General features: G+C 48.2%; 4 protein-coding genes across 6 annotated transcripts; 3 read left to right on the top strand and 1 right to left on the bottom strand.

Moving 5' to 3' along the window:
* The first annotated feature begins 72,428 nt into the window (after window positions 1–72,428).
* Window positions 72,429–147,814, top strand: UBE2E1 (ubiquitin conjugating enzyme E2 E1). The gene is made up of 6 exons (XM_062215236.1): window positions 72,429–72,511; window positions 73,521–73,703; window positions 78,023–78,073; window positions 144,890–145,022; window positions 146,170–146,317; window positions 147,024–147,814. The coding sequence occupies exons 2-6, from the start codon at window positions 73,552–73,554 to the stop codon at window positions 147,119–147,121; spliced, it is 582 nt and encodes a 193-aa protein (XP_062071220.1). The 5' UTR covers window positions 72,429–72,511; window positions 73,521–73,551; the 3' UTR covers window positions 147,122–147,814.
* Window positions 147,815–147,830: 16 nt separating this feature from the next.
* Window positions 147,831–196,354, bottom strand: NKIRAS1 (NFKB inhibitor interacting Ras like 1). Of its 3 annotated transcripts, XM_062215271.1 has the most exons (5): window positions 196,258–196,354; window positions 187,689–187,799; window positions 166,987–167,228; window positions 150,063–150,155; window positions 147,831–148,019 (listed from the first exon to the last, which is right to left on the bottom strand). In XM_062215271.1, the coding sequence occupies exons 2-5, from the start codon at window positions 187,780–187,782 to the stop codon at window positions 147,993–147,995; spliced, it is 456 nt and encodes a 151-aa protein (XP_062071255.1). In that variant the 5' UTR covers window positions 187,783–187,799; window positions 196,258–196,354; the 3' UTR covers window positions 147,831–147,992. The 3 variants fall into 3 exon arrangements, with proteins under 3 accessions (XP_062071255.1, XP_062071236.1, XP_062071245.1); XM_062215252.1 differs by lacking the exon at window positions 147,831–148,019 and having other exon boundaries at window positions 149,658–150,155; XM_062215261.1 differs by lacking the exons at window positions 147,831–148,019; window positions 196,258–196,354 and having other exon boundaries at window positions 149,658–150,155; window positions 166,987–167,250; window positions 187,689–187,751.
* A 114-nt stretch (window positions 196,355–196,468) lies between these two features.
* On the top strand, window positions 196,469–199,175 carry RPL15 (ribosomal protein L15). Its single transcript, XM_062215220.1, has 4 exons — window positions 196,469–196,558; window positions 197,183–197,364; window positions 197,650–197,786; window positions 198,588–199,175. The coding sequence occupies exons 2-4, from the start codon at window positions 197,193–197,195 to the stop codon at window positions 198,891–198,893; spliced, it is 615 nt and encodes a 204-aa protein (XP_062071204.1). The 5' UTR covers window positions 196,469–196,558; window positions 197,183–197,192; the 3' UTR covers window positions 198,894–199,175.
* A 38,867-nt stretch (window positions 199,176–238,042) lies between these two features.
* Window positions 238,043–274,189, top strand: NR1D2 (nuclear receptor subfamily 1 group D member 2). Its single transcript, XM_062215284.1, has 8 exons — window positions 238,043–238,141; window positions 250,564–250,827; window positions 251,898–251,986; window positions 254,157–254,301; window positions 257,577–258,202; window positions 260,404–260,589; window positions 262,778–262,988; window positions 270,829–274,189. Exons 1-8 carry the CDS (start codon window positions 238,126–238,128, stop codon window positions 271,023–271,025), a joined length of 1,734 nt encoding a protein of 577 aa, XP_062071268.1. The 5' UTR covers window positions 238,043–238,125; the 3' UTR covers window positions 271,026–274,189.
* The last annotated feature ends 10,966 nt before the right edge of the window (window positions 274,190–285,155 follow it).

The raw sequence follows: 285,155 nt of genomic DNA on the forward strand, positions 1-285,155 counted from the left end.
CACCCCAAGGAGGGTTAGGGTGCGGTGGCCAAGACAGGGACTTGTTGTGCTGCTGCTAAGGGGACAGCCTCGGCCACAGGGAGCCGCCTGCCTTTCCCGCGGTGGTGCCCCACAGGCTGCCACTGAGGGACCAAGTGTGTGAAGGCCTGGTTGGGGGGACATCTGGCCGAGCAATTAAGAAGCCTGCATTCCTCATGGGAGTATCTGGTTTGATTCCCAGCTCTGGCTCCTGACTCTAGCGTCCTGCTAGTGTGCACCCTGTGAGGCAACAGAGGAGGCACAAGTGATTGGGTCCATGCCAACCACATGGGAGATCCCAATGGAGTGCCAGGCTCCTGGCTGCTGTGGGCATTGAAGGAGTGAACCAGTAGATGGGAAATCTTCGTCTCTCTGCCTGTCCAAAAAAAAAAAAAAAATGTTAATAAAGGCCTGGTCACATCAGCTCTACTGGGGACGACCCTGAAAGGTCACCTCGGGCTCCCTGTGGCATGGGCGAGGTGCCTGGGTGAGTGAGCACCCTGCTCACTCTGCCCCTCCTGCTACTCTTTGCCCCCTTCCCAGGGCTGCACACCAGGGCAAGTCCTCAGGAGCTCCTGCAGAACAGCGCCCTGCACGTGTGAACTACAGGGAGACAGAGTTGTACTTTTATAGGATCATTGTAGGTGAATTTAAGATACGCTCTTTCATTGTGTGTAATCTCACCCTTGGGGCATAAATCTGTATGTATCATTTGGAGATAAAACGTCCTATGAAATTACTACTACACTTTTATTTTTTTGGAAATGCAGAGCAAGGTGGGGCAGGGAGAGAGAGAGATTGGTTTGCCATGGCTCTTACAGCCAGAGTTGGGTCAGATCGGAGCAGGGAGCCAGGAACTCAATGTGGGCGAGCTGGATCGGAAGCAGAGCAGCTGGGACGCGAATCTGCCCTCCGATATGGGATACAGGTATTACAAGTGGTGGCTTAACCTACTGCACCCCAACACTGGCCCCACTAGCACTCCCTTTTACAGACCAGCCAACTGTGGAGCAGACAGGACAGTTCACTTGCCCAGGGTGACACATCTTAGGGCAGAACCAGGATCAGACCCCAGGCAGAGTATGAAGCTGTGTTCTCGAACGCTGTGTCCACCTGCCCCTCCTCACCCTGACCTCACTCACTGGCCTATCGCCTCCCGCCTGGCGGGGTCAAGAGGTCAAGGATGGTTTCTCAGTCATGAACACTGTCAGGGTCAAGAAAATAAAAATAAGAGTAAAAATATGAGAAAAAGGATACAGAGATAGAGCATGCACACAAGCGAGATTGTCCATCTGCTGGTTCGCTCCCCCAAATGCCCGCAATAAGAGGGCTGGGCCAGGCCAAAGCCAGGAGCCAGGAACTCCATCTGGGTCTCCCCCATGGGTGTCAGGGACCCAAGTATTTGAGCCATCATTGCTGCCTCCCAGGGGGTGCTTTATCAGGAAGCTGGATTGAAAGTGGTGGTGGGACTTGATCTTAGCAATGTGATAGGGGTGAGGGTGTTCCCCACCATAGCTTCATTGAGCCACAATGCCCGCCCCTCCAGCTAAAATTGTACATGTGTCCTCATGCTATTGTTTTTCTGACTCGTGATAGGAATTACTGTGTGGTAGGCCATCACTACGATTTATTTTTGCAAAGACAAACTGTTTTAAGACTGAACTTTGAGTTCTGTCATATTTAAATAAATTTTTAAAATTAAAGGAATACCATGAACTTGTAAATAAATGACAAATCTCAAGGCAAAATTTTGGGTTTTTTTAAAGACTTATTTATTTACTTGAGAAGCAGTTACAGAGAGAGGGAGAGACACAGAGAAAGGTCTTCCATCTGCTGGTTCACTCCCCAAATGGTCACAATGGTTAGAGCTGGGCCGATTCGAAGCCAGGAGCCAGGAGCTTCTTCCAGATCTCCCATGCGGGTGCAGGGGCTCAAACACTTGGGCTGTCTTCCACTGCTTTCTCAGGCCATCAGCAGAGATACTGGATCAGAAATGGAACAGCCAGGACTCAAACCAGTGCCCGCGTGGAATGCCAGTGCCACAGGCAAATGCTTAACCTACTGCGCCATGGCACCAGCCCTGATAAAATTCTTAAAGTTAAAAATGTGCCTCTCTTAGAAACAGCAAATGAGCACGAACCAAATGTTTGATTGTGTTCATTTCGTGGGGCTGCTCACACTTCTGGAGCCAGAAGTCCAGAATCCAGGTGTGGGCACCCAGGCTCCTGACGGAGGGTCCTTCCTCACCTCCCCAGCCCCCTGGGCTGCCAGCAGTCCCTGCTCTCGCTGCTCTCGGCCCCGGGTCGTCTCCTCTTCTGTCCCTTGGAAGGACATCGTTGTTGGAGCAAAGGCCCACGCGGGTTGTCCGGTATGATCTCCTCTCAGAGCCGTGACCGAGTGACATCTACAGGGACGCCGCTCCCAGTAAGGCCCGTCCCAGGGACCTGGACGTGGGCTGGTGTGTCAGAGGCCACCGTTCCAACCCCTACCCCACGACTGAAGTTAACTGGAAGGAGCAGGTGCGGAGCGGACATTTGTGTAGTTGGCCGGCACAGGCGCTCTGGAATAGCTGCCCCGAGTGCGAGGTGGTGTCTCAGGGCAGTGCAGCTATAATCTCTGGGGTTATCTTTTTCCCACAGACAGAAACATACTGGGGCAAAATATCTAAAAGTTAGCACCTGACTTCACAGATTCTGGGCCCTCATCAGTAGTAAATTGGATGACGGTACATTTCCTAGACCAAGGCTCTCCGACAGAGCTGTCTGCAGTGATGGGATGTTCTGTGCTGTCCAGGACAGTAGCCGCAGTTCAAGTTCTCACAAGTGGTTTATGGGCACTTGCGATGTGGCTAGCAGGGGTCCACACTGCTGCGTGCAGCACAAACAGCCGAGTCTGGGCTGCCCCACTCATGATTCAGCTTCCTGCCAATGTGTGTGGGGAGGCAGCAGGTGATGGCCCAAGTCCGTGGGCCCCTGCATCCTTGTGGGAGGCCAGGATGGAGTTCCTGGCTCCTGGTTTTGGCCTGGCCCAGTCCTGGCCATTGAGGATATTTGGGGAGTGAACCAGCAGGTGGAAGATATCTCTCTCTCTCTCTCACTCTTTCTCCTTCTCTCTCTGTAACTCTGCCTTTCAAATACATAAAATAAATCTTTTTTAAAAAGTGTTTGAGATGTAGGTGTTGTGGCACAGCGGGTTAAGCCACAGCATCTCATTCGGAGTGCCAGTTGGTGTCCCAGCTACTCTGTTTCCAATCCAGCTCCCTGCTAATGTACCTGGGAAAGCAGCAGATGCTGGCCCAAGTGCTTGGGTCCCTGCCACCCACATGGGGACACTTGGATGGAGTTCTGGCCCCTGGCTTCTGCCTGGGCCAGCCCTAGCTGTTGCAGCTATTTGGAGAGTGAATCTACAGATGAAGTGCTCTCTGGCTATCTATCTATTTTTCAAATAAATAAATCTTTTTTGTGTGGTTTAAGTATTTATTTGGATAACACAGTCTGAGGACTTGTTTACTATTAGTTCAAAAAATATTTGTGAAACTGCTGCTCTGAGCCAGACCCCACAGGGAACAAGCCAGATGTAGTCTCTGCCCACGCGTGGTAGGAAGCCTAGCTGGGAACCCTCACGTGAGAAAAACAGGCACACAAACAACTATATATTTAAAAGTTGTGATTAGAACTAAGAAGGAAGAGTACAGAGTTCTTTGAAAATTTAGTTGGGCAACTGATTTATTCAGTGGGGCTACATGAGGCCCCTGAGCCAGTGACTTTTTTATTTTTTTTAAGATTTATTTTCAAATAAATAAATCTTTTAAAACATTTTTGAGAGAGAGAGAGAGAGTGAGAGAGAGAGAGAGAGAGATCCTCTATCCACTGGTTTGCTTCCCAAATTCCCACAGCAGCCAGGGATCCAGTTACTGGGATCCAGAGACCCAATGTAGATCACCCACACGGGTGGCAAGGACCCAATGTAGATCACCCACACTGGGGGCAAGGACCCAATTACCTAAGCAGTCACTGCCGTCTCCGTCTCCCAGGGCTGCCTTAGCAGGAAGCTGGGAACAGGAGCAGAGCTGAGGATCAAACCAGGTGTTCTAATGTGGACATCGGCATCTTACAAGTGTCTTGGGGCCCGTGTAGTGGCGTAGCAGGTGAAGCCTCCACTTGAGTGCCAGCATTCCATGTGGGCGCTGGTTCGAGACCTGGTTGCTCCACAATCCAGCTCCCTGCTATTGCACCTGGGAAAGCAGTGGAAGATGGCCCAAGTGCTTCAGCTCCTGCACTCACATGGGAGACCCAGCTGAAGCTCCTAGCTTCAACCTGGCTCAGCCCTGGCTGATGCAGCCATGTGGGGATTAAACCAGTGGATGGAAGATCTCTCTGTGTGTCTCTATCTTTCCCTCTCCGTCTCTAACTCTACCTTTCAAATAAATAAAAATCAATCTTTAACCAGTGTCTTTCCCACCTACATTTACTTTTTTATCACTTTTTTTAATTTTTATTTTTTGACAGGCAGAGTGGACAGTGAGAGAGACAGAAAGGTCTTCCTTTTCCGTTGGTTTACCTCTCAGTGGCCGCTGTGGCCGGCGCACCGTGCTGATCCGAAGCCAGGAGCCAGGTGCTTCTCCTGGTCTCCCATGGGGTGCAGGGCCCAAGGACCTGGGCCATCTTCCACTGCACTCCCGGGCCACAGCAGAGAGCTGGCCTGGAAGAAGGGCAACTGAGACAGACTCCAGCGTCCCGACCGGGACCAGAACCCGGTGTGCCGACGCTGCAGGCAGAGGATTAGCCTATTGAGCCGCAGCGCCTGCCTATTTACTTTTAATCAATTTAGATTTCAATATAAACAGCTGCAGGTGGCTGGTGCCTACACTATGGGATGGTACGGTCCTAGAGAATTAGTCTCCAGCAAGGCCTGATAGATGCTATAGATTGACAGAGAGGACACGCTGTTGCCTTGCATCCAAATTCTCACAACTTTTCAGTACGTAAACAGCAGATCTGAGCATGGGCAAACCCAGCCCTGTGATCTAGAAAGTACTCCCACTTAGGCCTATTGCCCTGTGGCCAGAACAACTCATTTTTTAGAAGGCAGACGTGGGGTTTTACACAAAATCTCTTAATATTTAGAGATTAGCTAAAGATTGGTGATTTCCACTCTAGGGGGAAGTGGTACGTGCTAATTAACCTCTCATAATCTGCTTTATTTCCCGTTACTGTGATAATATGCTGCACCTTCACCCCTGTGCCTGGCGTGAATTAGATTCCCCCAGTAGTACAATTCATTTCGGTTTCAGTAGACATTTATTGAGTGCCTACTGTGTTTCAGGAACACAGATAATTTTCAGGATGCATAAGATACAAGCTGGGCCTCGTGAGCTCCCGCTCTGACAGAGACACAACACAACGTCCTTTGTCAAGTGTGGCGACGGAGGCCAGGCAGCAATTAGGGGTGGAGAAGATGCGGCTGTGCCCATTCCTGAGTGGGAGCTGACCAGGTGAGGTGAGATAGGACGGGCATCCTGGGCAGAGGCACAGAGAGGTGAAGAGGAGACGATGTACGCATGGGTGTGTGCAGGAAACCTCCAGCAGTCAGCATGAGTAGAGCTTGAAACTCGAGACCAGAAGTGGCAGGAGTGAAGACAGAGAAGCCAAGGTCAGATCAGGGAAGGTATGATAGTTTATGACATGAAGGAAGTTTTATCCCTGGCTCATCAAGACCATGGAACGAATGAATGATGAACACATTTCGTTAGCAAATATTCTCCAACTATTGGCTTTAAAGACACTGGGGCTATGGGTACCTAAAGTTATGGTCTGTCTTCTCATGAGGTTTATATTCTGGCTGCGGGAACCAAGTGGTTAAACAGGGGCATAAGTAATACAAAACCAAGTTCTAGATAGAACTCTTCAGATCTCAAGAAGAGGAAGCCAGGATGTGGGTGAGAATGGTTGGGAGCCGGAAGCTGGGGTGGGTAGGATGTTAGGTTGTTTGACCCAGGACTCAAAAATCAACAAGCAACCAACCCAGTAATGACTTAGACTCTAAAACACCATTCCAGGCTCTGAACTCTAGGAATCATTTAGTAACTTTTTTTAAAAATACTTTTTTTTTTATTTGAAAGGAATAGAGGCAAAGAGAGAGATCTTCCATCCACTAGTTCACTCCTCAAATCACTGCCACGTCTGGAGCAGGTCTAGGCCAAAGCGAGGAGCCCAGAACTCCATCTTGGTCTCCCACACAGGTGGCAGAGGCCCAAGCACTTGAGTCATCTCCCACTGCCTTCCCTGGCACATTAGCAGGAAGGTGGATCAGAAGCAGAGCAGCCAGGACTCAAACGGCTGCTCCAGTATGGGATGTCAGCCTCCCACGCAGCAGCTAGACCCACTGTGTCACCATGCCAGCTCCAGGAACATTTTTACAGCCAGATTTAAAAGGTCTAAATAGGAAAACAAAAAGCATTTGAGGACAAAAGAAAGAAAATTCTCCTGACATCTTGGTAACTGCAGCCCACATCTGTTTTTAGTCACAGTGTATTCCCTTCGGTCTGGCCCACCTGCATATGTATTTTATGCAATTGATCATAATCACCTTTATAAACAATTTCATAGTCAGCTCTTTTCACTTAACATTATAAGAATTTTCTCTGATAACCACTCTGGTCTTGATTATTATAATCTTCAATTTCTGCATATTTGTTTTTCTGGGAGTCTAACGTAGAGTCATTAACCTTCCCCGTGTTGCACACCGAGGTTGTCTTACAAATTTTCTTGCTTATGCACATAAACATCTTTACGTACACAAATTTTTCAGCTTCATTCATTTAACTTCCTCAGGATAAATGTCCTAAAATGAGAGGTTCTTGCATCAAAGGGAATGTTGACACTTGGAGCCTGGGATATAGGTTGCCGAATTGATTTCCAAAAGCCCAAAAGGGCTGAGACAGTGGGGGATGGCGGGAGAATTTAGGCATGCATGTTTGTGTGTGAGACTATGAGCCAGCAAAAATGCCAGCGGTCATGGTCTGTGAGGGACAGGCCTGGTCTGTTTTGCTATTGCTGCGTATGCGGTTCCCAGCACCCAGTAGGAGCTCACTAATGGAGTGAGTGCAGATTCCATATTCAAATTTTGCAGCCTAAAGTTGGTTTGTAGCAAATTTGTTGCTGCGCTTCAAAGGCCAAAAACTTGCCCAGTGGGAGTGAATATTTTGGTTTCACTCTACTTTCATCACTTGGCTTCTGATTAAGAAATCAAAAAACTGAGGCAGGTGTTGTATGTCAGTGGGTTAAGCCACTGCTTGCAATTCCCGCATCCCATATGAGAGCTCTGAATCCTGCCCTCGTTCCTGATCCAAGTTCCTGCTAATGCACACTCCAGGAAGCAGCAGGTGATGGCTCAAGTACTTGAGTCCCTGCCAGCCACGCGGGAGACCCAAATGAAGTTCCTTGCTCCTGTCTTCTTCAGCCTGGCCCAGCCCTAGCTATTGTGGACATTTGAGGAGTGAACCAGCAATGGAAGATCTCTCTCTTTTTAAAAAAGATTTATCTATTTATTTCAAAGTCAGAGTTACAAAGAGAAGGGGAGACAGGGAGAAACATATCTTCCACCCTCTGGTTCACTTCCCAAATGGCCCCAACGGCCAGGGCTGGGCCAGGCCAAAGCCAGGAGCCAAGAACTCCATCCAGATCTCCCACTTGGGTGGCAGGGGCCTAAAAACTTAGACCAGCTTCTGTGCCATCCCAGGTGCATTAGCAGGAAGTTAGATGTAAAGCAGAGCAGCTGGGACTTGAACTGGTGCTCAGGAGTTGCTGGCATCACAGGCAGTGGCCATCTGGGGAGTGAACCAGCAGATGGAAGACAGACTCTCTCTCTCTCTCTTTCTCTCTCTTTCTCCTTCCTTTCTCTTTCTCCTTCCTTTCTCTCTTTCTTTCTCAGTGTCCCATATCTTTCAAGTAAATTAAAAGTATACAAATATTTTTCCTAAAGATTTATTTATTGAAAGAGTTATAGAGAGACACAGAGAGGTCTTCCGTCCACTGGTTCACTCCACAGATGGCTGCGGCAGTCAGGCTGGGCTAGGCCAAAGCCAGAAGCCAGGAGCCATCTGAGTCTCCCATGCGGGTGCAGGGGCCCAAGCACTTGGCCATCTTCCACTGCTTTCCCAGGCCTATTAGCAGGGAGCTGGATCAGAAGTGGAGCAACCAGGACTCAACCTACTGTGCCACAGTGCCAGCCCTAAAAGTATACAAATTTTTTTAAATTAAAAAATAAAATTCTAGTTGGAAAAGATTGTGCACATCAGGTGAAAATATCATTCCCATGGGAACAAATAAGAGGTATTTCAGGAAAGGAAGGGCTTGGGAAATACGCCATTCACAAGCCCTGTGTGAAAGAATTGCTGAAGAAGGTACTCTAACAGAACAGCAGCATTTAATTTAAGAAGAGCTGCAGCAAGAGGAGCGATAGGAAGCTGTAATGAGAAAACAAACTGGTAGAATGTAACATTCAGAAAAACAACTATTCATCAGGATTCTCATTTATTGAACATTCACTGTGAAAACACGTATTACCCATAACACATAGTAACCTGGCTTACAGTCATCTGCCAAGAACGTGTCAAGCCAGCAGCATTTTCAGATGGGTAGCCTCTGTAATGTTTTAATCAATTTTCCTGAAATTCAGGAAATACACAAAGACAGGTCCATCATAGCCATCCCAAAATGACTCATTTTTAAAAATAGGTGACACTGTCTTTTTTTTGAAGATTTATTTATTTATTTGAAAGGCAGAGTTACAAAGAGAAGGAGAGACAGAGAAACAGATCTTCCATATGCTGGTTCAATTCCTAAATGGCCACGACGGCCAGGGCTGAGCCAGGCCAAAGCCAGGAACCAGAAGCTTCATCTGCATCTCCCATGTGGATGGCAGGAGTCCAGAGACTTGCATCACCTTCTGCTGCTTTCCCAGGCGCATTAGCGGGGAGCTGGATCAGAAGTGGAGCAGCTGGGACTTGAACCAGTGCCATATGGGATGCCAACATCATACATGCTTATCCCAGTGCACCACTATGCTAACCCATAAGTCAAAAATTTTTTGTAAGATTTATTTATTTATTTGAAAGGCAGAGTTACCGAGAGGCTGAGAGAGAGAGAGAGCGAGAGAGAGAGAGAGAGCGAGCACTGGCTCACTCCCCAAATGACTGCAATGGCCAGAGCTGGGCTGATCCGAAGCCAGGAGCCAGGAGCTTCTTCTGGATCTCCTTCATGGGTGCAAAGGCCCAAGTACTTGGGCCATCTTCTACTGCTTCCCCAGGCCATAGCAGAGATGGGACTCAAACTGGTGCCCATATGGGGTGCTGGCACTGCAGGCAGCAGTTTTACCTGCTATGCCACAGCGCTGGCCCCCATAAGCCAATTTTTTTTTTTTTTAAAGACGTGTTCTTATTTGAGAAACAGAGACAGGGAGAAACAGATCTTTCATCTACCGGTTCTCTCCCCAAATGCCCACATCCAGAAAATCTGAATCTAGATTCCTCCTGGTGGGTGGCCGGGGCACAGTCACCCCAGCCATCAGTGCTGCCTGCCCACGGCCTGTTCGCAGGCAGCTGGAGTGAGGAGCTGGAGCCAGGCATCCTACCCAGGCCCTCCTGGGTGAGACCAGGGTGTGTGAAGGACTAGGCTGAACTCCACCCCCGCTACCTCAGTGTGTGCATGTTAGCGATGAGGCTCTGGGTGCACCGCAGGACTGGGCGGATGCGCACCTGCTCCCCTGCCAGACTCACTCTGCTCAAACCGCAGGTTCTCTTCGTTCAACATTCGGCGGACTCGGTGAATTTGTATAGCTAGCCCTTCTGGTCTCTATCGGAGGACTTCAGTTGTTCCACTGAAACTAGCCACACGTTGTCAGGCCTCTCAGCTCTGACTGGGAAGTGAAAGTGAGCGACACAGGAACCCAGTCACGGGGAGACTGCAGGGACGGCGCGAGGTGATTTCGCCGGGTTTGCCTCGGTTCCCCTATTTGCAGCACCGCTGGGGAGTTGGGAACTATTGCCTTTTCTGCAGTGATTCTCCACCCGCGGGGTGTAGCCGTGTCCTGCCGTGTCCTGCCGTGACCGGGGGTGGCCTTGCGTGTTTGTGTCTCCGTCTCCCCGCTCTCTCCGGGACTGGAGACTGTTAATTACCGCCTGTATAAAAAGGGAGCCCGCGCGCTGCAGCTCGCAGGTCCTCTAAAAATAGAGGCTGTCGGTTATTTTTAAAAACGCTCATCAAGGGACCATGACCATGAGTCACATTTATCTCCCGCTCGCTGCTCAAGGAAAAACCACGGGACTCCAGCACATTTTCGGGCCTCCCCGAAACGCCGCCGCCTCTGCAGAACCAAGTCACATCGGCCCACCGAGGAGGAAATGAGAGCCGGTGTCCCCGGTGTCCCCGCCGCGTGGGAACTGTTTCCTAAGCGCCGGCTCTTGCTAGCTCTCACAGCGCGGCTCAGCCCTCCAGCCTATTGTTAGCATGTTTCTTTTCCTTTTCCAGGGATATTCCTAACCTAAGGAAGAAGTATCTGCTGAGGAGGAATCCCACGGCCTGGGAGGTATCAGTCTTTCCCGAGACATCGGTTTCACTTGCTTGTAGAACATTAAAAAGAAATTGGAAGTGATAAATGCATTAATCTACAGCTACTTATGATTAGGCTGTTCTGGCTAAAATGGAATACATTATCTGGAAGACATCTTTCAGACTCCCAAGGCACTTTAAAATAATGAAAACATATAAAATAATATCTAAGTAATTAAAGTAATGGCAAATAAAAACTTAGCACTATATAGAATTGCCTCTTGGAGTAATGCATCTCTTTTTATAAGCCCTTTGTGCTATTGCTATTAATTTTTAAGTAAGAAGATATTGCTCTTGAACCAAAAATGGGATATTAACTAACACATACACTATTAATTGCTTTGCAAATGCAAAGTGCTAAATTCCAGTTTATAAAAATAAACGTTTGAGGGGACCTAATAAAACCTACCCAAAGTGCCCATTTCTGAATGATCAAGCATGAGAGGAGACTTCCCATTCTAGGGCCATAGAAATTGCTCCGTGCGAAAGGAGAGCCCGTGTGTCTTCTGCGAGTGGATTGTTGTGTACCAGGAAGCCTGGGTTGTCACCCGCTGTCCCCACCTCACAGAGTCACTCTTCCCATTGGCCCAACCCTTCCTGCGACACACGGTGTTTATTCTCCCACCCCCTCTCCGCTTGTAGGCCCTCTGAGCCACAAAGTAAGACCACACTAACACTTCCTAATGCAGACCCCATCTTCCGCCTGGCATTCTCCTCCCAGCCCAGCCTGCCCAGTGCTTGTCGGTAGTCCTAGGTGTCCCACAGAATATGGGGCTGATGGCCCCAGTTTTCCATATTTGCTGGGCTGTGACTGAGCACCTGCTGAGTTACTGGTTCGCACATGAACTCGCTTCCCTGGGGACCTCACTCTTTGCTGCCTGGGGGTAGGGACCCCTCCCCAAGAGTGCACGGCTCAGGGAAGCTTTGGCTCTTGGATTCATGCCACATGGAGGGTGAGTGCATTCTTCAAGTTTGCTCCCCACTCCCCAAACCCAAGCCCTAACTTATTCAGAGCCCAGCCTTTCCAGTCCTCAAGTTGCGAGTACCTCTCACTGCAAATAACAAGCAATAAGCAGAGAGGAGTGTTGAAACACAAAGAAAGTGGGTATAGGGGCCCCCTTTTCTTGCCATTTTCTGCAAGGAAGACTTGTATTTCCTGAAAATTATATCCAACAAAATGCTGGAACCAACAAAATGAACTCCTTAGCTTCTGAAACAAACTCCCTTCTAACACACTCCCCCCCACCCCAAGATTTATTTATTTGAATAGCAGTGTTACAGAGAGAGGGGGGAGACATAGAGAGAGAGAGTGATCTTCCATCCACTGGTTCACTCCCTACAAGGTCACAAGATCAGGAGCCTAGAACTCCATCCGGGTCTTCCATGTGGGTGCCAGATCCCAAGCACTTGGGTCATCTTCCCCTGCTTTCCCAGATGTGTTAATAGGGAGCTGGATTAGAAGTGGAGCATGTGGGACCCGAACCGGTGCAGGTATCGCAGGCAGCAGCCTAACCCACGGCGTCACAACATGGACCCCCATCAGCACTTCCATAAACTATTTAGAGAGAAAGCCCGCGCTGTGTGTGAATGAACTCATCAAACATTTTCAGGTTACCTATTTTTCCTCTTAGAGATTTTCAGGGTATATGAAAGGGTCCAAGGATTCCTGCAGGAGGGAAAGAGCAGTCTGTTGAAATGTGTTGGAACCAGCATTTGACACAGGACCCCCGTGTGGAGAGGGACCGTGGGTTGACATCACACAGAAATGGCGCTCTAGGAAACCAGGAGGGAGCAGACTGGGCACTGGCCCTGGGACCTGCTCCGGTGCCAGGGACTCTGCGCCCCTTGCCCCCCTGTTCTCGGGTCTGTAAATGGAAGGGGCTGCCCACCACGAAGGAGAGGACCCTCCCAGCCGTGAGATGTTGGTGCCTGCTGATTCTTCTCTTTGTTCCTTCATGGTTCACCACCCTCCCTGGGGGGCTTCCGGGGATACAAGTGTGCCAGTCCCAAGTCGGTACTGCCAAACGCAGCTGCAGGCTGAGAACTTGGACGTCACATTTCCCGAGGAGCCAGGGACGCAGTCTTAATGTGGAGACTTGCTCTCCTTAAACAGAGCAGAAACACGTTAGGTAAAACCACCCAGCGGGGCGCCTGAGTGGTGCCAACCCTCAGCCGGCTCAGAGGGCGAGAAGTTCCTCCCGGCACCAGGAAGACCCGCCAGTTCTGCAACCCCCTACGCCCATCACTGTTTTTGATTCTGATTTTGTTGAGTGGCTTCCATGGCCTTCAGCTTCCAGCACGCCTCGGATGTTAACAGTGATTATTTGTTCGCCTAATCTTTATTCAAATACATCAATACTTTTAAGGCTAACATAGAAAAGCAAATATTTGCCTCTTGTGTTAAAGTAGCCAAATTTAAACCATAAATAGACTTTGCTTAAAGCATGAATGACCATTTTTTATCATTTTTCTCCCACATCTTTGATAGATCTTGCCTAGCAAACTGTATTTACTAATTGTTTTCCCTTTAAAAAAAATTGAATTCCAAACGCCTATCACTTGGCTGTCTTCCCAGCCAAGAGCAAGACACTTGTTATCTGAGTCCTATTGATTGGTTCGGTTTTCAAGCTTTGCAGTTATTTTGTCTTGCTGTTGTTTATAGCTAAGCGAAGGTATTGCACGCGAAGGGTTCTGTTTAGGGAAATAGCTAAGCAATAACAGCACACACTTGCGAGGCAGCTGCCGCTGACGGCGACGTAAGGAATGGCGCTCCAGCACGCTTCAATTGGTTCACTCATTGGCTTGTCAGGGGGCCGTGAGGATCTTTCCTCAGGAGAGCTGGGGCCACCGACATGTCCTGTCCTCAGTGTCGTAAACCTGTCACCAAGATCCGAAAACCTAGATGGGGGCCTCAGGCAGAACTTGCGAGGAGCCGGGAGCCCTGCAGGCTTGGGTACGAAGAACTCCTTCCTCCCCACCGGCAGCAGCTGCCCGCCGCCCTTCCTCTCCCATTCCCCGAGATGGTGGGGTACAGTTAGGAGGCCGTTGGGGTTCAGGGTTATTTCATCCCAGGATTCATTCACACATGTAAGTCCCAAGTCAGGGACCCTCAAGATAGTTGCAAAGATAAAGGCAGGTTCCCTGATGGAGGGTGGTACCCTGGCTGTGCATCCGCACACCCCCCCCCAGTCCCTCAGGCCTGCTGGGCTGAGAGCTCATCCCCTTGGGGGAGGGATGTGCCTGGACCAAAGAGACCACAGGCCTCTGTGTTCAGAGGACCAATGCCTCCAGGCCTGGAGAAAAGGGGCGGAGGGGAATGGGCAGTGGGGCCAAGGAGCCGAGCATGGCTGCCTGTGAGCAGCAGAGCCTTCAAGAGCTTGGGGGAATCCAGGAGCAGTGGTGCCTGTGCCCGCTCCCCCTGGAGCCCCAAGAAGATGCGAAGACTTTGTGGTGTGTGCAGGCACGTAGGACCCAAGTGTCTCCGTGTGACCCTGCTGGAGCGACAACCAGGACCCAATAGCAACCCTCGCCTTGGCAGCGCATCAGCCCCTGTGGGAGAATCCCTCCACCCTGGGAAGAAGGGAAACTTGGAATTCACTTTTTCTTTTCTCTCTCTTTTTAAAAAACATTTATTTATGTATTTGAAATTCAGTTACAGAGAGAGAGGGAGAGACACAGAGAAAGATCTTCCATCTGCTGGTTCACTCCCACATTGTCCACAATAGCCACAGTTCGTCTCCCACATGGGTGGCAGGGGCCCAAACACTTTAGCCATCCTTTGATGCTTTTCCTAGGCCATTAAGCAGGGAGCTGGATTGGAACTGGAGCAGCCAGGACAAGAACTAGAGCCCATATGGAATGCCAGCACCACAGGTGGCGGCTTTACCTACTAGGGCACAGCACCAGGCCCCCCAAAGTAAGCTTCTAATTTCATTTTTTCACAAACTTCTTGGGTTGCCTTGTATAATTAAAGTCCAGGACTCCACAGATGAAGTTAGTAGGCTCATTTTCTTTGGAGAGGAAACAATGAATGCTTTAAAATACAAGGGAAGAATTTGCATGGGTCATTCTCCATTGGCTATGGAGCTCCTAGCTTCCGCCTTCTGTCTGTGACACTTCCCAGAGGTTCAAAGACCAAAGCCGGACGTAAAGACATCTGGCGGGGCCGGTTCCTTGGCATAGTAGGTGAATCCTCCGCCTGCGGCACCAACATCCCAAGTGGGCACCGATTCTAGTCCCGGCTGCCCTTCTTCCAGTCCAGCTCTCTGCTATGGCCCGGGAAGGCAGTGGAGGATGGCCCAAGTGCTTGGGCCCTGCACCCGCATGGGAGACCAGGAGGAAGCACCTGGCTCCTAGCTTCGGACTGGCGCAGCACGCCAGGAGCTGCATTGATGGGTGAACCAATGGAAGGAAGACCTTTCTCTCTGTCTCTCCCTCTCACTGTCTGTAACTCTACCTCTCAAATAAATAAATAAATAAATCTGGCAAAACAGGCGCTCGGGTGCAAGCTAGCTGATGGGCTGGCAGTGCAGCAGTGCAGGTGGCCAGGATCCCTCTTGTGTGTTCTCCGGCCTGTTCTGATCTCAGCCAGGACGCACTTCCCCTCCAGACACTGGAAATCGGGGAACTGCCTTCGGAAGATCCAATCCTCATACCTCATTCCAGCCTTGATTTCAGACTTCTCCCTCGCCGGGAGAGCCCAGAGCTCAAACACTGAGCAGTAAATTACTGAGTTGAGTCTGCTGCTCCCAGTCCACCGTCTGGTGAAGGTGGTGCACCCGGGAAAGGCAGACATCAGGGGGATCAGGAGGGGACAAGAGTGCCACGTGGGCCTCGGTGACTCCAGCTGCCCTGTACTTTATAGGTTTAATATATAATTTTATTTATTTATTTGAAGGGAAGTTACAGAGAGAGAGAGATCTTCCATCTACTGGCTCACTCCCCAAATGGGTAAAACAGCTGGGGTTGGGCCAGGCTGAAGGTAGAAGCCTGGAACTCCATCTGGGTCTCCTACATGGATGACAGGGATTTAAGTAGTTGGGCCGTCTTCCACTGCCTTCCCCGGGTGTATTAGCAGGGAGCTGGAGCAGAAGTGGAGCAGCCAGGACCTGAACTGGCACACAGTATCGTCAGAGGGAGCAGCTTAATCCACTGCACCACAATGCCAACCCCTGGCCTGGACTTCTAACCAAATCCGCTTTGCGTTTTCCTTCTGCATGTTTCATTAGCCATTACAAATGCAAGTTGATTAGGTTCCCCCAGAAAACATTTCAAGGGGCCTTCCATCCACTGGTTCACTCCCCAATTGGCCGCAACAGCCAGAGCTGCACTGATCTGAAGCCAGGAGCCAGGAGCCAGAAGCTTCTTCTGGGTCTCCCACACGGGTGCAGGGGCCCACGGACTTGGGCCACCTACTGCTTTCCCAGGCCATAAGCAGAGAGCTGGATGGAAAGTGGAGCAGCAAGGACTCGAACCGGCACCCACGTGGGATGCCAGCACAGTGGGCGGTGGCTTTACCCACTGCACTAGAGCAACAGCCCCTAGAAAACATTTCTATACTCTCTTCCCTCTCTCCCTCTCTCCTTTCCCTTCCTCCCTGAAAAGGGGCCTGAAACTACCCGTGTTTTGAAAGCTCCCACCAAACAATGGATCCCTGGGCTCTGCCTAAATTCCCCGAGGAAAAGCCAAAGCTGGGCTAATTTGTCTTTGTTTGTAACACCTCCTTCCCCCTCTGCTTGTTTGTTTGTTTAACTGCCAGAATGCTTCCATTGTCTCCTTTTCAAAGCTCGACCTTGTCTTTTTCAATGTGGTCAGTGAAGAATGAACAAAATGGGACTGCTTTTCAAATGAGTGCTTTCCTTTAAAAAAAAAAAAAAAACAACTCAGTGAGCAAGACAGATCCTTAGGTGCAGGTTTTTTAGGAGCTGGGAGTTGAAAGGCCCCTAAACTTGAACAGGTTGGAAGGTGCAGAGCTGTACGATCATACGATACGAGGAAATTCACTCCAGAATTTGAACAAGCTGTAGAAAAACCTCTATTTTGCATTCCCACATATCTATTTTGATTTCTACCCTAGCATTTTATCAGCAACCATCACTCTGAAAATGCATTCGAGTGCTTTCTTTGCTTAACATAGAATCAAAATCAGAGCATGGTAGCTGGGGAGAGAAAGGTAATCCTGTCTAGTTTTATAAGCTGAAGCTGTATTAAAATGATGGGTTAAGGCCGGCACCGTGGCTTAACAGGCTAATCCTCCGCCTTGCGGCGCCGGCACACCGGGTTCTAGTCCCGGTTGGGGCGCCAGATTCTATCCCGGTTGCCCCTCTTCCAGGCCAGCTCTGTGCTATGGCCCAGGAATGCAGTGAGGATGGCCCAAGTCCTTGGGCCCTGCACCCCGTGGGAGACCAGGAGAAGCGCCTGGCTCCTGGCTTCGGATCAGCGTGATGCGCCAGCCGCAGCGGCCATTGGAGGGTGAACCAACGGCAAAAAGGAAGACCTTTCTCTCTGTCTCTCTCTCTCTCACTGTCCACTCTGCCTGTCCAAAAAAAAAAAAAAAAAAAAGGATTAATACTCTGTATGTCTTTTTCTGGGGCACTTGTAACCCTAATAACATTCAAACCGTTAACGACAAGATAATTGCACAGGAAAGTGTGGGGAGTGTTTGCCCATCTTCTTGAATTCTGTACCAAAGAAGGGTATCAGAGCTAGGTTCAAGGAACTTGCACCATGGTGGATTTTGCACACAAACCACTTAGAAAATCAGAAGTAGGTCCAGTTCTGGCAGGCTGTGGCAGTGGAGAGGAGCCACGGGCAGGCAAGCGACAGGCAGGAAATGTCACTTGCCTGCCTCTGACTTCACATCGCTCCCATCCCTTTCTTATTTACTACGAAGCACTAAGTGTGACAAATGCATATAGGTGCTGCTGGCTGGATAAGCACTACAAAGCAGTTAGGAAAAAAAGGACATCATGCCGGCGCCGTGGCTCACTAGGCTAATCCTCCACCTTGCGGCGCCGGCACACCGGGTTCTAGTCCCGGTAAGGGCACCAGATTCTGTCCTGGTTGCCCCTCTTCCAGGCCAGCTCTCTGCTGTGGCCAGGGAATGCGCAGTGGAGGATGGCCCAAGTGCTTGGGCCCTGCACCCCATGGGAGACCAGGAGAAGCACCTGGCTCCTGCCATCGGATCAGCGCGGTGCGCTGGCCGCAGCGCGCCTACCGCAGCGGCCATTGGAGGGTGAACCAACGGCAAAGGAAGACCTTTCTCTCTATCTCTCTCACTGTCCACTCTGCCTGTCAAAAAAAAAAAAAATTAAAAAAAAAAAAAGAAAAAAGGACATCAGGTGGCAGAGTGAATGAAGCCGCAGAGGATCCTAGCTCTACCTGCTCCAGAGCTGTGTGGTCCTGGACAAGTCGCTTCTCTCTGCGTCTGTTTCTCCATCTGACAAAGTAGACTAGGAGCCTTCCCCCTGCTCGGTTTTCCGTAAGAATCGAATGAGATGATCTATGTGACGCACGGTGATGCTCGGTCATGCTTTTCCTGATTAGCCCATGCAAGGTAAGGCTTCCTTGCTCGATTTGTTGTCACGGTTCATGGGTAATTTTTTGCTGTCACATTTTCATAAGGATCTCTGTTGCTTTAACACAAAAGAGGAAGCCCTGTGGGAATCTCCCACATTGTAGCAGATCGATTGGGAAAGATGTGTTTGAGATATTGGAGTCCTCAGGGAATGTATCCAATTATGTCACCACGCTATTTTTTTTTTTTTCTGGTATTTAAAATAAGATTCCCTGCCCTGGATCGAGGGCTTTGTGAGTCACCATAGGACTCCTGGCTTCTGTTCCTGTCGGTGAGGTCATCATCTGTGTGCAGCCATCGGGGCAGATGGCACCCGGGGCATGGCCCTCGGACAGGAATGAGGCCCTGTTCTCAGGTGGTGACCACATGTCCCTGTCTGCGGGGACCGTGCAGGTGCACCCTCTTTCTTTTGAAATTATCGCAGTGTGGATAACGAACTGCAGGCTTCCCTTGATCAGAATGCAGTCTGCATGAACAAGGACAACACATCACAGAGAGGGGGACTGTCGCAGCACCCCAGCTTGTCCGTCCTGAGACCCCGGTGTGGTCACATTGGATTGCCCCCCCCCCCCCATCTTACTGGAACTTACCCACCCGAATCCAGTCTCCTCCAGGGGCACTGGGGGCTAGGACTTCCACAGAGGAACCTTGCAGGGGATGTAACCTGACCCACATCACCCAGGGACGGAACTCTGCTGGGGGCTGTGTTCCCTGTGCCTGCTGTCAGCGAGGCTGGTGTGCGTGTCCTGTGCTCCTTGGAACCGAGCGAACACAGGTGGCGTGGAGGCGACAGGGCCGGTTCACTAGGCTTCGCTGATGGTGAGCGTGGCCACCTCCAAACCTGCCCCTGTGACACCCTCCCTGTCTCCCCTGCCCCCTCCTGGGAGGGGAGGGGGACACCAAACCACCCAGGGTGCTTCCCCTCCCAGTTCTCACTTCCTGCCCATTCTCGCCTTGTAGAGGCCCCGGCTGCCCCGCTCTTCCTGTCTCCCTGCCCACACCCCAAGCAGCCCTGAGCTCATCCCTGGACGGATTCCACAGCCTCTGAACCGGTCTTCCCACGCCCCCGGCGCTTTTCCTACTGCCCTATCCACCCTCACACAGACACAGATCTGCGGCCTGGGCCGGGCCACGCCTCCGGGGGTGCCTGGGCTGCTCCTACCTTCCTGCAGGCAAAAGTGTCGGAGCCTGGCACCCTGGTTCAGCCTGCCCTGCACCCCTGCTTCCGGCCCAGCTGCAGCTCCCCCCCCTCGCCCCTGCCGTGACCTCAGGGCACCCCGCGTCCCTACCTCAGGGCACCATGCACTCCCTGCCTGTGGCCTGGCCTGTCTGAGAGCTGCCGTGTAATTAGTGCACACAGTTCTTTATGTGATTGTCCCGGCTAACAGCAGCTATCCAAATGACCCAGACTCTGAGGCCTGCCCTTTAGCACCTTGGCAGACGGAGGAGCTGCCTGCCCTTGGCTCCTAGAGAAAGAATGAAGAGTGTCCCCCTACCGCCGTCCCACTGCCTCCTCCAGGAGGTGCCAGGCACTTGTGTTCCGGGGCCCCCTTCTCTGAACCCCACCTTTTCACATTGCCTGGTGGGAGGGACTCCTCCTATGTTCTTGGAAATGGAGACCTGGGGGCTCAGAATATCTTTTATTTGGCCCCGGGAAGTATTTTTGTATGAATCTCAGCTGCAGGTTTGGAGGTTTCCCACCAAAATCCCAGGTTCTCTGGAGAACCTTGCAGGTGTCGCTAGGTGTCGCGTCGCGTCTCTGGACCGATGTTGCTTCCCGGGGCAGAAGTGGTAGGACGGCATCGGGCTGGCCCCTCTGTGACAGGTGTGTGGTTTCCAGTTCGCCGCAGCACCCCCCCACCCCCAACACACACACGCTCCCCTGGCCTTACCCCACCCGCACCATTCCCGCCGGTGCCTGCCCGATCCTGTGAGCATCTGAGTTTTCAGGCTCTGCCTACAAGCACCAAGGCCACCAATAGATTTGAGGGGAAGGAGGTGGCGACCGTGGGCTTACAGCATGATTGACAGTTCGGCCACTCTCCAGCACTTGAGAGTCCAGAGCTAATCTGAGAGGCAGGACGAGGGAGCCAGATGGCCGGCGAGGTGCCCAGGAGGCCTGGGTGACATGGGGTTCCAGGAGTAGCGCCTCGAGAGGGTCAGGGACCTTCCCTGCATCTGAGCGGGGCCCAGAGGACCTGAGCCACCCCAGAACTGCTAGAAGAGAAACCCGACTACCGATGGAGTGGGTGAGAGCAGAAGCGTCAGAGACCGCATCAGCCAAAGGCCGCGCTTCCCACGGTTTACCGCCCCACACCCGCCCCAGCACAGAGGATGGAAGAGCTCTCCAGCACACACACACACACATTCTCTCTCCCCTTCTCTCTGTGCCACTCTGCTTTTCAGATAAAATAAATAAATCTTTAAGAAAAGAATTATCATCTTCTTATTCTCCAAGTGCAGCTTATTAATTGAATATTTGCAAATATATATGTGTATATGTGTATACACACATACGGAGTCTTCAAAAAGTTCAGGGGAAAATGCGTTATGAAAAAACTAGGCATCAGTTTCAAAATATGTACCAAAATAAGCTTATCTTAAACAATGATTTATTTATTTATTTATTTGAAAGGCAGAGTTACAGATAGGCAGAGACAGACAGAGAGAGAGGTCTTCCATCTGCTGGTTCACTCCCAAAATGACTGCAATGGCTGGAGCTGAGCGGATCTGAAGCCAGGAACCAGGAGCTTCCTCCAGGTCTCCCACGCAGGTGCAGGGGCCCAAGGCCTTGGGCCATCTTCTACTGCTTTCACAGGCCATAGCAGAGAGCTGGATCAGAAGTAGAACAGCCGGGACTCAAACTGGTGCCTATATGAGATACTGGCACTGCAGGTGGCGGCTTTACCTGTTACACCATCCTGCTGGCCCCAATAGGCTTGTCTTTTAATTTTCTTTTTCTACCAACCTTGTGAAGTATCCTCTTATTTCTGAAGGACATAACATGTGTTTGTTCTGTATTCCTCCACGGTGTTTTGAAAAACAAATGTATTGACCCGAATGTAAGTCTGAGAACAGAATCTCACCCCAGTAAAACGTCAACGTCCCATTCTCCTGGGGTGAGTGTTCCTAAGCAGTGCCGGTTTCTGCCTCCCAAATGCACACTGAAGCAGCCAACGTCCTCTTTACTATTTGGCAATGCAAGGCGTTGATTGGCGGGTACATTCCCATTCTAGAGATCAGTTACCATGTGATCTTTCCCAGAGGAAGGTCAAACAAAAATACACACAGACTTAGTTTTTTTGAGTCCTTTTGATCCAGAAATTCTACTTCTAGGAATTTATCCTAAGAAAATAATCAGGGAGTATGAGCTAAGGCTCGTGTGTAGGTCTTCATTGTGATTTATTAACTGGGGGGTGATGGGCTATGTTATAATATGCTTGTATGCAATGCAGCTTTTGAAAATGCATTACATGTACTGCATGGGATGAGAGAATGGTCAGCATTAATTTGTAAGACCCCTAAGTACCTCTACATATTATTGTTCAGACTTGGAAAAAGGGATGAGTATTGTGGAAAAACCTCCTCCCCCATCTGTGCGTGCTTTCACTCTGGGTTCAGCCAGGAGGGCTGCTTTGACCACCGGGATACAGGAAGATGGGGGGCGTGGGGAATACTGAAAAGCGTTGGCATGATTATTGCTCTCTTGAGCCTGGCCTTCGCCAAGAGAAGGAAAACCCAGGCTACCCCGTTGGCTCTAGGGCAGCTACACCCCCCACCCCAGCCAAGCACAGCATGGTTCTGCCAGCCCCCGGCAGACCACAGATGCACAAGAATGAAGTATTGTGAACCCCGGGGCTGGGGGTCTGCTTCACAGTGTTTGTGTGGCGACAGCTGATTTATACTGGAGAACGGTACCCTCAGTGCTAGAAAGATCTTTCCTCTGGTGATAAGGCGGATGCAGACTTGTGAAAGCTGTCTCACTTTTCCCTTCAAGCTCCCATTGGGTCCATACTAAGTCCACCCAGGTTCTTTTAAAGGGAGGGGATAGAAACTCCATGCTTCAAGGTCACCAAGAAGAGCATGTAGGATGGGAAATATCTGATGGTCTCCTTGAGTTATTATCTACTGCATAAAATTCTCCAAACAGTGTTTTATAAGCATATAGATGTGCTGTTTTCACTCAAGAAATATTTGTTGAACAGCTACTAAGCACCAGTTACTCTGGTAGGACTGGAGATGTAGCTGTGAACATCACAAAGCTGGTCCCTGTCTTCATGGGCCACTCAATGGCCCCGAAGGAACTGACCAGAAGAGCCGCTAGGCTGGAGGAGGTTCTCCAGTGAGTAGGCCAGCCCCAGAGCATCAGAAAAGCAATCTTGTGATAGCAGCGTTTTGCTATGATTGTGTCCACTGCGACATTGTGTCCATTGCGACAGAGGCTTTGTTGGCAGCTGCTCAGAGTGCAGGATGAGGAGCCCAGAGCTCTCAAAGCACCTACGGTCCAATTCCATTACGTTCCATCCTAGCAGTGACTTGGGGTTTAATGCAAAGCAGGTGCAGGGCTTGTTAAAAAGGAATGAACGGCTCAGCTCCTTGGGATCTTGCAACTCAGAGTGTGATCCTTGGCTCAAACCCTCATTCAGGCGTCATCAGCGTCGCCCGGGAGTTTGATAGAAAGGCAGAATCCCAGGCCCCAACTTGAACTACTGAATCAGAATCTGCATTAAAAACATGTTTTAATTGTGGTTAAATATACGTAAAGTGTACCATCTTAACCACTTTTAAGTGTACGATTCGGTGACATTGGCACATTCACACTGTTTGTGCAACCATCAGAGAACCGTGGACAGAACCCTTTCCATCCTGTAGAACTGAGGCTCAGACCCCGTTCCACCATCACTCCCCATTCCCATCTCCCCCAGCCTCTGGCAACACCATTCTGCTTTCTGCTCTGTGCATCTCACGCCTCTAGAACTCAAGGTTCACCCATTAAGATGAGCAGAACCTGGGAAGCGCATCTCTGCCACCTTCCCGGCAGCCCGTATAAGGGAGAAGAGAGAGTCCAAGAAATCTAGCAGGGAGCCCCACTCTTCACTCCTCCATCACTGAGGATGGTCCCCTGGTCAGATGTGTGAGGGCGGTTCTGGGTTCCTGAGGGCAGCCACTTGGGCTCCAATCTGTCAACGCATGGTTAGCTAACCTGGCTTCCAGGCCCAAAGGTTGGAGACCCTAGGAAACCTGATTGAGAAAACCTAACTTGTGCATCACTCAATAGCACTGGCAAATGGATTTCTTAGAGTTCGCAGCTCATTTAAATTCACACCAATTTAACAGCACATAGCGCCAGCCGTGAGTCCAGGTAGTTATTGAATTTTTTTTAAAAATTTTATTTATTTAGGGGCTGGCGCCATGGCTCACTTGGTTAGTCCTCTGCCTGTAGCGCCAGCATCCCATGTGGGTGCCAGGTTCTAGTCCTGGTTGCTCCTCTTCCAGTCCAGCTCTCTGCTGTGGCTCGGGAGGGCAGTGGAGGATGGCCCAAGTGCTTGAGCCCCTGCACCCGCATGGGAGACCAGGAGGAAGCACCTGGCTCCTGGCTTCAGATCAGCACAGCGCCAGCCATAGTGGCCATTTGGGGGGTGAACCAATGGAAGGAAGACCTTTCTCTCTGTCTCTCTCTCACTGTCTGTGACTCTACCCGTCAAATAAAAAAAAAAAAAAGCATTTAAAAAATAAATTTATTTATTTACTTGAAAGAGTTACACAGAGAGAGAAGGAGAAGCAGAGAGAGAGAGAGAGAGAGAGAGAGAGAGAGAGGTCTTCCACCTGATGGCTCACTCCACAATTGGCTGTAACGGTCGGAGCTGCTCTGATCCGAAGCCAGGAGCTTCTTCCAGGTCTCCCAGGCGGGTGCAGGGGCCCAACGACGATTCTGGGAGGCTTGAAATCATCGGCATCTCCTCCTCCTTTCTCTCTCTAAGGCTTCGGAGTCTCCCCGTTCATCAGCCCTCAAACCTGGCTTCTGCTTTCCAGGTCATCTGTGTCTGCTCTCCAGCCCCGTCACCTGCCCTGACCCTCCCTCGGCCTTCTCAGCCTTGCTCCCACCACCCGCCATCTGCACAGCCCCTCAGCTTGGAGTTGGTCCATCCATCAGCTCAGTGAGAGAGGCTCGTCACACTTGGCAGAAAGTTGCAAGAACAGTGCGCACTGTTCCCCAGAGCATCCAGCAGCCACGACACCCTGCAGCTTTCAGGATTCCCTCCCTACAAGCAGGGACGCCTTCCTACAGGTAGAATGCACCCATTTTAAGTCAGGGGCCGGCGCCGCGGCTCAACAGGCTAATCCTCCGCCTTGCGGCGCCGGCACACCGGGTTCTAGTCCTGGTAGGGGCGCCGGATTCTGTCCCGGTTGCCCCTCTTCCAGGCCAGCTCTCTGCTGTGGCCAGGGAGTGCAGTGGAGGATGGCCCAGGTGCTTGGGCCCTGCACCCCATGGGAGACCAGGACAAGCACCTGGCTCCTGCCTTCGGATCAGCGCAGTGCGCCGGCTGCAGCACACCAGCCGCAGCGGCCATTGGAGGGTGAACCAATGGCAACGGAGGACCTTTCTCTCTGTCTCTCTCTCTCACTGTCCACTCTGCCTGTCAAAAAAAAAAAAAAAGTCAGAAACTTCACATTGATATATTACCAACAATCCTCGGGCTCCATGCATGCCTTACGCTGCCGTAATGCCATTTTTACAGCTAAAGTTATCCAGTTCAGAATCACACATGGCACCCAGCTGCCACCTCTCTCCAGGCTCCTTCTGTCTGGATGGGCTCCTCCTTGATTTGCATGTCCTTGGCGCTTTGAAGACTGTAGTGGGGCAGGGGTAGAATGTCCTTCGGTTTGGTTTGGATTGATGCTTCCATTTGATGGGGGTTGTTCTCGCTGCATTTTATTGTGTAGGGGACACAATTGGTCCCATTCCTGGGATCTCTTGATTAAAGCACCAGATTCCTCATGTGTATGGGGATGCTTTTCCCCTTCAAAAGAATGTGTGGGGAGCAGGCATCGTGGCACAGCAGGTGAAGCTGCCCCAAATAAGGTGCTGGTTTGAGTCCTGGCTACACCATTTCCAATCCAGCTTCTTGTTAATGCTCCCTGAGAGGCAGCAGATGATGGCTGAAATACTTGGGTCCCTGCCACCCATGTGAGAGACCCAGATGGAGTTCCTGGCTCCTAGTGCCAGCCTGGCCTGGCCCTAGCTGTTGCAGGCAAATGAGGAGTGACCCCAGCATAGGAAAGATCTCTCTCTCCCTCTCTCTCTCTCTCTCTCTCTCTCTCTCTCTCTCTCTCTCTGTGTCTCTCCCTCTCTGTCTCTCTGCCTTTCATATAAATAAATAAATAAGCAAATCTCTTTTTTAAAATTGTGGAAACTCTCGCTCTTCATCAGACCTTCAATTATTTATTTAGAACAGAATGAACTGGTGGTTTCTGATTTTATTCAACGAGCTATATATAAACTATTACCATCATCACATTCTCACTCTCTCTGATGTCTTCACCATCTCACTGCAATGGCCAATACAGAGAGTTTTCCAGCTACATGTTTGGCCACCAGAAATCTGTGTTCAGCATTACCTTGTGCTGTCTTTCCATCCTGGGGGCGGTTGCTATCTGAGTGTTTGTCACCCAGGCACCTATAGTTATGACTTGCTGTGGAGGCAGAAGGTGTCGTAACATGAAGCTATTTGCAAACGGACCACAGCACAGACTACATACAAATAGTCTCTCTCTGTTTCACACTAGCAGCCCTGCCCACCCATCCCAGCGACACCTCTGTGGTCTGCAGCAAGCACCCGAAGTTGTCATTCAAATTCAATGCAAAGTGGTGAACTGTGAACCCCGCAGAGTCGCAGGGCTTCCTGCAGCCCGGGAGGGAAAGTAACGGAGCAGGGCTGCTCGGAGCCTTGAGCGACACCAGACAGCAAGTGGCCGAGACCATGTGAGGAGCAAGAATTCAGAGAAAGCCTTTAAGAAGGGGTAAGTGTAGCAAAGATCTCTGCGAAGCTAAGGAATGAGCATCCTCCTGAATGAGACGTGAAAGTCAAAAATGAAGCGAATGATGCCGTATGGCATTGTCAGGATTTTTGGTTAACACACAACTGAAACCATAATCTACATTTCACTAGAGGGTAAAACTAGTTTCAACATTGTGGCCTCTTTTTTTTTTTTTTAATCTCAGCATAAAATGTCAATCAAAACACAGTTTTCTATATGTGCTGTAAAGTTTCAACCCCTCCTGCAGGGGGGTCTCCTGTACACGGCCTTGTTTTGCTGCCATTTTCCCGCAAGGTCACTGGGTCAGAGTGGGTCCCTTAGCTGTCCCTTGTGCACTTTACCCGTCTCCCAGCCCCAGGAACATCTCTTTCGCTCCCCCTTGCCTCCTCCTGCCCCAAGTTCACTTTTTAGTTCCTCACCTCCGTTTTCTCATTGATCAAAAGAAGGAAATAACGCAGCCCCGCGGACTTCACAAAGAGCTCGTGTAGTCAGGCGAGCTCCTGCGTGGCAACGGTGGCCGCTAGCGTGTTTCGGACCATTACTCTACGTGTGACCATGAGCCGAGCGCTTCGCTTGGATGATTGCTGGGAGCTCTTCCCAGACTTGGAAGGGGGGAGGCTGCTGTTACCTTGCGTTTCACGGAAGCTGCCAGGGGCCCCAGGATGTTGCCCTGCTAACAGTACTCAGGCTTTGGGGGAGTTGGGATGTGAAGCAGGTAGCTCAAGCTTGCTACTGCTAAAGTGTCCTAGATGTCAAAAGGCTTTGGGGACTGAGCCAGGCTCTCTGACTATACACATTACGTGTATCCTTCCCTGTGGATGCTCTGAGCTCCCAAAGACATTGAGTGATGGAGCAGCAATGACTGAAGGACACCCTGGGGTGTGTGACTGTTTGGACCCCCAAGTACTCCACTGCTGGCACCCAGTGGCACCCATAGCCATTATCTAAGCCCACTGGGACCAGTGCCCCAGGTGTTTTGTTTTTGTTTTTGTTTTTTACAGGCAGAATTAGACAGTTAGAGACAGAAAGGTCTTTGGTTCACCATCAAATGACCACCATGGCCAGTGTGCTGCACCAATCCGAAGCCAGGAGCCAGGTGCTTCTCCTGGTTTCCCATGCAGGTGCAGGGCCCAAGCATCCTCCACTGCCTTCCCGGGCCACAGCAGAGAGCTGGACTGGAAGAGGAGCAACCGGGACAGAACCGGTGCCCCAACCGGGACTAGAACCCGGGGTGCTGGGGCTGCAGGTGGAGGATTAGCCTAGTGAGCCGTGGCACCGGCCTTCCCCAGGTGTTTGAAGACTTGGAAGACCAATCTGAGCGTGAATGGTGAGAGGGAAGCAGACCAGCTCGCCTGGGGAGCATTTCCCAGGGACCCCAAGCTCTCCCCAGCCAGCCTCTGCAGGGCCCAGGCTGGTGAGTGGGCGCTAATTTGCCTAAGAGGCATAAAGGGATGTGTGTGTCACCCCTGTTGTCGGGGAGGAGGGTGACTACCTGAGGACACCCTGGAGGTGTCTGAATCTGACTCAGGGCTGAAAAACCACTGAACCTCACAGATCTAAAGCAACCCGGGGTGGGAGTGGGGGGGTGGGGGGAGCCAGGGGCAGGAGGAAGAACTGGACCTGTGCACACAGGCAGTGGGAGACTCCCCGCTCTGCAGATGAGACAGCTAAGCCCCCCAAAAAGCATCAGGACCCCAGCAAGTGCGTCCACAGAGCCGCAGGCAGACCCAGGTCTCGGGGTTCGACCACGTGCTCAGTGGCTAAGCATATGTTCTTCTGCATAGGGTTAATTTGAGCTTATCATGCCAGAAGCCTGGGGCGAGCTATCTATCCCAAGACCGTTTGGGGTCGGTGTCGAGGACATCTGCTGGTTTTTCCTGCCCGCTAGTGCCACCACGTACACCTGTCTCCTGCAAAAATAATAATGAAAGCTGCCGTGGAGGCACGTGGGCTAAGCCCCAGCTTCGGCTCTGCTCACCCAGCCGTGCGTCCTGGGGGCGTGGCTGCTTCCGAAGGTGCCTCCGGCAGCGGCCTGAAGGGGGCGCCTGCGGGCTAGCTACGGCTTCCTTCCTGCATCCGAGGCTGAAGCGCGGGCTTCTTGGGGGGACCCCACCCCGGCCCGGTCTCAGCCACCTCCGGTGACCCAAGGCTGCAGTCAGTTCCAGTGAGAACCAGGCCCAGGATTAGTGCTGGAACTACTGACTGGGACTGAGCCAGGCATTTTCCTGGCGTTGCGCATCTTGGGAGAGGGTTGGAGAAGAAAAAGAACCTAGCCATGTTGGAACCACGGAATCAGCTGTGTCAGTCCAGATTCGCCCCCTCGCATCTCTCACTTTCACGAACCAGTTCTTTTGCTCACGCTGGGTTGGGTTTAGCTCTGTCCCTTGCTGCCGTAGAGCCCTACCCAAAGCAGTGAGACCGTTCTACCTTATATGAAAACTCACTCCTGTCCCAGCCCCGGCTTGATGGTGACTCTGGGCGAGTGGGGGGCCTGCGAATCCTCCTCCTGAGGCTCATTAGCACGCACACACACACACACACACACACCCCGGTTCTGGCAGGTACTCGAGCACTCATCTCTCAGGTCACCAACAGGACTGTCAAGCCGAAGACCTGGGTTTTAAATTCCATTTCAGCTCTTTCTGCAAAGCAGGGTAACCAGCTGAGACAGCCATGGAAAATCTATGACTTTCATTATTATGACATGGAAAGCAGAGCTGTCTAATTGCTCTTGTCCACTGGTGTATGAAGATTGAGACCAGATGTGGTTTTTTTTTTTAAGAAAAAAAGGAAAAGAGAAAAAAGGAGCTATACTGGCCTTTGCTTTGAATAGAGCACTCTGATCCCCCCCCCCCACCACCACCTTCCCTCTCTCTCCCTTTAAGGGAAAGATGCCATGAGAAAATCTTTTACTACTTGGAAATCGTCATAGCCACGTTGATGTTGCTTTTCATGAAGGTGAAATTGTGAAATTGACCTCAAACACTTCATCTTCACTTGCCCTGATGCAGAGGGACAGAGGGGGAAGCCAAGGCCCGAGCTGGCCCCTTCTTCCTGCCACAGCTGTGGCTCTGCGGTGGGTCCGGGCGGAGGTGAGTCCTAAGGCAGATCGGGCCCCTCTGCCTCAGCCCACTGGGAGAAAAGCGCTCACGTGTAAATCCTCAGCAACAGATGAGATGGCGAGTGACTTTAAATAGAACCACCCAGGGCCCAGCTTCTGTGTTTGATTTTCCAGAGGGACCCCTAAATCTTCTACTTCCACATTGTTTTCTGCCTCTCCCGTTAATTTTAGCACACCCAGCCCACGGCGGAGGCCCTGAGGACGCCCCCAGATTCACATCGCCTTCAGCAAAGATACAAGATGCCTGCCTGCTCCCCACCCCACCCCGCCCCTAGAAAAGATGCAGCCTCGCAGACGCGTTGATTGACAGGCCGGGTTGCGTAACCTGATGCTTCTGTCTCAAGCTAGGGCTGCCCGCTGGAAAGGCAATTCATTTAAAGATTACCTCATTACTCTCAAGATCATCCCCCCCCCCCAAAAAAAAAATGCACGTGGGGAAGAGAAGGCTCTCAGAGCAGCTGCTTCCTGAACGTTCCAGCGGCCGTGAAGCCTGGTTTGGCGCCCAGGACTGAGATAGGGACGGATGAGGGATTCCTCCGGAAAACCTCCAGGGGCCCCTTCAGCCCCAGCTCCCAGTGGACTCGTCTCTCGTCCCCTCCTGAGGAAGAAGAGGTTGGGTCCACCGCCCCTTCATGCTGAGGGCCTCTTTCCATTTCTGGGTCGGAAGCTCCGTGGCTGCATCCCAGAATATTCACAGGCATCTCATAGCTCCAATGGGATCCTTTCCACTCTCTGCTACCCAAGCCCCTCCACCTCCACCCCGTTAATGTCTGATTTGGGGAAAATAACTAACTTTAATTAATCTCCCTCATATGTTCTGCAGGCAACAAGCCCTCGATGATCCCCAAGGAGGGGGGACAATGATCATGGGAACAGATCTGAGGGTGTGGCGACTTTTGCTAGATGGGGGGGGGGGGCAGCTTTTCCCAGCCCTGACTCACACACCCATTCCCCCCCACCCCCGCACGCATACACACTGCCATTCCAGGCAGAGTCCAGGCCTCCCCCTTCCAATATGGTGCCCTTGGCTTTCAGTGAATGATCTCTAATGGGTGTGTCTAATGCGTAGCATTTGGGCAAGTCGGGCACCTCCCTGAGCCCCAGGCTCCTCCTCCTTGCAATAGCAACCGAGCAAAGCACTCCTTGGCCAAGTCGCTGCAAAGACTGAATGAGAACATGGACGTGACGCTCAGTGACTAGCACTGCCACTATGATTTTTTAAAATTAATTAATTTATTTGAAAGGCAGGATTACAGAGAGACACACACACAGAGATATCTTCCACCTAACAGTTCACTCTCCAGATGGCTGTAACAGCCGGGGCTGGACCAAGCTGAAGCTAGAAGCCCAGGGCTACATCCAGCTCTCCCACGTGGATACAGGCGTGCACACACTTGGGCCATCTTCTGTTGCTTTCCCAGGAGCATTAGCAGGGAGCTGGGTCAGGAGTGGAGCAGCGGAGACTCGAACCAGTGCCCATATGGGATGCTGGCGTCGAAGGTGGCAACTTAACCTGCTACGCCACATACCAGCCGTGGAAAACTGGGATTTAGTAAGCAGCCCCATGTGTGCATTGAGAGGTTCCCCAGACTTCAGTGGGCCTGCCAGTCACCCAGCAATCTCGCTGCAATGCAGATTCTCTTTCTGACAATGATGGTGGGCCTGGGAGTCCCACGTGTTCTCTGAGAAACCCTTATGGCTGGCTCGGGGTGGGGCAATGGGGGGGATAACCCGAGCAGCAAAAGCCACAGCAGAAAGATGAACAGAGTGCGGAGGACTCAGTTATAATCCTCACTGTCCGTGCTGTTCAGTCTCACATTCGTGTCCTTGTTCATCAAAGCAATCAGAGGAGTCAGACGTGCTCTTTTTCACACAGGCGGGTCCTCCCCCCACGGCAGCCTGGCAGATTTCTGTAAGGGAATTAGCAGTTTCCTGTGGTCGGTGTTTGGAAAAGCGGCCTCCACAGACCATGGCTGCTCACGTGTGCAGTCGCTGGACACCGCGCGCGCCGTGGAGCTGCCCAGGATCCCTCCAAGGAGCAGAGGAGGGCCGGGCTCCTCATCAGTTCTCTGCACCTGCTCAGGCCTGGGTTCTGGTCAAGGAAGTGCTGTGGTGACACTTTCAAGCTGTGTCATCATCCCTCGCAGAAATCTCCACTCTGGAATCTCCCATCGGGCTGCCCCCACCTGTCACCCTGATCATCTCCGTCCACAGGTGACAGGTGCGTCTGCCCTGTCGAAGGAAGCGCTGTCATCATTTCCTCACTCTGGTGAACTTAGGGTTCCTTTCTCTTCTGCCTGGGTGCACACGCTGATTGTTTTTTAACTTTGAAATATTTTCAAACTTTGAGAAAAATTGTAAGGACAATACAAATACTAACATGGTGGAGCCACTTTGGAAATAATTTGTCAGTCTCGTAGAAAGCTAAACCCAAGTTTACCATATGACACAACAATTCCATTCCTAGGTATATATATATATATATATATATATATATATATATATATATATGTAAGAATGGAAAACAGATGTACAAAGGCCAGTATTTGCATCCCATATGGGAGTGCTGGTTTGAGTCCCAGCTATTTGGCTTATTATTATTATTATTATTATTATTTATTTGACAGGTAGAGTCATAGACAGTGAGAGGAAAAGAAAGGTCTTCCTTTGGTTGGTTCACCCCTCAAATGGCTGCCATGGCCAGTGCTGCGCCGATCCAAAGCCAGAAGCCAGAAACTTCTTCCTGGTCTCTCATGTGGGTGCAGGGCCCAAGCACTTGGGCCATCCTCCCAGGCCACAGCAGAGAGCTGGACTGGAAGAGGAGCAACCAGGACTAGAACCTGGCACCCATATGGGATGCTGGCACCGCAGGTGGAGGATTAACCAAGTGAACCATGGCGCCAGCCCCTATTTGGCTTCTGATCCAACTTCTTGCTAATGCACCTGGGAAGACAGAAGAAGATGGCCCAAGTGCATGTTCCCCTGCCTCCCCTGTGGAAGACCAGATGGGGTCCTGGCTTCCGGGTTTGGCCTGGCCCAACCCTTGCTGTTGGAGCTATTTGGGGAGTGAACCAGCAAATGGAAGCACTCTCTCTCTCTCTCTCCCTCTCTCTCTCTCTCTCTCCCCATCTCTGTCTATCTTTCTTTGTTGCTCTGCCTTTTAAATAAACAATCTTTAAAAAGAAAACAGTTCCTCAAACAAATGCTTTTATATGAATGTTCGTATTAACACTTCACAATGGTCAAACAGTAGGGAATATTTTGATGCCCATCCATAATTGAACAGAAAAACAAAATAGATCTAATCATACAATGGAATATTATGCAGCCACAAAACGGAATATTGATACATGCTACCATGTGGATGAATCTTAAAAACACTATGTTAAGTAAAACAGGCTAGATACAAAAGGTCATATATTGTAAGCTTCCATTTATATGAGATACGAGACTAGGTGAATCCATAGAGAAAGTAGATTGGTGGTTACTAAGGACTTGTGGGAGAAGTAATGGGAAGTGACTGTGTAATAAGTCTGAGTTTCTTTTTTTTTTTTTATTTGACAGGCAGAGTTAGACAGTGAGAGAGAGACAGAAAGAAAGGTCGTCCTTCTGTTGGTTCACCCCCTAAATGGCTGCTACAGCTGGCACGCTCCGCCAATCTGAAGCCAAGAGCCAGGTGCTTCCTCCTGGTCTCCCATGCAGGTGCAGGGGCCCAAGCACCTGGGCCATCCTCCACTGCCTTCCCGGGCCACAGCAGAGAGCTGGACTGGAAGAGGAGCAACCAGGACTAGAACTGGCGCCCATATGGGATGCTAGCGTTACAGGCGCAGGATTAACCAAGTGAGCCAGGGTGCCAGCCCAAGTCTGAGTTTCTTTGCAGGGATAAAAATGTGTTAGAACTAATAGAAATGGTGTTTGCATAGCATCGCAAACATTAAATGCCCTGAGTTGTACTCTTTAAAATGGTAAATTTTTTGTTATATAAATTTAGTTTTTACAAAAAGATTAATGTATTTATGTAAATGTAGAGCAATAGAGAGAGAGGGAGGGAGAGACAGAGACAGAGAGCGCTCTTTCATCTGCTGGTTCACTCCCCAAGTGGCTGCAACAGCAAGGACTGGGCTAGGCTAGGCTTCATCCGGGTCTCTAACATGGCTGGCAGGAGCCGTGGTACTTGGGCCGTCTTCTGCTGCCTTCCCAGGCCCATTAGCAGGACGCTGGATCAGAAGCAGACAGCCAGGACTCAAACAAGCACTGGGATGCAGTATTGTGCCTTAGTCCACTATGCCACAGCGCCAGCCCCTCATCTCTCGTTTAGATTGATGTGACTCTATATACATAAGGCATTCAAAACAGTTTATGAAAAATGTATATTATGAAAAAACTGTGTGTGGATGTCAAAGTGTTTGCACCAGCATAAACTTACCCTTTGATTCCATTTTCCACTGGCTTTCTGAAGTGCTTTGGCATAAATCTTTTCTAAACCATTTATACCAAGCAGCTATTTCAGCATTGTATACCCTAGAAAAGAAAGACATGATGTCTGGGAAGATGATCCCACTCCGGAAGCTTAGCATTGATGCAGTCCTGTTACCCAGGCTGTGGTTCACGTTCAAACTCTGCCGGCTTCCCCGGGACCTGCCCGTTCGGAAGCCCGGGGCACACGGCCGTGTAGTCTTTGCTGTCCTTTAACAGAACCGGCCCTCGGGCTCTGAGAGGTTTCCCCTTTTGATCGCTCTGACGTTGCTGCTTTTGAAGACTGCGGGTCCGTTTTTTGTAGAGCGTCTCTCTCTGGGGCCGTGTCTCCTCGTGACTGTCGTGCGGCTCTGAGGCTTTGGCAGGAGGCCCCCAGGAATGGGGCCGTCCCTCTCAGTGCCTCACATCCATCTGTCCACTACTGTCTGTCTGTCCAGTACGATGTCTGCTTTAATCTCTTGGGTGAGGTGGTGCCTGCCAGCTCTCTCCACTGCAAAGATCCCATTTTTCTCATTGTATCTGACAATATCACATTCTGCTCTGAGGATCTAACCGAACTTGTGAAATCATGTGTAGATATCCATGTGTATGTCCATCTGTCTCTATTTAGATATATTAAAAGTGTTCTACTTTGTTGGGACTTCAGTTTCTTTTTTTTTTCTTAAGGATTTATTTAATTATTTGAAAGGTAGAGAGGGAGAGAGGTCTTCCATCTGTTAGTTCACTCCCCAGATGGCCACAAAGAACGGAGCTGCACCGATCTGAAGCCAGGAGCCAGGAGCTTCTTCCGGGTCTCCCAAGCAGCTGCAGGGGCCCAAGGACTTGGGCCATCTTCTACCGCCTGCCCAGGTCATAGCAGAGAGCTGGATCAGAAGTGGAGCAGCCAGGACTCGAACCGGCGCCCATATGGGATGCCAGCACTGCAGGCAGCAGCTTTACCCGCTACACCACAGCGCCAGCCCTGACTTCAGTTTCTAAAGTCCCCAGATTCTGGAAAATGGGTTCTACCTATTATATTAGCTACCTCTTTGATCGGTGCTGTAAGCTGAATGTGAAAGAGAGCTGCATGAGAACCAAGGTCAGGTTTAATCACTTTGGCCATGAAAACCAAGCAGCTGTTAAACTCTTGACGAAAACGCTGCAACTAATGAGTCTAGAGTATTCTGCGGGATCAGGAGTTGAAAGAACAATAATATGCAAAGCTAATGCACACTTTTGTTGTAAAGCCTGTTTTAATATGTTGTGCTTTTAAAATAATAATTACTTTTTCTTTTAGTTTAATATTTTTAATGGACTGATTCTTTGAACTGTTGGAATAAAACTCAAAAGGAATACTGAGAGAGTAATGACAAGTCAGTCCCTAATCTGGAAATGCGTTTAAACTGCTTTTATGTGGCTGCCAACGTATTTGTTTTCACTTATTCCTTTTCCCTTCGGCGATTAATCTTTATTGCCCCCAGTGTGAATTGTCAAAAGGAGGGGAGAACACATACTAACAAAAATATATTTCTTGTGTAACTTCCAAGTATTTATCATGCTGTGTCACTTTATTAATTTTGAGTGTTAGAAAAATGGTAAAAAATATAGTGTCAATGTAGAGAATAATATATATACCTTTGTAGCACAGATCTTTGAAGAGTTCCCATTCTGTAATTTGCTTGATTTGCATCACTTCAAATTGATTTCACTATTAAAATGACCTATTTTTTTTTTAAACAAAATTTTTTTTTTTTTTTGTAAGCACTAGGAGCAGAGATAGTAGGCTTGGTTTCTACAATTCCACAGGGGCACGGCCTGGTCATGTTTCCAGTGCCCTGGGCTAGAAATCACCTGCATTACCGCCACCCCCAGCCTGACCTGCACCGCAGCCGGCAGCTCTGAGGAGCGCGGCTGATGCGGGATCCTAATCACTGCCTTCCAAACCGAAAAAACGCGTGTGCCTTGCTCCCAGCCTGCCCTCTCTGAGGCTGCTTACCTGCCTGCGTGTCAGTTTGTGGTGTGATCTTAACAACAGGATTTCGTGTTCCTTAGTCACACGTGCTCACCGCATGTCCGCGTCTGTGTTCCGCTACCATGAAAGAACACCTCCGATGGGTCATCTGTAACGAACAGAAGTGTCTTTGGCTCTCAGCTCTGGAGGCAGGGATGTCCAAGACTAGCGCTGCCTCTGGGGAGGGGCTTCTTGCTGCATCAACCTAGTGAGGGCGTGACTTAGAGAAAGCGCTGAGGGTGGGCTAGACTCGCGTGATAGCTAGGCCCGCCCACCATCATGGTCTTAATCCAGTCGCGGGGATGCACACCTGGGATCCAGTCACCTCTGGAAGTTCTCACCTCCCAATGCTGTCACGATGGCAATTAAATTCCTTTCCTAAAGAAGATGTATTTATTTATTTATTTGAAAGGCTGAGAAACACAGAGAGGGAGAGACAGAGAGAGAGACACACAGCTCTTCAATCTACTGGTTCACTCCCAACAGCAAGTGCTGAGCCAGGCCAAAGCCAGGAGCCAGGAATCCTATCAGAGTCTCCCACACGAGTGACAGGAATCCAAACAGTTGGGCCATCAGCGGCCACCTCCCGGGATGCGTTAGCAGGAAACTGGATCAGGAGCAGAGTGGCTGAAAGTCGGACCGGCCCTCCAGCATGGGATGCAAGTGTCCCCAGTGGCCGCTTAACCCCAGTGGCCATTAATGTCAACACGAGAGGCAGCCACTTAGCTCAATGGTTGTAATGCCTGCATCCCATATCAGAGCGCCAGGGTTTGAGTACTGGCGCTGCTTCTGATCCCAGCTTCCTGCTAATTCACATGACGGGAGGCAGCTGAAGTGCGTGGATCCCTGCTACCCAAGTGGGAGACCTGGCCTGAGTCCTGGGCTCCCGGCAGCAGCACGGCTCAGCACCGGCTGTTGCAGACATCTAGGGGTGAACCAGTGGATGGAAGGTCTTTCTCTGTGTGTCTCTACCTCTTTCTCTATCTCTCTTTCTCTTATCCCTGCCTTTCAAATAAAATAAAAACAAATAAATTAATTTATTTTCAAAAATTTCAACATGAGTTTAGGAGGGGACATTCAAATCAGAGTCCCTTAGGAAAGGTAGAATACAGCACATTAAAAGGAAAAAAAAATTACTCATAGACTCATACAGAAATAATTATATATTGTTAATTATTATTATTATAATTAACTGTATGATGAAACTGTTAAGAAACATTTCGGGCTGGCGCCATGGTTCACTAGGTTAATCCTCTGCCTGTGGCGCTGGCATCCCATATGGGTGCCAGGTTCTAGTCCTGGTTGCTCCTCTTCCAGTCCCACTCTCTGCTGTGGCCCGGGAAGGCAGTGGAGGATGGCCCAAGTGCGTGGGCCCCTGCACCCGCATGGGAGACCAGGAAGAAGCACTTGGCTCCTGGCTTTAGATCAGCGCAGTGCCGGCCGTAGCAGCCATTTGGTGGGTGAACCAATGGAAGGAAGACCTTTCTCTCTGTCTCTCTCTCTCTCTCACTGTTTAACTCTGTCAAAAAAAAGAAAAAGAAAGAAACATTTCATATGTTCCCTTTCATATGGTGAAAAAAACCTCTCTCGCACATACATACACACACACCCCACACACGGCATGAAAGCCAAGTAGCACTCCCTCCATCTCCGCCCTGCCTAACCTCTCTGCACTCTGCTGCCTGAAAGCAAGGAGAGCTTTTCTGCCCCTTTGGTCTCCAGGCATAAAGAAGGGGCTGTTCCCACTGCCAGAAGCAGCACGGTCCCCCGGCTCCACTCCTGGCAGGCAAAGGGGGCCTGGCCCCAGCCACCTCTTGCTGGTTGCTCCCCTGTGTCTTTGAGTTGCTGCACTTCAGTTCCACAAGGAGACAGGGAGGTCTTTGACGCTCTCTGGACACACAGATCCAAAGCGTGGCATTCTTTCTGTCCACCCACACATTGATGCCAATGCACAAAGTCACAGCAACTCCCAGGGACGTCAAGGAGACAGTGGAACAGCGAACAAAGTCCTAGGAGAAACTGCTAAGCTCCGTGGTCCCAGGAATAACCAGCATTCAGCTGAAGTGTTGCTGTGGGTTGCTCAGTATGCTAGGAACCCACAGGTCTTGTTTTTATTTCATCCTTCCTACAGGATTAAAACCCAAGGCTACCACTCCCACTTTTCAAAATACCATGTGAGGCTTAGAGAGTGTCGCAGGGGCTGCCATCACCTTGTCCGGGTTCCCTTACCGTTTGTTGCACCCTGAGCTTGACTCCTAATGGCCGGCCCCTGCGTCTTTATGGGAGCTGCTTTTAGGGCTGCCAGAACCCACCTTTGCCCATGAACGGGCCAGGCCAGCAGTGCCTGGGGTGTGACCTGCCCCCTCAGAAGGCCCCAGTATGTGCTCAACAGGTGCAGGGGTAGCAATCCCCCAACTCCTTTCCCCTTGGCTGCTGTGGTTGGGAGCTGCTATGATTCTACACAGCTCACCAGTGTTTCCCTGCAGGGTTGAGCTTCAGTTGCCCGCTGTGGGAGCTGACTTAATGATACACCCTTCTTGGCTATGTTCCCCGTTCTTTCTCCACCCAGATAACCGCACTGAACCTTCATCCGGAGCAGACATCTGTTAAGGGCTCAGCTAGAAGAAAAGTCACTCTGTGTGCCACGGGAGCCACAACTGGGCTATGAGATCTCTCTCCAGAGCCAGTTCTCAGAAGCTCCGGGAGGAATGGCCTTCTTGATTCTGGGGCATCTGTAGGGAACCTGGCCCTTGACTCGCAGGGGTTCAGAGAGGTGGGGGAGAAGCCGTGGCTTCCTCAGGTGCAGCTACTAATGCCTCACTACCCAGTCCACAGAGCTCAGCACTACTTTCCTGGGGTCATTCGCCTGTCAGACCACACACTGTCCTTTGTCTGTCACACTAGCTGGCCTTTATACTCTCTTTCCACCATGCACAAACGCCCAGGGTCAGGCCTGCGGTGGCCTGAGACCTGCACATCAGCAGCTCGCCTGCTGCTAGGGACCTGAGCAATGACCTTTGTTCCCCACGGTGTGGCTGTCGCCAGCACTGGCAGAAGCCAGGGTCTGCCCTGCGTGCCCTGGCTCGAAGCCCAGAAGGACACATACACACACGTCTTTGTGGGGGACGCCAGGGCTGCACCGGGACCCGGGGAGCCTGGGGATAGCCTCTGAGAAGGGGGAGGCATCTTTCCTTTCCAAGGAGAACCCGTGTCTGGGTGAGGGGCCAGCTAACTCGACATCAGCACCCTTTCTCCCTCCAGGGCAGAGCTTGCACAGCTCCCAGGGAAAGCGTATGAACCCTTTCTTTATATTTTATTTATTTATTTATTTGTGAGGTAGAGTTACAGATAGAGAGGGAGAGAGACAGAGAGAAAAGTCATCCATTGGCCGGCGCCGTGGCTTAACAGGCTAATCCTCCACCTTGCGGCGCCGGCACACCGGGTTCTAGTCCCGGTTGGGGCGCCGGATTCTATCCCGATTGCCCCTCTTCCAGGCCAGCTCTCTGCTATGGCCCGGGAAGGCAGTGGAGGATGGCCCAAGTGCTTGGGCCCTGCACCCCATGGGAGACCAGGAGAAGCACCTGGCTCCTGGCTTCGGATCAGCGAGATGCGCCGGCCGTGGCAGCCATTGGAGGGTGAACCAACTGCAAAAAGGAAGACCTTTCTCTCTGTCTCTCTCTCTCTCACTATCCACTCTGCCTGTCCAAAAAAATAAAAAATAAAAATAAAAAAAAAAAGTCATCCATCCCCTGGTTCACTCCCCAAATGGCCACAAAAGCTGGAGCTGGGCCTATCCAAAGCCAGGATCTGGGAGCGTCTTCCGGGTCTCCCATGCAGGTGCAGGGGCCCAAGAACTTGGGCCATCTTCTACTGCTTTCCCAGGCCATAGCAGAGAGCTGGATTGGAAGTGGAGCAGCCAGGACTTGAACCGGCGCCCATATGGGATGCCTGCAGCAGCTTTACCCACTATGCCACAGTGCCGGCCCCATGAGCCCTTTCTGTCAGGAGAGATTCAGTTCCGAGAAGTCGGCTTGGAATGGGAATCAGTACCCTGAATGGGTACACCAGGGCAGCGTCCCCTCTTGTCACCCAACAAAACAAACCCAGTTCTCTAGAGCTCCATGAGACAGGAGGGATGGCTGCGTGCCAAGGGCTGGATGCAGGCAGCGGCGCTCTGCATGACGTGGACACGATGCTCAAGAGCCAGAGTGCTTTGCTCTCACGGGGCAGTACGAGGCTGCTCGGTCCTGCCATTCCTCTCTCCGCTTGTGGGATTGCGTGTCAAAATCTGGTCCTCATCCTGAACCCGCGGGTCATCGCCTCCAACAGCTCGCGGCAACCATAGGTGGCAGCGGCAGGTGGCTGCATTTATGCTTCACGCTGGCTCATCCAGTTTGCAGGATGGGACCAGGCCCAGGAGGGCAGTAGTTCACCCTCCATCAGAGAATGGGAGCCACCTCGGAAAGTATGAAAGCAGGCACCTCCCGGTAGCTCCAGGGTCCCCAGGGCCTCCTGTCAGGAAGAGTTCATCTCTCCTTGGCCCTGCCCAGGAACCAGTAACCTAACCACTCTCCTTGCCTCGCTCTTGCTCACACTCTCTGACTCCTGCTGTCAAGTCCGGGGCTCCCTTCCCCACATCCCCTTCCCCCCCTGCCCCAGAGAAGAGCCCTGAGCCCTTTCCGTATCATGTTTTCACCCCTAGCTGCAAGAAAAAGAGAAATCAACGAATATGGAATAGAAGATTTTTTTAAAAAAACAAACCTGAAATTGCAGACTGGTTACTATGAGAATTAAGTGAGGTCATGCAGAACAAAGTATCCAACGCAAGGAAATAAAATCATTGGTAGAGTGACTAACAAGGTCCTGACATGGGACACGCTAAGCTAGGCCGCCAGGGTGCTATTAGCACTCCTGATGCTCTCGCCCTCATGGTCCAACCCAGTGCTGGCCACCAGCAGTCTGGGTCACGCCCACCACGCATGTAATACAATTTTCAAGCAGCCATATTAAATAAGCTAAAAGAGGAGCAGGCAGGTAGCCTGGCAGTCAAGGTGCCTGCATTCCACACTGGAGTATCCGGGTTTGATTCCTAGCCCCAGCCCCTGCTAAAGCGGACTGGGTTCCTGCCACGCACACAGAACACCTGGATTGAGTTCCCTGCTCTGGGCTTCAGCTTTGGCTCAGGGATTTGGGGGAGCGAAATAGCAGAGCATATATTTTACAGTTAAAAAAACAAGGTCAAATTTATTTTAGTAATATAAAAGGGAACTGGAAAAAATTCATGGAAATGGGATTTAAAGATCGGTTTATTTTAGTGTAAAAAACTCTGAAATCAAAAATATGATGCTTCTCAACAAAGTTCCTGAAAATGCATATTATTTTAAAAAGCTATGTGTGGATTTAAAAAACATTGTTGTGCTATTTTCTGGTGAATTTTTTGAAGTAATCTCATATTTCATTTCACCAAATATTATCATTTCAACATGTAATCAATATAAAAAATGAATGAGATAATTTGCAAATTTTTTACACCAGGCATATGAAATCCCATATTGTATTTTTTAAATATCTATTTTATTTATTTATTTGAAAGGCAGAGTTACAGAGAGGCAGAGGCAGAGAGAGACAGGTCTTCCATCCACTAGTTCACTCCTCAATCAGCTGTAACGACCAGAGCTGGGCTGATCCGAAGCCAGGAGCCAGGAGCCTCCTCTAGGTCTCCCACGTGGGTGCAGGGGCCCAAGGACCCTGGCTATCTTCTACTGTTTTTCTAGGCCATAGCAGAGAGCGGGCTTGGAAGTGGGGCAGCTGGGACTTGAACCAGAGCCTATGTGGGATGTCAGCACTGCAGGCAGCGGCTTTACTCACTACGCCACAACGCCGATCCTGAGATCCCATATGTATTTTACACTCAGGGTATTTCTCGACGTGGCCAGCCACATTTCATGTGCTCAGAGGCAGCCTGTGGATCGTGGTTCTTGTATCAGACTAATGTGTCTCATTGTATGTGAGCCTTCCTGGCCGGATGAGAAGTTTTACCATTCCCACTTTTCAGATGGGGAAAGCGAGGCTAAGAGCCGACGAGTAACCTGCCAGAAGTGGTCAGTATTCAGCAGAAGGTGGTTTTACGAGCTCAATGCCGCTGGAATCCTGCTTCTGTGGCTTCCTTCTTCTGTGGCCTCTGGCAGCTGGCTTGCAGTCTCCTAGCCCCAGTCTCCCCAGGATTTGAAAGGCTGAGCGTGCAGGGCTGTCAGGTACCCAACATACGAAAAGGGCTCCATGCTCCCGGATCCTCTGATGGAGAGGCCCGGGCAGAACGTCTCTGCTTCAGGGTACTTGAATAACCGCTTCTCAGCTCTATGAACCTGAACCTGGCACCTCCTCCTCCTGTTTCCCCTGCCCAGCAGCCTCCTGCCTCCCCTGGCAGCCCCAGCCCCATCCCACTTCCCCATCCCTCCCAGGAGACCCAGGCACCTGTCCCCAGCCCTCGTCTTTAGCCGTGTGAGGCTGCTCTCTGCCGTGACGCTAACGCAGGGAGGCACAGCGTGTCTGGTCTCGTCGTCTCCTCCTGCATAAACGCAACCCCCTCCCCCCCAGGCTCAGGACAGTGGCCTTTACTGGGCTCACAGGTTCCAGCCTGGACAAAAGTTCAGCGGCCTGATCTGAGAAGTGTTTTGTGTATCTACTGGGTGCCCGCCTCTGTGCAGATTCTTTGGACATAGACACGAATCTGTGCATCCCAGCCTCCCAGGGAACTAAGCATCTGGTACTAGTCTTCCTGCAGAGGGGCCAGCTTCATCCTTTATCCCATCCCTTATCCCTTCTCCTCAGGGAGCAGAATTAGCCAGGAAGCAGCAGACTGTACCCGCAGCCACTGAGGGAGGACGCACGGCCAGCCAGGGAGCCCTGTTGTGTCCTTTAGGGTTCGGGTGGTAGCAATGGGGATCCCTACTAAGTGATTCCATTTGGTCCTGAGGCTGCAAATTCTTCCTCCCTCCCTCCCTCCCTCCCTCTCTTTTTCTTTCTTCTTCAACTTCACTGTGGTTAGACTGCCCCCTAATTGTGCTTTTAAGTACACTCTGCTGTATGTTAGGTAATAATTATTAATTTTAGAATGTCAACATCTTCCAGGCGCCTTTGGCTCAGAATAGCTGAGCAAACGTATGTGCAACTGGCCATGGAAACCCCCTGAGACAAGAGGCAGCGGGACCTGGGGGAAGGAGAGAGAGCAGGCCCTCAGCTAGATCGCTAATTAAAGAGCTGCACAACTAGGCCCTGCTCCACGCAGGCCGAGTCTGGAATTTGCCCCTGGGGAAAAGCTGTGGGCACAAGGAAGTCCCCTGCGGAAACCCCCGCAGCGGTGGCGGCCCACTCCTGCTTGGGGAGAACCCCGGCTCACCTTTGCTGCCCTGAGGACCCTGGAGATGAGAGGCCACCTGGCTGCCTTCGCTGCCGCCTGTCCCTCCGCTGATCACTGGGGCTCACCTGGTGAGCGCATGTCCTGGCCGGCCGAAGTTCATGCCACAGCGGGTACTGCTCCCTCTGGACCATCATCCACAGCAGATACCCAAATGTGTGCAGACACTGGGGGAAGTCCACAGCATGGAAGGAAGTCATCTAACTCCACACAAGAAGTGGAAGAATGCCTTCAATCATGTAGTTCTAAAAAATCTTTTGATTTATTTCCAAGGCAGAGTGATAGAGAGGAAGAGGCAGAGGTCTTTCATTGCTGGTTCCCTCCCCAAGTGACCATAGTAGCCAGGGCTGGACCAGGCCAAAGTCAGGAGCCAGGAATGCCATCCACGTCTCCCATGGGGGTGGCAAGGAACCCAAGTACTTGGACCAACATCTGCTGCCTTTCCAGGCACATTAGCAGGAAGCTGGATCAGAGCACAGGAGCTGGGATTTGGACTGGTACTCTGATGTGGGTTGCAGGTCCTAAGTGGCAGTTTAACCTGCCGCCCCACAACGTCAGCCCCTGAATATGTACCATGAGTCTCCTCAGAGAGAGTCAAAGTTAGAAGGCCAATAATAAGCCAGGAGAAAATAGAAGCCATATAGGAAGAGGATTATTACTCATAATATCCAAAGAGCGTCTGAAAATCATTAAAACAAAATGCAAGTGTCCTAATAGAAAGCAGAGCAAAGGATAAGAATGGGCAACTCCTAGAAAAATATGGCTTATAAGCAGGAATGTTGGGTTTCACTAATAAGTAGGGAAATACAGATTAATGAGATGTTTTTGCTCATCAGAATGCTCATCAAATTTAAAAGGCTGATAAATATATCATTGTGAAAATGTGGGTTAGACAAGAACTCTCATATACTGTTGATTGTTTAGGCTGGCAAAGGTGGTTTGGGTGGGCTGATGCTGTGGTGTAAGCGAGTTAAGCTGCCACCTGCAGCACCACCATCTCATAAGGGTACCTGTTCAAGTCCTGGAGACAGCAGAGGCCTGGAGGCTTCCAATCCAGCTCCCAGTTAATGCACAGCACTGGGTAAGCAGTGCAAGATGGCCAAAATCCATGAGCCCCTGCACCAATGTGGGAGACTTGGAAGAAGTTCCTGGCTCCTGACTTCAACCTGGCCCAGCCCCAGCCATTGCGGCCTTTTGGGGAGTAAACCAACAAATGGAGGTGTTTCTCTCTCTCTCTCTCTCTCTCTCTCCTTTATCTCTCTGTGGTTCTTCCTTTCAAATAAATAATAACTTTTAAAAGGTGGTTTGGAAGACAATATAGTAATACCTCTCAAAATTTTAAATGTTAGTAGTCTCTGATCCAACAATCTCACTTCAAGTAATCTAGTTTACAGAACTATTGTGCTTACACACAAAGATACACACAGGAGAGACTTTATTCCACCAGTGGTCTTTTAAAATGCTTTTTATTTTTTGACAGGCAGAGTGGACAGTGAGAGAGAGACAGAGAGAAAGGTCTTCCTTTTCCGTTGGTTCACCCTCCAATGGCCGCTATGGCCAGCGCGCTGCGGCCGGCGCACTGCGCTGATCCGAAGCCAGGAGCCAGGTCCTTCTCCTGGTCTCCCATGCGGGTACAGGGCCCAAGCACTTGGGCCATCCTCCACTGCACTCCCAGGCCATAGCAGAGAGCTGGACTGGAAAAGGAGCAACTGGACAGAATCCAGCGCCCCAACCGGGACTAGAACCCCGGGGTGCCGGCGCCGCAGGCGGAGGATTAGCCTAGTGAGCCGTGGCGCCAGCTTGAAATACTTTTAAAATTTATTTTATTTGGAGATGTAGAGAGGCAGACAGGGATCTCCCAGCCTCCAGCTGCTGAAATTGAACCAGACCCAAGCCGGGAGATGGGAACTGAATCCAGGTCCCCCTTGTCGGTGGCAGGGACCTAACTACTTAAGCCACCACCTGCTGCCAGGGTGTCTGTTAGTAGGAAGCTAGAATCAGAGCTGAACTGAGCTTGAACACAGGAGCTCCAGTATGGGATACAGGGGTCCCAAGCGATGTCTTAACCACCACGCCAAATGCCCACCCCAGTCTTTTAAAATATTTTTATTATTATTAGGGAGGGAGAAAGAGAGTTCCCATCTACTTGTTCACTCCCCAAATGCCTGCAAAAAAAAACAAAAACAAAAAAAAAAAAAAAAAAAAAAAACTGGTGTTGGTCAGGGGCTCATTTACTTGAGAAATCGCCGCTGCCTCCCAGGGTCTGCGTGAGCAGGAAGCTGAAATCAGGGACCAGAGCAGCTAGCAGAACCCAGGTACTCTACATTGGATGGAGGCTTTTTTTTTTTTTTTTTTTGGACAGGCAGAGTTAGACAGTGAGAGAGAGAGAGAGAGAGAGAGAGAGACAGAGAGAGAGGTCTTCCTTCCGTTGGTTCACCCCCCAAATGGCTGCTATGGCCGGCGTGCTGCGCCATTCCGAAGCCAGGAGTCAGGTGCTTCCTCCTGCTCTCCCATGCGGGCTCAGGGCCCAAGCAGTTGGGCCATCCTCCACTGCCTTCCCGGGCCACAGCAGAGAGCTGGACAGGAAGAGGAGCAACCGGGACAGAATCTGGCGCCCTGACCGGGACTAGAACCCCGCGGTGCCGGCGCCGCAGGCGGAGGATTAGCCTATTGAGCCACCCAAATATGATCCTATTTCCTTCATTCACCAGCAAAGGTAGGGGGGCAGGTATTTGGTGTAGCAGTAAAGACACTCCTTTGGATGCCCATAACCCATGTGGGAGAGCCTGGGTGCAAGTCCTGGCTCACTGCCAATTCCAGCTTCCGGCTGGTGAGCACCCTGAGGGGCAACAGAGATGGCTCAAGCAGTCGGGTCCCTGCAAGCCACATGGGAGATGTGGATTGAGTCCAGGGAGTGAACCAATGGATGGGAGCTCCGTCCATCTGCCTTTCTCTTTCTGCCTCTCAGGTAATAGGGAAAACAAAATGTACTGACCGACAGGTACTTGGTGGATTCAGCAGCGGAGGTAGCGTGCGAAGGGAGCGCTAGATGACAAGTTTGTAAATGAATGCACCCCAAGACGGCCACAGACTGTGATCAGCTCCATGAAAGAATAACGTGGGTGATGAAAGGGAGTGAGTGGGGGCCCCACTCTCGGGGGGGGGCTGGGCAGGCTTCCCTGAGGAGGTGACACTGTGGAGTGACACTGAAGGGGGAGAGTAATCCAGGCAAACAAGGAGTGATCAGGAGATCCACCTATGCAGAGAGTAAATAAGCACTCGGGCCTGGAAGAGGCTTAGTGTGTCCTGGCAAGGGAAGGGAGCAGCAGTGACCAGCAGCGTGGCGTCCCCGGGATCGGCAGGAGCAGGTGTGGGGGAAGAATCTTGAAATGGATGTTTGGTGCAATGGCTGGGGCTGTGAGTGGAGGAGTGAGCCCCAGAGGTGGGTGGGGAGCAGGGCGGGGGGGGGGGCAGCTGCTGAGAGACTGGGCCTGGTTAGGTCCCTGCTGTGGGGAGTAGGGAGGGAGACAGTACACGGGGAGATGGCTCACGGGAGAAAGTGCCAGGAGCGGGCAGCTGCGTGAAGTGCCACCAGGGTGCAGGGAGCTGTGCAGGCTTGCCAAGGGCCCTCGGGCCTCTGAGAAAGGCGGTGGGCTGGCTTGGGATGGCTCTGGGGAGTGGAGTGGACATCCATTCCCTTCCTGTCCCTACGGGACATGGTTCCAATGTGTAAAAAATGGCCTGGAAGGCTATACACCAGCCTAGTAACCAAGGCTACTCTGGGTGTGGAACTACAAGTAGGAGGTATTGCAGGGGATTTTCTCTTTTGACTCATAGACTTCTGGTTTTATTTTTTTTAAACAATGAGAGGATATGCATGATTTATGCCTTTATAACTAAAAATGGAGGCCAGGATGGGGGAAGCAGCAGGCAACGTGATGTTATACCAGTCCCATCTCAACTGTTAACAGAATAATTTTCATAGACCGTAGTGCAGCTCAACATCTGGGGTTGGCATTACCAGGCTCCTCCCATCCTGTGAAGTCAGCCGTGAGAATTCTTTGATGGGATAGCTCGAGTCTCGGTCACTGTTCCGACAGCAGAACTGGGCCGTAGGGAGCCACGAGGGCTCTAATGGATGGAGAAGTCCAAGTCATCCTCATATTTTATTTTATAATATTTCTCCATTTATTTGAAAGGCAGAGCAACAGAGAATGAGGGAGTCAGGTCTTCCACCCACTGGTTCACTCCCCCAATATCTGCAGTGGCTGAGGCTGAGCCAGGCCATCGTCAGGAAACAGGAACGCCATCCGGGTCTCCCTCATGGGTGGCAGGGGCCCAAGTACTTGGACCACTCTCCACTGCCTTCCCAGGCTCATTAGCAGGAAGGCGGATTGGAAGCAGAGCAGCTGGGGCTTGTCTGTCCCCGGTGACAGACAGTTTGGGAAGCAAGGCTCCAGACTGCAGCTGTGAGGAGGCATTGCAGAGGCACAAGGAACAGCAACCCGTGTGCAGCTCAGCAACAGCACTCACTCCGTCTTAGGTGTGTAGCTTGATGGGTGCTGTTCGTCGAGTTAAATTTTAGACTTCATGAAGATAAAGGTAGAAAAATTGGAGGGTGGGCATTTGGTGTAATAGTTAAGCCACCTCTTGGAACACTCACATCCGATATCAGAGTGCCTGGTTTGAGTCCTGGCTATTCGACTTCTGATCCAGCGTCCTGCTAATGTGTACCTTGGGAGGCAGCAGGTGATGGCTCAAGTGCTCAGGTCCCTGCCACCCATATGGGACACCTGGAAGTGGAGGAGCCGGGACACGAACTGGCGCCCATAGGCGATGCTGGTATCGCAGGTGGCAGCTTCACTCCCTGCACTACAATGCTGGCCCCAAGATAAAATTTTTTAAAAAGTAAGCTAAACTGAAACACAATGTGTCTGTTGGCTTTTTCATGAAACTAAATGGATTTCCACATAGCACCTAGAAGTCAAGGCAAGAAAAGTCGTCTCTCAAGTCTGAACTCTGTTTAACCTTTGGAGCCTTGAGCCCCACCCCAAAGTGCAGCACGCACTTAGCATATTTTGCTCCCCTTAAAAGAAGTCGGGAACCTCAGGCCCATGAGCCAGGATCGGATCACAGCTATTACGTAGCCTTGTTTGTGGAGCAAATGAAAAAATCATTACGTGTTTTATTACACTTCAGAATCTATTTACAACTGCCTAGTCACTCTGCGTCTGGAATTCTCTTTGAAATGAAAAGCCCAGTAATAAAAAATAATGGAGAGGAATACTGTATTGGAAGAATGGTAATAGAACTGTTTAAAAAAATCAAAATAGATTATGCCATTGTTGTTCTTTAAGAGTCATTCAATATTCGCTTTAAAGAAAAAAAAAAATAGGATCCAAGCCACATTCTAGGCACTCAGCAACAGCAGCGAAGAAAACAAAGAAAGCATCATTCTCACAGAGCTCTTGGTCTATCTGGCAAGGAGATAAATAAATATACAGAAAGTCACGAGGCGGCCGTCGCAGCGGCTCACTAGGCTAATCCTACACCTGCGGCGCCGGCACCCTGGGTTCTAGTCCCAGTCGGGGCGCCAGATTCTATCCCGGTTGCCCCTCTTCCAGGCCAGCTCTCTGCTGTGGCCCGGGAAGGCAGTGGAGGATGGCCCAAGTGCTTGGGCCCTGCACCCCATGGGAGACCACAAGAAGCACCTGGCTCTTGCCTTCAGATCAGCGCGCTGGCCGTAGCGGCCATTGGAGGGTGAACCAACAGCAAAGGAAGACCTTTCTCTCTCTCTCTCTCTCACTGTCCACTCTGCCTGTCAAAAAAGAAAGAAAGAAAGTCATGAGGCGAGAGATGCTAGCAAGACAGAGAAAGCAGGGTTAGGGATGGAGAGTGGGGGCAGGGCTTTTGGGACAGGAGGAGGTGCTACTGTTAGGAGAGAGCAGAGGCCTGGAGGAAGCGAGGGGTGAGATGAGAAAAAGATGGGGGTGGAGGGGGGAGACTGGAGGCAGAGGACGGAACCAGTTCCAGCAGAGAGCCCTGGGGCGGGAGTGGCGAGCTGGGGCTCAGTGTGCGAGCTGGGAGCCTGCTGTGGCTACAGCAGAGGGAGGCAAGGGAGGAGAAACAGACAATGACATCGGGAAGTGGCCGGGTCACAGAGGACCTTGTGGATTCCTGGCTCCGCCTGGTTCACAGCGGGATAGCAGGGGAAGTGGCCTGCTCTGTGGTGTGGTGCTGTGGGCACAGGACTGGAGGGGTCACACAGGAGGCCACTGAGGAACCCCCACGAGGAGGCGATGACAGTTTGCCCTGGGAGTGGCTGTGAAGGAGGAGAGAGGGCTGGGCCCCTCTCTGGCTGCCTCCTGGATGCCAACTAAAGAACTCGGGGAAGATTCCTCCTTCACGAAGTGGCCTGGAGCAAGCTCAAGTTTCTGTTCTGTGCCCTCTGCCTCCCCCAGTTCTGGGAAAAGTCACACTCTCTCCCATGGCAGGTTCTTCCATCGTTGCCAGGGGGGACAAAGTGACCCTCGGAGAGCTTTCATGGGTCCTCTGTAGAGCTCTCCCTTTCTTGAGCTTTGCAGGGCAAAATCTCCTTGCTCCTTGGGGAGAACACCTTGATGGTGACAGGGTTCATGAGTATTCACAAGGACAGAACTTGGCCCAGGAAGCTGGTTCATCTAGAATGGTACCAACGATGCCAGACTGTAGGAAAACTCTTCCCTAAAAATCACCGACGTCTTTGCAAAGGCCGTTGACAACCCTCCCGAGGATGCTTGCTTTTGAAAACAGGTCCCCAGAGATCTGGTGTGAAGGAATGACCTCATGGAGGAACTGGAGGCCCAGACAGAGCTTTGCGGTCAAAGTGGAATTAGCAGTCACCCACTATGCATGCTTAGGTAGCTGTCCATCATCTCTAGCTCATTCATCCACTCCCTCACTTATTTCTTAATTTTTAAAAAATATTTATTTATTTATTCTAAAGGTAGAATTACAGAAAGAGGAGAGACAGAGATTTTTTTCCATCTGCTGGGTTGCTCCCCAAATTATCACAATAGACAGGTCTGGACCAGGCCGAAGCCAGGAGCCTGGAACTCCATCCAGGTCTCCCACATGGGTGCAGGGGCCCAAGCACTGGGCCATCTTCTGCTGCTTCCCAAGTACATTAGCAGAAAGCTGGATTGGAAGTGGAGCAGCCGGGACTTGAACTGGTGCTCAGACATGATGTGCTGTCTTCCCAACAGCGCCTTCACCTGCTGTGCCAAAATGCCAGCCCTCGTGTATGTTTTTAAGATTTACTTATTTAGCCGGCGCCATGGCTCAACAGGCTAATCCTCCACCTTGCAGCGCCGGCACACCGGGTTCTAGTCCCAGTCGGGGCACTGGATTCTGTCCCGGTTGCCCCTCTTCCAGGCCAGCTCTCTGCTGTGGCCCGGGAGTGCAGTGGAGGGTGGCCCAAGTGCTTGGGCCCTGCACCCCATGGGAGACCAGGAGAAGCACCTGGCTCCTGGCTTCAGATCAGCGCAGTGCGCCGGCCGCGGCAGCCATTGGAGGATGAACCAACGGCAAAGGAAGACCTTTCTCTCTGTCTCTCTCTCTCACTGTCCACTCTGTCTGTCAAAAAAAAAAAAATGTTTACTTATTTATTTAAAAGGCAGAGCAGGAGAGAGAGAGAGAGAAAGAGAGAGAGAGGAAGAGAGAAATCACCCAACTACTGGTTCACTCCCCCCAAATACCCACAACAGCCATGACTAGGCCAGCCAGAAGCCAGAAGCCCAGAACTCCATCCAGTTCTCCCAAGTGGGTGACAGGGACCCAAGAGCTTGGGCTATTATCTGCTGCCTTTCCCAGAGCAGGAAGAAAGATCAGAAGCGGAGGAACCAGGGCTCAGACTGGCACTCAGATATGGGATATAGGCATCCCAAACGACGGCTTAGCCAGCTGTGCCACAACGCCCTCCCCATCATCGCTCCGCCATTTACGAATCCATTCATTCATCCACCTATCACGTGCAATGGGTGCCTACCATGCGCCAGGCCAAGTTCAGGGCACAAGGGTACAGAGATTCAAAAACAAAAGCAAAACCAAACCCCAACCAATTCCTCCCCTGGAGGAGCTTGCACAGTTGGATGCCACCTTTCATTCTATGATTCAAAGAACAAAGCTGTGGGGCCGGTGCTGTGGCGTAGCCGGCATCCCATATGGGTGCCTGTTTGAGACCCGTCTGCTCCACTTCCCATCCAGCTCCCTGCTAATGTGCCTGGGAAAGCAGTAGAAGATGGCCCAAGTCCTTGGGCCCCTGCCCCCACGTGGGAGACAGGAGGAAGCTCCTGGCTCCTGGCTTCAGATCACTGTAGCTCTGGCCTTTGCAGCCATCTAGGGAGTGAACCAGTGAATGAAAGACTTCTCTCTCCCTCTCTGACTCTGCCTCAGTAACTCTGCCTTTCATTTAAATAAATAAATAAATCGTAAAAAAAAACAAAAACAAAAACAAAGCTGCTTTAAGAAAGGGGAGAAGGTGCCCTAAGGACTAGGGCCCCCATCAGCCTGGCTTCAGCCTGGCCCAGCCCTGGTTGTCGTGGCCACTTGGGAAGCGAAGGAGCAGATGGAAGACCTCTCTCTCTCTCTCTCTCTCTCTGTCCTGCTGCTTTTCAGGTAAATAAATAAAAGGAAGTGAAGGGAGGGAGGGAGGAGAACAGGTTCTGTAATAGGACAAACACAGACCCTCTCTCAGACCCTAGACCACTGAGCTGCAAGGGGCTCCTGGCCGGTCCCCGGGGGGACTTCTCTCTAGACAGGCGGGGTCTTCCACTCAAACACTTTCGCACAGGGCAGTTCCTGTCCTAGTTCTCAACTTCTGGCTGAAGGGATTAAAACTGGGTAGAAAGAACGTTCTGATCCACTCTGAGCCTTGGGAAGCGTTCGGTGGCTTCAACCGTTTCCCAAATGCTCACTGTGGAAATGGGAAGAGAGAGAAATTAAGCAGGCCAGGGTCGCGAATGTGCACACACAGAATGATCCCAATTGTGTAAATAAAATATATATTTATTCACACGCACAAATGTGTAGAGAAAATAAAGCAACTAAATGTTTCCAAGGTTACCTGAGAATGGTGAATTTGTGCGGAATTCTTATGTATTCCTCATGTGCTAATTTTTCAAAAACCTGTTTTTATTATTGCTACTGTTAATGCAGGAGCCACTTAGGTAAACTCCAAAAGAAGTCCTATAGAAACATCTAGAGGGGCCAGCGCTGTGGTGAGAGGGTTAAAGCCCTGGCCTGAAGTGCCGGCATCCCATATGGGCACCAGTTCGAGTCTCAGCTGCTCCACTTCTGATCCAGCTCCCTGCTAATGCACCTGGGAAAGCAGTAGAAGATGGCCCAAGTACTTGGGTCCCTGCACCCACGTGGGAGACACAGAAGATGCTCCTGGTTTCTGGCTTCAGCCTGGCCCAGTCTTGGCTGTTGTGGCCATTTGGGGGAATGAACCAGCAGATGGAAGACCTCTCTCTCTCTCTCTCTCTCTCTCTCTCTCATTCTCTCTTTCTCTCTCTGTCTCTGTTTCTCTCTGTAACTTTGCCTCTTAAATCAATAAAATAAACTTTAAAAAAAAAATAAGCACATAAGCTCGGGGCCACCAGTGCACCACTGTACTCAGACAGACAAGGAGCATCACTGGAGTGGATTTAAACACAGATTCTGGCTCAGACTGGGGCGGGGCCTGAGAATCTGCCCAGCCGCTGCTGCTCCCCGAGCTCACAGGAGCAGCAGGACTGGGGTCAGGGCGTCCGTGTTAGAACCCCGAGATGGATTGGCTCCCTATGCCTCTCTGCCTCCTGCGGCGCTTATGGAGGCCGAATGAGGCGATGCTATCTGTGGGGCTTCAGCGCAGCGCTGGCCTGCTGGCTGGAGTGCCTTGTGAATGTCAGGCGTTTTTCGCGGCTCCCCCAGCGACCCCGTACTTACTCTTTCAGATCCGCCAGCCTTACTGGAATCTGTCAATGCTTCTCTTATTCCAACTGCCCCAAGCGCAGTCCCAACTCACCCACACGTAGATGTAAATATTGTCTAAGGGGCCTCTGTTAGGCCCCAGGAAAATACTAGGTCTTTCTTTACTGGAGAAATTTACTTTGCACTTTAAAAAAAAAAAGAAAAAAAGGTAGGAGATTCTCATTTAAAAATGTTTGCTTGAGGGCTGAGAATTAAAATTTATGTTCCTGAACCCACCAAAACAATTTTCTGGGAAAATGTAAGTTTTAGAAATTAGCGCACGGAAACTTGGAGGAAGAAAAGCAGACGGTTTCCTTTGCTGGTTTCACGGATTTGTCAAAAGGCTTCCTCTGCCCTAGAGGCAGAGAGCAGGGGAGGGTTACGGAGCAGGGGGCTGAGGGACCCAGGGGAGACGCTTTCTGGCCATCGTAGATGACACGGTTGGGGGAAATCACGTTCCCTGGCCCAAAGTTAATGGTGTCACCAGCTCAGGGAGGGCACAGCAGCGGGAAGAAACAAGTCAACAGGGATCAGGGAAAATTCACCTGGGTTTTGTTTTCTCTGTCCCAGAGGAGGGTGGAGAGGGAGGGAAGACAGGGCGCCGCCTCCTGGCGAGGGCTGGAACCTGCTGCCCTAGGCAGGTGCCGCGAGGACCGTCTCAAAGATGATGGCAGGGCTTCATTCCGCAAGCGGGTTGTTGGCTGTCAGTCTAGACAGAGCCTAGACCACAGGACGGTTATGGCCAACATGGAGATGAGGACTGCCCAACGTAATCCCCAAGGCTTCTGGGGGTTCCAGGGGCCTCATTTTGGATTCCCCCAAGGTGCAGCCGGGCTGCTGGCCCCTCTCACCTGGCTTCCTGCACGTCCTTATCTGGCTGGAGTTTGTTGTGTTCCAGTTGAGTGACACTTGAATTCTTTCAGTAAAACCACTCTTCTTGAGCAAAGCATGTGGGTCCCCCCAACTAGACGCACACAAGCTACCAACGGGTGATGATGACGGCATCAGAAGGTACCGCAGAGTTGGTAGAATACCCCCCACCCTATCCGCCCGTCCGTGTCCCTAGATTCTTAGGACAACCACTGAGGCGTGGCTGAGAAAACAGACCAGAGAGATTAAGCGATGGCACCGAGTCACCCAGAAAGTGAAGCGGGAAACCAAGTACGAAACATGAAGGAAATCGTATGTTCCCCAGTGCAGGATAAATGCTGTCCAACCTAACATGAAGTTTGGTGGAATTTATATTCTGGTCAGACTCAGGCTATTTTAGGCAAACAGCCTACTATTTATGCCCTTCTGTGTACTTTTCCAACTGTGGCTGGTTTGACAGCTGCTTATTCACTGACTCATTTATTCATTCAACAAATATTCCTTGATTGACTGCTGTATGAGACCCAAGGGGACCGGAGGGAAGATGGGCTGCCCCCAGGGTGTACGGGAGGGAGGAGGGGACAGCGCAGCTGCAGACCCCTGGGGTGGCTGTCAGGACCTTCCTGAAGAACCCCCAGGCTGCTCAGGTGAGTGGGAGCAGAGACCTCCCCCGCCGCCGGCACCCCGGGATGGCTACAGCTGGCCTCTACTACTGATGCAGCGAAAGTGAGCCTGAGCCGCAGTTTCCAAAGCTGTGTTTCCCAGTTCGATTCTTGTGTTGCATCTCTTAAGTTTTGAACTTGTATATTCTTAGGCTTTGCGATTCCATCAGTGACAATGGTAGCCATTATTAATTGTCATCTACGGGCAGCTAGAGAGGTTGGGCTCTGGGGTCAGCTAGGACTGTGAATTGTGGTTCAGCCACCTAAGACTTCGCACAGCCACTGAGCCTCTGTAAGCCTCAGTGTCCTCATCTGTAAATTGGGGATAATAAGTGCAGCTACCTTGAGGGACTGGAGTGCCAGTGAAGTGAAACGCTGGCTAAGTGTTCAGAACACAGTGAGCAATGGTACATGTCAGCCAGTGCTAATAACACTGTTCGATTGCCCAAAAGATAATTGGAAAAGCTGCCAACTAGAAGTAGACTATGTTCAATTTTCATAAAACTCTTTTTTCCTCCTTATAACCACCAGGCATGATAGATCATTGTCGTTTTTGAATTCTGTGATATTTAGTTAGTTGTCTTGCTGATACTTTGTTTTGTTTTCCTCCAGTGGATTGTTGTGTGTATCTTAAAATCTATTTCAAAGATCTGACTGCTCTCCATCTAAAGTTGTAAAATATTTCCGGGTTAGGGCCATTAGCGTTATCGGATTAAACACTTGGTGCTTCTGATATTGAAGTGGAAAGGAAAGACAAGGGGAAAACTTCTTAGTAACTTTTGGTTTGTTTGTTTGTTTGTTTGAATATTTACTTTATTTATGTGAAAAACAGAGTTACAGAGAGAGGTAGAGACAGACAGAGAGGTCTTCCATCTGCTGGTTCACTTCTCTGGGGCAGCTGGAGCTGAGTCGATCCAAAGCCTGGAGCCGGGAGCTTCTTCCAGGCCTCCCGTGTGGGTGCAGGGGCCCATGCACTTGGGCCATCTTCTACTGCCTTCCCAGGCACATTAGCAGAGAGCTGGATCAGAAGTGGAGCAGCCGGGACTCAAACCGGCGCCCATATGATACTGGCACTGCAGGCCAGGGCTTTAACCGGCTGTGCCACAGCGCCCGCCCCAATGACTCCAGCGGCCTTTGAGGAAGGCACAGTGTTCACAGTTGTTGTTCCTGTGTGCAAACCTGAGGGCCCTGGCAGAGAGCTGCAGGGCTCAGGCGCTGTTTGCCAAGCGTGACTTCACACCTTGGGGGAGACAGATGCTCCCGGAAGAGGTTTAGCATCGAGGGCCCACTGCCAGCCCTGCCTCTTTAGACGCCTTTAAAAACCAAATTGCGTGGTCACCCCTGCCTGGCTGTACCGGACCAACTCTCTCTATTCAAAAATCCTGGGAAGAAAAAAAAAAAAGGTTTTTTTTTACAGCAACAGAACAGATCCTTCCAGAAACCACATGCTAATATTTAGGACCAAGTACAACTATTTGGAAATCAATATTTAAACATTTTTATGAAATGAGCCATGTGGCAAATAACACAGGACAAAAGGAGTAGAACAGTGAAGACAAAAATGCGGAACCTCGGTTTGCAGTGTCAGTTCACGTGTCTGCTTTCCTCTAGGCAGGGGTTTTATCATTGTTGATGTGACCCCTCCCCAGGCTGTGTCAGCACCAGTATAGAGCAAGTACTTATCTGTTATATTCCAATGTATGCCTTACCCTGTAAGTACCTATTCATTTTATATCTATTTTTTAAACTTTTAATTAACTAATTTCATTTTATTTATTTATTTATTTATTTTTAAAGATTTATTTATTTATTTGAAAGTCAGAGTTACACAGAGAGAAGAAGAAGCAGAGAGAGAGAGAGAGGTCTTCCATCCCATTGTTCACTCCCCAATTGACCACAATGGCCAGAGCTGCGTCGATCCGAAGCCATGAGCCAGGCGCTTCCTCCGGGTCTCCCATGTGGGTGCAGGGGCCCAAGGACCTGGGCCATCTTCCATTGCTTTCCCAGGCCATAGCACAGAGCTGGATCAGAAGTGAAGCAGCCAGGACTTGAACCGGTGCCCATATAGGATGCCAGCACTGCAGGTGGTGGCTCATACCCGCTACACCACAGTGCGGATCCCTAATTAATTAATTTTACTTGAAAGAGTGACAGAGAAAAAGATCTCCCATCTGCTGGTTCACTCCCCACATGGGGCCTGGACGAGGCTGAAGCCAGGAGCCAGGACCTCCTTCTAGGTCTCCTATGTGGGTGGCAGGGGCCACTGTGTGCTGTCTCTCAGGTGCATTAAAAAAAAAGCCGATTTGCAAGCGTAGGCAGAAGCAGGACTCAAACCCAGGCATTCAGCTATGGGATTTGGACACCCCAAGCAGTGACCTAGCCCAGTGCACCACAAAGCCCACCCCTCATTTTATGTTCATTAATGAAATAGAAACTCTGGAAAGCATAGAAAAACAAAGTCCTCCCAATGCCCTAGCACAACCACTGGCATTTCTGTGCCAAGATCTCACTTTTGTATGGCACTTATCGGATGATTTTCTGCACAACTCTGACCCTGGTTAAATGGTTTAAACTCTGCCTCCGTGTCCTCACCCCTAGAGGGAAGGTGGTGATGAAAGTGCTTATCCACCGCTGTTATTGTATGGATAAACTGAGGTCTTGAACAAAACGCTCAGCTCTCGCTGGAGATAGTACTATGGTCTTCTACTACAGCCCTGCCTGTGCAGCTAGTGAGGCCGGTGTCGGGTTTGTCTCTTGCAAGGAAGCTGGGAAGTTAAATGATGTTCACTGCTCTGGCTTCAGGTCCAGGGATGTTTTATAAGACAAATGAGAACTGATAGGTATCTCTGCCTTCCAAGGGGCAAGCAGTCATCCCTCCCTGTGACCCATCAGGAAGTACTCCGTGTCTCCTGCGATTTGACTTCCCCAAAATGTGTAACTGGAATTCAGTTGCGCCTTTGTATGAAAGCTCGGATTTACAGAACGGAGAGTGATGGAGGGTTCACATTAAATGGTCCCGTGAAGAAAAGCTACCAAGCTAACCCATTCTGAACAACAAACCAGCCAAGTCTCTCCTACCAGTCAATGTCACAATTAAAATAAAGGCATGGGAGTGGGTGTTGCGGCCCACCTCCCACACTGGATGGCGTGGGTGCTCGTCTGGGCTCTGCTCCCAATTCCAGCTCCCTGCTGATGCAGACCGTGGGAAACTCAAGCAGTTGGGTCTCTGCCGCTGATATGGGAGACCCGGATTGTGTTGTCAATTCTGGCTTCAGCCTCTGTCTCAGCCCAGCCCTGGCTGTTGTGGGTGTTTGGGGAGTGAATAAGACCTCTCTCTCTCTTTCTCTGTCCCTCCAAAAAAAATTTTTTTTTAAATTAAAAAGGAAAAAAGAGGCCAGCGCCGTGGCTCAACAGGCTAATCCTCCGCCTTGTGGCGCCAGCACCCCAGGTTCTAGTCCCGGTTGGGGCACCGGATTCTATCCTGGTTGCCCCTCTTCCAGGCCAGCTCTCTGCTATGGCCCAGGAAGGCAGTGGAGGATGGCCCAAGTCCTTGGGCCCTGCACCCGCATGGGAGACCAGGAGAAGCACCTGGCTCCTGGCTTCAGATCAGCGAGATGCGCCGGCCACAGCGGCCAATGGAGGGTGAACCAACGGCAAAAAGGAAAACCTTTCTCTCTTCTGCCTCTCTCTCTCTCACTATCCACTCTGCCTGTCCAAAAAATATATATATATTTATTTAAAAAGGAAAAAAGAAAGGCTGGAGAGGTAGAACCTCTGCAGGATTTGTCTTGATTAAAAGAAACATAACAAAGAAAAGCAATGTGCATGGTGTTTGTAGAATATTGATTTGGACATAAAATCAAATTAAGGGATTGAATATGGATTGCAGAATTAGATAATACCAGAAAACTATTGCTAGTTTTGTCAGATGTGATTGTAGTATATAGTACCAGGTAGTTTTTTTTTTTTTTTTAGAGAATTTAGGGGCAAATTGTTTTAATGTCTGTTAATTCCTTTATAATTATTTAGCAAAAAAAAAAAATAAAGATAAAGCAAATACAATAAAATATTATCAATTCCTGAATGTAGGCAATGGGGGTGGGTCTACATTGGAATCGTCACACTATTTTTTCTGTTTCAATGAATGTTTGAAACTTTCTGTAACAGAAAACAAGCAAATAAATGAAGGGAAAAGGCTGTTCAGGAAGCAGAAGCACTCAGGCTGGGCCCAGCACAGGACCGGATCCCACTGTCACTCAGTGCTGATGACACACAGCATGGCCCTGCCTTCCACATCTGACACAATGGGGAGGTTCACGTCTATTTCATGAGGACAGGACACAGAAATCCTATATTTAATGCAAAAGAAAAAGGGGGCCAGCGCTGTGGTGTAGCGGGTAAAGCTGCCTCCTGCAGTGCCAGCATCCCATATGGGCGCCGGTTCAAGTCCCAGCTGCTCCACTTCTGATCCAGCTCTCTGCTATGGCCTGGGAAAGCAGTAGAAGATGGTCCAAGTCCTTGGGTCCCTGCACCCACATGGGAGACCTGGAAGAAGCTCCTGGCTCCTGGCTTCAGATCGGCGCAGCTCTGGCCATTGTGGTCAATTGGGGAGTGAACCAACGGATGAAAGATTCTCTCCCCCCCCAACCCCTGCCGTCTCTCTGTAACTCTGCCCTTCAAATAAATAAATAAATCTTCAAAAAAAAAGCTTCTCCACCTCAATAAAACAGCAGTGGGTACAAGTCACTGCTGGGACACCCACACCCATGTTCAAATGCCTGGGAGTCCCATCTCCATTTCCTCTTCCAATCCAGCTTCCTGCTAATGCACCTGAGAGGCGGCAGATGACGGCTCAGTACTTGAGTTCGAGCCAGCCGCATGCAAGAGCTGGATGGGGTTCCTGGCTTTGGCCCCAGCTGTTGTGAACATTTGGGGAATGAGCCAGCAAATGGGAGATCTCTCTCTGTTTCTCCCTCTGTCTCTGTCATTCTGCTTTTCAAATAAAAAAACAAACTGATAACTTCAAGAACACTTTTTAAAAGAAAGAAAAAGAAAGCCTCTTTAGCCATTCCTTTGAAGGGTGACACTAAAATCATCTAGTTTGGGGACTCTGTAGCTTTTATATATGCAATAAATAAATGACGAGATGAATCAATAGTAATATGTGTTTGTAATGTAAACACATTAGACCTATAGGGTTTTTTTTTTGTTTTGTTTTGTTTTTTAAAAAAAACAAGTTGATAGTTGATGATTTTGGTAAAGACTGAATCTAAGGAAGGACAGAGCTAAGAAAAATCTATAGAATTTGAATTTCCAACTCTGGGATCTGCACTAAGCCACTCATTTACAAGTGAGAAAGTTTTGAAGAGAGTGAATGTATTCACCTCCAAGCTCATAAAATCTTTATTTTGCTTTCAAGCCAAGTGCAAGGAAAATCACAAGTTTTCATTTCATTCTTTAGCAGTTTCCAAAGATAGCATCTTAAATATATACTTTGTAGGCCAACCCACCACCCCAGGGATTTATTTTAGGCTCAGACACAACTGGAAAGAAACAGCCCCTCAGCTCTGGAACACGACTCTCAGTGTGGGAAAGGATTGTTCTGACCCAGCAGCCAACGGCAGTCAGGGTGCAGCGGCAGCAAGAGGGAGCCGGACTGCGGGGAACTGCTTGGCTTCGCACTGCAGAGGGCTTCTCACCACCAGTCCTCACTTTCTGTAATTGCAGGGAAAAACCTGTTTTCACACGGAAGTTACGGCTCTCGATCCCTCAAGGTAGCAAACACTTAGAATCCTAACAAGAGGGGAAATATGAGGGGATTTCAAAGTGCTTGGAAAATGGAATTAAAAGATACTTATTTTGGTGCAAAAAAAAAAAAGAAATCCATGCATAGTTTTTTTTTTTTTTTTTCATTATAAACGTGTTTAGGAATTTCTGAAGACCGTTGTATGCACCGATTTCATTTTTTTTACACTAAAATGAACTTATCTGTTAGTTTCATTCTCCGTGAACTTTTTGAAGGCCCCTTGTATTCTCCCAAATCACCCAGCTCCAAATCGCTCTTGCAGATTACATGCAAGACCTTGAGTAGCCCACAGATGTGCACAGATGTGCACAGCCTCTGCAAACAGAAAGCGGTGGTTATGACAAGTTTACACTTCCAGGAATACAAAACACAAAGCTTATTGGAGGTTGACAGGTTAAGGAGCTTAAACATTTCACCAGCATCTTCTTTTCCCTCCTCCCCTCCTTCCCCACAGAGACACAAAGTGCTTGAGAGGGAGAGAGGCAGGGAGAAGTTCACTGTGTAGGTGCCTGCGTCCTGGGGACCAAAGCCAGGAGCCAGGAACTCAAGCCAGGTCTCCCACGTGGGTGGCCGGAATCCAACTACTTGAAAAGTCCCTGCTGCCTCCCGAGGTGCACATGAGCAGAAACGCTAGAATCCAGAGCAGAGCTAGTACTGGGACCCAGGAACTCTGAGAGCCAAAGGCGTGTTAACCCCAGGCCGCAGGTCCACCCCGTTCACCAGCATTTTCTACACTGGCCCTTATTGGGCAAGACAAACATCCCAAAGAACTTCCTTGTTTTTTTGCTTTGTTTTTTAAGATTTATTTTATTTATTTGAAAGGCAGAGCTACAAAGAGGCAGAGAGAGAGAGAGAGAGAGGGAGAGAGAGAGAGAGAGAGAGAGAGGGAGAGAGAGAGGGAGAGAGAGAGAGAGGGAGAGAGAGAGAGAGAGAGGTCTTCATCCGCAGGTTCACTCCCAAGATGGCCACAACAGCCAGAGCTGAGCTGATCGGATCCAAAGCCAGCAGCCAGGAGCCAGGAGCTTCTTTCAGGTCTCCCACACAGGTGCAGGGGCCCAAGGACTTGGGCCACCCTCCACTGCTTTCCCAGGCCATAGCAGAAAGCTGGATCAGAAGAGGAGCAGCCGGGACTGGACTGGCACCCATATGTGCAGTACGCCACAGACCTGGCCCCTTCCTTGTATTTTAAATCTCTTTGAAAATCACAACTTGCCCACAGTGTCTCCTTTTGATCTCCTAACATTTCTGAGAGGTTGACCCACGTTTCCAGCTAGAAGAGAACAGGGAATTCATTCCAGGTAATGGACGCAAATCCTCTGGCAAGATCCTTCCTCTCACAGTTTTCCAAACAATTTAAGCAGAAGTGGCACATACTTGGCCTTATGTGACTCATCGAGACAGGAGCATTTCTGGGCAAACCCAGGTGCTTCCAACCTACCTGTTTGCTCATGCACTCGGAGGCTCCTCCCACCTGCACAATCAATCAGCAGGTGTTACTCAGCTCCTGGCAGGCGCCTTGCTGGAGCTGGAGCAGGGCGGGGGTCCTCCTCTCCCTGTGCTTACAGACAGGAAACCACACAAAATAGTGTGTAAGTGAGGTTTGGCTGTGTGCACTCTTCTGATTTATTAACTCTGCAACAGTCAAAGGAAGTCCAAGGCCACTGAATGGAGCCCTGAAAAGATATGTTAGCTGGGATGCGTGTCCTACGTGACAATAGCTACTATTTGTTGGGCGCTCAGGTCATGGGTGACAGCTCTCTCATTTGACCTTCAAAAAAAAAAACACTTATGAAGTGAGTTTTAGCCCAGTTTCACATATGTGGCAGCAAAGGTTCAGGGAGAGTTAAAAACTCACCCCTGGAGGCAGGCATTTGATGAGCGGTTAAGTGACCACTGGAGACACCTGTATCCCATATCCGAGTGCCTTGTTTTGTGTCCTGGCCCTGCTCTCCACACCAGCTTCCTACTGATGTGCACAATGGGAGGCACCAGATGATGGTTCAAGTCCTTGGATTCCTAAACTCACTTTGAATTCCTGGCTTCGACCTGTCCCACCCCTGGCTGTTGGCTGTTGTGGGTGTTTGGGGAAAGAACCAGCAGTTGGAAGATATCTCTCTTTCTCCCTCTCCAACCTTCTGGCATTCAGAAAAAGAAAGAAAGAAAGAAAGAAAGAAAGAAAGAAAGAAAGAAAGAAAGAAAGAAAGAAAGAAAGAAAGAAAGAAAGAAAGAAAACTCATTTTGAAGACACATAGATAATTAGAGAATAAGAGGCAGCATAAGTATGAAAACACAGATCTGTGTGTCCTTGCTCTCTCTCTTTTTAAAAAAGATTTATTTATTTTATTTGAAGGGCAGAGTTAGAGAGAGAGATCTTCCATCTGCTGGTTCACTCTCCAAATGGCCACAAGGGCACAGGCTGGGCCAGGGCAAAGCCAACAGCCAGAAGCTTCATCCAGGTCTCTCATGCACTTGAGCCATCTTCTGCTGCTTTCCCATGTGTATTAGCAGGGAGCTGGATCGGAAGTGGAGCAGCCAGGAATCAAACTGGTGCCCATATGGGATGCTGGCATTGAAGGCTGCAGTTTAACCCACTGTTCCACAGTGCTGGCCCCCTGTTTTCTGTCTCTGTCTCTGTCTCTCTCTCTCTCTCTGGCTCTTTTCTTTCTCTCTTTTTTTAAAAAAAATGTTATTTGAGTGAAAGACAGAGAAGCCATCCACCGGTTCACTCTCCAAAGCCCACAACAGCTGGGGCTGGGACAGACCAAGGCCAGGAGCTGGGAACTCGATTTGGGAATCCCACATGGATGGCAGGGATGCAGCTACTTGAGCCGTCACTGCTGCCTCCCGGGGTGTGCATTAGCAGGAAGCTGGAGTCAGGAGTGGAGCTGGGGCTCGAACCCTGGCACTCCAATATGGAGTGTGGGCATCCCCACTGGCCTTAACTGCTGGGCCAAACGCAGGCCCCTGCTTGTTCCCAGCACTGCCTTGAACAGTGTTCCTACCTAAGATGGAGAACGGGGCGGGAATGAAGCAGTGGGGAAAAGGAGACAAGGTTCTGCCCAACCTTTGCTCCCGACAAGCTGTGGGGAAACCAGCGTTGGCAGGTGGAACGTCAGCCTCGAAGCCTCCATGGCCATGCCCACCAATTTCCAGTCTTCCACTGCCTCTCCAAGAGCCAGAAGCCTTCTCGAGAGGCCTATAGAGTCAGGGCAGGAAGAGGACCTACAGGAACCTTGGCGTCTTTGGGAACCAGCTGTCTCTGCTCTACTGTGAGATTCCGGGTAGCTTTCAATTCAGGGAGTGTCGTTCAGCAATCAAGGTGGGTGTGGGTTTGAATTGCAAATCTGCGCTCAGTCCAGTGCCCACTGCTGAGGGGCTAGCAAAGACGAGCGGGACAGTCCAGTTCCCGGGGTGGCTGGAACAAGAGGAGGCTTCCCTCCAGGGAGGCTCGCCTGTTGCCTCTGAGTCCCTGGCCACCTGTGGGGCATGGAGATCTCCCCACCATCCACTTTAGCTCCCCCAAGGGGCAAGTCTTGGTTCTGGTGCTAACTGGTCGCCTGACCTCAGACAACCCATCCTGGGCCTCCATACCTGCAGGCCTACTGAGGGCCAAGCACTGTTCTTAGACAGTTCCAAGCAGGCAAATGCTCTGCGGTCGTGGGACTGACCCTCCCATAGCTGAAGCATTAGAGGGGTTGATTAAAATCAGCAAGGAGAGATGGAAGCTGGAGCTGCTTCCCTAAGCCGGGACTTCCTCAATAGCTTCTTCCTTGGCTTGAGTCCTTGCTGGCTTTTCCATCAGACTAACCTTAAAATATCCATAGGGTAAAATGCCTCTCTCTCCCCCTTGTACCATTTATGCTGTAATGAAATCCAGGCTTCGGTCACTGTGGAGCCCTTCCCCAAGCTCCCGGTCCTTCCTTCTCATTGTCTTTCTTCCTAACCATTCTCTCACTTTTCTGGGGCCTTCCACCGAGTGAGTTCGACTCCTGGCCTCCCTCTCTAGCTTTCTGTGTTCTCTGTTTCCATGCACTACTTTGTATATTAAAGATTTCATGATTGGGGTTTAAGAGCATGTTAAAGGAATGCACATTTATTTTAAGAAGCAAAACAATGCAGAAATATGTAATGTGTTAGCCATCTCTTCTTCATTCCTCTCAGTTTTATTCTCTCCAAGGTGCCTACACAGTTTTTTTTTAATTTTCAATTTCCAGGAAAGCGACGGAATAATGCAGAGCCCATCCATATACCCTTTCCCCAGAGTCACCAATTTGTAACATTTTGGCACATTTATATTGTTCTCTCTCTCTCTCTGTCTCTCTCTCTCTCTCTCTCTCTCCAGCCACACACATTGTTATTTATTTTTCTTAATTTTTTGAACTAGTTTGCAAGTATCACACCCCACCCCTTTACGCCTTGCATCTGTATTTCCCAGAAACAAAGAGCAAAATTCTCAGTTGAATTATCTATCAAGAAACTTAACATTGATCGAAAGCTGTTATCTAATTTTTTCCTTTTTTTTTAAAAAAAATTATTTATTTATTTGACTGGTAGAGTTACAGACAGTGAGAGAGAGAGACAGAAAGAAAGGTCTTCTTTCCGTTGGTTCACCCCCCAAATGGCTGCTACGGCCAGTGCTGCGCCGACCTGGCCAGGAGCCAGGTGCTTCCTCCTGGTCTCCCATGGGGTGCAGGGCCCAAGCACTTGGGCCATCCTCCACTGCACTCCCGGGCGATAGCAGAGAGCTGGCCTGGAAGAGGAGCAACCGGGACTAGAACTGGTGCCCGTATGGGATGCCAGCGCCATAGGCGGAGGATTAACCAAGCGAGCCACAGCGCCGGCCCCTAATTTTTTCAGCTGATCAGTTCTGTCCTTTATGCTGTTTCTTCCCATCCGGAATGGGGTCTGGCCCAGGACCACACTTCACGTTCAGATCCTGGGCCGCTTCAGTCTCCTCTAATCTGGAACTTCGGTTTTTCTTTATCTTTCAGGGCAACAATATTTTTGCAGAATTCTTTACTTTTGTTTTAATAAACTATTATTGTACTAATAATCTTTTCTATTTTGCAATATATATGTAACTTTAATACTAGAGTATCGGGGTCTGGCTGTTTTCTCACATCCCTGTCAATGTCATTTCACCCCAGGGCTGCCTCAGCAGGTGGCCAAGTCCTGTGTGGCCTTCTAGGCTTAGCTTGTAAACCTTCTCCTGTGAGCCCTTGCTAGGAGCCAGAGGCATCACTTCAATTTCTTTACATTCACCTCGCTTAGCCCACACAGGCTAAGGAATGGATATTTGTTGATCGACTGATTTGTGGCTCAGTCGTGAGTTCTGTCTCTGGCCAAGACAGAAGCTGGTGTGTCGGCTTGGCCAGTCACGAGTGGCATATCACTGCCAGTTGCTTCTGGGATTTGATAAATTTGTGATTGAAAACTGTATCCCTGACTATCGAGTTGCCACATCATGGAACTGTGGGAAAATCGATATTTTTACAAAGTTGCACAATAGACAATTAAGAGTGCAAAACAGACATAATTTTCCCTCTTATTTCATTGCTCCAAATTTCAGAAAACTGAAAAAGTGTGAAATTCAGGAATAGGTTCAGAGACTAATGAGCCAAATTACCCAAACTACCATCTAATATATTCCAGTATAGTGTGTCCTGTGATCAGCATATAGAAGGCTGAAGAAGGCTAGCTTGTTTAGAAAATACATCCTACCAAGGCGATGCTAAATTACAGCCTGAGCCAGGGGCTTTCACAGAAGCACTGGCCATTTGTGGACCTCAAATAAACCAGGCTGCCCTTGCCCGAGACCGTGTCAGACTGTCATCAAGTCTTGGTAAACTTTGAAAATCACATGGTTGTTCAATGCCTCCATGTGGTAGAAAAAATAATTCAGTTCTGTCCCAGCTGCCTGCAATAGCAGCACTCAGGGCCAGAAATCCTGAAGAGGCTCAGGACCTTTCACAGGGTCAGCGCCTTGTCTGGTTCTTAAAGGCTTATGGGAAAATGGCCCTAACTGGAGGTAAAGCCTCAGTCTCCCTTCTTTGTCAGCTTTCCTTATCTCTCTGTGTTATAAAGGAGCATTTTAAAAGGAGCATTATTAAATGAAACAAAGGGCCTGAAACTCCCCGTGAGTCCTTCCCCCTCCACCACCCGAAAGGCTTTATAGAAATTCTTCTAAAATTCCAAACACAAGATTTTTTTTTCCTTCTGTGGACAGAAAAAGGAGTTCCTTCCTATTCAGCCATAAGGCTACGTTTCCCAAAAGCCATATTAACGAATGTTAATTTGCTTGACAATTCTTCAGATGTGAAATTGGTCGCCTTTATGCTGTTCTGGAATTTCGGTGTAATTGACAAAGTCCAAAGTTAGACCTGGTCTCCTCCTTTGGAATGCAGCGCCCGGTCGTCAAGAGCTGCTACTTCAGAGCACTGGATGCACTGCAGATGCCTTGGGAAGAGAGTCGGATCACGCTGAGGACCAGGAACAGGTGCTAGCAAGCTGGAGCACACTTTCTCAACCCCGCGGGCTGTCGCTGAGCCACACGGCCTGGGCCTCCGTGGCTAGATGCATTTCTTTTTTCTTTTTCTTTTTTTTTTTTGACAGGCAGAGTGGACAGTGAGAGAGACAGACAGAGAGAAAGGTCTTCCTTTTTGCCATTGGTTCACCCTCCAATGGCTGCTGCGGCCAGCGCATCTCGCTGATCCGAAGCCAGGAGCCAGGTGCTTCTCCTGGTCTCCCATGCGGGTGCAGGGCCCAAGCACTTGGGCCATCCTCCACTGCCTTCCCGGGCCACAGCAGAGAGCTGGCCTGGAAGAGGGGCAACCGGGATAGAATCCGGCGCCCCGACCAGGACTAGAACCAGGTGTGCCGGCACCGCAAGGCAGAGGATTAGCCTGTTAAGCCACGGCGCCGGCCTAGATGCATTTCTAACAACGTGAGGGGCGTGTTTCTATCAAGGCATGTAACACGCGTGTGTGCGTTTCCTGGCACGGGTCACGGCCTCCCTCCCTCTCAGGGACACTGAGGGTGGGGCAGGAGCGTATTTCCCTGACATACCCTCTGGTTTTCTGGTTTCTTTAGACTAATATAACACAAACATGGATTACCTGTTTAAAATAGATCTGTAAAGGTAAAACACATAAATAATGAGGATTATTCTCAGGGCCTGGAGCAGGGAACTTCAAGAGGGGCCATTTGTTTTGTTAAAAAATTCATTTATTTGAAAGGCAGAGTTAGAGGAAGAGACAGAAAGAGAGAGAGCTTCCATCCAGTGGTTCACTCCCTACATGGTCACAAGGCCAGGGCCGGGCCCAGGCCAAGGCCAGGAGCTTCAGCTGGGTCTCCATGTGGGTGCAGGGGCCCAAGCACTTAGGCCATTGTCCACTGCTTTCCCAGGCACATCAGTAGGGAGCTAGATCAGAGGTGGAGCAGCTGGGACTCAAACCAGCACTCACACGGGATGCTGGTGTCACAGGTGGTAGCTTAACTTGCTGTACTACGATGCTGGCCCCAGGAATCATTTGTTTAAGTTAAATGAGCTTGCTTCCAGTTTTCTACTTTTCCAACTATGATTCCAATTTATGATGATTAATATATTTCTGAAAATACTGTCAGAGTTCTTTATACATATATACATTATATATATATATATAATTTTTTGAAAGAGGCAGAGGAAAAGACAGAGATTTTCTATCTTCTGATTCACCCCCTAAATGGCCCCAAAGGCCAGGGCTGAACTAATCTGCAATCAGGAGACAGGAATTTGCAGCACCGTGGCTCACTAGGCTAATCCTCCGCCTGCAGCACCTGCACCCTGGGTTCTAGTCCCAGTCGGGGCGCTGGATTCTGTCCCGGTTGCTCCTCTTCCAGGCCAGCTCTCTGCTGTGGCTCGAGAGTACAGTGGAGGATGGCCCAGGTCCTTGGGCCCTGCACCCGCATGGGAGACCAGGAGAAGCACCTGGCTCCTGGCTTCGGATTGGCGCAGCGCCGGCCATAGAGGCCACTTCGGGGGTGATCCAATGGAAGGAAGACCTTTCTCTCTGTCTCTTTCTCTCTCTCTCTCTCACTGTCTAACTCTGCCTGTCAAAAAAAAAAGAGAGACAGAAATTCAATGCTGGTCTCCCACCTGGGTGGCAAGGGCCCCAGCACTTGGGCCATCATTCCTTGACTTCCCAGGTGCATCAGCAGGGATCTGGATTGGAAGGGGAGCAACTAGGACTCGAACCATCGCTCTGATTTGGCTGCTTGCATTGCAAGCAGTGCCTTTACTCGCTGTGCCACAAGGCCTGCCCTATCAGAGATTTTTAGATTGAGTGTATTTTTCTCTGATATAATATAGTCTTTTCCCCTACATGGTACTGCCAGAATTGACAAGATCATGTATGGACAGTGTGGCGTCCTAAGCAGTGCTGCCTGTCACCAGTTGGCTACATGATCTTGGAAAAGATATCTGGCTTTCTTCCCCTTCATTTCCCCATCTGAAGCCCCTTGCAGTAATAGGATTTTATGATTCCTCCCCTTTACCTTTCTCCTGGAGGGAAGGTTTTCTCCCTCCCTCCCTCCCTCCCTCCCTCCCTCCCTCTCCCTCACTTCCTTCCTGTCACAGGTCACAGAGGCGAGGGCAGCTGCAGGAGCGAGTTTCCTGGGTTCTTCTCCTGAGCTCTGTATAGAAAGAAAAAGCTGGGAAGCAATTTGCAAAGAAGCAAGAACTTGTATTTGATCGGCAAGCAACAGAAAAGCATCTTGCTCGAGAGGAGAGCAGGCGGGGTGCCCGCACGGGACACTGGCTTTGAGGACGTGCCCAGGGTTTTTAAGGCATTGCTGTCTTTTCACTGGGCCATTCTCGGGGGATGCCGGTTGCACAGGGGTTGGGGAAGGTTCACATAGGGTATGTTGATTGGCTTGAGGCTCATGGAGGTAGCGGGGCTCTCTTGGAGATAGCCCAATTCTCCTTAGGGGCTCAGCCCCCTCTGCTAGTTCACAGTGGAAGATTGCAACTAACTTGAAGGCGTGATTTAAAGCTACAAGGTCACACAGGCAGCACAAGAAGCTACAGTAGGGGAGATGCCGCCGGGTCTGGAGACAGGCTTTGTAGCCACGGCTGGCTATCTGCTTGTGAAGAACATTCTACCCACCTCTGGGGGCCCACAGCCCCAGCCCCACTGGACGGCTCACTTCCTTTCCTTCTCTTTCTTTTCCTTTCCCTTTCTCTCTCTCTCCGTCTCCCCCACAACCTTCCTGCCCCCCCTTCCTTTCCTCGATTTATTTGAAAGGAAGAGCACCCGAGAGTGACAGTTTGAGTGGGAGAGAGAGAGAGAGAGAGATATTCCATCTGTTGGTTCACTCCCCAAATGGCCACAAAAGCTGGAGCTGGGCCAGGTCAAAGCCAGGAGCCTGGAGCTTCATCCAGGTCTCCTACATGGGTACAGAGGGCCAAGCACTTGCACCACCCTCCACTGCTTTCCCAGGTGCATTTGCAGGGAGCTGGATCAGAAGCAGGGCAGCTGAGACCCCATGGGACGCTGGCGTCATAGATGGCAGCTTAACAACTGTGCCACAACACTGGCCCTAGGTTTCTTATACTGCACTTGTCGTCCACTCTAAGGCATAGAGACTCCATGTCCTAATTTCTGAGGAGTAGGACCAGAGTGGACTTTGTGATTAGCTCTGGGTACCAGTGAATAAAACACCTTCATGTAGATACACGTTGATGTCGCCAGTCAGCATCTTTATAGATGAGGAAAGTCTGGCTCCCTAGGCCTTGTGTCAGTAAGTAGAAGAGCCAGAGGTGGTAAATGCAGTGTTTTTCCCCTAAGACAACCAAATATTTAAAATAATCTGATACAAAGCTGTCTTTGGGGAGCAGTGGATTCTTCTCTAAACACTTTGAGGTTTTTTTATTCCCCCTTGGCAGGTCATTCTAAAACCATAAAGCACTAACCTAAAAACATGTGTATTTGAGGGAATGGTCCAGGAAAGTGGGCTGGGATCTACAGACCCGTGGGTGAGAAAGCATGGGTTGAGCAGTCCTTAGCTTCCATGATTTCCCCCGGGACTAGTCCAACCAAGCATCAACGATAAAACAAAATGCCATGTGCAGGTTTTTTAAAAAAATTATTATACTTAGTGGCCAACTACACGATTACTGCAGCTCAATATTAAGGAAAAAAATTCACCTGTCACTCTGGTCATTTCAGCAAATCAAGCCTTTCATTTTCTCGTGATCTCTGTCAGTCCTCGTCTTTGTACATTTAATTATTTTACCAATTGCACTAATAATGTGCACGTGTTTTTGAGCATCGGAATTCCAAGTGTTCGCAAGAGGAAATCTCAGTTTTAATAACGGCCTTGGTTTTTCCTATCCTCAGTTCATCTGTTTGCTCACTGTTTTCTCTTGAATCTTCATCTTTTTCAACAGAAGTACAAAAAGCATACAACCTGTTTTCAAGCTTTGTCTTCAAATGCCTGCGTTTTACGTGCTCTTCCCGGGCTCCTGAAACCAAAGACTGAGCAAGGTTATGTCTGGGGATCTTTTCCAGACCCTGATCGAGGCCCCGTGAGGTTCCTTTGGCTTCTGGGCTGCTGGAACCTCCAACAGCTGCTGCTGTGCGCTGTGGTCGCTTCCTGGTAAGCATTGAGCAAGAAGCGTGCACAATTACTTTATGAGTCTTGATAAAGCTGGGAGTTCAGCTGCGCAGTGAGTATACCTGTTTTCCTGATTTCTGGCTATGTCACGGGCTTCATATTTTGTGTTTTCCTCTGGTAACTGAGGCCTCTGTTATCACAGGAAATGTGGGCAATTTGAATAATTTAAAGCGGCCCAAGGAAGTCTAAGTGGGCTCTCTACACACTAGACCCTGTGTGCGAGCAACTGTTGTGTTTGGACAGCACACAGTTCTTCAGTTCCCTGCAACTGAAGTGACAAAACATGCATCGCCAAATCGTGTTGATGGCTTAATACAGTAAAAAAGTGATTTTTGGTAAAATGGCGAAATAAGGAACAATTTAGAAGGATGCCTGTGATTATTCTAAAACTAGGGTTTGAACAGCATTTATATTGTAGCTCAAGCAAGTCCAGCGGTCCCCAGAACTTTCCATCCAATCTCCCTAAGTCAGGCTAGATACCTGAACACACGCGGACAGCAACAATTCTCAATGCGGTCTAGTTCAGTTCGTGCGTGATTTCCCCAGTTACAGGTTGGGCTCACTTGTCACGAAATCCTCTGTATCCCTTTTATAAAACCAGACCACTTTCCACCCAAAAAAAAAAAAAAAAAAAAAAAAAGTGACTGGCAGAACCTGACATTGTGGAATCGCACGTGCCTGGGACAGGCACCTCCCGGCTGGGGTTTGCTCCCAGGCGTGCCCGGGCTGACCTCGCTCCGGGCAGGTACACGGCCGGGAGCAGAACCACGCTACCCCCCGTGCTGGGGTTTCCCGGGGTCGGCTCCGGTCCGAAGTACTGGCCAGCAGCAAGCCCCCCCCCCCCCCCCAACTCCTCCGGTCGGGAAGAACTTGCTCTCGCGACCCCCTCTGCCGTCTAGCTGCAGCCGCTGCCGGCGCCCCCACCTCGCTGCCGCCCGGAACCCGGGGCCCCGGGCCACTTGCAAGGCACAGCCGTCGCCTCCTCCCCGGGCCGGCGTCCCCGGGGTCCCCGGTGCGCCCCGCGGAGGGCTGGCCGGGGGGCAGGGAAGCGCGGTGGGTGGGTGCGGGCCGGCGGGGGCGGGGCGAGGAGGAGGAGGAGGAGGAGGAGGAGGGGTGGGGAGCGCGAGCGTGTGTGGCTGGGGGAAGCCATTGCCTGTTTAATAGTTGCTGTTGCTGCACTTCCGCTTCTCTCCCAGCGAGAGCGAGACACGAGTGGCCAGGCCCAGCCGCAGCCGCAGCAGCAGCCGCCGCGGCGGCACGGAGGAGCCAGACACAAAGAGAGGTACGGGGATCCCCCCCGCCGCCCGGGGCCGCAGGGCCGGAGCAGGGACGGGGGGCGGCCGGGGGCGCCCCCGGGGGTCCGGGGCCCGCCCGCGGGGGATGGGCAGGGGCTCCGGGCCGCGTGGGGTGCGGGCCGCTCGCGTCGGGGCGGGGGCTGGGGGGGCATTGTGGCTCGAACTGTCAGCGCGGCCCCGGGAGCCCCCCACTGGCCGCCGAGGGGGCCGCGAGCGGGGGAGGGGGCGTCGGGGGAGCCCCGCTGAGTGCCCCCCCGCCCCCGGGCCGGGGGCCGGCGGAGAGGAGCCCCTCCCGGGCCGACGGGCGCATTGTTACTCCCTCGCCCCGGAGGCCGCCCCCCCCCAGCCTCCCCCGGCCCTCCGCGGGGGGCGATCGGGCGTGTGCCCGGGACCCCGGCCCGGCTGGCGCAGCCCCCGGGGGGCGGGCGGGCGGCCGAGGGCCAGGCCGGCGGGGAGGGGCGTCGGGGCGCGGCGCGGCAGTGTGGGGGGGGCGCTCGGGCCTCGCCGCCCCTGCCCCCACCCGAGCACCCGCTCCCCGCCCCCGGCCCCCCGTGTCGGCTTCCTCTCTCACTCCTGCCCGCCCCTGCTCTCGTCCCGACCTCGCCAAACTCCGCTCGTGCCCCCCCCCACCCCGCCCCGGGCCTCCGGGGCCGCCGACCCCCCGCGACCCCCGGAGAGCGGACAAAAACAGCCCCGAGGCCGCCGCCTCCGGACCTCGCCCGCCGGCCCGGCCCTGCCTCGCCGCCTCGGCTTCCCCTGCTGGCCTGGTGGGCAGCCCGCTGGGCCCCAGACCCCCGTCCCCGCGGCCCCCACCTGGGCCCCAAACGGGCAAGCCGCGTCCGACTTGCACCAGCCTCGCTGGGCCTGGGGACTTCGGGGGAGCGCGTGGCGGGCGGCGGGGGACCCCGGCCCGGGCGCCCCTGACGGCACCGGCCGCCTTGTTTACACCGCCTGCATGGCGTGTCTGCCTCTGTTCTGTCTCCCTCCCCGCTGCAGGGGCTGTTCGCGGGTGGGTGGGGGGTTCGCTATGTCGGATGACGATTCGAGGGCCAGCACCAGCTCCTCCTCATCTTCGTCCTCCAACCAGCAAACCGAGAAGGAAACGAACACCCCCAAGAAGAAGGAGAGTAAAGTCAGCATGAGCAAAAACTCCAAACTCCTCTCCACCAGCGCCAAGAGGTAGGTGCCCGCTCTTCCGCAGGCTCCCTGCCTCCCAGCGCGGGCCGGCTCAGTGCGCGCGGGGCTGTGTCCCCCGGAGTGAGAGACGTGGCCTTGGAAGTCCTCCTGACCGTCTCTTTCGCCGCTTGTGTTTTTCTTTTTAATTACTGTCCACTTGCGACCATGGGGGCTTGCCTCTCTCTCCATTTCTTGCTCAAGTTTGGAAGAATCCGCATCACTTTGATTGGTGACCCTCAGATCTGGTTTCAGATGGCTTGTCCTATTAATCAGTGATCTGTGCCCCTCCCCAGAGCTGTCATCGGGTCCTTCATTACTAATAGCTGCCCAGGCAACTCTTAGCAAAATGAATTCTTGGACCATCTTCCTTTTTGGTCACCTGTTGCACAGATGATATTTTTTTCAATAGTGTTTTCTCTACAAATTGCATAAGGAATAAATGGGTCTCATTAGGTGGTAAAATATATGGATGGATGGATAGATGTTAGATAGGTAGGTAGGTAGGTAGGTAGTAGGTGGGACCAGTGTTGTAGCGAAGTGGGATAAACTAATGTTTGGGATATCAGCATCCCATATTGGGGTGCCTGGGATGGAGTCTGAGCGCCAGCTTCCTGCTACTGCTCCCGGGGGGCTGTGGATAAAGGACCCCCAAGTACCTGGGTCCTTGCCACCCCTGTGGGAGACCCAGATGGAGTTCCTGGCTGCTGGCCTGGGGCTGGACCAAGGCATGGCAGTTGCAGCATTTGGGGAATGAACCAGCAGCTGGAAGACCTCTCTCTTCCCGTGCCTCATAAATAAGTAAATGTTTTATTTTTAAAAAGCAGTTAGTAGGTGAAGACATGTTTTCTGAAGGAATTTAAAGAGATTTTTCTGATTTGGAGAGTTGAAGCACATGGATCAATAATGGTTGTAAAATGGTTATTTTGAGGATTCAGTTTTGCTACTAAGAATGTCTGTTTACCAGATTTCGGGGAGGCATGGTTTTTTCAGCTGTTTGCTCTTAGGCTGTAAAAATGTTGCTTCACCTTTGTTTTCCATTGAAGCCAAGCAGTGGCTGTTTCTTAAGTCCCTGGAGGTAACCACTTGTTAGCCCTGTCGCTGTCTTTCAGTGATATCCCGTGATGCCCATGACCCTTAAAATAATCTGTAGTAAGTTCCTGGGAACCCCCAGACACCCACTCATCAATCCTCCTGTTCTCAGCTGGTCATTAAAGTGGCTATAAGGAATCCAAGTGGTGAGTTCAGACACCTTTCTTAAAGAATCTGAAGTCAGATGGAATCTGGGGCTGTCGGTCTGTCCATTGAGGAGGGAGCCTGCAGTTTGTACGTGGAGAGTTTGTTCTGTCATTGAAAATGCGGTCAAGTGTTTTGGTGACTTACCCATGGGCTGATGAAGGAGTGACTTGTGCTTGTTTTAAATGGTGTGGAGGTCTGGAGTTCCGTGGCAAGATGGTTCTCATTGTCAGTGGCCTGGTTTGATGCCTCTGGCCGGCGCTGATGGGAGCCTGGCTTCTACTCTGCTCTCTCTGGACAAGCCGTTCCTTAACTCCTCCCATTCCCCCAAGCCTTTAGGTTCCCTGACCTGCTCAAGGCAGGGTATTTGCTTTAGGTCATTAGTGTTTTTCTATTTTGTGGGACATCCCTGCTATATACAAACCCTGGAATACCTGGGGGTGGGGGTGGGGTAAAGGCAGGTGTCAAATACAAAATACCCTGCTTTGGGTCCGTGAACAGTAGGGACAGGAGGATTTTTTTCAGTAGACAGAAATTGTTAAAAAGTTGTTCGGAAATGGCTGGGATGACAGTTGGGGCTGCAAATAGTAATTTCCTACCAGTTAACATCAGGGCTTTTGTTTTTTTCCTCCAGTGAATTTAACTCTCCAAGATACCTTGCTGACCAAGTGGCTGTTGGTGTTAAAAGCAGAGCTAAGGTTAATAGCCAAAGATAAAAAATGGAGAGAGACCGTGTATCTAGGGAAGAGTAAGAGGGGAAGAAGGATGTTATTTAGTGAGAACCTGTAGAACTGCTCTGTGAAATAGAAGGGCTTGGAAGGGAGGTGTTGGTGTAGGGCCGCAAGTACCAGGAGGCAGAGTGAGAAGGCAGCCCGGGTTGGCAGAGTCACCGGTTACAGCCGAACTGCATATTGGAAAGTGGTCTCCATGCCAGGGCAGAGGAAGGCAGAGGAAGCGGGTTGCTAATCTCTGGCCAGCACGGTGTTCTGGAAATGGTGCAAGCACTGGCTGTCCAGACGAAGTGGCCGCAGAGCGGCCCGCATCACACTTTTCAGGTGCTAAAGAAGTAACTACCTCTTCAGTGAAAGTTTTATAGCAGAAGTTGGGGTGGAGAGGAGAAGTGAAGTCGTGGTGTGTTTTTCTATGCCCTGGGCTGGGGGGAGGAACCTGTTGCCTGGCGCACAGCAGCAGGTGAGTGAGGAGAGCGGGCCGGGGTGCCTGCTGTCTCGGACTGAAATGCCCCTTTCTAAAGCTGACCAGATGGGTGGGGGACAGGAAATGTCCTCCCTTAGGAAGCTTTCAAGAACTTCCCAGTTGTCACTTTTCATTTCTCTCCGCTTGTGGCGTGGGACAGACAGCGCCTTGGAAAACCCACGCCTCCTGGCAGGCAGCTAGCCTCTCGCCCTACCCTCAGAAAACCCTAGGGGAGAGAAAAGCACGCATTGTGATTCAGACCACCGCGCGTGTGTGTGCACACGCGTGTCTTCCCTGGGCGAGGTTTCTGAGTTGTGACACAGCCAGGTAGGGCCTCGCGTGGTTATAGAAACAGGCACCGCGGAGAAGGGGGCAGACCCCCGGAGGCCCCAAACTTTGAGCATTGATGCTCCTAGGTGAGCCGCAGACAAAGGCCAGGCCCCTGCGAACGGCCTGCTGGCTTGGCCTGGGCGTGGGCGTGGGGCGCTCTGTGAAGTCCAGGGTCGCTGCCCAGGGGACCCCGGGGCCGGCCGTGTGTCCTGCGGGTGGCCCGGGCGTCGGCACGGGCGTGCACCTGCGTGGGCCGCGGCCGCTGCACCTGCGTGGGCCGCGGGGTGGGCGGAGAGGGGCGGCGCCGAGCGTGGCCCGCGCGGGCGGCGACGGCTGCTCCCCGGCGAGGCGCGCCCGCGGCCTGGGCCGCCCCGGCACCACGGCGGCCAGGTCAGGAGGGCCCGAGGGGGCTGGGGAGCGGCCATGTTGGCTTCGTGCCTCAGGGCGGAGGGGCCGGGGCCGGGGCCGGGGCCGGGGCCGGGGCCGGGGCCGGGGTCGGGGCCGGGCTGGTGCTGGAGTCGGGGCCGGGGCCAGGGGTCGGGGTCGGGGCCGGGGCCGGGGTCGGGGCCGGGGCCGGGGCCAGGGGTCGGGGTCGGGGCCGGGGCCGGGACCTGGGGTCGGGGCCGGGGTCGGGGCCGGGGGTCGGGGTCGGGGGTCGGGGTCGGGCTGGTGCTGGGGCCGGGGGCCGGGGTCGGGGCCGGGGCCGGGACCGGGACCTGGGGTCGGGGTCGGGGGTCGGGGGTCGGGGGTCGGGGTCGGGGCCGGGGCCGGGGTCGGGGTCGGGGCTGGTGCTGGAGTCGGGGTCGGGGCCGGGGCCGGGACCTGGGGTCGGGGCCGGGGTCGGGGCCGGGGGTCGGGGTCGGGGGTCGGGGTCGGGCTGGTGCTGGGGCCGGGGGCCGGGGTCGGGGCCGGGGCCGGGACCGGGACCTGGGGTCGGGGTCGGGGGTCGGGGGTCGGGGTCGGGGCCGGGGCCGGGGTCGGGGTCGGGGTCGGGGCTGGTGCTGGAGTCGGGGTCGGGGCCGGGGCCGGGGCCGGGGCCGGGGCCGGGCTGGTGCCGGGGTCGGGGCCGGGGGCCGGGGGCCGGGGGCCGGGGGCCGGGGCCCGGGGCCGGGGTCGGGCTGGTGCTGGGGTCGGGGCCGGGGCCGGGCTGGGGCCGGGGCCGTGGCCGTGGCCGGGGGCCTGGGGCCGGGACCTGGGGCCGGGGCCGGGCTGGTGCCGGGGTCGGGGCCGGGGGCCGGGGCCGGGCTGGTGCTGGGGTCGGGGCCGGGGCCGGGCTGTTGCTGGGGCCCTTTGCCTGCCGGGTGGGGGCGATGGGCCGCGGCGGGCCTAGAGGCGCAGGGTGGCCCGGGGTGGTCGCGTCCTTCCCGGGACTTGGTTCTGGGCCGAGGAGCCGGGAGCGGGGGGCGCGGGCTGGACCCCATAAAGCGGAGAGGCGGGTCTGCCGGGGGTGCGCAGGCCCGGTCGGAAGCCGTCCGCGCTGGGTGAGGAGCCTCCGCGGCTCGCCGCTCTGCGCAGGGCCCGGGCTGCCGGCGCCTAACGCTGTGTCTGTCTCTTCCCGACTCCAGGATTCAGAAGGAGCTGGCGGACATCACTTTAGACCCTCCACCCAACTGCAGGTGAGCTCCTTTCAGGTCGTTTTCTGCTTAAAATTCTGCTAACCGCTGGCTTGGATTTTTTTTTTTCTCTTTATTGTAGTTTTTTTTTGCTTTAATTCTTTGCTTAACGCTTGTGTTGGTGCTTACAAAAATCAGTAACGGCTGAAATTAATTAATGTTTTGATGCGCCTCTGACAAGCTCTGTGGTGAAGAGAAGGCACGGGTGTATTCGGAGTGGACGCTTACAGACCGGGAACAAATCAGTAAATTGAGGGATCCCCCGTGCACAGTCATGGGTCCTTCATACGCAGTTAGGGATGATGTAAAACCTTTCAGCTGCTCGGGTGCGTTTTGTTTTGGAGCACTGCTTTGCTGTAGTAACCTTATTCGGGCTCTGCCAAGATAGAGCGTAGACTTGAGCACTGGCCCCTCACACGCACTCCCCTGTGTGTGACTTTGCGCTGGGCACGTGGCAGAGCAATTCAGGAACTCATTTGTGGCTTTGATGAAAAGATTCTGTGTTAAATGATAGATCTGAGCGCCTCCCTGGCAGTTTTCTCTTCGATACTGCTTCATTCAGACTCTGCATAGGTGTGTTTCAGTTTCAAAACGATCTGAACCAGCTTTTCTCAGGGTGTGTTGGTCTTTCAGCCTCTAGCCATTTTGCCACTGTTGAGTCAAGGTGGGAGACTTAATGTTGTCACAGAGCCATTCACTCAAGGGAGATCCGTTGTTCAGTTCTGTAACTGCCAGGGTTTAAAAATTCAGTAGAACTTTGATCCTGATGATCAGTTCTCCCAATAGGCATTGGATTCAGAAGCGTTCTCAACTTCTAGCAGGTGGGAGTAGAAGTTACGGACATGAAAGCATTAGGTGGTCACCGGCTGTGCTCGTGCATGTGGAAAGCTAACTGAAATATTGTACTTGTTGACACTGAACTTGCTAAGTTATGATCAGCGGATGAAGTGGAGATTTTAATATTGCCATTCTGCATAAATTCCTTCTTAATGTTGATGAGGTGTGGGATGCTCATTGGTGAAATTTTATCCTGTTTTGTGAGGAGAGTCATCCGGAGTTTGAAATGCTGTTAAGCTGTAGGTTGTATGTAACTGGACCCCTTGGGCATCCTTGAGGATTTTGCTCAAGGTCAGTAGGAGTCTGCGGACAGTGAGAAAGTGGAGAACTGGTCAAGACTGAGGCTTGGGGTAGTTTGCTTTTCCTTGAGTGGATCAGCCGTTGGCCTGGAAGCCCTTGCTGGCCCGGTTGGGAGCAGAGGACCTTCCCCACGGGAGAAGTGTGGGGAAGGTGTGGTTCCTGTTCCTGTTCGGTGTCGTGTCTCTCCTCCGTGTGTTGCTGGTGAGTGCAGACAGCTGCAGCTTATCAAAGTAGATGGTTTTTGGAAGACTGGTTCCAAAACTAATAACATTATTAAAACATGTAATGGCTTTCTTATGACTAAAGTGCAGCCAAATTTAAAATTGTAAAAAATTTGAAGATTTTCGTGGGATTAATCATTTAAAAAACTAGGATAAGTACACTTGAACGTCACATCATTTTGGCTGAGTTCACGTGAGGTCTGTGCTAGTGCAGCAAGTAGGACTTCTTAGCTTCAGAATTGTCCCCTTCAGTGTTAAAAGTTAGAACGTACCTGCAGTCGGCACATGCCACACTCGGGGGCTGTTGGGGGCTGGTGGTGGGTAGGCAAACCACAACGTACCCAAGCATTTTGAGAAAAATGTCTAATTGCAGAGAAAATGCCAGGCGTTTTTATTCTGCAAGACAATGTATATTTTGTTTTTTTAAAAATAAAAACCACTTTATTTTCTGAAGACATCGTCAGTAGAGAGCTTTAAGTAACACACAATTTCTACTTTTGGTTGGTTTACTGATGTTATTTTCTTTATGTTAATACAGTAGTAGCTCCAATATTCAGCTCTCTTAAATGAGTCTGGTCTTTTTTGCTGGTACCTGATGGGATTTAATTATTTAATATTTTAATGTGCTAATTGTTAGAAGATGGAAATGGAGAATTTACTTGGGTGATACTTTTTGAAGTTAGCGTCCAATTAAAATGTGTGATTTAAATGATACCTTAAATGAGTGCATTTTTTTAAGAAACAACTTGGCTAAAGTTTGCCTCAATCTTAGGGTTTGAGGGCTTGGTTCCTGTTGCAGTGGTAATTTCCACTATGAACTGTATTTTCAGTGAACTGAATACTTGGTTTTCACTTACGTGTCTTTGTCCTTTTACACTTCTAGGGCGTCCTTTCTTCATTCAGAATTTATTCTCTAGTTTTAAATTTAAACACATTATTCGTATATAGCACTCAGCACATGGTAACTTCTCAATAAACAGTCGATTATTGGAAACCAGGGGGAGAATTGCTTTTTGGAGGAGGGTATGTTGCTTGGGTTCATTAATGGTAACAAAAATACTTGGATTTGAAGTAAACTTCAAATCTGTAAAATGCAATTGCTAAGTGTGTTATAACCCATGAATACATAAACTGTTAATGCTGTGTGTTAATTATGTTGAGTAGTTATTGTAAGAACAAAATGCAGATTAGATTTAATGACCACATCAGGGGTTATTTTTAGGTGACTATTCTAAAGTATCCTTATATTGCCATATCAATCAAATGCTTATTTTTAGTATCTCAACTATTTTGGTGTTTTATATAAGAGTCTTCCAGCTCCCTGTGCGTTTGGTTGGGCTTTTTTCCCCTACTGTTTGGTTGGCTCTGTTCTTTTAGGGAGAAAAATGTCTTCTTGGCTATTGTAATGACTCCCTAAAGCCCACCCTCTCTTGGCTTGTAGAATGACGCCGTGCAGACAGGGGAGTCAGCTTGGCTGTGTGGTTCATAGCCCAGAGCTCCGGCTGTGCTAAGTGGACTCGTTATAGCTGTGTATCCAGCCCGCAGACGCAGGTGTCCGTGGACAGCATGTCTGCACATACTAAATGGGCTATTTTGTCTAAATGCTGTCAACTTTAGGTTTTATTTAATGAAAACATCTGTATGATGAGTAACCTTCTCATAGAAGCCTAAAAGTTCAGGTTTTCGAGGAGAGGGTGCTGTTTCAAGACAAATTGTCTTTGAGCAGTAATTGAAATATTTTAAGCATACGAGGGAATACTAACAGTAAGCTCCCTGTAACTTCATTACATTTCGGGCATTATTTTTCTGTTTTCTCAATATGTAAACCTGACTAAATCAATGCTTTTTATTTTTGGGGGAGAACTGTGTTATATATAATCAGATACAGTTGGATTTCATATACAGCTAAATCAGACTTTTTAAAAATGGTTTAAAGGTGAGAGAAGAGCATTTTTTAAAAGATTAGTGCATTTGTCTAAGAAAGTTAAATTTTCTCAGCTTCTTTTTCCTCCCCTGCAAGGGACCAATACCTACCTGGCTTGCCGACCACGCGTGTTGTAAAGTTCAGTTGAGGTTAGAGTTCTCTAATTTATGGCAATGTTATTGCAATGATAGCTCATACTTTTTGACTGACACTGCCTTTGCATTATTTGTGTGTTAAGCCATTAGACAGTAATACAAGAATTCATGCCTTTGAAAACCTCTGGTACAGAAGTGTGTGAAGTGAGAGGCAAAAGCTGTCCTACGGGGCCTCTTCTGATCCTGTTCCTGGCACAGATTCCTGGGGTTAGCCGGACGGTTTCTGGGAATTTGCATTGCTGTATTTTCCTTGATTCATAAAATCCCCCAGAATTGGTGGTAATGGTGGTGAGGGTCGCTGTGGAAGTCCCGGCCTCCTCGTCCTGGGGATCCTTCCTTTGCAGCGGTTTGGTCCTGAGTTCAGTGGTTGTAAGTGGTTGTTGGGGTGTGAGAAGCGGCTTAACAGAAGTCAGTTCTGTCCGAGTCTGTCACCTTAGGAACTGCAAATATCTCCTTTTTAATATTTTTTCATTCTGGTGTTAATGCATGCTGGAAGGGTAGAAGTGTGACGTGGCATCTGAGGGATGCTCAGTTTTGTGCTGGCGTTCCTCTGCAGTGTTACCATTGCGGCGCGGGCACCTTTGTGTGTAAAGGCAGTGTTGGAAAGTAATGAGAACCAGGAGACGGACGTCAGCCCAATCAGAACAGCACCCAAACGAGGGTCAGGCGCCTGGACATGAGATCATCACCTGCGCCTGCGCAGGTTAGGAGGGACAGCCACTCTCCGGAAGTAAATTGCTTTCCAAATCAGTAGGAACTTTTGTGTTTACCAAAAGACCATGTTTGTATTGCAGAAACGTATTCCTGTTGTTCCTTCAAAAGCTAAACAATTACCGAGTGACCCAGTGATTCTACTCCTGGGCATAGCTTCCTAGAATTGAAAAAGAGAGAGACGTACACAGGTGCTTGTATGCAGCATTTCTCAGAGCCGCAGGTGGGAAGAACCCAGACATGCTCTAACAGACGAGCAGATAGATGGAGTACTGTCCATCCATGGAGTGGACCGTTCAGCCAGAGAGGAGCGAGGTTCTGGCCCCTGGTTGCAGCGTGGGTGAGCCTCGAACGTCTCACAGAGTGAAGTGAGCTAGTGCTGTGTGAATCCACGTACGTGAAATACCCAGAGCCGGCGGCCTCGCAAGGACAGAGGCAGAGTTGTTGTCTCTTTCTTCTTCTTTTTTTTTTTTAAATTTTTATTTATTTTTAATTTTTTGACAGGCAGAGTAGACAGTGAGGGAGAGAGAGACAGAGAGAAAGGTCTTCCTTTTTGCCGTTGGTTCACCCTCCAATGGTCGCTGCGGCCGGCGCATCGCGCTGATCCGAAGCCAGGAGCCAGGTGCTTCTCCTGGTCTCCCATGTAGGACCTGGGCCATCCTCCACTGCCTTCCCGGGCCACAGCAGAGAGCTGGCCTGGAAGAGGAGCAACCGGACAGAATCTGGCGCCCCGACCGGGACTAGAACCTGGTGTGCCGGCGCCGCAAGGCGGAGGATTAGCCTGTTGAGCCGCGGCGCCGGCCTGTTGTCTCTTTCTTAATTGTTGTAGCATTTATGTGTGCACTGGTGCAAGTTTTGGAAATAGTGGTGACATTGTCAACATAATTAACGCCAATAAGACTGAATTATGTACTTAAAATGGTTAGAGTGGGAGATTTTATATCACAATAAAATAGATCACTGTGAAAATACCAGTATTTTGAGGAAAATGCCTGCAGCTAAGAAGGCAGCTCTCAAGTTTTTTGGATCCTTGTAAAGGGTGCTGAAAATTCCTCTAACGAACCTTGAGTGCCTGTAAACAAAGACTCTGTCTTTAAGGAGGTCATGGTTTTGTAAAGGTGGTGAGAAACACACGTCCTTTGAATAGTGCTTGGAAATACGAATATTGCTTGGTAAGTAAGAAATGGAAACGCCATGTTACAGAGGCTCAGCAGAGTGAGCCGTGACCTTGACCTGGGTGCGAGGGCTCCAGGCTGGAGCTCTCGGGGTTCCACTGAGAAGTGGGGAGGGCGAGTGAGCAAGCACAGCTCCCTGTGGTAGTGAACATGCCTGTGGCCGGTATCAAACCGTGAGGGGATGGCAAGAGAGCAGATCTGGGGACTTCCTTGGCGTTAGGCTCGGCCTTTTTTTTTTTTTTTTTTTTTTTGACAGGCAGAGTGGACAGTGAGAGAGAGAGACAGAGAGAAAGGTCTTCCTTTTTGCCGTTGGTTCACCCTCCAATGGCCGCCGCGGCCGGCGCACCACGCTGATTCGAAGCCAGGAGCCAGGTGCTTCTCCTGGTCTCCCATGCAGGTGCAGGGCCCAAGCACTTGGGCCATCCTCCACTGCCTTCCCGGGCCACAGCAGAGAGCTGGCCTGGAAGAGGGGAAACCGGGACAGAATCCAGCGCCCCAACTGGGACTAGAACCTGGTGTGCCGGTGCCGCAAGGCAGAGGATTAGCCTGTTGAGCCGGGGCGCCGGCTTAGGCTCAGGCTTTGAATTTCATCTTCCAGATGCTGGAGAGTCCGTTCCCGTGGAGCTGAGCATGGGCACTGAGGCAGCGCAAGGCGGGAGGAGAGGCCTGGGGAGACAGAAGCCTGGGGGATTGCAGCAGGCGGCAGGTGGAGGCCCTCGGGGCAGCCAGGAGAGGGAGGCTGGAGGTGGTAGGATACTGTGAACGTTAGAAGGAACCTGTGGTTCTTCGGGGTGTAGGGGAGGATGGGACTGCTATTAGCAGACATAGATGAGGGCAGGAAAGTGAACTGGTTTGAGGGACACCAGCAGGTGCGGCTCCTGTCCCCACAGTTAGAAGCAGTGTAATTATATGCTTCATTGATCATATACAATGCTTAATGTGTTGCTGCCACTGAGTAGGCCCTCAGTAAATATTTGCAGTTTGATTATGTTTGTTTATTATTTATTAGTCATTATTGAACTCTCAGATCGTCACACTTGTAGATTAGATTAGACAAATTAAGTAGATCGTAAGCTCCCTACATGTTTTCCCCAGCTTGCGTAGTTTGAAAATTTTTAAACTAGTGGAAGAGTTAGGAAACTACAGCAGGCACCCCCTCTGCAGCCTGACTGATCAGCTGTCTATATTTTACCACGCCTGCCCTGTCCTCGCGTGTCTCTGTGTCCCTGTGATCAGCTGTCTACATTTTACCATGCCTGCCCTGTCCTCGCGTGTCTCTGTGTCCCTGTGATCAGCTGTCTACATTTTACCACGCCTGCCCTGTCCTCGCGTGTCTCTGTGTCCCTGTGATCAGCTGTCTACATTTTACCACGCCTGCCCTGTCCTCGCGTGTCTCTGTGTCCCTGTGGTCAGCTGTCTACATTTTACCACGCCTGCCCTGTCCCCGCGTGTCTCTGTGTCCCTGTGATCAGCTGTCTACATTTTACCACGCCTGCGCTGTCCTCGCGTGTCTCTGTGTCCCTGTGATCAGCTGTCTACATTTTACCACGCCTGCCCTGTCCCCGCGTGTCTCTGTGTCCCTGTGATCAGCTGTCTACATTTTACCACGCCTGCCCTGTCCCCGCGTGTCTCTGTGTCCCTGTGATCAGCTGTCTACATTTTACCACGCCTGCCCTGTCCCCGCGTGTCTCTGTGTCCCTGTGATCAGCTGTCTACATTTTACCACGCCTGCCCTGTCCTCGCGTGTCTCTGTGTCCCTGTGATCAGCTGTCTACATTTTACCACGCCTGCGCTGTCCTCGCGTGTCTCTGTGTTCCTACTTAGTGGGGCCGCTTGAAAGTGAGCTGTGGGCATCACGGTGCTTTGTGTTTTAGGTCTGAACGCACTGTGTGTGAGGTGGGCCAGCAGAGGTGCGCAGGCTGGAACCGTCCATGCTGGTTTGCAAGTTTGGGTGATGGTGTTAAAGTGCTGGGGTTGCCAAGGGAGACAGGAGCGTTGAGGGGTGTCTGCAGGGGGGACAGGAGTGCTGAGGGGTGTCTGCAGAGGAGATGGGCACCTGAAGAGGATGTGGAGAAAGAAGCAGTAGAGAGGCAGGCGGACAGCGAGCCCTCGGGGAGGTTGAGGAAGGGTCCCCGTGGGCTTCAGAGTAAGAACTTAGGAGTGGGCTTTTGGGGCTGAGAGGAACAAGTACACGGAGAGAAGAGTGACAAGAAAGGGGTGCGGTTTGTTAAAAAACATTTATTTATTTGAAAGGTGGAGTTACAGAGAGGCACAGGTGGGGGGGGAGGGGTGTCTTCCGTCTGCTGATTTACTCCCCAAATGGCCACAGTGGCCGGAGCTAGGCCAATTCGAAGCCAGGAGCTTCTTCCCAGTCTCCCATGTGGGTGCAGGGGCCCAAGGACCTGAGCCATCTTCTTCTGCTTTCCCAGACCATAGCAGAGGGCTGGATTGGAAGAGAAGCAGCCAGGACTTGAACCTGCACCGCGGATGGTGGCTTTACCCACTACGGCACAGCCCCGGCCCAGATGGCCATGTTTTTTTTTAAACACAGTTGTAGAGAAGGGGTTCGAGTATGGAACTGAGCCGTGAGTGCAGAGCTGTTTGGAGAGACTGGTAGCCTGGAATTCGGAGAGTGAGACAGTCTGTCAGAGGATTAGAAGCATTTTTGGTGCTTGGGTAGCACTCCTGCTACTTGCATGGAACTGCGAAGCAGCAGCATCTGTCTCTGGTTTGTTCTTTCCCAGTAGATGTGAAGTTTCTTGGGAGCAGGGTTGATTATCTTTGCATCCCTACAGTGTCCAAGAAAGGGGAGATAAACAGTACACATTTGTTAAACCAGATGCAAAAGCCTAGTTCCAGCCTGGTGGTTTGATAGAAGATCTTCATTGCCCTCTTCAGAAGATAATGGAAGGAGCTGGGAAATTGCTGTCGCGTTTTTGCAGCTGTCCATGGCTGGCCGTCTTAGTTGGGGTGCAAGTGGTTTTGGCCATTTCGGCCTTCCCAGAGTCACAGGAGCACTGGACCTAGTGTGACAGCAAGATGAGATCTGTGCGGAGGCTGGATTGCAGGGATGTATTAGCGACTGTAGATCCCCTCAGACGTGCATGTTTTGGCTTTATAAGGTCACTGTTGGCCAACAAGGGAGCTTGAGTGTGGAGTGCTAAATAAATCCGGCTTCCTAGAGAGCCCCCCAAGGCTCTCCCAGATAGTTGGTTATGTTAGAGATAGGCTGTGACATCTGACACATTCCCTATCACCACGCTTTCATAATAAGCCCATTCTTATTCAGCCTCTCTTAGGCAGCCATGCTCTGAGTGAAACAAAAGACCTAGTAACTGGTGTCAGAATGTGCGTCTAATCCCCTGGGGGAACCTCCCACTCTGTAGGCTAACAGCTCTCTAAGCCCCTGCTTGAGAACCCTAATCCAGGAGCTGCTGTGTGCTACAGGCTCTTGTCCTAAAGCATACACACAGTTAATTATGGATTACTTCCTAGAGCCCATGCCACATTACATAGATGGTAAACCTCTGGAAGGCCAAGGTGATGTCCCACCCCAGCCAGAAATGTCCTGCAATGCCAAAGACTTTCATACGCAGAGTAGTTTAAAGTGGTCACTCAGCTTTGTTACCTGGGTTCAGGATACTGTGCACTCACACGTTAACAGAGCAGTTAGAAACTGAATTCCGTATTTCAAAAGAATGTGCTGCCCTGAATTGACAAATGCAATGAAACGCCAGGCCAAAGTAAAGGAGCTGGTGCGGTCTCACAGGTGTCAGATCTGACTCGTCTATGGTGACCTTTGCAGTACTAAGCGTGAAGTCAGAGCCCACCGCAGAGTGGTCTCGGTGGGGGTCTGCAGTGTTGCCATGGTGAGCAGTGTGTGCACTCCGGGACCTGTTGGGTGTTTGAGAGTCTGTTCAAGTTGGGCTGGCTCCCTAGTGCACAGTGCAGTGGAAGACACTGAAGGACAGTTTCAGCCAGCAGTAGAGCAGCTTGGGAGAAAAGGTGTAGATATGATGAAATTCAGAAAGTTCGCCTGCGTCCGGGAAGCAGTGATGTCCGGAGCAATAGCGGCTCGGGTAAATCTGATCATTCCACTGTCTGCTGTGTGTTAGGCCTTGTTCTGTAGGTGACTCAGATGGCTGGACTTCAGCTTGAGAAACTTGGGTTTTAGTTGGCAGAGCAAATAGTGGGTGTCACTGGTGCGATGAGTAGCAGGAAAGAAATTAATGGGTGCAGTGATGGAGGTTAATTGAGAAGGGTGGAGCTTACCTGGAGGAGCCTCATGAGGACACTGAGGGGAAGCCCTGAAGCCCAGAAGGGAAGCAGCCACAGGAAGAACGTCCCCGGCGTAGGGACGCAGAAACACGGCAGCCTGCGGGTGTGGGGAGCCAGGGGCTGCAGAGCCCGTGACCATGGCGAAGAGTTTGCGTTTCATTCTGGGAACAGTGGAAAGGCATTCAAAGGTTTGGAAGCAAAGAAGTGACATTATCCAGCAATGATTTAGATGGCTTTTCCCCTCCTCCATGCTGGGAGGAGAATGGCTGGGAGGAAGGCACCAGTGGGAGGAAGGAGACAGGAAAGAGGGCCGTGCTCTGTTGCTGGTTAACTGGTGATGGTAGCCGGGATTAAGGCGAAGCGGTGGAGATGGGGTTAAAGCCCCTGGACCCACAATGGATTGCATATGAGAGATGATGGACAGAGCAAGCGGGACTCCATGTCTGTGGTTTTCCAGTTGATTAGATGATAGTGGTTTTGGTTTTGGTTTTTAATTTACTTTTACAACAAAAGTCATTGTTTTGTTTATTTTCATCTCCTTGAAAGGCAGAGAGAAAGAGGTGCAGATCTTGGATCTCCTGGTTTACTTCCCAAATGCCTGCAACAGCCAGGGCCGGGCCAGATTGAAGCCAGGAGCCCAGAACTCCATCCGAGTCTTCCACATGGGTTGCAGTGGCCTGAGCACTTGAGCCATCACTAGTTGCCTTCCAGGATGAGATAGGAAGCTGGATCAGAACTGGAGCAGCAGGGACTTGAACCAGTGCTCCAGTGGGGGATGGGGCATCCCGAGTGGTGGCTTAACCTACTGCACCACGACACGCACCCGTGATGTCTTGTTAGCAGGGCTTTGGGGGTATGGTGTGCATGTGTGTGTTGGATGAGGGCGTGATGGAAATGACTCCTTTTTGGACATGGTAGGTTTGAAATCAATTCCCATGACACACTCAAATGAAGGTGTCCAGTAGAAATTAGACACAGTAATTGGGGCGGGAGGATTCTGAGCGTGAGGCGCGTGTGGGAGGCTTCACCATATGGAGGCTCCTGGGTGCCCTGGGAGTGGAGGGCCGGGGCTGGAGCCTGGCAGCACACCCTGGGAGAAGCCAGCAGAGGACAGTGTGCGAGTGCAGTGTCCCAGAGCAGGGTGGGGAGTGTGCAGAGCTGCGGTGGTCATCATGTCTGTAGTGATGCTGTGAGGTGGGAAGATGAAGACAGCCGGCAGATGCTGGATTTTAAAAGTGCAGCTTTCGCTGGCGACCTTCACGTCACAGTCAGTTTAGAGGGGATAATGGGAAAGAGGGGATGATTTCCAAGGACAACATGCTTGTGTTATCTTCCCACTTGGAAGATTGCATTGTATTTATCCAGAAAATTTACTTGGTATTATTTCATTTTTATACTTTAGTGCAAATTTTTCTTGCTTTCTTTTCAAAAATTTATTTGAGAGATGGAGAGAAGGAGACAGACACACAGACAGGCACAGACACAGTCTGCTGGTTCCTGTCTCAGTGCTGACATTGGCCCTTGGCTTAGGCCTGGAGCCGGGAACTCAGTCCAGGTCTTCCAGGTGGGTGACAGGGACTCGATTACTTGAGTCATCACTTGTTGCTTCTGGGCTCTGCATTATCAGGAAGCTGGAGTCAGGAGCCAGGATGGGCATCAAACCCAGGCCCTCTGACAGGGGAGGCAGGCATTTGAAGCACTAGGCTAAGCCCCTGTCCAGGACAGAATTTCTTAGCATTGTATATAGATTTTTTCAGGGGGAAGTGTCTGATTTTCAGTGGATTCTCAAAGGAATTTTTTTCTGCTTTCCTCTCCTGATTAAACGAAGTTCTACTTTATGAAAGTCAAGATGTTTGTGATCTTTGTGGCTAATTTTGTAGTGTGGGTATTCTAAGTATATAGTGGCAGATCCATATATTACATCTTGATGAATTCCTTTTGCAGCAGTACATTAAATGAGAAATCAGGAAATTACTGATGCTGTCCTTAAAGGTGTTGTACATGCTTTGATCTGTGTTGACCTTTCGTATTGTGTTCCAACTTGAGAGTGTGCTGGAAGGTGTGGGTACCTGCATTTACTTCTTAAAATTATTTATTTATTTATTTATTTATTTATTAATTAGGTGGAAGGAGGGCGTGCTTATCTGCCAAATTCTGGAGCCCGTAGGTAGGCGGGACTCCTGCAGGTGTGACAGGAAGTGAGTCACCTGACCCATTCCTCGCAGCCTCTCAGGGTCTGCACTGGTAGGGGGTTGGTATCGGGCACTGGAGCTGGACATCACACCAGGTACCTCACTGTGGGATGCAGGCAACCGAGCCAATGGCTAGGCCAAACACCGAGGGTCTGTGTTTGCTTTTAATATAGCATAAGTTATTTATCGTTGTCAATTCTTTCCATCCTTTTAAGATTGGCTGTTAGGTTAATACTTTACACTGGATGTACCTAGAACGGATGTTTCAGGTGATGCTCTTCGTCATGCTTACCTTATTATTGGAGGGTGGAACTGAGACGTTGTCCTCAGGGTTGGGAGTAACTCCTCTAGTTCAGAGAGTGATTAGCTGAACCACAGAAGCGTTAGGTGCTGCCAGAGGAAAGTGAATGACGACATATGGAGCCACAAGTGTTTTGGCTACACAGGAGTTTTGTTCTACAAATAATGTCAATTTCTCCTCCTGCTCGCAGCCTTTGCCTCCCTATGGGAATACATCTCAGTTTTTAGGTAATTTATTGGAATCAATGTTAGAAAAATTTCCTAGCAGACTTTACTAAACACATTTATCCTAAATAAAAGGAGATCATTGAATTAGTATACATAAAAGCCCCTAAAAGAAAACATTTGGTTTATTGCAGGCACCCAGGAGGATTTGTTACAAACATGAAAGATAACTTTCCTCTAACTTAAATAAATATTTCAGGGCTAGTGCGTGTTAAGTGATTAGGGTGATGGTGTCCAGAGAGTGGCAGTGAAGTGAGCAGCATCGTGTGCTATTTAGAGTCTGTGATACTGCTGGAGTAAGCCCTCTGGGGAAGCCAGGCGGAGCTGCTTGCTTACTTGCTTGCTTTTTCCTTTTTTTAAAAAAAATTTTATTCATTTATTTGAAAGTCAGAGTTACACAGAGAAAGGAGAGGCAGAGAGAGAGAGAGAGAGGTCTTCCATCTGATGGTTCACTCCCCAGTTGGCTGCAACAGCCACAGCTGCACTGACCCAAAGCCAGGAGCTTCTTCCAGGTCTCCCATGCAGGTGCAAGGGCCCAAGGACTTGGGCCATCCTCCACTGCTTTCCCAGGCTATAGCAGAGAGCTAGATTGAAAGTGGAGCAGCTGGGTCTTGAACTGGCGCTCATATGGGATGCCGGTGCTTCAGGCCAGGGCGTTAACCCGCTGCGCCACAGCGCCGGCGCCAACATAGCTACTTCTGCAGGACTGGTAGTCCCCGGGAGACATTGCTTGCTTGTGGCTTAGAATCTGGAGGTGTCCTCAAGTGCAGAGTGAAGGGTCAGGTAGTGGGGACCAGCCCTAAAGTAAGTCATGCGTTGAAGATACAGGGCTTGTTAGAATTGGAATGGGAAGTTGGTTTCCATTCTGCCCCTCCATGGTGCTGGAGTCTGTATACTGGATGTAGGAATTTCTACTACATTTTACTGTAAGATCTTACATTCTCACGTAGGGAGGAAGTTCCATAGGGTGGTATCTGTGAATTAAAACAAAACTTTGTGGGGAAAAAGTAAAAACACTTAATAGTTTCTTGGAATTTTTGTAGCAAGGAAGGACTAATACACTCCTTGTCTTTTGTATGTCCTGTTTGTTGTGAGAGGTATGATTTGATAATGGATTTATTTTTTTTTCTTTTTTTTTTTAGACTTATTTATTTATTTGAAAAGCAGAGTTACAAAGAGAGAGAGAGATAGAGAGGTTTTCCATCCACTGGTTCACTCCCCAGATGGCACAGTGGCCTGAGCTGTGCTTATCTGAAGCCAGGAGCTGCTTCTGGGTCTCCCACGCAGGTGCAGGGGCTTAAGAACTTGGGCCATCTTCCACTGCTTTCCCAGGGCATAGCAGAGAGCTGGATGGGAAGTGGAGCAGCTGGGACTCGAACTGGTGCCCATAGAGGATACTGGCACTGCAGGCAGCGGCTTTACCCTCTACACCACAGCGCCTGCCTCGATCATGGATTTCTGAAGAAAGCCATCTTTGAAGGGGTGACTTAGTAGACAGAAAAAAGAATGGTGATTTTATACATTCTGACTCCACGTGACTGGCGCTACATTTCACTTTGTCTTATTTTTCCAGGGCCACTCTTAAAACTTCTCTGTAGTTGGTGGTTTATTGTGGTTCTGCTTTTGTTGCTTTCCCAAGCTGTGACCTTGGCAGCCTGATAGGGGTCGCTTCCAAGAGCAGGCACCTTTCCGTTCCAGACCTTCCCGGTGCCCTTCTAGCTCCTGAAGGAGGGCACGGCTAGAGGATGAAAACACTGCAGGGGCACACAGAAGCGCTGGCGTATGGTTGGACGCACTGAGTCCAGGCTCAGGGCGGCACGCTGCAGGGTTAACTTGTAGCATGTGCAGGCAGTACGCTGTTGCATTCCTGACTTTTCCCACCTTCGTGGACTCTAGCCCCTTCCTGCCCCTTCCTGCCCCTTTAAGAAAGATGTTTATTAGCTCACCAGTTCTGTTGCTTTAGAAACTTCCTGTAGAAGTTTGCTGTGCTTGACTTTTCAAGGAGCAGATACAGTTTTGTGTACTGAGGCTGTATGTATGACTTGTTAAGGGCCTAGACTTCGAAGGTTTTATTCATGTCCTAAAAGGTACTTACCAAGTCCAGCAGTGTTAGTAATTATATTCCTGGAATGAGGTTGAAAACAATAACATAACATCATTTGCAGCCTGGGAATTGTCTGTACCAATCGAGATTTTTGTTCCAGGTAACTCTTATCGCTAGTTTTGCAAGCGTATTGAGGCCTGGCACAGTTATCAGTGACTCAGCTTGCGTGGGCAGGGCGGTCTCCTGCCTGCCCCACCTGTGTTTCTCTGCCTGTTTCACTGTGACCCAGGCTGAGCAATGCACATGAGTGACAATCTGCCAATACCCCGTCTGTGCCTCCCCTCCCCCGGCGTATTGCACCGTGTGGCCCTTGGAGTGAAGGTGTAGCTGTAGCTAGCAGCTCCTCAGAACACTTACTCATTCTAATGTTTATTGGGCATTGACCGCCATGCCAGGTTATACTGAAGACACTGGCAGTGAGAAGGGCCACATCCCGGCTTTCACGGGGATTTGAATCCTATGGCAGACCAGGCAGAGTGGAACAGTAGTGGGTACCACGTGGGGAGAAATCCAGCTATGAGAAGGGCCTTTTAGGGCGAAAGCCAGCAAAGGTGCTGAGTGGGGAGGGGCCAGTGTGGCTGGCCGTGGTGAGGGTGGGGTCAGAGTGCTGGGAACAAGGGAGGCATGGTGGACAGTCACGGTGGAGGAGTGGTGTGCCACCACAATGGGCCTGTGTTTGAAGAATACCTCATACAATTTTCAGCTTACAAAAATGGAGATAGTCTTTGTAAAAATGCATATATAGCATTATGAACATTTTTTTTTTTAAGTTTTTATTTATTTGAAAGGCAGAATTACAGAGATAAGGGGACTAGACAGAGGGAGAGATCCTCCATCTGCTGGTTTACTCTCCAGATGGTCTCAACAGCCAGGGCTGGGCCAGGCCAAAGCCAGGAGCTGGGAGCTCCATCTGGGTCTCCCATGTGGTTGCAGGGGCCCAAGCACTTGAGCCATCATCTGCTGCTTTCGTAGGCCCTTAGCAGGGAGCTGGGTCAGAAGTGGAGTGGATACCAACCGAACTGGCGCTCGTATGGGATGCCAGTGTTACAGGTGCCTTAACCTGCTGCACCACAACCCAGCCCCTATATCTGGGAATTTTACAAGAAATGATGACATGCTACTGCAAGAAGTGTGTGCGTCAGTCCGTGAAGGGAGGTGCCGTCCGCTCAGCTTGTCTTGACTTAATGGCTGGGTGAGAGCCTGAGCATTCGTAAATGCCTGTGCGGCATCCAGGGCCAACAGAAGGGGCTGAGGGGTCCTTGTAGCCTGCTTGCCCGGGCTCCCGGCGACCTCCTGAAGGGAAAGAGCCGGAGCAGGGGAGTGGCAGGAACACGGCCTTGTGCCTCTGCAGAGCAGGGGTGCGCGTGCGAGGTGGCAGGGAGGCTGGCCGGGCAGGAGCTCCCGGGAGGCTCTCTGGTTTTCCTGATCGGCAGTGCTTTCCTGGTTTGTAGTTACTCTGGCTGAAATGTTCCGTCCACAGGGGAGGTCTAAACACGGGTGATGAGTTAGTAAATAGGTAAGTAAGGGATAATTATTCTGAGATGCGGCCTTTAAAACTTCAGGTGCAGGGACTCTCTTGATAGGATCTGTGTACTCTAGAAAATGACATAAGATGAAAAGTATTTCCAGCCTTTTTTTTCCCTTAAGATTTTATTTGTTTGAGAGTTAGAGTTACAGAGAGAGAGAGAGAGAGAGAGAGATCTTCCATCCACTGGTTTACTCCCCAAATGGCTACAGTGGCTAGAGCTGTGCTGATCTGAAGCCAGGAGCTTCCTCCGGATCTCCCATGTGGGTGCAGGGATCCAAGCACCTGGGCCATCTTCTGCTGCTTTCCCAGGCCATAGCAGAGAGCTGGATCAGAAGAGGAGCAGTCGGGACTCGAACCGGTGCCCATATGGGATGCACTGCAGGCAGAGGCTTAGCCCACTATGCCACAGCGCTGGCCCCCAGCCCATCTTAATAGACAGTTGTCTGGAGGTTTTGGGTTCCACTGATAAGAAATGAGCATCACTGCTCGCAGAAGTGTCATTTTCCTGACCGAAGGACTGCTTTCTCTTCACCCCACCCCTCAAGCTAATAAACAACTGAATGGAGGCCTTCGGACATTTTTTCACGTATCCGTCATGGAAACTTCACACAGTGTCTCTCAGAATTATTAAGGGAACAGCATTTCAGTGCAGACATAATGTTGCTGTTTGCTCAGGGGTTAGCAATACCAGATAATTTTTAAAACCCCAGCAATACAGAAACCCAGTGGGGATCTTGTATTGGGCTGGAAGAGGATTTCAGTGATTTGGGAATGATAGGAATGCATGTGTGCACTGTTCTGGATAGTCACTTTATATGAACAGTGATGAAACCGTGGAAAGCGGACTGATGATGATCTGTGCAAATCTTTAGACTTCACATACAAAGCTTAGCTTCTCTTTACTTCATTCTATGGCTGTAGAGATTTTAAAAATAGAATAAAAATAATGATAGCACCTAAGCTCATGGAGTATGCCAGTGTGACTGTTCTCATTTTACAGATGAGAGAGAAGATAAAGATGGTTAGGTAGGGGCAGGCATTTGGCACTGCAGTTCATATGGCTTAGGCCTGCTGCAGCCCACAGAGTACCTGCTTTGAGTCTTGGCTCCCTTTCTGATTGCAGCTTCCGGCTAATGCATACCCTGGAGCAGAATGATGGTGCAAGTAGAGACCTGGATTGAGTTCCCAGCTCCTGTCTTTGGCCTAGCCCAGCCCTGGCTGTTGTCGGCATTTGGGGAGTGCATTAGTGGATGGAAGAGCTTTCTCTGTCCTGCTGTCTTTCTAGTAAATAAAAATAAGAAGAATGATTAAGTAGCTTGCCCAAGATCACTCTCTTACGTGGTGAAGCTGGTATTCAGGCCTTAGCCTTTGAAGCGCTCAGCCTAACCAGGTGATGTGCTGCCTCTTGTCGCTCTCTGAGTTGCAGACCTCAGGTTATCACCTGTTGAATTTTAGTGATTTGCACAACTGTATTTAAATTTAAACAGACTTCTTTTATAACTTAACCTAACTTGCAGATTTGCATTGGCCATCTACCTCTGTGTTTCCCATTATAGGTTTAATCATTTTTTAAAAATCCAAGGCCAAATCTGCCCTTCAGTTAGTATCCAGAGTTCTGTGTATGATAAAACAAGTCCCTGTGACTACTCCGTCTCCATCTTGAGATTCCTCTCCCCTGACTTACTGTGTTCCGTCTGCCCCGTAGAATGTTCCTCCTCCCAGCCTCCATCCTGGTCGCTCTGCAGAAGTCAGCTCTCTGGTCCGCAGCTCGTGGCACGTGGCATATGTACCTCTCGACAGCGTTCAATCATGGTGGTTTGTTTTTGTCACTCCCACAGGCTGTGTTCTTTAAAATCAGATTGTTTTTTCTAGAAATAGACACTACAAGATGCCTAAAAAGTTCTGAATGCTTACTGAAACAAATTATTAGAGTGCAATATTTGACCAGTGGTAGATGTGTAAATTATTAGATGTTAACATCAATCAGAAATGTTAGTCAGGTTGCAGTGATAGAATCATGATCATAGTTGGTTTTAAATCATTGTTTTGAAAAAAAAAAGCTGGTTATTTTATGGAAATGCTGATCCTTAGCATTTCAAGTATAGGTCTACATGTGGGTATTTGCCACTGTTAAACAGCTGTTGGTAAAGGTTGGAGTTGCTGCATGATAGACGTTAGTGATTTCAGTGAAACCTTAGACTTGGGTACTGGTATTGTGGCATAGCGGCAAGCAGAGTCACCGCCTGCTCTGCTGGCATCCAGTATGGGCACCAGTTTGAGTCCTAGCTGTTCCAGTCTAGCTTCCTGCTAATATCCTAGGGAAAGCAGTGGAAGGTGGTGCAAACGAACTGGGCCTCTTGTACTCACATAGGAGATCTGAATGAAGCTCCTGGCTTTGAGCTGGGGAGTGAACCAGTGGGTGAAGATCTCTCCCTCTCTGTCTTTCCCTTTTTCTGTAACTCTGACTTAAAAAAATAAAGTAACAGGCACTGTCAGAGAAGAACACCTGAACATTTTTGTTTCACTAAAATTATTAGGCGAACATTTGTGTGTGAATGGCACTGAGATGAAGTGGTGGTACAAAGTATGATCCATGCTCCCAGCGAACATATGAAGGGTCGTTGGTGACCTGAGGTAGAACTTTTTTTTTTTAAGATTTATTTATTTACTTGAGAGGCATAGTTACAGACAGAGGGAGAGACAGAGATAGGGGTCTTTCGTCTGCTGGATCACTCCCCATGTGGCCACCATGGCTGGAGCTTGGCCAATCTGAAGCAAGGAACCAGGAGCTTTCTCTGGGTCTCCCATGTGGGTGCAGGGGCCCAAGCACTGGGCCATCTTTCACTGCTTTCCCAGGCCACAGCAGAGAGCTGGATAGGAAGGGGAGCAGCTGAGACTCGAACCGATGACCATATGGGATGCTGGCGCTGCAGGTGGATGCTTAACCTGTGCCACAGTGCCGGCCCACTGAGATAGAAATTTATTTACAGTTTTTATTGATCTTTTATAGATTTGTTTGGAAGGCAGAGTGATGAGACAGGGGCGGGGGACAGGGAGAGTTCTTCCATCCACTGGTTCATTCCTCAAATGTCCACAATGGCCAGGATGGGGCCAGGCCAAAACCATGAGCCAGGAACTCCTTGGTCTCCTATGTGGGTGCCAAGGACCCAAGTACTTCCATCCTCCACTACCCCCAGGCACATCAGCAGGGAATCGGATCAGAAGTGGAGCAGCAAGGCCTCAGACTGCTCTGATACTGGACTGGCATCACAAGCAGCAGTTTAACCTGCTGCGCCCCAGCACCAGCCCGTTCAGTTACCGTAATTCCCTTTGATGTACACTTGATGTGGTGTGGGTGTGGTGTGAATCCTCACTCTGGTCTGGTGACCTCCAGCCTTGTCCCTGTCCCACCCAAGGAAGAGGGGAAGTGACCTGTCAGTCAGTCAGTGGGGCTTCCTTCTAGAGGGGATGCGAGCCCACTAGTGACTCTTGCTGGAGGGCAACGTGGGAGGGTTTACAGGTGAGGGAGTATGAGGTTTGAGGTCAAGGATTGTCTCAGTCTTAAAGAGTGTCGGGATCAGCGAGATAAGCAGAGCCGCCAACACATGGGGTGCCAGTGTCGCAAGCAGTGGCTTACCTGCGGGAACCAGATGTCTCACTGGTTGCATTGGTTTCCTGGGGCTGCTGCAGCAAACTACCACACAGCAGGTGCTTCAGGCAGCACACTGGCTTACACCCTGGAGCCAGAAGTCCAGAATCCAGGTGTGGGCACCCAGGCTCCTGACGGAGGGTCCTTCCTCACCTCCCCAGCCCCCTGGGCTGCCAGCAGTCCCTGCTCTGGCTGCTCTCGGCCCCGGGTCGTCTCCTCTTCTGTTCCTTGGAAGGACGTCGTTGATGGAGCGAAGGCCCACGCGGGTTGTCCGGTATGATCTCCTCTCAGAGCCGTGACCGAGTGACATCTACAGGGACGTCGCTCCCAGTAAGGCCCGTCCCAGGGACCTGGACGTGGGCTGGTGTGTCAGAGGCCACCGTTCCAACCCCCACCCCGCGACTGAAGTTAACTGGAAGGAGCAGGTGCGGAGTGGACATTTGTGTAGTTGGCCGGCACAGGCGCTCTGGAATAGCTGCCCCGAGTGCGAGGTGGTGTCTCAGGGCAGTGCAGCTGTGACAGGAGAGAGCAGTGTGCTGCTTGGAGCCCTGCTACTGTCCTCCATTCACCCAGGTGGGGAGCCTGCCCTGGGGGGAGGAGCCTGCCCTGGGGGGAGGAGAGTCGCCAGTCCCTGCGGGGAGTAGCCCGCCCCTGCGGGGAATAGCGGGCCCCTGCAGAGAGTGGGTAGTGAATGTGTCAGGCTGGGTGACTGCTCACAGAGGAAGCCGCAGCAAACCGGGGTGTTACAGCGTTGGCAGAGGGCAGTGTGGACAGTAGTACCTAACTCGTATTGGGTCTTAGCGTGGATCCAGCCTTGTTCTAGGGCTTTGAGTGTAGAAACTGAAGACTTAACCTGTCCATGTCGGTGGTCCCTGCTCTCCCCAGTTTACAGATGATGAAAGCAAGGCCTGAGGTTTATGCGCCTGGTCCTTGAAGGGGCCCAGCGAACCCAGGCAGCCCAGCTCCGCGGCCCACATCTTAGCCACTCCAGCTGGGAGACAGTCAGTGTGATACCACTTTATTTTACAAGAAAGAGCCATCTAGCTCATTTGAATAAAAAGATGATGTAGGAAAATGCGAGGGTGCATCTGATAACCCTGGCGCTTCGTGCTCTGGCTACCGGAGATGCAAGAAGCCCGGTTCTTGCCAGCTCCCCTCTGCCTCTCTCTGCACGGCTCTTTCTCCTGCCGACTGCTGCTGGCTGCCCTGGAGCAGTGTGGCTGTGGACAGACACAGAGAAACCTTTTATTTTTGCCAAGTCTAAAACTCCAGGACAGGGAGGAAGCTTTGTTCTAAGGCTTTTGGGCCCCTGAGCTGTTAGTGATTAAAGTGAAAGGGTCCAGTTGACACTAGTAGGTGAGAGCTGATGTAACCGAATGAAAACGTGTTCCAAAGGAAGGTAGCGTGTCCGTTCGTGCAGCTCTTAATGGCTGGCTGGCCGAGTTCACTGCCCGGCACACTGCACGCACTTGGGAAGTGTTAACTGCTCAGAAGCTTGCTGGGAGGAGTGGAGGAAAAAGTAAACAGTTTTCCTGACAGAATGGAGGTCGGTTTCGGATTGTTGTGCGGGGAGTGGCTTGGATACAAACAGGTGGTCTGTTGGAACAGAGCGTACCTTTATCCCTAGGGAGAAGGGGCTCCGCCTTAACACAAGGGCTCGTGTGACTTAAGAGTGCAGCTCCGTCTCCTGGGCTGTCCCTGCCCTGTCTCTGTCCCCGTTCTTCCCTTTCTCTCCAGTGTCCGCGTTTGTCTCAGCACACCCTCTTTTCTGACTCCTGTGTCAGCATGTAACGTGGAAGTGTTGTGTGTTTGAAGTGTGAGCTTAGGTCGTGTGTCCTAGCTCAGGCCGGCCGTCTGAGAGCATCGGAGTCGGTGGACGCTCCCGCTGGGGCGTTTCTCTTCTGGGCGCCCGGGGAAGCGGCGAGATCGCAGTGGATTGACCACGGTTTATTACTTTAGAGGAATTGTTTCCCTGCTTTCAGAGTATTCATTACAGAGTGAGAGTGGCAGGCAGGAGAAGTGCTGATTCAGGAAGCCACAGGGGTCTTGCAGCAGTGGAAGTATTACATTTAAGGTGGACGGGAGGTCGGGGCGAAGCTGGAGGCGTCATTTCCTGTCTTTTCTAGCGGGTTCTGTTGTCTGCGTGAAGACATGAGGTCGACTTTAAGAGGCCGAGAGTTTTATGTTAGAAAACTCCAGCTATTGTTAGATGACGAACAGCCTTTTCAGCCTTGGTCTTACACTTGGTGTTGAGGGCATTGTTTGAAATGTCCGGGGCGAGGCTGTTGACTGCTCGCCCGTAGTGAACTTCCATGCTCTTCCTCGCTGGAGTAGAAGCTGGCCTTAGTCTCACGTGTGTGCGTTCAGAGCTCCACTCCGCCACGTCCCAGCGCTGCGGTCCTGGGCAGATCACACATGTAACCTCTGGCAGCTTTGATTTCTGATCCAAAAATTGGGGCTAATGACATCCGTCACATGCTCCGTCAGAGGGCAAATATTTGTCAGCATTTAGGGTAATTTTTTCTAAACCGTTTCCAATTATTTCACTCTCTCACTTAAATCCTTCCTGTCGACACTACACACCTCTCTTGTCTCAGTACCCGTCACTCCCAGTGCACCTTTTAAAATGCTTTTTATTTTTTTTTTAAAGATTTATTTATTTATTTATTTGAAAGAGTTACACACAGAAGGAGAGACAGAGTCTTCCATCTACTGGTTCACTCCCCAGTTGGCTGCAATGGCCAGAGCTGTGATGATGTGAAGCCAGGAGTCAGGAGCTTCTTCCTGGTTTCCCATGTGGGCACAGGGGCCCAGACACTTGGGCCATCTTCCGCTGCTTTTCCCAGTCCATTAGCAGGAAGCTGGATCAGAAGTGGAGCAGCCGGGACTCATGCTGGCGCCCACATGGGGTGCTGGCATTGTGCGTGGCAGCTTCACCTGCTGCAATACAACACAGATCTGGGAGAGCTTTCTGACACTAAGAAATGGGGTTTTCCCCCTTATACTGTGTTGTATAAATATTTTAGCTTCAATCGTGTGTGTAATGGGAAATTGAGGAAAAGAGGAAATTTCTTAATCACTGGGTCAAACACTTGACCTGGAGGAATTCCTTTATGACAGTGTCTGTGTGCTTGCTAAGTATAAAGTGTGGAACTTGTAAGGTGCCCAGTATGGAAGGTGAGGGACTGTCCTTACTTCTCAAACTTTGTATTGCGTGAAGAAGACATGATTTCAAAAACTGGGTTTTGTGGGGTAACTGGGCCAGTATGGGCAGCTCTCTGACTGTCATCCACTCTCAGGAGCTTTGAAAAGCGGGTGCACTGTCCACTTCCCTTCCCGGGAATCATGGGACTTTAAGATGGAAGTAAGCTGACGCTCCCTGGGATGAGTGTAAGTCAAGGAGAGGAATCATTGCTACAACGATGATGTTTGTAACTGAGGAAGAGAGAGCATACTGTGCAGTGGTTTCACATTTTTGGGTTTACATGTGGAGTTAACTGGAACACCTGCTTGGAGCAGTTTAGCACTAAGTGTGGTGTTCAGCAGTGGTACTGATGCCTGGCTGCTGTCACAGGCAGACACAGTGTTCAAGTCGCAGATGCCTCGGTCCCACCCACTGGAGTCTTCCTTAGGGAGAGTTCACGCATCTGCGTCGAAACGGAACTCAGAGGCCAGGCATGAGGACCAAGGAAGTAACATATTTTACCTATGTTATACATGTGGTCCTGATGTCTGCTTTCACGATGTGTTACACAAATGATTGAAAAGAGCAAGCCATTCAGTTTTAGAAACTTCTTTCCCTGTCTTTTCCAACTTGAAAAGGAAAACCTGGTGAAGATGAGTGTAGCTGCATCACTTTGTAGATTGTTGAAGAACTCAGGTGAATTGAGACTGCACTAAATTCCAGTGTGGTGTTCTGTGGGTAATCTGCATAAAAAATCCCAGAAATAAAAGGTTCACTTTAGCATGTAATAGCTTTATGTTTAAAGGCACTAGGGGAAAAACAAGGAAGGTAGGGTAGCGTCTGTTTCCTTTGAGTTTTAGCTATTTCTAATAAATTGTTCAGCTGCTGCATTTATGATCCAGTTGTAGCCCAGACAAGATAATATATTTCAGAAAAAAATCTTGTTGAGATTTCACTATTGATGTTAAGATTTTTTTTTCTCCTAAATGGGATGTTTGGAACTAGAAAAATTCAGGGTATAGATGGGGACAATACATGGAGACAACAAGAATTTAAAGCATTTTAAAAACTTTTGTGAATAAATCTTTAAAGCCAGGTTTTTGTGACTGAAGTAAACCAGTGAATATCCAGTCAGCAAAATTAGCCATCCATTCATGGCATTTAGGAAAAAACTGATTTAGAGTGCTACATAAAAGGTACTTTTTCAGGGCTGGTGTTGTAGCATAATGGGTTAAGCCACCACCTGCAGTGCTGGCATCCTATAGGGCAGCAGCAGTTCAAGTCCCAGTTATTCCACTTCTGAGCCAGCTCCCTGATAATGTGCCTGGGAAAGCAGAGGAACATAGCTCAAGTCCTTTGGCCCCTGCACCCATGTGGGAGACCTGGGCGATGCTCCTGGTTCCTAGATTTGGCCTGGCCCAGAACTGGCTGTTGTGGCCATTTGGGGAGTGAACCAGCAGATGAAAAATTCTCTCTCTCTCTCTCTCTCTCTCTCTCTCTCTCTCTCTCTGTGTGTGTGTGTGTGTGTGTGTTTAGCTCTCCTCATCTCTGCCTTTCAAATACATTTTTTTTTTAAATGTAAAAACACAAATGCTGTCTGGTCTCTAGGCTTGGGAAGCTGTCACAGAAAGTGTGCTTAAAATAAAAATAAAATTCTCTTTCCCCAGAAGCTAAAATCTGAAGGTCTACTTAAAAAAAATATTTTCTCATTTCACTTATGTGCACAAATGTTCACCTGTAACACATTCAGATGTCTGCTGCAGGCCACCTGCTGCTCTGGGGAATTACAAACAAGAGGCTCTGGCTCCAGGCCCCTTTGGATCTCCTAGTCTAGGAGTCAAGGGATTTTGAATGAGAAGACTGTGGGGTGTCTCAAGGAGACAACTCTTGTTCTTTCTCCAGAAGAGTAATATTGGCTTTTCTTGGAAATCCCAGAGCTGAACGGGAACTTACTAATGAGAGCACTCGGATCTAGGGAGAGCTGGTGTGGTGCATTGAGCACACGCTCTACCCTGTCCCTAGGGGCATGTGAAAGTGACATATGACAAACAGGATCGGGCCAGAATCTGTTCATTCAACAGACTCGCGTTGATCTCATGCGTTCTGTTCTCTTGGTGTTAGAGATTGGGATTACTCAAAATGAAGAAGATAAAGCTCTTATTGTGAAGTAATTCACAGTCTAATACAAAAAGACAGGCAATTTGGGAACTCTGTAAACAAATTACTTGTTCAGCACATTGACTGAGATGGCAGATTCTGGACCCAGACTGAGTTAACGTCTTTGCTCCCCACCTAATAGCTGTGTAATCTTGGGAGCAGTAGAAGCCTGCTCGACCTCCTGTCTATGAAGCAGGAGTGATAGTGCCTATCTTGGGGCTGGCGCTGTGGCGTAGTTGGTTAAGCCTCTGCCTGTGGCACTGGCATCCCATACGGGCACCGGTTCATATCCTGGCTTCTTCTATTCTGATCCAGCTCTCTGCTTATGGCCTGGGAAAGCAATGGAAGATGGCTCAAATGCTTGGGCCCCTGACCCATTGGGAGACCTGGAAGAAGCTTATGGCTTCAAATTGTCACAGCTTTGGCTGTTGTGGCCATTTGGGGAGTGAACCTGCAAATGGAAGACCTCTCTCTCTGTCTGTAACTCTGCCTCTCAAATACATAAGTCTTAAAAATAAAATGCCTACTTTGTAGAGTTTGTAGGATTTAATAAATATGTATAAAGCATTTAAAACAGTGCCTGGTTTATCGTAAGCTCTTAGGACATAGTAGCTATTATGACCGCAAAAAGTATTCTTTAAAAAGGTTGCACATTGCTTTTTTTCCCCGACTTTAAGGATGAGAAATTTGAACAAAAAAAAAATTCAGTGGCTTGCAGGTGATCACACAGCTAGCAGGTTTGGCAGCCAGAATTTAAGCACAGGGACTCTAACTAACCGTGTTTAGATTTAGAGGCAGAGCCAGAAAATGTGTCCCAAACCCACGACCAGTACTGCAAACACTTGGAAATTTATGGTCGTCCGTGGGTGCCTCAAAGGTGGCGGTGTGACAGCTGTGAACTGTGGAGTGAGACATGCTCTTTCCTCTGAAGAGGGGAGGAGGGATGGATTTTAGGAACGCTGCCCGTTTCACCCCAGTTCAGCTTCTGTGTGTGAAGAGCCTTCAGAAGGTTCATGGAAACTGAAAGGAGAAACAGCTATAACTGGATTAAAAAATATTTTCTATCAATAAGCTTACCCTTTATTTTTAAGTTTTTAAAATTTGCGTTTATTTGACAAGTAGAGAGACACAGAAAGCCGTCATCCTGGTTTACGCCTCAAATGCACTGGCGCCAGGAACCCATTCCAGGTTTCCATGTGTGTGGCGAAGCCGGCCGCCTCTGCCTCCCATGGTGTGCGTTGGTAGGAAGCTGGGAGTGGAGCTGGGACGCCAAGCCAGGTGCTCTGGTGCGGGATGTGACTGTCCCAAGCAGCGTCTGGTGCGGGATGTGTCTGTCCCAAGCAGCGTCTTCACCACTAACCCAGACTCTGCCCTAAATTGATTTTTTAAATTCTATTCTCTGTAAACATTTAGAAGTGCCCTAGTGCTTTTATTTTCGCCATTGGCTCATCTGAATTTGAAATTGAAAGGATTGGTGATAATATCATGTGATATATTAGTGAACTAGCTTCTAGGGGCAGGCATTGCCTGCCGTGGGTTCCGCCACGTGAAGTGCTGGTTTGAGCCTCCACTTGCTGCCGTGCCTGGAAGGCAGCAGATGATGGCCCAGGTGCTTGGGTTCCTGCCTCCCACGTGGGAGACTGCATGGCGTTCCTAGCTCCTTGCTTCCACCTGACCTACCCCGCTGGCTTTTTATTGGAGAGTGAACTAGTGGATGAAAGATCTCTCTCATTCACTCAGTGTCTTTCTCTGTCCCTCTGTTACTCTGCCTTTCAAATAAATTAATCTTTTAAAAAATTGCTGGCTTGTTGCATTTGATAAAACATTGAGCCTAATGTTTTGTTGGTTGCTTCGTTTTGCCTTTTGTTTTGTTTTTAATTAGAGGACTAGCTTACATCTGATTTAAGTAAGGTTTGTGTGAAAAGCAGTGTTTTTACCGCTCCTGGTCTATTGAGAAAGCTTTTCAATATGGACAATTAAATAGTACATGGTAGAAACTTTGAATAGAAGGTAAACTGAAGGAATACGAAGAACTGAGAATTATCAACATGTCATGCTGTTGAAAATTTCCCTTTCTACTTGTCTACGGATCTGTGTTTCTTATTACAAGTCGATATGAACGTGCTTTAGAAGGTTTGTAGGGGCATTTAGCCTGGAGTTTAAGATGTCAGTGAGGAGGCTTGCTTCCCATACCAGAGTGCCTGGGTCCGGCTGCCTTCAGATGGGGACCCTGGGAGGTCGCAGTGCTGGCTTGTCTGTCTGGTTCTTTGGGGCTGGCACTGTAGCACAGTGGGTTGAGCCACTGTCTGCAGTGCTGGCATCCTACAGGTGCTGGTTTGAGTCCTGGCTGCTCCGCTTCTGATCCAGTTCCCTGCTAATGGCCTGGGGAAAGCAGCAGAAGATGGCCAAAGTAGTTTGGGCCCTACCACCCATGTGGGAGACCTGGTAAAAACTCCTGGCTCTGGTCTTTGGCCTGGACCAGCCCTGGTCATTGTAGCCATTTGAGGAACGAACCAGTGGATGGAAGATCGATCTCTTATCTCTCTCTCTCACTTTCTGTAACTCTGCTTTCAAACAAGTAAATAAAAATAAATTAATTAGGGGCCAGTGCTGTGGTGTAGTGGGAAAAGCTGTCGCCTGTAGTGCCAGCATCCCATATGGGCGCCTGTTTGAGTCCTGGCCGCTCCACTTCCGATCCAGCTCTTTGCTATAGCCTAGCCTAAGTCCTTGGAACCCTGCACCTGTGTGGGAGACCTGGAGGAAGCTCCTGGCTCCAGATCGGCACAGCTCTGGCCATTGCGGCCAACTGGGGAGTGAACCAGTGGATGGAAGACCTCTCTCTCTCTCTCTCTCTCTCTCTCTCTCTCTCTCTCTTCCTCTCCCTCTCCTCCCTCCCTCCCTCCCTCCCTCTCCTTCTCTGCCTCTCCACCTCTCTTTCTCTCTCTGTGTAACTCTGACTTTCAAATAAATAAATAAATAAATATTTTAAAAAAATTAATTAGAAAAAAAACAATATTTGGGTTCCCTGTGCACCCGCTTGTCAGTTCCCACCTTTGGCCTCGGCCTGCCCAGCCATCATGGGCATTTGGATATTGAGGCAGAAATCTGCTTTCTAAAATAAAAATTTTAAAAATTGTGGTGGATCTGTCTTGTCTTGTGAATATACCAATATGCAGCAAAAATTCTCAAGTTAAAATGTACATTATTTCAATTGCATTTTTCTATTAGTTTTTTGAAGTACACTTAGACTTTTAAGTCCTTTCAAAGAAGGTTTTCATATTGATGAGTAATAAGTGATGGGTAGCACTTGAGTTTTTAAATGTTTAGGATGGGTTTCTTAAGCAGCGTATAGTTGGGACTTGGCTTTTTTTTCCCCTAGTGTTTGCTTTTATTATTTTAAAATGTTTATTCATTTATCTATTTGAATGACAGACCCCCCCCCCCCCCATACATCCCCTGTCTACTGGTTCATTCCCCAAATGCCTGCAGCAGCTGGGGCTGCTCCAGGCCAAAGCCAGGAGTCAGGTACTGCCTCTGGGTCTCTCACTGAGTACCCAGGTATGTAAGCAAGAAGCTGGATCAGAAGCGGAAGTGGAGGCCGTACTCAGTGCCAGGCACTCTGATGGGGATACATGCGTCCCAAGTGGTGGCTTAACTCACTGGGCCACGGTACCTGTCCCAGTCTGCTTTTACATCGGAGTGGTTGGACCATTGTGTGTAATGTGACTGTTGATATGGTCAGCTTGAAATTTGCTCTCTATCACTTGTGTCCTTTTATTCTCTTTCCTTTTTTCATGCTTTCTTTTAGGTTGAGTTTTTTTCTTACCCTGTCTCATATCCTTTGTTGGAATTCTAGCTGTAGCGGTTTTTCAGTGGTTGTTTAGCGCTTATAGACTACGTCCTTAGCTTATCGTAGTCTCTCTTCAAGTGATATTGCACCCTTCACGCTGCTAGGAGATCTTCAGCGTTTCCCTCTGCTGCCTGCAGCGCTGTTGTCATCAGTTCTGTCCACAGGACAGCCCTCACATAGGTCGTTAGGATGTTGCCTTTTAAAGAGACTCCAGGAGAAAAACTTTCACACAAAGCCATTGCCATTGCTGGTGTTTCTCTTTCCTGGGTGTGGAATCGGCTCTCTGCTGACTGTTGTGTTCTGCCTAGCGGACTTCCTTTGCCACTCCTTGTTATCAGGTGTGCTGGTAATGGTTCTTTCAGTTTTGTATGTCTGAAAAACTCTTCGTTTCTGAAATACCTTTGCAGGGTCTAGGATGCCGGGTTGACTGTTTTCTTTCAGTGCGGAAAGCTGTGCAGCTGTGCTCTGGCTTGGTCCCATGGGAACGGGGCCTTCATCCTTGCTTCCCTGCTTAGGTGTTGGGTTCCTTCCCACTGCTCTCAGGATGACTTTTTATCAGTGGCATCCAACAGTTTGATTACAGTGTGACTTGGTGTCGTTTTCTTCCTGTTTCTTGGTGTTTGTTCAGCTTCTTGAGTCTCTGGGCATATAGTTTCATCAGATTTAGAAAGTATTTGGCTATTTCTTTTTTTTTTTTTTTAATTTGTTTATTTACTTGAAAGAGTTAGAGAAGGAGAGGCAGAGAGAGAGAGAGAGAGGTCTTCCATCTGCCAGTTCACTTCCCAGATGGCTGCAATGGCTGGAGCTGCGTTGATGTGAAGCCTGGGGCCAGGAGCTTCTTCCAGGTCTCCCACGTGGGTGCAGGGCCCCAAGAACCTGGCCATCTTGTACTGCTTTCCCAGGCCACAGCAGAGAGCTGGATCGGAAGTGGAGTAGCCGGGACTAGAACCGGCGCCCATATGGGATGCTGGCACTGCAGGTGGTGGTTTTACCTGCTACGCCACAGCACTGGCCCCTGGCCATTTATTTCTTTAAATGTTCTTTCTACTTCTTTTCCCTTATTATATCAGTACTATGTTGTTTGAGGTTGTTCCACAACTGGCTGGTGCTCTGTTCACTTTTCAAGTTTGTTTTGTGCTTCATTTTGAACAATTTCTATTACTGTGTCTTCAAGTTTATTACACTTTCTTTTGTGTTGTCTAATATGCTGTTAATCCTGCAATGTATTTGCCACCCCAGATGTATTTTTTTTTTTTTAAGAAGGGAGTGGGACCAACGATAGATTAATCTCACAGTGGAGGAAGTGTGCACTGATACATCTTTTTTAAAATTTATTTATTTAGGCCGACGCTGCGGCTCACTAGGCTAATCCTCCGCCTGCGGTGCCGGCACCCTGGGTTCTAGTCCTGGTCGGGGTGCTGGATTCTGTCCTGGTTGCTCTTCTTCCAGTCCAGCTCTCTGCTGTGGCCCAAGTGCTTGGGCCCTACACCCACATGGGAGACCAGAAGAAGCACTGGGCTCCTGGCTTCGGATCGGCTCAGTGTGCTGACCGTAGCAGCCATTTGGGGGGGTGAACCAATAGAAGGAAGACCTTTCTCTGTCTCTCTCTAACTCTGCCTGTCAAGACAAAACAAAACAAAAATTTATTTATTTATTTGAAAGGCAGAGTTAACAGGCAGAGAGAGAGAAAGAGGGGTCTTCCATCCACTGGTCACTCCCCAAATGGCCGCAGCAGCCGGAGCTGGGGTATTCTGAAGCCAGAGCTAGGGCTTGGGCCTTCTTCTGCTTTCTCAGGTCATAGCAGACAGCTGGATCAGAAGTGGAGCAGCCAGGACTCGAACCGGCGCCCATATGGCTTTACCCACTGCACCACAGAGCCCCGCCCCCCAGGTGTATTTTCATACATGGAAGTTTGGTTAGGATCTTTGTATAATTCCCACAGCTCCGCTGCAGTGCACAAGCATTGTCTGTCATGCAGACAGTTTACCACATCGCCCACCAAGCCCACCGTCTGGTATTTCTGGGTCTGTTTATTGATTATTTTTTTCTCATGTTTTCAAACCCCTTTCCATTCCTGGTAGCCTTTTTTTTTTTTCAGTCAGACTGTGCATTTTACCTTTTTGAGTGGCGGATATTTTTGTATTCTTAAACACTGTTGAGTTTGTTCTGGCCGGCGGTGGTCTTTGAAAGAGCCTGGTCCTTTGGAGGCTGCTTTTCAGCATTGAAGGAGTGGCCAGAGCAGCTGCCCGGCTGCCTCTCCTGCTCTCTGCGTTCCACATGGTGCCCGTGGGTTCCGAGGGCTTCCTCTCTGATGGGAGCACATGGTGTTGGCACGGCCATGGAGGCCCTCTCTTCCTTCTGGGTGTCCCTCTCCTGGCCTGGAGTAGTGCTTCCTGGGTGCTGATCAAGGCTCCCGCAGGTTGCTGGGCTCCCTGGGCAGTCCTTTCCTCCTCGTGGCCTCCGCTCACGGGGGCTGTGTCTCCCTGGCCTCCCTCTCTCGGGGACTTGTGTCCGCGTGCCGTAGGCCAGCTATCTGTAGACAGTGTAGTGTGGGTGGGTTATCAGAAAACAGTGCTTTCATGTTATTTCAGCCTTTACATATTTATAATAATATCTGCCTTTAAATAGGTGGGTGAACTGTTTAAAAAGATCAAGAGTTATTGGATTCTTTGCATAATTAGGGAAAAAAATTAAACTCATCCTAAATGATTTAGTTTCAGATTTCATCTGCTATACATGAGTAAGAGACTTTACTTAGACTTCATCTTGACATTTGCAGATACTGTTTCTGGCCTTATTAACTACACTTTGCAATTAGAAATTTTAATTATTTTGGGTTATTGCTATACAGACTTGATTTTCTTTTTAGTCACTCACTTAGGATTAGGTATGCTAGGAGTACATACTAATACAATTACTGGTCAGTGCATATCACAAGAATACTGTGAGTAATGCTTTTTACATTTTTAATATTTAAAAATTAACTTATTCCTTTTATCTGAAAGGCGGAGAGAACGATATCGAGAGATCTCCATCCACGGTTCACTCCCCAAATGCCTGTGAGGGACTGAGCCAGGTGGAAGCCAAGAGGCCAAACTCAGTCCAGGTCTGCTGTGCCAGAAAGGGACCCAGCCACTCGAGCCAGCGCTGCTGCCTTCCTAGGGTGTGCATTAGCGGGAAGCCAGACTCAGAAGAGGAGCCAGGGCTTGAGCCCAAGCGCTCTGGCGTGATGCAGGCATCCCAGGGGGCTTAGATGCTGCGTGAAACATGTGCACCTTTAATTATTCGAGGGAAAGAGAGCACGAGTGAGCTCTCCCCATACACTGGTTCATTTCCCAAAAGCCCGGGGTCAAAGCTGGGCGCCAAGAACTCAACCCAGGTCTCCTGCATGAATGGCAGGGACCCAGTTATCTGACCCTCACCACCATGTCTTGTAGTCTGCATTGGCAGGAAGCTAGAATCCAAGAGCAGAGCCAGGAATGAACCCAGGCACTTAGATAGGGGTGTGGGTGCCTTAACCAGAATCTTAACTGCGAGGCCAAATGCCCACCGCAGTGTTAGTTTTGTATTGTACTATTCAGATACAAAAACTTGAAACCCTGTGGGTTGGTGATGGAAAAAGCCACATGCGGCTGTCAGAGGTCACGTGAGTGACCTAGGTTCTGTGGAATTGTTTGAGGGTAGATCTTAGGATAGTGGTGCAGTTATTCCGGATGGGCTGTGAGGGACATTGCCACTGGAGGGCAAACGAGATGCATTTTGTTTGGTTTTTAAGAAGATTATTTTTTAAATTTGAAAGTCAGTTATAGAGAGGGAGCGACAAAGATCTTCCATCTGCTGGTTCACTCCCCAGACAGCTGCAATGACTAGCCAGGGAGCCAGGAGCCAGGACCTTCTTCCTGGGTCTCCCATGTGGGTGGTAGGCACCCATACACTCGGCCAATCTGCTGCTGCTTTTCCCAGGCCATCAGCAGGGAGCTGGATCAGAAGTGGAGCTGCTGAGACTCAAACTGGTGTGCATATAGCATGCTAGCCTTGTAGGCGGTGGCTTTGCCTGCTCTACTCCACAGCGCCAGCTGAGAGGGTCTGTTTTTACAAACTTCAGGCACATGGTTTAGTACTTTGTTTACTCCGGTGACTGTTAAATTGGATCAAAAAATGCATTCACCTGAAAACATTTCCTTTGTCTGGATACAGTCAGTGTGCCGCCTTTGGTTAGATGGTAAGAAATGACAAGTTTTTTTAATTAATTTTTTAAAAAGATTTATTTTATTTGAAAAAGTTACACAGAGAGAGAAGAGGCAGAGAGAGAGAGGTCTTCCATTCGCTGGTTCACTCCCCAAATGGCTTCAACGGCTGGAGCTGCGCTGATCCAAAGCTAGGAGCCAGGAGCTTCCTCCAGGTCTCCCACACAGGTGCAGGGACCCAAGGACATGGGCCATCTTCTGCTCTCCCAGGCCGTAGCAGAGTGCTGGATCGCAAGAGGAGCAGTGGGGATGCCGGCACTGCAGGTGGAAGTTTTCCCGTCTGTGCCACACTGCACTGCAGGCCCCAGAAGTGACAGGTCTTTGCAGGTTGTCTGTTAGGATCTGGGAGAAGGTAAATTTGAGCTATTTCATGCCCCACTGAGTTTTTGTTTTGTAAAGAATGTAGCTCTTCATTTCAGAACCCTAGGTTTGCTGTAAATATCCCTGAAACACCTCACCTGAAGTTAGTAACTGGGTACGAGGACCACTTTGTTAACGCACACTGAATTCGGAGCTTGAGGAAGGCTGTCACACAAAATCACTACTGCAAGTTACAAGTGTGTTGGATTTTGAGAACATTTTTCATTTATCTACTTACTTGAGAGAGACTTCCCATCATCAGGTTCACGCCCCAGATGTCCTCAACAGACTGAATGGGGAGCTGGGGGCTTGGTCTGGGTCTCCGGTGTGGGCGGCAGGAACACGTCTACCTGAGCCGTCACTGCCCACTTCCAGGTGCACACTAGCAGGAAGCTGGAATCAGAGTGGGATCAAGACTGGACCTTGGGGCCTGCGCTGTGGCGGGGCAGGTGGGGCTGTCTATGCCATATGGGCGCTCAGTCCCAGCTGCTCCACTTCCAATCCAGCTCTCTGCAATGGCCTGGGAGGGTAGTGGAGGATGCTCCAGGGCCTTGGGCCCCTGCACTCATGTGAGAGACCAGGAGGAAGCTTCCGGTTGCTGGCTGCAGCCTGACCCAGCCCTGGCTGTTGTGGCTATTTGGATAGTGAACCAGTGGATGGAGGATCTGTCTCTGTCTCTGTCTCTGTCTCTCTCTCTCTCTAGCTCTTCCTTTCAAATGAATAAATCTTTTTCTTTAAGAAAGAAAAAACAAAACAAACCTGGAGCCCTTACATTCTGATCCAGGATATGGGCATCTCAGCCAGCATATTAATTCAGGCCAAATGCTTGCCCCAGACTTTTTTTTTTTAAATTTTAAAAATTACACATTATGTTTCAAAAAGTTCATGGAAAATGGAATTAAATGATGTTTGTTTCGGTGCAAAAGTTTTTTGAAATTGGTGTATCTTCATAGCACATTCTTTATGAATTCTTGGAAGACCCTTCCTATTCTACTCTGATAGTGGGAGACATGAAGGTTGAAGAGAACCTTGTGCAGCAAGCAGACTTGGACCTGAGAAACTCTGCATTGTCCTTCCGTGAACGACGTGCCGTAGGGTTGTGCGACTCAGTGGGCCTGTCTTGTCTTCATTAATAGTAGAATGTGGTTCGCAGTTCAGAGTGTCAGTATTTACGCCTGTTACAAGCTCAACAGTCTTCTAGGCATTGCATATGCTGCAGTGCCCTGGACTGGCATTTATCTCATGGTCAAGTGTTTCCATGGCCTGATCCCCTCTCTGCTGTCCCCCTCTCCACCTGCCGCAGAAGCTAGTCCCAGAGGCCAAAGGACTGAACAAAGAAAGTCAGTTCTAATCTGGAAAATTTGAAAAAAGTTGTCCTAAAACTGTGTTCCTCTATATCAAATGATCATACTCCAGTGTAAGTATAACACATGTACTATACAAAGGTACTTCAGAAGATGGAATTTAAAAACAGATGCTTTTAAAAAAAGCATTTGAGATCCTTGCATAGTTTTTCATGACCATGCATTTTCCATGAACTTTTGAAGCCCCCTCATTACAGAGGTATGTGAACACAACATGCCATACTTAGTTTCTGTTCCAGTCAACTTGGAGTAGACGGAGACTGTGGTCATTTCTCCCCGGCTGGCAGCCCGCTCACTCCCCTGGTTAGTCCCCGCAGGGTCTCCTGTGCCCTGGGCCTCTTTAGTGGCTGTGCACTGGGACAGTTGACCATCCAGATAACTCTCAAATCTATCTCCAGCCATTCTTTTTTGTTTCTTTCTTTCTTTTTTTTTTTTTAAATTACCATGTAGTACCTGTATACCTTTATGGGGCATAGTGCAGTATTTCGACACTTGCAGTCAGCATCCAGCCTCCCCACCCTCTGCCTTGGTGTTTGGGGCCCCCCTCGGGGGGAGGGGGAGGGGCAGGTTCTTCGGATGGTTTGGACAGCCTCCGGTGGTTCATAGTCACCTGCCGTGCTGGAGAGACTAGGATCTGTGCCTCCTCTCCGGCCAGCTTTATCCAGCCTCCTTCTCCCCTCCCCCATCCTTCCCAGTATCCAAGAATCACAACTCTAAGGTCAGACTGTAAAGGTTTTCACATGTGAGGGAGAACATGCAGAGTTTGTCTTTGCATGTTTGTCTAATTTCACCTAACACGATGATCTCCAGTTCCATTTATTCTGCTGCAAACATCAGGATTTCATTTTCTGACTGCATAATATTTTATTTTGTGTATATGCCACATTTTAAAGGTCCGTTCATCCATTGACGGGCATCTGGGTGATCCCCTGGCTTGGCTCTTGGGAAGAGTGCCGCAGTGAACATCAGAGAGCAGGTGTCTGATAGGCAGTCTCATTTCCTTCAGATCCATACTCAGAGTGGACCTCCTGACTGTTGTCCAGAGTGGCTGCCATTCTTGACCGCCCTCTGAAATCCGCAGTATAAGAGAAGCAGTGGCACAGTGTTCAAGATGCCCCTTGGGACGCTCGCATCCCATATCACAGTGCCTGGGTTTGAGTCTTGGCTCCACTTCTGATTTCCTCCTGCTTCCTAGTGTGTACCCGGGGAGGAAACAGGTGCTGGTTAAAAACTTGGGTCTGTGCCATCTATGTGGGAGACCCAGATGGAGTTCCAGGCTCCTGGTCTAAACTTAGCAGTTGTGGGCATTTGGAAAATAAAACAAGGGATAGAAGATCTGTCTTTGTGCCTTTCTCTCAGTTTTTCAAATGAATAAATAATTAAAAGTAAGCCTGTCTTAGTTTTATTACTGATTTTTTTCTGGTTACTGCCCAGAGTTGCTGACATCTGTCTTTATTCTGCGTTACAGTTGTACTGATTCCGAGTATCTTTATATTTTGTTCGCCACTTGTAATTTCTGATGTGTAAGAGTGGTGTGTGTTAGAGCTGTGTGTGTTGGGGGTGTGCAAGGTGTGTGCTCCAGCCAGCCGGCCTGGAGTCTCTCACCCCGCCCTTCATCCCAATGAAGCAGATTGCTTTTTCTCCACTTTGCTACTTGTTTGCTCATTCTATTTCATCTTCTTCATTTCCCACTTCTCTTCACCCCTCCAAAGCACCTGTTGTCACGCACTGTAGTGTGCTCCTGCAGAAATGCATTCAGTGTCCTGTTTGTGTTGCCCTGGCCTCGTGTTCAGATGGACCGAGCAGTGAGGCGGACACAGGGGAATGAGACTTTAGCATGATTATGGTGGCACCAGAAATCCACGGGGAAAGCCTGGGACTGTTGAGTAAGTGGTGTAGGGAGAACGGCTCGCCCGTGGAGGCACAGAAACCTGAATTCCCACCCAATACCATCTGTGATGGGTGAGAGGTCGTGAAAGGGGAAGCTGAAGCTGTGTGGCCCACGGACTGTGCAGGGCTTGTGTGCATTTCCAAAGTGCACGTTAGTTAGCTAAACACATCGTACGTAGGAAACTGATTGCTGTGCTCAGTGAGCCAGGCGTTTCCTTTCCCTTCTACCCTGGCACCGAGTGTGTGGCTGTGTGCGCCGCGGGGAGGGGCTCCCGCGTGCCGTCTCGGCAGAAGGCAGGCTGCTGACAGAGCTGCCCCGTTTATTCCGCCGTGCCCACGTGACAGCTCCCCCCTCTCCTGCGCGGTTTCTGGATGTATTGTCCTCGAGGAGGTTGTTAACAATGGGAACTCCCTCTTTTCTCTCTCTCCCCTCCCCTTAAAGTGTCACAATAGGTAGGGTGGGAAAGAATCTGCAAGTAAAAGACAGTCTGGAGAGGAGGGGCCGGCCAGCCCCGCAGAGGGCCGGATGGCACGTGTGGCAGGGCTGTGGGTCACGTGGTCTCCTTGACCGCGGGGCAGCTCGGCCATACGCACGCAGTACCCGGAGGAGGCATCCTAGGTGTGTTCCAGCAACGCTTTATCTATCAACACTGGTACTTTACATGTATAATTCAACATAAAAATTATACATGCAAATTGCATGTCACAAAGTAGTCGCTTTTCTTTAGATGTTAAAAACTTTTAGGTAGTGTGGGCCTGCTTCAGCTCCGCGGTGGTCGCAGTGTGCCAGCTCCGGCTCCAGAGCGATCCTCAGGCAGCTGACGTTTGAAAACCAGCCCTGTGTCTGAAACAGACAGCTGTGGTTTGGGAAATTTCCTGTGTCGTGGTAGCAAGAATGCCCAGTACCTGGCAGGGAAGTAGTTCTCGGGTCCAGAGGGGACAGCTAAATAACTGTCGTGTGTAAATCCAGTCCAGCGTTTGGTTTTTTGGTTTTATTTCTTCGTTGTGGGTAGCAGGAATGGCACCTGGAGCGCCCAAGCTACACTTACTGTCTTGGGAGCGCACCATTCCAGATGACCTTGCTAAGAGATGAGAAACGACGCTTCCTTTTTTGCTCTTTGAAGTAATTATATCTGGGTGTTTACTGCTTTTCCTTTTAAATTTATTTGATGAGTAAATAATTGTTATCTTGAAATCCACTGAGGGCAGGGTCCAGGTGTGCTGTGTAGGTCAGACTGTTGGTCATGTTATTGCTTCCTTTAGCAAGATGATAAGCCAGCTTCTAAAAAGGGGGTAACACAACATTGTCATAGTTTCTCCCTTAAGTTTGTGTAGAGTAGGGAAGATTTGAAACAGGCTAAAAGGGAGGCCCTCTAAGGAGATGGGGTAGCTTTAGCATAAAGCCCCCCTGGAGGAGAGGGGCGGGTGTTGACACCCCTGGGACCTGGTGGGCGGGCCTTGAGTGCACGCGTGGTCTCTGGCCCCTCACTTTACATAGCGCTCTCATGGTCCATCTGTGTGCTACTGCAAGTCAGCACTTCATTCCTTCTCATGGCTGAAGAATATTCCATTTTGGATAAACCACATTTTGTTTCCATTCATCATTTGATGGACGTTTGGCTATCATGGATAGTGCTGCTGTAAACATTCCTGTAGCGCATTTTGTGTGATCATGTTTGTTTCTCTTGAGTATATACCCAGGGGTGGAATTGCTAGGTAAATGGTTTAACATTTTGAGGAACTACAAAACTGCTTTCCAAAGTGGCCGCATTCCATCTAGAAAACACTTCCTATTATCTGTGTATTCTAGTTTCACCACCCTAGTGGGTGTGCATTACTGTCTCATTGTGGCTTTCATTTGCATTTTTCTGTTGACTGATGATGTTGAGCTTATTTTTATTGGTCTGTTGAAAATTTTTGGTTGTCTCTCTGCGTTATAAGAGCTCTCTGTTTTCCAGATAGAAGTTCCTTATCAGATACATGATATTCTGTGAGTTATGTTTTCATTTCTTGATGGTATAATTTGCAGTACAAAATAGTGTGCCTTTTAATGAAGTTGAATTTACCTCATTTTTGTTGCATGCGTTTTGGAGTTGTAAAGAAATCAGTATCTAACCCAGAGTCACAAAGATTTACTCCTGTGTTGTCTTCTAAGACTTTTGTGGTTTTAATTTGTACATTTAGTTCAGTGATCCATTTGCACTTAATTTGTGTGTGTGGTGTGAAGGAGTCCACGTCCGCCTTCCCCATCCGGCACATCTCCTTATCCCCGCACCGCTGAGTAACACGACTGCTCTTTCCTTGTGGTCCAGCCGTGGCACCCTTGTCAGAAATAATTGGCCCTCAGTGTGCAGCTTTATTTCCAGGTTTTCAGTTCTGTTCCATTGATCTACATGTTTATCCTTGTACTGGTCCCGTGCTGTCTTCATTTCTGAGCCTTTGGAGTAAATTTCGAAATTGAGAAGTATGAGCCTGCAACAACTTTGTTCTTTTTTTTTTTTTTTTTGACAGGCAGAGTGGACAGTGAGAGAGAGAGACAGAGAAAGGTCTTCCTTTGCCGTTGGTTCACCCTCCACTGGCCGCCACGGCCGGTGCACTGTGGCCGGCGCACCTTGCTGATCCGAAGCCAGGAGCCAGGTGCTTGTCCTGGTCTCCCATGGGGTGCAGGGCCCAAGCACTTGGGCCATCCTCCACTGCACTCCCGGGCCATACCAGTAGCTGGACTGGAAGAGGGGCAACCAGGACAGAATCCGGCGCCCCAACCGGGACTAGAACCCGGTGTGCCGGTGCCACAAGGCGGAGGATTAGTCTGTTAAGCCACGGTGCCGGCCTAATTGTTATATTTCATATCTGTGCTTTATATGTATTGAGAACACTTTCTGATGCCATTCACTGTTATAAAATATTGTTATTGATCATATTGACCTTATTTGTCAAGATTACAAATAACAGTCTAATGAACATCCTTACACACATATTGTCAAATTATTTGTGATAAAATTTCTAGCAGTAGAATTACTACATCAAAGAGCTTCGGCTAAATAAATTGTAAAGAAGGGTTTGTGTTTATGACATCACAGCAGTATGTGTGGGAAGTCCTGCTTCCTTGGCACTAGTGGATTATATTTAAAAAGGAAAATCTGGGGTGAGCATTTGGCCTGCTGGTTCAGAAACCAGTTACGACACCAGTGTCCCATCCTGAAGTGCCTGGAGGATTAGCCTATTGAGCCACGGCGCCGGCCCAACTTTGTTCTTTTTCAAGATTGTCCCACCTGTTCTGGGTCCCTTGTATTTCTGTATGAATTTTGGGATCAGCTTATAAATTCTGTTTTTAAAAAATTAGCTGGGATTTTTATAGGGATTGTATCGAGTATAGGGCAGGTTAGTAAATATTTGCCTCTCACCAATATTATATTTTTGCCTCTTAATTTCTTTTAGATCTCAGTTTCCAGTGTACATGTTTTGCACTTCTTTTGTTAAACGTATTCCTTTGTATTTTATGGAATTTTAAAAAATTGTATTCTCTGATTAGTTGTTGCCAATATGCAGATACAGTTGATTGTACTATGTTGATTTTGTACTCTGTACTTAGTTTAGTAATTCTAATAGTTTCTTTTTTAGTTAATTCCCTACGGTTTTTTCTGTGAGATTCCATCATCTGCCAGTACTGACGGTTTTGCTTCTTTTCTGACCTGGTTGATGCCATTGCATGAAGCGATGGAGGGTGGGTGTCATGGGTGGTGAGAATTCACAGAGCACAGAGAGCAGGGCGAGGTTTGTTGAACGCACCGCAGGGAAGCTGCAGGCGAGTAGGCTGGGTGGGCACTGGCTGTTGCTGCGGTGTGGACCGGGGTCTGCGGGCTGTCCTCAGTTAAGGTGCCTGTTGCTGTGTGCCTGCTAGGGAACAGCAGACAGAACAACCAGAGGCCATCCAGTACAACATGGACTACAATCCAACAAGCATACGTCTGAGTGCGGTGTTTTGTCGGGGAGTTTGCCCAAGTAGGTGGCTTGCGTCTCCAGGCGGAGCTGGGGAGCTTACATCCCCTTTAGCTTCAGGAGCTCCACCAGATGCCTTTTATTTATGATGTTGTGTGTGTGGGTGGGAGGACGAGACACGCTGCCCTATTAATTTTTTGTTTTGGGTTCATGTTTTTTGCCCTTAAAGTCTTTCTCTGCCCAAGGACTACAACAGTTTTTCTCGTGTTCTCTTGTAGACATTTTACTGTTTTCATTCTTAAAGATAAGTCTGTTGTGTGTTTCTGTTCACAGTTGAGTTTTTGGGTTTATATGCGTACAGGAGTTGGTGGAGAGGGGCGGCTCTTGGTGACATAACTGCATGTAACCTTTAGGGGCCCGCCCTGCAGTGTTTGCGTTCCGTAGTCTGCCCGTGCTCCTGGGAAGGCCTTGTGATGGTGCTGGGGAACACAGCCCCATGACCCTCTGGTGGTCCTGTGTTGGGGGCGCCCAGCTTCCCCTTGGGGCAGAAGCCCTCCCCATTTCACAGCCGCCCCAGCGTGCCTCGCCCTCCCACCCACAGTGCCTGATTGAGGGCAGGGCGTTTGACCTGAGCTGGAGTGTCGCGACTCTGGCAGGAGGGTTGAGGAGGGCTATTTTAAAAGTGACCCCTTTTCCTGAGGTGGCTGTTATCTCTGGAGAGTCCTAAGCTTCCTCTGTCTTTCCCAAGTCGTTGGTGTGGAGAGCCTGTTGCAAAATAAAGTCAACTCCCAAGTGAGGGGCTGGTGAGGAGCCAGGTATCTGCGTGCACTGATACGGCCTCCCTCAGAACCTGTTAACCTCAGGGCTCACCTGGAGTTCCAGATACGCTGCTGTCTGTTGTGCTGGTGGACACCACAGGAACAGAAACTTCCCATGTGACGTGGGGAGAAGGAGCTCCCTACAGGTTTTAAAAAGCTAGGGATTCCAGTAAACACCCAGGATCTTGATAGTGCTTTCGGGGAGGACTAAATTTAAGTCCTAAGCTTACATCATAATTAACTGCGAAGTTATATTTAAGTGGCTACATTCAACAGATACACGAGTCATTATTCAAGCAAGCAGCTTCTTAAAGATACTGTGTAGAGGAATTAAATGTCTACAGATGTTGCACATTTATGAAAGCTGGTTGTCTCCCCTGACAAGTTTCCAGTTTTAATTATTTTGTGAGATTATATATTTGAAATTATTATTTTTTAAAGATTTACTTATTTATTTGAAATGCAGAGTTACAGAGGCAGAGAGAGAGAGCGAGTGAGCTGTTCCATCCGATGGTTCACTCCACAAATGGTTACAGTGGCCAGAGTTGGGCCGATCTGAAGCCAGGAGCCTGGAACTTCTTCCTGGTCTCCTATGTGGGTGGCAGGGCCCAAGCACTTGGGCCGTCTTCTTCTGCTTTCCCGGGCCCATCAACAGGGAGCTGGACTGGAAATGGAGCATCTGGGACCTGAACCAGCGCCCATGTGGGAAGCTGGTGTCCCCGGGCGGCAGCTTTACCTGCCATGCCGCAGCGCCAGCCCCAAGCCCTGTTTTCTGCCGAAGCGTTGGCACTTGTAGCCTTACAAATAATCATGAACGTGTAACTGGTATTTCAGGGTTGAGAGGCGTTTTACTTGGTAAACCTTCAGTTCCCTCAGGGTTCATTTCAGTGAGGTATTTAGGATACCATTAGCCATATTCTCCAGGTTAGGAAACCAAGGAGACTGCTTTGCCCTCTCTGTGTGGTGGGTAGGTCCTGTTACGGCAGTGCGCTGTGAAGGCGGTGTAACCCTTTCTTTAGACAGGTTTCAGGGAAGCCAGACGTGAAAAGCATTAAAGCCTTCCTCCCCGTCTGGAGTGTGGCTCGAAAGTCGTCGCCGCATAGTGAGGCATTATTTTCCTAGTACGGTGCCCAGGCCCCAGCACTGTGAGAGCAGCCAGCTAAGTCTTACTACTAAATCTGGATCCGTTCTGACTTTGCCTTCTCCCTTTCTCCTTCCATTAATGCTCAGAAAAGCCCCTTTGGCTCTCACATGCCCCAGTCTTCTGAAAAACATCTCTCTCTGTACCGTTCTGGTGGGAGCTCCTCCTGGACTGCTTGTGGGCCCTGACAGATGCGCAGGGCTTCCGAAAAGTGAGAAGGGTGTTTGGAGGTAAGGAGAGAATCAGAAAGTGAACGTCAGGTTTCAGGAAGGCAGGACTGGTCAGTCCCACCCAGACAAGGCTGATGGAGAACGTAGGGAATGGCATTTAATCTGGGGCCTTTCCAGAGACGGCTGGGGTCAGGTGGGCACACAGGGCCTGCTGAAGGATCTGGGGGCAAGGGCGTGGAAGGCAGAAGGCTGGCCAGTGTCTTTTTTTTTTTTTTCCCTAAGATTTATTTATTTATTTGAAAGGCAGAGTTACAGAGAGGCAGAGAGAGAAGTCTTCCATCTGATGCTGGTTCACTCCCCCAAATGGCTACAACGGCTGGAGCTGGGCCCATCAGAAGTCAGGAGCTTCTTCCGGGTCTCCCATGTGGGTGCAGGGGCCCAAGCACTTGGACTATCTTCTACTGCTTTCGCAGGCCATAGCAGAGAGCTGGATCGGAAGTGGAGCAGCCAGGACTCGATCCAGTGCCCATCTGGGATGCTGGCACTGCAGGCGGCGGCTTTACCTGCTGTGCATAGCGCTGGCCCCTGGCCCAGTGTCTTGAAGGGGCACAGGTGTCTAGGAATGTGTTCCAGGCGTTAGTATCTGTTGTCGTTGTTTTGTTCCTGCACGGGAAAGCCTGGGGTTTCTGTAACCAGTTGTTAGATCCCTTGATAAACTAAGATCATGTGTTTTTCTTGGAAAGCAACACACATACTTGTGAAATGAAAGGGGAAGAGAAGAATGAAGTCAGAGGTTTTCACGTGGGGAGAAGTGAAGTTTGAGGGAGCGGGGGTACCAGGATGCTTGGGAACAACACGTTTAGCACTCTAAGATGTTACTTCCAAAACCCCGCACTTTGGGGCACCTGTCCTACCGGACAGGTGCACCTGCCGACTCACTGTGGTGACTTTATTTAGGAAATGGTTTGGCACCCGAGTTTCCCTCCACCTGCTCCTTGAGGGACTCGTGTCAGCCGGCAGCGGGCAGGACTTGCCAGCACCCCAGGCGGAGGATTATACTACGCCACAGCGCCGGCCCAAGTAGTAAGTTCTGATTTCAGCACACGGCTGGCTGGAATAGCACGGACGTTGAAAAAAATTACTCTTTTATTAACATCAGCTTTTTATAGAAGGGAGGATAATTTTTACCACAAGATATGAACCTTGGTATCAAAATAAAGGTCAGGGGCAGGTGCTGTGGTATAGTAAGCTAAGCCTCGCCTGCAGTGCTGGCATCCCATATGGGTGTCAGTTCAAGTCCCAGCTGCTTCAATACCGATCCATTTCCCTGTTGATGGCCTGGGAAAGAAGTGAAGGATGGCCCAAGTGCTTGGGCCCCTGCACCTGTGTGGGAGACCTGGAGGAAGCTCCTGGCTGCTGGCTTCCATCTGGCCTGGTTACAGCCATCGCAGCCATTTGTGAATGAAGTAGAGGATGGAAGACCTCTTTCTTTTCTATATATTTTTTTAAGATTTTTATTTATTTGAGAGGTAGAGTTACAGACAGTGAGAGGGAGAGACAGAGAGGTGGGTCTTCCATCTGCTGGTTCACTCCCCAGATGGCCGCAATTTGTGGAACATGTGGTGTTTATTGTTTCCCCTGCTCTTAGCGCTGCACCTGTTCATTTGGGAAGTGTTTTCTAGATGCATGTCCTGCCTGCTTCCCACGTGTGACAGTGAAAGAGCTTTTCTCGTGCTTGAAGCTGGTGCTGTCTGTGTGAGAGGAGAAGGAACAGGGTTGTCCCAGGGGCCCATCTCTTTGTCAAAAATGTACTCATTAAGAAAAATTATTTTTTTTAATTTGAGAGGCAGAGAGATGCAGATTCAGACAGATTCACTTCTCAAATGCCTGCAGCAGAGGCTGCACCAGGCCAAAGCCAACAGTCTTAGAATTCCTGTCGTCCAGCTCTCTGCTATGGCCTGGGAAAGCAGTGGAGGATGGCCCAAGTGCTTGGGCCCCCATACCCGCATGAGAGACCTGGAAGAGGCTCCTGGATCCTGGTTTCCGAGTGGCCCAGCTCTGGCCGTTGCAGCCATTTGGGGAGTGAACCAGTGGATGGAAGACCTTTCTCTCTCTCTGTCTCTGCCTCTCTGTAACTCAGCCTTTCAAATAAATAAATAAATAAATATTAAAAAAAAAAAAAAGGAATTCACATCGGGGGCAGTCATCACCCACTGCCTCCCTGATGTGCGTTAGCAGGAAGCTAGAATCAGACGTGGAGCTGGGACTTGAACCAGGCGCTCTGATAAGGGTTGTGAGTGTCCAGGCAGCACCTTACGCACTGTGCCGAACGGGGTTCCATTCCTAAGCTTCAGTGGGCCTGTGTCTCCTGCGAATTAATGTGTTAGAGAACGCAGTCTTGTAGCCAAGTCGTTCCTGTCGGACCTCCTCTTAGCTGGTAGTTTTTGCGAGTAGGCACTAGATTTTACCATTTTTGTGTGTCTCATTAGAATTTTGCCACTGGGGTCTGGTGTTGAAGGGCAGTGGGTTAAGCTGCCGCCTATAGTGCCGGCATCCCATATGGGCGCCAGTTCAAGATTCGGCTGCTCCAGTCCTGATGCAGCTCCTGCTAATGAGGCTGGAAAAGCAGCCCCTGCACCCACATGGGAGACCCAGAAGAGGCTCCCCACTCCTGGCTTTGGCCTGGCCCTGCTCTGGCTATTGCAGCTATCCGGGGGTGAACCAGCAGGTGGAAGATCGATCGATCTCTGTCTCTTTGCTCGCTCTCTCTAATTCTGCCTTTCAAATAAATAAAAAATAAATCTTAAAAAAAAAAAAAAGAAGAAGAAAAATGTTGCCACTGGTGTTAGGTGAGCGAAGAGGAGTCCTGGTTTCGGCTAGTACCAGTTACCTCCCCGTGAACACCCTGGCCAAACAGGGCCCTGCGCCGGCTCTGGCTGAGCCTGTTTTCCTGAGACCAGACCTGGCCTGGTTGGAGGGGAGGAGCTGGTGCTTCATCCATGCCTCGTGTTTCGTCTCTCCCCGGGCAGTAATGTGCCTGCAGCTGCCCTTTGACTCTTGTGAAGTCTTGTCTTGGCCCCTTAGGGTGGGCAGGAGGCAGGGCCATCTCCCTGTCTCTTCACCCTGACTGACACGCGTGCTGATGGCCAGAGCTGTCTGTGACTGCCAGCTTCCTCACCCAGGCACGTGAACCAAGGGCAGCTTCGTTCTCTAGAGTGGGCTTTGTCTGCAAAGCAAAGGTTTGAGTCGCATCCTCGTGCGACCTTAGGACGTTGGGGCGGATTTTATTTTATACTCTCACTGTTCTATCCCCGTTGGCCCCTGCTGCAGACGCCACAGGAACTTCCCACTCCTGCCTTTGGAGGAGGCAGCCCAGGGCCGTGTGTGGTTCCCGCGCTGCAGCGTCAGCGTGTAGGTGTCTGGGAGTGCAGGGTGGCCAAGAACCGGCACTGCTGAAGGAGAAGCTGTGTGCTCTACCAGGCTGGGACTCGGGGCACGCACTGGCCAGCCTGCGCGCGCAGCTGTCTGCCCCGGGCTCCTGGGGCTGCACTTGCCCCTTGGCTGGCCCGAGATGAACGTTCTGTCCCCTGCTCAGGTTTCCGTGTAGTTTGACCCGCGCTGCAGCCAGTGCTCCAGGGCTGGCGACTGCACCTCACCCACCTAACTCTTGCCAAACAGATCCCCAGTGCTCTTTTTAGCAGTGTCTTGGCTGGTGTGCCTCCTGGCGGCTGGCTGTGCTGCTCGCCTTTAAAGTGCGCATCGGCAGTGCCTTCCGCTGACAACTCGGCGTGGTGTGACACCCGGTGTTTCGGGTGGCTGTCCTGGGAGTTATGTTGTGTTGGCATTCATCGTACCTCACACCCATGTGGTGTTCCGGGTCCCTGCTTGTGAATTTAAAATTTGTGATCCTGGTTCTTTTTTATTTAAATAGCAGTAGGGTTGACATATTAGAAATCTTCATCTGCGCATAGACTTTAAAAAAAAAAAAAAGCATTTTCATTTTATTCAAAAGGCAGGAAGAGAGAAAAAGAGATCTTATATCTGTTGGCTCATTCGTCCATGCTAGCAACAGCCAGGCCCGGGCCAGGACAATGTTGGGAGCCCAGAACTTAGTCTGGGTCTTCCACCTGTGTGGCAGGGACCCACATACTTGAGCCATCAGCGTTACCTCCTGTGGTCCACAGGAGTAGGAGGCTGGAATCAGAAGCAAAGCTAGGACACAAAGCCAGACGCTCTGTTATGGGATGCAGGTCTCCCAGGCAGCCGTGTGACTGCTGCACCAAATGTCCTCCCGGGCCCTGCTTTTTTTTTTTTTTTTTTTTTTTTTTTTTTTTTTTAAGATTTATCTTTTATTTATTTGAAAGGCAGAGTTACAGAGGAGTGAGAAGGAGAGACTGAGATCTTCCATCCACTGGTTTGTTCCCCAAATGGCCGCAGTGGCTGCAGCTAGGCCTGTCTGAGGCCAGGAGCTTCATCCGGGTCTCCCACATCAGTGCAGGGGCTCAAGGACTTGGGCCACCCTCTGCTGCTTTCCCAGGTGCAGTAACAGGCAGCTGGATCACAACTGGAACAGCAGAGACTCGAACCGGCACCTATATGAGATGCTGGCATCGCAGATTTATTGGCTTTATCTGCTGTGCCACAACGCTGGCCCCAGTAAACATCTTAAAGTTTGACTTTATTTGAAAGGCTGAGACATAGACAGAGGAAGGTCTTCCATCTACTAGTTGATTCCCTAAATGACCACAACAGCCAGGGCAGGGCCCTGCCAAAGCCAGAAGCCAGAGCAGTCTGGTCTCCCGCATGGTTCGCAGGGACCCAATACTTGAGCTGCCTCCCTGGGAGTACATTAGCAGGATGCTGGGTCATAAGGCAGCTGGGTGCCGGGGCCGGCACCAGCATCCCATATGGGCACTGGTTCAAGTCCTGGCTGCTCCACCTCAATCCAGCTCTCTGCTAATGCATCTGAGAAAGCAGCTGAAGATGGCCCAAGTGCTTGGGCCCCTGCACGCACATAGGAGACCCAGATGAAGCTCCTGGCCGTTGGCCTGGCCTGGCTCCAGCTATTGTAGACATTTGGGGAGTGAACCAGCCGGTGGAAGACCTCTTTCTGTCTCTCTCCCTCTCTGTAACTCTGCCTTTCAAATAAATAAAATAAATCTTACAAAGCAGCTGGGCAGCAGGGGTGGTAAGTCAGGACTTGAACCTGGCCCCTGAAATGGGATGCGGGTGTTTCAGGCAGCGACTACACCGCTGCGCACATAGCTGCCCCCAGTAAACTTAGCTTTCAGTTCCATTTTCCCATGAACTTTGAAGTGCCCTCATGTTCATTTCACTTGAATGCATTTCCTTCCATTCTATTTATCACTTTATTTTCTATGGACCATAAACTCATTTACATAGTGTTTTTTTAAATATTAAACCTTATTTTTGGCCTCTTAAAAAACTTTATTTACTTGAGAGGCAGAATGACAGAGAAAGAGCAAGAGAGACAGACGAGTTCTTGCACTGGCTGGTTCACAGAGCCGGGGCCCTAGCAGTCCATCTGGGGCTCCCACACGGTGGCTGGGCCCAAGCACTTGCACCTCCGAGGGTGCACTGACGGGAAGCTGGGCTGGGAGTGGAGATGGCACTGGATAAGGGATATGTGCTTGCACGTGGCAGCTGGACCTGCTGTGCTGCTCCGCCTGCCTCTGCTCTTGTAACCTCTTGAATAAAACTCACAGGACCTCAGATGGCATGTGCACTGTATTTTTAAACTGTTGCATATGACAGCAAGTAAATCAAATTATGTTTATAACAGCGAACATTTTCTGAACTAAAATCAAGGCCCACGGTTTAATCTTTCTTGGAGTGTTACATTAAACATACAAGGCTATACACTTAAAGTCACATTTTATTTATTTCACAAATTATGACTTTACTAAGTGCTGCGTGGTAGATCTTGGAATCCTGCTTGGGATGTCTGGTTAACAATGGTCCAGGGAGAGTGGGCAGACCCAGGGCGGAGGTGCTTCCTTGAGGTTCAACATCAAGGGTCAAGGTCTAGTTGCCGGTTGATGAGCCCAGAGGCTCTGCGCTGTACTGGTGGGTCCCCAGCAGTGCGAGCACGATGCACTTCCGACCCCTCAGAGGCCGTTCTGTTCCCCCTGCCGGGTGTGAGCCTCCTGCCTTGGCAGCGAGGCGACGCTGGAAGTTGCCCAGAGCCTCTTATTTCTAAAGAGGTTGATGTGTTCGGTTTTCCATTTCTTTGCTGCTTCACTCCTGTGGGCAATGTAGGGTATTCTGGGTGCACATTTGGCTTAGCTGTCAAGGCACCCACGTCCCACAGTGGACTGGGTTTGATCCGGCCCCTGACTCCAGCTTCCTGCTATGCAGACCCTGTGAAACAGTGACGATGGTTCAAGTTCCTGGTTTTCGTCACCTACCCAGCAGACCTGGGTGGCATTCCCAGCGCCTAGCTTTGGCTCCAAGTGTGGCTGCTGGGGACATATGGAGAGTGAACTGGCAGATGAGAGCTATTGCAGGGGGGGTTATCTGTCTCTCTGCCTTTGAGAGAGAGAGAGAAATATGTGACACTCTTAAAAATATATAAATCATTTAGTGGTCATTTCAAGTCCTGTGATCTCTTTTTCATTTAGTCTTTCCCAGCTCCATCTTTAATGCTGTTTCTGCAGGAGACATCTATCCGGTACCAAACTTGTTTGCTCGCCCCCCATCCCCTGAAGAAACAAAACCAAAACCAAAACCAAACCCACTGAGTCTTCAGCATAACTTAGGTGCTTTCTCACTGTGAAACATTCCAGTTCTCCTTAGACCAAATCCCCGTGTCTTGTCTGCTCCTTTGTTCTGTAACTTAGTTTGGGCTGTGCTGTGTGTAGCGCAGTGGGCACTGAGCTCTGTCTAATGACTCCGTGGCAGGCTGGTATTAAATGTTGGTTTCTGGGAACCAGGGGCTGATGAAAGAGTAGCATGGGAGGGGACTTGAGTTGCTGGAAAGAGCTGTCACAGGCTGGCAGGCTGTGAGGTTTTATCTTTATTTTCCTTTCCGATTTTTGTTTTTATTAAAACTCTACACTAACATGGTTCAGAGAGTGGGACTTTTTTTTTAGATTTGTTACCTTGCCCACACTTGGCTCCTCCCTCAGCTGGTGATGTTGCCATTTCTCTGGTCCTTGGTACCATCCCCATGACTGGATGTTTCAGTCTGCACAGGGCTTGACTGGCAGCAGTGATGGGGAGGGTGCAGGTACTTCGTGCGCAGGCTCAGCCCCCGTCCACACGGTGGGGTTTAAATCAGCACTCACTGTGGCCCTGGTTACTTAGCACTTCCCCTGCAGACAGTCCTGGCCTTCTCTGCTGTTCCCCTTTGCTCTGTCCTCCTCTGCCCCGTAGTTTGCTACACACTGAGCACCCCAACCCCAGACCCTTTCCCAGGTGTCTAAACCTCAGGAAACACAGAGATGCGCTGGTTTTCTTAGTGAATTTTATCTTTTTTGAGGCTGATTGGGGGTTTTTAATTATTTTATCTGAAAAGAGAGTTACAGGGAGAAAGGGAGTGAGAGATCTGCTGGCTCACTCTCCACATGGCTATCACAGCTGGGCCTGGGCCAGGCGGAAGCCAGGAGCCGGGAACTCCAGGGGCGGCAGAGGCCCAAGCACTTGGGCCATCTGCTGTTGCTTTCCTGGGTGCACGAGCAGGGAGCGGATCAGAAGTGGAGCAGCTGGGACTGCAACCGGCACCCGTGTGGGATGCAGGCTTTGCAGGGGCGGCTGGACCTGCTGCGCCACAGCGCGGCCCTGTCTGGGACTTGCTGGCCAGTTCTGAGTTAGGTTGCCTGCAGTCTGTCCATGTCTGTCCACAGCTGCCAGGTGTCCTCCTGGGGCATTCTCTTCGCACTCTCTGTTGACTTTTTGTTTCTTTTTTCCTGTGTACATCCTTGTTTGGTAGAGCACACCCCCTAATGACTCCCTGAAAAGTGATTCTTGGGAAATGAATGTTTAGAGAGCTCAGATGCGTGAACAGATTCCTCTGCTCCCGGGCTTGGTTGTGAGCTTGTCTGGGTGTGGATCTGTTGGGAGGTTTCTGAAGACGCTGCTCGGATGCCTTGCTTCCTGCTGCACCTGCAGCCGACACGCGCAGTGGCCGGGAGTGGGTCCCGACTGTCGCCTCTCCCCGTGGGGTCTGTGTGACCTCCTCCTCTCCGCGTACCCCTGGCATCACTCTTGTTCCCATCTTGGGCCTGTGTATGGTCCTGTAATTTCTGTGACTTTTCGACATTTTATCTATCTCTGTTTGACTTTCTTGGGAGGTGTCATTGAGCTTTTGAGACGTTTTTTGCTTGCTTTTATTTCCAGTTTCCAAAAGCTACTTTTTCCTCCCCGAATGTTTTGTTTTAGCCTTATTTTTGTTGCGTCCGCACAGTGTATTTTCTGTCTCCCTGGATATTAATGCGTTTATTTTGAAATTTTCTTCCCTCTGTCATTTTTGTTTTCTGTAGCTGGCCGTCTTCTAGTTTGCTTTCCGTGTTAGATAGGAACTGTGTCCTGGGTCATCTCGTGCTTGGGAGGTGCAGGTCTTCCCCTGGGCTGCTCGTGGTCCCCAGAGGGGATGCCTGGGTGTGAAGGCTAGGCTGCGTCCTGGAAGCTTGGTGGAGGAGGCAGCGGGGGCCTGTCTCCTCGTCTGTCGTTAAGTTCATTCCCAGCACAGCACCTCTGCCCTCGTCGTGTTAATGACCCCTGGCGCAGACCCTCTGTTTGAAACCGGAAAGGTTTCTGCTGCTGTCTAAGGGAGCGGTGCGAACTTTGCCGCTCAGAACAGTGCACGTACCAGGAGCTCTCACAGTCAGCATGGGCCAGAAGCCGTGGGGCAGTTTATCTGAGTCCTGCGTCAGGCTCCCCAGGGCCGAAGTCCAGGAGTTGGCTGCTGGCCTGTGTCCTCCTCTGTGGCTTGCCCCGGCTCACGCAGTTGTTGACAGGATTCAGATCCTTACAGCTGTGGGGCGGAGGCCTGCAGCTCCTAGAGGCCACCTGCCACTTTCTAGCCTAGGAGACTTCCCCCGCCACTGTGTGAAAGAACCTCCCCTGGACTGGGGAGCAGAGCCCCATCCCTTGTGCCACGTTCTGTCTGCGAGAAGTCACAGCTTCTGTCCAGATGCGGCGAGTGGAGCTCTCACGCCCCGATTTCACTGCGGCTTACGCTCCCTGTTGACCAGTTTCCACCCTGCAGAGGTTGCCCCGCCTCTCCCACCTCCAGGGGAAGAGAATTCCTGACTGGGGGGGCTTCTGTGGCGCATAGGGACTCCGCCATGGCTTCCTTAGCAGCTGGTTCAGGCGTCATTTTGCTGGATCTGTCAAGAACCTTTTACCACTTGTCTGTTCGCCTTCTGGCCTCAACACTCATGTTACCAATGTCTCCTTTTATGTTTTTGTCTTTGGAGGTTTATGCCTTAAAAAAACCATCTCTGGGGCCAGCATTGTGGCACAGCAGGCTAAGCTGCCACATCCCACACTGGAGCGCCAGTTTAAGTCCCGGCTGCTCAGCTTCCAGTGCAGCTGCCTGCTAATGTGCCTGGGAAAGCAGAAGATGGCCCGAGGGCTTGGGCTGCTCCCATCCATGGCGGAGACCCAGATGGGGTTCCAGGCCCCTCACCTCCACCCAGCCCAAACCCAACTCTTGTGGGCCACTTGGGGATTGAACCAGTGGACAAGTGTCTTTCTTTCTCCCTCTCTGTCACTCTGCCTTTCAAATAATGTGTGTGCATATACATATAGATATATTTAATTTATTTACTTGAACTTCTGAGTAAGAGGAGTCGGGGGAGAGACAAAAATCTTCCATCTGTTGGTTCACTCCTCAGATGGCTGCAGTCCTCCTGGCTGGAGCCAGGAGCTTCATCCAGGTCTCCCACATGGATGGCAGGACCAAGGAGTTAGGCCATCTTCCACTGCCTTTCCCAGGCCATTAGCAAAGAACTGGATCTGCAGTGGAGCAGCCGGGACATCAGCCAGCAACCATACAGGATGCTGGTGTCACAGGCAGTGGTTGTATGTTCTATGCCACAGCGCTGGCCCCTAAATACATATGTTTTTAAAGATTTATTTATTTGAAAGAGCTACAGAGAGGAAGGGGGAGACAGGGAGATCCTCTATCTGTTGGCTCATTCTCCAGATGGCCACAGACCTGGCCAGAGCCAGGAGCCCCATCCAGGTCTTCTCACATGGGTAGCAGGGGCCCTAACACGTGGGCCGTCTTCCACTGCATTTCCCAGGCCATTAGCAGGGAGCTGGACCGAAAGTGGAACAGCTGGGACTCAAAGCGGCACCCACGTGGGATGCTGGTGTCGCAGGTGATGGCTCTACCTGCTATGCTGATACCAGGGCCCTCCCCCCAATCTGCTTGTAAAGAATCTGTAACGGGGGGGGGGGGTAGAGGGGGGAGTTTGTAGGGGTAAATGTCAGTCTGGGCTCAGTCTGCCGTCTGTGTCTCTGCACGTGTTCTGAGATACCTGTATTTTTCCTTTGGTCCAGCATTTAAGCTGGGGTTCCCTTTTCCTTTTTAGAAGGAAAAACCTACGAGGTTAAAATTGTCCCTCTTCATTTTCTGTTTCCCTCTCTTCTCACCTTTGTGTTCTCCAGTCGTGCAGGTTGACTCTGGGCCCCACTTCTCTCTGAGCTGAACGCGCCTCAGGCTCCGAGCAAGGGCTCCCCTGCTCCTAATCAAAGCTGTCTTGCCTTTTGGCCTTTTTCATAAAACATGCTCAGTATGCATATACCTTAGCAAATTAGTGTTCTGGAAGTGTGTTCATATCCAATTGGAAATTCTTACAATATGGCTTAATTTATTTTAAATTTATATTTGAAAGAGACAGATCTATCTGCTCATTTACTGTACCCTGCAACAGCAGGGCTGGGCCAGGCCAATGCCAGAAGCCTGGAACTCAGTGCAGGTCTCCCCCGAGGGTGGCAGGGACCCTCCTGAGGCACCACTTGCTGCCTCCCAGGGCTTATTAGTAGGAAGCTGGAATGTGACCCAAAGCCAAGGTTCATACCTGGCCACTCCATTGTGGGATGCTTGGGCGTCCTTTTTTTTTTTTTTTTTCCCCTTAAGATTTATTTATTTATTTGAAAGGCAGAGTTAGAGAGGATCTTCCGTTCGCTGGTTCACTCCCCAAATGGCTGTACCTGCCGGAGCTGAGCCAATCTGGAGCCAGGAGCCTCCTCCAGGTCACCCATGCGGGTGCTGGGGCTCAAGGCCTTGGGCCATCTTCTGCTGCCCTCCCAGGCCATAGCAGAGAGGGATGGAAGTGGAGCAGCTGGGTCTCAAACCGGCACCCATATAGGATGCCAGCATTGCAGGTGGCGGCTTGCCCGCTACGCCATGGCACCATCCCCCCAAGTGGCATCTTAACCACTCCACTAAATATCTGCTCTAGAATATGACATTTTTTAGGAGCCTCCCGTTTGGTGCTCCCTTGGTGGTAAATATTAAGTGACTATTAGGGTCCCCATAGGAAGCAGCTGACACCAACATGTGTAGCCTGTGCACTGCTGTGTGTCCCCTCTAAGCCAGCATGGTGGCTGAGCAGGGGCTGCCGGTGAAAGCCCTCTGTGTCTGCTTGCCAGTTCCAGCCCTGGCCTTGTTACATCAGGCAGCTGGGAAATGTCACATGTCAGTGCTCCCGTCCATGGCCTCAAAGCAGCTGCCGCGGCGCTGAGCTTGGTGAGAGCCGTTCCTGCTCGCTGGGAGGAACCACGTGGGTGCGGGCGCCGGCTGTGAGTGCAGCCAGACCGTCCCCTGCAAGCCCAGCCCTGTACTTGACATTCAGGGAGTAGCCTCCCGACGCTGCACAAATATGAACAGCCTTCCCCTCTCTGTCCAGGCCAGCTGGAGAGAGAAGCCAGTGACTCCCTGAGTGCAGTAAATAGCTCTCCTCACCTCCTGACCTCGTTGTTTCCTGGTCCTTGGGAGCTGTGGATCCTGCATGGAGAGGAGGGAGGGAACAAAGCAGCTGCAGCTGCACAGAGCAGTGAGCAGTGAGTGACACAGAAGCCTCAGCGGGGGCTGACCTCCCCGTTCAGTGCAAGTGAAGCCAGTGCCGCGGGACCTCCCGAGCCACTGTGGTGAGCCACTGTGACCCCCACGGAGTCAGCGGAGTCTGGGAGCCGCCTGACTGAGCTGCACAAAGCAGGTGTCGGGTTCTGTACCTGCGCGGCTTTCTTGTCCTCCCTGCAGTTTGGGGCAGGAACATGTGGGCTGCTCTGTGGGGCTGATGGTAGTTTCTCAAAGGTCTTCGGTTTTCATCTTGGAGTCGCCACATTACTGTGGTGATCCCGCTCTACTACACCAAGTACTGCCCTTGGGAGGAGTTTACTTTTAACTCATTCAGTCCTACAAATAAGGGGAATTTTTGTTTTAAGAAATGTTAATAGGTCGTTAGCAGAATAGAAGGTTTCCTTGTTTCTGTTTAGCCCTGGTTTATGTCCAAATGTGAAGGGGAGACGTGTAAGTGTGGTGAGTCCCAGGGTGCATACCCGCGTTGATGAGCTCCGTGGGTGAGGTGGAAAGCAGCTCACTGTTGGAAACACTGGGTTACGCTGGCCAGAACTGACTTCAGCGCTTTGAGGCTTTGGACAAACAAGTCACTTACCCTCCTGCATCTGTTTCCCCATCTTTAAAATGGGTATAATGCTTCCTTTGCTGACAGGAGGGGTTTGGGTAAAGATCAAAAGACGTCAGTTTGTAAGAGAACTTTGAAAATTATGTTTCTGTGCAAATACAAGGGTGTTTCCCAACACTGATACTGGGTCCTGGAATGGTATTTTAAATGTACAAGTAATAGGGCGGAACGAACCTGTGTGTAGTAACTGCTGGAGAACTGAATTCACACTTGATTTCCTTACACGTGGGTCAGGTATCAGTGTGTGAGGTGTGTTTGACTGTTCAGGTGGACGGCTGTTTCTGCTGAGGTTTCCCCACTCAGGAGGGGGGGCTCCCTCTCCCTCTGTGCTGGGGTGGAAGTGTCTCCATCCGGCCCCGTGCTGTTGGAGTGAGCTGGAGCCCTTAGACTTGCCGGCTTGCTGAGTGGTTCTTTGTCCTGAGGACTTGACAGGGAGAGGCCAGGAAAGAGCCCTGATGTTGGAGAGAGGAAGGAGGAGAAGGCCACGCCAGTTTTCCGATGAAATGCCATTGAACGTTACCAGTCTGCTTTTCGGTGTGGCCACACAGACACAGGAGCTGGAGCCCCTTGTGACCGCTGATGATTCTCAGCGCTGCTTGCAGCTGGGCATGGGAGAGCCCTAGGCATTTCCTGTGAGTGAGTGATTTAGGTGTTCACCCAAAGGTGCAGTACAGATCGAGCATCCCTAATCTGAAATCTAAACACTTCGGGTGCTGACAGAACACAGTGGAAGATTCCACAGCAGACTGTGTGGCAAGTCACAGTCAGAACACAGGCACGCTGACAGTGTCGTGTGCGGTTACGTTCAGCCTGTATGTACAGGGTGCATATGGAACAAAAACGAATTGCATGTGTAGACTTGGGTCCCATCCGCAAGACACTTCATTCGCATGTACATACAACTCTTCCAAAATTTGAAATTCTAAAACACTCTTGGGCACAAGTGTTTTCCATAAGGAGCACTCAGCCGGTATCTCAGTGGTCACTACTGGGAGTGTGTTTGGGCCCGAAGAAGCAGGAATGGGGCATAGGTGCCTGGCACAGCCATTTAGACACAGACCGGATGCCCGGATCCCATATCAGCAGCTTGTGTCCAGGCGCCTCGCTGCAATCCAGCCTCCTGCCAGTGTGCCCCCGGGAGGCAGCAGTGGTGCTTCTAGTGCTTGGCTCCAGGCTGCCGGCCTTGTCTTGGCCCAGTCCTGCTACTGCAGGCATTTGAGAAGTGAATCCATGGGTGGAAGATCTCTCTCTCTCTCTCTCTCTGCCTTTCAAATACATAAAATGTAAATACATTTTTTAAAAATGACAAATCGAATTCCCTTTTTTAAAAAATGCAGCAGGCCGGCGCCGCGGCTCAGTAGGCTAATCCTCCACCTGCGGCGCCAGCACACCGGGTTCTAGTCCCGGTCGGGGCACCGGATTCTGTCCCTGTTGCCCCTCTTCCAGGCCAGCTCTCTGCTATGGCCCAGGAGTGCAGAGGAGGATGGCCCACGTCCTTGGACCCTGCACCCGCATGGGAGACCAGGAGAAAGCACCTGGCTCCTGGCTTCGGATCAGCGCAGTGTGCCGGCCGCAGCGCACTGGCCGCAGTGGCCATTGGAGGGTGAACCAATGGCAAAGGAAGACCTTTCTCTCTGTCTCTCTCTCTCACTGTCCACTCTGCCTGTCCAAAAAAAAACAAAAAAAAAAAAAAAAAAAAAAAAAAAAAAAAAACCACGCAGCAAGAATGAGTATGTCAAATGGTCTTCCCCTGAATCCTAAGCAGCTCTGTTCTGAAAAACTGAAATCTGGGCTTCAAACACCTGAAGAGCATGCGTGAGAATCCTGCTGACCCGGATCGAGCGCCCTGCAGCCACCCAGGCCTGAGCCATCGCTGGCTGGTCAGAAACCCTACTCCGCAGTGCCACCTTGACTCCCTGGTGCTAGGTGGAAGAGGTGGAATCTTTTTGTTCCTTAGACTGGAAATACGTCTTTACTGTAGAAGGAACAGAACATGCGGTCATTATTTTTTTAAATCTCAGTAATCCAGACCTGTGCAAGAAACACCTCCTCTGCCTCCCGCTGCAGGTACAACCGCTGCCGACGTCTCCGTCGTGGGCTTTGTAAAAACGAGGCGGTGTGCACACTGGGAACATCGTGGGTTCCTTCCCTGGGCAGCATCGCAGGCCTCCTCTGAGAACTGCACAGTGTCCAGCGGTCGAACCACAACTTAAGCCATCTCCTGTCAGTGATTCAGCTCATTCTAAACCGTGTTCAGCATGGAAGATCCTCGTGACCATCTCTGTGCTGTGGCCGCATGCCCGTGTGCAGTTATTTTCTTGGCTCAGCTCTGAGAAGCAGAATGTGTGAAAAGGTCTACTAAAACATTTTACTATTCTGACAGGTAAAAGGTACCGTGTGTTCAATTTGAATTTCTTTGAGTCTGAGAATTTGCTTATTGGCCATATGCTTTCCACTTTTGAGAAATGCCTGTGTACTTTATCCATTACTATTTACATTTGTAGAGTCAAATTTTTTTTAAGATTTATTTATTGGTTTGAAAGGCAGAGTTACGGAGAGGAAGGGAGAGCACTAGCGCTCTTCCTTCTGCTGGTTCACTCCTCAAATGGCCACGACAGCCAGGGCTGGGCCAGGCCGTAGCCAGGAACCAGGAGCTCCATCCCGGTCTCCCACAAGGGTGGCAGGGACTGACACTTGGGTCATCTTCCGCTGCTTTCCTAGGAGCATTCGCAGGGAGCCGGATGGGAAGTGGAGCAGCCAGGACTCGAACCCGCGCCCATATGGGATGCTGTTGCTGCAGGCGGTGGCTTAACCCCCTGTGTCACAGCACTGCCCCCTTATAGGCAAGATATTAAGCCTTAATCATGTGCTACAAATGCTGTCTACCCCCACTTCTTTCTAAGCTGTGTTTCTGGTGGCTTTCTGTTCATCTTTCCCTCTGTGTGTTTGTGAGTGCCATGTGCGCACGGGTGTGCACGGTGTGTTTTAACTTCGGCGGTGTCTCGATTCTGGTTCTCCTGAAAGGACACTCCTGAAGTGAGAACTGGAATGCAGGTGACTTGGTTTATTTTCAAGTGCAAGGAATAAAGGGGGAAGAAAAGTCGGTTGAGACAGCCTTCTTCAGTCCCAGGGACACGCTGGCGGTTGGGTGAAGCACTTGCCTCAGAATTACCCCACCCTGACACTCAGTTCCTGGTTGAGGGCTGTTCGTGGGGGCGTGTCCCAGTCACCTATTACTGCGTCACAAACAGTGTGACTTGGTGTAAAACCGCCACTACCACCATTTATCATTACTAGAAGCCTCTTGGATCTGGGGTTGACCGGAGCTGGGCTCAGCCTGGTGTCTCCCCAGGGTGTGTTCGTGTAATTCCAGAGGCCAAGGCCAGGGCCATCTGAAGTCTTCTTCGCTCAGGTGTCTGGAGGCGGGGGGGGGGGGGGGGGGGGGGGCGGACTCCAGTAGCTAAGGCCGGAACATCTGGGGGTTCTCAGGGAATTCACGTCCTCTGTCTGATCTTTCCACACGGTCTTTGCTGCCCGGAGGCCTCAGGGTAGCTCGGCTAAGTCTGCTCAGGGTGCACGAGCCAGGGGAGCCAGGGAGGTCGCACCGCAGCATTTCAGAAGTGAGCCGCCCGACGGCCACATTCAGAAGGGGACCTCCTTTTGGAGGAGTGTCAGAGAAGCTGGACAAGGATGGGAAGCCGCCCAGGGAGCTGCCTGCTGCGCTGGGCAGAGTGGCTTTGGGCGCAGAGATGCAGAGGGGTCGCCTGGAGCCGGCCAGACTGCCGGAGCCACGAGGGGCCTGGGCGAGGCTTTGGCTGCCCTGCCGTCAGTGAGGGAGTGACTTCCCTCACTCCTGGTTCACTTGTATTTTCTTATAGTTCCTATTGTAAATTCTTGTGGTGGTTTTGTGTTTTAATGTATGTCCGGCACAGGGGTGAGGAATTATTTTCTGCCAAAGGCTGTTCGGACATTTCTGATATCACTCGCAGGCCGTACAGAATCAGCTTAAAAATCAGCCAACTATAGAGTTACTGAATTTTGAGCCCACCTGTGGTTGCATTGCCAGGGCCAGACTAAATGATACAGCCCTCGGCTGGATGGTCCCACCCCGGTCTCCTGGGATCACCAGTAGTTATTTGGGGCAGGCATTGACCCCAGCACTTACACAGGCTGACATTCTAAGTGTCGGGTTCGAGTCTCTGCTCCAGCTCCTGACTGATGGAGACCCTGGGACCCTGGGTGGCACTGGCATTGGCTCAGATGATTGGGTTCCTGCCACCCATGTGTGCAACCCGAATTGCATTCCCAGCTCTAGCTGTGGCCCTAGGGCCATTGAGAGCGTTTAGGGAGTAAATCAGCAGGTGAGACCTTGCTCACACGTGCTCTTATAAAGTAACTTTAAAAAGTCAGTTATTTTAATGGTTAGCCACTTGCAGTAATAGCACTTAAAAGTAAAGTCTACCCCGTGGTCTTAGGCTTGGCTTCAGGACCCCATTATACTCTTACAATTTATTGCGGACTCCAGGGGCTTTTGATTATATAAGTATGGTTAATGGTTACAAATTTTTGCCATATTCAAAATTAAAATAGAAATCTTAAAATATTTGTAATTAATTTTAAACTAACAATAGAATATAAATACAAATAACCTTTGTAATGAAAATAACTATTTTCCAAAATTAAAAAGCCTAGAAGGGGGTGGCACTGTTTTTCATATTTGCAAATTGCTCTGCTGTCTGACTTAATAGAAGACAGCTGGGTCTTCCTGTGTGCCTCTGCGTTCAGTCTGTTGCCGCATCACATCTGGTAGTCTCAGGAAAGCCCAGTAGAGCTGGGAGAGAATGGGAGTAAAAATGGCAAGTGCTGGTTTAGATTTATGAAAATAGCTTTGACCTGCGGGTGCCCTGCGCGGCTCTGGGAGAACGGCCTGGCCTCCCCTTGCTGGCGTCCCGCCAGCTGTAGCTGCAGGCATCTTTATCCTGCAAATCCACTTCAGTCACCAGGACAGGCCCCGGGATGCCCTGGAAGGAGCAGTCAGGACGAGGTGCAGGCACAGCACGCCTGCCAGGATGGAGACAGGCAGCACAGCTCCAGGCTGACTGGGCAGCGCAGGGAAGCGTTCTGAGAGCCCCTGAAAAAGTAGTCGTGTAGCATCCAGATTGACACGTAAGAAAAAATGTATTTGACAGAGTGGGGGGGGGGGCACAGAGGTCTTCTGTCTGCTGGTTCACTCCCCAAATGCCATGACAGCCAGGGCTGGACCAGGTCAAAGCCGGGTCAGGAGCTCCATCTGCCTGTCCATGTGGGTGGCAGAGACCCAGGCACATACTCCAGCGTGGCATGCCGGCGCCCCAGTTGGCAGCTTCCCCCTGTGCCCTAACGTCCACTCCTACACCTCTCGAGAATGAAAGACAGCAATAAAACAAGTTGTAGATGGGGGCCAGCTCCACATCCAGTGCAGCTTCCTGCTGATGTCCCTGGAAGGTAGTGGAGGACAGACCCAGTGCCTGGGCCCTGCACCCTGGGGGAGACCCGGATGGAGGTCCAGGCTCCTGGAATCAGCCTGGACCAGCAGATGGAAGACCTCTGTGTCTGTACCTCTGTCTCTTCTACTCTGCCTGTCAAATAACTAAATAAATAAAAAGAATAATAAATAATAAATAAAAGAATAATAAATCAATCTAAAATAAAGTAAACTTGCTAAGGGAAAGCTTTAATAAACGGTCATGAGATTCACAGTACTGAGAAACCACCGTGCCAGGTTGTGCATGCAGCTCTCTGCCGCCCCGAGCAGCGTGCCGGCAGTCTGCACATCAGCACTGAGACACTGCCCGCGGTCCCCTGCCGGGGGAAACCTTTAGCTAAAATAAAGTTCATCATCTGAGACGTGTTCTGGAGTCTTTTCTTGGGGTAAGAGTCAGACCTGGTGAAGTTGCTCTCTGGGAATTCCAGTGTGCTGTAGAGCTGTCCTGCTGACACTGGTGCGTTCAGAGATCAGCACTGACTGTGTGGAGAGCACCAGTGGTGGCAGCTGGCCCCGCCGCCCTCAGAGAGCTGAGCGGGACGTCCTGCCCTCTCCCCAGCCTGCCTCTTGTGCAGCTCTGTGCCCTGCGAACCGCTAACTCTCAGGACCATCTCTGCTCACTCGCTTGGATGACAGTTTATGTGCTAACCATAAGCACTCCAGCTTAAAAACCTGGACCTAACTACTGGCTGCGTGGGGAGCAGAGGCATAGCCACCACACCATGAACTGCTCTGAGTCAGGCTTGCGCAGCGAGATACTCTGATCACCCTTCTCCTGAGTACCCACCTGTGTCACCTGGTACGGGACAAGGCGCGGGGTGCTGATACTTCATTCTCTCCAGTCGTTCCTCAGTTCCCACCCCCACCCTGGGCCTCGAGGTGCAGCTAGCGTGCATTTCTTTTTGTTTGCTACTTACCCACATCACTCTGCTGACAGAGGTTAAAGCACACCTTCTTGGCTCAGTTCTCTAAAAGCTGTCATAACACAGTTGAGAAGAATGACCCCAGTACCCTGCTGCTTGCCGTTTGTCACCCCTGCAGGAGTGTCTTAACCTTTGCCCTCACAGGTTATCTTGAATGTAGTTTCCTTACTCTGTGCATCCAACTCCATCTCCATGTACAAACATAAATTTCCAGATGAGCAGGACTGTATTTTCTAAAGCAGCAGGACATATAATAAAACCACAACTGAGTGACAGCTAGGCAAGATTGAGCTTTTATGGTGTTTTAATTATTTCACCTAATTTGGGAAAATGGTTGTGTAATCCTAAACATTGGTACGTATTTGACCATGTAATTAAATATTGTTAACTACCATTCCTGCTGCTGCTGATGTTGTGTGTCCAGGATCACACTTTGAATAGCAGGCATTTTTTTTAAAATGAGTTATTTTTATTTATTTGAAAAATAGAGTTATACAGAGAGAGATTTTCTGTCTGCTGGTTCACTCCCCAGATGGCTGCAACGGCCAGAGCTAAGTCGTTCCAAAGTCAGGAGCCAGGAGCTTTTTCCGTCTCCCAAGAGGTTGCAGGTGACCAAGACTTGGGCCGTCTTGTACTGCTTCCCCAGGCCATAGCAGAGAGCTGGATTGGGAGAGGTGTAGCCGGACTAGAACTGGTACCAATATGGGATGCCAGCGCTTCAGGCTGAGGTTTTAACCCGCTGTACCACAGTGCTGCCCCAAGTTGTTGTTTGTTTTTGTTTGTTTGTTTTTTTAAGATTTTATTTATTTGAGAGGTAGGTACAGAGAGAGAGAGAGAGAGAGAGATCTTCCATCCACTGGTTCACTCCCCAAGTGGCCGCCGAGGCCAGAGCTGTGCCAATCAGAAGCCAGGAGCTTCTTCCAGGTCTCCCATGCAGGTGGAGGGGCCCAAGTGCTTGGGCCATTTTTCACTGCTTTCTCAGGCCACAGAGCTGGATTGGAGGTGGAGCAGCTGGGACTAGAACCAGTGCCTGTATGGGATGCCAGCGCTGCAGGCGGATGGTTAACCTGCTGCACCACAGCACCAGCCCCCAAGTTCTTTCTTAATTCCCATTTTTAAAGGCCCTCACATGCATGAGTACCCTCATATTTTTATGAAACAGTCACTGTGCTATGGGATATCAGGAATTACTTGGGATTCCTAAGTGGGTAGATAAGAACTTGTACAGTACCCCGCACCACTGCTCCTTCTCTTTGGAGCATGTTGGACCACTCTCGCTCCCCCACCCCTTTCTCCACTCTGATGCTGTGTGCAGCCCCTTTCCAGCATGTTTCTCATCTTTACCTAGGCCTTTCAGAGCTATGTCTAAAATACACCAGAATTGGGGTATTATGTGACTGTGGGCAAGGCCCTCTCGTCCTAGAAACACACGATGGGTGGGGCTTGGACAGACTTTCCCCGGAGCATCTCCTGTGAAGACAGCCACATTCCTCTCTGCCGCTGACCTGAGCTCACTGCCATTGCCCCCAGCCCACTCGCTTGCTGGACCAGCTCATCCTGACTTTGCTAGGACAACTTAGAAGGGGAAAAAAGATGAAAACTGTGGATGCCACTGTATCATCAGTTTTGTTTTATTTTTCTCTATAATATGCACATGAACTCTTCTAGTGACAGTGAATTTCTCAAACTTTCTATTCAGGCAACAATGGGTGGTCTTTCCCAGGGGTTTCTCAGACCTTTCATGGTGATTGCTGAGACCCCAGGCCAGGGACCCCCCTCCCCCCCACCGTTGGAGACTTTTCAGGGTCTCTGTTATGTTCTTGATTATTGCAGCTACACTGTTCACTTGTTAAAGTTTAGCAGAAATGTAGTAATTTTTTTCTTATGTAATTGTTGTTGATTGGATTGTAATGTTCTTGATTGGATTCCTGAACTTGCACCTTTTCTGAAATTTCAGGAAGGTGTGTACACACACAGAAGGCAGGCTGCAAAGCAGGAATCTTAATCTGGAGCTGTAGTTAGGACCACAGGGGATGCACTGAGAATCTCAAAGCCCCTATTCCTAGCTGGTTCTCCCATTTCCAGCAACCTGGACCGGTGGTTCCCAATGCAAATCAACTGTTTACCGCTCAGCAGGGGGAGCTGTTTAAATGTATAGATTTTGGGTCCTGCTGTAGACATTCTACCTCATGCAGCCTGGGGAGTAATCTAAGAGTCTTCATTTTTAGTTATATAGATGATTTTGATGCACAGTGGAATTTGGGGACCCCGTTTTTCTTTACAATTCACATAATCTACTCATGTCAGCACATTGTTAAGCATCTGCTCTCTGTTACTTAAGGGGCTGGGAGAAGTATGCCCAAGCTAATGTCACCTCTAGGTTAGACTAACCTCACTCTTGTTTTTCTCATAGCCTCATGGAGCTGGACCTGGCCAAAACAGTATGGCTTTAGGAGGCGCTTGGGAATAGTGTCAGTACTACACTTTAGAGGCCTGGCTCCTGGTCTGTAGAGAGGCATTTAGAGTAGATGGAAGTATGGAGAATTTAGAGTAGCCTTTTACTTTCAAGTCTTCATAACTAGGTAAGAGATTACTCATCTTGTTCTGCACCTGTGTATCAGTGTGACCTTCCTCTTCTTAGTCCACAACTCAGCCAGCTGCAGTCTGGTGACGTCACAGCCATTATTAACCAGCGTCTGCAGATTCTCCGCCTGTTTTAGTTAAGGCTGTACCATCAGCTGGTGGCTTACAAGCAGCAGAAATGTATCTCTCAGTTCCCGAGGGTGGAATCTAAAGTCATGGTGCTGCGTCTTCGTGTCTGGCGAGGGCCTGGTCCGAGTGCCCATCCGGTGTCTGCTTGCTGCGCCCTCACTTGATGGAAGAAAGCTGGGGTGGGGAGGATCTCTTTTAGGACACTAATCCCGTTCATGAAGACTTCCACCTTAATGACCCCCAGTGGCCCCACCTCCTCCTAACAGCATCACATCAGAGGGACTCAAACACATAGGCAGGTAGGTTTTAAATGACCAGGGACCGGTTCTGCTCCCAGGAGATGAAGCAGCAGGGATCAGAGCCTTTCACTGGAGGGGTTACTGCACGTTCTTAGAGGGACAGAAGGCTAAGAGCGCTCCCTGCATACCACCTTGTGAAAATTACAGTCCACTGCCATGTACACGCACCTATGACTCCATAGTGTCGGCAGTGGTAAGTGATCTAACCATGTGCTCATATGTTCAGTTGAAGACAAGTTTTTAGTAGTTCTTGGGAACACCCATCGCAGTTTAAATGGCCATATCGTCAGAGCCAGTGGGAATCATTAACAGTGCTGATCACTGCCATTTAATGAGAGACTCCTGCGAGTCTCTGGCTCCACAGGGTTCTTCCTCAGTTATCATTTAATTCCTAAGCCATTCCTGTGAGGCAGGTGTGTGAACGTGGGTTTAGGGTTACAGCGGGCTCTCGGGCACACACAGCTAACTCACTGTCTGTGCCGACTCACTGTTGGAGTGCTACTGCTTCTGCCAGTTGGGGCCCTTTTCTTTCACCCATGATTTCTCCCCAAGTTCTGTTTCTCTGAGTTTTTGTAAGCACGTTCCCATAACCTGTGTTTAGTTGTTGCTACTCCTACCCCATGGTGGAGTTGGGGAAAGCAGAGCTCACATGTAGCCTTTTTACTCCCCTATTCCTCATCTCCTCTCAAATGAAGGAGTCAAAACTGGTTCTTGTCCAGTGTCGAAACCCCTCACCCACCTAGCACACAGCTTTCCATTCATGGTTATTAAGAGAGCAGTGCTGCCTGCCCCGCAGGAGTTCGGGTGGTGAGTGCCGGCTGGGTTTTCTGCCATTCTCTCCGAGCTCACGGCACTGCTCTGGGAGCAGTTCGAGGTGAGTCGGGCACTCTCACCACCCATGCTAAGTCATGCTGTGGGGAGGCAGCCCGCTTCCCAAGAGTTTTGTCTTTTCCCCCTTCACTTTTTAGTACCATAGTACTCCACTTACTGGTTTGGGAAGCTAAATTAAGCGCTTCCAAAATTTCTAGAATTAGGATAAAATTTGTTAAAACTTAATATACGTGGGAGGTGGGTTGTTTGGCATGGCGGTTGAGCTGCTACGTGGGATGCACATATTCCGCGTTCGAGTGGGTCTGAGTCCCCACCCGGCTCAGGCTTCCTGTTGTCCCCTGGGAGCAGGTGAAAGCTCAAGTCCCTGGGCCCCTGCCGCCCATGTGGGGACCTGGACTGACCTGGCAGCTCCCAGCCCTGGCTGTGGTGAGCAGCGGGGGAGGAACCAGCAGAACGGAAGGCGTCTTTCAAATCTTTAAAAAGTTACATGTATGCTTCAATACAAAGTGCTCTGGAAGCCAAGCAATGCTTTGGAAGGGTTCTGTGGTCAGAGTGTGGTGTAACCAAGAGTAACAGGTATTAGTGTCCTAACCATAATAGAGAACCAGTAACAGGATTTTATCTTGAAATGAAAATTGGATAACTTGTCATCATTCTCTTCCCACCCAGCATGGCTATTGGTTTATGAGATAGAAAAAAGCGTGGCCATCTTTTGGATCTTTTTAGGGTAAGATTATTGAGATACAAGAGCAAGGGAGGAAAAACAGCCAGTGTGTCAGAAAACAAAACTTTTGCGCTTAAAACTGCTGCCATTTGTCAGTATGTGCTAAGGTGTTTAAGTATTTACACTTTGTTCTGTGGCAAGGAGAGGTTTGAGAATTGAGTAACATTTCCTGCTTATTAAGAGCCAAGTAAACTTGGAATGACTTTAACATTCTGTAATCATCCAGTTGACTTGCCCGGAGGCTGATGTTTGCTATAGTTTCTACATCAGAAAGATACTTCTGTTTTCTGAAGAAAAGTTACACATTTAATAGAAAGGTGGGAGGGGTGCTCTTTTCCCCCTTTTATGATACAGTGTGAAAGTCGGGTGATGCCACCATCTGCTTAGCTGTTGATGTGTCTTTGCAGCGCTGGTCCCAAAGGTGATAACATCTATGAGTGGAGATCCACCATTCTGGGGCCTCCAGGATCTGTGTACGAGGGTGGCGTCTTCTTTCTCGATATTACTTTTACACCAGAATATCCCTTCAAGCCTCCAAAGGTAAGGAATTCCCCTGATTTATGTTCAGATTTGCTAGTTCCCATAAGAGCCCAGTGAGGGTTTTCTCAACTTAACTGTTAAGCAAAAAACTCAGTGGAGGCGGGGCAGGCTTTGTGGCCCAGTGCATCCGGCTACCACCCGGGGTGCCCACATCCCATACACCAGTGTCAGTTCTGGCTACTGTTCCTATTTTTAATCTTTGTTTTATATATTTGAGAGAGAGAGCTCTTCCATCCACTGGTTCACTCCCCAAATGCCTGCAACCACCCAGGCTGGGCCAAAGCTGAGGTCTGGGTGATCAACCCAGGTCTCCCATGTGGGTGGCAGAGCGCCAATGACCTGAGCCATTGCCACTGCCACCCAGGGTCTGCATTTGCAGGGAGCCGGAGGCCGGAAGTGAACTCAGGTACTGCTGTCATGGGAAACAAGCATCTTAACTGCTAGGCTAAAAAGCCAACCTCTAGTCATTTTTACTTTGGTCTCCTGATTTTTATTTGTGGAAATACATGATATGCACCAATTACAATACCTCCTGCTTGTGTGGCTCCTGCGGACTGGTCCTTGCCCACACTGGGCTTCTCACTCACGGAGACTCCCTCTATAAATCCTAGGGTTCTGGTAGACAGGGTGGCTGCAGGAACTGGTAGAACTCAAGTCCTGAACAGCTTCTTGGTTGTGTAGCCAGTGCCTACTAAGCATTTTGTCATGTATAGACTATGTTGTACCTCAGATTTTATGAGGTATTAAAGATTGTGTAGTACTACCAGCTAACACAAGAGGTCAGCAAACAATTAGCTATTCATGCTTCAAATGCTAATATTTAAACAGCAACGTTGCTGAAGATGAACTCAGGAGGGTACTGAACTTTAGCTTTTTATCAGACATTACTTTTAAAATGAAATTGATAATTCCTGATACAGGACCAATGAACATTTAAAAAAATATTAACTTTCACTTTATTAGAGCTAGATCTTCCATCTGTGGTTTGCTTCCCAATGTGCAAAACTGCCAGAGTGTACTCTGCCAGGCTGAAACCCCATCTGGCCTCACACACGGGTGGCCTGGGCGCATTCGCAGGACCAGGCACCCCAAGCGGCAGTCCCAGTGTTATTCTTAAACAGTTGCTATTGTTTGACTTTTCTTTTAGGTTACATTTCGGACAAGAATCTATCACTGTAATATTAACAGTCAAGGAGTTATCTGCTTGGACATATTGAAAGATAATTGGAGTCCAGCACTAACCATTTCTAAAGTCCTCCTTTCCATCTGCTCACTTCTTACAGACTGTAATCCTGGTAAGGTTAATAATTCTCTACCTTGTTTTATTTTTCCTCACCTGAAAAAGACAAAAATGAAGTTGCTTTTCAGAGAAAGTTCTAATTGAGATGAGTTGGCAAAGGGAGCAACTTCACCATTGTCTAGTATGTTCTAGGAACAAGATATTTTAAACTGAAGAGTCGAAAGTCTGTCCTCCTAACCTCACCTGGGCTCACTGTCCCAGAGCTGCTTACTGAGGCAGGGCTCAGTTTTGAAATGGGATTTCTTTGCTAAATACTTAGTGACTCCTGAAGTGTGATTTTGTTGGGACTTCATTCCATTAAAAGTTTTCCCTGGATAAACCAATATAAAGATGCTGTTTTAAGTTGCCAGAAACACACTGTTCTCAATTGCAGGCCCAGGTGTTGGCCTGGTAACTTGAAGTGCCACAGCCACAAAGAATTCACACAGTGCATATTGCCACCACACGGCTGATGTTCTTTGTAGCCTGTAGCCCTGAACCCGCCCAACATGTTAAGAGCAAAGCGACTTAACTGGGTGGTGTCGGTTGAGAGAAATGGTGTTAACCAAGCAGTAAAGCCAGACCAGTACTGTGTCCCTCCTCCATGCAGTGTTTTGTAAAGTCTGGAAGGAAAAGCACCCAGAACAGTAGAGTGGTGTTTTACTTAGAGTTTAAACTGCACTTTCCTTTCTCCGAAGTAATCTACACTCTTCTTCTTCCAGCCGACCCTCTGGTGGGCAGCATTGCCACTCAGTACATGACCAACAGAGCAGAGCACGACCGGATGGCCCGACAGTGGACCAAGAGATACGCTACATAAATTGGGTTTTCACAATTCTTACATTATTTGTCTGTCACAGAAGAGAGCTGCTTATGATTTTGAGGGGATGGGGGAGGGTGGGAGTTGGTAAAGAGTAGGGTATTTCTATAACAGATATTATTCAGTCTTATTTCCTAAGATTTTGTTGTAACTTAAGGTATCTTGCTACAGTAGACAGAATTGGTAATAGCAACTTTTAAAATTGTCATTAGTTCTGCAGTATTAGCTAAAATGTAGAAAAGAATGTACATCTTGACATTTGGGTTTGGTTGCCTGTAGTATGTAAAACAGCTTAATTTTGTACAGGTTACATACATGGCCATTGATGTAAAGTCCCTTTATGACTACATACTTTTGTTTAAAAAAAATTGGAATTTGTTTTTCTCTTCTTGCAAGAGAATATTGATATTTAACAGAGTTTTTAGAGAGACTCATCTCATATATATAAAATGGACATGTGGCTATAAGACACCATATAGGAAATGAGTAGTTGATGTATTTTATTTTATATGCCAATCTACTTTATTGTGGAAAGATTAAAAGTTTGAATCAGGACTTGTGAAAACCTGTAGTGAAATACCTTAAGCTGTTAACTGTAAGGCGTGGATAGGAGTTGCTCGGTGGATTGGTTATATGTTGTGGACTACTTAAGTCCTCGTTTGTTACTGTGCTAATAAACAATATTAAAAACAACCACCTGATGCTGCTGAATTTATTTTGTCTTTATTGACAGATCTTTGCTCTAGAACAATTAAAAATACTTAATAAATAGCACTTACCTATGTTAGAATAGATACTTTTATGCAACAGAGTAGATTTTGAGATGTCTTAGAAAAGGTTAAATAACTGAGGTTTTCAGTTTTCAGTTTCTTTAAAAGCATTTTCTAACTTGCAGATGCTGTGGAAGCAAGTACATGAGAAACGGGTTGTGTCACAAGGATAGCTAAATGGGCACCACATTGGAGGGCAGTTTGACCCCACTTGAGGCTACACATCCCATAACCCAGCAGTTCTGCTTTTGGGTCTCCTCCAGAGAAACCCAGCCAGGGCCACGTACACTGACTACAGCATTTTAAAAGAATCCACTAACACAGATCCTAAGCTGCATTCTGTGGGAAAAAAAGCAAACTGTAAAAGATCAATAATCACCCCAACCGAGAAGCAGGAGTGTGCCTTAATAGCTGAGCGATAGCTTTCTGACTAAAACAAAAGATATTTATGATGAGAAATTGCAATTACACAATAGCAATAACTGACTTACCACCTTTTATATGTATTTTTTTATGGAATAACTTATTTCAAATTTCACATTCACATCAAATAGTTAACTTTTATAACTGAAACCACTAAGTACTTGCTTCCTACTTTTTAGTTATAATGTTGTCAACTTGTTAAATACAACTGGTCACACTACTAGGGTGTTACCAGAATCTTCAGAGAATCCTGGCACAAGCTCAGGTATCTATTGTAAAACTACCATGATTTTTATTTTACTGCATATGAGTAGGTATCTAGAAAATGATTCTAGAAAATACAGTGTTTCTTTTGGAAAATGAGAGCTTTACTGTCAGGAAGAAGCAGTTTTGCCCTCTGGTTTAAACACGCGTCTGGCGGAAGGAAGAGATTGAGGAACCGTTTTAGACGACCTGCTCCCTCCAGCCATGCCGACCACAATTTGAGCAAAACCAAACTGAGTTTTGTTCTAAGTAGCAGAAGTCTCTATGGGATAACATTTAGCTTACTTAAGACTCCCATACTGATCATTGTTACTGGTCAATTTTATACTTGTAGACAATAGATGATTAATGAACTTTTTAAAACAGTTGTGTTTGGACTAAGAAGTCTGCATAGGGAAAAGCATTGTGGTGCAAATTAACTTGCTGCCTGCATCCCACATAAAATTTCTGGTTCAACTCCCCGCTATTCTGTAATCCAGCTCCCTGCTAATGAGCTTGGGAAGGCAGCAGAAGATGGTACAGTACTTGAGCCCCTGCCACCCTTGTGGGAGGCCAGGATAGAGTTCCTGGCTCCGGATCTGCCCAGCTCTGGCTGCTGTGGCCATTTTCAGGGGTGAATCCACAGATGGGAGACCAATCTCTGTCCCTCCAACCTTTCAAATTTTTTTCCTAAAAACTTATTTATTTGAAAGGCAGTTGCACAGAATAGGGGAGAGAGAAGGGTGAGGATGGAGAGGCCTTCTATCCGTGGGTTCACTCCCCAAATGGCCACAATGGCCAGAGCTGGGCAGATCTGGAGCCAGGAGCTTCTTCCAGATCTCCCATGAAGGTGCAGAGGCCCAAGGACTTGGGTCATCTGCTGCTGCTTTCCCAGGCCATAGCAGAGAGCTGGATCAGAAGTAGAGCAGCCAGGACTTGAACCAGCACCTGTATGGGATGCCAGCACTACAGGCAGTGGCTTTAACTGCTGTGCCACAGCGCAGACCCCCTCAATCTTTAAAAAAGTAGTTTAGTTACATAAAATGAATTTGACAGCTTCTGAAACAGCGTGGGGGAGGGGAGGAGTTAAATGCATTACATACTGTCCAAACCTTATTTTACTGTTTTGAATACATAACAGGTGCTGATTTCAGGGACAGGTTTTATAATGCTAGAATGAGAAAATTTCATATCAAGCAATAGTAATAAACGTAGCCAAAATAATTTAGTTACAGCCTAAAGTGCAGCACATTACGTCCTCAGGGGTTTCCCAAGGACCAAAGGTAGACACAGACGGCCTGTTGTAAACCTTCATCTCCTACAGACCAGCCAGCGCTTCGCGGGGTTGCTGAGGCCTAGTTCTCCGAGCTGGAGTTGCCTTTGTTTTTCCGCCCCGGCAGAGGGAAGCCCGACTTGCTCTGGGGCTGGGAGAGCTTGCTGGCCAGCAGCATGAAGGGCTCGATGAGCGTCCTGCGGTCAGTGGCGGTCACCTCCCACAGCCTCACCTTCTCACTCCTGGCCCACTGCTGCGCCACCTCAGCGTCCACTTGTCTCTGCTCCGAAAGGTCAGTCTTGTTTCCTAACACGACGATCGCTACCTGAAGGAAAAGGCATGGAAAAGATGGTACCGGCACTCTGCCACCCACGGTCCCTGTGCAGAACGGAGGAATGAGAAAGCTGCTCCATTTACCCGCTTCGCAGAATGGATTCTCAGATGGCACCGGGGAGTAAGAGCAACGACGCCCCTCCCTCCTCAGCACGTTTTTGTTAACAATGCAGAACGTATGGTGGCTTACCTCCATGGTGAATGAAAGAGTCATGGGAAATTAACATCTAAGATATGAGCAGTGGTTTCTGTGTGGCTATACTTGAGGTCTGAGAGAGTTTGCAATACAGGACTTCAAACATCAAACAAAATACACCTGGCACTGAGTTCTGAACCCCTAGAAGTTAGGTTCCATGAACACAGGCTTTTTGTTTTACTTCTTTGAGAGGTAGAGCTTCAGACAGTGAGAGGGAGAGACAGGCCTTCCATGTGCTGGTTCACTCCCCAAATGGCCGCAAAGGCCAGAGCTGCACCGATCCAAAGCCAGGAGCCTAGAGTTTCTTCCAGGTCTCCCGCATGGGTGCAAGGGCCAAAGGGCCCCATCCTCTACTGCTTTCCTAGGCCATAGCAGAGAGCTGGATTCAAAGAGGAGCACCCAGGACTAGAAGCGTCACCCATGTGGGATGCCGGCACCACAGGTGGACGCTTAACCTACTGTGCCACAGCGCCTGCCCCCACAGGCACTTTGTGTGTTCACATTGTTCCCAGTGCCTGCTAAATATGTATTCATGTGCGGGCCAACGTGCTAAATACCAGTCATCCAGTTAAACAGGAATGCTTCCCAGGCACAGGGTCAGGTGACCAGAGCACAGCAATCACAACACAGTCCAGGTGCCCAGGGCCACAGCAGAAGAGGTAAGCCCAAGAAGTGACCGTACGGAAGGCCACGGGATGGGGCAGCAAAAGACCACTAGGACTCCAAGGACCCCTGAGGAGCAGCTGGGGTGGAGATGCTGGGTGCCGCCCGCCCTCCCTCTAATTCAAGTCCTGCTGAGCTCCGCAGGGCAGGGTGAAAGAGCGGCCCCACGGTGCTGGTTGTCCTGGTAAATCTTGTCCTCCATCTCAAAGCAGGGGCTGTGCCCTCAAGCCTGTCACCTCTTGGACTCACATCTCCACGTACACCCCCTTGTCTTACTCCCACCTCCTCCTCCCCAACAACAGAAGCTAACACTGCCCCCTAGAATTTGGCAGAATGCCCACTCCACCGCACCCATCTGTCTGGCCCAGTTCAGCTCTACAAGCCCATGCTCCCCACCTTACACTTCTAGCACCAAACTGGGGGCCAGGGATGTTAAGGTGTCCTCCTTGACCCTCAAAATGCTGCCTCCAACAGTGTCCCTCCCTAAAAGCCCCAGTGGAAGCCTGGCGCTGCTAGGCTCCTGTAGCTATAAGATGTTCCCCGCCCCCCACCCCCAGCCCATTGCTGGCCCATCACAAGTGGACACCCCTGCCATTGGTCACATTCCTAGTCATCATACCAGACACATGGGTGGCACTTCGAGTATCTGGGGGCTCAGTCCTTTGACTCCTCCAGTGGTCTTAACCATCCTTACCTCAGCCAGTCAGATCCCAGACCTCAACTGCGCCCCCGTGAGATCTCCCACCCAAGTGCTAACCAGGACCAACCTGGCTTAGCTTCCGCGATCAGACGAGATCGGGCGTGTTCAGGGTGGTATGGCCATAGACCCATGAGATCTCAATCCCAGGCATCCCTATGACCCCTCGTGCCTAACCCTGCAACTGCACCACAAGCACACACGCCAGCCTCCATCACTCTCCTTCCTTTCTGCTCATGTCCCCAGTGCCTCTTCACCGACCTCTTCTGCCCCCACTATCCCATCGTATTCACCTGGCAAAAGCCATCCCCTGTTACATTCTTAACCAGACTTGGCCTACACTACTCCGCTGGATGGGGCTGGAGAAAACACACAACCCTGTTGGCTGGTCCCAGTGGATGACCACTGGCCTCAAATGAGCTGGCATTCCCCCAGCATACCTACTGCTTTGTCTCTGCCGACTCCGGAACTGGGCAGCATCTCTACCTCAGCCCCGCTTCTCCAAGCTCTGAAACCTCTGCTTCCTCTCCCACCTTCCTTCCCGTCCACTGACTGCCACACTATTTCAGTGAGAAAACAAAGAAAAAGACATCCAAGTGCTTCCACCACCCCATGTCACAACCTGCCCTCTCCCAGCCTGCTTCACTCTGCTCCTAAACCCAGCGTCTTACCTGGACAATGACACCATCATTAGCTTTCTCCTCCCCTCGGAATCCCTCCCATGAGCACCCTGACACTGTTGGCCCTCACAAATAAACATTTCCACATCTCCTCCAGGTCCTTTCTGTCCTCCTTCATAGCAAAGCTGTGTCAAAGAGCTGTGTCTCCTGCATTCCATTCTCTTATGGCCACTCCAATCAGACTTCACATCACTATACTACTAAAATGGCTTTGGGTCCAGACCTCCAAATTCATATTCAATATGAATATGACCTTCATATATAATATGAAACTACCCAATTCTTAGTCTTTAGCCTTTTTTGAAAAAAAAAAAAAAGTTATTTGAGAGGTAGTGTTGAAGACAGAGGGAGAGACAGAAGGATCTTCCATCTGCTGGTTCACTCTCCAAAGGGCCACAATGGCTGGAGCTGGGCCGATCCAAAGGCAGGAGCCAGGACTTCTTTTGGGTCTGCCATGTGGGTGCAGGAGCCCATGCACTTGGGCCATCCTCCGCTGCTTTCCCAGGCCATAGCAGAGAGCTGGATCGGAAGTGGAGCAGCCAGGACTTGAACTGGCACCATATGGGATGCCTGGGCCACAGGCGGGGTCTTAACCTGCTATGGCACAGCGCCAGCCCCAGTCTGCAGCCTTTTTGACCAATCTGCATCATTTGACATAGTCTCTTTACTCCCTGCTTCAGTTTTTCATTTTTACAAGCTTTTTATTTAATATTTACATTTACCTTTAAAAATAAAAACTGGAGGAAAGCCCATGAACTGTTTTGTTCTCCATTCTGCATGATCACCGTATCACGTCTCTTCCTGTTTCCTCTACCACACTCCTAATTTACTTTAGTCCTTGTGGACCCTCTTCTCCATAATGGCTTCTTTTTGTCTTAAACTGCAATCCAGGCAGAATAATAGGTGGGCTGAGCAGCTCCTTTACACCTCTGAAGTCCCCTACATAAGCTTTCTTCACCATCCTCACACCTTATCGACTTAGCCTTCCTTTGGAAATTGTGTCATAACCACACGTGTTTCCCAGATGTGCAGTTTAGGAAGATTACCTGGCAGTAGTAAACAGACTGGATTAGGAAAGGTAGCAGCCATATGAAGATATTTACAATAAACCAGGCAAGTTAGGATGGCGACAGTAACAACAGAAAGGAAACCGGCCCAGGAGTTCATGAAATGAGGTTGGCATTGTGGCGCAGTGGGTGAAGCTACTACCAGAGACGCCAGCACCCTATGTGGGAGCCAGCTGGAGTCCTGGCTGCTCCACTTCTGATCCAGCTCCCTGCTAATGGCCTGGGAAAGCAGCAGAGGATGGCCCAAGCACTTAGGTCCCTGGATCTATGAGAGAGCCAGATGAAGCTCCAAGCTCCTGGCTTTGGCCTGGTCCAGTGGCCATTTGGGGAGTGAGCCAGCAGATAGAAGATCTCTGTCTCTTCCTCACTCTGCCTTTAAAATAAAATAAAAAATAAAAAAATAAAAAAAAAAAAAACTTGGAAAACAAAAAAGTTCTGTGAAGACAAAATGGATAGGATTTGGTTGCAGAATTGGCTGTGGATAAAAAGAAGTTAAAGATACCCGAAGTGGTTTCAAATCCTGGTTTTAACTCCGACGTGCTAGAGGGCCACTACTTTCCCGCTACCTTTGTGATCTGTAACTTACATAAGCCTAAGTTTCCATCTCTGCAAACAGGGAGGACACCCCCTACCCCAGTACGGCTTCTGTGAAGATGGAGCTCAACTGTAAGTGCCAAAGTGCCGCGCTGGCACAGACACACGGCGTCGTGCTTACGGGCATGAGAGGAGGCTAGAAACAGGACGACTGCAAGGACCGTGGGTGAGTGTTCCATCTTCCCACCACACATGTCCCACCAGAGAAAGGGGTGATGGAGGACCTCTCCAACTTGACTGACAATGCCCCTCCCCAAGGTGGGGTGGGGGATCTGCCTCATAGAGCCTGGACATCAACAGCACAGGAGAATGAACCTGGGGCTACTGGCCCAAGAGAACCGGGCCTCCTGCTTCCTGTTTTATCCCCTTTAATCTAGAAGAGCTGGGTCTGTAGTGCGGACTGACCTCACACACTCTGCTTCCGTGGTGCACAAACAGATCAAGACAGCCAGGCCGGACCAGTCTCACCAACTGTGAGAAAAGAATGGCTGAGCCGGCCCCGAGGAGGGAGGAAGGCACTGTTCGGGTTTGCTTACCTCGAAGACAGAGCAGCCTGGGTTCCTGCCTTGAAGTCACAACGCCCCTGGGATTTGTAAAGTGTGGCCAGTGGCTGTCCTCTGGGTAGGAGGCAGGAAGGGCAATGTGCAAAGGGCCTGGCAGTGCCGACCGGCGGCCAGTGCCATGCGAGGCAGGCGCACCATACGGCACACCCCCTGCTTCCTACAGTGCGGGCTTCACTCACCCTCTGACGCCCTCATCTCTTGGTTTTCCTCCTGCTTCATGGGCAACTTTTTAGACTCCTTTGCTGGTTTCTCCTCAATGCTCCAACCTGAAAATGTTAAACTCCTTGCATCTCACCTTGTGTCCCAAATATCTACTGTAACACAGTGACCAAAGTCGTTTCAAAACAAGTCAAAAGATGTCCAAAGTCATTAAGAAAATGAAATTACTAAAATACCGTTTTCACCTAGCAAATTTGAAAAATCCAAACGTTTAATCCAACATTATTATTATTGTCAAAAGAGAAACATGTATTTTCCTACCATTCCTATGAAAGGCGATTTGGCAATATTTTACTCTTCGACTTAAGAACCCCATGTCTGGGGGTTCCAAGATGGCAGAATATAGTGACAGGGCGGTCTGATTTCGGCTGGGTGCAATTAATATAAAAAAGTGGAGGAAGTGCACTCCCAGGGTGAAGCTGCAGGGGAAACTGAGAGCAGTAGAAATGGCCCAGACCTGTGTGGAAGGTGCAGACACACAGCAAGGAGCAACGAGACAGCAAAGGAGCCAGCAGCTCGGATCCGGAAAAAAGCACCCGCCCCGGCAACCAGGTGAGATCGGACAGCACAGGCCCTGCCGCTGCTGATACAGCTGCAGGGAGAGCTCAGTGAACTGCACGGAGCTTGAGGCCAGCCTGGATCCCTCAGGGCAGCGGGCGACTGCTCACCCAGGGGCGGGGGTGAGGCGAAGCCATGCATCTCCCTCCCTCTCTCTCTCTCTCCTTCTCCCCCCTACAACGGCAACCTGCAGCCAGCGGTGAGAGGGCTGGCGCCATGTTTGGACATAAGCAGATAGAAGCTGCTGCAGCTCTTGTGTGTGTCCCAGAAGCTATTGGGGTCACCCTCCACCCCGTCAGCAGGGGCAACCACAACAGTTCAACACCACGACAGCTGCACCTGCCAGGCAATGGGTAGGGAGGGGGAGCCATCCCTAGGGAAGGGAAGTGCCGCCTGCGGGGACTCTCCTATGCACCCAGCGCAACTGTGAAGCGAGCGGTGCTGCAGCTGGTGGGCACTGTGCACGCCTGTGATTGAGAGATCTTACCAGAGAGGAAAACCCTTGTTCCCCATGGACTTTGAATCTGGTCAGGAGGACCAGACTTGATCCAGTGGGCTGGAACACACAGGGACAGTGACTGTGAACACCTCAATCTCCCTGCGGACAGAACGGGCTAGCAGGGTGGAGTGGCCCCACCTGCACTCCTTGACCGTAAGAGCCCTGAGAGGTGAGAATGAGAAAACACTGCGACTGTGTGAGAGGAGACAGGTGTAGCCGGGTTCTGGGCACTCACGAGGGCTGCTGCACACCCTCAGAGCTCCTTGGTTGCCCAGAGCAGCTCACAGCAGCAGGAATCGTGCTCACAGAAAGGACTGCACAGATCACATGTGCGGTTCATATGGCAGTGCGGATGAGTGTTGAACACACTGGGTGCTAACACCCTGGCATTGCTCAGCTTGGAGAAGGGGCGGGCACACCAACAGAAGGCACCATTCCTCTCCATCCAGTTAGCCAGAGGAGAGCTACCAGGCCCAACTTGGGTGTTATCCTGGATACTTATCCTGCAGCACTGACCAGAGCTCCCTGGCAGCACCCACTACACACCTCTTGGTATTCACAGACATTCTACTAAGCCACAGAGGCATAGCTCAAAGATGAAAGCCATCGGGGCCATGGAAGACCCAAAAACCAATATTCTACAAATGCCTAAAAATGCATGCAAAAATTCAAGACACAAGAATAAGGAAGACACTATGATCCCCCCAAAAGGTATAACATTTCAATATTAGAATGTAAACATGAAGAGATTGAGGAAATACCAGAAATGGAATTCAAAAATCTAATCATAAGGACTACTCTGAAGCAATCAGAAGCAAATCCACAAAGAAAACCATATATGACATGAATGAAAAATTTTCCCATGAAATTAAAATTTGAGAGAAATCAAAATGAAATATTAGAAATAAAGAATTCAATAGATCAAATAAAAAATGCAGTGGAAAGCCTTAACAACAGAGTAAGCAGAAGAAAGAATATCCGAGCTAGAAGACAAATATCTAGAAATTTTAGTCAGATCAAAAAAAAGAAGAAATTAGAAAACTTAAAAACAGTGTTGGAGATCTATGGGAAACTATCAAATGACCTAACATATGAGTCTTAGGAGTGCCTGAAGGTGTGGAAAGAGAGAAAGCACTGGAAGACCTATTTAGTGAAATAATTACAGAAAACGTCCCTAATTAGGAAAAAGAAAAGAATGTCCAAGTACAGAAAGCACATAGAACTCCTAACAGACATGACCAGAAAAGATCTTTACCACAACACACTGTAGTCAAACTTTCCACAGTAAAGTATAAAGAAAAGATCCTAAAATGTTCACAAGAGAAATACCACATCACTTTCAGAGGATCTTCAATTAGACTCACAGATGACTTCTCATCAGAAACCCTACTGGCTAGGAGAGAAAGGCAAGATATAGTCCAAGTCTTAAGAGGAAAAAAACTGTCAATCCAGAATACTGTACCCAGCAAAGCTCTCATTTATGAATGAAGGTGAAATAAAGACCTTCCATAACAAACAGAAATTGAAATTGTCACCACTGGTCCAGCCTTGCAAAAGATGCTAAAGGATGTACTACACACAGAAACACAAAAGGAAAGCCATCATCATGAAAGAAAGTGAAGACAAAAAAAAACTCCCAGTAAGACTACAAAAGAAATCCACAGTAAATGATAGGAATATTCATGGAAAAATGGTAGGGCCAACTAGTTATTTATCAAGAGACACCTTGAATATAAATGGCGCAACTCTCCAGTTAAGACTGGCCAAATGGATTAAAAACAAAGACCCATCTATTTGCTGCCTACAAGAAACACACCTCACCAACAAAGATACATGTAGACTGAAAGTGAAAGGATAGAAAAAGATATTCCATGCTAATGGAAAGAAAAAAAGGGCAAGTGTAGCCATCCTAATATCAGACAAAATAGACTTTAACACAAAAACTTAAAAGAGACAGAGAAGCACACTATGTAATGATTAAAGGATCATTCAACAGGAAGATGTGACTTGATAAATGTATATGGACCCAATGACCATCTGGCTATTAAACAAATGTTAATGGATCTAAAGGGAGTCAGAGATTCTAATACAATAGTAATGGGGACTTCAGCACCCCAACTTTCATCAATGCACAGATGAACTACATAGAAAACCAACAAACAGAGCTAATTGAAACTATGGACCAATGGACCTAACATATATCTACAGAACTTTTCACCCTACAGTTGCAGAATACACATTGTTCTCACCAGTGCATGGAACTTTCTCTAGGGTAGGACATATATTTGGCCATAAAGCAAGTCTAAGAAAATTTAAAAAAAAAATTCAAAATCATACCATGCACTTTCTCTGACCACAATGGATTGAAGCTCGAAACCAACAACTTAATTCCTAAGCCAGAAAAAAAAACAGGACAGAGAACTACAGACCAATTTCCCTGATGAATATATATGCAAAAATCTTCAACAAAATACTAGCCAATAGAATCCAACAACACATCAGAAAGATCATCCACCCAGACCAAGTGGGATTTATCCTTGGTATACAGGGATGGCTCAAAAACCAAAAAACAATAAATGTGATATACCACATTAACAAACCGAAGAACAAAAACCATATGATTATCTCAATAGATGCAGAGAAAGCATCTGATAAAATTCAATACCCTTTTGTGAGAAAACAAGCAAACTGAGTACAGAAGGAACATTCCTCAACACAATCAAGGCAATTTATAACAAACCCACAGCCAGCACCCTACTGAGTGAGGAAACATTGAAGGCATTCTCATTAAGATCCAGAACCAGACAAGGATGCCCACTCTCACCACTGATATTCAATATGGTCCTGGAAGTTTTAGCCAGAGCCATCAGGCAAGAAAAAGAAATCAAAGGGATACAAATTGAGAAGGAGGCAGTCAAACTATCCCTATTTGCAGATGACATGATACTATAGATAGGGAACCCAAAAGATTCCACTAAGAGACTATTGAAACTCATAAAAGTTTGGTAAAGCAGCAGGATATAAAATCAATACACAAAAATCAAAAGCCTTTGTATACACAGAAAACGCCAGGACTAAGGAAGAACTTCTAAGATCAAGCCCACTCACAATAGCTACAAAACATTTAAATACCTTGGAATAAATTTAACCAAGGATGTCAAAGATCTCTATGATAAAAATTACAAAATATTAAAGAAATAGAAGACATAAAAAAGTGTAAAAATCTTCCATGATCATGAATTGGAAGAATCAACATTATCAAAATGTCCATACTATCGAAAGCAATTTATAGATTCAACGTGATACCAATCAAAATATCAACAACATTCTTTTCAGATCTAGAAAAAATTATGCTAAAATTCATATGGAAACATAAGAGACCCTGAATAGCTAAAGCAATCTTAAACAATAAAAACAAAGCTGGAGGCATCATAATACCACACCTCAAAGCCTACTATAGGGCAGTTATAATCAAAGCAGCCTGGTACTGGCACAGAAACAGACATGTAGACCAATGGAGCAGAATAGAAACTCCAGAAATTAATCCACACATCTAAAACCAACTTATCTTTGACAAATGAGCAAAAAACAACCCGTGGAGTCACAGTCTGTAGCAAACGGTGCTGGGAAAACTGGATCTCCGCATGCAGAAGTATGAAACAAGACCCCTACCTTACACCTTACATAAAAATCCACTCAAAATGGATCAAAGACCTAAATCTATAATTTGATACCATCAAATTTCTAAAGAACATTGGGGGAACCCTATAAGACATTGGCATAAGGAAAGACTTCTTGGAAGAGATCCCAGAAGCACAGGCAATCAAAGTCAAAATTAATAAGTGGGAGTACATCAAACAGAAGCTTCTGCACTGTAAAAGAACACTCAGCAAAGTGAAGACACAACCAACAGAATGGGAGAAAATATTTGTAAACTATGCAGTTGACAAAGGGTTAACTTCCAGAATCTATAAAGAACTCAAGAAACTCAACAAAATGAAACAACCTAGTCAAGAAATGGGTAAAGGATGTGAACAGATATTTTCAAGAGAGGAAATTCAAATGGCTAATAGACACATGAAACAATGCTCAGAACTGGTAGCCATCAGAGAAATGCAAATCAAAACCACAATGAGGTTTCACCTCACCCCTATTAGAAGGGCACTCATACAGAAATCAACAAACAACAAATGCTGGCAAGGATATGGGGAAAGGGGTACCCTAATCCAATGTTGGTGGGAATGTAAATTGGTTCAGCAACTGTGAAAGACAGTTTGGAAATACCTCAGGAAGCTGAAATATAGACCTACCATATGACCCAGCCATCCACTGCTGGGAATTTATCCAAAGGAAATGAAATCAGCATATGAAAGAGTGATCTGTATCCCCAGGTCCATTTCAGTTCAATTTACAATAGCTAAGATATGGAATCAACAGAGATATCTGTCACCTGAAGACTGGATAAAGACATTATGGTATATATACACTATGGAATATTACACATATATACACTATGGAATACTACACAGCAGTTAAAAATGAAATCTTGTCATTTGTAACAAAATGGATGCAACTGGAAACCATTATACTTAGTGAAATAAGCCAGTCACAAAAAGACAAACACCATATGGCCTCTCTGATCTGTGGTAAGTAATAGAGTACTTAAAATATAATCTATAGGAGCAAAATTGACACATGATGAACTGCCCTTGCCTTGACTGTTGATGAACAATGTTTTTCTTGTTTTTTTCTTTTTTATTCATACTATTCAGTGAACTCTACTTAGTGTAGGGTTAATTTTATGAGTGTATAAAATTAACTGAAAACTGATTTTGGTAAAAAATAAGAATGGGAAAGGAAGAGGGAGGTGGAAAAAAGGTGGGGGTATGGGTGGGAGGGAGGCAGAGGGGGAAGAACCACCGTGCTCCTAAATTTGTATATATTAAATTAATGAAGCTGTGTTCCTTAAACAACAACAAAAAAAAAGTTCACAGAAAAAAAAGAACCCCATTTCTGAGGATCTATTTTACAATAATACTCTAAAACATACAAAATAGCAAAAATAAAATTATTTGTTATAGGGACTGGCCTTGTGGTACAGTGGGTTAAATCGCTGCCTGTGATGCCAGCATTCTATATAGGCGTGCCAGTTCAACAACTGGTTATCTGCTTCTAATCCAGGTTCCCGCTAATGGTCCTGAGAAGGCAGCAAAGATAGCTCAAGTGCCTAGGCCCCTGCTACCCACATGGGAGGCCCAGATAGAGTTCCTGGCTCCTGGGTTAGGCTTGGCCCAGCCTTGGCCATTTGGGGAGTGAACCAGCAGATGGAAGATCTCTGTCATTATGCCTTTCAAATAAATAAATAAAACCTTTAAAATAAAAAATATCAAAGATTACTCATTATAACAAAGTTCATAATAACAGTGACTGGAAATAAGTAACTTTAGTGTCCATCAATCTGCAGCTGGCTAAGTATGATACATCTGCATCCATACAGTGAATATTGTATCAGTTTTTAAAAAAAGGAATATGAGAACTAATATGGAAAGAACTCTAAGATATGTTAGATGAAAAACAGGAGGTGGAGGACAGTATGCTATCTTATAAGAAAGATATAAACTTTTAGTAATATATAGTCCTATTTGTATTCTTAAACTTCAGAATGATGCTCCCAAAACTAGCAAAGGGTTAAAACATTATTTAAAATATGCACACCTGAATGGAATTGGCATCGTGGTATAGTGGGTTGAGCTACCTACCACCTGCGATGCCATCATCCCATATGGGTGCTAGTTTGTGTCCTAGTTATTCTACTTCCGATCTATCTCCTTGCTAATGTGCCTGGGAAAGCAGCAGAAGATGGCCCAAGTCCTTGGGTTCCTGCACTCACATGGTAGACTCAGAAGAAGCTCCTGGCTTCAGATTGGCCCAGCACTGGTTACTATAGCCATTTGGAAAGTGAACCAGCAGATGGAAGATCTCTATCCCTTTCTCCCTGTAACTCTGCCTTTTAAATAAATTTAAAAAAAAAAAAAGGGCAAGCTTGAGATAGAAGGTCTTTGTGGTTGAGGGTTGAAGGCAACAGGGGGATCCAGACTTGACTATGGTCCTTCTTATGTATCGTTTTCATCTCTTTTTAAAGTTTTATTTATTTATTTATTTATTTTACGAATTATTTATTTGAAGGAGAGTTACAGAAAGAGGTAGAGCTAGAGAGAGGTCTTCCATTCTTCTGGTTCACTCCCCAAATGACCACAATGGCCAGAGCTGAGCTAATCCAAAGTCAGGAGCCAGAAGCTTCTTCCAGGTCTCCCATGCGGGTGCAGGGGCCCAAGGACTTGGGCCATCTTCCACTGCTTTCCCAGGCCACAGCAGAGAGCTGGATCAGAAGAGGGGCAGCCAGGACTCGAACCAGCACCCATATGGGATGCCGGCGCTATAGGCTGGGGCTTTAACCCACTGCACCACACCGCTGGCCCCTAAAGTTTTATTTTTTGAAAGGTAGAGTGACATAGAGAGGCAGAGAGATAGACAAATATATTTCATCCACTAGTTTATTCCCCAAATGCCCCCAACAGACAGGGCTGGGCCAGGCCAAAACCAGAAGACAGGAACTCCATCCAGGTTTCCCACATGCGCAGCAAGAACCCAAGGGTCATCATCTGCTGCCTCCCAGGCACACCAGCACGAAGCTGGATTGGAAGCAGAGGTGGGACTTAATCCAGGCACTTCAACATGGCTTGAGGGCATTCCAGGTGGCAGCCCAGCCCATTGTGACACAACTCTTGACCCTCATTTTCACTTTTGAACCATAACCCTATTCATTTTTTAAGATAACCTCAAAATAGCGCCGGTGCCGCGGCTCAACAGGCTAATCCTCTGCCTTGCGGTGCTGGCACACCGGGTTCTAGTCCCGGTCGGGGTGCCGGATTCTGTCCCGGTTGCCCCTCTTCCAGGCCAGCTCTCTGCTGTGGCCAGGGAGTGCAGTGGAGGATGGCCCAAGTGCTTGGGCCCTGCACCCCATGGGAGACCAGGAGAAGCACCTGGCTTCTGCCTTCGGATCAGCATGGTGCGCCAGCCACGGTGGCCATTGGAGGGTAAACCAATGGCAAAGGAAGACCTTCCTCTCTGTCTCTCTCTCTCTCACTGTCCACTCTGCCTGTCCAAAAAAAAAATAATAATAATAACCTCAAAATAAACAAGTGCAACTTAAGCCGTATCACGTCATGCCTGTGCTCTGAGGCTTCTACCCTCACTGAACATGAAAGCCAGAGGGTGATCCTCATCTCCAACAGCCTCCTAGCCACCTCTGGCCTCCCTGCTCTGTGCTGAACAGGACAGCAAACAGGGGCCTCACCCTCCCTCTCGCCAGCTCTACCGTCCACCTGGAACGTGCTAACTCCAGACACAGCTTAGCCCCGTCCCTCCTCACTTCCTTCAAATCTCTGCTAAGTCACCCGATCAGGGAAGGCTTCCAGATCACCCTGCAGAAAACAGTCCCCTCACTTCACGCACGGCTCTACTTTTCCACACAATGTCACTCTTCATAATGTGTATTTACTTATTGTCCTTCCCTCTGCCTCTGCCCAAGTAGATGCTTTTTGGGAACAGACACTCTTATGTCATTCTCAATAGCTTTCCTTGCCCTTAGAACAATGCCTGGCACACAGCAGTTGGTTAATAAGCATTTGCTGAACTAATGTGCTTTTTTTTTTTTTAAAAAAAAGATGTATTTACTTGAAAGGCAGGGTTATATAGAGAGGGGAATTCAGATATTCCATCTGCTGGTTCACTCTGCAGATGGCCGCAACAGCCACAACTGAGGCATGCCAAAGCCAGGCGCTCCACCTGGTTCTCCCACGTGGGAGCAGAGGCTTCCACACTCGGGCCATCTTCCACTACTTTCCCAGGCACATTAACAGGGAGCTGGATTGGAAGTGGAGCAGCTGGGACTCAAACCAGTGCCCATATTGCATTGCAGGTGGCAGCTCAACCCACTGCACTGGCCCTAACATGGCCCATCACAACCACCTGAGAAAGACACTATGGTCCTCATTTACAGATAAGAAAACGGAGGCAGAGAAGTGAAGAACGAAGCCCAAGGTGGTTTTTTTCATTTGTAACTCTTTCAAATAATAAGCAAAGAGAGAGAGAGGGACGGAGAGACGGGGGGAGGGGAGGGGAGGGAGAGGGAGAGGGAGAGGGAGGGAGGGAGGGGTGGAGAGGGGAAGAGAGAGAGAGAGAAGTCTTCCATCTTCTGGTTCACTGCCCACATGGCTGCAACAGCTAGAGTGGGTCCAGGCCAAAGCCAGGAGCTTTTTCTGGAGTTTCTCATGTGGGTGGCAGGGGCCCAAGCACTCGGCCCATTCTCCACAGGGAGCTGGATCAGAAGTGCTGCAGTCGGGACTCAAACTGGTACCCATACGGATATCAGTGTTGCAAGCGGCAGCTTTACCTGCTATACCACAATGCCAGCTCCAAAGCCAAAGTTTAATTATCAACTGTGAGTGTTCACTTAACAATTCTTTCAACTTTTGGACAGAGAGAGGAATCTAGAGGATATCCCAGAAAATAACTACAGCATTAATCTGTTTGAGGGAAGGATGGAAACAGGTGAGACCTATCTTTCCACAGCTTGCCTTTTTTAACTTCTAAAGACTGAACCTTGTGAATATTTATCTTGAGCAAGTAAGTAAAATACTACAAATATTTAAAGTATCAACACCCCACATGTCCTTCAACAGATAAATGATGAAACCCAGTCTGGAGACCCATCCAAATGGCTGCGTGTATGGGAGCTTCAATTCCTCTGGTGCTGAGTAGCATTCCATGGATCCAGCGGATCGAAGACCTCTCTGTCTCGACCTCTCTCTGTAACTCTGTCTTTCAAATAAATAAAATAAATCTTTTTTTTTTAAAGGAAAGGGTAACATGAGGGGCGCTTGGATGATAGAAAGGTTACCCATCCTGACTGTATCAGCATCCATAGCCCAGTCACATTTTGCAAGAGAGCAGCGACACGCAGAACTTGATAAAAGCTCTATGAATTCTTAAAGCCGCTCATCAACCTACAATAATCTGAAAAGTTCAACATTAAAAAAAAATACAAAAATCTAGGTTAAGATCAGCCAGTCAGTGCTGCTACCCAGCGCATTATATGGTTCTCTAGATGAGGAGGCGTCAACCATGGAAAAGAGCTGAGAGAGTTCCAGGCAGGATAACCAGCATAGAAAAGACTTAACTGAAGAGCAAAATCATCCAACTGGAAGAACAGGAACGAGGCCAGTGCTGCTGGGATACAGCAAGAGAGGAGCAGAATGCCGCAAAGAAAAGGATAAGCATGGAGCTGGGTAAATGGCACAGCAAGTTAAGCCACCACTTGGGACACTCGTATCCCTTTAACAGACTGCCAGGATCAAGCCCCATCTCCACTTCCACTCCAGCTTCCTGCTAATGTACCTGGGAGGCAGATGATGGCCCAAGTACCTGGGTCCCTGCCACCCACATCAGAGACCCAGATGGAGTTCCTGGCTCTTGGCTTCAGACTGGCCCAGCTCTGGCTGCCCCAGGCATTTGGGAATGAGCCAGCTGATGGAAGACAGATCTCAATCTCTGTCTCTTGTGTGCTCTTTCAAAAAAAAAAAAAAAAAAAAAAGCTAGGTATGGACCAGTCCATTCAAGCCTTTAGGGACCACAGTAAAGTACATGAATCTTGGTTTTAAGTGGTAAATTGGTAGAATACCATATTTATAACTATTTTTTGTTTTGTAAGCCTGAAGATAAGAATGCTATTTAGGGATACACATTTGGCCACTGGTGCAGTGTTAAAGATAATGGAGGGGCCAGTGTGTGGCACAGAGGGTAAAGCTGCCGCCTTCAGTGCCAGTACCCCATATGGGTGCCGGTTTGAGTCCCGACTGCTCCATTTCCAATCCAACTCTCTACTGTGGCCAGAGAAAGCAATAGCAAATGGCCCAAGTCCTTGGGCCCCTGCACCCACATGGGAGACCTGGAAGAAGGTCCAGGCGCCTGGCTTTGGATCAGCCCAGCTCCGGCCATTGCAGCCATTTGGAGAGTGAACCAGCAGATGGAAGATATCTCTCTCTCTCTCTCTCTCTCACTCTGCCTCTCTGCCTTTCAAATAAATAAATCCTAAAAAAAAAAAAGATACCAGGATGCCCATATCATAGTGCTTGGGTTCAAGTTCTGTCTCTGTTTCTGATTTCAGCTTCTTGTGCATCCTGGGAGGCTACAGATAATAGCTCAAGTAGTTGGGTCTCTGCCACCTACCTGGAAGACCTAGATTGAGTTCCTGGCTTCTGGCTTCAGCTTGGCCCAGCCCCAGTATTGCAGGCATTTGGGGAGTAAATCAGCAGTTGGGAGATATCTGTCTCTGTTTCTCTCTTTTACATAAATTAAAAGAACATTTTTAAAAAAATCCTATTTAGGGGTCAGTACTGTGGCACAGTGGGTTATGCCACCACCTGCAGTGCCGGCATCCATGTGGGCACTGGTTTGAGTCCCCACTGCTCCACTTCTGATCCTGTTCCCTGATAATGTGCCTGGGAAAGCTGCAGGAGATGGTCCAAAGTCCTTTGGCCCCAAAACACCATGTGGGAGATCCAGAAAAAGCTCCTGGCTCCTGGTTTCAGCCTGGCCTAGCCCTGGCTGTTGTGGCCATTTGGGGAGTGAACCAGCAGATGGAAGATCTGTCTCTCTTTCCCCTCTCCTTCTGTAACTCTGCCTTTCAAATAAATAAATAAAATAAATATTTTTAAAAATCTATTTAACCACAGAGACAATAAAAAAAAATAAGGAAACAGTGATCCCAAACAACATGAGCTCTTTAGTTACTTGAGATATGGAATCATTAAAATTCAACTTTGGTAACAAGCAAAAGGCAGAAAATCAAATGCCTGTCCTAACTGAACTCAGTCCTATATTTCCTGAACTACAACAAAAAAACTATGTTTTTAGATACTAAGAATACAATTTAGTAGTTTTTAAATATTTAAACGACCCAAAGTCCATGCTATAATTCAGATTGTATTCTAAGCCATATTTGGTGTTTTCAACATCATACTCACCTCTTTTTTGTCTTTGAACTTATCGATTTCTTTCTTCAGAAGCTCCACCCTTTGAAAGGACTCCAAGTTATTCACGCTGTATACAAGAACAAAGCCATCAGCAAAGGAAAAATAATGTTTTGGCAGCTCCACGCCTTCCTGTAGGCCTCTGGTGTCATAAAGGTGTAACTGCTCCTTCACGCCCCGGTCCGTTTCCACGGAAGCCATATACACATCTTCCATTGTTTCACAATCTTCCATCCCTGGGATGAAGAAGAAGTTATTCTTTTTGGATAAGCCACTGTTAATACCTTAGTATTTTACTGGTCTACAGAAGTCGGTTTTCGCGGTTCCTTGTTTACCACCTACAGTAATATTTTTATTTTATTAAATTCTTCAAAATGAATATGTGTTAATAATATATGGACAAAGTGCATTTTAAAAATATTTCTTCTGCATAAAATAATAGTAATAAAAATTTGGCAATTAGATTTATTATTTTAAAAATAACTATTATTGAGCTTAACACCTAAATTGGAAAGTTAAAGGCCGATTTAAAAAGTAAAGCACTTTTTTCTGCAGCATACCAAGGACAGGATCTGGGAGAAATTGGCTGTTTTCTCTATACCTCTATTTCCAGGACCTGTTTAAGCTACTGAAAAATGTACAAACCAGTCTGGGGCTGAGCACCAGGCCTTCAGTTCTATATGGGCTCTTCCGTGTGAATGTCCTGCAAGCACTTCAGACAGACTACACTCGTCTTCCCTCCCCACACCTGCAGTGCCAGCATCCCAAATGGGCACCAGTTTGAGTCCCAGCTGCTCCATTTCCTATCCAGCTCTCTGCTATGGCCTGGGAAAGCAGTGGAAGATTGCCCAAGTGCTTGGGCCCCTGCACCCTCGTGGGAGACCCAGAAGAAGCTTCTGGCTCCTGGCTTCAGATCAGCCCAGCTCTGGCCATTACAGCCATTTGGTGAATGAACCAGTGGATGGAAGATCTCTCTCTCTCTCTCTCTGCCTCTCTGTAACTCGGCCTTTCAAATAAATAAGTAAATCTTTTAAAAGAAAATGCATTTTACAATCATGTTGTTCCACTTCTGCAGGTTTTATCTCCAACTATTCTAAGTTCCTTGAGTCAAAACCATTCTGTGTACACAGCAGATACCAAATAATCCTTTGTTGATAAAGGAATTAAGTGCAGCAGACCAGCACTTTGAATTTTAATGAATAGTGCGGAGGTATACAACAAGGTAGGTGTGCTACAGTCCCAGAAACCACCTTCATATGTAGAACATGCTAAACCAAAACCACAACTGTACTGTTGTAATTCCCTAAACAACCCAGATACTGTGGAATGATAGGTTCCAGATGCCTTACACGAAATGTCCATAAGTATTAGATTAAAAATAATCACGTAATAATATACAGATTGGATCAAGAGAAACCAAAAACTTCCTTTTGTCAGCATACATCTTTACATTAAGTAGCGTGTTCAGTGTTTAGTAAGGGAAGATTATTCTTAAATTTGATTATGTGTGAGTCTGTGTCATCTTGTCATTAAATTAAGCCTTGAGGAAATTCAAGGTTATTCTAATAAGACACAAACTTTCACGCTTTAATTCCAAAGGAATTTAAAAGCAAAAACTACTAAAGTCTCATGTTTTATCCACCAAAAACCAGTCTGGTTACCCAAGCCCTAACCCCTTCACTGAACTCAGACCCTTGGATATTTTGTTAGTCTACAGATCAACGGAAGTTACCAATTTCCTTCAACTCTCTAGATCTGCTCTCCCACAGTGGGTATGATTCCACAGCAAAAGCGTGGCAAGTCAGTGGCATGTCCACAAACACACTGAGTGCTGGATTGCCCCCTACTCCCAAAACTTTGGCAGCCAGCCTTCACCGCCACAAAGAATCTGAGGGATCTAGCCAATGGAAAAAGGAAAAGTCCTAAATGCACTGACACCCCGGGTTCCCAAACGCCCCAGCCAAATCATCTCAGTGACTCTCAGAGTCAGGAACACTATCCATGTGCTTAGAGCTTCCCTCAGCTTTTTGGTCTCCATTCTTTACTGTGAGCAGATAACAAAAGTTCACCAGACCCCTGAGCAAACACAGAGGCCGAAAATCAGAAAACAGCACATGAGAGCAAGACAGGTGTTTGGTGTAGCGGTTAAGACACCTCTCGGGATGCCCACATCCTATATCAGAGAGCCTGGTTCTGCATTCAATTCCAGCTTCCTCTCAGCCCTGGGAGGCAGCCAGTTGTCACCCAAGTACTTGGGTCATTGTTGCCCATAAGGGAGATCCAGGCTGAGTTCCAGAATCCTGACTTCATCCTAACCCTACCCCAGCTGTTTCAGGCATTTGGGGAGTGCACCAGTGGGTGGTAGATTTGTCCTCTCTGCTTTTCCAATAAATAAAAATATTAATTTTTTAAAAGAATACCTCAGAAGAAACAGGCTATACAAAAACCAAAATGACCATTACCTAGTATTATACAAAGAGACAAGACTGCACCTGTAGAACAAGGGCAGTATATTATATAAAAACACAACAGAAGAACTGGAAAATAAAAATAAGGAAACCTCTCAAAAAACAAAGCAAAAATATTGAGATGGAAGAGAAGAGGACCAATCCATGACATCCAGCATCCAAACACAGAGTCCCAGAAAAAGCAGACAGACAAGGGAGGCCATAAATTAAATAATCCAGAACTGAACAAGCATTTCCCTATTGAAAGGGCCCAAAGACTGCCTAGTAGAAAGGATGAAAACAGACCAATTCTAGAACACCATAATTCTGAAATTTCAGAACACTGACATCTCTGTCCATCTATGTTGCTACAATAAAAATACCACAGCCCAGGTAACTGGTAAACAACAGAATCTGCTTCACAGTGCTGGAGACTGGCAAGTCCAAGATCGAGGAGGCAGCAGGATTGGGTGTCTGCCGCGGACCTAGTCTCCCGTTCCAAGATGGCAGCTTCCTGCTGCGTTCTCTGGAAGGGTCCAACATGTCCTCACATAGTGGAAGAGAGGGAGACGTTAACCTCCTTACAAGGAGCTAATCCTGTTTGTGAGGACAGAGCTCGAATGACTTCATTGCCTTCCAAAGGCCACACCTCTTAACACTACTGCATTGAGGATTCATTTTAACATTGACTTTGAAGGGCACAACACCATCATTCAAATCGCAGCAACTGGGAACAAAGAGAACCAGCAACATTTCTACACAGTAAGCATCAAGAATCCTAATGCCTCCAAGATTCCTCAAAGCAGCACAAGAAGAAGACAACAGAATCTGGTAAAGCTGAAATACTTTGTACAAACCTATGAAGTGGCAAATTCACTCTGGACTTTTCCCCCAGATTTTCTCACCTAATAGTTAAGGCCACAAGATGCACAATTTCACTTTCCAAGGCTTCAGCTACACACGGCCATCCCAGTCTGAAAATGCTACATGGAAAATTTCAGAAATAAATAATTCATAAGTTTTAAATAGCTTTTATTACAGTAAGTTGTTAATTCTATATTTCTATAATATTATTGTTCATCCCCTTACTATGCCTAGTTTATAAGTTAATTTGATCAGAGGCATGTACATATAAGAAAAAAACTGTACATACAGAGTTTGGTACTATCCATGTTTTCCAACATTCAGTGGAAGTCTTGGAACATACTCACTATTTCAGGGAAGAATCCTCTACAAGACTGTTTGTAGCAGCATTATTTCTAAAAGCCTCAAATGGAAGCAACCCAAGCATTCATGAAGATAGGAGAGAGAACCTCAGGTATTTTCATCCAATACCATACTATTTAGCAATGAAAGTTAGCAAACCACAACTACTCAATAAAATGGATGAATAAAACAAATACGTTCGTGAAAGGAGCCAGACACTGGAGAATGATCCTTTTCATGTAGTCTGTAATAGGCAAAAATACACGATACCATTTAATGAAAAAAGACATAGGTGGCAAAACTATAAAGAATAGAAAGGAAGAGTTTGGGGCTGGCATGGTGCTGTGGTAGTCTGGGCCTCCGCATGCAGCACCGGAATCCCTCGTGGGTGCTGGTTTTGTGCCCCGGTGCTCTGCTTCCGATCCAGCTACCTGCTGATGGCCTGGGAAAACAATGGAGGATGGCCCAGGTGTTTGGGCCCATGCACCTACGTGGGAGACCTGGAGGAAGCTCCTGGCTCCTGGCTTCAGATCAGCCCAGCTCCAGCCGTTGCAGCCATTTGGGCAGTGAACCAGGGGATGGAAGACCTCTCTGTCTGTCCTTCCCTCTGTAATTGCCTCTCAAGTAAATAAATACATCTTTAAAAAAACAAAGAAAGAAAAGAGAAAGGAACAGTAAACCAAAAGTCAAGGGAAGGACCAGGTTGACATGGGGAGCCAAATAAATGCTGGTTTGGTTTATAATTATTTGTTAAATCATACATGAATTTTATATGAATTTTATATACTCTTCCATATATGAATAATACATTTTATAATTTTTAAAAGGAGGAAAAGATGACAATGGAGCAATGTTATCAAAATTTTTCTAAAAGAATGCTCCAGAACCTCAAACTTTTTGAGTATCATGTCAGTGCTCAAGAAAGTCTCAGATTTTAAAGTACTTGACATTTCAGGTTTTCAGATTAGGGATGATCAACCAGTAGAATCTTTTCAAATATTCCAAAATCCAAAAAACTCAAATCTTTGACACACTGGTCCCAAGAACTTGAAAAAGGATACTCTAACAGAATTTTCAACCTATGGTTCCAGGCTCATCAAAATTATAATTCAAGCGAGTGTAAAATTAGACATTCACAAACATGTGAAGTCTCAAAGAAATGTATCACCTTTGTGATTTTGTTTTTGTTTTTTTTTTTTAGGAAATTACATGGGTCTTCAAAAGGTTCATAGAAATATGTATTATGAAAATACTATGGATTGTGGGCCAGTGCTGCCCTGCGCCTTCAGGGCGCGTGGCCATGCTTCTCGGCCTACATGCTCCTCCATGTGGCTGGCTCCTGGTACACAGTATGAACTCAGATTTCACTTCCTCTTTTAGATAGGACCCTCACTCTCCTATGTATTTCTCCCACTGAATAAAAAGCTTAAAAACTTAGAAAAAAAAGAAAAACTATGCATAGATTTCAAAAATTGTGTACACCAAAATAAATTTTTTAAACGATTTATGTATTTATTTATTATTTATTTGAAAAGCAGAAGGCCGGCACTGTGGCTCAACAGGCTAATCCTCCGCCTTGCCACGCTGGCACAACGGGTTCTAGTCCCGGTCGGGGCACCGATCCTGTCCCGGTTGCCCCTCTTCCAGGCCAGCTCTCTGCTGTGGCCAGGGAGTGCAGTGGAGGATGGCCCAAGTGCTTGGGCCCTGCACCCCATGGGAGACCAGGAGAAGCACCTGGCTCCTGCCTTCGGATCAGCATGGTACGCCGGCCGCGGTGGCCATTAGAGGGTGAACCAACGGCAAAGGAAGACCTTTCTCTCTGTCTCTCTCTCTCTCACTGTCCACTCTGCCTGTCAAAAAAAAAAAAAAAAAAAAAGCAGAGTTACAAAGAGAGAGAGGGGTAAAGGCAGAGAAAAAGAGAGAGAGAGAGATCGGTTGGTCTTCCATTTGCCAGTTCACTCCCCAAATGGTCTCAACAGCCAGAACTAAGCTGAGCAGAAACCAAGAGCCAGGAGCTTCTTCCATTTCTCCCATGCAGATACAGGGGCCCAAGGACTTGTGTCATCTTCTACTGCTTTCCCAGGCCATAGCAGAGAGATGGACTGGAAGTGGAGCAGCTGGGACTTGAACCGGCACCCATAAAGAATCAGGAAAGTGAAAAGGCAACCAACAGAATGGGAGAAATTATTTGCAAACTATGCTACTGATAAAGGATTAATGGCACACCGGGTTCTAGTCCCGGTCGGGGCACCGATCCTGTCCCGGTTGCCCCTCTTCCAGGCCAGCTCTCTGCAGTGGCCAGGGAGTGCAGTGGAGGATGGCCCAATGCTTGGGCCCTGCACCCCATGGGAGACCAGGATAGGCACCTGGCTCCTGCCATCGGAACGGCGCAGTGCGCCGGCTGCAGCGCGCCTACTGCGGCGGCCATTGGAGGGTGAACCAACGGCAAAAAGGAAGACCTTTCTCTCTGTCTCCCTCTACTGTCCACTCTGCCTGTCAAAAATTAAAAAAAAATAAATAAAAAATAACCAGAATCTACAAAGAGGTCAAGATACTCTACAACAACAAAACAACCAACCCAGTTAAGAGATGGGCCAAGGACTTAGACATTTTCCAAAAGAGGAAATCCAAAAGGCCAATAGACACATGAAAAAATGTTCAGGATCACTAGTCATCAGGGAAATGCAAATCAAATCCACAATGAAGTTTCACCTCACCCCGGTTAGAATGAATGGCTTTCATACAGAAATCAACAAACAACAGATGCTGGCGAGGATGTGGGGAAAAGGCACACTAATCTACCGTTGGTAGGAATGCAAACTGGTAAAGCCACTATGGAAGACAGGTTGGAGATTCCTCAGAAATCTGAATATAACCCTACAATATAACCCAACCATCTCCTCGGAATTTACCCAAGGGAAAAGACATCAGCAAATAAAAGAGTTATCTGCACCTCCATGTTTATTGTAACGCAATTCACAATAGCTAAGACATAGAATCAACCTAAATGCCTGTCAACGGAAGACTGGATAAAGAAATTATGGGATATGTACTACATGGAATACTACACAGCATTTTAAAAAATCCGGTCATTTGCAACAAAATGGAGGAATCTGGAAATCATTCTTAGTGAAATAAGTCAGTCCCAAAGGGACAAATACCGCATGTTCTCCCTGATCTGTAGCAACTAACAGAGCACCTAAAAGGAAACCTGAAGAAGTGAAACTGACACTATGAGAAGTAATGACTTGAACAGCCCATGTCTTGACTGTAGAGGAACAGTTTATTATTTTATTATTTTCTACTTAATATCATTGGTTGATATTAGAACTTATACTAGGTATAAATCCAATTTATGTATATAAATCCAATTGAAAATAGATTCCAGTAACAAATAAGAGTGAGAATAAGAGAGGGAGGAGCTGTACAGTTCAGCACACATTCCCATGGACTTACCCCTAAAGGTAAAGCTAAAAACTTGAGACTCCAAAGCCCATTAAGCTGGGTGGTACTAATGCCATCTTATGTGTTAAAGTGATCATATTAAGTGTGTAATTGTTCATATAGATAGGATTAAGTGTCAAAGAGATCACATAAATAAGACCAACTGTCTGCTAATAACAATAGATAGAATTAAAAAGGAGAGAATGATCCAACTTGAGAAGCAGGCCACACAGCAGACTCATAGAGAATGATAAACACCCTAAATAGAACTCTGACCTCAGAATCAACTCTTAAGGCATTTAGATCTGGCTGAAAATACCATGAGAGCATTTCAGGCATGGAAAGCCAAGACTTTGCAGCAAAAAATGACCTACATGAAGGATCTCTGTGTGTGAGATCCCAGTGGAAAGAAGGGGCCAGCAAGAAGGAGGTACTTTTCTCTGGAGGAAGGAGAGAACTTCCACTTTGCTTATGGCCCTGTCTAAATACTGACAGGGACTCAAAATACTTTTGTGGACTCAAAAGGCTTCCATAGCCTTGGCAGCTCATGTCAAGAGCTATGTCATAAATAAAAGTGCCATAAATAAGAGTGTCAATTGTTAAACCAACAATAGGAGTCACTGTGCACTTATTCCTTAATGAATTGTACTATGAGAATTAACAGTAAAACTTGTTTTCAAACAGTACTTTATACTTGTGTGTCTCTATGGATGCAAACTGTGGAAATCTTTGTTTAGTATAGAGTTGGTCTTCTGTATATAAAGTAAAAACAAATCTTAATAAAAATGGGATGGAAGAGGGAGCAGGAGGTGGGAAGGGAAGGAGATGGGTAGGCAGGTATGGGGGTGGGGGAAGAATCACTATATTCCTAAGCTATACCTATGAAATTTGTATTCATTAAATAAAAGCTTAAAAAATCAAGCTGCAGAAGGAAAAAAAAATAAAAAGCAAAAGATCACAAAAACACCATGCTACTCAGTTGACGATATGCACATAACCCTACAGCTCTCAAAACATGGGCTTTAGACCCTGTTAAGTCTCCTTTCAGGGATCCACAGTGGCAAAACTAATTTCATAATAATTACTAAGATATTTTTTCCACTAAGTGTTGACATTTGCACTGAAGGTGCGAAAGTTCTGTGGTGGACTGCTGGCAGCTTTGTACAAATCAACGCAATGGCACCAAGTATATTAGCAGTCATTACATTCTTCATCATCATGTTTTTCCAAGTTTCATTTAAGAATATCCTTGATAGGGGCTGGCGCTCTGGCACAGCAGGTTAAAGCCCTGGCCTGAAGCGCTGGCATCCCATATGGGCGCTGGTTCTAGTCCCGGCTGCTCCTCTTCTGATCCAGCTCTCTGCCATGGCCTGGGAAAGCAGTGGAGGATGGCCCAAGTCCTTGGGGCCGCTGCATCCACGTGGGAGACCCGAAGAAAGCTCCTGGCTACTGGCTTCAGATCGGCACAGCTCTGGCTGTTGTGGCCATCTGGGGAGTGAACCAGTAGATGGAAGACCTCTCTCTCTGTCTCTACCTCTCTCTGTAACTGTGTCTTTCAAATACATAAAATAAATCTTAAAAAAAAAAAAAAGAATATCCTTGATAAAGCAGTATAAATTCTAAATATACTAAATTTCATCTCTGAGTACACATCTTTGTAATACTCTGTTGGATTAAATGGGAAGTATGCACAAAGCATTTCTGCATACAAAAATTGTAATTACCTTTAAAAAATTTTCTTATGTTTGAGTTGCAGGCTGAACTAACCATTGTGTCCAAGTTTGTTTATTTTAATTTATTTGAGAGGCAGAGAGAGACGGGGGGTGGGAGTGGGGGGGGGGAGGAGTAGAAGAGAGAAACAGAGACAAAGAGAGCACAGGGGGAAGGAGAACAGAGGGAGAGAGACAGAAATCTCCCACATGCTGGTTCACTCCCAAAATGCCCCCATACAACTAGGGCTGAGCTATGCCAAACATATGAGCCAGGAACTCAATCTGGGTCTCCCACACAGGTGGCAGAGACCCATCTACTTGAGCCATCACCTGCTGCCTCCCAGGATACATAAACACTAGCAGGAAGTTGGAATCAGGAGGGGAGTTGAGACTCAAACTCAGGCACTCTAATATGGGATGTGGGCATCCCAAACAGCATCTTAAACACAATGCCAAACACCTTGCCCCTCCTCCCTCCACTGCTACCATTTTTTAAAGAATAAAAGGGGCAGGTGTTGTGGTATAATGGGTTAAGCCGCTGCTTGGGATGCCTGCATTCCATATCATTTTTCCTATGATATAGCCCATCTCCCCTACAGATCTACATTTCAGCTAATCTGCACCCTGGGAGGCAGCAGATGACGACTCAGGACTTGGGTCCATGCCACACACGGGAGACTGGATGGAGTTCTTGGCTCCTGGCTTGGAGCTAGCACAGCACTGGCATACATTTGAGGGAGTGTAGCAGCAGCAGGAAGAACTCTCTGCCACTCTGCCTTTCATACGAATAAAAGTAACTTTAAAAACAAACAAACAAACAAACAAAAAAAAAAACCAGAATGTACAGCCTGCCAGTCGCAGGTGCACAATCAGCCATCCTCGATTTCAAAGTCCCAGAGACCCTTGAGCCAGGCCTTGGTGCCTGAGGGTTTGAGGGTTAATATTTTCCCAAGTCCCTCAGCCTTGTCCCGCATATCTCAGAGTGCTCCTCTGCTCATCAAAAGCCTTCCTCGGAAACCACTGGGCTGTCGGCATTCAATTTTAGACTCAGTTACATCACTGGCTATCCTGGTTCTTAGTCGGCTTGCACATAGCATGTGCAATTCTTAGGCTCCATAATCAGTAATTGCTACATAAGGGATATACAATTGAAAGTATACGGGGCCAGAGCTATGGCATGGTAGGTTATACCTCTGCCTGCAGAGACAGGATCACATATGGGCTCCAATTGTGAGTCCTGGCTGCGATGCTTCCAGTCCAGCTCTCTGCTGATGGCCTTGGGAAAGCAGCGAAGGATGGCCTAAGTGCTTGGGCCCCTGCGTCCAGGAGGGAGACCCAGAGGAAGTTCCTGGCTCCTGGCTCCAGATCAGTCCAGCTCCAGCTGTTGCGGCAATCTGGGAGTCAACAAGTGGATGGACGACCTCTCCCTTTCTCTCTACCTCTCTGTAACTCTTTCTTTCAAATACATAAATCATTAAAAAAAAAATAAAGTACAAGACAGAGAGGTGAGATTTTATTGTAACAGCGTACAAAACACTGATAGGATTTCAGTTCCACATGGCAATAACCTTTAAGCAACCATCATTTACTGTGCTTTAGTGAAATATGAAAGAAAAAGATTCACAATTATCTGAACAGGCTACTAAAATACTCCTCAAACCTTTTCCAACTACATGTTGGTGTGAAGCTGGATTTCCTCCATACATTTCAACTAAAACAATGTATCACTACACTACAGAGTGACTGCAAAGCAAGCACATGCACCAATGCAGCTGTCTTCTATTAAGGTGCGCACTAGATTTTCAAAAATGTAAATCAATACTAGGCTTCTACTTTTTGTATTTTAAAAATAATTATTTTTCACAAAAGATGCTATTTTTAGCATGTAACAAGTATATCATCCCTGCTCTTACATAAAATAAGTAATTTTAAACTTCTGTTTTAATTTCTAATACAGCAAATATCAAAAGAACTAGCCTACATATACAAGAGCTATTTAGATCCCTCAATAAATTTTAAGAGGGTAAATGGATTCTGATATCAGATAGCCTGAGATCTTCTGGCATAGGTATCATAAAAACACAAAATACGAATTTAACAAAGTTGTTCATTCCTTTGGAAAGCTAGAAGACAAGAGAGCTCATCAAAACTGTTAATAAAAGAAACGTGTTCTAAGCTACTTGCCAGTGGTCAATGCTTTCAAGCTCTTCCCTTACTTATCTCTCCAACATCCAAATGTTGTTTCATTTTAACCTGTAATTCTGTCTTCCTTATTAACTGTGACCTTAAAGCCAGAGCTGCTGTCTTCAGTTCTGTAACCTACAGGATCTCACCACAGCCTGTAGCATACAGCAAATATTTAATAATTATTTGATTCAAAGAGTGACCAAATGGGTGAGATAATCCATTTCTGAAAACTAGGTCATAATGCAGCAAACAGCAGCTATTTCCTATTTTTACAGTGGAGGCCGGCGCTGTGGCGTAGCAGGTAAAGCTGCCACCTGGAGTGCTGGCATCCCATATGGGTGCTGGTTCGAGTCCTGGCTGCTCCAATTCTGATCCAGCTCTCTGCTATGGCCTGGGAAAGCAGAAGATGGCCCAACTGCTTGGGCCCCTGCACCCACATGGGAGACCTGGAAGAAGCTCCTGGCTCCTGGCTCCAGATTGGCCCAGCTCTGGCTGTCTCAGCCATTTGGGGAGTGAATCAGCAGATGGAAGCAATCTCTCTCTCTCTGCCTCTCTGTAACTCTGCCTTTCAAATAAATAAATAAACCTAAAAAAAACAAAAAAAAAAAAAAAACAAAAACAAAAAAAAAACACCATACCTAGCAGTATTGGAAAGTCATATTTGAAGAATGAAAAGCCACTCAGCACATTCTTAAGCCAGCAGTTCTATGATGCCTAGACCAGCACTCATTATGTAACACAGGAAACACATGGATACAAATGAAATATCTGGGCTGCAGTTCCAAGATAGCAGAGTGGGGAAGGCACTCACTGCTCTAACCCAGAAGATAGTTTCACACTATCTCAGGGAAGAGTTAGGGAGAAAAATACAGAGAAAACTCTGCCGAAATTAGAGGGACACAGTGGACCTACGTGGAGGGTGTGGGCATCCATAGCTCAGGACTGAAGCAGCTAAGAGCCTATGTTCCAGCATTGGAAAGTGAGGTGAGACAGACAGCAGCAGCCCAAGCCACTGGTGAGAAAGCTACAGGAAGAGCCTAGAGGGAACCCGGCTTGGAGCCCCGTTGGGGAAAGTGTACCAGCCAAACTAAAGAAGAAGAAGAAGAAGAAGAAGAAAAGACAGGACAGACACGGTTCTCCCAGATCACTTTACAGCAGTGTCCTGTAACAAGCCAATAGAGCAGGTGCCATTTTGGACATATGTAACAGCTGCACCTGCTCTTGTCTGCGCCCAGCAACCAGCTGAGTGGAGACTCCTGACTGGTGGGGGAACTAATAGGGGGCTAGGGGCTTGTGACTGTGTGAGGCTTCTGAACCAGGACTGTGAAAAAGTCTGAGGGTGTGTGGGAGGACTCACGGTGTGACTGGGAATTTCAGCAGTCTCAGTTGGAGACTCCACAAGCTCCTAGTTACCTGATAAGAGACATTGCTGGGGAATCTGAACTTACACTGAGGATTGCACAGATCCTATGTGTGGTCCTGGGGACAGAGCGGACAAATATTATACCCCCTGGGGCTAGTGTTCAGTCACTGGTCTCCTTTGAGGAGAGGATCTAGCTGAATAAATTTCCCTTCTGATTAAAAAAAGAAAGAGAGATATTTCCCATGCCAAACCTGGATGTGCCACCTTTGGCACGCCAGTAACCCTGGAGAACAGAGCTCTCTGGCCACACCCACTGTAAGCCTCCAGAAATTCACTGAAAGCAGATATTCTACTTATCTACAGAATGATAGTACAATGTTAAAAGCCACCACTGCAAAAAATAAAAATAAAAATAAATGAAAGGAAGGAAGGAAGGAAGGAAGGAAGGAAGGGAGGAAGGAAGGAAGGAAAGGAAGGAAGGAAGAAAAGGAATCAACAAGTACCTCCACAAACATGGAACAACAAACACACGAATCCAAGAACAAAAATAAGGAAGAAAGAACAAGGCCAGCGCTGCGCTCAATAGGCTAATCGTCCACCTTGCGGCGCCTGCACACTGGGTTCTAGTCCCGGTCGGGGTGCCGGATTCTGTCCCAGTTGCCCCTCTTCCAGGCCAGCTCTCTGCTATGGCCAGGGAGTGCAGTGGAGGATGGCCCAAGTGCTTGGGTCCTGCACCCCATGGGAGACCAGGATAAGCACCTGGCTCCTGGCTTTGGATCAGCACACTGGGTTCTAGTCCCGGTCGGGGTGCCGGATTCTGTCCCAGTTGCCCCTCTTCCAGGCCAGCTCTCTGCTGTGGCCAGGGAGTGCAGTGGAGGATGGCCCAAGTGCTTGGGCCCTGCACCCCATGGGAGACCAGGAGAAGCACCTGGCTCCTGGCTTCGGATCAGCGCGGTGCGCTGGCCGCAGTGTGCTGGCCGCGGCGGCCACTGGAGGGTGAACCAACGGCAAAAGGAAGACCTTTCTCTCTGTCTCTCTCTGTCCACTCTGCCTGTCAAAAAATTATATATATATATATATATATATATAAAGAACAAGACACTTCAAAACTAGATTATGAAGATGATGAGATAGAAGAAATGCAAGAAATGGAATTTAAAAAATTGATCAGATGATTACATAGAAGAAATCGAAAGCAAATGTGAGAACTAGTGAAATCCATGAAGAACATGAAAGAAAATTTCTCCCATGAAACTGAGATCCTAAAGAGAAATCAAAATAAAATGAAGAATTCAATTGAACAAATGAAAAATGCAGTGGAGAGCTTTAACAACAGAATCGGTGAAACAGAAGAAAGAATTTTGGACTTAGAAGACAAACCACAGAAAAGCATACAGTCACACCAAAGACAAGAAGAGGAAATTTAAAAACTAAAAAACACTGTTGGGAATCTATAGGATACTATAAAAAAATAAAAATAAAAACCAACATACAGGTTCTAGGAGTTCCTGAAGTCATGGAGAGGGAGAAAGGATTAGAAGGCCTTTTTAGTGAAATAATAGCAGAAATATTTCCAGGTTTGGAGGAAGAAAAGGACATCTAAGTACAGGAAGCACACAAAACTCCCAATAGACATGACCAGAAGAGATCTTCGCCAAGACACCTTGTAATCAAACTCACCAGAGTAAAAGATAAACAGAAAATTCTAAAATGAACACCAGAGAAACAACAGATTACATTCAGAGGATCTCCAGTTAAGACTCACAGCAGACTTCTCGTCAGAAACCCTACAGCTTAGGAGAGAATAATGAGATATAGTCCAAATCTTAAGAGAAAAAAACCTGTCACCCCGGAATATTATATCCTGCAAAGCTCTCATTTGTGAATGAAGGTGAATAAAGACTTCCCATAACAAACAGAAATTGAAAGAATTTGTCACCACCCGTCCAGCCCTACAAAAGATGCTTAAGGATGTGTTGCACACAGAAACACAGAAACATGGTTATCCCTATGAAAAAAAGGTGAAGGCTGGCCGGCGCCGTGGCTCACTAGGCTAATCCTCCACCTTGCGGCGCCAGCACACCACCGGGTTCTAGTCCTGGTCGGGGCACCGATCCTATCCCGGTTGCCCATCTTCCAGGCCAGCTCTCTGCTGTGGCCAGGGAGTGCAGTGGAGGACGGCCCAAGTCCTTGGGCCCTGCACCCCATGGGAGACCAGGAGAAGCACCTGGCTCCTGCCATCGGATCAGCGCGGTGCGCCGGCCGCAGCGCGCCTACCGCGGCGGCCATTGGAGGGTGAAACAACGGCAAAGGAAGACCTTTCTCTCTGTCTCTCTCTCACTGTCCACTCTGCCTGTCAAAAATTAAAAAAAAAAAAAAAAAAAAAAAAAAAAAAAAAAAGGTGAAGGCATAAAATCTCCTAGCTAAAGTTCAAAGGAAATTCAAAGTAAAGAATATGCATATTTTTGGGAAAATGGGAGGACAAAGTTATTATTTATCAATATTCACCTTGAATGTAAATGGCGTCAACTCTCTGGTTAAAAGACACAGACTGGCTGAATGGATTTAAAAAACAAAACCCATCTATTTGCTGCCTACAAGAAATACATCTCACCAACAAAGAAGCATGCAGATTGAAAGTGAAAGGATGGAAGAAGATATTCCTTGCCAACAGAAACCAAAAAACAGCTGGTGTAGCCATCTTAACATCAGATAAAATAAACTTTAACACAAAAGCTGTTAAAAGAGACAAACAAGGGCACTATATCAATTCAACAGGAAGATGTAACTATTATAAACGTATATGCACCTAATCACAGGGCACCTGGCTATCAAAAAGAAATGTTAAGGGATTTAAACGGAGACTTAGACTCCAGTACAATAGTATTGGGGGACTTCAATACTCCACTTTCAGTAATGGAGACAGATCAACCAGACAGAAACTCAAGAAGGAAACAGATTTAATCGACACTATAGACCAAACAGACCTAACAGATATCTACAGAACTTTTCATCCTACAGTTGCAGAACACACATTCTTCTCAGAAGTGCATGGAACTTTCTCAAGTCTCAGCAAATTCAAAGACATCTTCTCGGACCACAGTGGAATGAAGCTGGAAATCAGCAACTCAGGAATCTCTAGAGCACACGCAAACACATGGAGACTGAACAGCATGCTCCTGAACGAACAGTGGGTCACAGAAGAAATCAACAGAGAAATAAAAAAATTTCTGGAAACAAATGAAGATGACAACACAACATATCAAAACTTTTGGGGTACATGGGCGGCGCTGTGGCGCCCTGGCCTGAAGCACCGGCATCCCATATGGGCGCCGGTTCTAGTCCTGGCTGCTCCTCTTCCAATCCAGCTCTCTGCTATGGCCTGGGAAAGCAGTAGAAGATGGCCCAAGTCCTTGGGCCCCTGCACCCGTGTGAGAGACCCGGAAGAAGCTGCTGGCTCCTGGCTTCGGATCGGCGCAGTTCCAGGCATTGCAGCCAATTGGGGAGTGAACCATTTGATGGAAGACCTCTCTCTGCCTCTCCTTTCTCTGTGTAACTCTGACTTTCAAATAAATAAGTAAATAAATCTTTAAAAAAAAAAAACTTTTGGGGTACAGTAAAAATAGTGTTAAGAGGGAAGTTTATAGCAACAGGTGCCTACATCAAGAAATTAGAAAGGCACCAAATAAATGAGCTATCAATGCTTCTCAAGATCTAGAAAGACAACAGCAAACCAAAACCAAAACTAGTAGGAGAAAAGAAGTAATTAAAATTAATGAAACCAACAAAATTGAATCCAAAAAAACAATACAAAAGGTCAGCAAAACAAAGAGCTGGTTTTTTGAAAAAATAAAATAAAATTGACACACCATTGGCCCAACTAAACAAAAAAAGGAGAGAGAAGACCCAAATCAATAAAATTAGAGATGAAAAAGGACATGTAACAACAGACACCACAGAAATAAAAAGTGTCAACAGAAATTACTACAAAGAGTTGTATGCCAACAAACTGGGAAACCTAGAAGAAATGGATACATTCCTGGACACATACAACCTACCTAAATTGAGCCATGAGACACAGAAAACCTAAACAGAGCCATAATCAAGATGGAAATTGAATCAGTAATAAAGGCCCTCCCAACAAAGAAAAGCCCAGGACCAGATGGCTTCACTGCTGAATTCTACCAGACATTTAAGAACTAACTCCAATTCTTCTCAAGTTATTTAAAACAATTGAAAGAGAGGGAATTCTCTCAAATTCTTTCTATGAAGCCAGCATCATCTTAATTATTAAACCTGAAAAAGATGCAACAAATAAAGAGATTTACAGACCAATTTCCCTGATGCACATAGATGCAAAAATCCTCAACAAAATTCTAACCAATGAATCTAACAACACATCAGAAAGATTGTCCACCCAGACCAAATGGGATTTATCCTTGGTATGCAGGGATAGTTCAACATTTTCAAATCAATGTGATACAACATATTAACAACCTGCTGAACAAAAATCATATGATTATCTCAATAGTGCAGAGAAAGCATTTGATAAAATACAACACCCTTTCATGATAAAAACTCTAAGCAAATTGTGTATAGAAGGAACATTCCTCAACACAATCAAGGCAATTTATAACAAACCCACAGCCAGCATCCTACTGAGTGAGAAAACATTGAAGGCATTCTCATTAAGATCCAGAACCAAACAGGGATACCCACTCTCACCACTGCTTTTCAATATAGTACTGAAAGTTTTAGCCAGAGCCATTAGGCAAGAAAAAGAAATGAAAAGGATACAAATTGGGAAGGAGGAAGTCAAACTATCCCTATTTGCAGATGACATGATTATTTATAGGGGATCCAAAGAACTCTACTAAGACACTATTGGAACTCATAGAAGAGTTTGGTAAAGTAGCAGGATATAAAATCAATATACAAAAATCATTTGTATACACAGACAACACCATGGATGAGAAAGAACTAAGATCAATCCCATTCACAATAGCTACAAAAAAAAAATCAAATTCCTTGGAATACATTTAACCAAGGATGTCAAAGATCTCTGCAATGAGACTTATAAAACATTAAAGAAAGAAATAGAAGATACAAAAAAATGGAAAAATCTTCCATGTTCATGGATTGGAAGAATCAATATTATCAAAATGTTCATTCTTCCAAAAGCAATTGACAGATTCAATGCAATACCAATTAAAATACCATGGACATTCTTCTCAGATCTAGAAAAAATGATGCTGAAATTCATATAGAGGCATAGGAGACCTCAAATATCTAAAGGAATCTTATACAATAAAAACAAAGCTGGAGGCATCACAATACTAGATTTCAAGAAATACTAAAAGGCAGTTATAATCAAAACAGCCTGGTACTGGTACAAAAACAGATGGACAGACCAATGGAGCAGAACAGAAATGCCAGAAATTGATCCAAACATCTACAACCAACTTACATTTGATCAAGAAGCTAAAAATAACCCTTGGAGCAAGGACAATCTCTTCAACAAACAGTGCTGGAAAAACTGGATTTCCACATGCAGAAGTATGAAGCAAGACCCCTACCTTAAATCTTATACAAAAATCCACTCAACATGGATTAAAGATCTAAATCTATGACCCAATACCATCAAATTATTAGAGAACATCAGAGAAACCCTGAAAGATATTGGCACAGGCAAAGAGTTCTTGGAAAAGACCCCAGAGGTAGCCAAAGCCAAAATTAACAACTGGGGTTACCTCAAATTGACAAGGTTCTGTACCGCAAAATGAACAGTCAGGAAAGTGAAGAGGCAACTGACAGAATGGGAGAAATTATTTGCAAACTATGCAACTGACAAAGGATTAATAACCAGAATCTACAAAGAGGTCAAGAAACTCCACAACAAAACAAACAACCCAGTTAAGAGATGGGCCAAGGACTTAGACGTTTTTCAAAAGAGGAAATCAAAATGGCCAACAGACACATGAAAAAATGTTCAGGATCACTAGTCATCAGGGAAATGCAAATCAAATCCACAATGAAGTTTCACCTCACCTCAGTTAGAATGGCTTTCATACAGAAATCAACAACAAATGTGGGCAAGGATATAGGGATAAAGGTACCCTAATCCACTGTTGGTGGGAATGCAAACTGGTAAAGTCACTATGGAAGGCAGGTTGGAGATACCTCAGAAATCTGAATACAGACCTATCATATTACCCAGCCATCTCACTCCTCGGAATGTACCCAAGGGAAATGAAATTAGCAAATAAAAGAGCTATCTGTACCTCCATGTTTATTGCAGCTCAATTCACAATAGCTAAGACATGGAATCAACCTAAATGCCCATGAACAGAAGACTAGATAAAGAAATTATGGCATATGTACTCTATGGAATACTACACAGCAGAAAAAACCAAAACCAAAAACAAAAACGAAATCCAGTCATTTGCAACAAAATGGAACAATCTGGAAAACATCATACTGAGTGAAATAAGCCAGTTCCAAAGGGACAAATATCCTATGTTCTCCGTGCACTGTGACAACAGAGCACCTAAAAGAAAACCTGTGGAAGTGAAACTGACACTATGAGAAGCAATGACTTGAACAGCCCTTGTCCTGACTGTTGAGGAACAGCTTATTTTATTTTATTTTTTTACTATTTTTCTTTTTCTACTTAATACCATTGGTTGAACTCTTTACTTAATACAGAATTATTCATAGGTGTATAAATCCAATTGAAAATTTGATCCCAGGCCGGCGCCGTGGCTTAACAGGCTAATCCTCCGCCTTGCGGCGCCGGCACACCGGGTTCTAGTCCCGGTCGGGGCGCCGGATTCTATCCCGGTTGCCCCTCTTCCAGGCCAGCTCTCTGCTATGGCCCGGGAAGGCAGTGGAGGATGGCCCAAGTGCTTGGGCCCTGCACCCGCATGGGAGACCAGGAAAAGCACCTGGCTCCTGGCTTTGGATCAGCGAGATGCGCTGGCCGCAGCGGCCATTGGAGGGTGAACCAACGGCAAAAGGAAGACCCTTCTCTCTGTCTCTCTCTCTCTCACTATCTACTCTGCCTGTCAAAAAGAAAAAAAAGAAAAAGAAAATTTGATCTCAGCAAAAACTAAGAGTGGGAATGAGAGAGGGAGGAGACGTACAGTTCAGCACACGTTCCCTCAGACTCACCCCTATGGGGAAAGCTAAAAACTTGCCATGGGACTCCAAATCCCATTAAGTTGGCAGGTACCAATGCCACCTTACTAGTTAAAGTGATCAGTTTAAGTTCATAACTGATCATAAAGATAGGATTAAATGTCAAAGGGACTGCATAAGTAAGACCAAGTGTCTGCTAATAACAATAGATGAACTTAAAAGAAGAGAATTTCCAACATGGGAAGCAAGCCACACAGCAGACTCAGAAAATGACAAATGCCCTAAACAGCACTAGCCTCAGAATCAGTCCTTAAGGCATTCGGATCTGGCTGAAAAGCCCATGGGAGCATTTCAGGCATGGAAAGCCAAGACTCTACAGCAAAAAATGACCTACATGAAGGATCTCTGTGAGGGAGATCCCAGTGGAAAGCAGGGGCCATGAAATAAGGAGGTAGTTTTCTTTGAAGGGAGGAGAGAACTTCCACTTTGCTTATGGCCCTGTCTAAATACTGACAGAGCTAATGGACTCAAAAGGCTTCCATAGCCTTGGCAGCTCATGACAAGAGCCTCTGGTGATTACTGACACCATAAACAAGAGTGACAATTGTTAAAGCAACAACAAGAGTCACTGTGCACTTGCTCCCCATGTAGGATCTCTGTCCTTAATAATTTGTACTACGAGAATTAACGGTAAAACCAGTCTTCAAACTGTACTTTATACTTTGTGTGTCTGTGTGGGTGCAAACTGTTGAAATCTTTACTTAGTATAGAGTTGATCATCTGTATTTAAGATAATTAAAAATGAACCTTAATGAAGAATGGGATGGGAGAGGGATTAGGAAGTGGGACGGGAATGGGGGTGGGAGGGTGAGTATGGGGGGATGAATCACTATATTCCTAAAGCTGTACCTATGAAATTTATATTTATGAAATAAAAGCTTTTTAAAAAAAGACTTTTTGCCATTTCTTATTGTACCTGTTATAACTTACAGCAAGCATTCTTGGATTTCATTAACATCAAAGATACTTTTTCTCTCCCCTACTTTCTCTCCTAAATTTCTCTTCTTTTCTAACTTTCGGCGCCCCCTTGATTACACCTCACTCATATTTCCGATCATGCATCTTCAGTTGAGCATATCTGACAAATAAGTTCTAGCCAACTCCCAGACCCTCAAGAGAATCTAGAGGAAATGACCTTACCTATGGTGTGATTCCCATAGAGAAGCTGCTCCAAAATTGCAGTTTTCCCCACAGATAACAATCCGCAAACCACAACCTTGCAGCCCTTTCCCATCTTCTCTCAGGGTATCACTGTGAAGAGAACAGAAGGTCTTTAAAATTGTATACTATTTTACTCGAAATGCAGAGGAACAAAGAGAGAAACAGAGTTAGAGGATCTTCCTTCTGCTGGTTCACTCCCCGACTGCCTACAACAGTTGGGCAGGACTAGGCCAAAGTCAGGATCCTGACCCCAATCCAGGTCTCTGACATGGGTGGCACGGATCCAACTGCTTGAGTCATTCCTGGGTGCACAGCAGCAGGAAGCTAGAGTCAGGGGCACGAGGGCTGGAAGCCAGGCAGTCTAAAGTAGGATGTGGGTGTTCCAGGTGATGTCCTAACCACTGTCCACACATATACCCTTAAAATTGTATAGTATTGAAATTAACCTTTTTTCTTTTACTATAAATTTGATCTGTAATACACAGGGAAAACTCTCAAATATAAAAAAGACAATTAACATAAGGTACAACCTTCCAAACCCCACTCCCTAATTTCCCACTGGTTCCCTCAGATCAATCAGAATTACCAGCTTCTTACATATCTTCACAGATAATCTAAATATGCTCATTTATGTTTATTATTAAAGATAACATAGATATATAATGTAAGAAAACAGGGATGTGTATGTATACACATCTTCAAAAGGAATAAACACAGTTCATATGAAGACTGTTTCAACAGTAATTAACTCCATAGGAATGCAATAGAATCTCAAGCTCAACTAATCCTTGACACAGACTACCTGCTTATCAATACATACCTCGAAAGATCAACATTTAAGTCAAAATTCAAGGAGGCACAAAGATCAAGTTTCGAACAGAAAATGGGCAGAATTTTTAAACAAACACTACTGTTATTAGTGCTCCTGTCAGTCCTTTCTAAGGACAATGAGAAGCTGGATTCTGGTAGTCACGTGGGCTCTCTGTCAAATTTCTCTTTGAGAAACAACAGACAATGCTAGAAAATTGTCCAGGCACTTTAAACTAGAGAGTGAAGGAAAATTCATCTCTGCTGGTTTCCCAACTTGTATCCATGGAAGAACAAGGTCACGTGACAATTCCTTCCATTTTTCCTCAAGCATCCCCCCCACCAAGGCAAAGGATCAGAAACCAAAGCAGAAAGAAAAAAAAGGGCTCACTAAATATGGAATAAGTTGGTAAGAAAACTCAAATTTCGATGTGCCATTCTGCCATTTCTCCCTGCCTCCTCCTCCCACCTGTCTCCCCTCTTCCCTAGAAGTGCTCATGCCATGACCCTTGCTAAACGGGACGCCACCAGTCTGTCAGAAGCAAGTCAAGGAAGTTCAGACAAGCATTCCGACCAAAGAGCCGCTGGCTGTCTTTCTGGGCGCCTGTGCTCCCTGGACTGGGACGACTGAAAACTCCCTGTAACGGGGCAGCACCGCAGGCACCTGCGTCCGCATGGGTGCGGGCAGCACTACTGCTTTATACAAACTGAAAACGGTAAGCAACACGTGACCTCCTCACGACCCCGAAGTCCTCCCCACTTTGTCTTCTCACAGTCTGTACTTTCGTATGATCTGAATCACCCACAACACTAATCAGCTAACAAAAAAATCTCAACATTGCCATGCCAGCAGCATGGTAATAACCCAGCCCCTCTCTGCAAGGCAGCGCACTTTTACCAGTAGACAAGTAACTCCCACTTGTGTGATGGGACCAGTATTTCTGGGTGGCATACTTCAGACCCAAATCTTCCAAGACTATTTATTTCTGACTTCCATGACAACCACTACTCTCAGGGACTTTGTCCTTTATATCCTCAATGTAACTGCAATAGAAACATTCTCAGCCTTATAAGGACAGAGCTTTATGTAACATGATCATCTCCAGGCTGGTCTCTCCTGTCTGCAACCATGGCCTATTTCAAAAGGCTTGCCGCACACATCTCTGAATCTATGATTACTTTAATGTCACCTCATTTATCATAGGATTCTATGCTCTCCGCATATCCTGATTTCTCCCTAAGTCATAACACCATTGAATCTTTCTTTCAAAAGGTTTTAATGATAATAATTAAAATTTAAAGCAGGCTGCCACGAAGGCATGTGAGAAGAGTTTGCAAAATAATCTGCCAGAGACAAGAAAAATTCCATTAGAAAAGGTTGTGCTGTTGATATCTAAATTCCAATTTTTTTCTTTAAGATTTATTTAATTCTTTAAGATTTATTATTTCGGGGGTGCTGTGGTGTACCGGGTAAAGCTCCAGCCTGAAGCGCCAGCATCCCATATGGACGCTGGTTTGAGTCCCAGCTGCTCCACTTCCCATCCAGCTCTCTCCTATGGCCTGGGAAAGCAGAAGATGGCCCAAGTCCTTGGGCCCCTGCACCCGTGTGGGAGACCCAGAAGAAGCTCTTGGCTCCTGGCTTCGGATTGGCGCAGCTCCAACCATTGCAGCCATCTGGGGAGTGAACCAGCAGATGGAAGACCTCTCTCTCTCTCTCTCTCTCTCTCTCTCCCTCTCCCTCTCCCTCTCTCTCTCCTTCGCTCTCTCTGTAACTCCAACTATTAAGTAAATTAAAAAAAAAAAAGAAAAACCTTAAAAAAAAGTTTTATTTATTTGAAAGACAGTTAGAGAAGGAAAGACAGAGAAATCTCCCACCCACTGGTTCATTCCCCAAATGGCCACAATGGCCAAACAGAAGGCAAGAGCCTGGAACACCAGCTGGGTCTCTCATGTGGCTGCACCTGAGCCATCTTCCACTGCTCCCCCAGGCGTGTAGTGGGAAGCTGGAGTGGAAGCAGAGCTCCAATCACATGGGCTCTCACAGTGACGGGATGCCGGCATCACTGTGCCACAAGCTGGCCCCTAAATTCCGATTTTCCTGTTGCTATTTCACTTCCTCTCAAAATTTCTTACTCTACAGATTTTCTGAATACCAATCCTTACCTCCTCTCTCCTTCCCATTCAATTAAAAGAAAAGGTCTTAAAAAAAAAAAAAAAAAAAAAGACACCTCAAGTGCCTTAAGACGGCAAGCATATGCTGTAGCTAAGGGAAGCAGGAAGCCACCTATGAGGAAGAAAATGCCCAATGATTAAGAGCAAGAAGCCCTCTAAGAAAGGCAAATACGAATCCTGGGGATCGCAGCACACTGGAAAAATGCTGAAACCAACAGAATCCTGAGAAATACAGAAGTCAAATACTATATTCCAAAGAATCTTTGGAAGTGGTTTTAAGATAACTGCTTTTGGGGCCAATGCTGTGGCTTAGTAGGCCAAGCCTCCGCCTGTAGCAGCAGCATCCCATATGGGTGACAGTTCTGGTCCTGGCTGCTCCTCTTCCCATCAAGCTCTCTGCTATGGCCTGGTACGGTAGCAGAAGACGACCCAAGTGCTCGGGCCCCGGCACACGTGTGAGATGCCCAGGAGCAGCTCCTGGCTTCAGATTGGCTCAACTCCAGCTGTTGCAGTCACTTGGGGAGCGAACCAGTGGATCAAAGACTGTTCTCTCTGTCTCTCCCTCTCTCTCTCTCTCTGTAACCCTCTCTCTCAAATAAATAAATAAATAAATATACAATCTTTTAAAAAAAGTAAACAAAAAAGATCACTGCTTTTGAAAGTGGTTAAGGGGCAGGACTTTGGCACAGCTGTGGGACACCCACGTTCCATATCAGAGTGCCCGGGTTTGTGTCCTGGTTCTGTTCCCTACTCCAGCTTCCTGCTAATGCACATTGTGAGAGGCAACAGGTGATGGCTCAAGTCCTGTGTCCCTGGCACCTACATGGTAGACCGGGATGGAGTTCTGGGCTTTGGCCTGGTATAACCCTGGCTGTTGCAGGCATTTGGGGAATGAACTAGTAGTTGGAAAAATCTCTGTCACTCTTGCCTTTCAAAAGAAAAAAAAAAAATAGGTAGGGGCCAGAACTATGGCATGGAGGGCAAAGCCACTGCCTGCAATACAGGCATCCCATATGGGCACTGGTTCAAGTCCCACCTCCTCCACTTCCAATCCAGATCCCTGTTAACGCCCCTGTGAAAGCATCGGAAAATGGCCAAGTGCTTGGGCTCCTACATCCACATGGGAGACCCAGATGAGCCTCCTGGTTCCTGGCTTTAGCCTGGATCAGCTCCAGCTGTTGTGGCCTTTTAGGGAACGAGCCAGTGAATGGAAGACCTTTCTCTCTCTCTCTCTCCCTCACCCTCTCCCTCTCTCCCTCTCTCCCTCTTTCTCTCTCTGTAACTCTGCTTGTCAAATAAATAAAATCTTTAAAATACATATATATAAGTGATACATGTGTACTTTTATCCAACACTGATATTATTAACAGATAGGGTTCATTAAAAAAACTATTATTTTCTGTTTGTGTGTGTGTGTTCAATACTTCCAGAGAAGTCTTCTTAAGAGCAAACAATAAAAGTAACTGAAGAGAGGTAGCTTAAAACACAGCTAAAGGCCAGCACCATGGCTCATTAGGCTAATCCTCTGCCTGCAGCGCCGGCACACCGGGTTCTAGTCCCTGTGGGGGCACCTGATTCTGTCCCGGTTGCTCCTCTTCCAGTCCAGCTCTCTGCTGTGGCCCAGGAGTGCAGTGGAGGATGGCCCAAGTGCTTGGGCCCTGCACCCACATGGGAGACCAGGAGAAGCACCTGGCTCCTGGCTTCGGATTGGCGCAGTGCACCAGCCGTGGTGGCCATTTGGGGGGTGAACCAACAGAAGGAAGACCTTTCTCTCTCTCTCTCACTAACTCTGTCTGTCAAAAAAAAAAAAAAAGGCCGGCGCCGCGGCTCACTAGGCTAATCCTCCGCCTGCGGCGCCGGCACACCAGGTTCTAGTCCCGGTCGGGGCACCGATCCTGTCCCGGTTGCCTCTCTTCCAGGCCAGCTCTCTGCTGTGGCCAGGGAGTGCAGTGGAGGATGGCCCAAGTGCTTGGGCCCTGCACCCCATGGGAGACCAGGAGAAGCACCTGGCTCCTGCCATCAGATCAGCGCGGTGCGCCGGCCGCAGCGTGCCTACCGTGGCGGCCATTGGAGGGTGAACCAACGGCAAAGGAAGACCTTTCTCTCTGTCTCTCTCTCAATGTCCACTCTACCTGTCAAAAATTAAAAAAAAAAAAAAAAAAACCACAGCTAAAGACTTTAAGGCTTTTTTTTTAGGCAGGGAAGAAAAGGGAAAGAATAGAACAGAGCTCATGAAATATTTTACACTACCAAAAGGAAAACAAAGGTGAAAAGGTAAGTGTAATAAATCAAAACAAACTTCTACATGGTATATTACTTCTATCAACATTATGTATGGCATGTATTACTTTTGTTTATCTATATGCAAATATATTTTACATACATAAGATACAAAGAGTTTTGCAAGCAATATTTCAATGAAATGTAATAAGCAGATTCCAGTTTACCAAATATTACTGAGGCCTACCATAAAGCCAGGCATTAGGAATAAACGAGGAAGCAAAACCCAACATGATCCCTCTCCCGAAAAATCTCAAATTCAACTGGAAATCCAAATCTTGGTCAAACGAATTTAGAAACCAAACAGTAAAATTAACTGATAAATCAGCAATGAGTATTCATACTGCCAGAACCTTAATCATCCAACTATGTAGTCCATCATCCTCAATTTATTTCTCTCACACCCAACATCTGCTCTATCAGTGAACTGTGCTACTTCTCTCTGAAACACATCCAGGGCTGTGCCACCCACCCCATCACTACCTACATGACCTGAGCACCATCTTCTCCCAAAGATGTCCCTATTCTAATCCCTGGGAGTATGTTACTCTACACAGTAAAAGGAATTCCCAGGTGTGACTGATCACAGGTGTGACTGAGATGAGTGTTCTGTATTATCAGGTGGGCCAATGTAATCACAAGTGTCTTTAACAAGAGTGTCATCAGGAGATACAAGAGGAGTGACTGTTGTTGGCTTTGTAAATGAAGGTAGCAGTCAGGAGCCAAGCAGAGCAGGCAGCCCCTAGAGACTAGAAAAGGCAGTGAAGGGACCAGCACTGTGGCATAGCAGGTAAGGCTGCTACCTGCAGAGCCAGCATCCCATATGGGCACCGTTTCAAGTCCCGGCTGCTCCTCTTCCAATAGTGCTCCCCACTATGGCCTGGGAAGGCAGTGGAAGATAGCCCGAGTCCTTGGGCCCCTGCACCCACATGGGAGTTCCAGAGGAAGCTCCCAGCTTCTGGTTTCAGATCGGCCAGCTCCAGCCGTTGCTGCCAATTGGAGAGTGAACTAGTGGATGGAAGACCTCTCTCTCTCTGCCTCGCCTCTCTGTGTAACTCTGCCTTTCAAGTAAATCAATCTTAAAAAAAAAAAAAAAAGAAAAGAAAAAGAAAAAAGAAAAAAAGGCAGTGAAGTATTCTCCCCAAGTACTTCCAGGAGGAACACAGCCATGCGGATATCTTAATCTTGGCCCAGTGAGATTTGTGATATACAGACTGTAACAAATTAATGTTATTTCAAGCCAGGACATTTGCTGTGATCTGTTACAACAGAAACGTTAAACATAACCTCCTAACTGGTCTCTCCACTTCCACTTTCTCTTTTAGCCTCAAAGCAACAATTGAAGTTATCCTTTTAAAAATGTAAGTCACGCGAAGTGACCCTTCTGCTCAAAACCTTCCAGTGGTTTCCAAACCCAGGCAGTTTGAAACCCAAAATCCAAGATTTGCCGCAAAACAAGCTGCCTAGGGGCGCCCCCATCGGGGTCCCAGTTCCAGTCCTAGCTGCTCCACTTCCCATCCAGCTTCCTGGTTTTTTTTTTTTTTTTTTTTAATTTGAAAGACGGAGTTAGAGGTAGAGACGGAGGGAGGGGGTCTTCCATCTGCCGGTTCACACCCCAAATGGCCGCAACAGCCAGAACTGAGCCGATATGAAGCCAGCTTTTTCCAGGTCTCCTACGTGGGTGCAGGGGCCCAAGGACTTGGGCCACCCTCTGCTATTCTCCCAGGCACATCAGCAGAGAGCTGGACTGGAACTTGAGCAGCCGAAAATCGAACCAGTGCCCATAAGGGATGCTGGCACCGCAGGCCAGGGGCTTAACCCACTGTGCCACAGCGCTGGCCTCTCCAGCTTCCTGTTAACGCACCTGGAAACAGTGGAAGATGGCCTAAGGGCTGGGCCCCTGCCATCCATATGAGACCCAGATGCAGTTTCAGGCACCTGGCTTCCACCTGTGTGGCCATTTGGCCTGTCTCTACATTTCAAATAAATCTTCTCTTAAAAAGATTTATTTATTTACTTGAAAGTCAGAGTTACACAGAGAGAGAAGGAGAGGCAGAGAGAGAGAGAGGTCTTCCTTCTGCTGGTTCACTCCCCAAATGACCGCAACAGCCGGAACCGTGCCCATCCGAAGCCAGGAGCCAGGAGCTTCTTCTGGGTCTCCCACGTGGGTGCAGGGCCCAAGGACTTGAGCCATCTTCCACTGCTTTCCCAGGCCACAGCAGAGAGCTGGATGGGAAGTGGAGTGGCCGGGACTAGAACCAGCGCCCCTATGGGAAGCTGGCACAGCAGGCAGCGGCTTTACCTGCTCTGCCGCAGCGCCGCTCAAATTAAAAAATAAAACAAAAAAACTTGCCCCGAACATTCCAGGCACAATTGGAGGCTGCTCCAGCTGTGCTGCGAGGCCACAGATGACACAGTTAAGTGTGGATGTCGGCCCACGCGTGGAGGCTGCCTCTCCCACCCTCATCCGGTGTCGCCGGCACACAGTGGGAGGTGCTTCCCAAGGCCACTCCTCGAAGCTGTTGATGCAGACCCTGACCCCCCAACATTCGTATCCCCTCGATACTTCTCAGCATTCGTCACGGAACAAGACGCAACCGCCTACTTATGTCTAGAATTCCGCGTGGTTCACTGCGGCTGGGCAGGTGCACGGACGCCTCAGGCGCTTAATATCTGCTCAACGAACTACCGCCCGACGGCAGGGCTCCTCCGAGAGTAAGACTGGGATTTTAAAAGGGGAACTATGGAGTAGAGGGAGGGGGCAATAAGCAAAACCGAGGAGGCAAATAACGATTCGCTTCAACTCGGGCCGCATTCCAACGCGGACTCTGGGGGTGGTGCAAACCGCAAGGCTGACTAAAATAAACAATGAATAAAACCACCAGGCGGTCACACTCGCGGAAACATTCCGGGGGCGCACAGAAGTTAACTTGGTCCTGCAGGACGATCGCGGGCACTTTCCAGGCTTCGTCCCGCAACACGCGCCCCGGCCGATCAGGTCCCGGCAGATCAATGTCTTCACTGGAAACCCGGGGTTCTGACGCTAGCAAATCCGAGGTCAGATCCGGATGCACACACCGCCGCCCCGCCCCCACACGTCTTGACCGCTTTTAGGGCGAAAACCCCTCGGCACGGCGCTGGCGAGGAAAGCCGAGCGGGCCCCGCACGACCCCCTGCGGGCTGCGGCGGCGTCGAGGACCCGCGTCTGCGCCCCTCAGGAGGGACCCGCAGCGACCCCTGAGTGAGGAGTCCCCTGAGCCACCGGCTTCGGAGCCCGGCCCCGACTTGCCTCCTCCTGACGGCGGGACAGTGGTGTCGGCTCGCCGACCCCTCCCCAACTCGCGCGCCTCGGCGTAGCGACCTCCCTCTCAGGTTCCAACTCCGCAGAGCAGGGGGCGGGACCAAGCGGGAGGCGGTACCCAATCGCGGCAGAACTCCGCCCAACGGGCTCGAGGCCGGAACTACAAGTCCCATGAGGCTTTGCGTGGCCGCGCGTTTCCACCGGAAAGAGGCTGTCTGAAGTGGGGGAGGAGCCCAAAAGGGATTGTGGGAGAAAGGCTCCTTCCTTTCCGTCTGCCGGCAGCCATCAGGTAGGCTGGGTCGGGGATCTGCGCTTTTCCATCCGCCGCTCATCGCCCCCCGTTTCAGCCATCCAGACTTGGGACCCCTGCGTCCTCGGAGCTGTCCCTGCCTCCTGTGCGGCTGGAGTTCGGTCAGGATGCGGGGCAGCGAGGGTGTGGAGAGGCGGCCCTCCGGGGCGTGTGGGGGGAAAATGTGATGGCGGCGCGATTTCAAGTTGGGCCTAAAGCTTCAAGGAGGCGTGGGAGTGAGAGCAGGAGGGCGGCCGAAGGCTAGGCCGCTGCTGGGGGTGGGGCGGGTGCTTCTTCCTGGAGAGAGAGTGCTGGGCGGCAGCGGCGCCTTGCAGGCCGGGCCTTTGGGACGCCGCCTGCCGCGGTCACCTGCCCGCTCTGCACCGGGATAGAGTTCCGTGTGTTCGCCCAGCAGCCATGTCCGGAGCGCTGGGCCGCAGGGGCGCCCGGTCGCGGAGGTGGGGCTTGGGCCGTCCGTCCCCGCCGCTGGTGCAGAACCATTTTCGTCGGCGGCGGTTTCCTTGTGGTTGGTGGGGAACCAAGATGGACGGACGGGGTCTTCTCATTGTGTCCCGGCGGGGATGTGCGGAGTAACGGCCGGCTTGGTGTGGTTTTGTTTCTCAGGTAAGCCAGGATGGGCGCGTACAAGTACATCCAGGAGCTATGGAGAAAGAAGCAGTCGGACGTGATGCGCTTCCTCCTGCGGGTCCGCTGCTGGCAGTACCGCCAGCTCTCGGCGCTGCACAGGGCGCCGCGCCCCACGCGGCCCGACAAGGCGCGCAGGCTGGGCTACAAGGCCAAACAAGGTGCGTGGGCCCGCGGTGAAATTGCCTCCCCCGTGGGAAGCCAGCAACCCCTGCCCTGGTGTCTTCGCGTAGGGCTCATCCGGAAGTGGCAGGTGTCATGACAGGTCCCACCCACCTGCCTGTGTTCACCCTAAGGGCCCCTTACAACCTGGTATTCTTTGATTTCTTGTCTTGGTCAGGCGATTTGTATTATTGTTTTGCAGTTTCAGTGTTGGAACTTCAGGGACAGGTCATGGTGTCTCGAGGCTTTTTATAAAATCTCTGTACTTTGTCTTGTGCCTATAGGTTATGTCATCTATAGGATTCGTGTGCGCCGTGGTGGCCGCAAGCGCCCGGTTCCCAAGGGTGCGACCTACGGCAAGCCTGTCCATCATGGCGTTAACCAGCTCAAGTTTGCACGAAGCCTTCAGTCTGTTGCCGAGGTAAAGAGTACTGGTGGAATTGATCACCTCTTGGGAGGGGGGGTGGGACGGAAGGGTAGGAGCGAGCTTCTGGTGGCACCCAGGTGAGCCTTCCTGTGTATAAATTGGGTTTGTGCTTTCTACTGTAGTGATCCTTGTATGTGTTGGCTTCTTGATTAACATGTGAAATCCAAGATTTTGAAGTTTCACCTTAGAGCACATTTCCCCAACTGTATAGCAGGTGCATTTACTATGTTGCTTAGGGTCGCAAGTTTTCTTCTGGGTTAGTTCAGATATTCTGTGTTGTAGGAGTTGGCAAACTAGAGCCTGGCTTCTGGGAGGTAAAAATGTTCTTAATTAAAGAGGCCAAGAAAAACCAGAAGAAGTGATGTGGCCTGCAAACCCTGAAATACAGATTAGAGACAGTGGATAGATTTTTTTTTTTTTTTTAACTTGAAATTCAGTGTTAGAGGTTTCCATTTGCTGGTTCTTAAAACTGATAGAAAAGCCTACTGACCTGGCAGTGGTGTTAGAAGAAAAGTGCGTCGGAATCCTAAACTTTGTCACCACGCACTAACAGGCATGCTTTAGGAGGGAATGCATGTGTTTCAACCTAAGAATGTGTCCATGTGTTACTTGGCACGTCTGGTGATCCGGTGCCAGGCTTAAAATGCCTGGCTGTCAGGGAGGATGCTTGGGAAATACTTGAATTAAGTGAATAGCTTCAGTCTGTTACGGAATGGTGAACCACTAAGGGTTAGAGGTCTGTTTTGCTGCTAAAGCTTTGTGGGAGGCTGACTTGGGCCTTTTTTCCTATTCTAGGAACGAGCTGGGCGCCACTGTGGAGCTCTGAGAGTCCTGAATTCTTACTGGGTTGGTGAAGATTCCACATACAAATTCTTTGAGGTTATCCTCATTGATCCATTCCATAAAGCCATCAGAAGAAATCCTGACACCCAGTGGATCACCAAGCCAGTCCACAAGCACAGGGAAATGCGTGGGCTGACATCTGCAGGCCGCAAGAGTCGTGGCCTTGGAAAGGGTCACAAGTTCCACCACACTATTGGTGGTTCTCGCCGTGCAGCCTGGAGAAGGCGCAATACCCTCCAGCTGCACCGTTACCGCTAACTCAAGTAATGTTTGTAAAATTCATACCTAATAAACCATTTAGGACAGTCAACGTCTGCTTAAAGGTGTTATTTGTCTGTTAAACTAGTCTGCCAATAATTTCATGAATGCTTTGTCAAATTATGAAAGTTAAAAGTGCAATAATGTTTGAAGACTGGTGTATCTTGTTTCTAATAAGGTAAACTTTTACCTTATTAGGGGATTCATGTGTCAGTGTTTAAAACATGCTGTGTGGTAAAATAGGTGTAAAATAAACTCTTGAAAAGAGGAGTGTTGAAACTAGCCCTGTAGATTTGTTTGGTGCATGTGGTATGCTCTTCTGGGTTTATGGGTTAGCAAGTACAAACTTTTAGAATGGGATTCTGCTTGGGAGCTTATAGGATGAGAGGCTGCCCTGACCCTGTGTCATGATTGTGTCACATTTGTAGATCTACTCCAGTGTTAAGTTTTTGCAGCTTCTGCCTCTAAAAGAAAAATATTCCCAAAATGCCATCGTGTTTACACTGAGTTTCTCTTAGAAATGAAATACAGGTTATCCTAAACACATACTCTGGTACTATTTAACATAAATACCTGAAAGTTCCTTGTTCAATCCTATGGCTCCATGGAACTTAGAATCCTGAATTTGGTGCATAATGTGTACACTGGTGTATTTTGATGGGAATTGAATGTTAGGTTACCTTGAAGTTTACAAGCTAATAGTCAGTACTAGAGTAGGGATCTGGTAGGCTAATGTCTATTAGGTACATACATTTAAGTGTCAGGTTAGATTGATGAGATTTAATGAAGTTTTCTTTTTTTAATGCCTGTGACAATTTGTGAATGTTGTGAATCCTCTAGCCATATTAGGGGGAAAAATAAGATTTGCTATTTAAAGTTTTGTCTGTCTTCATCAGTTTTAGCAGATCATCTTGGGTTGACCCACATTATCCATTCCCAGAAGGGCAGTGAGAAGAGTGATGATGTCAATACAAGTTCCTGGTATCAAATGAACCCTAAATTGCCTGTAGTTAATCTGTCTTGTCTCTGACTACCCTCAAGGTCTTATACAAAGTTGGGCCATTGGCTTGTGCCTACCTTAGCTTAAAATACCACCGCGCGGGGCATTTCTGTTTGGCTTGTGTTCAGGTAGATCAGGCTACCATCTCCCAGGGTGAACTTGAGTGTGAAGGGAATAACTGCCTCAAATCCTTCAAGGGAGGGTGTGCTAATAGGTCGTTTGTTTTCAAAATCTAGTTCCTCGCTGCTCTGAATAAGGTTTTCTCCTGTTTCCTCTAAGGGTTTCAGAAGATTCCGCTAATTTTCAGAAAATGTGGTGGCAGACCAATAAACTTGAGATCTCAATTCCTTCCCACTCAAAATCTTAACATGCATTTTGGCTGTGTGTAGAGGTGGTTTAAGTAAAGGAATAAATGTCTATTAAACAAATGGACCTTTGTTATCTTTTATCTGGTGTTAGTGTGCTTTAAAGCAAATCTCATAACCTACAAGAAGGTATCAAAATGTGATAGAAATCAAGGGAACGTAAATTGGATAGTACTTAGTCTTCAGAGTTCTCTTTTGACCACTGCCTGAATTAGGAAAACTCAAATTTAAGTTCCCTAAAACTAATTTGGGATGGAAAGAGTTAAGGCCAAATATCAGCATCAGCTGTTCGTGTGATTGGCTTTCTCCTGAGTGCTTCTCCAGTTTTCCTTTCCACACAGCACTGAAGGGATCTTAACTCAGTCCTGCTTCTTGTGCTCTGGAAACAAAGACCTTAACGCTGGCTCTCAGCATCTTCCCAGTATGCTGTCATGTGACCACATGTCCTGCCGTCAGTCTCATCACACCTTACGTATACCAAACTTAATTCACATTAAAAAAATGCCACTTTATTAGTTCCTTACCGCCCCTACAACTTGCCAATTTCATATTTAAATACCTGCATGGAAAAATTAATTTGAATTTTGGTTTCTCACCCCACAAAGAACATAACGTGAATGCGTTTTGTAGATGAGAAAACTAACTTGCTCGAGGTCGCAGTGGCAATCTGAATCCAAAGCCTATAGATGCTTTAAAACTTCGATTAGATGGTATGTTAGCATGTTAAGAAGCAAAGGATACAGCAGGCTCTGTTGTAATAGTCTTCCTGCCTTTTAGTTCCTCCTGGAAGCAAGTCGATGAGTTTCTTAGTTACAGTAGATACTTTGTACAAACAATGGAAATGTGTATTTTCCTTTTTTACCTAAATGGTAAGGTATATATATTATTGGGGTTCCCCCCTTCAATTATGAACTATGGAGCTTATTTTCAGTTTATAGATCTTACTTGTTTCTGTGATTGCATGGTATTCCATCATAGGGTGTGTCAATTCAATGTGGTCTCCACTGATGGACGTTTAAGAGTTTGTTGATTATGTAGTTATTACAGAAAGAATAAGATTGTGCCTAACATTTCAGTCTGCAGGATAAACTAGCAGATAGCAAAGTTAAAAATCATGATTTTAGGGTGTGCATTGTCACACTGGGTTAAGTCACTGCATGCAAACCCTGCATCCCATATGGAGTTTGGTTGAGTTGGAGTCCCAGCTGCTTGGCTTCCAGTACAGCTTCCTGCTCATGCATCCTGGGAGATGGCAGATGATGGCTCATGGGCTTGAGCCCTGCCACCCATTTGAGGTTCCTGGATGAAGTTTTGGGCTCCTGACTTAAGCCTGGTCCAGCCCTGACTCATAGGGATTTGGGGAGTGAACTAGCGGATGGAAGATACTTTGCTCTCTCTTTCCTCTGCCTTTTCGAGTAGAAAAAAGTATATGGATTTTGATAATGCCAAATTGTCTTCTATAGATGTACGAATTTACATTCCCCACTAACAATATGGGAGAGTACCTGTTTACACACACGTTATCAAATGTTTGGATCTCTGACAATCGGTTGGAGAAGAGTGATACATTTATTTTTCACTTCTGAGTCCTTGACAAAATTATGTTCATGACATTGCTTGTTCATTCCTTGTTTTTCTGACTCCTCATATATTTAGGTAGGGGTCATATGACTCAGAATACACTTCCCACACTTTGGAGGTCAGAGATCCAGATGGCATAGCTATAGGTTAGAAGAACATCACTATTAATGATAAGCTATTGTGTAACATTTTGCTCTTAAGGCAGCGTAGCCTAGCTTGACCCTGTCTGGTCTGGTAAGTAACGCTGAGTATCATTTTATATGTTTAAGAGTCTGTTTTCTTTGCAGTGACCTCCAGTTGTTATTCTTCATTTTTTGATCAGAGTCCTTCTGTTAAGCACTATGCTATATTAAAGAATCTTGGAGGGTAGCTGCTCATTCGTTTCTGTTCTATGCTTAATAATTTTTCTGTTCATTCTTTAAGATCTTAATTGGCTTTTTAAAATTTTATTTTATTTGAAAGGCGGAGATAGACACGTTCACTCCCTAAATGCCCACAATAGCTGTAACCAGGCCAGGCTGAAGCCAAGAGCTGGAAACTCGACCCGAGTCTCCTGTGTGGGTGGCAGAGACCCAAGTACTTGAGCTGTCTCCTGTTGCCTTCCAGCGTGTGCATTAGTAGAAAGCTGGAATCGAGAGCCAAGCCAGGACCTGAACCCCAGCCCTCCAATACAGGATGCTGGTGTCCTAAGTGCCGTGCCAAATGCCTTCCCTGGCTTTATTTTTTATTCTAGAACCATAAAGTGCTTCATTCCATAAAATAGAGTGTTTGCACAGCCCAAGCAATGGAACTTGGTTTTATAGACATGGTAGGCCATTTGTAAAATTCTGAATGGTGATTTTAGGTAGAATGTGCTCTGATTTCATCTGTTTTATCTTTTCAATCCCAAACTTGTTCCATTTTTTAAATTTTTTTTTAAAGATTTATTATTTAAAAAGCAAAGTTATAGAAAGGCAGAGGAAGAGAGAGGGATTCCATCTGCTGGTTCACTCCCCAAATGGCCGCAACAGCTAGAGCTGGGCTGATCCAAATCCAGAAGCCAGGAGCTTCTTTCAGGTCTCCCACACGGGTCCAGGGGCCCAAGGACTTGGGCCATCTTCTGCTTTCCCAGGCCATGGCAGAGCACTGGATCAGAAGTGGAGCAGCTGGGACTCGAACTGGCACTGGCCTCCATTTGATTTTTTTTTTCTAAAGATTTATTCTATGTATTTGAAAGAGTCACAGAGAGAGAAGAGAGACAGAGGTCTTCCATCTGCTGGTTCACTCCCATAATGACCAAAATGTCCTAGACTGGGCCAGGCTGAAGCCAGGAGCCAAGAGCTCCATCCAGGTCTCCTATGTGGGTGGTAGGGACCCAAGCACTTGGGCCATCTGCTGCTGTTTTCCCAGGTGCATTGACAGTGAACCAAATTGGAAGTGGAGCAGCTGGGACTTAAACTTGTGCGCATATGGGATGCCAGTGTCGCAGGTGGCAGCTTAACCAGCTATGCTACTGACGCCAACCCCCATCTGACTGCATTTCTAAATTCTGTGACGCCTACCACAAGTTACTGTATATATACACAGATATATAGCTATATATCTGTGTATATTTATAGTATCAGGCAGACTAGATTAGGTTACAGTAACAATTCCTAAATCTCAGTAGCCTAAAATAATAAAGATTCCCTTCTTACTTATGCCTTGTGTTTACTGAGGGTTGATCCCAATCCTCACCCCAGAAACCAGGCTATTTGGATAACCGCTGTTGGGAACATTGCCAGGTGGCCACGCAGAAGGCAGAGAGAATGGTGTGACAATCCTGACTTCTTCCCTCGGAAGGCTGTTCAAAGAAGGCCCACGGCTGTGCCTACATTCTGGGGATGGGGAATGGGATCTTACCAAGTGCCTAGAAGGAGAGGGAGAGACAGGTATCTGTGAGCAACTCTCATTGTTACCACATACATGAAACCACGTGAGGTGTTGAGGAAGACAACTGGTATACCAAGGGTGACGGTGAGGAGCCAGTGCATTCTGCACTGATATAGCATGTTTCATCACTGATGGTGCTGGCGCATGTTATAATTAAAACGTACAGCTTTTGTTGTTTTATACATGTATCTATTTTTGAAAAGATGGCATACTTTACTGTAGTACAAACCAAGGGAGGGGGCCATGGAAAAGCCAGAGGGGAGGTATACACCTGCACCACACAGTCACAGCCTGGCCTCTGCTTGGTGAAGTGGGGGGGTCAGGCTTTGGGGTGGCCAGGGTGCCCCAGCAGATCCAGAGATAGGAGGCAGAATCTTGTCCAGTTTTGCTACAAGAAGGATCATTCTTTAGGGGTCAACACTGTGGCGTAGCAAGTAAAGCTGCTGTGGAAGCAGTCCTTGGGCCCCTGCACCCATGTGGGAGACCTGGAAGAAGCTCCTGGCTCCTGGCTTCAGCCTGTCCCTGGCCTGGCCATTGCAGCCATTTGGGGAGTGAACCAGTGGATGGAGGACTCTCTCTCTCTCTCTCTCTCTCTCTCTCTCTGCCTCTGCCTATCTGTAACTTTGCCTTTCAAATAAATAATTAAAAAAACAAAAAGGATCACTTTTCACTTCAAAAATGAAACCAATGCCACTAGGCCCAGCCCTTCCTTTCTTCTCCCAGAAGGCTCTGGAAGCAGTTCCCACCCACCTGGAGAGTCAGGTGCACACCATGCTGGCAGCTGACTCCACATTTCAGAAACAAAATTAGCAAAGAATACAATTTTACATTCTCCCATAAACTAAAGACTAACACTTATTGGCCCTGGCAGAAGATGGCATTTGACTTCAAAACAAAGTTCTCCTGGGAACCGCCTGTGAGCCGGTGCCATTTCCTGGCTGCCGTTCTCTGGTGCTGCTGCCCACACTGGTCCTGACTTCTCACCAGGGCATCCCAGGACCCTCAGACAGTGTTGTTACCAAGGTTGTGCCCAGTGAAACCCTAAGGTACGGCTTTGCAGAGGACAGACCCACCCTTACCAGAGAGAAATTGTACAGCAGCAAAGACAGTGGGCATCCTGCCTGGGGTTGGCAGGTTTGCTGTTGAAGGGTCTCGTGGAGCGGAGTTGGGCCATAAGGCTCTGCTGGGGCACCTGTGCCACAGAGCCTGGGATGCAGCATGGGGCACTAACTGCCCACTCTCGCGGAGCCCGATGCGTGAAAGCATCGGAGGAGAAACCCACCTGCCCTCCCTGTCCAGCCAGGTCCCCAGAACTCCTTCCCTAACACCCCGGGGATACACAAACTGTCCTTGTGTCGGGAACAAAGCCCTGAGCTGGGGCCCTGCAGACACGATAGCCGTCCTGGAGAGGACCCTGGGTTCCTGGCACGTGAAGCAGGGACGATGGCTCAGGAGGGCAGGGGCTTCCGAGAGGGAGGACCAAAGACCTGAGGCTGGAATCCTGCCGGGGAGCACAGGTGGAGGGGACATTTAGTTTATTTTTATTTATTTGAAAGGCAGAGAGAGAGAGATCTCCCATCCACTTGTTCATTCCTCAAGTGCCTGCAACAGCTGGGGTTGGGTAAGGTGAAATCTGAGAGCCCAGAACTCAACCTGGGTCCCTAGGCAGGTGCAGGGACCCAACTACTTGAGCCGTCACCTGCTGCCTCCCAAGATGTTTATTAGCTGGAATCAGGGGGCAGAGCCAGGCTAGAAACCTAAGCACTCCAATATGGGACACAGGTGTCTTAGTTGGTGTCTTAACCTGTAGGCCAAATGCCCATCCCTCAGCCTGTTTTTATGTAGCTTTTTAGTAAGAACTGCTGATCAAGGTTCCTTTTAGATTTCTGCTGTGAAGATGTTATAGTTGACCTATGCCTTTAAACTTCATAAAGCATTCAAAAGTAACCTTTTGAATCAAGTAGCTGTAACACACACTTTATAGCTCACTCTCAAGTCCTGATAAAGGGCAATTCACTCCTCCAGAATTGGTTAAATATTTGATTTTGTTGGTGTGCTATGGACATCTGAACTCATTTGCTTGCAATTCTCATTGTCAGATTATTATTTGGCAGTCCTAGTTAGCGTAGAAAAAATAATTGATGGGTAATGTAATTACCAGTCATCTACTCAGTAAGCTTTCTAGGAGAATGTAAACACATTATTTAGGTTCCAGAGGTTGGTTATGAACTAAACCAGGAAGTTTCACTTATCAGACAAGAAAATAAACAAAAACCATCATCTACATTAAAGAATTCTGTCCATTGCCCCCCAGCTGGGTTCTGTGGGTAGGGCCTGTTACAATCCATTCCTGGCAACAATCCAGCCTTCAAAAAATGGCTTTTTTTAAAAAAAATTATTTATTTATTTGAAAGGCAGAGTTACAGAGAGGCAGAGGCAAGAGGAGGTGGGAATCTTCCATCTGCTGGTTCACTCCCTAAATGGTCTCAACGGCCGGAACTGAGCTGAACCAGAGCCAGGAACCAGGAGTTGTTTCTGGATCTCCCACATGAGTGCAGGGGTCCAAGGGCTTGGGTCGTCTTCTACTGCTTTCCCAGCCCATGGCAGAGAGCTGGATCAAAAGTGGAGCAACCGGGACTCGAACTGGCGCCTATATAGGATGCCAGTACTGCAGGCGGTGGCTTTACCCACTATGCCACAACGCCAGCCTCCACATAGTGGCTTTTTTTTTTTTTTTAATTTTTGACAGGCAGAGTGGACAGTGAGAGAGAGAGGCAGAGAGAAAGGTCTTCCTTTTGCCGTTGGTTCACCCTCCAATGGCCGCCGCGGTAGGCACGCTGCGGCCGGCGCACCGCGCTGATCCGATGACAGGAGCCAGGTGCTTCTCCTGGTCTCCCATGGGGTGCAGGGCCCAAGCACTTGGGCCATCCTCCACTGCACTCCCTGGCCACAGCAGAGAGCTGGCCTGGAAAAGGGGCAACCGGGACAGGATCGGTGCCCCGACCGGGACTAGAACCCGGTGTGCTGGCGCCGCAAGGTGGAGGATTAGCCTAGTGAGCCGCGGCGCCGGCCCACATAGTGGCTTTTAAATTTATTTATTTATTTTCATTTTATTTCAAAGACAGAAAGATCTTCCACCACCAGTTGAAACCTGCCCCCACACCACCTCGAGGCTGGGCAAGGCAAAGCCAGAACCCTCAAACTAGTCCAGGTCTCCCATGTGGGTAGCTGGGGCCCAAATACTTGAGTCATCATCCACTGCCTCCCAGGTTGTGTTCAGTGGGAAGCTGGATTGGAAACGCAGGCATCTGAGGCAATGACACAGCAGCTGTGCCAAGCGCATGCCCCTGACATAGAATAAAAAAAGTCACTACTCCACACCTTCCTAACTTAGCAGTTCTCTAATTTGTGAGTTTGTGTGTAATATAGGTCACTCAATGCTCGGTAGCTTGTCTCCTCTAAGTCCTCCCTCGATTTCTGTTCTTCCCTCTGTTTTATTCAATCAGTCAGAAGAGAGTTGGAGAGCCTTCTCCCTAAAGAAAGCTAAGAAACGAAACAAAACAAAAACAATTAGGGGAAAGACCAAGAAATGTCAGCCACCACGGAAAGGGGCAGGCATTGTGGCACAGCAGGTTAAGCCACTTGAGACTCCTGCCTGCCCAATCAGAGAGCTGGGTTGAGTCCCTGCTACTCTGGCTCTGACCCATTTCTAGGCTAATACTCCTGGGAAGCAGCAGGTGATGGCTCAAGTACTTGAGTTCCTGCTGCCCACATGAGAGACCCAGACTGAGCTCCTGGCTTCTGCATGGGGCGATCCTGACTGCTGTGGCCATTTGGGAAATGAACCAGCAGGTGGAAGATCCCTCGCCCCCATCCCCGCCCCCACTGTGTGTGTGTGTGTGTGTGTGTGAGAGAGAGAGAGAGAGAGAGAGAGAGAGAGAGAGAAAGAAAGAAAGAGAGAGAGAGAGAGAGAGAGGCTCTGTCTTTCAAATAAATAAAGGAAACCACCACCAGATGTTAGCTGCCAATTGAAAAGTTTTCTTAATGCAACCCATCCTGCAAAGTAATGGTGGGAATGAACGTGTCACAATATCTTTGATGGCTTTCATGTGTTTAGTAAAACACCCTGAAGTTTTCCTAATCTCTGAGCAACCGAATTACTCTTGTTTCCCGTGCCACTCTAATTACCCCTCATGCGTGTCACTAGGTGTTGGAGAAGCCACTGGCTCCTTTCATAAAGTCGACTTTTCCTGTGAGGTCTGCAGAGGTGGTATACAGTCTCCACGCAGGGCTGGCTGGACCAGTCAAGGCGCCCCTGACCTTGTAGGTACTCGGTGATCATCGCGGCCACCACCACCACGGCCTTCCTAAGATACTCAGCAGCGTGGCGGGGCCAGGGGAGAACTCGAAGGAGCTACAGAGTCACAAGAAAGAAGGAACTAGATGATCGGGGTTGTACAAGGCAACAAGAGCTCTGGGACTCACTCTGCTGGCTCTGGCGAGTTTCTGAACTCCCCCGAGCCTGTGTCCCACTTTAAACACAGGACACAATGCTGAGCATCATTAGGCAGCCAGGAGAGCCAAGGATTTGGGAATGAGATTGCCAGAGTTCAAACTCCTGCATCCTGGCAGGAATTCTCTCGGGCAAGGGGCTTCAAATCTAAGTCTACATGCTCTCGTTCGTAATATCAGTAAAACACCGAGCCGGGATTTTTCCAGTCCTGTTTGGGGAGAGGAAACACTCTGACAGCCTGGGTGTCTAGGTCAGACCTTTTAGGGAGAAATCTTGTTACAGGGGAACAAATGGATTTGTTAGGCTATGATGGCTTGAGCGAAATTCTCTAAAGAGCCAATTCCCTTCCCTCTAATTCTGGGCTTCCCCAAGCAACCACTTAATAACTTGATCTTACACCTGAACCAAGAATAGCTCTTTTTCTACACACCATAGATCCAGACTGTCATTGTATATATCACTGATAGAATATGATCCCACCTGAATAGCTCTAGTGTTCATTAACTTTCCAGTCCCTAGTAATTCCTTAGTGAGCTGTTAACATTAAATTTCTAAATAGCAAAATGTATTTAATTCTCATGTACAAGAAGTTCACAGAACAATGAAAATCCAGGTAGTTTTTTCATAATATGCATTTCCATGACCTTTTGAAGACCCCTCATTTGCATGCATTTCAAAATTTTTTGCACCAAAATAAATTTATCTTTTAATTCCATGTTCAACAAATTTTTAAAGCCTCATATGTCAGATTTGACTTGTGTAAAGAGATAAATCCTTGGGCTGGTGTAGGGGTGTGATGAGTTAAACCAGCACTTAGAATATCCACATCTTCTATCAGGATGTGGTCTCGAGTCCCTGCTAATGTGTCCAGGAAGGCAGCAGCTGACGTCCCACGTATTTGAGTCCCTGCCACCCATGTGGGAGACCTGGATGGAGTTCCTGGCTCCTGGCTTTAGCGTGGCCAACCCCCAGCTGTTGTGGCCATTTGAGGAGTGAACTACTAGCTGGAAGATCTCTGTCACTCTGCCTTTCAAATAAATACATTTTTAAAAAGATTCTGTTATTTCCTGAACATGATCTAGAAAGAAATTTGTTTTATTGATTTAAGGATTTTACTTATTTATTTATTTATTTTTATTTGAAAGGTAGAGTAACAGAGGGAGAAAGAGATCATCCATCCTCTGGTTCGGTCTCCACATTGTCACAAGGCTGGGGTGGCCAAGGGTTGGGGTGAGGGGGACAGGCTCAAGCCAGGAGCCTAAAACTCCATCCGGGTCTCCATGTGGGTAGTAGGGGCCCGAGGACTTGGCCATCGTTTGCTGCTCCCCAGGTGCATTAGCAGGGAGGGAGCTGGACTGGAAGCAGAACAGCCGGGACTCGAGCCAGCGATCCCACATGGGATGCTGGGGTTGCAGGCAGTAGTTTGACCCACTAAGCCACAATGCTGGCCTCGAAAAATAAATTTACACTAAGATTTTCACCTCGAAGAGTTGGCATTTGAGACAATTCCATATATAGGAGCAGAGAGTCCAGGTCAAGGATTTGTGTGCTAGTGGTCTCTCATGTAAATGCTGTCCAGGGCAGCTGCTCAAGGAAACAGAAACCAAGGTAGAGTGCGATTTCACTCCAATGCCACACAAAGTTCTGTCTACCAGGGCCCACCTGAGACCTCGGGGTGTAAGTCGTACAACTCATGACGGGACTACTAGGCTCTCAAACTCCAGCACCAGTGGGCCACGGGGAAGGACTGTGCATGCACAGAGCTCCCAGGCACTTGGTTCCAGCCGCGAGAGCAGTCCCATCAGAAGTCAGGGCTCAGGGCCTTAGAAAGGAAGGCACCCAGACACTGAGCAGCACGTCACAGACGCAGGGAGAGGATCCGGGGACACAAATCCCAGTGATCTCCCTTCCACTCCTGAAAACCCTTCCATATGGATACTTTCTTTGGGCACTGTTTCAAGTATAACAAAAGCAGTGGGGTCGGTGCCGCAGCTCAATAGGCTAATCCTCAGCCTTTGGCGCCGGCACACCGGGTTCTAGACCCGGTTGGGGCACCAGATTTTGTCCCGGTTGCTCCTCTTCCAGTCCAGCTCTCTGCTGTGGCCCAGGAAGGCAGTGGAGGATGGCCCAAGTGCTTGGGCCCTGTACCCACGTGGGAGACCAGGAGGAAGCACCTGGCTCTTGGCTTCAGATCGGTGCAGCGCGCAGGTCGTAGCAGCCATTTGGGGGGTGAACCAACGGAAGGAAGACCTTTCTCTCTGTCTCTCTCTCTCACTGTCTAACTCTGCCTGTCAAAAAAAAAAAAAAAAAAAAAGTGAACAATTTTGCTTGGATTATCTAGCCTTGGGTATTTTGGAACTTTTTTTTTTTTTAACATAATACTATACAGTGGATTAGTTTTTTTCTTTGCTTGTTTTAAAGATTTATTTATGTATTTGAAAGGCAGAGTTACAGAGAAGCAGAGGCAGAGAGAGACACACAGATCTTCTATCCGCTGATCCATTCCCCAATTGGCCCCAGTGGTCGAAGCTGTGCTGATCTAAAGCCAGGGGCCAGGAGCCTCATCTGGGTCTCCCACATGGGTGCAGGGGCCCAAGGACTTGGGCCATCTTCTACTGCTTTCCCAGGCCATACCAGAGAGCCGATCGGAAGTGGAGCAGCCGAGACTCGAACCGGCGCCCATATGGGATGCCGGTGTGCAGATGGCAGCTTTACCTGCTACACCACAGCACCGGCCCAGTGGGGGCTGAGAGAGAGAGAGCGAGCGAGCTGCCATCCGCAGGCTCACATACCCAAATGCCCGCATCAGCCAGAGTTGGGCAGAGGCTGAAGCTAGGAGCCAGAAAATCAATCCAGGTCTCCCACACATATGGCAGGATCCCAGCTACTTGGACCGTCCCTGCCTCCCACGATCTGCATCGGCAGGAAGTTGGAGTGAGGAGCCAGACTCGGGAGTTGAACCCAGGTACTCTGGTATGGGACACAGGCATGTTATCCCCTCGGCTACACGCTGGCTCTGGGAGACGGCCCTTCGTCACTATTATGAGAGCCCCTGGAAAGCAGGGCGCGATGAAAGGAGACTCAGCCAACGAAGAAATCACACGGTGAATTTCCAGTCATTTGATTAAGCTGCGCACTGAACGATCCCCAGAAGCCCCTGTTTAGCCTGTGCTTTCGGGACCTGAAGTGAGGTTCCTCACCAAACAGTCCTGCACAGGGACAGTGTGTCGTTACCAGCCATGAAATAACATCTACAGTTTTAGAAAGAAAACTGGCAGACAAGACTGCCGGTGCCTCCCACAGGCAGCGAGACCAGCACTGGGCTCCACTTCAGTTTTCTCCTCTTCCTCCAAAACGGGATTTTCTTTCCTTTGTGAGTTGGTAACGTCAACGTTGATGAGATCGCTTTACCAATACGTGTGTTTATGGTAGACATAACGGCCCCCAACTATGTGTACATGCTAATACCTGAAACCTGTGGGTATGTTACGGGACAAAACAAAGAGCACTTCAGGCTCCTGATAGAAGAGAGAGGAAGAAGAGCCCAGATACAGAAAGCTGTGGGCGTGAGAAGCACTTGGTTGACACTACTGGCTTTGCAGATGGGAGGGACCCATGAGCCAAGGCGTGCAGGCACCTGCTCTCCCCAGTGCCTACAGAAAGGAACACAGGCCTGCCGAGCCCCTGATTCTAGTCCAGTGAGACCTACAGTTCAGGCACTCGGTTTGGGTAAATTGCTTCTGCAGCAACTGAACATGAAGATGGGATTGTCTGCTGCCTGCATTTGTCCTTTACTCTCTCCCCCATCCACACCTCGGGAACACAGTTCCTCCCTGCTGCCAGTTTCTTCTGAATCCCTTTACACCAGTAGGGGAAGGGACAATGTCCCCTCCCAAGGGACATTTGCCGATGTCTGGAGGCATTTTTTGTGGTGACAATTTGGAAGTGGGAGGTTTGCTACTGGCATCCAGTGGTAGAAGCCAAGGACACTGCTAAACACCCTGCAATGCCCAGGATGGCTCCCAAAACAAAGAACTCAACATCACCACTGTTGGGACCACTCTGTTCTGTGCCTGTATCAGCTCATAGAATATACAGGATTGGGCAAAAGTGCCCACCTGCAAGTTCCTACCTCTTCCTTCCACCCCCACCCCCATTTATTTATTTATTTATTTATTTTTTTGCCCACTTTCTTTATACCATGCTTTTTGGATGTCTTAGTTCAGTCTGATATAGCAAATTACCATTGACTGAGTGATTTAAAGAATATTTTCTTCTCACAGTCCCTGAGGTTGGAAATCTGAGATAGACGTGCCAGTGACCCAGTGCCGGTGAAAGCAAAGTTCTTGCCATCTCTCTAGCTCTTTCTTCACACGACAGAGAGCAGGCAAGCTCTTGTCTCTCCTCTAACAAGGCCACCAACCCCATTTGTGCAGATTCCACCCTCTTAACCTGATTATCCCCTAAAGGCCTTGCTTCTGCTTTTGGGGTTTCGACACAGGCATTTGGGGAAAGAAAAAATTTAGTACAAAGCAAGGAGCAAAAAAACTTAGTGTGATGGTTTGTGGCCCACGAGATCTCAATCCCATCTAATAAAATCTTATTCCTTAGTTTCTCCCAATAGGGATAATTTAAGTTAATTTAATTTTTTCCTCTAGGTCAGGAATAATGAGAAAAGGTTGCGAAATACCACTCTACTCTCAAATGCGTCATTAGTCCTTTCTGATGATGGTCTTTTCTTCTGACCCGTTGTGTTAGGGGGAACTTACCTGTAAGCTGCTGGAGTGTTTGTGCTGCTTAACCCAGTGACAAGCAAAGAGCATTTAATGCATGGATGTTTCTTCAAGCTACTTGCAGGCATCCAGCGTCCCAGCACTGCCTTGCCCTCTAGGTGACCTTGGCACTTATCCCAAGCCCTGTGGGATAAACAATGTCTTTAAGACAAATCTGAAAGTCATAAAAGACAAGAGTTTAATGAATGTTAATATTTCTTGGGAAAGCCCATAGGCTTTGTCTATAAAGCCACTTTTTCCTGCATCATAGCATGGAAACCTCAAGTTCACAAGACCTCAAGTTCACAAGCCCACACTTCGTAAATCTATAATAAGTTACTCTCTGTGTAGTGCCGGATTCCTCTGCCTCTTTCTTCAGTCTCACGGCTTTGGTCATCAGTTCTCATACACTGGGTTTTCCCAAAACAGTAAATTCATTTTGGTTTGCATGTTTATGAACGTTTGAAAATGTATTTGAAAAGTTTATTAAATTGCTACTTAACTGTGAACATCTAATTTGATGTTTTTCCCTGAATTTTTTTTTTTTTAGATTTATTTATTTATTTGAAAGGCACAGTTACAGAGAGAGAGAGAAAAGTAGAGAGAAGTAGTGAGAGAGAGCGAGAGAGAGAGATGAACCACAGCTGGGCTGATCCAAAGCCAGGAGCAAGACACTTTCTCCAGGTCCCCAGTATGTGTTCAGGGGCCCAAGTACTTGGGTCATTTTATGCTGCTTTCCCAGGTGCATTAGTGGAGTGCTGGATTGAAAGTGGAACAGCTGGGATTCGAACCAGCATCCATATTGGATGTTATGCCACAGCACTGGCCCCTTTCCCTGTCTTTAACTCTTCCTTAATTTTTCCGACAACAGGGTTATGAATTTGAAGGAAGGAAATCTAACTGTGGCACAGCCATGAATACTCTGAGATAACCATGAATGCTAGAAATTCTAAACTAGAATTTTTAAAAAAGATTTTATTTATTTATTTGAAAGTCAGAGTTACACAGAGAGAGGAAGAGAGGCAGAGAGAGGAGAGGCTGGCTCACTCCCCAAATGGCTGCAACGGCCAGAGCTGCGCCAATCCGAAGCCAGGAGCCAAGTGCTTCTTCTGGGTCTCCCACGTGAGTACAGGGGCCCAAGGACTTGGGCCATCTTCTATTGCCCTCCAAGGCCACAGCAGAGAGCTGGATTGGAAGAGGAGCAGCTGGGATTAGAACCAGCGCCTATATAGGATGCCGGCGCTGCAGGCAGAGGATTAACCTACTGCGCCACGGCGCCGGCCCCTAAGCTAGAATTTTTAAAAAAGATTTGTTTTATTTATTTGAAAGGCAGAGTGACAGAGGGAGAGAAAAAGAGAGAGAGAGAGAGAGAAGGAGAGAGAGAGAGATCTTCAATGCACTGGTTCACTTCCCAAATGATCACAATGGCCAAGGCTGGGCCAGGCCTAACCTGCTGTGCCACAATACCGGCCCCTAAAATAGAGTATTTTCAGTTTTACCCAAAGAACACTTTTTGTGTTGAACAATATGTCCAAATGGTTAATATGATATATACCAGTAGCCTAGTGTAACATTTCTTTTTTTTTTTTTTAAAGATTCATTCATTTATTTATTTGAAAGGTAGAGTGAAGAGAGAGAAGAGACAGAGAGAGAAAAATCTTCCATTGGCTGGTTCACTTCCCAAATGGCTGTGACAGACAGGGCTAAGCCAGACTGGAGCCGTGAGCCAGGAACTCCATCCGGGTTTCCCATGTGGGTGCAGGGGCCCAAACCCTGAGGCCATCTTCTGCTGCTTTCCCAGGTGCATCAGCAGGAAGCTTGGTCAGAAGTGGGGCAGCCAGGACTCGAACCAACACTTCAATACGGGATCTCAGTGCTGCAAGCAGCTTTACCTCTGTGCCACAATGCGGCCACAATACTTCTTCTTTTTCATTTTATTTTATTAATTTATTTATTTTTTGGACAGGCAGAGTGGTTAGTGAGAGAGAGAGACAGAGAGAAAGGTCTTCCTTTTGCCGTTGGTTCACCCTCCAATAGCCGCTGTGGCCGGCCCACCGCGCTGATTCAAAGGCAGGAGCCAGGTGCTTCTCCTGGTCTCCCATGGGGTGCAGGGCCCAAGTACTTGGGCCATCCTCCACTGCCTTCCCGGGCCATGGCAGAGAGCTGGCCTGGAAGAGGGGCAACCGGGACAGAATCCGGCGCCCCGACCGGGACTAGAACCCGGTGTGCCGGTGCCGCAAGCGGAGGATTAGCCTGTTAAGCCACGGCGCCGGCTACAATACTTCTATGCAATATTTTAGCCTTTTAAAAAGTACATAGTGTATATTATTAAAGTTACTAAGGGAGTTTCTGAAGTCAGCTCTTCAAAGAATGACGTAATCATGAACTAAACTTTCCATTAGTCTCAAAAGAATGGGAAAGGTTTGTGGGGTTTGTGCTTATCGTTTGCTCCTTCCTCCTGTCCTCTCTTTCCTGCCACACTTCTCACCTTTCCTCACCCTCAGACATACTAGTCTGATCTACCAGGGCCAAACGCCACGGGTAATTGCCACAGGTAAAGTCAGAACGAAGCAGGCATTTTAGGCAGTGCTGGGCCACGTCATTGTAGACATGTCTCTCGTGATATTGGGTCTTTGCATGATTAAAACAATGATTCGGTTATTTGTATGATATCATTTTGTTGCTTTTCCTCTGGCTATTTTGCTTTCATACTGCAAATGTGTTAAAAATTTAAGTCGCAGCTTGAACTTTTATTTATGCTGAGATCAGCCTTGTGGATCTGCTCATTATACAGTGCCTGCAGGGGTGGCACTTCCTGGCACGCAGCCAGCGCTCCTGGGCTGACAGGAACTGTTTCAGCTCCATTTATACAGCAAAAGAAGGGGATCCGGTTGACCTACAAGGCCCAACTCTGGGGGAACGAACACTAACCACAGTGGTGATTATTCACAGCTTGCCCAGCTTCCTGAGAAATTAAAACCTTCTTCAGGGATTTTACAGCTCTTTACATGAAACCATCTATTTTTGCTATTTTGTAAAATGCAAAAACACAGCAACTTTCAAAGATTTTCCAAAGACTTATTATCTAGAAGTTTATTTTAAAATCGATGGAGGATGGATATCCCAGAGTCCTTTGTATCTACTTCCTTTCCGTCCCTTTCGGGATGTCGATGTGAAGACGTCCTGGGTCCTCTGGTGCAAAATTCCAGCTTCCCTGGGTCTTCTGGTAGGCGCAGTGACCTCCTGAACCAACATAGGAGCCAGAAACCTGTATACCATCTCTGGGAAGAGGATCAAGGGATGGCCGGACAGTCTTCCTGATGCTGGTGTGGGTGACATGGTCACGGCCACTGTCGAGAAAGGCAAAGGAGAGCTCGGGAAAAGGGGCATCCGCAGTGGCAGTTCCACAGCAGAAGTCCTACCGGAGTGTTTCTTTATTCTGAAGATAATGCAGGGTCATGGTCAACAAGGAAGGGGGCCAGCGCCGTGGCTTAACAGGCTAATCCTCTGCCTTGCGGCGCCGGCACACCGGGTTCTAGTCCCGGTTGGGGCGCCGGATTCTATCCCGGTTGCCCCTCTTCCAGGCCAGCTCTCTGCTATGGCCCTGGAAGGCAGTGGAGGATGGCCCAAGTGCTTGGGCCCTGCACCCCATGGGAGACCAGGAGAAGCACCTGGCTCCTGGCTTCGGATCAGCGCGATGCGCCGGCCGCAGCGGCCATTGGAGGGTGAACCAACGGCAAAAAGGAAGACCTTTCTCTCTGTCTCTCTCTCTCACTATCCACTCTGCCTGTCAAAAATTTAAAAAAAAAAAAGAAGGAAGGGGAGATGAAAGATTCAACCACCATAGCACCAGTTGCAAAGGAGTGTGCAGACTTGTGGCCCAGGATGGTTTCCAGAGCAGGCAGCATTGCGTGGTTCACCAGTGTATTTGTAAAAGCAATAGTAATAACCTTTAAAAAGTATTTGCTCCACGTCCCCCCTACAAAAAAAAAATGCATGGAAGATGGTTAGGGGATGCACGCAACAGCCGGCTCCTTGATCCTGAAAGAAAAGCAGGTGAGGCAGAGGGGGCTTCTCAGCGCACCCACTCTCATCCAGTTTGCCACCTCTTTCCTTGTGAGCCTTAGAAGGGATCTAAAAAGATTTCTCAGGTTGTTCCTAATCTGTTATGCAAACAGCAGTGAACAATATGAGGTCAGCATTCCAAGGGGTTGGCATTGTCCTCTGCACGGCTTGCCAAGCTTCTGCAGGCTTTTCCCTTCCTGCTTCCACTTGAGCGACTCCTTGGTGTCTATCTGTTCTCTAGGCCACTGCAGCCCACTATCAAAGATGCGGTGTTACAACACAGAGCACGTCAGTTGTCTTACACTTCCGGAGGCTGCAAGTCCAAAGTGGGATCTCACTGGGACGAAAGCACAGTGTGGGGGGCTCTATTCCTTTTGGGAGGCTTGCCCTTTTAGCTGCTGGAGGAGCCTCCTGCACCTCTTGGCTCAGGGCTCCATTGGGTTTCAGAGCCAGCCCTGGTCTGCTGTTCTCACACTACTTGACGCTGACCCTGACTCTCTGTCCCCTCTTCTACCTTTCCAGGGGCATTGTGATTACTCTGGGCCTACCCAGATGATTCACAATAACCACTTAAAGTTCAGCTGATTAGTAGCCCTAATCCAACCTGCAACCTGGTCCTCCTTGTCGTGTAGCGTAAGGTAATTGGGGTTCTGGAGAACCATGTCACAGAGCGTGGACATCTCTGGGAGGCACGATTCTGCCTATCACGGGGTCTTCGGCAGGGAGTGAAGAAATAGCTTAGGTTTCTACCATGCCCATCTTCCCCCTGCTCAGTGCCCCTGCCCTTTCACACGCCTCTGCATAGACATCTCTCGCACCTTCCCTCACCTCTCTCCTCCTCCATCTCCTTCCCGGATGCTCACACCTCACTCCTGATCTTCACATACATAGTCAGATATCAGCTCTTTAGTGGTAGCATCTCACACTCTTTCAGGATCCTTCTGACTTCCTCTGTTACAGCTCCTTCTCCATAGCATTCATGTATTCGTCTGGTCCACAAATCCTTATTGAGCAACAATGTGTCAGGAGATGGAATACGCCAGTGAGTAACATACAGAGGGTCCCTGCTCCAGCAGGACTCCTCTTTAGGTAGAGGAAGCAATTTTTAAAATGATTAATATTTCAGATGGTGTCCAAGATTGTACAGGAATGGGTTTTGAGGTCTACTGTGGAGTGGGGGCAACTATGGTCAATGACTATAAAAAGGGAGGTGTAGGCAAGGTGATGGACGTATGCATCTTCTTGATTTAATCACAAATGTAAGGCAATGTCACCTTGTAACCCATACATGCATGTAATTCTGTTAGTCAAAAGTAAAGTGTCTAGGGGCCGGCGCTGTGCTGTAGTGGGTAAAGCCACTGCCTGCAGTGCAGGTATCCCAGATGGGTGCCAGTTTGAGTCCCGGCTGCTCCACTTCTGATCCAGCTCTCTGCTATGGCCTGGGAAAGCAGTGGAGGATGGCCCAAGTGCTTGGGCCCCTGCACCTGTGTGGGAGACCCAGAAGAAGCCCCTGGCTCCTGGTTTCGGATTGGTCCAGCTCTGGCTGTTGTGGTCATTTAGGGGTGAGCCAACGGATGGAAGACCTCTCTCTCTCTCTCTCTATCTGCTTCTCCTTCTCTCTGTGTGTAACTCTGACTTTCAAATAAATAAGTAATTCTTTAAAAATAATAAAACACACATACACACACAAAATACAGGTCAGGGAAGGCTCCACAAGGAGAAAAAACCCGAGACAAAATGTGGAGGATAAGAGGGAGCATGAGGGAGAAGCATTCCCAGCAGGAGGACAAGCAGTGGCACAGCCCTGAGCTGGGAGTGAGCTTGGCTGGTTGGAGGACAGGGAGGATACCAGTGAAGCAGGAGGGAAGGGATCCTCGGGAGAGAGGAGGAGACGGCACCAGGGAGAGGCAGAGGCAAAGCCTAGACCATGGGGGGAGACCTGAGCTTTTATTCTATGTGGAGTGAAGAGTGAACAGGGTTTTGGCCGGCGCCGCAGCTCGCTAGGCTAATCCTCCGCCTGCGGCACCGGCACCCGGGGTTCTAGTCCCGGTCGGGGCGCCGGATTCTGTCCCGCTTGCCCCTCTTCCAATCCAGCTCTCTGCTGTGGCCCGGGAGTGCAGTGGAGGATGGCTCGAGTGCTTGGGCCCTGCACCCCATGGGAGACCAGGAGAAGCGCCTGGCTCCTGGCTTTGGATCAGCGCGATGCGCTGGCCGCGGTGGCCATTGAAGGGTGAACCAACCGTAGAGAAAGACCTTTCTCTCTGTCTCTCTCTCTCTCACTGTCCACTCTGCCTGTCAAAATAAATAAATAAATAAAAATTTTTAAAAAAAGTGAGCAGGGTTTTAAGCATGCAGGTGACATAATTTCATTTAAATTTTAGAAAGATCTCTCAGAATCAGTTGTTGGGGGTCTAGAATGGAGGCAGAGTGACCAGTGGGGAGGTTGTTGCTCTGCCAAAAATCAGGAGGTGGAGCAGGGAAGTGGAGAGAGGCACGGTGCTTTGTAATACCTGCTTACTGGCACTGTGTTGGGAAAAAGGCTCAAATGTGTCCGGTTCAACAGCTGGCCAGCGTGTTATGAAGCCTCTGTCATACTTTCCCGCGTTGGAGGCCCTGAGCTCCCGGAGGGCAGGCATTGCTGTCTTTACGTTTTCGGGACTTAATACAGCACCTGGCCTAGAGCAGGTGCCCAAGAATTCTGAATGCTGTATAGACTCAGGTCATCCTACTTGTTTGGTTTTTATGAAGTAGATATTTTACCTGGTTTTGCTTCCTTGCTTTATCAGCAGTTTGGAGCTTGGTACAAGGTGGGAAAAATGGGTTAGGAGAATTGGATCAACGGCATCATAGCCCAGTAATGAACTTGGGACCAATCCTGAAGTGTCCAAGGGAGTATTTTTCTCATTTTGTTATTGTCATTATTATTATTTAAAGATTTATTTATTTATTTATTTATTTGAAATTCAGAGTTACACAGAGAGAGAAGGAGAGGCAGAAAGAGAGAGAAAGAGAGAGAGAGAGAGAGAAAGAGAGAGAGAGAGAGAGAGAGAGAGAGAGAGAGAGAGAGAGAGGCCTTCTATCTGTTGGCTCACTCCTCAAATGGCTGCAACGGCCGGAGCTACGCTGATCCGAAGCCAGGATCCTGGAGCTTCTCTCGGGTCTCCCATGTTGGGTGCAGGGGCCCAGGCACTTGGGCCATCCTCCACTGCTTTCCCAGGCCATAGCAGAGAGCTGGATCAGAAGTGGAGCAGCCAGGTCTAAACAGAACTCGTATGGCATGCCAGCGAGGTAGGCGACTGCTTAACCTGCTGCACCACATTTATTTATTTATTTATTTTATTTATTTGAAAGGTAGTAACAGAGATCTACCCACGGGCTCACTGCCCAAAAGGTCTCAACAGCTAGCTCCAGGCCAGGCTAAAGCCAAGAGCCAAGAACATCCCAGTATCCCACATGGGTGGCAGAGGCCCAGACACTTGGGCAACTTCCGCTGCCATCCCTGATGCTGTATTGGAAGTGGAGCAGCCAGGACTCCAGTTGATACTTCAATATAGGATGCCAGTGTCACAGAAGGCAGCTTAACCTACTGTGTCACACACTGACTCCAGGAGCAAGGGGTATTTTGTCTTTAACATGCAAGACAGAGATTTTGTCTCATCAGTAGTTCCCTGACCAGAAAGAAGACCAGAGGAAAAGCAATTTGAGCAATTAATAACAGCCCCTTTGTAAATAAGCTATATACATCTCTATTTTCTTGGCAGCTTTTGGTGTTTAGGGAGGATCAGGAAGATTTTGTTTTAAAGTAATGGTTATTTTCCTCAAAGTAATGCATTCCCTTGGCTTAAGACATCAAAAAATACTACAAGGCTTATGATCGAAAACAGTGATATCAAGCCCTGTCCTTTCCCCAGATTTACAAAAAGTCTTATGCTGATTTATTTATTTGAAGTAGAGAATGAGAGGGAGAGAGATCTTCTATGTGCTGGTTCATATCACAAATGCCCACGATGGCCAGGACTAAGCTAGCCCAAAGCCAAGATCCAGGAACTCAATCCAGGTCTCCCACATGGGTGGCAGGGACCCAACTACTTGACCCACGCCTGCTGCCTCCCAGGGTGCACACATTAGTAGGAATCTAGAATCTGGAAGCAAACAGGGACTGAAACCCAAGCACTCTGCTCTTCTGCTATGGGAGGCAAGAGTCCCAGGGGGTGTCTTAACCACTAGGCCAAATACCCATCTTTAAAAGCTATTTGTTTATTCTTAAAGGATTTATCTTACTTATTTGAAAGTCAGAGTTACAGAGAGAGAGGGAGAAACAAAGAGTGTGAGATAGAGAGAGCTCTTCCATCCACTGGCTCACTCCCCAGAAGGCTGCAATGATTAGACCTGAGTCAGAGTGAAGCCAGGATCCAGGAGCTTCTTCCAGGTCTCCCACAGGGTGCAGGGGTCCAAGCACTTGGGCCATCTTCCACTGCTTTCCTAGGTGCACCAGCGGAGAGCTAGATCAGAAGTGGAGTAGCCAGGACTCAAACCGGAGCTCATCTGGGAGGCCGGCATTGCAGGTGGAAGCTTTACCTGCTACACTACAACACCAGCCCTAGCAGTTATCTATTTTTTAACTAACAAAAATTTATATATATTTATGGTATACAGTTTGGTATTTTGTACACATGCATATACATTGTAGAATAACTTAAGCTAATTAACATACACATTATTCTCATATCTTTTTTCTTTTTTCTTTTTTTGCAATGAGAACACTTAACAGCTACTCTCAGTAACTTTCAAATACATAACACATTGTTTTTTTTTTTAAGATTTATTTATTTATTTGACAGTCAGAGTTACATAGAGAGAAGAGAGGCAGAGAGATAGGTCTTCCATCTGATGGTTCACTCCCCAGATGGCCGCAACGGCCAGAGCTGGGCCAATCAGAAACCAGGAGCCAGGAGCTTCTTCCAGGTCTCCCATGTGGGTGCAGGAGCCCAAGGACTTGGGCCATCTTCTACAGCTATCCCAGGCCATAGCAGACAGCTGGATCGGAAGAGGAACAGCCGGGACTAGAACCGGTGCCCATATAGGATTGCCGGCACTTCAGGCCAGGGCGTTAACCCGCTGCGCCACAGCACCGGCCCCCATAGCACATTGTTAAAAACTTACCACTATATTGTACAATAGATATCTTAAATTTATTCCACATAACTGAAATGTTGTATCCTAAGGGCAAGAGAAATAGCAATTTGAATATGATATCCCTGCCCCGCACACCTCTCACAAGTGAGGTTACATTGGCACATACACAACACTCATGCTCTCTTCCCTTTCTCCCAATCTGAATTATGCCAGCTTGTCTTCTGGGAGCACGGGTATTGTGGTGCCACAGGTTAAGCTACTGCCTGTGATGCCCACATCGCACATCAGAGTGCTGGTTCCAGTCCCGGGTCCTCCACTTCCAACCCCTGATATTGCACCTGGGAAAGCAGCAGATCATGGCCCAAGTACTTTGGCCCCTGCCACCCACATGAGAGATCCGGCTGGAGTTCTTGGCTCTCAGCTTCAGTGTGGCCCAGCCTTGGGTGTTGTGAGCATTTGAAGAGCGAACCAGCAGATGGAAGAGATTTCTCTCCTTCTGTCTCTCCCTCTGTCACTTTGTCTTTCTAATGAATACATAAATAAATCTTTTTAGAAAAATGTCTTGGGCTGGCAATTTGGCATAGCAGGTTAAGCCACTGCCTGCAGAGCCGATATTCCATATGGCTACTGACTCCTGGCTTTGGATTAGCCCAGCTCTGGCCATTGCCATCATTTGGGGAGTGAACCAGCGGATGGAAGACCTTTCTCTCTGGGTGTTTTTCCCTCTCTCTGTAACTTTACCTCTCAAATAAATAAATAAAAATCTTTAAAAGATAAATATTAAACAATTATGTCTTTCATGAATACGTTCTTCAATGACTTTAAATTTTTATTTATTTATTCATTCATTCATTTATTTATTTATTGAGAGCAAGAGACACAGAAGTGGGGGTCAGGAAGGGGAGAAAGAGAGAGAGACAGAGACAGACAGGCAGACAGATACACACACACACACACACAGATCCCATCGACAGTTCACTCCTGAAATGCCTGTGGAGGCTGAACTTGCGTTGAAGCTGGGAGCTGGGAGTGCAATCCATGTGGTGGCAGAAACCTAACCACTTGAGCCATCACCTGCTGCCTCCCATGGTGCGCACTGACAGGAGGCTGGGGTCAGGAGTCAGAGGTGGGCGTCAAGCCCAGGTGCTGTGATGTGGAGCAGAGCCGTAGTACTGGGCGTCTTAACCACAAGGCTAAACGTCTTTTCCTGTTTCCCAGAAATCCCAAGGCATTCTGCTGTTGGCGTTCGATGTCGCTGTTGGGAAGTTTGATATTATCCTTATTTCCGTTGTTTTGTGTGTGACCTGACCTATATTTCTTTGTGTTTTCATGACCTTCTCTTTTTCCTGGAGTCTAAAATTTCACCATGATATGCCTGAACAAATTTTTTTTCATTGGTTGTAAAGGATAATCTGTAAGCATTTTAACCTGAAAACTCATTTCATTTAATTCCAAGAATAATCTCTTGAATAATTTCTTTGATCATTTTCTTTCTGGAACTCCTTCTGTACCTCCTGGGAAAAACTGTAGATTTAAAAAAAAAAATCTCTCCTAATGTCCATTGCTTTGTCGTTTTGTTCTGGCGAGTTCCTCAATTTCATTACCCAACGTCTGTGGTCCATTTTTAATTTTCAAGAACTCCTACGTGTCCTGCATTCCTCTTTCTGTGGTGTCCTAGTTTCTTGACTGTTCTGCCCTTTCTTCTCCAAGAATAAAGACTACTTTTCTTGCTCTTTGAATTGTTTCTGAGTTTCTATTTCTTTCTGTCATGACAGAATCTTCCCCCAAGCTCTAGTGATGTTTTATTCATTAAAAAAACTTAATTTATTTCCAGTTTGAAAAAGTTCATCTTTTTACTTATTTATTAAGATTTATTTTATTTACTTGAAAGGCAGAATTACAAAGGTGGGAGGAGGGAAAGAGAGAGAGAGAGAGAGAGAGAGAGAGAGGTCTTCCATCCTCTGCTTCACTTCCCAAGTGGCTGCAACAGCCAGTGCTGGGCCAGGCCAAAGCCAGGAACCAGGGGCTTCATCTGGGTCTCCCACATGGGTGCAGGGGCCCAAGCACTTGGACCATCCTCCACTGCTTTCCCAGGCACATCAGCAGGGAGCTGGATTGGAAGTGGAAGAGCTGGGATTGGAACTTGCGCTTGTATGGGACACCAGCATCGCAGAAGGCTTAACGCATCACGCCACAATGCCGGCCCCTAAAGTTCATTTTCCTTTATTTGAAAGGCAGAGCAAGGTGGGGGGCCATGGGGAGAGAACCTTCCATCTGGTGGTTCACTCCACAAATGCCTACAACGGCTGGGGCTGGGCTTGTCCAGAGCCAGCGATCAGGAACTCAATCCAGGTTTCCCAGATGAGTGGCAGTGACCCAAATACTTGGGCCACCCTCTGCTAACTCCCAGGTATATTATCAGGAAGCTGGATTGGAAGTGCAGCCAGGACTCAACCTAGCTCCTCCGATATGGAAAACAGGCATCCCAAGCAGTGGCTTAACCCACTGAGCGACAATACCTGCCCTTATTTTTATTTTATTTGAAAGCAGGGAGATGGGGTGGCAGGGAGAGATCTTCTGTTGATTCACTCCTCAAATGACAGCAACACCCAGGGCTGATCCAGGGTGAGTCAGAATCCCAGTCTGGGTCTCCCAGGTGAGTGGCCGGGACCCCAGTGCCTGAGCCGTCCCCTGCTGCCTCCCAGGGTGCACATCAGCAGGAAGCTGGAGCAGAAGCAGAGCCAGGGCTCCAAACCAGGGACTCCGAAAGGGGAGGCAGATGTCCCATGCAACGTCTGAACTGCTGAGCCAGGTGCCAGCCGCCACATTCCGGTGATGTGGTGTAGTGTTCTTTGTTTATATTGGAGAGAAGCACTGGAGCGCTGATCGGACACTCTGTGTGTGTGTGCGTGTGTGCGTGTGTGTGTGTGTGTGTGTGTTGGGTGCTCTGGGAGGGCTCCCTCCATTCCCTATCACGTGCGGCTGTCTGCAGGGCAGTTTGCATCCTGCTTAATCAGCATGAGCAGGTAAGAACAGCCAGAAAGAGAGAGAATGAGTGAGTTATGGGCCTTTACTGCTTCAAAATATGTATTTATTTGAAAGGCAGGGTAACAGGGACCTGAACTGCATTTCTTTAAAAAACTTTTTTTGTTGTTTATCTGATAGATGGAGAGGGCGAGAGAGTACCCCGATCTGCTAGTTCACGCCTCAAATGCCCTTAGTGGCCACAGGCTGGGGGCTGAAGCTGGGAGCCAGAAACTCAAGGCAGGTCTCCCACGTGGGTGACAGGACCCCAGCTGCTGGACACCACTGCCTCTCAGGGCCTGCACCAGCAGGAAGCTGGAGTCAGGAGACGGAGATGGAAGCCAGGTACTCTGATGATACGCAACTGAGCATCTTAACCGCTAGGCTGAATGCCTGCCTTTGGTTCTGCACTTCTTACAGTCCCAGGCATCACTGCTGAAACTGGGCCAGAGCTATCTTTTGAGTAGCGAGGTGGTTGGAGCCCACTGTGCCTGTGGCTTGCTCCGAAGAATTCCCTTTGACCTCTCTTCTGAGACAGAGAACCCACACTCAGAGGACTGACCTCAGCCCAGGCCCCTCGAGTGTCAGTTACCGACTGCAAAGCCTTTGGACCTCCAGGCGCCCACCTGCATTGCCTTACACAAGGCATCCAGACACGGGGAGGCCAGCATGCACTCTGTTGGTTATGACACAAGGGCTAAGAAATTCTTTAATAGAACTGCATTGCAATGGGGACAAATGAGTTTTTATATGCATTTAGAGGCTAAATTTTGACTGAGATTTAAGTGACCATCCTATTCTTGCCATTTTTAAACATTTTGTTTTCTCTGCACAGCCAGAAGGGAGAAGGGTGTAAGCCTTAGAAATAAATTCATTTCTTAGAATGTAGATAAATAAGTCAGTAGATAATTAGGAAAGGCTCTTTGGTAGTAAGCAAAACAGGAGAGCTTATTATGAAAATAGCAGGTTCCTCCTATAGTCCACTTCCAGAAATGCACAGGGGCCCAGGGAAAGAACTGGAACTGCCAGCCGAGGCAATGGGCCTTCTGTCTGCCTGAATTTACGATTCTATCTGTTCAACCCACAGGACAGAAACTCTGCTCACTGGAGAGAGGGTGCAGGAAATGAGAGAGGAGCCGTTAACCTCAAATGAGGGTACCTTAAAAAGATAGCAGGACAACAGAGTTAAAAGACAATCATGCTGGGGCTGGCACTGTGGCATAGCAGATAAAACTGCCACCTGTGGTGCCAGCATCCCACATGAGCACTGGTTTGAGTCTCAGCTACTCCAGTTCTGATCCAGTTCCCTGCTAATGTGCCTGGAAAAGCAGGGAAGGATTGCCCAAGTGCTTGGGCTCCTGTGCCCACGTGGGAGGCCCAGAAGAAGCTCGTGGCTCCTGGCTTTGGCCTGACCCAGTACTGGCCATTGCAGCCATTTGGGGAGTGAAGCAGTGGATGAAAGATCTCTCTCTCTGTCTCTCCCTCTCTCTCTGTAACTCTGCCTTTAAAGTAAATAAAATAAATCTTAAACACACACACACACACACATACACACACAGGCCAGCACTGAGGTATAGTAGGTAAAGCTGACACCTGCAGTGCTGGCATCCTATATGGCTGTGGGTTCGAGTCCTGTCTGATGAACTTCTGATCTAGTCTCCTGCTAACGTACCTAGGAAAGCAGTAGAGGATGGCCCAACTGCTTGGGCCCCTGCAACCATGTTGGAGACCTGGAAGAAGCTCTTGGCTCCTGGCTTTGGATTGGCCTAGCTCCAGCCACTGCAGCCATTTGGAGAGTGAACCAGTGGATGGAAGACTCTCTCTCTCTCTGCCTCTCTGTAACTCTGTCTTTCAAATAAATAGAGAAATCTTTAAAACAACAAACAAAAAGACAACAAACGTTGGTCTACTGGCCTAGAGCTCCAGAACACAGGGCTGTTCACCTCTCTGTTGAGAGATGCTACTGGCTTTCTAAGCCGGTAGCCTCAAAACGGGGGCCATGGAATCACTTGCAGGCATGTGAGTGTGCACACTGCTAGCCCCAGCCCCAGAGGTCCCAATTCACTGGGTCTCAGGTGATACTGTGTGCTCCAGTGACCACCCTCTGAAGTCATTGTTCTAGGTGATTGTCCCACCAGGGAAGGAGACATTGAGGAAATAACTCATGGGAATTCTGATAAAACAAGAGAGGGATTGATGGCTGAAAAGGGAGCCACCTGGTCTCCAGGTCTCTTGTGAGTAGAGGTGATAATTTGGGATAGCAGGAGGGTTGGCTTTGTGGTACAGCGAGTTAAGCCACCACCTGCAATGCAGGTATCTCAAATGGGCGCTGGTTTGCTTCCTGGTTGCTCCACTTCTGATCCAGCTGCCTGCTAATGTGCTGTGGTCACTTGGGGAGTGAGCTAGTGGATATAAGATCTCTGTCTCCCCCTCTTTCTCTGTAGCTCTATTTCTCAAAATAAATAAATAAATAAATCTTTTTTTCTTTAAGAATATTTAGGGAAATGATCAGTTACTGAAGTCACACAGGGACAGACTCCACGGCTTGGAGAGATTCTCCAGTAGATGGATTTTCAAAACAGAAGATAGGACAATGAGTTGGGTGGCTCCTCGAGAGGGCGGAGAGAGGGGGCAGTCGGTAGGCTTCTTTGGTGAGACAGTATCTGTTCCCCATTGTCAGACTGGCTTTGTGTTTTCTTTATCCTCCTCCACCCACTGCCCCAGGACAAAAGTACTGTAGGAATTTTAATTTTCAAACCGTGATAGAACATACTGAAGAAATCAGGCATTTCGTGCAGTGTTTCTGTTCATTGAACTGTTGCAACTTTTTCTTCTTCTTCTTTTTTCAGATTTCTGTTCTGTGTGGTATTAAATCAATGGAGCACTAAGACAATTTTGACTCGGGTTTCCAGATGGCGCGAGGTATTTCTCCGCTTTATTTAACGAGGCATCGTGTCAGATGGTTCCTGTTGTCTGTTGTGCTGGTTTTTCTGCAGTGTTGTATGCAATGCACCCGTTATTTGAAGACATAAGCCCTTTTCCTGATAGATTCTCCTCTGAATGTGCAGTCCCACTTCAAAGCCTGAAGATGTTTTTTGAGACTGGACAATAAAAACCCCAGAGTAGACAAGAGATTGGGTCTGTTTTTAAAATATCATTTTCCTGACCTTCAGCGCCACTCCTTAAAAACAGAATTGCAGAGCCGGCGCCACAGCTCACTAGGCTAATCCTCTGCCTATGGCGCCAGCATCCCGGGTTCCAGTCCCGGTTGGGGCACCGGATTCTGTCCTGGCTGCTCCTTTTCCAGTCCAGCTCTCTGCTGTGGCCCAGGAAGGCAGTGGAGGATGGCCCAAGTGCTTGGGTTTTCACACCCGCATGGGAGACCAGGAGGAAGCACCTGGCTCTAGGCTTTGGATTGGTGCAGCGCGCTGGCCATAGGGCCATTTGTGGGGTGAACCAATGGAAGGAAGACCTTTCACTCTGTCTCTCTCTCTGTCTAACTCTGCCTGTTTAAAAAAAAAAAAAAAGAATTGCAGGTGGCAGGAGGGGCAGATATCTAGCCTGGGGTTAGGAAACTGCTTAAGGTGCCCATGTCCATGTTAGTATCTAGGTGTGATTCTTGGCTCCAGCTCCTAACTCCAGTTTTCTGTCAATGCAGACCCTGGAAGGCAGTGGTGGTGTTCAATTGATTGGGCTCCTGCCATTCTTAGGGCAGACTTGGATCGAGTTCTCTTCTCCCAGCCCTGGCCCAGTCTAGCCCTGGCCCGGTTTCAGATGTTGTTGGCATCTGGGGAGTGAATCAGTGGATGGGAGCACTCTCTTTGTGTTTCTTAAATAACTTTTAAAAAGCAGCACATCTCTTAAAATAATGGAACGGAATATCACATGGAGTGGGGGCCTTTCTGTACCCACTTTTTTAAAAGATTTATTTATTCAAAAGGCAGTATGATGGGGAAGAGAGAGAGAGAGAGAGAGAGGTCTTCCATCTGCTGATTCACACCCCAAATGACTGCAGGGGCCTGGACTGGTCCAGGTTGAAGCCAGGAGCCCTGAATTCCATCCAGATTTCCCAAGTGGGTGGCAGGGGCCATCTTTTACTGCTTTCCCAGGTACATTAGCCGGGAGCTGGATGAGAAGTGGAGCAGACGGGACTCAAACCAGCACTCTGATATGGGAGATCGCCACTGTGCCACAACACTGGCCCCTGTCCCAGCTTCTTATCTGACTCTCATTGCTGTCCCTGCAGCATCCTTTATCCTAATGTGATCACCTGGGTAGGTGCTGCTAGGTGAGGGACTGAAAGCACTCATCCTGGGAGGTACATCTTAAAGCTTTAATGTTGTAAGGTGGTCCTCAATTCAGGATGCACTGTGCATGTGTGTGATTCTTAAAATTGTTCCCTGTATTAACAATGCTGTGACGATGTATTCTGTGTCACCTGTCATTCCAAATACAATCTTGGTGTTCCTCTTATAAAGTGATGAGGTCGGCCGGCGCTGCGGCTCACTAGGCTAATCCTCCGCCTGCGGCACTGGCACACCGGGTCCTAGTCCCGGTCGGGGCACCGGATTCTGTCCCGGTTGCCCCTCTTCCAGGCCAGCTCTCTGCTGTGGCCCAGGAGTGCAGTGGAGGATGGCCCAGGTCCTTGGGCCCTGCACCCGCATGGGAGACCAGGAGAAGCACCTGGCTCCTGGCTTTGGATCAGTGCGGTGCGCTGGCCGCAGTGGCCATTGGAGGGTGAACCAATGGTAAAGGAAGACCTTTCTCTCTGTCTCTCTCACTGTCCACTCTGCCTGTCAGAAATTAAAAAAAATAAAATAAAAAAATAAAGTGATGAGGTCTACACCCCCCCCATCCTCAAGCCTGGGTGTGCCCGTGACTCCTTTGTAGTCAGCCCATAATACAGCAAAACTGATAGCACATGACTTCCGAGGTTTGCTTACAAAAGTGGCGCAGCTTCTGCCTTGTCCCCAGGAGTACTTGCACGGGAGCCCTGGGATTGTCTGTAAGCAGTCTGATAGCCCTGGGGTCACTGGAGAGAGAGGCAGACCCAGCCAGCTGCTACCTTTCCAGCTCCTCCTGCTGTCTAACTGCCGAGACCTGAGTCAGAACTCGCCGGCCAAGAGTGTCCCAGAGTCTTAACCCACAGAAATCATCAGAGATAAGAATATGATTTTTTTTTTTTTAACCACTAACTTATGGGTAAGTTACTGGAGTATTCCCTAAGACAAGAGAGGAGGAATTAAAACAATTAAGGTTTCTTTTCTTTTCTTTTTTTTTAAATTTTTGACAGGCAGAGTGGACAGTGAGAGAGAGAGACAGAGAGAAAGGTCTTCCTTTTTGCCGTTGGTTCACCCTCCAATGGCCGCCGCGGCGGTAGCGTGCTGCGGCCGGCGCACCGCGCTGATCTGATGGCAGGAGCCAGGTGCTTCTCCTGGTCTCCCATGGGGTGCAGGGCCCAAGCACTTGGGCCATCCTCCACTGCACTCCCTGGCCACAGCAGAGAGCTGGCCTGGAAGAGGGGCAACCGGGACAGGATCGGTGCCCCGACTGGGACTAGAACCTGGTGTGCCGGCGCCGCAAGGCGGAGGATTAGCCTAGTGAGCCGAGGCGCCGGCCAACAATTAAGGTTTCTTTAAATACAAACAAGAGAAACTGACTCTGGCAAACTGAAAGACGTTTGTGGAAAATGGAACTAAAAAATAAGCACATATGGCCATGGCTTGGGCCTGGCCCAGCCCTGACTGCTGCAGGCATTTGGAGAGTGAACCAGTGGATGGAAGATTTCTGTCTTCAAAATAAAATGAAAATAAGCAAAAAACATTTAAAAAACTCAAATATGGATTATTGTATTCTTAAACAAAACAAAATAAAACCCTGACTCAGGTTTATATAGATGAAAAAAAATTGTTTAAAAAAGAGAAAAGAAAAAGACAAAGACAAACAGACAAGCAAAACCTGACTCAGGAAGAGTTAAGTCAGTCTCCAAATCTGTAATAGCCAAGTTGCCACCTGTTACACGTGTCTATTGGCACTTGAGGCATGGCTGGCACAAATAGGGGACGAAAGTTGGCATTTTATTTAATTTTAACTAATTTATTTTAAAGTTTCTCTCTTTATTTCTTTGTTAATTTATTAGGTATAGTGACAGATGGAGAGGCAGAGGTCAACAGAGATCTCCCACTGGCCGGGTCACTGCTTGACATGCCTGCCACAGCCAGGGATGGGCCAGGCCCACGCTAGGAGCCTGGTCTCCCACACGGGTGGCATGGGTCCAGTCACTGGAGTCATCATCTGCTGCCCGCCAGGTGCATTAGCAGGAAACTGGATTGGCAGTGTAGCACGCAGGTCCAGGCACTATGATACAGGCTGTGGGCATACCAAATGGAGGCTTAACCTGCTCTGCCACAATATCTGTCCCATTAAAAATTTAAATTTAATCTAGAACTGGAATAGTTTAAGATATTTTTCCATTAAAGACAGATTAATTGTTTTGGGAAGACTATATTCTACCTTAACCATCACATCACATGAGATATTATTACACTGTTGTGTGCCTTAGACACAAGCATGGATTCTAGTTTTGCTTATAAACATGTCTCTAGTCTTGCTGGTGTCAATAGGCTAATTCAGTTCACATGAATTTTCTATGTACAGATGCAATGTTAGAATATGTTTATTTGGGGCAGGCATTTGGCACAGCATTACATGCCACTGGGGACAACTGTATCTCATATCAGAGTGCCTGCTTCAAGTCCCAGCTACTCTGCTTCTGATCCAGCTTCCTGCTAGTGTGCATCTTGGACACCCATGTGACAGATCTGGGCTTAGTTTTGGAATCCTGCCTTTGTCCTGATCCAGCTCTGTCTGTTGACTGCATTTGAGGAGTGAAGCAGTGGATGGAAGATCTCTCTTTCTCTCTGCCTTTCAAATAAAAATGAAAATAAATAAATAAAATGTAGGATATGTTTATTTGGATATTTTATGAAGTTTTAAAATGAGAAGACATGATTCACAGGGCAATACTTACATAAGTAATACTTGGTAGTTTAATAGACATGCTTATTTTGAGTTATGCTATAACTAAATCATTTTAGTAAAAGAATTTTTCAATTTAAAATAAAAGCATACCATCTTAAGTGTTAAAGGGATCATATAAATAAGATCAAGGGTTTGGTAATTACAATAGATAGAATTAAAAAGAAGAGAATGTTCCAACATGGGAAGCAGTTCACACAGCAGACTCATAGAATGACAATCGCTCTAAGCAGCACTCTGACCTTAGAATCAGCCCTTAAGGCATTTTGGTCTAGTTGAAAAGCTCATGAGAACATTTCAGGCATGGAAAGCCAAGATGCTGGGGCAAAAAAATGTCCTACATGAAGGTTCTCTGTGAGTGAGACCCCAGGGGAAAGAAATGGCCATCAAAGAAGGAGGTACTTTTCTCTGAAGGGAGGAGAGAGCTTCCACTTTGCTTATGGCTTTGTCTAAATACTGATGGAAACTGTGGATTCAAAAGCCTTCCATAGCTGTGGCAGCTCATGTCAAGAGTCTCAGGTGATCACTGATGTCATACATAAGAGTATTAATTGTTAAATTAACAACAGAAGTCTTTGTGCACTAACTTTCCATGCAGGACCTCTGTCCTCAAAGAATTGCATTATGAGAATTAACTTTAAAACTTGTTCTCAAACAGGTTTTTTTTTGTGTGTGTACAAATGTTGAAATCTTTTTTTAGTATAGAGTTGGTCTTCTGTGTATAAAGTTAATTGAAACTGAATCTTAATGAAGAATGGAACAGAGAATGGGAGAGGGAGGAAGGGGTGGGGTGGGAATAGGGGTGAGAGGGCGGGCACGGTGGGAAGAATCACTGTATTCCTGAAGTTGTACTTATGAAATTTGTACTCATTAAATAAAAAGTTTCTCTGAGGAAAAAAAAGGAGCATACTACTGATGCAGAATTGGTGGCCAGTATAGAGGAGCAGTAACAGAAAAAGAAAAAAAGTCTAGGAAAAGGTGAGTCCTCAGAGTCACAATGAATGGCTATTGCAATTTGTTGTGACTGAGGAAACTGACAGAACTATTCCTGGACATGTGTATTAGTTTACTTTTTGTTACTTTAATTAAAACACCTGGAAGGAGCTACTTGGGTAGGAAGACAGTTAATTCCATATACAGTTTTGGAGGCTCACAGTACAAGGCTTGGTAGCCTCATTAGTCTGGCATCTGATGGCAGAACAGGCGTGGAGGGAGGAGCCCATCTTGAGCCAGGGAGCAGACAGACCCAAGGAGCACACTCTTCCCTCTCCTTTATGTGTCTGTCTTTATATAGCCTCAATGATTCCCTCCTAGGGTCCCCACCCTAACAACCTAACCTAATGCAGTCACTCCCCAGAGGCCCTGCCTTCCAACACCATGATTAGATCAAGCCTCCATCCCGATCCACCCATCATTAACATGGATCCATCAACTGATAATCTAAGACTCTGGGACTGAGATGTCTTCCTGAGTACGGGGAGCCCAATTCTGTTCAAACCATAGCAACGCGATGATGTCACTGCTCTGGCTGAAACATTGCTTGTAAATTCCTGTGTTTTAAACGTTTCTGTTTTCATTTTTAGTATCTAGACATCAGTAAGTGCAGTCCACATAAAAAGCACTTGGTGGTCTCTGATACATTTAAGAGTATAAAGGAGTTCTGAGATCAGAATGTTTGAGAACTACTGATATAAGGAATAATAGAGGGGCTGGTACTGTAGCATAGTAAAGCCGCCACCTGCAGTGCTGGCATCCCATATAGGCGCCTGTTCAAGTCTTGGCTGCTCCACTTCTGATCCAGCTCCCTGCTAATGCACCTGGGAAAGTAGCAGAAGATGGTCCAAGTGCTTGGGCCCCTGCACCCATGTTGGAGACCCGGAAGAAGCTCCTGGCTCCTGGCTTTGGCCTGGCCCAGCTCCAGCCATTGCGGCCATTTAGGGAGTAAACCAGTAGATGGAAGATCTCTCTCTTTCTCTACCTCTGCTTCTCTGTAACTCTGCCTTTCAAATAACTAAATAAATCTTTAAAAAAACGGCATAACAAAAAACTCAGAGTTCCAGTGGAATGTTGTGATATTAGGAACTAGCAGGATTCAATACAAGTTTTTTTTTTTTTTTTTTTAAAGACACACACACACACACAATTTGAATGGCAGAGAGAAAGAGAGAGTAGGGACCAGCTGCTGGAGCCATCACTTGCTGCCTCCCAGGACGCACATTAGCAGGAAGCTGATAAGGAGCAGCTGGGACTGGAATCAGGCACTCTGATATGGGATGCAGATGTCCCGAGGTGTCTTAGCCCACAGCCCACAACACTTGCCGTGGCTTGCCCCCTCTTTATCCGCATCTAAACTGGCCTGTACTGTTCTGCAGGATCCCTACTTGGATATGAGAGCTAATGAGGTAATCTTCCAACACAATTTTTTTTTTTATTCATTTGAAAGGCAGAGTTACAGAGAGGCAGAGACAGAGAGAGATCCTCCATCCACTGGTTCACTCCACAAATGGCCGCAACGGCAGGAGCTTGGCATATCCGAAGGCAGGAGCCAGGAGCTTTTTCTGGGTCTCCCACGTGGGTGCAGGGACCCAAGGGACTTGGGCCATCTTCCGCTGCTTTCCCAGGCCATAGTAAAGAGCTGGATTGGGAATGGAGCAGTTGAGACTTGAACTGGTGCCCAGATGGGATGCCAGCACTGAGGGTGGAGGCTTTATCGACTACGCCACAGCACCAGCCCCCCAGCATAACTTTTGAAGATACTGTCACTTTGCTCAACAGATTTATTTTGTTAAAGGGATGAGAGAGGTGGAGTAGGTAAGAATCCACTAGGAATAATCTGAGAATCCCAACTGCGTGAGCCGTACACACTGCAGGGTTAATAAACGAGGCTTCTTGGAATGACAGCGGCACAAGGCCGTCTCCACGCAGGACAGCAACATCTGGATGCTGCTCAGCAGCCTCCTTTGCGTGGAGGAGCCCCCACGCGCTCCCAGCGGCCAGCCACGTGACTGTTCACTGTGCTGGGTTTCGGCTCTGTAGCTGAGCCTCACTTGAAAATCCTCATTGGAAGGAGGCTGCCTTCAAAAGCCCAGAGGCTCATAGACACAGATTCTATTTTTCAGGCATTGCCATAGAAGCGAGGTCTTACCTGCTTTGCAATGCTCCCCTTTCACTTACATTCTTTTAGGATTTCAGTGGTGGTAACCTCATTTTTTTAATAGGCTTTATTTTTTAGAGCAGCTTTTAAAAAATATTTATTTGAAAAGTAGAGTTCAGAGAGAGACAAAGAGAGAGTGAGAGCGAGAATGAAAGAGAGAAAAAGAGAGAGAATCTTCTATCCACTGGTTCATTCTCCCAGATGGCTGTAAAAGCCAGGGCTGTGCCAGGCTAAAGCTAGAAGCCAGGAGCCTCTTTTGGGTCTCCAACATGGGTGCAGGGGCCTAAGGACTTGGGCCATCTTCCACTGCTTTCCCAGGCACATTAGTAGGGAGCAGGATTAGAAGGGGTGCAGCACAGCGCCCTGGCTTAACCTGCCTCACCACAGCATAGGCCCCCAGAGCAGGTTTAAGTTCACAGCAAAACTGGATGGTAAGTACAGAGTTCTGTAAGTCTCCTGCCCCCATACATCCACCTCCCCCATTATGAGCATCCTGCCATCCTGCACCAGAGTGGTCCTTTTTTTTTTTTTTTAAAGATTTATTTATTTATTTATTTATTTATTTATTTGAAAGAGTTACACAGAGAGGAGAGGCAGAGAAAGAGAGAGAGAGAGAGAGAGAGAGAGAGAGAGAGAGAGAGAGAGAGAGGTTTTCCATCCTCTGGTTCACTCCCCAGCTGGCCGCAACGGCCGGAGCTGCACCAATCTGAAGCCAGGAGCCACGAGCTTCTTCTGGGTCTCCCACGTGGGTGTAGGGTCCCAAGGACTTGGGCCATCTTCTATTGCTTTCCCAGGCCATAGCAGAAAGCTGGATCGGAAGCGAAGCAGCCGGGACTCAAACCAGCACCCATATGGAATGCCGGCACTGCAGGTGGCGGCTTTACCCACTACGCCACAGTGCTGGCCCCCAGAGTGGTACTTAATTATTGTTGGTGGGCCTACATTAGCACATCACTATCATCCCAAGTCCATAGTTTGTATTAGGGTTCATTCTTGGTGTTGTACCTTCTAGAGGTCTTGACCAATTTCACAGAATAGCTTCTCTGCCCTAAAAGTCCTTTGTGCAGTTACTCCTCCTCCCCCATCACCCTGGACAGGCACTGATCTCCTTGCTGCACCATGGTTTGCCTTTTGCACCACGCCATTTACTTGGAATCAGTATCCTCTCTTAGGATTCCTTTTTTGCCCTGTAGACTATCCCGATTAACCTCGGTTTACCTTGGAAAAAGAAGCGACTGATGAAATGAAAAAGCAAACTACAAAGAGTGGCCTGGGGAACTCTCGCATCAGCATCAGACAGCGGTGATAAAGCCCCGAGGCAGGGAAGAAAAGAGAGAGAGATCTACTGGGCTTAAGGAACTGGGCTTAGAGGGGTTTGGAAAGAGAGGCGGGGTCCATGGTCTCCGCACAGGGCTGTCTGGGCAGGTTAGCGCAAGGCGATGGATTTTTTTTCTCTCCAAAGTGTAACAGGAGGCCACCGAGGGGTCTGAGCAGAGTAATCAGAGCTCCTCTCCATTTAAAAAATAACACAGGGGCTCTAGGGAGAAGGGACGGTGGGTGGTCTTAAGGAGCCGTCCTGGTTAAGGAACTATGGCAGTAGCCCAGGCAGGAGATGGTGAATTGCTCTCGGGTAAGAGCAACGTGGGGGACGAGCGGCAAAGCCAAGGAGGTGAGGGAACTTGCGTGGGAGGATGGGGGTGTGGGCGTCCGTGTTGCACACGCAGCTGTATCTTTCATATACGTCCTCTAATATTCTATACCAGCGGTTTTCAGAGAGCAAACTGGAGAGAATTTTATCACAAATACCTACATACCCACCATCTAAATTGCACATCTTCCTGTAGCTGTGTTCATCTGTCCACGTCTCCTCCACCAGCCCATCTTACTTTTGTATTGCACATAAACTGCAGACATCAATACTCTTCCCTTTGAATTCTACCTCAGCACGAGACTATTTTGTTTCCTTTTTTAAAAAAAATTTCCCCTTTGGATTAAAATGTACATCCAAGGTGAGGTGCACACATTTTAAGTGCACGTTCGCTGCGTCCCCCAGGCACCTGCCACACCTTCAACTTGAGCTGCACGGGGTGCCATCAATCACCAAGCCGACCGCGGGCTGCGGGGGCTCAAGACAGAGGTTTCTGCGTGAAATGTCAATGCGGGACGCGCGAGAACGCGGGTCCATTTCGGCTGCGATTGGAGGAAGGGTCGGTGGAGGGACGCCGAGCGGGCCCAGGCGGCGGCGGCCAGCGGGCCGGGGGCTGCAGAGCTCTGCGCTCGGGGGCTGGGGGCGCGCGCGGTCACTCGGGGGCTGGGCGCGCGCCGCGGGCCCGGCCGGGAGGAAGGGGCGGCGCGCGGCGGGCGCGGGCGCGGGCGGGCGGGGCGGTGCGGCGGCCGGCCGGGGCGGGCCGAGGGAGGGGGTGTGTGCGCGGGTCACATGGTCGCGCTGCCCTCCCCGTCAGCGCCCTCGCCGCCGCGGTGCGCTGGCTGCAGGAAGCTGCCGCGCCGCCGCTTTTGTTGTCAGGGAGCCCGCGAGCAGCGCCGCTCGCCGCCCGCCCGCACTCCGGCTGCGGGGCCGGGCCCTGCCCATGAGGGGGCTCCGCGACCACCGCCGCCTCGGGCCCCGGGCGGCGCGGCGCTGAGGCGGCGGCGCGGCCCCTCCCGGAGGGCACCATGGAGGTGAATGCGGGTAAGACGCGGGCCGCGGCGGGGCGGGGGGCCGCGGCGGCGGGGCGCTCCGGGTCCTGGGGGGGCGCTGGCGGGGCTGCGCCCGGGGCCCGCGGGCTGCGGGGCTGCCGCGCGCCCGCCGGGGGCTCTGCTCGCGGCGCCCCGGGCCGCCCCCCGCCCGCCCCGCCGGCTCCCCGCATCGCCGCAGCGCAGCCCGGCGGCGCCCGGCCCGGCCCCCCCCTCACATGGCCCGGCCGCGCGAGCCACGTGCGCGCTGTGTTTACGTTCGGCGGCGCGCGGGCGCCGGTTGGCTGGGCGGGCGCGTGACGCGGCATTACATAATGGGTGCTGAGGCGGCGGCGGCGGGCGGGGACACGTGAGGCCGCTCGGCTTGGTGACCCACATTCCCCGGGGCCGCAGGAATACGTGGGGCGGGCGCGAGGACGCGCGTGCGCGTGCGCGTGCCGGCGGGGAGCGCCGCGGCCTCCCGGGAGGCCCCGCCCCCTTGGAACCCTCGGGCTGTGACGTGGCCGCGATCCCGCCCCCTCCCCCTCCCCCGCGGGGTTGCACACTGCGGAGGAGGCCGCGCGTGCGCGTGCGCGCCCGGTAGCCCGCGGAGCCCCGCGGCGGGGCGTCCCCGGGGCGCACCCGGACGCCGCAGTGCAGCGGCCGGCACCCGCACGGCCGCGAGGCGACCCCGGGCCCGCGCCTGGGGATGCCGGCGGCGACGGGCGGGCGGCGCTGGACGGTGGAGGAAGCCGCGCGCGGGGCTCCCCGGCCCGGAGACCCCCTCTGCCGCAAGGGCCGCTGTACAGCCGCCGTTTGCAAAAGAGCCCGGGGTCCCCTGCGCCTGGGGTGCAGTGTAGACGGTCTCCCCCGCCCCTCCCCGTAGCCGGGCCTTTAGCTCAAGGTAATTCTGGTGGCTAGAGGGGACTCCGAGACTCATTAACTTTTATTTATTTATTTTAAACCTATGGGTCGCTGACTTCCTGACCCTGAGAATTTTGACTTTGACCGAGAGTGAAAGTGGTTTTGCATTTTTCATTGCTTATGGGATGCCCACCTAGCCGTGAGTCAGCCACTGTGCTAGGGAATCAGGCTTTTAGAGAACAGAAATCTGGAGGTTATCGGGTCGCATCTCCTCTAACCCAGCGTGTGGCGTGAACTTTCCCACCTTTGCAGGCTGGGGAGTGGGCCCAGGTGGGCAGGCAGGTAGTGTCCGCTCTGAGCCTCTCTGGAGGTGAGCGCGCATGCTCGAGATGCCTCTGGATGACTGTTGACCCTTCAGGTCTTCCACTTGCGGGTCTCATCCCTTGGTCCTTGCCCAGTGGTTTCCTGGTCACTCAGCATCCCTGTAGCTCCGGAAGTGAACGGGCTCCTGTGGATGGCTTGGATGATTTCCAAGTTCCAGGTTGCCCTCTTTGTCTTGGACCCTGTTTCAAAAACAGTTCTTTGGCAGGGCTGGCTTTTTGGGCGTATTGCTTTGCTGACTCACAGTAACCTTGCCATCAGCTGGGGCCGAAATGTGAACTGTTTTGAAGCTGGATTTCATCCTTTTTGCCAATAATTCTTGAAGTGTAAGAACTTGCAGTTATTCTTAAATTTTCTCATTCATTTGTCCCAGGCTATTAACCTAGATGTTAGCAATTTCTGCCATCTATGAGTATCTTTTTTTTTTTTTTTGACAGGCAGAGTTAGTGAGAGAGACAGAGAGAAAGGTCTTCCTTTCGTTGGTTCACCCCCCAATGGCTGCTGTGGCTGGTGCACTGCGCTGATCCGAGCCAGGAGCCAGGTGCTTCCTCCTGGTCTCCCATGCAGGTGCAGGGCCCAAGCACTTGGGCCATCTTCCACTGCCTTCCTGGGCCACAGCAGAGAGCTGGACTGGAAGAGGAGCAACCGGGACAGAATCCGGCGCCCCAACTGGAACTAGAACCCGGGGTGCTGGCGCCGCAGAAGGAGAATTAGCCTAGTGAGCCGCGGCGCCGGCCCGTCTATGAGTATCTTGTCATTGGGAACTTTAATCAGAATTCCCTTTCACTTTCTTCAGATTGTTGTAAACGTTGACCCAGGGTGGGGCCGGGTTCAGTGCTGTGTGGCACACCCATGGCCCTTCCCTCTAGGCTGACTGTCAGTTATCAGTTGGTACACATCCAGCCAGTGATCATTTCCTCTTACTGTCATGTAGTTGGTGACACACTGTGTCTCCTCCCCATGACTAACACAGGTTAACTAGGTGGTAGGAGAACATGACTGCAGTTGTGCCAGGAACAATTTTGATTGATTGAGTATATCAACTTCTCTGTGGTAAAGGATAGCTTCGGGGCTGGCATTGTGGCAAAGTGATGCCGGCATCCCACCAGGGCACCAGTTCAAGTGCCAGTTGCTCCACTTCTGATCCAGCTCCCTGCTAATGTGCCTGGGAAAGCAGTCAAAGATGGCCCACATACCCAGACCCCTGCACCCATGTGGGAGACCTGGATGACGTTCCTAGCTCCTGACTCCAGTGTGGCCCAGCCCTGGCCATCGTGGCTGTTTGGGGAGTGAGCCAGTAGATGGAAGGCTCTCTTTCTCTCTTTCTCTCAGTTCTGAATTTCAAATAAATAAAATCTTAAAAATAACTCACACACTTCACAACTGTAGCTGTCTTTATATCTAAAAATTAGGAAAACATTCCACACAGTTTCATATCTTTACAAATTTGTATTCTGCATTTTTCCAAACTTGGAAAAGAAGTGTCAGAGGGATATAAGGGCAAAGAAATCTTGGAGAGAGAAATGGCAAGATAATGGGAAGAATGAGAAGTGGAGTCGGAAGTTGGGGTTAAGGAGCTCAGAAGGAAGTGTGGAAACAACTTACAAAGAGACCACCGGGTCCATAGGAAACCTAAAAAATGGAGAGAGTTGGTGTTTACTCTATTGGTTAAGATGCTCTGGTCTCTGTTAGAGTACTGTTTGATTGCTGGCTCCGTCTTCTGACTTCAGCTTCCTGCTAATACCCTGGGAGGCAGCCCTGAAGGCTCCAGGTGGGAAACCTGGATTGAGTTCCCAGCTCCTGATTTTGGCCCTCTGTAGGCATTTGGAGAGTGAACCAGCACATAGGATTGCTTGTGCACTCTTGCACACTCTCTCGCGCACGCTCTCTCTCTCTTCATCTCAACTTTTTTTTAATGAAGGAAGTAAAAGAGGAAAAGGGAGGGTTAGTTGGAATTATTTTGATTGAACACCTCCAGTATAATGATTGTGAAAAAATAATTGCCACTAACTGTTGGCTTGTTGTATGTGTTTCTTACCTGGATTCTGTGCAGGAAGGCACTCTTGCCCCCATCTTAAAGGTGAGGGACTGAATTGGGGGCGATTGTTTGGCACAGCTACAACCATCAGAATCCCAAGAAATTCCAAAGAGCCTTTGAAAATAGTCTTAAAGTAACTGTTTTAAAAAGTGGTGCAGGGACCATAGATGTTTGGCCTGCATCGCGTATCAGCATGCTTGGGTTTGAGTCCTGGCTCTGCCTCTGGTTCCAGCTTCCTGCTGATATGCACCAGGGAGGCAACAGTTGATGGCAGCCAGATTGACTTATTGCAGATATTTGGGATGTAAACCAGTGGATGGAAGATCTCTGTTTCTCAAATAAATAAATAAATACATGAATATGAGGGGCTGAGTGAATTGATATTAAGGAGGCATGTGGTAGAGCCGATATTTGAAACCATCAAGTCCACTTGGGAGCACAGGCTGTTACCTACTGAGCTGTAATGGACATTAACCTACATAACATTTGGAGGTCTATGGGCAACTTGGCGTTCCTGTTTTCTTAGGGTAAAGAAGACACTATGGATCCTCTTGGTTTGTGATGGTAATAGGGTCAGAGTGGGTGACAGGCATCTGCAGAGCCTCCCAGTTTCAGATTTCCTCTTTTTAAATCTTTTTTTTTTTTTTTAAGAATGTAATTGCAGGTTTTTTTTTTTTTTTTTTTAAGATTTATTTATTATTTGAAAAGCAGAGTTACAGAGAGATGCAGGCAGAGAGAGAGAGGTCTTCCATCCTCTGGTTCACTCCCCGAATGGCCACAACAGCTGGAGCTGTGCTAATCTGACGCCAGGAGTCAGGAACTTCATCCTGGTCTCCCACACAGGTGCAGGGGTCCAAGGACTTGGGCCATCTTCCACCGCTTTCCCAGGCCATAGCAGAGAGCTGGATCAGAGGTGGAGCAGCCAGGACTTGAACCGATGCCCATAGGGATGCCAGCACTGTAGGCAGTGGCTTTACCTGGCCCTTCCTTTTGAATCTTGTGGCTGGTTAAGCCAGCTTTTCCCCCTAAACTGTAGAGTGCATCTTGGCCTCTCTTTTCCAGTAATGTACTTGAAGACAAAGCTACTATCTTACAAAATAAAACCCATTTTTTGTCACCTCATTTAAAAAGTGTAGTCTCTTATGTGATGCATCTTTTAATAATTTACAGATTCTTTAAGACCCCGCTGTGTATTGTCTCCTTGACTGCATTTGCCCTTCTTGGTCTTTGCCCTTTTCAGTACTCTTACCCGATCCACAGCAGTTCAGTTTTTTGGATGAACTACACTAACAGGTGTTTCTCCAGTTGGCCTCTAAAACTTTGAGGGGAAGGGACCGTACTATTCTCTGAAGCCCTTACACCTAGGACACAATGGGAAGTTTAGTGAGTAGGAATTATTGATAACCCACTTTTAAGTGGAGAAAATGCAAGCTTGTTGGTGCTGAAATGTCTTTTTCTAAGTCATGAGGCAGAAAAATAGATTGTCAAGTAGATTTCCTAGGATGGTGACAAGGTTAGAAGAGGGGTAGGACAACCCCAGTACTTGCAGAAGCAGAAAGAGCTTCCCAGCAGTACAACAGTGGATATTGACTTTTTGCTCTTCTGAAGTTGACTACTGGGTAAGCCCTAGCCCGGGGACCTGGCCCTGGTCCAAGTCCCTTTCAGCTAAAAATAGATAAGACTCTGCCTTAGCTAATTTTAGCACACAGCATCTGGAAGTACCTTCAGCCTGGTTCTGGAGGCGCTGGGACTTGCCTGTTTGGGGCTTTTACATTTCTTGCTTTATCATCAAAAAGTGTGCTGAACGCACTTTCCTAATCCTTTTTGTGAGCACCATCTCATTGCACTCCTGCAGTGACTCTGGCAGTATTTCCTTTTGGTGGGAGGTGACTCAGATTTGCCAGGTCTTCTCAGTAAGAGGTCATAGTCTGGACTTGGATAGCCTTGACCTTCAGCTCTGGCCCTGCTCCTTAGCGACTGTGTTACTGACTCTCTCAGCTCTGAGTTCCTCCTCATCTGTAAAACTGGTTGATGGGAGTTAATTGATAGAGTTCTTATGAGGGTGAGCTGTGATGTGAAATTGCTAGCATTTTATGCTTGGAGTTCATTGGGTACTTGGTAACTTCCAGTTTCACTTCTCTCTCTTCTTGCGTTGAAGAACTGCTAGACGTACTAGATGTACCTTCTAGGAAATTAAAACATGGCCTGTTTGGATTGCTGCCCCTCAGGTTGATGGATTGGTGTTTAGTAGTAAGAGTAGATGCTAAGACAACACAGTGTTGAAAACCTTGCTGGGAGAATGCAGCTGCTTCTAGATTCTGGATGGGTCCTTTTTGATTCTGTGGTGCCTGGAGCAAATGCTTGGCCCCTAGAAGATAGGAATTGGATCTTAACTGAATTTATAATAGCCCAGTGATTTTTTCTTAGGTTTGCTTTTGGGGATTTTGCCAAGGAAGCTGTGTGTTTTTTTTTTTTTTTTTTGGGGGGGGGGGTGGTGGCAATGACAGCACCTTTTTTGCCCAGTCAGAGCTCCTCATCAGTTCCCTTTTTTTAGAGATTAAAAAAATATTTGAAAGGCAGAGTTATAGAGAGACAGACATCTTCATCTGCTGGTTCACTCCCCAAATGCCTGCATCAGCCAAGGCTGGGTCAGGCCTGGCTCAGGCCGACGTCAGGGGTCCCCAAGTCCATCTGGGTTTGGGTCGTCCTCCGCTATTTTCCCAGGCACATTAGCAGGGAGCTGGATCAGAAGTGAAGCAGCCAAGACCTGAACCAGCACTCTGGTATGGAATACCAGCGCCATAATGCCAATCCCTCTTCTCAGTTCTTGAGCTAGCTGGACAGCTTAGATTTCTACAAGTTTATATCTAAGCTAAGATAGTCAGCCCTTGCGGGAAAAAAATGACTGACTCAAAATGCTTATCTTAGAAAGTCTTACTTCCAAGGAAAAAACATGACTTTCTCATCTCCTATCCCCCTGAGATGTCAGGCGTGGATTTAGGGCCTAGGTGCTGCTTTAGAGAAGTCAGATAGCTGTGAGACTTTCCTTGGGGAGTTCGTTGAGGACTAAGGATATTATTGTCTTTGTTTCCTATTTGGAGTGGAGATACATGTGGAAGAAGTGGCAGTTTGCTAACACCTGTGATTTCTGATGTAAAATTCAGATTTCCAGAGTTTTGTGAAGACAGATGCACAGTGTTCTTTTATTCAGTAGCATGATAATAACTAGGCTTCAGGTTAAAATGCTTCCATTTTGGATTCACAAGGGATGAACGAGATTCAGGCAGTCATGTCAGTGAGAATACCAGACTTTAAAACTTTGCACTAATTTGTGTTTCAGTTCACTCCTTGTAGCCATTTTTCAAAAAGGATTTATTTATTTAGTTTGAAAGGCAGAATTAGAGGGAGAAACACACACACACACACACATACGGGGAGGGGAGGGAGGAAGAGAGAGAGCTTCCATCCACTGGTTCACTCTCCAAATGGCTGCAACAGCCAGGACTGGGCCAGGCCAAAGCCAGGTCTCTCACATTGGTGGCAGGGGCTCCAGTACTTGGGGCATCTTCCGCTGCTTTCTCAGGCACACTAGCAGGGAGCTGGATAGGAAGTGGAGCAGCTGGCACTTGAACTGGGATGCTGAAGGTATGCTGGCATTGCAGGTGGCAGCTTAACCTCTGTGCCACAACACTGGCCCCCTTGTAGCCATTTTTATGCTTCAGCCTGCAAAGAATTGGCTGGGTAACTTGTTAAAAATGCACATTCCTAGGGCAGGCATTTGAGGCAGGGTAAAGTCCCTGCTTAGACTCTTGCATCCCATATTGTAGTGCCTGGTTCAAGTCCTGGCTACTCCACTCCTGATTCATCTTCCTGCTAATGCACACCCTGGGAGGCAATAGATGATAGTGAAGTAATTGAGTCTTTACCATTTACATAGGAGAGCCAGATGGAATTCTTGGCTTCTGGCTTCAGCCTGGCCCAGCCTGGCCCAGCCTGGCTCTTGTAGGCATTTGGGGAGTGAACCAGTAGTTGGAAGATCTCACTATCTGTCTCTCTGCCCTTCAAATAAAAATAAATAAGTAAATACAACCTCCTTCCTGAGGGTGCCTTCTTCTGTCTGGGTGGGTCTTGGAAATAGGTATTTTGAAAGAACACCAAGTAGTTTTGATGATAGACATTTTACATGATTTCTCTTTGTGATGAAAATAAACTCAAAGTTTATTATTTATTGTGAGTTTTAGAAGCTTTTAAACTTTAAAATCAATGGTAGGTGAAAATTGCCTTTGGTCGCCTTGTCTTTGAGCACAGATGAAGTAGTTGGTTTTAGCATGCATCAGAATTACCAACAGGGCTTAATAGAGTTTCTGATGAAATAGACCTCAGGTGGGCCTGGGGATGTTCATTTCTAACAGATTACCAGTGATGCTGAGGATCACAGCTGGTGAGTGGTTGGTTTGTAGTTAGGAGCCACAGTGCAAGAAAAATGCTAATTGTAGAGCTCAGACTTCACTCTGGGCAGGTGAGATGAACGTCAGAAGGCCATGGGGAAGGTGAGACGCACTTTGGGAAGAGCAGTCACACCTTCATGCTTAAGAGTAGTACCAGACATAGCTTGGTGAGTGGAATAATGGGCAGGATTGTCTACATTACTTATATTTCTGGTCTTTAGAAATCAAGTGCCTGTAGTTGAATTTATGCATATTAGATCTGTATGTGATGGCAGTGTTGTGTGTTTTTTGGCATGGTAGGCACCTGTTTAATCTTTTCTGGATCCTACTCAAGCCCTTCGGAGTTGTGATTGTGCCTTGATCTTCAAAGGTTTCCCAGGCTGGATGTATACCAGGGATGTTCAGAATGCTCATGGAAAATAGATATTATGAAAAACTGTGGAGCCGGCAAAGGGGCGTAGCAGGTAAAGCTGCTGCCTGCAGTCCCGGCATCCCATATGGGCGCTGGTTTGAGTCCCGGCAGCTCCACTTTGGATCCATCTCTGTGCTATGGCCTGGGAAAGCCATGGAGGATGGCCCAAGTCCTTGGGCCCCTGCACCCACATGGGAAGACGCAGAGGAAGCTTCTGGCTCCTGGCTTCGGGATCGGCATAGCTCTGGCTGTTGCAGCCATCTGGGGAGTGAACCAGCGGATGGAGGACCTCTCTCTTTCTGCCTCTCCTCTCTCTGTGTAACTCTGACTTTCAGATAAATAAATCTTTACCAAAAAACAAACAAACAAACAAACAAAAAAAACTGTGCCTGCATTTCAACATTTTTTTTTTAATAAAATAAACTTCTAATTCCATTTTCCTCAAACTTTTTGAACTATCTTTATACATATCTGGGTACCAGTTTAAACATAACAAGCTAAACATGATTTAAAATTCTTTATTTTTTTGAAGACTTCCTTATTTGAAAGGCAGAGTTACAGAGAGGGAGAGGGAGAGAGACCTCCTATCTGCTGCAGGTTCAGGCCAAAACCAGGAGCCAGGAGTTTTACCCAGGTCTCCCACATGGGCTGCAGGGGCCCAAGCACGTGGACCAGCTTCTGCTGCTTTCCTAGTCAGGTGCGTTAGCAGGGAGCTGGGTTGGAGGTTGAGTAGCGGGATAGGAGTCAGTGCCCATATGGGATGCTGGCATTGTAGGTGGTGGCTCAACCTGCTGTGCCTCAACGCTAGCCTCCTTCACCTGTTGTTTTGTTTTGTGGGTTTTTCTTTTTTGTATGTTAGTGGGAATGTCTTTCTCTTCTTTGCAGTTGTTTGGGCCTGAGCATTTTGTTGTATGTGTGTTTTTTTAACTGATAAACTATGATTTTTATCTAAAAAGGGAAGATGGGTGGAATCATTTCCCTTTAGCAGAGGGAATTTTTATTTCAGAGTGAGGACTGAAACTGTGCTTGAGAAAGGTGCTAAAGCCTCCAGATTTTGCTCCATATAACCGTCTAGATTGTTGTCAGAAATGTGGTGCATTGTTTTCCTGTGGCTTCCTAGTAATGTTTTACACTGCTTGTGACCTGTCCATTTTATTAGATGTGGGTTCACAAAGGCAGAGAGGTAGATCCTAAAAAATATTTATGGCAGCTTGTTACCTACAAAATATGTGCAGAGTTGAGAGACACTGCTGTGCACCTAGGTCCAGCTAAGAAATAGATGCAACCAGGCAGACAGTTTAAATAAGAGGTCAGAGTAGTGATGGAAGACCTACAATTAACCTTTATATAGATGCACACTGAGAAAATCAGTAAATGCTTCTTGATGGTGTAGGGGAGAGTAGAAACCACAGAACTTGTTTGGGCTGGGATTTGTAAAAATAATACATTTGGCCATGAGGTTATTCTTGAAACATTTTATCTCTTTGAGGGAAAAAGTTTAGAATTGTGCCCTGAGAGTGATTTCAAATGCTACTTAGTAACTTAGGAGGTTTACAGTCTTTACAAGGTCAAGGCCAGTTTTCAGAGGGGATGTGACAGTTGTGTTTATGAAATTGTGAGGGGCTGGCACTGTGGTGTAGCAGGTAAGGCTGCCACCTGCAGCACCAGCATCCCAAATGGGGACTGGTTTGAGTCCCGGCTGCTCCACTTCCGATCCAGCTCTCTGCTATGGCCTAGAAAAGCAGTAGAAGATGGCCGAAGTCTCTGGGTTCCTGCACCCGTGTGGGAGATCTGGAAGAAGCTCCTGGCTCCTGGCTTCAGATCAGCTCAGCTCTGGTCATTGCAGCCATCTGGGGAGTGAACCAGCGGATGGAAGACCTCTGTCTGTCTCTCTCTCTCTGCCTCTCTTTAACTCTGCCTTTCAAATAAATAAATGAACTATTAAAAAAAAAAAAGAAATTACGAATTGTGTTTTGCAAGTAGCTCCATAAATAGTGAGCTAGCTGTAGTCTTCTGTTAACTCTCTTGTAGCCTGAGTTCTTTGACATTGAGTATTTGTGAGTCAGAATCAGTAGTGAGTCTCTATTCTTTTTAGGAGTTGCTTTGAGATGAGTGTGTCTGCAAGCCCAGAACGGGGTGGAACATGGGGAATGTGGAACTGGGATTTAGTAGTCGTAGATATCTTTTTTTTTTTTTAATTTTTTTTATTTGACAGATAGAGTTAGAGTTAGAGTTAGAGTTAGAGAGAGAGAGAGAGAGAGAGAGAGAGAGAGAGAGAAAGGTCTTCCTTCCATTGGTTCACTCCCCAAATGGCTGCCACGGACGGCACGCTGCGCACATCCGAAGTCAGGAGCCAGGTGCTTCTTCCTGGTCTCCCTTGCGGGTGCGTGGGCCCAAGCACCTGGACCATCCTCCACTGCCCTCCTGGGCCACAGCAGAGAGCTGGACTGGAAGAGGAGCAACTGGGACTAGAACCAGGTGCCCATATGGGATGCTGGTACCGCAGGCGGAGGATTAACCAAGTGAGCCACGGTGCCAGCCCCAGTCATAGATATCTTAAGGGAGATTAGAACTGGGAGGTTTTGGGAGCAGCAGCATGAAAGGGTCCTCCTTGTGAGATAAATGGCTATTGGGCATTGCATGTTACGTGTGTTCTCGATTAACCTGTGTTGCAGCCAAGTGCTGGGGGAGGCAAGCGATGAACTCACTGCTTCTATGACCGTGTCAGATAAAGGTATAATGGAGGAGGCACAGAGAGGACCAGAACCGGATTTCTCCTCAGAACAGTTTCTTTAAGCTGTGAAGTCTCTAAAGGACATTTCTTGGTCCTTTTAAGAAAATTTTAGAAAATGAAAGGCTTCAGGTTTGGGTCTGCATATGGTGAGAGCCTCACTTTAAATTAAAAAAAATTAATTCTTTGTTATTTAAAGGCTTATGTACTTATTTGAAAGGCAGAGTGAAGAGAGAGAGGGAGGAAGGGAGAGACAGATCTGTCTCTGGTTCCATCTGCTGGTTCACTCCACAAATGGCTGCAGCAGCCAGGGCTGGGCCAGGCTGAAGCCAGGGGCCAGGAACTCCATCTGCGTCTCCAGTGTGGGTGGCAGGAGCTCAAGGGCTTGGATTATTATCTTGTGCTACCTTCCAGGAGCATTAGTAGGGAGCTGGATTGCATACAGAACATCTGGGACTGGAACGCATCCCAAGTAGTGGCCTGGCTTCTGTGCCACAATACCTGCCCCATTATTTATAAGAGGCAGAGAGAAACGTAGGCAGAATTAGGTCTCCTGTCTGCTGGTTCACTCCCCAGATGGACCAGCTGGGATGGGTGCTAAGCTGGGATATGGAAACTCAATCGGTGTCTCCCACATGGGTGGCAGGATCCCGAGTGTTTGACCATCACTGCTGCTGCGCGCAGTACACATTAGCAGGAAGCTGGAGTCAGGAGTCGGAGCCAGGAATGGAGCCCAGGTAGTCTTTTTTTTTTTTTTTTTTAAAAAGATTGATTTGTTTATTCTAAAGTCAGAGTTAACCGGAGCTGGGCTGATCAGAAGCCAGGAGCCAGAGCTTCTGGATCTCCCACGTGGGTTCAGGGACCCAAGGACTTGGGCCATCTTCCACTGCTTTCCCAGGCACATTAACAGGGAGCTAGGTTGGAAGTGGAGCAGCTGGGACTCGCACGGCACCTATGGGGTGGTGGCTTTACTAGGTACGCCGCAGCTCCGGCCATGAACCCAGGTATTGCAATATGGGATGCAGGTATCTGAACCTGTTTTTTTTTTTTTTTTTTTAATATTTTATTTAAGGATAGAGTTACAGACAGAGATAGGGAAAAAGAGAGAGAAAAGTCTTCCATCCTTTTGTTTACTCCCCAGATGGCCATGTTTGGGGTTAGGCCAATTGAAGCCAGAACCCAGGAACCAGGAGATTCTTCTGGGTCTCCCACGTGGGTGCAGGAGCCCAAGCAGTTGGGCCATCCTCTACTGCTGTCCCAGGCCATAGCAGAGAGCTGGATCGGAAGAGGAGCAACCAGAACTGGAACTGGCGCCCGTATGGGATGCCGGCACTGCAGGTGTAGGTTTAGCCCACTGTGCCACAGCACCAGCCCCTGAACCTGTGTTTTAATGTCTAGGCCAAACACCTGTGCCCCTCATCACTTTTTAATTCAGGGAGTTGTATGTAGCTTGAACTTTGTGGAACAGAAAGAAAAATAGGAAATGAATTTTTTTTCTATAAACAAGCATTTAATGCCAATAGCCGATTTCTAAAGCTATATCTGATTTCTGCTTGTTTTCTAGGAGGTGTGATTGCCTATATCAGTTCTTCCAGCTCAGCCTCTAGCCCTGCCTCCTGCCACAGTGAGGGCTCTGAGAACAGTTTCCAGTCCTCCTCTTCTGTTCCGTCATCTCCAAACAGCTCCAACTCGGATACGAATGGTAATCCCAAGCACGGAGAGCTCCCCAATATTGAAGGCATCCTGAAGAATGATCGGGTAGATTGCTCCATGAAAGCAAGCAAGTCGAGTGCACCAGGGATAACAAAGAGTCACAGTGGCGTGACAAGTAAGGCATTTTGCTGTTGGGGGGTATTTTCTCAGCTTTTTGGGGACCAGTATGTTTCTGGGTTTAATTTTCATGCCCTTAGTGAAGGAAGCAGTGATGTAGAGTACAGCTTAAGGCTGTCATGTGTGGTTACGTACTCTGCCTGGCCACGTTTCCTTTGGGGGGGCCCTGTGTACCCCATTTTCACAGTTACCTTTCTTCTAGAACAGAGTCCTTGATTGTTGGGGGAAGGGGTTTACTTTCATGATTCTGGCTGGGTACATTTGGGATTAGGGAATGAAGCAGGGTTAGGAAAACGAAAGGAGTAGGGAGTGGTATTTGGGTTCCTGAGTGAGTGTAGAAATAACGAGGTGGGTGCAGGACTTGGTCCAGAAGGAGCGGGGCCTCCCTGCTCTGTCGGTGAGTTGAGCTGGCACAACTGTCTGCAGAGACATCCCCATTTGCTTTCACTGATGGCCATCTGGGGATGGAAGATCTCTCTCTGTCTCTTCCTCTCTCTGTGTAACTGCCTTTCAAATCAATGGAATAAATCTTTTTTTTTTTTAATTTAATTTAATTTTTTTAAGAAATTTTTTGACAGGCAGAGTGGATAGTGAGAGAGAGAGAGACAGAGAGAAAGGTCTTCCTTTGCCGTTGGTTCACCCTCCAATGGCCGCCGCAGCTGGCGCACTGTGGCTGGCGCATCGCGCTGATCCGAAGGCAGGAACCAGGTGCTTCTCCTGGTCTCCCATGGAGTGCAGGGCCCAAGCACTTGGGCCATCCTCCACTGCCTTCCCGGGCCATAGCAGAGAGCTGGCCTGGAAGAGGGGCAACTGGGACAGAATCCGGTGCCCCGACCGGGACTAGAACCTGGTGTGCCGGTGCTGCAAGGTGGAGGATTAGCCCAGTGAGCCACGGCGCTGGCCCAATGGAATAAATCTTAAATTTTTTTTTTTTGTATTTTATAAAGTAGATATGTATCCTGTTAAATCTCTTGTAAGTTGAATGAAATAAAATAATTCTGTTTGGAAAGCAAATGAGCAGCTGACGTGTTTCTTTGAGCTTTTCACTGAAGTCTGTTTGTGCCCTAGAGTTCAGTGGCATGGTTCTGCTGTGTAAAGTCTGTGGGGATGTGGCGTCAGGATTCCACTATGGAGTTCATGCCTGTGAGGGATGTAAGGTAAGGCGCACGTTTGTCTCTCTAATCTGCTGGTTCTGGGACGAAAGAAAGTGAGGCGAGCTTTGCCGGCGTCCACAGCTGTTGAGCAGGAGTAGCGAAGCTGGCTGCTGCTGCCAGGCTTGGAGCATTTTCAGTGGTGTGTGAACATAACTCGACTTGAAAAATAGTCTCAGTTCTTTATGATTTTGAGCAAAGCAAATTTGCTATCTCAATTGAACAGACTCAGTGTGCAGCACCAAGTATACCAAATGCTCAGGCATAGTTCTAGGTGGAGGGAAATGGCAAGGAAATGACCTATGGGAACTTAGAGTAAACCTGCCTTTGAGTAGGTCCTAGTCCATTTGTGCTGCTATAACAGTACCACAGCCTGGGTGATTTATAAACAATATAGATGCTGGGAAGTCCTAAGATCAAGGGCTGCAGCAGGTTAGATGTGTCCTACAGGTCATGCATGTATGACGTGTCATACATATCACCGTGTCATACATGTCACCGAGTTGTACATGGTAGACGGCATTACATGGTCAGAAGGAGGGGGGCACGCATATACAGGCACACACGAGCAGGGGCTCGCTCACTTTAAAGACGTGGCCTTATCACCTCTTGAAGTTTTCCCCCCTCTCAGTGCTGGTGCACTGGGATTAAGGTTCCAACACATGGACTTTGGGAGACCCATTTCAGCTGCAGCAGGTCTCTCCAGTATGGTGACAGTCTGATGTGTCTAGTACTGGGAGCTGGGAATAATTCCCAGATACTTGTAAAAATGTGATGTCTGAAGAAATAAAGCCAAGTAAGTAAACTAATATTGGTTATCAGTTTAGCACTTGGGAAGGCTACCTTCAGTTTGTAAGTTTAGCTGAATATTTCCTAGTTAGTGCTAACAGTGTTGGTCAGGTAGTGAAATGGTCTCTACCTTTTGATTTGTTTCCAGATAATCAGTTAATATTTCTCTTTCCCTCTCTCTCTCTCTCATAATTCTTTCTCCTGAATATCAAACATTGACATGACAAAGACACATGTTCTTGCTGTTTTCTTAGTGGGCAAAAACAGGCATCCAATTTAGCAGGGTAAGGTGGGAGAACAAGATAATGACTATCTATACATGATGAAAGAGGAAGTATTTTCTAGGGTGGCTCCAAATGAACTGTGAGTTCAGTAGCTTTTAATGACAGGGTCACTTCACAAAGACCAGTCAATATTTTTAAATAGATATACTTTCCTACTGTTTTTAATTGATAAATAGTGGGTATTTTTTCTTTACAAAAACATGAAGTAATTTTTTATAGCTAGAATTCTTTATAGCTAGAAAATGAAAACACTGAATGAGTTAAATTGTGTATCATTTACAAATACACTTATCTATTAAGTGCCTCTTAACATTGTGCCTAGCTCAGCTCTTGTAATGTCCAAGTCAAGTATATATGAAATCTCAAAGTGTCGTATCGTATAGCTACTTAATATAGATTCATGACAAAAGTGGTTAGTTATGAAATATAAGGAAAATGAAATTTAAAATAATTTTGGCGATTATGTTATTGAGTTTTCTGTTCTCCCTGGAACCGGTAAGCTGGAGATCTTTGAAGACCTGTCAGAACATACGCTTCCGTTGTTTGTGGCCGGCTGTCTGGCAGCTGTCTTTCCTTGGGTCCTAGCTGGTCTGTGGGTGTGTGCTGGGGTGCTTAGCCTGCTGCTGACACGGGCCAGCAGCCTCTGCCCGTGTAAGCAGGCCTTGTCGGCGTCAGCAGCGAAGACCAAGGCTCCTCATGCAGGTCACTTGTAGTGAGGAGTTAGAGGTGTTGGACGCACTCCTCGGTCAGTATCTTCAGAACCAGGCCTTCGTGTTCCTGGAGTTCTACAGTTTAAATATGAGAACCGTGAGGTGTGAAATGTGGCTGCAAGACACTGTTAATAGGGCTCAGAATGGTTCCAGGGGTGTTCCCGTCAAGCACAGAACGTCTCCAAACAAGAGATGCTTTTCTTGTACAGCTAGCAGATACAAGAATCCGGTTAAATTCTGGTTAAATCTGGTTAACTGTAAGAATCTGGTTAAATTCTGCATGCCAGTGTTACATTTCACTCTGTTTTAAGCCTACATTATTTCTCAGGTGGTTATATACTAGATAGCTGTGGATCTCTTTAAATGGACGCGTAAATATCCCTCTGTCCTTAGGGCTTCTTCCGGAGAAGTATTCAGCAAAACATCCAGTACAAGAAGTGCCTGAAGAATGAAAACTGCTCTATAATGAGAATGAACAGGAACAGGTGTCAGCAGTGTCGCTTCAAGAAGTGCCTGTCTGTGGGCATGTCGAGAGATGGTAGGTTCCCGGCTTGGTGTCGTGGCGCCTGGCCCCTGTTGCTAGGTGTGGACCCGCGCTGAGCCTGCTGGAGCCTGGGATGACGCTCGTTCCAGGGAACACGTTTTGCTGCCTTGGGGACATCAGATTCCTTAAAGTCAGATTTTAGCAACTTCCCAGAAATGGTGTTTGACTCTTTTTTATTGCTGTTGCTTCTTGTAAAAAGACCTATTTTTTTATTTTAAAGATTTGTTTGTTTGAAAGGCAGAGTGACAGAGAGAGAGGGAAAGACAGAGAGGTCTTCTATCTGCCGGTTCACTGCCCAGATGGCAACAACGGCTGGGGCTGAGCCAGGCTGAGCCAGGGGCTTCCTCCAGGTCTCCCCAATGGGTGGCAGAGGCTCAGGCACTTGGACCATCTTCTGCTGCTTTCCCTTGGCCATTAGCAGGGCACTGGATCAGGAGTGGAGCAGCTGGGGTATGAACAGGCGTCCATATGGGATTCCAGCATCTCAACGCACTATGCCACAATGCTGATGCCAAAAGACCTATTTTTAAAAATATAATTTGAACACTTTGTCCTAAAAAAAGAATGCAGTTCTTGATGTACAGGAATCTTTGACCCTTTGTTGATTTCTCAGCATCACTGAGGAACTCAGGTGAATTTTTTCTCTCACTGCCCTGGGATGATAATGTGCTTTTGGGACACAGATTCCAAACACCTGGGAAGGAGATGAAACCGTAAAGAAACGTTAGGGTCTGGCGTGGCAGTTGCTCAGTTGTGGCATGATCCAGTCATAGAGGAGTTGTAATCTGTGGATCATTGGAAGGTTTGGCTCCACTGTTGTGCTTAGAGAAGTCATTTTTGGGCGGTTTCTTTCTGTTTTAAGTAACAAATATGAAGTTTTCAGAGGGATTAGCTTAATAGGTTAATTAAGAATTGCTAGGAATGAGCTTCATGTTTAGGGAGAGGTCATTTAAGCAGTCTCCTAGGTTATTATTATTTTTTAAGATTTTTAAAAATTTGAGAGAGCTACAGACAGAGAGAAGGAGAGACAGAGGTAAAGGTCTTCCATCCAATGGTTCATCTCTGCAAATGACTACAACGGCCCGGGCTGGGTGGATCTGAAGCTAAGAACTAGGCGCTTCCTCCGGTCTCCCACGTGGGTACAGGGGCCCAAGCACTCGGGCCGTCTTCCACTGCTTTCTTAGGCCATAAACAGAGAGCTGGACTGGAAGAGGAGCGCCTGGGACACAAACCGGTGCCCATATGGGATGCTGGTGCCACAGATGGAAGGCTTAGCCTACCATGCAGTGCTAGCCCCACTAGATTACTCTCAACTCCACTGCTGCACTGATATAGAAATGGAATACTACAATAAGGCATTTCTTTTTTTTTTATTTTTTAAATGTTATTTATTTGAAAGACAGACCTCCGATTGACCGGTTCATTCCCCAAATGCCTGCATCAGCCAGGACTGGGTGGGGGCTGAAGCATGGAGCTGGGAACTCCACTCAGGTCTCACAATTACTCGAACCATCTCTACTGCCTGCTCCCGGGGTGCACATTAGCAGCGAGCTGGAGCCAGCAGCCAGCACTGAGCATTAAACACAAGCACTCTGATGTGGGAGGCAGGCATCTTAACCGCTGGGCTAAATGCCCTCCGTCCAGCCTCCAGCCTACCAACTTCAAAGTAGTGCTTACCCCTGGTGGGAGAGGGGCTGGATAATTCTGTAACCGTACTACTACATGTCTGTAATGTTTAGTGAATGTAGTAAAATGTTCATATTTTAAAAAACTGGTGATGAGGACATATTTTTTATATTGTCCTCTGTACTGTGAAGTTTGAAATATTGGTGATTTTTAAATAATTTATTATAAAGGAAAATATAAAATCAGCCAGTGGGGACAATGAATGTGCTTTGACAAGCACAGAAATCAGAAGTTGGTGGTTACAAGTGTCAGGTCCAGTTTCACACTGGTGTCAGCAATCTAGTTCCATGTTTTGTTACAAGTGCACAGCATGGAGTTGCTCTTAGTTCCCAGGAAGAAGTCCTTAAAATAGTTAGTCATTATTTACTTCTTTAAGATTTATTTATTTGAAAGGCAGGGTGACAGTGAGAGCGAGATCTTCCATCCACTGGCTCACTTCCCAAAGGTCTGGCCAAAGCCACGAGCCTGGAATTCCATCTGGGTTTCCCATGTGAGTGGCAGGGACTTGAGAGCTTGAATCATCATTCGAGCTGGATCGGAAGAGGAACAGCCGGGACTAGAACCGGCACCCATATGGGACGCAGGTGCTGCAGGTGGAGGCTTTAGCCCTCTATGCCACAGCGCTGGCCCCAGATTTTAAGTGCCTGAAATTTTCTTTTAGTAACACTGTGCTGTAAAAATAATGAATATTAAAAAAATAAAAATAATAATGAATATTGTCAAAGAATAAAACTGGCAGTCCTTTGTGAAAGTAGAGGTAAAGCAGGAAACACAATAAAATTGTTTGTCTTTGATAGTGATGGTGTCAGAGGCTACAGTTAGACCAGTACGGCTTTCTTCCTGGGTGGGTGTGTTGAATTTGTATTACCTCTCTGTAAATATCGGACCAGAAGGAAGCTTAGCTCTTCTTTCCCTCAGGTATAGGATTATTGGAGACAGGACACTTTCTAAGACTAGCTTCCAAATGAATGGAGGCTGATTGATCCATTCTTACTTATTTCATCGATTTTAATTATACTCCACCAACTTTTATTTTCCAATAACTGCATTTCTATTGATTGTGGTATTTTTAAAAAAGATTTTCTTTAAGAAGCCAGAAAAGAAGACAGCAGATAGTTTAATGGGGTCTTGAGAGTAAAGTTACAAAAACCAGTTGACACCAAGGTCAGAAGTTCAGGGAATGATGGTCCCTACGAGGTTCCATTAATGTTGAAGACACAGGTAGCTGAGTCTTGAATGCTGGCTTGAGAAGAGAGCCTTGTTCATACAGTGTGAGGTGGTGGTGCTGGTCTGCTTCAGACTGGGCTTTTCTTAGTTAATTTAGTAATTCTTTCACAGCTTTTGCCCGTAGAGTGTCTAACAGACCTTCGTTTTGTTGTGGGAGAAAAATGGAAAACGTTTTCTCCCTTGCTGTCTTCCTTTGATGCATCACTTCCAGCAGGTTTAGAAAAATTGGGCCAGAGATGTACTGGCATCCTTTACTTGCACAGAGGCCACAGCTGTCGGAGACAGTTTTGTGTTACTCTTTTTGTACAACAGGTCTTACTTAGACCACAGATGTTAACTGTGTTTTTCTTTACTAGCTGTCAGGTTTGGCCGTATTCCTAAGCGTGAGAAACAGAGGATGCTGATTGAAATGCAAAGTGCGATGAAGACCATGATGAACAGCCAGTTCAGTGGTCAGTTGCAGAATGACACCTTAGTGGAACACCGTGAACAGACGGCCTTACCAGCCCAGGAACAGCTGCGACCCAAGCCCCAGCTGGAGCAAGAAAACCTGAAAAACTCTCCTCCTCCCCCTTCTGATTTTGCAAAGGAAGAAGTGATTGGCATGGTGACCAGAGCCCACAAAGATACCTTTATGTATAATCAGGAGCAGCGAGAAAACTCCGCTGAGGGCATGCAGCCCCAGAGAGAACAGATTCCCAAGAACATGGAGCAGTATAATTTAAATCACGACCATTGTGGCAATGGGCTTAGCAGTCATTTTCCCTGTAGTGAGAGCCAGCAGCATCTCAATGGACAGTACAAAGGGAGGAACCTCATGCATTACCCAAACGGGCATGCCATTTGTATTGCAAATGGACATTGTATGAACTTCTCCAATGCTTATACTCAAAGAGTATGTGATAGAGTTCCAATAGATGGATTTTCTCAGAATGAGAACAAGAATAGTTACCTGTGCAACACTGGAGGGAGGATGCATCTGGTATAGTGAAATCAATTTTTTGCTCACCTTGTATCAAGGAAAGCTTTGAAGGTTTTCTTTTATTTGGGGGATATACCAACTTTGGTGGGGGGAGGGGCAGTCAGAAAACCTGAGAGATTTATAGAAATAATTTTGTACAGTATTTTAGGTCACATAATTTTAATGAATATCCTTATTGAGTGACCCGTTCACACTAAGTAGGTATAATCACGTGGTTTGATTGCTACTGTGTTGGGGATTAGGGTTGTTTGTATTATATGTGATCCATGTAGAATTGGTCCTTTAATTCTTGGAAATCCCTTTGAAAATGTAAGCTTTCTGATTGACTAATACCTTACTAGCTTTGGGATTTTCTCAGAGGACTGACTCTCAGCTTACCATAGTCAGAAAATCTTTGAGTTCTGTGCAAGGGGGCTGTTTTTTTTTTTTTTTAATATCCTTTAAAAAAATCTTTGTAATGCAAAAAAGTCTTTGGATACAGAACATAGATATTTTATTGTTTCAGGATTTAGGGATATTTTAATTTAATAGGCTAGCGTCTGTGAATTTTCTCAAACTTCATCCTATGAGATAAGTTAATGTTACTCATTCAAGTTTTTTTTTCATCAAACACAACATTCTACATGAAAGTACAAAGCTCATATTCAGCCAGAGTCTCATCAAAAACAGCAGTACTGCATCATTTCCAGTTTAAACCATGAGGTCCTTTGATAGTGCTTGATATTTTCTACCACCAGGTAATTAAAGTCTTCTTCATTCATCTTCAAAATAGTTGACTCTGCTCCAATCTTCATGTTCAGTTTTTCTGTCCCTTGAACCAAAAAGGTGACCTTATGTTTTGTTAGGCTTGGTGGCTTCCTTAAGGAAGGTAAAACCTGTAAGCATTTAGGTTCTGGTTTCATGATATGCTCCATGGTGTTAAAAGCATCCCTTTCCTATACCTTGTAATAATGAATTTGGTGAGCGTTTAAAGGCTGGTTTTACTAATGGGCTATACGGTGCATGTTCCACGCTCTTCATGGGTTTCTTCTAGTTTGTTTGATTTCCTCCTTTCCCCCTCCTTTTATCTGCAGTGGTTTCCTAATTGAGCAAGTGGAGGTCAGTGGTCACACCGTTGTTTATGAACTAAAGTGTCAGTGACCTTTTTAAAAAAGTGACATGCTTCACAATTTCCTCTGGGAAATTACAGCACTGTAGTTCTGCCCATTTAGAGATAAGTGGGTTTTGGAAATCTTCACTAAACAGAGGTCTGGGTTCTAGGCCTGTGACTTGCACCTGTTTTGGGCTAAGTCGCTGACCACCCAGGCTCTCATTCCCTCCTCTAGGGAATGGGAATTATAATGTGCCATGACCAGCAGGTTGAGAATCAAACAAGTGCGTGTGAATTTGTTTTGAAAACCTTACGAGGCACCTGTGCCAGCATAAGGTGGCAGCAGTGCTACAAAATAAAGTCTTAACCTGTGCCGTAGACTTTTGAAGCAGCTTGTGATTGACGACTTTTTTTTTTTTTTTTAAGATTTTATTTATTTGAGAGGTAGAGTTGCAGACAGAGAGAAGGAAACAGAGAGAAAGGCCTTCCATCTGCTGGTTCACTCCCCAAATGGCCACAATGGCTGGAGCTGCGCTGATCTGAGGCCAGGAGCCAGGACCCGGGAGCTTCTTCCGGGTCTCCCACTAGGGTGCAGGAGCCCAAGTGCTTGGGCCATCTCTGCTGCTTTCCCAGGCCATAGCAGAGAGCTGGATCGGAAGAGGAGCAGCCGGGACTAGAACCAGCACCTCTATGGGATGCTGGCGCCACAAGGGGAGGAGTAACCAACTGCCCCATAGTGCCAGCCCCTTGATGACATTTTTGCTTAGGTTACTTCTTTTATAATAACTTGTTGTTTAAATTAAATTGCTGTGAGGCTTGCTTTTTATTTTTAAATGCAAAGATAATATACTTTATTTTTTTAAGCATCTGCTCACCTTGTGTTGGTAGAATTGGTTCATTTATTTTTCTTTTCAAGTTGACAGTTTATAATTGCATACATTTATTGCTGTGAGGCTTTCTCTAGTAAGGTGAACCGCAAGTGGAGAGAGTGGTAATATTAATAAATCGTACTCAAGATTGGGAGTTACTTATTTTAATGATTGAGACGCTGCTTTTGGAGTTTCGTTACCCTGTCTCCCAATGTAAGAGTTTTTCTGTTTGTGTATACCAGGTGTGTCCAATGAGTAAGTCTCCGTATGTGGATCCACGTAAGTCAGGGCATGAAGTCTGGGAAGAATTTTCAATGAGCTTCACGCCAGCAGTGAAGGAAGTGGTGGAATTTGCCAAGCGCATCCCTGGGTTCCGAGATCTCTCTCAGCACGACCAGGTCAACCTTCTGAAGGCCGGAACTTTTGAGGTAGGTTTTGCTTATTCTGAATGTTGCTGCAGACCGTGCATACATATTTTCTTTGTTTTTTTGAGGAAGTGCAGATTCAGCATCCCTAATATGAAAATCCAAAATCCAAAGTGCTCCACAGTCTGAAACTTTCTGAGGGCCAATTTGCTGCCACAGGTAGAAAATTCCATACCTGACTTCATGTGATGGGTCATGATTACAACATGGGCACAGTGAAAATATGATATAAAATTATCTTCAGGCTTTGTATATAAGATGTATATGAAAGAGATAAATGATTTCATGTTTAGGATTGGTTTTCATTACCCAAGATAATTTCATTATGTATATGCAAATATTCCAGAATCTGAAACACTTGTCCCAAGTATTTCAGATAAGTGATACTCATCCTATATTCATAAAGTCTGAAACTACCAACAAACGAATAACCATGTCAGGATGTTGGGCAGAGACCAGGTCAATCCTGCGTTACTTAGGACTTGAAACACAGGGCTATGTGTCCCCAGCATGTGAACTCCCAAGTTCTAGTGTTGTGTTCAGGTGTGGACTTCGTGGGACCCTTACTTACAGGCTTGCCTGGTGCATCCTGTATTCAGTACAGAGGAAGAAGTGCAAATGCACGGTGGCTTCTGTCTTTTTAGGAGATTCTAGAGTATTTCGGGGCTAAATCAGCCGTCTCGTGTGCGCCCTCGGATCCTCTCAGCTTCCCCGTGCATCAGGACCTGTGGCTGCTTTTTCTGCTCCAGCTGCAGCAGGACACAGTCAGGTGGTGCTTGGCCTGCTGCTTGCTTTGGCGCCTTTCACTTCCTGTCTGCCCTGGGGCTCCTTTGTTGCTGCTGAATGTGAGAGGCCTTGGAAGTGCTTGGAGCTCACTTCAGCGTGACTCCAGTGTTTGGGGTGATGTGAGGGATGCTGATGTCCGGTGGGGGAAACCAAGGGTGTATGTATCTTCACCGCACTTCCCTGGGTGGTCCTACAAGGTGGGACTGATGAAGCTGCTTTTGCTATCAGTGGGGCCGGCTTCGTGATGCACCCCCAGTACTTGCTCTGCTTCCCCGTTGGATTTCCTCTCTCCCGGCTCCTGTTGCCACATGTGCCAATGCGTAGCTCGTACGTGCTTTTGTCTCAGGCTCTGTTCTCTGGAGAGCCTGCACTAGAGCAGAGCAGAAGTCATAGCTGCCGGTGCAGCAGCTGTGGAGAAATCCCAGGTGAGGCGTTCACTGTAAGGATGGCATTAGGCTTGAGATTTAAATCCCGAAGGGCTGTCAGCGGTAAGGTTCAGTTCATTTTGCAGGGTTGGTAAGTGTGTTCTAGACAGGTGAGGAGACTTCTTGGATTATGGGTAAGTTTATAGCACATCCAGGACTGGAACAAGCTCTGCACCCTAGACTTGTATTTTTTCTACCTTGTGATTGATCTTGTATCCTAAGGTTAGCACCTTTTTCATAGAAGGCTCATTCTCTCAGACTGTCTGGGTAAAACAAGTTGTTGCTTGGGAGCATTGCAAAAGGAAGGTGTTCAGTGCTCCTTTGGGTGCCAGAGAAATGTGTGACGTGAGTCTGTGTTCCATTCAGTGTAATGGAAGGAGTGCTGCGGGTCAGTAACGTAGTTGTTAACTGATTGGTTTTGGTGTCCATAAGAACGCGGTGTTTAGGACACGTTTATTGTGATTAGTGTTCTTTGTGTATAGTCTCTTTGGGTTATGGTTTCCTAAGTAGTCTAATTAGAATTTGCCTGCAGTGTTTGTCTTGGCTGCATTTGGTGTTTTGATATTTCCAAGTTTTTCTGCATTGAAATGTTGTTTTTTGTACTTCAGGCATAGAGACATGGGGTATATACTTGGTATCCTGGAGTTTCTTTATTGCTTCTGACTAGGGCCCTGTTTCAAGCTTCTTGACGTTGTTTGCTTCAATTTTATATTTACATTTCAGCATCTCTATTAATAGAGTTTCAGAGTATCACAGCACTCAAGTGTTTTGCTACTGGTGGCTGGAATTTATTTTGATGTTACTGGAGTATTTAATGCTTTGGGAGAGAATTTGCTTTAAGAAGGTGGTTCTCGGTAAAAAATAAACAGCTTTTCTTTTATGGCTTTTGTATGTGGGATGTTTCTTAACTGACTTGAATATGAGTTATTTTCTAGTATTACTGTAGTTCTCTAACTACAAACATCTCTTTCTTTTTCCAGGTTTTAATGGTACGATTTGCGTCACTATTTGATGCAAAGGAGCGCACTGTCACCTTTTTAAGTGGAAAGAAATACAGTGTGGATGATTTACACTCAATGGGAGCAGGCGATCTGCTGAACTCCATGTTTGAATTTAGTGAAAAGCTAAATGCCCTGCAACTTAGCGATGAAGAGATGAGTTTGTTTACAGCAGTTGTCCTTGTATCCGCAGGTAAGCAAGCCGGCTCAACACAGTGCTACGCCTAGAGTATAGTGACCAGCTAGGGAGAAGGTGGCAGCTAACAAGGCCCCAGCAGGTTATATGTGGGAAGAAGGCCTTCAGGAGGACACTGAACTATGTGAACCTGTTATTTTTGCAGTTTTTTTTATCATGTCAGTACAAGTCAAAATGCTCTGGTAATAAAATATTGGTTTGATCTGGGCCTTGCATTTACCACCTTAGTCTTTAGCTTTTGTTCATAAATTTTTACAAGCCTATTTGTCTATTTCATGTATTTATTTCTTGGGACATAGTGTATTTCCAGGTAGGTCATTCTAAAATGAGTCTAAGTTTGAATTAAAATAGAATGTGAATTACTTGAAAATGTGAAAAGTATCCAGAGGTAGTAGAATGGTTTGTTGCAAAGATATGTGAATCGTGAGCTGTGTCTTTAGCCCTGCTATGCCATTGAGTTTTCTGTGTGACTTGGGTGAGTAGTTTTATCCTTTTGGGCTTCTGTTTCCTTATCTTGCCAAAGGAAGGGTTGTACCATAGGCCCAGCGGGGTGTCTGGGATGGAAGAAATACTCAGTCTAGCATTTAATGGCTATTTATGTGAGTCTGTGGTGTTTCCCAATGTCCCTCCCGCCTTGCATTTATGTTGCAGTTATTTTTGACCAAAGTATTTCGGTTCAGACAGTAGTCATTAAGGCACAGGTGGTTAATTCCAAAGCAAGGCTCTGACTTTCCTAAAGGTAGCTAAGTAAGTGCCAGCCACTTTGGGGGTCACTTCACTTTATATTTGTTGGGAATTTTACAATATTTTGAGGTGACTTTTGTTTCCCATGTGCTTCCTCCTGTTGTGTAGCAGACCCTGTGCCAGGCACTGAGGAGGTTGTGTTAGTTCTGTTTAAGTTAATAACGTTCTTTATGTAAGGTAAAGGGCTAGTACATCGGTGGGATAAATACAAATTTATGCTAGTTGGAAGCATAAATTGGCCACCTTTTTAACCAGCTCTGTCTGGATAACTAAAAATGTATTTATGACATGCAAAAGTATGAAAGGAATATATGTCTACCAGGGATACTTATTTTCTTAGTAACCTTGCAGTGCTAATTGCATTTTAACTACTGTTTGCAGAGTCTCTTGATAAGTGATTAGTATTTGACTTGGTGTATCAGATTAAGAAATCTGTTGTGAAACCAAAGATAATCAATACTTGCTACATTCTTTAGCTCATGAATGTGCTAGGTGCCTTATGTGCTAAGTGCTCGGGGGAGACAGAGAGCATTGAGGCACAAGGCAGACAGAACTGAAACAGTGCTTTGTGGTATTAAACCATACAGTTGTGACCGAGGTAAGTAGGAGTTACAGAAAGGAAGGTGAAGTCTTCGGAGAAGGCCTTGTGGGGAAGGTGGAAGTGGGGCTGGAATTTGGAGGTTGGATTGTTAGATTTCCCTGGGAAGAAAACATGGAAAGGCATGAGAGATTCAAGGTAGGACAAGAGAAACGGAAGGTGGCTAGAACCTGGAGTGTGCTTCAGGGAGGAAGTGACAGGTGTGAGGGTTAGGGGCCCCCGTGCTGCGGACCCTGAGGCCTTGCTCCTGAACTACGGGCTCTGGGAAGTCATTGCAACTTCTGAATGCAGGGAAGTGATCAGGCATGACATTGGCTCTACATTTTTATCGTGGGTGGATCGGACAGGAAAGTCACCGGGCTGGAGAGTCAGGTGGAGAGGTTGTCGAAGTAACATTAGGTATGAAGCAGGAACGTTAGGAGTGAACTCTTCTGAAATAAATGAGAGCAGGAGAGGTGAAGGGACCCCGGTCCCAGAGAGAGGCCAGAGAAGAAAATGCAGGTGAGGGTGGTAAAGGGGAACTCTGTGCCATTAGCCATGCTACTTACTTGTTTTTTCCATGAAGAACATAATTTTTATTTTGTTTTAGTCTCCTTTTGAAAAAGCCTTATCTTTTCTGATGGTCAGGTTAATACGGGTTATTTAGAAGATACTAGGATGAACACAAAGGTGATAATATTACTACCAAAAAAGACCACTGTTAACATTAGGACTCTTTGTCCAGCTACCTCTCCATCCATCTGTTCCCTGCCAGTTTACGATGTGTGATACATAAACACGTGTTAGGGGCAGACATTTGGTCTAGCGCTTCAGATGGGTCTCCTATCAGATACCCGTTTGATGGCCAGCTTTCTCCTGACTTCCACTCCTGCTAATGTAGACCCTGGGAGACAGCAGGTATGGCTCAAGTAGTTGAGTCCTAGTCACCCGCATTGGAGACCTGGATTGTATTTCCTGCTCCTGTCTTTGGCTAGGCCCAGCCGTGGCTGTTGTGGACTTTGAGGGGAATGAACCAGCAGATGAGAGCTAACTCCCTTTCTTTGCCTCTTAAAAAAAAAAAAGGTTAAGCAGAAAATACTGATTGTAAAAGGATACAGTGGAGTGTCATTTTTGTTATATCTGTATGTGGAAAGATATATGTAAACACATATTTGTAGTTTTCATGTCAAATTTAAATCTTTTTTTTTTTTTTTTTTAAAAAAGATTTATTGTATTTGAAAGGCAGAGTTACGGAGTTACGGGGGGCGGAGGGAGAGAAAGAAAGAAAGAGAGAAACCTTCCATCTGCTGTTTCACTTTCAAAATGGCTGCAACAGCTAGGCCTTGGCCAGGCCATGTGGGTGTAAGGGACCCAAGCACTTGGGCCATCTTCCACTGCCTTCCCAGGTGCATTAATAGGGAATAAATTGGAAATGGAGCAGACAGGCCTGGAACCGGTGTTCATATAAGCTGCTGGTGTTGAAGGTGGCAGCCAGCCTTACCTGCTGTGCCACAACGCTGGCCCCCTCAAATTTAAATTTTACCACTTAAAAATGACTTGCTATTTTTAAAGCAGTACCTAGCTAGGAAAATAAAATTCAGAGCCACAGAAGAGTACAAAATGAGAAGTGTCCACTTCTTCGTCTACTCCCAGCCTGGGTTACTAACTAGATTACTAGATAGAACTAATAAGTAAAGTACGCTTACTTCTCTCTCTCAGCATTTGTTTTACTTCCTCAGTGGTTTTTTTATATATGATTTTAAGTTACAGTCTTTGATTCTTCACATTTATGTAATAATCTCTCTTGTACAGTTAGGTAGAACTTCTCATTAATGAAAGAGATAGCACCTTTTTTGCACTGTACCCAGGCTGCTTTTGTTACCATTGCTGTGTGTGAACAAGAAGTAACACATGGGGGCAGGACTATGGCCTAGAGGTTAAGACACCTGCTCTCATATCAGAGTGCCCGGATTTGATTCTTGGCTCTGCTTCTGATTCCAGCTCACTGCTAAAGAGCCCTGGGAGGCAGCAGACAGTGGATCAGTGGTTAAGCCCTTGCTACTTATGTGGGAAACCCAGATTGCATTCTGAGCTCCTGGCATTGATCTGACCTGGTCCAGCCTCATCTGTTGTGGGCATTTGAGGAGTGAACCAGTAGATGGGGACTTTCCGTCTGTCTCTTTATCTCTGCCTCTCAAATAAATAGAATCATTAAAAAAGTTAAAACTTATATTCTGGTATATTACCTGTTGTTTCTCATGCTTCACTTATCAGTTGATTCTTGCAGTAGAAAAGTCAAAAAGTATGGGGCCAGTGTTGTGGCCCAGTGCTAAAGCCATTGCTTGTGATGCTGGTGTCCCACATCAGAGCCCAGCTCGAGGCCTGGCTGCTCGGCTTCTTGTCCAGCTTCCTGCTCATGTGCTTGGGAAGCAGCAGATAGATGATGGCCCAAGTATCTGAGTCCCTGCCACCCATGTAGGAGACCAGAGTGGAGTTCTGGCTCCTAGCTTTGGCATGGCCCAGCCTTGGCTGTTGCAGCCATTTGGGGAGTGAGTGAGCCAGTGGATGGAAGATCTTTCTCTCTGTCACCCTTTCTTTTTTTCTTTCACTCTCTCTCTCCCTCTCCCCCTCTCTCCCTCCATCTCTCCCTTCTTTCCTTTCTCCCTCCTTCCTTCTCTCTCTCCATCTCTCTCTTTCTCTCATTCTTTTTTTTTTCAATCTTTTAAAGATTTTATTTATTTATTTGAGAGGTAGAGTTAGAGAGAGGGAGAGACAAAGAGAAAGGTCTTCCATCTGCTGGTTCACACTTCAGATGGCTGCTATGGCTGGATCTGGGCTGATCCAAAGCTAGGATCCAGGAGCCAGGAGCTTCCTCCAAGTCTCCCACGTGGGTGCAGGGGCCCAAGCACTTGGGTCATCTTCCACTGCTCTCCCAGGCCATAGCAGAGAGCTGGATCTGAAAAGGAACAGCGGGGACACAAACCGTTGCCCATATTGGGTACCGGCACCACAGGTGGAGGCTTAGCCTACTATGCCTCAGAGCCAGCCCCTGTCACTCTGCCTTTCAAGTCAATTAATCTTTAAAAAAAGTTAAAGCATTTATAGGACCGTGTTCTTAGTGTTCCCACAGTGCGGTTGACTTAGTAGAACGGCTACTGTAAGGCTCTGTGGCCCGAAGGGGGAGTGTTCCGTGCTTCGGTAATACGCGGATTGCTTATTTCTTTTTTATCAACTGCTTAGAACAAAGCATTATTACAGTTTGCTTTATCTTTAAAACAGATTTTTGTTTTCCTGAGAACTCTATAGTTGCCTTCTGTATTTTTTGTGTTTATTTTCTACTTTTAGGGGAAGTTGTTAGGAGAAATGTCAGTAAATTTCTGCATGTCATTTTCCTCACAACAGACCTCTGATGTGAACTAGATGTGAGCCATCTTCAGTAAGAGAGGGAAGGGTTCGAGCGACAGAGGGGTTTCAGTAGTTGGCTGAGTAGGTCCCGAGTCTGGCTTAGAGCCTTCCCACTGTGCTGCTTGTTAACACAATAGCGCTAGCTGCTAAAGGAGAGCGAAATCTCAACATATTTCCTGTGGGATTGCAAGAATCCTGATGCCACGGAAGGGGACTTCCACTGGAAGGTAAGTGGTCCTCCTGGGTTGTTTAGTGACAGCAGTCACTTCCAGCTGGAGTAGAGGCTGGCGTGTAGACGAGAGGTAAGGCTTGTCTTGGTGAAGATGCGCTTGCCTTCGTAGCGCTTTGACTTAACACCCGTGGGAAGTGAGAGGCTTCGGTGGGGAGAGCAGACTTGAGAGTGGGATGAAGAACCAGCAAAGGGAGTGGGAGCCACGTGGCTCATAAACTCCCGCACGGGCAGTGGAGTCGCCCTTCGTGCATCGTTTAGAAAATGAGTTCCCCCTGCGTCCTGTGCATTCAGATGCTTCGGGCTCCGGAAGATTGTTTATGATCTAGCCAGATTTGTAATTGAATTATTTGAAATTCTTCATGAAACCATAATGACCTTGGATTTAGCAACTGAGAAAATTAGAAAAATTTAGTATCATCTACAGTTTTAGTTGTAGGTATCCATTTCCTAGACGTTCTGAGTTGTATAAAGATGTGTAGATCATCTTAACAAATCCAGCAAAGGGCCAACTACCTAGAATGCCAGTTCCCCTGAAGTAGCCTTCCCGGCTTAGCCCTTGATGCTTTCTGTTGTTGGGGCGATCACTGTCATTCTGAGCTTGGTGGTACAGGTTACTGATGATATGACCCAAAATGAAAGCTCCTTGCAGGAATTTTGGCTTGTTTTGTTCACAGCTGATTCCTAGCACCTAGAATCTAGCATTATTGAAGGCTTTAAGTATTTTTGCAAAGATAATCCTTGTGATTGACCGAAGTTAAATGTAGAAAAGAGGTCTTTTTGTCTAATAGTTTTGCCTGAAAAATCATGATCCTCAAACCAGTAACCAACATTCAGTTTTTCCTCCATAGAATTAGCACATAGTTGTAATAATAATTCAGGTTTTGTTAAATATAAGAAAGACCTATTTGTATCATTTTTTTCTGTATTTATTCACACTCTTTTGCTGTTCAGTTTTAGTCCTTGTTTTAAGTGCTTGCATTACAAATAGGCCTTTTCAGTTTCTAGTCATTTCAGGAGATCTCAGCATCTTTATAAACAACGAAAGGACAGGAATGGCCAGAGAAGTTTGCTTCCGTGTAGAAAAGAAGTCTCTTTCTGGCGTATTACAACCTCCCTGAGCCGGAGCCTCAGGGTTTCTAGTGCACTGCTGCCTCCTGTGGTCACGGGAGGAAGTAGCCCCTGCTGGAGAGCCCGGGGCGCTCGGCTCAGGGCCGGCTTTGAGCTGCTTTACTGCAGGCTTATGCTAGATCGCACTATACCGAATGGGAATGAATGCTGGGTAATAAAACTAGTGTACAGCCACGTAGTGTGTTACTTACCTATTACTACACAACAGGCCACCCCAAAACTGAGTGGCTTAAAAATGTCGACGTTAATTATAGGTTTTGAAGGCTGGGAACTCGGTGTGATTCAGCGTCTACCTGTGGCTCAGGGTTTCTCAGGAGGCTTAGCCGGGCTGTGGGCCGGGCTGTGGCCCTAGATGAAGGCTTGGGTCGGGAAGGACCCTCTTCCAGGCGTATATGATTAGCAGCAGGGTTCATCTCCTTGCCGGCTGGTGGGCTGCGCACCTCAGGTCCTCGCTGGCTGTTGGGTGGAGATCACGCTCAGTTCCTCACCATGTGGGCTTCTCCGTAGGGCAGCTCACACCGTGGCAGCTGGCTTTTCTCAGAGTGAATACCTAGCATGAAAGCCACAGTTTTTTTGTTTAAAAAATTTTTTTAAATATTTGGTAAAAAAATTGAAAACATTCTAAGAAAATATTTATTGTCAACTTATTTGAAAGGCAGAGACAGAAAGAGATCTTCCATTCACTGGTTCACTCCCCAAGTGCTCCCAACAGCCAGAGCCAGGCCAGGCCAAAGCCAGGCGCCCTGAAGTTCAGCCAAGTCTCCCACATGCGTGGCAGGAATCCAAGTACTTGAACCATCTACTGCCTCCTGGGGTGTGCAATAGCAGGAAGCTGGATCAGAGGCTCAGGAGCTGCGATTTGAACATGACACTCCCAAATGCGATGCAGGTGTCCCAGATGGCAACTCAACTGCTGGCCCAAATGTCTGCCCCTTTTGGTGACCTGATTCTAGAAGTGACATCCTATCACTCCTGTTAGAAGTGAATCAGGGCGATCATACAAGGGCATGAATATCAGGATGGAGAGGGCCATCATAGGCCATTTTATTTATTTTATTATTATTTTAAAGATTTATCTTATTTATTTGAAAGTCAGAGTTACACAGAGAAGGAGAGACAGAGAGGGGGCGGGGGAGAGGTCTTCTTTCCAATGGTTCACTCCCCAATTAGCCAGAATGGCTGGAGATGGGCTGATCTGAAGCCAGGAGCTTCTTCTGAGTCTCCCATGCAGGTACAGGGGCCCAAGCACTTGGGCCTTCTTCTACTACTTTCCCAGGCCATAGCAGAGAGCTGGATTGGAAGTGGAGGAGCTGGGACCCGAACCAGCGCCCCATGGGATGCTGGCACTGCAAGTGGCAGCTTTACCAGCTACACCACAGTGCCGGCCCTCATCATAGGCCATTTTAAAGGCTGCCTTTCACACACAAGAGCATTGCGAGGGGAATGTATTCCATGTGCAGAAAATACATTTCTGTGCTGCATTATTTATTTTGCCAATTGCAAGCAATTGAAGTCAAAAGATAATATGTGGTCTTAAAAATTAGAGTAATTTTTGTGAACAAAAATTCCTATTACAATAGATAGAAAATTTGCTGTTGGGATTTAAAAAATCTGTCAGTTTGCTTTTGCCTTTGTTCCAATGTGTAAGACTTTGTATTGAATTCATTAAGTAGATTGATGAGCAAGAATTACATTTCATGTTGATCACGTGTGCTCTCCGTCATAATCCTGTGTTGCTTACTTCCCATTAGATCGGTCTGGAATAGAAAACGTCAACTCTGTGGAGGCTTTGCAGGAAACCCTTATCCGTGCACTAAGGACCTTAATAATGAAAAACCATCCAAATGAAGCCTCGATTTTTACAAAACTACTTCTAAAGTTGCCAGATCTTCGATCTTTAAACAACATGCACTCTGAGGAGCTCTTGGCCTTCAAAGTGCACCCTTAAGGCCTTCGTTTATTGGAACATGAACTGATGCGAACTGTACATTTGTGCTACAATGCTTATTTATACGTGTACGCCGTATGTGAAGATGCAGAGGCCTTTCAGACGATACAAGATTGTAGGCTGTCTGTAAACACGCACTAGCTGTCTGGACTAAGAGCTCTTCAGCCACGAGTAGACATTGACCGCATCCGCCCGATAGACCAATCAGCTGTGTCGCACTTAAACTGGAGAAGTTACACTGAATTATAATCACACTGAATGTTAGACTTTCATCTGCCAAAACCAAAAACCATTTTGATCTCCCTGTGGTATAAATGTATAACGCACAATCACAAGTATAAGAGGACTTAGAGATTCATCCTTTGTAGAAGTTCTGTTTGAGTGGTGGGTAACTTGGTGTTCATCCCAAGACCTTTTGGTCTGGTAATTGGAGACTTTGGGAGTTAGGAGGTTTCCATGGCTGTATTTTGCTTTGCCACTGTTAAGGCATGTGGCCCTGAGTGGGTTACTGGGTTGTGGAAAATGAAATTGATAGGGTCCCCAATGCCCCAGCTTACATACTAAAACATGTTTATAAAGCATATGTACCTCTTGGGAGATAGGCACTATGTAAATAAGGTGACATTTTTGTTATAATTATTCATAATATTCTTTTCTAATTTCTACGTACTTCTGGGAAATCATTTCACAGTTCACACAAGTCTATTCAGGGTTCCTGCATATGTGTGGGTATCCTACTGATACACACATATTCAAAGTTTATGAGTACATCAAGTACATAGTATATGTACATAATATGTATGTGAATATAGTTATACATAAATATATAGTCTTCACAATATTTTAAACTGTGAAGAACTTTATCATAAAATAAACTTAAAACAAGAGGTGTCAGAAGACCCAAATTAGGTGCGTTTTACCTGTTGATGATGATATAACCATTGCTTTAAAATGTTTAGACAGTAGATACTGAATTTATGCTGTTTTTGTTTACTTAAGCAACAGTTAATATAAAAGTGCAACAGGCAATTGAGTCCAGATTTCAAAACTGTATCTCAGAGTTCATCATTGGTGAAGTCTTTGGTCAAGGTACTAGTCATTTAAAAGTTCATTCAGATTCTTACCTTGTACTAAAAAAGGTTGCATTGCTGCCCCTTATACACATGCTGCAGCTTGATGATAAAGAATTTCGATTCTTTCTGGAGAACTAATTAATGTTTAAGGAAACCATGTTTATTATACTGGGGTGTGTGTGCGCGGGTGTGTGTGCATGTGTTCTGAGTCCATTTGTTGTGTGTTTCTTTCTAAGTAATACTACAGGGATTTTATCAAATGGGATTTCCTGTGTAATTTGAAAAATCATTTAGTGTGTGACCTACAGGCTTAGAAATGGTGTAGTCAAAGACATTTCATCCCCATGGCTTGTAGTGGGCTTTGTTAAATAGCTCAGCTCAGTCTCTGTTTATGGCAGTAGGAGAAATAGCCAAAATTGAGGATTTTATGTATGTTTTTCTGTTCCCCTGGCAAGTAACAATTCACTGGTTTATTTTGGATAAAGATTGCCTTCTATATAATGCTTAGATTATATAAATGGTAAAAATAAGAGCCCACTTCCCTAGGCCTGTGACTGTCATGCGAGCAGAATGCCTTATTTTGTAATCTTGTTTAACTTGTTGCTACTGGGACTTGAATTTCTGTGGCACTAGTTAAGTAAGTTCAAAAGTTAAATCCTCTCATTATTAAAGAGGAGAGGCGATGGTGATGTCTGTAATACAATAAAAACCATAATTGTGATTTACCTTAAGTAGGTATGACTTTTATGGGATATACAGTATAGTTTTTTGTGAATCCTTTACATGATAGCATTATCTTTTTATAATTTTTTTCCTAAGATAAACAAAGGCATAGTTTTCTTCTATAGGGGATAGAAACAGCTTTTTGAAGTAATCTGAAAAACCTCAATGATCATCTTGGTTCTTAATTTTTGCCTTTTGCGTAAGCCTCTTTATAACATGTATCTTTAAAGCAGTTAAGTCTTTAGGAACGTGTAACCAGAACTATGTTAGAATTGCTTATAAAACTTTAGTTAGGTTCAATATAAAATACATGTATACATCTATAAATAGATATATAGATTCACATTTTGTCTTGTAAAATTTTATTTGAATAAATTCTTCCTTTAGGTAATGGGAAATAAAATTAATGGTTCCTATGCCACTTGTAGCATTTCTGTATTTGAAAATAGCCCACTATGAAACTTCAAATTCTGAAATTAAACCAGCAGCCTGTTACAAGCACATTCTTTGACTGAGTCATTGGTTATAAACTTCCTGATGCAGAGCAGACAGCCAGCGTAGGGAACTGTTGATTATTAATAACGCACTGTATGAACTAAGTGATGCTTTGTCTCTGATTTCACATTCAAAGTTCAAATATGGGCATTATGTCAGCACACTTAAGGGCATTATGTCAGCGAGCTAAAACATTTTTTTCCTGTGCTTTCAGTGTATCTGTACATGATCTGAGAGAAGATTTAAGCTTTTTAGAGAGAAATAGCTGAGGGGAAGGGAAAACACCATGAGATGGAGCTTGTCCTGATGGTGATGGTTTCATTGCACATTAAAAAACGAGAAGCAAACGTCAATGGATAACATGTATAGCTTTCATATCTACACTTCAAGGAATTATCATTGTAACTTGATAAGAGATGATTTGTTTTATATAAACACCATTGCAAAGCAAAGTGTAGAAGCTCAGCTAGACTTACGTTGTGCACGAGAGTAAATACCTATCTGAATTATTATTTTTTTTTCCAATATAAAGTTTGCTGAATGTACCAGAAGAGTTTATCACTTAGGATATAGAATTTTTTTAGGGGTTGGGGGGAGGGCTCTGTCTGGAAAATTGTTACCTATAAAGATTGTCTTGATTTGATCCAAAACATAAAACTTGAATCTATTCTTGAATTAAAATGGAAGAATAAAATGGCTATTGTTTTAAAAAATGATAGAAATATATTGTTGATAGGATGTGAGTTAAGCTTATTTTCTACAGACTGTAACTGGTGAGGACATGGATAATATCTTCTTGTTTCTGAGAAGTGATCTGTACATGGGGGGGGGCGAGAATAATAAATATTATTTCTAACCAAATGTGGTGTTTGGTGTCTGTCTACTTTGATGCTTTTGTAAGACCATTTATAATTTAATTTACTACAAGTTGGGGCTGGTGCTATGGTGTAGTGGGTAAAGCTGTCGCATGCAGTGCCAGCATCCCATATGGGCACTGGTTCAGGGCCCGGCTGCCCAACTTCCGATCCGGCTCTGCTGTGGCCTGGGAAGGCAGTGCAGGATGGCCCAAGTCCTTGGGCCCCTGCACCCACGTTGGGGACCCGAAGGAGGCTCCTGGCTCCTGGCTTCGGGTTGGCACAGCTCCGACCTTTGCGGCCAGTTGGGGCATGAACCAGCGGATGGAGGACCTCTCTCTCTCTGTAACTCTTCCAAATAAATAAATAAGTCTTTTTAAAAAAATTTCCTACAAGTTGTCTTTTCCTTGAGGATCTCTTGTTCGGTGTGGAGAAATGTGTATATACAGAGCTTTTTTCAAAAATAAGATTTGAGAGTTGTGTCGACATTCAAGCAGGGACTCTGCTCTCCGTGGTGCCAGCTGAATGGTGGCTCGCTGTGGCCGATGGCTCGCTGTGGCCGATACGGTGGCCTTTCCGGGAAGGAGCTGGTGGGAGAGGAACAGGGGACTTGACCTAACCAAGGGTGAGCTTTGGCCACCAGTGGGGTAAGGCACTAAACAGGATGGCCCCTCCCCCTTCTTTTCCTAGCACCTGTGCCCAGGCTGGCAGAGTTAATGCAGTGATGTGAAATTGTACCACCTGAGTGTTTCCCAGAGCTGTAGCAGCCACTGCTTTTCTGTGGGCATTAATTGGTGTCAGGTGGGAGAAATGGGCTCCCAGAGCAAACAAGATTTGAAGATGCTGGGTGAAACAGTTCCTAGGATGAGTGGATATGAGTTCTGGCCTCCCATGCACTCTCTAAGGAAGGGTTGGGGTTGGGTGGAACGTCGGCTGCCCCAAACTTCCTCCACGGATGTCTCTTTTGTTCCTGTGCTGAGCACGTGTTGGGACTCCTTGGAAAGCATGCTTTGAGGAGACAAAATCTGCTTAGCATTGTATTCACTGTGTGTGGACCAGATTCAGTGTGCTGTTGCACACTTTGGTTTTGCTCCGTTAGCTCCTTTTTTGGCACAGTCTACTAGGAAAACACTGAGCTCCAAGGCAAGGTGTGGCTGGTAGGAAATAGAACGGGTGGAATTCCTTTGGGGTGTTGGAAATGCTGCCTGTGAGCCCATGAGTAAACACAACCAGTTTGTGGATTTGGCTTTAGTTTTCACATTCATCTGCGCCTATATTAAAATAGGTTTCTTAATGATCACATTGGTCTGAGTGCTTAGAAACAGCTGTGGCGTCTTAGTAGCCACGTCAAGAGTTGCACTTCTCCCCGTGAGGGTTAGTTGTGTGATGCCCAGGGACTGGAGGGCTAGGAGGGCGCTGGGTGGAATGGGTATCGGAGCCACAGGGCAGGCTGGGAGGATGCCCAGCCCATGGCTGTCCAGGCGCATTTACGTTTAACGTGAAGTTAACAGAAGTGGAGGGGATCACTACAGAACACGCAGGTGTGGGTGCTGTCCTTAGAGTCTCTCCTGCTGGAGTCTGCAGAGTGCACGTTCTGGCCTTTTCCACTGTATTCTCTGAAAGCCTTGTCTTGAACTTCAACAGCTCTCCCACCCCCACCCCCACCCCCACCCCTAACTTGCTGCTTTGCTTGTAAATCTGCTCCCTGCCCATAGCTATTTTATAATTCATTTCCTGTTCAGGTCCTGTGGGGTAGTTTACAAATAGAAAGCACTCATTTCCATTCTCTCTCTCTTTTTAAAGATTTATTTATTCGAGAGGCAGAGTTGTAGAGAGAGGGAAAGACAGAGAGAGCTTCCATTCACCATTCACTCCCCAAATGGCCACAATGGCTGGAGCTGAGCTGATCTGAAATCAGGAGCCAGGAGCTGCTTCTGGGTCTCCCACGTGGGTGCAGGAGCCCAAGCACTTGGGCCATCCTCCACTGCTCTCCCAGGCCATGGAGCAGAGAGCTGGATCTGAAAAGGAGCAGCCAGGACAAGAACTGGCGACCATATGGGATGCTGGCGCCACAGGCAGAGGCTTAGCCCACTGTGCGACAGTGCTGGCTGGCCTGTCCATTCTCTCTTGATGAATTTTTTGCTCCTACGAAGTTGTTTTTTCTAAAGCTGCTTTATCTGAAGGAATTTTTGGGAAACAGACAAATGGTTTAGTAAGTTATTAATTGCACATATTATCTTTCTTGAAAATCTTTGTGTCAAGAATTTTTTTTTAATCCCAGTACAGGGTCAGTGTTGTGGTGCAGCGGGTTAAGCCATTGCCTGCAGCGCCAGCATCCCATATGGGTGCTGGTTCATTTCCCAACTGCCCCACTTCTGACGCAGCTCCCTGCTAATGTACCTGGGAAAGCAGCAGAAGATGGCCCAAGTGCTTGGGCCCCTGCACCCACATAGGAGACGGGAAGAAGCTCTTGGCTTTGGTCTGGCCTAGGCCTGGCTGTTGCAGCCATTTGGGAAGTGAACCAGCAGATGGAAGACCTCTCTGTCTTTCCCCTCTCTCTATAACTCTGCCTTTCAAATTAAAAAAAAAAAAAAATTCCAATGCAAATGATGTTCCATGAAAAGCCAGGGAGCGGGTCCCAACAGGGTGGGGGACTTGTGTGCGCAGACTGCAGGGCCCACTGGCCGCAGCCAGCTTGAAGGGGAGATGCTGGGCTCTGCTGTTGGCAGTTGTGTGCCGGGTCTGGCTTGGAAGGAGCCATGAGCATTTAGAGAGCTGGATTTTATAAACACAATCATTTTTATTTGAAAGGCAGAGAAAGCATGCAAGTGCTTCTGTTTGCTGGTTCACTTCCCAAGGCCTACAAGAACCTGGGTTGGGCCAGGCCATAGCCAGAAAGGGAGAACTCAGGCTGAGTCTCCCATGTGAGTGGCAGAGACCCCAGCACTTGCGCCATCACTGCTTGCTTGCTTTTTTTTTTTTAAACACTTATTTTTTTAAAGATTTATTTATTTTTAAAGCTAGGAGCCAGGAGCTTCTTCCGGGTCTCCCACACGGGTGCAGAGGCCCAAGGATTTACACCATCCTCCATTGCTGTCCCAGGCTATAGCAGAGAGCTGGATCGGAAGAGGAGCAGCCCGGACTAGAACCTGCGCCCATATGGGATGCCGGCGCTTCAGGCCAGGGCGTTAACCTGCTGTGCCACAGCGCCGGCCCCCGCCATCACTTTCTCCCAGCGCATGTTGCATTGGAAGGAAGCTTGGATTGAGGCGAAGCTGAGACTTGAACCCAGGCACTCCGACATGGGATGTAGGTGTCCCAAGGGGCATTTTTTTTTTTTTTTTTTAGATTTTTATTTATTTGACAGGTAGAGTTACAGACAGTGAGAGAGAGAGAGAGACAGAGAGAAAGGTCTTCCTTCCTTTGGCTCACTCCCCAAATGGCCGCAACGGCTGGAGCTGTGCTGATCCGAAGCCAAGGGGCATCTTAACTGCTGAGCTAAATGCCTGCCCCAACACAACCATTAATTACAAAGCAAGTTGAAGGTTGTGCTGGGCACTGTAGCACTTTGGGTTAAGCTGCTGCTGGGGACACCACATCCAGTATCGGAGTGATAGTTCCAAGTCCCAGCTGCCCAGCTGCCGATCCAGCTTCCTGCCAATGCATCCTGGGAGGCAGCAGACGATGACTTAAGTGCTTGGGCCGCTGCCATCCATGTGGGAGACTTGGAGGGAGTTCGGGGCTCCTGGCTGTTGGTGGGTATTTGGGGAGTGGACCAGCAGGAAGATAGGTGTGTCTGTCTCTGTCATGCTTTAGAAAATTTCGTGGGCAAAGAACACGTGTGGTCCCAGGCCTTTTACCAGGCTGTCTGGTGTAGGACGCTCCTGGGTGAGGCCTGCCCATCTGCTGGGACAGGTTTTGCTTACTCCTCTGCTGCTTTTGTATGGTGTGTGTAGATGGTGGGAGACTTCCTCTGGGGGAGCCACGGCAGCCGTTTGACATTGAACTCCCTCACAAACTTGTTTGTGTCTTGTTTTCTGTCCGAGAGTTTTTGCAAAGAAAAGGAAAAAAAGAAATCTTCCTTCCAATTCATCAAAGCATCCTAGCTGGGTATGATTTTAAGCACTGAGACCCAGATGATAATAAGCCGATAATTGTACTGAGAGGTATCACACCTTGTTTGCTAGGGATTTTCTGTTGTTGCTCTTCAACATGATAGACAGTAGAATTACAGGTTGCTATGGAAACCTATCCATCGCCAATGCTGCCTGGATCTTAAAGACACAGAAAGCCCGCTTGGCTGTAGTCCATGGGGCTGATGTCATAAAGTGGAACAGAGCAAGGTGCATGCTGAATTAGAGTGGAGAGTTCGCCACCGCCGCCGCCCTCTCTCCCTGCTCAGCCCCTCTGGTCTCCGCGTTTCTCCAGGCCCCCGAATAGCCCAGCCTCTGGATTTCTCTCAAGAAAACGACCACACTGCTGTCTCCCATGCAGTTCCATTGCTTTTGGAGGCTGCATTCTGCAGGTGTTAATTCAGGAGCTTGGGAACTGTTAGCGTTGGTGTGGTTAATGAGCTCACAACCAAACTCAAGGTCTGCTATTGTTCTGACCACGGTTCCTTCATCCGGGAGGGATACCAGCAGGAGGCCCCAGCATCGAAGCACATTGATCCTCGAGGCATTTCCAACTTCAGGGAAGCCCCAGCGGCTGGGCGGACCTGGGGCTCCATCCTTGGAGATTACGGCCGCTGCTTCCTGTCTGAGCTTGCCCACCCACGGCCGCTGCATGTATTGTGCTGCGAAGCCGGGTTGTCACTGAGCTCATTTCACAGCTTGTCTTGTGCCTGGGTTGCTGTATACTTGTAGGAGGCGTGGCTGAGAACACTATACCTCCAGGAGGTGTGGCTGAGACTTACAGAACAAAGCACAGACTACCCTTAACACAAAAATTGTCATCGCCTGAAATTTGCAGGCTGTCCAGCTCCCTGGGAGGCAGCAGATGATGATTTCTTTTTTATTTTTTTGTTTCCCCTTTTTTTTTTTGAAGGTTTGTATTTAATGAATACAAATTTTCATATGTACAGCTTTTAGGGGTATAGTGTTTCTTCCCCCCATTCCCGTCCTCCTGCCCCCACTCCCATCCCACCCCCATTCCATTTTCCATTAAGATTCATTTTTTAAAAAGATTTATTTATTTATATGAAAGTCAGAGCTACACAGAGATAAGGAGAGGCAGCGAGAGAGAGGTCTTCCATCTGCTGGTTCACTCCCCAATTGGTCACAATGGCTGGAGCTGCGCCAATCCGAAGCCAGGAGCCAGGAGCCTCTTCCGGGTCTCCCACGTGGGTGCAGGGGCCCAAGGACTTGGGCCATAGCAGAGAGCTGGATCAGAAGAGGAACAGCCGGGACTTGAACCGGCACCCATATGGGATGCCGGCACTTCATGCCAGGGTGTGAACCCACTGCACCACAGTGCCGGCCCCAGGAGCTAGTTTCTATACTTTTAGCCACCTGTTTGGTCTTTCAAAGTGTTTCGGGCAACAACCTAAACAAGTTTATCAGCGACTGTGGACATTCAAGGCCTTGGCTTGGGTGCCAGGCAGCGGGGGCCAACATGCAGCTGGTCCACGTCACAGGGTGCTCACGGCAGAGTCAGGACAAAGGACAAAGAGGAGGGGGCGGGCAGCCGAGGTTGAAGCTGTCATCGGTGCTAGGAGCTGTGCCCTGCAGCTGCAGGTGCACTTGCAGGCACCAGACGGAAGGGGGCAGGGCAGCAGCCGTGGTTGATCTGCAATGACGTAAGACTCTTCTCTGGGGCTACCCACGGGGGTTGTGATGGATTCAGATGTTTCATCTGCAAGTCCCCAGTGCACCTGCTGCTATGAGATGAGGGCTCTGGCTTCTTCCCTGGGAGTCACTGGGCAGGCTCAGCACTGGTTTGGCCAAAGACCTGAGCAATCTTTGTGGCTTCCAAGTTAGGGCATACAAACCTTCCCTTGGGCTTTGGGGGCATTTGGAACTTCGCAGTGCTGGGTGGGACTGTCATGCTGGCACACTCACGGGTGGACCCATGGGTCAGCAGTCCGTGCTGAACGCCCAGCCGGTGGCCCATGTCAACTGGCAGCCTTGTGAGGGAAACACCATGGATGTCCAGCCCACTTGAACCTCTAGCTGTCTCTAACCCCTGCCAGCACGGGCCTGCGGTCAGCAAATGAGAACTGTCCAGCCAAGCTCTGCCTGCACGCCCAGGCCACAGAATCTGTGAGCAAAACACGGTTGCTGTGTTATACTGCTAAGTGTCAGGGACTTTGTTAGACAGTGATAGTAAGTAGGACACAATTTCCAGGACCTTGGTGGCAATCTTATCTTTCCTTTATAACCAAGAAAAGGCTGGTGGTGATACAGCCAGTGGAGCCACCGCCTGCAGTGCCAGCATCCCATACGGTGCCAGTTCGAGTCCTGGCTGCTCCACTTCCCATCCAGCTCCCTGCTAATGGCCTAGGAAAAGCAGTGGAGGATAGTGCAGGTGCTTGGGCCTCCGCTACCCACATGGGAGACCCAGAAGAAGCTCCTGGCTCCTGGCTTCAGCCGGACCCAGCCCTGCTCATTGTGGCCATTTGGGGGAGTGAACCAGCAGATGGAAGATCTTTCTGTCTGTCTCTCCTTCTCTCTCTCTGAAACTCTGCTTTTCAAATAAACAGATAATTTTTTTAAAAAAGAGGGAAAGTCCTGTTTCACTAATTTTTGTATTATACGATAATTAAATTTAGATTAAAAAATGTAAGAGCCTGATTCCAGATGAGAACCAGGAGTGTGGTCTGTGAATCCGGAAACTCCTTGAAACAGCAAATTCTCTGAACTTCTAGCCTCAGAATATTTGGGGCTTTGAGATAACGCCTGCAGGAAAGGCTGTCGGAGTTGCAAGCTGTAAAGCACTGTTGTGGTCGGATCCCGAGGACCTCCGCCAGCACATGGATTTCATTTTCGCTAAGCATACCACTGGATTTAGAAATGACGGGCAAAATCCTTAGGAAAATATTTAGAGTTTTACAAATATGTAGTATTAGTTTAAAGGAATTTGGAAGCCCACGCTATTCCAGACACCAGATAAACCCAAATTCCTGTCGTATTTCTCCCTTTCCAGTTCAGCCCCCTAAAACGGATCCCTGAGAGCTGATTTATCACCCGTGTCCCTCCTATATCAGTGAGAATAACTGTTTTGAGGTCAGGAGCAGTCAGTGATGGTTCTCCTGGCCTGTAAGTGAATCACGGATGATGTGGGGAGGCTGAGGTCAGCAGTGCCTCCCTGCAGCCCAGCCTGTGCCATGGCCCCACCTGCACTGTCCACCCCCCCCCCCCCCAGCCCCTTACCACACTTTCCACGGTTTTGCTGCTCAGAACCAGCAGTGGCCAAAAGTAACCAATGTGGCGGGCTGTGTGCCCACAATGATATTAGCTCATCGTAAGGTCATTATAATAAAATTATCAGGGGCTGGCATTGTGGCTCAGAGGATTAAGCACTGCCTACAACACTGACATTGCATATTGAAGGGCTGCTTGGAGTCCTGGCTGCTCCACTGCTAATCCAGCTCCCTGCTGACATGCCTGGGAAAACAGCAGAAGGTCCCCAAGTTCTTGGACCCCTGCCACCCATGTGGGAGACCTGGATGGAGTTCCAGGCACTTGACCTTGGCCTTGCCCAGCCCTGGCCATTGTGGCCATTTGGGGATTGAACCAGAGGATCTCCCTCTCCCTCTCCCTCTCCCTCTCTGTTACTCTCTCTCTCTCTCTAACTCAGCCTCTCAAATAAGTAAATATTTTTTAAAAATTTACCGAGGCTGACACTCCTACTCCCATCATGCACCAGAGGCCATGACAGTTATGAGATTTCCAAATAAGGACAGGGAAATGGGTGGTATTCAAGCCCTGCCCTAAATGAATATTTGATTAGGCCCCACCCTAGACACCACCCCCTATGCCTCCAGATCCAATGAAGGAAGGGAGCTGAACCTCCCTCTTAAGCACGCCTGCCCTTCCCCTGAGTGTGTACTTGTGCTTTGCATGCAAATAAATCTTGGTTCTGCTCTGACCTTCACCTGCATCTCATCCTTGAATTCCTTCCTGCATGAGACAAGAACCTGCACCCAGCCAGTCCATGGCAATAGACTGTGTAGCTGATTCCAGAAAATGACTGTAAAAGTGGTCCTAAGAAAGACTCAACTGAGGCGTGATCAATTTAGAGAATTTGTGTAGATAAATCTTCCCTACAGGTTCTTTTTTTCTTTTTTAAAGGTTTATTGATATGTTTGAAAGGTGGAGTTACAGAGAGGTAGAGGCAGAGAGAGAGAGAGAGAGAAAGAGAGAGAGAGAGGCAGAGAGAGAGGTCTTCCATCCACTGGCTCACTCCCCAGATAGCCGCAACGACCAGAGCTGTGCTGATCCGAAGCCAGGAGCCAGGAGCTTCTTCCAGGTCTCCTATGCGGGTGCAGGGGCCCAAGGGCTTGGGCCATCTTCTACTGCTTTCCCAGGCCATAGCAGAGAGCTGGATCGGAAGTGGAGCAGCCGGGACTTGAACCGGCGCCCATATGGGATGGCAGCACAGCAGGTGGCAGCTTTACCCGCCACGCCACAGCGCCAGTCCCTTCCTTACAGATTCTAAAGTGGCCAGTCATCATCCAATTTTCCTCAGGATCCAGAAACACAAGCTCACTTTTTCTGTCGACAGAACCTTAATAGTGCTTGGGATGTGGTTTTGATTCTGTTTTTTTCTTTTTTCTCATCCCCCCCCCCCCTTTCTTTCTTTCTTGATTTTTGTGTTAGGAATAAACATAAGTGTGGGGAAATGTCTACTGAAGTTCTCAAAGCATTGTCTAATTTAACTAAAGAGTGTGAATCGATGTGTGTGGGTGATGCTGCAGGTTCGTATAACATTGCAGGTATTTGTTTTAGTTCCTGACTCTGAAGATCAATCTTTAAGTTTGGTTGGGCTCAGCTGGGAAGAGCCTCTAGTCTCGGGTGGCCATTGTCGATCACGGCTGGGCTCACTCGTGTGTCTCTAATCAGATGGTGGTTTGGCTGGGTTGCTGGTTTACGGTGCATTTAGCTTGGATGACTGGGATGAGTGGAATCTTTCTCCATGTGTTACAGATTGAACAAGATTTGGCTCTCTAACTCGTGCAGACAAGTTTTTTTTCTTTTATTTGAAAGGCAGAGTGACACAGAGAGGGAGACAGAGAAAGGGATTTTTCCATCTGTTGGTTCACTTTCTAAATGGCCACAACAGCTGGGGCTGGTCCAGTCTGAAGTCAGGAGCTTGGGACTCCATCGGGGTCTTCCACATTGGGAGGCCTTAAGCACTTGAACCATCCTCTGCTGCCTTCCTGGGCACGTTAGCAGGGAGCTGAACTGGAAGCAGAGTTGCAGGCTGTGGGTTAGTGTGCTGGGCTACAGTACTGGGAAATTTTTTGCACCAAAATAAACATATTTAGAAATTATTTTTTGACAGGCAGAGTTAGACAGTAAGAGAGAGAGAGAGAGAGACAGAGAGAAAGGTTCACCCCCAAGTTGGCCGCTATGGCCGGTGCGCTGTGCCGATCCGAAGCCACGAACCAGGTGCTTCCTCCTGGTCTCCCATGTGGGTGCAGGGCCCAAGCACTTGGGCCATCCTCCACTGCACTCCCAGGCCATAGCAGAGAGCAGGACTGGAAGAGGAGCAACCGGGACAGAACCTGGCACCCCAAGTGGGACTAGAACCTGGGGTGCCGGCGCCACAGGCGGAAGATTAGCCTAGTGAGCCACGGCGCTGGCCTACATATTTAGAAATTTGATGTATTTATTTTTATTTACTTGAAAAGGAGAGGGAGAGGGAGAGAGAGAGAGAATGAATGAGAATCTACTCTCACTCCCCAAATGCCTGCAACAGTGAGAGGTGGACCAGGCTGAAGCCAGGGGCCAGGAACTCCATCTGGGTCTGCCATGTGGGTGTCAGGGACTGAACAACTTGAACCATCACCTGCTGCCTAGCAAGGTGTGCATTAGCAAGAATCTGTGGTTGGCAAGAGGGAAAAGGAGACAGAGGGAGGAAGAGAGAGAAAAAAAGAGAGGTCTTCTATTCGCTTGTTCACTCCTCAGATGGCTGCAACAGCTGGAGCTGGGCCAATCCGAAGCCAGGAGCCAGGAGCTTCTTCCGGGTCTCCCTTGCAGGTGCAGGGGCCCAAGGACTTGGGCCATCTTCTACTGATTTCCCAGGTCATAAGAGATAGCTGGATCGGAAGTGGAGGACTCACACCAGCGCTCATATGGGATGCCGGCACTGCAGGCGGCAGCTTTACCTGCTACGCCACAGTGCCAACCCTCCCAAGCAGTGTCTTAACCACTGTGCAAAATGCATACTCCTAAACTTATATGTTAATTCCATTTACAATGAACTTTTTGTGCCCCTGTGTGTGTGTGTGTGTAGTTTGCTTTTGTATCTTAGCTATAAAGAGACATCCAGTTGGCTTACTTGAAAACCTAGGAGGAAATAAAACTTTAGAGAGTACAGAACATCCTATGGCTCACGATGAGATAGAATAGTGCTACGTGGAATAAGATTCCTTTGTTACTACTCTAGAGGCTGGGACTGCTGTTTGCCATGTGAGTCACACACAGACTCATGCTTTGTATTAAACTGCTTTTTAATTTATTAGGGGCGTGAGCACTATTTTGGATGTTTGTGGGCCATGATAGCACATTTCAGCTATTTGAAGGGCTCTCGGGTGGTAAACTTTGTAGTGTTTCAGAAAAGGAATTTGGAATTGTAGATAAAAGCTATAAAAACTACAGAAAACTGGCTTCGGTGTGGGCACACCTTGAAAAGCTGTGGGTTCAGTGCAAGACCTCTGCAATAAAGCAAGTATCGCGACACAGTGAGTCAGGAATCTTTTGGTTCCCCAGGGCACATAGTAAGTGTGCGATAACATTATTATAACCAATAATCTACGTACC

The sequence above is a fragment of the Lepus europaeus genome, chromosome 2 (assembly GCF_033115175.1).
Source record: "Lepus europaeus isolate LE1 chromosome 2, mLepTim1.pri, whole genome shotgun sequence".
NCBI lineage: Eukaryota > Metazoa > Chordata > Mammalia > Lagomorpha > Leporidae > Lepus > Lepus europaeus.

What these genes read in the sequence shown, in the direction of transcription:
- UBE2E1 (XM_062215236.1), top strand. Translation starts at nt 73,552, where the DNA reads ATGTCGGATGACGATTCGAGGGCCAGCACCAGCTCCTCCTCATCTTCG. An exon ending in CTCTCCACCAGCGCCAAGAG is followed by an intron (nt 73,704 to 78,022) that starts GTAGGTGCCCGC and finishes TCCCGACTCCAG; the next exon opens with GATTCAGAAGGAGCTGGCGG. An exon ending in ATCCCTTCAAGCCTCCAAAG is followed by an intron (nt 145,023 to 146,169) that starts GTAAGGAATTCC and finishes CTTTTCTTTTAG; the next exon opens with GTTACATTTCGGACAAGAAT.
- NKIRAS1 (XM_062215252.1), bottom strand. Translation starts at nt 187,782, where the DNA reads ATGGGAAAGGGCTGCAAGGTTGTGGTTTGCGGATTGTTATCTGTGGGG. An exon ending in CTATGGGAATCACACCATAG is followed by an intron (nt 167,229 to 187,688) that starts GTAAGGTCATTT and finishes TCTTCATCCCAG; the next exon opens with GGATGGAAGATTGTGAAACA. An exon ending in AGTTCAAAGACAAAAAAGAG is followed by an intron (nt 150,156 to 166,986) that starts GTGAGTATGATG and finishes CTTTTCCTTCAG; the next exon opens with GTAGCGATCGTCGTGTTAGG.
- RPL15 (XM_062215220.1), top strand. Translation starts at nt 197,193, where the DNA reads ATGGGCGCGTACAAGTACATCCAGGAGCTATGGAGAAAGAAGCAGTCG. An exon ending in GGGCTACAAGGCCAAACAAG is followed by an intron (nt 197,365 to 197,649) that starts GTGCGTGGGCCC and finishes TTGTGCCTATAG; the next exon opens with GTTATGTCATCTATAGGATT. An exon ending in GCCTTCAGTCTGTTGCCGAG is followed by an intron (nt 197,787 to 198,587) that starts GTAAAGAGTACT and finishes TTCCTATTCTAG; the next exon opens with GAACGAGCTGGGCGCCACTG.
- NR1D2 (XM_062215284.1), top strand. An exon ending in GAGTCACAGTGGCGTGACAA is followed by an intron (nt 250,828 to 251,897) that starts GTAAGGCATTTT and finishes TTTGTGCCCTAG; the next exon opens with AGTTCAGTGGCATGGTTCTG. An exon ending in TGAAGGCCGGAACTTTTGAG is followed by an intron (nt 260,590 to 262,777) that starts GTAGGTTTTGCT and finishes TTCTTTTTCCAG; the next exon opens with GTTTTAATGGTACGATTTGC.